Below are 216,133 nucleotides of genomic sequence, written 5' to 3'. Positions count from 1 at the left end.
CTATGTGAAAAACAGGATCAAGACACAGCTGAGCATAGCAGACATTGGGAAGTTGGGTTTGAGGTACCAAAAGCAAAAATCAATTGTTCTGCAAGATCAGGAGAGGGATGGTGTATGCACTTTCTTTTCTGGAGGAACCCCACCAAGAGCATTAAAAAAAAAACACTGTGGGAGATGAAAATATAGTCCTTTCCTATAACAAGATGAGGCTGGAGCAAACCTGAACTTTATACTGTTTCACATGACTAACATTCTATTTGTAATCTGCTGAGTGTTGTGCAATATGAAATTGCAAAGTAGACAGTTCTATGTATATTTGGAACATGAGTATTGTAACCGTGGGAAAAAGTCAGAGCGCACCATCTGACTACAGTCTTAGAACGAGAAAGGGTATAAAAGGTTGGGACTGGACCTGATTGATTTGCCATTGGCCTATAGCTGTCCTATTGGATTCTACTATGTCACATGGTCCTCATTGCAATGGGTTATTAATGGACATGATGATGTGTTTTTATTAGGTAAAGGTAAAGGTAAAGGTTCCCCTGCACATGTGTGTGCTAGTCGTTTCCGACTCTAGGGGCCGGTGCTCATCTCCGTTTCATAGCCGAAGAGCCAGCGCTTGTCCGAGGACATCTCCGTGGTCATGTGGCCGGCATGACTAGACGCCAAAGGCGCACGGAACGCTGTTACCTTCCCACCGGAGTGGTCCCTATTTTTCTACTTGCATTTTTATGTGCTTTCGAACTGCTAGGTGGGCAGAAGCTGGGACGAGTAACAGGCGCTCACTCTGCTACGCGGCACTCGGGATTCGACCCGCCAAACTGCCGACCTTCCGATCGACAAGCTCAGCGTCCTAACCCACTGAGCCACCGCGTCCCTTCCGCGTTTTTATTATTTATTTATTATTTGGATTTATATACCGCCCCTCTCCGAAGGGGCGGTATATAAATCCAAATAATAAATAAACAAATAACACACTATAAACAACACATAATGTATAAAAATTAAAATGAAATTAAATCAAATAGCCCTAAACAATAAACACATTCTAAAATTAAAAATTTTTTAAATTTAAGATCTAAAATCTCAGTCCCTCAGTCCAGGCCGGCAAGTTCAAATAGCCAAGTCTTCATGTTGCGGCGAAACGAGCGAAGGTTGGGAGCCATCCGAAGCTCAACCGGAAGCTGATTCCAGAGGGCAGGCGCACCCACAGAGAATGCTCTCCCCCTGGGGGCCACTAGTCGACATTCCCTGACCGATGGCACCCTGAGGAGGCCATCTCTGTGGGAGCGCACAGGGCGATGGGAAGTTAACGCCGGCAAAAGATGCTCCCGTAAATAACCCGGACCCATGCCATTTAAGGCTTTATAGGTCATCACCAGCACCTTGAATCTCACCTGGAAGACAACTGGAAGCCAATGCAGCTCGCGGAGCAGAGGTATTACATGGGAGTATCGGGAGACCCCCATCACAACTCGCGCGACCACATTCTGCACCAGCTGGAGCCTCCGAGTGCTATTCAAGGGCAGCCCCACGTAGAGAGCGTTGCAGTGGTCTATCCGAGAGGTCACGAGCGCATGAGTGACTGTTTGTAGGGCATCTCGGTCCAAATAGGGCCGCAACTGGCACACCAGGCGAACCTGGGCAAAAGCCCCTCTGGTCACAGCTCCTATATGATCTTCAAAGTTGAGCTGTGAATCAAGGAGGACACCCAGGTTGCGAGCCCTATCTATGGGGGGTAACACCTCACCCCCTATAGATAAAGATGGAATAGAATGGACAACCTGAGATGCCGGTATGCACAGCCACTCGGTCTTGTCGGGATTTAGACGAAGCCTGTTCCTCCCCATCCAGACCCTCACCACCTCCAGGCAACGGGACATCACGGAGAGGGCATCACTGAGTTGATCTGGGGTGGAAATAAAAAGCTGGGTATCATCAGCGTACTGATGATACCCCACCCCAAAACCACAAATGATCTCACCGAGCGGCTTCATATAGATGTTGAACAGGAGGGGCAAGAGGACCGACCTCTGAGGAACTCCACAAATGAGAGGCCTCGAGGCCGACCTCTGTCCCCCTGCCAACACCGACTGCGAACGACCCAGAAGGTAGGAGGAGAACCACTGTAAGACAGTGCCACCCACTCCCAACCCCCTGAGGCGCCGCAGCAGGATACCATGGTCGATGGTATCAAAAGCCGCTGAGAGGTCTAATAGGACTAGGACAGAGGAGCAACCCCTGTCCCGAGCCCGCCAGAGATCATTCACCAGTGTGACCAATGCCGTCTCCGTGCTGTACCCGGGCCTAAAGCCCGATTGGTAGGGGTCCAGATAATCCTCTTCCTCCAGGAACAGAGGAAGTTGATGAGCCACCACACTCTCAACAAACTTCACTAAAAAGCGAAGGTTGGAGACCGGATGATAGTTATTCAAAATGGCCGGGTCCAGGGCAGGCTTCTTGAGGAGGGGCCTCACCACCGCCTCCTTCAAGGCGGCAGGGAAGCTGCCCTCTCTCAAAGAAGCAGTTATTACTGCCTGGAGCCAGCCTCGTGTCCCCTCCTGAGCTGCATAAACCAGCCAGGAGGGGCACGGGTCCAGTAAACAAGTGGTGGAACTCAGCTTCCCCGTGATCCTGTCCACTTCTTCCAGAGTCACAGGATCGAATTCTTCCCAAGTAATATTCCCAAGACCGCTCGATTCCCCATCGTCAGACTCTGCCCAGTCGGAGTCCAAGCCGGCCCGAATCTGAGCGATTTTATCCACCAGATATTGACTAAATTCCTCGGCATGACCCTGCAGGGGCTCCTCCCTCACCTCCTGATTCAGGAGGGAGCGAGTCACCCCAAACAGGGCGGCCGGGCGATTATCTGCGGACGCGATAAGGGCAGCGAAGTAATTAGACTTTGTTGCCTCCATCGCTGTGAGATAAGACCTCGTGAAGGTTCTTAGTCGCAATCGATCAGACTCAGACCGGCTGGACCTCCAACAGCTCTCTAGGCTCTGTCTCTGACGCTTCAACTCCCGGAGCTCCACAGAGAACCATGGTGCCCGCCGGGATCTGCGCCGGGTCAGGGGCCGCATGTGAACAATGCAGTCGAGTGCCTCCGTGGCCGCCCTTTCCCAGGCTTCCACTAAGGCATCGACCGGGCTGTGAGCGAAGATGGCAGGGACAGATCCAAGTGCCTCCTGGAACCATTCAGGGTCCGTTAGGTGCCTGGGACGGAAGCACCTGGTCGGTTCCGTAACCCCGCGACAGGGGGGGGCGAAGCGGAAGGCCAGCTGCAGGAGGTGATGATCGGTCCATGACAGGGGAGTAATAGATGGAGATCCCCCTCCCAGATCATCAAGCCACCGTCCAGATAGGAAAATAAGATCGAGTGTGTGACCCCCCTCATGAGTTGGGCCCTGAATTACCTGGGTCAGGTCCATGGCCGTCATGGAGGTTATGAACTCCCAAGCCAACCCCGACGAACCTCCCAGGGATGGCAAGTTAAAGTCCCCCAGAACCATAAGTCTGGGGAACTCAACCACCAACCCAGAGAGGGTGTTGAGGAGCTTGGGCAGGGCTGCTGCTACACAGGTAGGTGAAAGATGCTTGCTATGTTCCAAATTATTAGCAAAATAAACCTCTGAATCTTAAAGTAAGAATTATTGTTTTGTGTTGCTGTCTCTTGTCAAAAATGAAGGTGAATATACATATCCCAGGATAATGTTGCAGGATCCAGTCTGGGTCAGTCACCAGAGGTTTTAGTCTTCTGAGCTTCTGGACTCGTGCTGGAGTCCATCTTCAGGGAACTCTCGAGCTGGAGACGTTCCCCAACGATGGGCTCCAGCACGAGTGTGAAAGCTCGGAAGACAAAACCTTTGGTCCTGGTGACTGACTCAGATTGGATCCTGCAAAAAACAACCACAACCGAAGCTTTAAATGTGTAACATGATATTTTATGTCTAAAAATATATCAGTTCTTCCATACTCATTACGTTAGTCCCTTTTGGGGAAGCAACTTTATGCAAATCTTAGTAAAAGAGTATAATGGACAAATAAAATAAAATAAAGGCAGGAAATGGAAGAAATGGAAACCTAAACCTAGTTTATGCCAACACCATTCACTCTTTTTCTTCACTATCTTTGTTTCCACCCCTTTCCATAGATCACTCCTACATTCTTTAAATATCTCACCTCTCCCTTTTTCAGCATCATGTTCGTCTCCAACAATCTGGATCCTAGTTTAATGACCTCAGAAGGATAGAAGGCTGAGTCAACCTTGACCCAGTCAGGATCTGCATTCTAACCACTCCACCACCATGGCTCTGATGCTTTGTTGTGGGCCTGGGCATACATGGTGGCGTTCCCTTTAGGTCTTTTCCCAGGCTTGCACAGAAAAATATGTGTCTTGTTGCACATGGTGGGTGCCCTCTCAAAATATATAATATTTTTCTGGAGTACCTATTTAATGACCAAAGCTAGCAAGGTGCTGCTACTTGCAGAAATAAGTCTATTAAAATCAACCAATTTCTTTTCTCATAGATAGCTGTCAAGAAAATGTCTTTTATTCTGTACTTCAGCACCAGATATTTCTTTTGCTAATTGCAATTTGTTATATTTACTAGCCATGAAATGCATTTTAGCTCTGCTCAAGTAAAGAAGTAATCTCAAAGTGAAATAAATGATTGTCACTTTCCATTGAGGTGCTAGGCAAATCCCACCAGTGCTCACAATTCTGGATCAGGAAGGAAATACAGGCAGTCCTTGACTTACAACAGTTCATTTAGTGATCGTTAGAAGTTACAATGGCACTAAAAAAGTGACTTATGACCGTTTTTCACACTTATGACCATTGCAGCATCCCCGTGGTCAAGTGATGAAAATTCAGATGCTTGGCAACTGATTCATGTTTATGACAGTTGCAGTGTCCTGGCGTCATGTGGTCTCCTTTTGCGACCTTCTGACAAGCAAAGTCAATGGGGAAGCCAGATTCATTTTACAACGGTCTTACTAACTTAACAACTGCAGTGATTCACTTAATAACTGTGGCAAGAAAGGTTGTAAAATGGGGCAAAACTCACTTAACAAATGTGTCACTTTGCAACAGAAATTTGGGCTCACTTGTGGTTGTAAGTCGAGGACCACCTGTAGCTGGACAGAAATGTGGCTGAGCAAGAATTTGTAGGCAGATTGCTGCAGACTCTTAATAATAATAATAACAAGAAGAAGAAGAAGAAGAAGAAGAAGAAGAAGAAGAAGAAGAAGAAGAAGAAGAAGAAGAAGAAGAAGAAGAAGAAGAAGAAGAAGAAGAAGAAGAAGAAGAAGAAGAAGAAGTTGGAAGGGACCTTGGAGGTCATCTAGTCCAACCCCCTGCTTAGGCAGGAAACCTTATACCATTTCAGGCAAATGGCTGTCCAGTCTCTTTTTAAAAACCTCCAGTGTTGGAGCATTCACCACCTCTGGAGGCAGGTTGTTCCACTGGTTAATTGTTCTAACTGTCAGGAAGTTTCTCCTTAGTTCTAGGTTGCTTCTCTCCTTGACTAGTTTCCATCCGTTGGTTCTTGTCCTGCTTTCAGGTGCTTTGGAGAATAGCTTGACTCCGTCTTCTTTGTGGTAGCCCCTGAGATATTGGAACACTGCTATCATGTCACCCCTCACCCTTCTCTTCATTAAACTACACATACCCAATTCCAGCAAGCGTTCTCTATATGTTTTAGCCTCCAGTCCCCCAATCATCTTTGTTGCTCTTCTCTGTACCCTTTCTAGAGTCTCGACATCTTTTTTACATCGTGGTGACCAAAACTGGATGCAGTATTCCAGGTGTGGCCTTACCAAAGCATTGTAAAGTGGTATTAGTACTTCACTTGATCTTGATTCTATCCCTCTGTTAATGCAGCCTAGCACTGTGTTGGCTTTTTTGGCAGCTGCAGCACACTGCTGGCTCATATTGAGGTGATTGTCTACTAGGACTCTGAGATCCCTCTCACAGTTACTACTATTGAGCATGGTACCCCTTATACTATACCTGTGCATTTGATTTTTCCTGCCTAAATGCAGAACCTTACTTTTTTCACCATTGAATTTCATTTTGTTAGATAGTGCCCAGTGTTCGAGTCTGTCCAGATCCTTCTGTATCTTAAGCCTATCTTCTGGAGTATTGGCTATTCCTGCCAGCTTGGTGTCGTCTGCAGATTTGATGAGTTCCCCATCTATCCATCTTTCTAAGTAATTCTTTTTCTCCTTTCTAAGTAATTCAGTGAGATTGTTTTAAAAAGATGGCACAATCCAAACCAGGAACAAAAATGTTATTTCTCCATCAAACCAGATCATGCAATAGCAAGTGCTATTTCTATTGCATGAAAATTTGTTGATGGAGGATTTTCGCAAGCCGAGACCTGCCTCAGGCAGTTACTAATATTAGTTTTTAGCAACTCAGAGATCTCAGTGTGGCCAGCTAGAGTGACTGACTGGCAGATATTGGTGGGTTGTTGTTTTTTTAACACAAGTTTAAAAAAAAGGGCAAGATACATATTTTTTAAAAAGGTAGAGCACTCATGGCTACCATCTTGACTTTCCTGACCATATCCCGAGATTATCGGTGGTAGATGACCTTGTGCCAAAGGAGATTCCCGCTATGCCATATAAAGAGATTCTAAAACATTGCTGGAGCCATAGATACTGAGCTTAAATTATTAGAATTTTTTAGCTCAACTGCCACCTCTAATGTTCAGGAAATCTATGTGAGCAATACATATGTGGCTTTTTATGTACAGAAAACATGCCATGTTTCTCAGAAAGAATTTAATTTGCTCCCATTTTCTAGTCTGCTCTGTATCAGTGTTTCTCGACCTTAGCAACTTTAAGATAGTGGACTTCAACTCCCAGAAATCCCCATTTCCAAGTTTAGAACTATGACTTTTCTTTTCTACACTCTAAGTCAATGAAAAGGTATTTGCAAATAGATTTAAATTAAGGAAACAAGTTTTTTTGAAATAGCAAAGTAGGACTTAACATTATTCCTGTACTTTTACATTTGTATGGAGCAATGTTTCTTAATCTTAGCAATTTTAATATCAACTCCAAAATAATGACAATTCAATGCAGTAGAATACTTTCTTTCAAAAAACTTCAGAATTTTTTTTAACAAACACATCATTACAACAGTTACTGGGAAATTGTATGCATGGCTGGCTGGGGAACTTTGGGAGTTGAGATCCATTCATCTTAAAGTTGTTAAGGTTGAGAAAAATTGCTCCATGCAAACTTAAAAGCACAGGAACAATGTTGTTGTTGTTGTTATTTTGCTATTTCAAAAAACTTTTGTTTCCCTAATTTAAATCTATTTAAATCTAGACTGTAGAAAAGAAAAGTTGTAGGTCTGGATTCAGAAATTATTATTTTTTTAAAAAAAAATACAACCTAGAGGCCATCTGAATCTGCAAGACTCTATGTGGCTGATAACTTTAAAAGCCAAAAATAATAACTTAGAGCAGGGGTCTGCAACCTTGACAACTTTAAGACTTGTGGACTTCGGCTCCCAGAATCCTTCAGCCAGCATAGTTGTCAAGGTTGCTGACTCCTGACTTAGAGTCTTAGAGCCAGTGCTTTTTTTGTAAAAGAAAAAGGTGCCGGAACTCACACATGTCATACAACCTGCCTTGCCTACCCTACAAGGTTCCATCCAAAAAAGGTGCCGGAACTCCGTTCTGAGCGTTCTATGAGAAAAAAAGCCCTGCTTAGATCAAGTATGTCCAGAAGAAAACAAACATAACAGATAACTTACAAGGACTTAGCATCCAGTTTACTCCAAGTCCTGAGACAATTGCCAGCAACTGAACTTGTGAATCAGTTTCCAGAGAAAGGATTATGAATGGAATCAATCTTAAAGAGCCAATCAAAGCAAATAACCCTGAAATGAAGGGATCAGTGCAGGGACAGCCATCACCCAGAGTCCCAAGAAGCTGTTGATGAAATCATGCAAGGCCTTGCAGCACGTGCTATTTCTATTGCATGAAAGTTCGTTGACAGAGCAAATTGGTAGCAAACTTTTGAATAGCGGAACCATTTTTCTTTTTCTTATAATAAAAAATAAACAAAAAAAAACAGGCAGCAATCTTAATGCACCTACTTTAATTAAAACAATGACAAAGTCAGTCCCCTAGAATGGGTTGCCCAATGGGTGGGTAGAAACCAAGTATTCTTCCCTGCCTCCTCTTCTGTTGTTGTGGCCATAAAAGTATTGTCCATCCCTGGATTAATGATGTAGTAGGAAGTGGGTGCAAAGTTTACTATTCATATGAGGGTCATATCTGGACCTAACTGAGATGCTAGTGGTCACAGAAAAGCTCTAGATGGCATAGGGCCAGATTATGGTGGACCACTGCTTAAATATGAACCAGGAGTGTACTGTAGTTGCCAAAAAATCCAATGCAGTACTAAGTTACTGAACAGAGAGACGGCATCAGGAATAAGAGAAGTGATAGTACTGTTTTATACTGCATTAGCAAGGCCACACCTGGAATGCTATGTCCATTTCTGGTCACCACGATACCAAAAAAAATAAAAAAATGCTGAGGCCCTTGAAGGAGTTGCAAAGAGCAACTAATAAAGAATCTGGAGGCTAAACTGTATGATGAACAGCTAAGGGAACTAGGTGTGTTTAGCCTAATAAGGAGAAGGACTGGAGGTGATATGATAGCCATCTTCAAATACCTGAAGGCCTGTCACAGAGGAGAGTGTCAATTTATTCTCCAGAGCACCTAAGGGCAGGACAAGAAGCAATGGGTGGAAGCTAGTCAGAGAGAAAGCCAACCTGGAACTAAGCATAAACTTCCTGACAGTGAAAACAATTAGTCAATGGAATAGCCTGTGGGAGCTCTATCATTAGTGGTTTTCAAGTAAATATTAGACAATCATTTGTCTGGGGTGGAATAGACTTCTGCTTTAGGCAGAGGGTTGGAAGGGATCTTCCAACCCTCTGCCTAAAGCAGAAGTCTATTCCACCCCATGATTCTATCTTCTATGTGCAGGACTGCCTGTCCCCAGTTATTTATGTCCATGTCACAAGGTCCGAGTGGACATGCTCCAGGTCCCTTCTCTGGAAGAAAAGAGTGCCATCTACATGGGACCCAATTATATGTGCTTTCTCAATCACGGCCTACCTTATGGAACAGTATCTCCCCTAAGATGCAGATGACCTTGTTAATTTTCTGGAAAGTCTTGGCTTTTTCCACAGGCCCAGCTTCACATGTATGGGTTTTATTAGTTTTTAGGATCCTCAGTTTTGTTGAAATGCTGGTTTTTTAAAATTTATTTCTTAAAAGCAATTTTTATATTGTAAGCCACTCAGAATCACTACACTGAGATTGGTGGCTATATAAATTCTATAAATAAATTGGTGGCTATATAAATTCTATAAATTCTATAAATTCTATAAACAAGCATTCTATTCACAGATCACTTGTTTGAGTGCTAATGGTTCCAAATTCATTTTCGCGACATCTCAGATGCAATTGGGAAATAACCCTGCTTGAAATTGTGGAGAACTGTGGTTGGGTTAGATGAACGTAAGAGTCAATTTGGGGTGATTAAAAAGGTCAACATTCAAAGTAATTACAACACATTTCCTTTGAAAAGAACGGTTAATATGGCTATGTAAGAAATCGCAGCTTCAGTTAAAAATGCTGCAATGCAACTTCCCCCCTCTACACAAGAGGAGTTTTGACCACAATAAATGTGTCACAGAACCTTTGAGGCATTGATTCCCAATCCATCTCTGAGTTTGCACAATCCACTGAAATTGATTTAAAATTTATCTGTTTTAGAGATTTGTAAAATACATTTGATTACAAATTAACTAAATGGGCCAGGTTCATAAAAAGTATTTAACTACACAAAAAAGTACACAATTGCCAACCATGACATGCTATATGAATGTAGCTACTGGACACACAGTTGTCCTTCAGTACGTGCATATATATCTGAGTTTACTGGGATGCAGGCAATAGTTTTTAAATTAAAGATCCTTGTTTGCAAAACCAGAAAATTAGTAAATTCAGAATTAAGTTTAATGTGTTACACAGTAGAACAGAAGGTGTTCTGAACCAGCCAACTACCGGCCTTGTGATAAGGCAAACCCCTGTTCAAGCAGTAGAGACTGGAGAGCGTCTGAGGCTGCAAAGCGTCTGCCAAGTTTAATTCACAAGCAAAACAACAGAACAAGAAACCAAAAGCACAGGAACTTGAATCCTCAAGCGGAAGGGTTGCTTTCAGCAACCAGCCCCTCCCCAAACACTCCTTTTATTTAGAGTTCAGGGCGTGGTCTCCCTGTGCCTCCTCCCGAGGAGTCCCACAGCCTTTCTTTGTTTGTTCCTGCTCGACTGCCTCCTGCGTCGGGCGTCCTTGAACAGGGCCAGCTGTGGGTCATCATCCTCCGCACTATCGGGCTCACGCAGCTGAGAAGAGGGCCCCGGCTGGGAGCTCTGCCAAGCCTGCAAGCCATCATCAGCCGGTTCGTCTTCCACACCCTCCTCCTCCCCCTCATCTGAGTCATCCGATACATCCGAGCCGGCTGCCGGGCCCACAGGCTGGCCCTGAGTCACAACAGAAGGCAAGGCTTGGAATAGAAGGCAACTGTTGAATTTTGGACAATGTGCCCAAGTTAATCAATATTATCATTACTGTTATGTACTGGGCTCTTGAGGAATACCACGTTGCTGGAGCAGCTAACGGCTCTCCAGCAACCCAGACTACAAGTCTCCTGTGCTGCAATTGACTATCTCCAGGCAGCAATGGTTGATTCAAACCTATTGGCTGCCGCCTAGGGGCTAGACCAGGAGTAGGCAACCTCGGCTCTTTTATGACTCATGGACTTCAACTCCCAGAATTCCTCAGTCAGCATAGCTGAGGAATTCTGGGAGTTGAAGTCCATGAGTCATAAAAGAGCCGAGGTTGCCTACCCCTGGGCTAGACTATACATTGCGGCTAGTTGCAGCCATTTCCCCAGTACAGTTTCTGCACAAAATAAACTATGAGTTACCCTGTACTCAGTTACGTGTCTTCATTCCTGCGGCAAAGAACCCGCTATTTAACAGTGGCGACGAAGGTGGGATCCTGCTTCACTGAGTAAAGAGTTGAAATCTATGAGGGAAAGGCAGTGCACACCGGAGGGAAAAGGCATTCCCCCCCCCCCAAGGTCAGCTAGCAAGCTACGCTAGCGACCTCGTGCTCAGTGGGCTCATTCCCTGAGCCTGGAAGCAGAAATCGGAAGAACGCAGGAACCAGCAAGAAACAATGCCGAAGGTCAGAAAACTGTGAGAATTTGATGTGAAACACCCAGAGGAATGGCCATTATATTTATCACAAGTAGAAAACTACCTTAGGGCCAATCAGATCGTGGAAGAATGACTGAAGGCTGCAACGCTACTCTGCTTGTGCGGCCCAGCAACCTTTGATTTTGGCCGAGAACCTTTTCGTGCCGACACCAATTGAAACGGTCTCCTACGCAGATCTCAAAAAGAAGCTAACTGGGCATTTCCAGCCCAAGATGTCTGAAATGGCTTGGCGGTTCAGGTTTGACCAAAGAGTGCAGCTACCTGGTGAATTAGCTTTGGAATTCATAGCAGGCCTAAGGCAGGCCGCACGCCTATGCAAATTTTCAAATTTAGAAGAGCGACTACGAGACTGGCTTGTCTGCGGCCTACGGGACAGAACGCTTCAGCAGAGACTCTTTGCTAAGCCAAACTTAACATTTTCTGAAGCACAGGACGAAGTGATGGCTGACGAAGCCACCGGGGGTGCAGTTCAAACAGTACAGCCCGCCAAATCGACAAAGTTTGAAGAAACAGTCCACCTTGAGTACGCCAAACGCACTGAAGAATCTCCTGAGGAAGAAGAACCTGAAATCTACCAACTCCAAAAGCAACCCAACGCGCAACACCGCAACATCCAGCAGCAGAAGGACAGTTACAAGGCAGTTCTCTTATCGAGATGTAAGGGGTGCAGCGGCAACCATTTTCGCACCAATTGCAGATTTCGATCAGCCATGTGCAGAGCTTGCGGAAGGACAGGCCACATGTCACAAGGTCCGAGTGGACATGCTCCAGGCATCACAGATTAGCAGATTTTTTACTCTGTCAGCATTCTACACCCTGCACTGCTACAGGCAAAAGTCCTGCAGAACTATGTTGGGGGAGGCGATTGATCACTAAACTGGACAGGTTGCATCCAGATAGAGTGGCAGCAGAAGCCTCTCGACCAAAACCCCCGAGGGGGCTGCACATGGGCGATTGGGTTTGGGCCAGGAACTAGGGTCATGGGAATCTGTGGGTTCCTGGTCAAATTACCAAGGCATCCGGACCCCTATCTTATGAAGTGGGGTTGGAGGGAGGGCGAGTTGTCAGATGACACATTGATCAGCTCAGGAAATGGTTTCCAGAACGGCCACTAAGCGAGGACTGCATCATAAGTCCCTCCCAAGGTCCTCAAACTTGCGGCCAAGCCAGTCCTCACATGGACTATCAGGACTTTTCCTTCTTAACTGAGGTGGAACCGGAGGGAGAACTGGGGAACCCTGGAATGCAACATGGATTCCCTGAAGGAGCAAGCCAACCGAACTTCAGCAACCGTTGTGCCCACTCTGCCAAACAGTCTGACTCTCGGGTGGGCCAACCTGGAGAGGCCAGCCAGAGTGCATTGAATCCCCTTGACTCAGGAGCACAAAGGGACACAAGTCTACCCAGCCCACTGGGTAAGCTGGTAGACCACAAGGTTATGGGAACTCCGAGATGTTCCTCTAGGGCACACAAGCCTCCTTCATATCTTGCAGATTACATGGTAAAATAAAGAGCTATATATTGTTGTAATTCCTGTATGCCACTATACTACAGAAACTAGTGCTATGATGTAACTGTCTAAAAGTGTCATCTTTGAAGCCTATTCATTCAGACGTTGTTTAATAACATTGTAACCTACATTGTTTTTTATTTTTTATTATTATCACTTTAGTGTGTTTGGATAATGAGACTAATTGGTGTTATTATGGTCTGTTCTAAGAGGGAAGGGGTGTTATGTACTGGGCTCTTGAGGAATACCACGTGGGTTGCTGGAGCAGCTAACGGCTCTCCAGCAACCCAGACTACAAGTCTCCTGTGCTGCAATTGGCTATCTCTAGTTGGCAATGGTTGATTCAAATCTATTGGCTGCCGCCTAGGGGCTAGACTATATATTGTGGCTAGTTGCAGCCATTTCCCCAGTACAGTTTCTGCACGAAATAAACTATGAGTTACCCTGTACTCAGTTACGCATCTTCATTCCTGCACCAAAGAACCCGCTATTTAACAATTACCATTAGCAAGGAAGGCTGCAAGTAGCACAGGAACAACTAAGGTTGGTAACTAAGGGGTCATCTGTCATCTCCCCACTATTAACGTCACCCTCTGGATCACTACTCTAGGCCTACTCTGATGGTAGACTCTGCTTTTCTTTTTTCTAATTTCTAATTTCTATTCAAGTGGTGTTTTCTGACTCTTGTTGACATAAGCAGCCCTGTCTGGTCTGCCTGTAGTACTGTATTTCTTTGTAGGTACAGTCATGCGCCACTTCAGTTGGCTAGTGAAGGCCCCTCTCCCCCAGTCATTGCAGCTGTCTTCCCCAATGACTTCATCTTGGGCTGCTGGGCTGCCTACCACCCTTCAGAAGGATTTTTTTCCCCACATAAAGCCTCTCTCCATTTTGCTCTGTGAAGCAAATATCAATTCTGAATTACCTGAAACATCAGGTAACAAAGGCACAGTGGGTTCTGTACAGGTAGTTCTCGACTTACAACCAAAATTGAGCCCATAATTACAGCCATAAGTTGTTGCGGTTGTAAGTTGAGGCATCACGTGACCAGACTGAAAGTTACAACCATTTTTACAATGCTCCTTAAGTGAGCCCTGCAGTTGTTAAGCAAACTCTGCAAGTCATTAAGAAATATACTTGTTTAGTGAATCCATTTTCTCCAATGAGCATTTTTTGTGTGGTTTTTTTTGCCAGAAATCAGAAGTAAATGTTGGAAACTGGCGAAACATATTGCAAATTGTGGTTATGTAACTGCAGGATGCTGCAAATGGCCATGAAGATAAGCTGGTTGCCAAATGCCCAAAATGCAGTCATGTGTATAATGTTTGGCTGGCATAATTCTAAAAATGGGTTGTAAGTAGCTCTGAGGAGATCTGTCATAACTTCAAAGGTCATTAAGCAATTGGTTATAAGTAGACAACTACCAGTATGGGAAAGATACTAGCATACTACTAGGTAGCTCAAGAATTTCAGCCTGTGTGAATAGCGAGTGGTAATCCTCCCTCTGGAACATCATCCCTCCAGAAATTAGACTGGCCTCCACTCTGACACTCTTTCGGAAGGCCCCAAAGATGTGGTTCTGCCAGCAGGCCTAAGGAACCCAGAGCGGGGTGGAAGACATTAAATGGCTGTTTTGAGTGTGTGTTGTTACCAGAGTGGGAGGTGGGGGGTTATTTTTTTATTCCTTTTATATTGTTTTTTTTATTTCCTGTAAGCCACCTTGAGTCGCCATGAGCAAGTAGGTGGCAATATTAAATTTTCCAGATAGATTAGGTGATAGATAGATAGATAGATAGATAGATAGATAGATAGATAGATAGATAGATAGATAGATAGATAGATAGATAGATGATAGATAGATAGATAGATAGATAGATAGATAGATAGATAGATAGATAGATAGATAGATAGATAGATAGATAGATGCTTTCACCTGCTGGTTCTTGTTTGTGTCCTACAGAGGAATAGTCCATGTAAATGTCATGAAGCACTGCCAATTCTCCTATATTACACTCCATAGGATATTTCTGGACCCTGTTACCACTTTCTGTCAGTATTCCCTCAGGATTTAAGGTATCTGGAAGCTGTGGAGAAATTAGCAAAGTTCTGCCAGTTTCCTCTTCTAACCCAAGTGCCCAAAAACCAGTAAAGCTGCCCATTAAATAACTGCAAAACTGGTTAACCTCCATACAAAAATAGCTCTGTGAAGCAAATATCAAATAGTTTAAAAAAACCAGTGTTTCTCAACCTCAGTAAGTTTAAGATGTATGGATTTCAACTCCCAGAATTCCCAGCATGCTGCTAGGAAATTCTGGGAGTTGAAGTCCATACATCTGAAAGATACTGAAGTTTAGAAACACAGAGTTAGGGTGAATGACAACTGGGAATTTGACTCCCATACTCATCTTTCACCTCACTAAGCAACCAATAGATTAGGTGACTGGTTTATAGAGTTCCTGTGAGTTGGAAGTTCAGAAATAGCCCAGCTGGCAGGGTGTGGTATGAATTTGATATTATCTAGGTTGTTAGAGATGTGCATGAAAATGGGAATTTATGTATTACTGGAAGCTGTAAATTACACTCCTCTGAATGTTATTAATGGGAGAGTCCAAGATAAATTTGGAGAAAAATTGTGCAACATTTTGAATCTAGACTGAAAGTAGAAAGATTGCAGGAACTTAAAGGACAAGTCATGTGGGAGAACAAGGGTCTTCAAACTTGGCAACTTTAAGACTTGTGGACCTCAACTCCCAGAATTCCTCAGCCAGCCTGTATTAGAAGATAAAATTAATTTGCCAAGAGAATGAATGGAAAGTAGATGTAAAGAAAGAAGATACAGCTGTCTGGAACAGAGTGAAAATATTTTTTACTACAGAGAGCCACAAAAGTGAATGGAATTATACTAATGTAGTATAAAATGCTTGATGGAATTACAAAGCCAAACAGACTATGGATAAGAAAAATTTTCTGGTAAGAGAATGACTGCAGCATAAAATATGTTATTCTTCCATAAGAATTGTCAAGGATGTGAGTGGTTCTGCACCTTTAGCATATCCACTCGAAGAAAAATTAACTGTAAAACGGTTCTCAGTGATTTTATCATTTCTTGTCAGTGAATCAAAAAAGCCATGCCTCAAAAATATCTGTTTGTCACACAGCATGGGAATCACAAATATAAAATAACATTGACAACTGTGGAGGACAGTGGCTTTTTCTTTCTCCTTTCTTGCCAGGTCCAGTGCTGATAAATGTGGTTAAACTATGGCCAGCTTTGGTTGAGAACTTCATTTAATACACATGGTCTTTCTCCCTAGGATGCAGAACATTATTTGACGCACACCCCATGCCCTGAAAAATGGCACTGTGCTATAATGATTGGGTAAGAACAGGAGTCCCTAGTTCAAATCTATCCTTAGCTATGGAAGCTCATTGGAATGACTTGAGCCTAATGTTTCCCTTCAGCACTACTGTGCACGGTGCTTATGATAGGAAACAGCCAGAGAAGGAAGTGCTATATAGACATCCTGATCTCCCAGAACAGGCGTCTCCAACCTTGACAAATTTACGACTTGTGGGCCTCAACTCTCAGAATTCCTCAATTCTGGGAGTTGAAATCCACAAGTCATAAAGTTGCCAGGGTTGGAGATCCGTCCTACAGGAAAGGCAAAATGTAAATCTATCACCACCATCAGGGCAACTGATTTGTTGCATTCAGCCCCCATCGACGCCTTCAGAAAAGAAACAAAATTCCAAAAGGAACACTTGATATTCTTTTGTGTGAAAATAGACTTTAATATAATAAATTATGTTTTTTTAAATAAAAACATAGCTCATCCAACATCCCCACTCAATAATCCATACTGAACGAAAGGATTCCTTCTCCCAACAAACATGCAGAGGTACATTGGCTGCAAGAATGGGGGACACATTTATTAAAACACGCACACATAAATCTCTGTCATGAAATAGGGGTCACCTTTGAATAAGGGGTGCCCCTTCCCACAGGGTAGGCACATGGGCTGGCATGGTGCCCACTGATCCTCACCATTAGAACTGCTTAGTTCAGCAGCTGGAAATCTTACAAAAGGCAGACCACAGGAGAAGGACACCGATTGAGTCTGGGCTGCCTTCTTAGTTTAGAATGCCAGTAACCAGGGACAAAGGATAAACTCTCATACTTGTACATATCAACAACTTAATCCAACTTAGCCATTCTCTCCCCCCCCCCTTCCTTTCTCTGTTTCTTCAGCTGTGGACATTTCCCGCAGAATTTCACTTCATAAGAACATGGTACCAATTTTGGGCCCAACTTTGATCCAGGCAAAGAAGTCTTCTACTAAGAAAAGAATCAGGATGTCATTCTGAGCTATTTTAAAGAAAGTTTCCATAATACAGTACAGTCTGCATTTTGATATATTCTTGGGCATAAGCTAAGGGTGAGCTGAACATCTCTTATGAAATGAAGTAAATGTAACCCAACTGATGATCCATTTAAGCTAAGTCAAGATCAACTGGCAATCTCAATGTCAATAATAGGCAGTGATAGAATTGTTCTAGGCAACTGTGAAGCAGAAACTCCAGAGGATTATAAATTATACAGTGGGAATAGAAGAGAAAGAGCAGCTTTCCATAAAATAGATACTTTCCAGAGTTGCTGGGATTGCAATTCTTAGGATTTTTACCCACAATGTTCAAAGTTGGGAATGGAAGCTGTAGTCCCAATAAATCTGGAAGCTGGTGAATTAGCGAAGGTTGAAACAGTCTTTTCTTCCAAACTCAAAATACCAACATTGTGATCCAACAATACTGTTGACAGGCTATAAATTCAGGACAGAGACCTTCTCAAATTACATAATTTATATTACACAATGTGTTAATGCTCACAGACTTAGATGATGTTAAAGGGAAAACTTCATGGAACAGAAATAGAGATCCTTTGAGGTCAGATGAAATGAAACCTCTTCCTTTCAGATGTAGTGTACTTGTGAATGCCAATAGCTGAAGGCAATAGCCAAGGAGATTTATTATCTTTATATTCTGAGTGTAGATAACTACGGAGAACATAAAGCTTACTTGCATATCTAGCAGTTCTAAATGGGCTGTTAGAACTCTTTTTGAGCTGCATTCATTCTACAGATCTATAGCCAGAAATCTATCTAAACATCATCTCCATACTTTACAAGACAGTAGCATTTTTGGGATTTTCCCCCCGATGTATCAGATAAATGTTATGATGTAGAATATGGACATGTTACAGCTATTTGGAGATGTCAGTAGTCCCTAACTGAGGGTAAGCCTGGCTTTCTGATCCTCTCACCTTTACTCGGTAACAATCTGTGGATCAAAAGACAGTGGGCATTTCAAAGCCTCCCTAATGAAAAAGCAAAGATTGAAAGCAGGGATGTAGTGTAGGGGGAAAAATATCTCCTTCCTAGAAGATCGAGTAGCTGGATAATTTGGAGGCTTATGAGATGCTGCACCCAGATCTCAGCTGGCATTGTGGGAGCTCCCAGAACATATCTGGAGCAGAAGTGATGTTTACCCCATGCATGGTACTTTGTAGGAGCAAAGTTGCATGATGCAACATGTCAATGAGATTTTATATTCAGAGGCTTCAAACTGTTTGAATGCAATCCAGGAAAAACTGTGAGAAAGGTAAAAATAAATAAATAAAATTTCACCAGCTGATTAGGGATGGTGATGATGACGATGATGATGATGTTATCCATTCAACTGTGCCCAAATCTTGGCGATTCTATGGGCCAGGCCTCTCCACCTCTTCCAATCTTGCACAACTTCTTTGAGTTTTTCTATGCTCTGGCTAGTGGTAGCTTTGACGGTGTCCAGCCACTATGTTCTTTGGTGGCTTGGCTTCCTTTTATCACCAACTGTTCCAAACATAATTGTTTTCTGCAGTGAATTCCCCCACATGACATGGCCAAAACAAGTAAGACACAATTTTGTGATTTTTCCTTCCAGTGACATGTCTGGTAATATGCACTATAGTACTTGCTTGTTGGTCACATTTGATGTCCAAGAAATGATTAGCGGTATTACAGTAAATTATTTATCAGGTGGTACTGTACAATGTTATGTACCTCAAGGCAATCAATAGGTCCTTAACTTATCATCAAATGGTAAATGCCCTGATTTCTACTCAGGGACAGAAATGCACAAGATACCCAGTTTAGCATTAGAGTACCACAAAAAGAGAACTTGCTATATCGAAACAAGAATCCACATGAAGACAGTTGTGTGAATCTTCCACTGGCAAACATGAAGACTCAGGCAGGAACTTCCGGGTAATATCTATTCAATCACCCTTCAGCCATCCCCACCCAAATTAGATCCTTGACTGATTCTTTCTGGGTGGGAAGGACAATTCCCAGGGGGGGAAAAATGTCCACTTGCAACAGATTGAGGAGAGTCGATAAAAGAAAGTTCCGGATTCAGAGAAGTGATAAGCTGAGAGAAAAGGCCTAAGAAAGCAGCTTTGATTTCCAAAACTAGGAAGATACTTTCTGGCAGAAAGATAAAAAGAGAACATCCACTGAACTACATTACAGCCAATACCACACGCTGGAGAAGAGATTGAGAGTAACATGTCTCTACAGAACCCCCTTTCTGGAGTACATACTTGCTTCCCAAACCACTTGACACATCTTGCAATCCATGGAAATAAAAGCCATTGTGGATTACATCACGATTCATTCCTTTTTTTACTGCAACATTCTTTGGCAGCTGAACTCAGCACCATTCTTCTTGCTTGACCTGGGGTGAATTTCCCCCCGCCCTTCAGAAATATGTTCTTCTTCTTAGTCTGAAGGGCAGGTGTCACGGTTGAGAGGCCCAAGAGACTCCCAGCCTTGAGACTCTGAGGCAGGGACGGTCCAGGTGCTAAGCAAAAATGGAAGGTATATCAGATGATCTACTGGATACCACTGTGAAATAAAAAGAAAGTGAATATGAGAAACAAAATATTGCATGTATCTCACACTATTTCTTTACCTCAACAATAAATAATTCAATATCCAAAATAATTTCAAATTTTACAAATAAATCTGATATCCATTTCAGTTTTAACTAAAAACCATTGCTGGATTATAACAATACTTGCATCTCATTCAAATTTAGATTTGTGTGTGTGTGTGTGTGTGTGTGTGTGCCTATACTGCATGGAAAAATCTAATTTGAATCTATTTTCAGAATTGATTACATTTATTGTTATACATATTGTCAATTGGGTTTATATCATATTGATGTTGGTTCTTAATATGTACACTTGACAAAGTTTACTAGTGGTTGCTAGTTTTTAAAAATGGTACAATGTATGTTATAATTCACAATGATGTATTGGAAAATTACACTCTACATGATGTTTTAAGATCCTTTGTTTACTGTTTTGTGTTTTGCTACTTCTATATGACTTTTGTATTCTTTTTAGCTATATTTTATCTCTCACATATTTTTTCTTTTTATGACCCTGTAATCCCTTTTATTGGGGTGGAGATGGATGACTGAATGGAGCTGAGTGTTTACTGGCTGGATGCTCTCCCTGATGCCTATGTGAAATTTACAGCAGATATTTTCTCTTTGGACCCTGATAGAGAAACATCTGTCGCTGCCTAGGATTGAACTCTCAACCTCCTGAGTGTGGGGTAAGCATCTGGACCTCTATGCCACCGCACCGCTCATCTCTCTTTCACATATTACTTTAAAATATTTAATAATAAATAAAATGCATGCAGAGAGTGAGGCCTTGAGTTGACTGTCTCTTTGCAAGTTCACTCCTAACAAAGTTGCTTATGATCATCTCCACATCACTACTATGTCCATTCACCAAATCTCTAACAATTGTTTAAGCCAGCCTGCTTCCTAGAGCAATAGTTAAGAGTTGATCAATGAGAAAATGCAGAAACTGGTCCATAACAAACATCAGACTTGGCTCCCTTGATATAGTATGCTATCTGCAAGTGCTACCCATTTGTTCAGGGATTTATAAATAAGTGGAACAATTACTGCAGGTTGCACTCTGTATACTAGTTGGCTTGCTCTGTCAGTATTGGTGGGAGTATGCTTGGTAGTTCCTTAATTAGATAAGATAAAATAATCTTCATTGTCATTTTTTACTGTGGGCACACCGGCACACATCAAAAATGAAATTTAGTTGCCCGCTCTCAAAGTGAAACACATACATGACACACACCTAAAACATACTATATACAACATATGTTATTTACTGTTACCTTGTGTGTCTGAGCTGGTTGTTCCTTGATTGGGATATTGTTTACTACTTGACTGTTGGTCTAGTATTAATCTTGGTGTTCATCTCTACTTATCTGCATGCTGATTGCTGGTGATAAGGTGTTTTGGTCTTTTCGTTTCCTTTATGGCATTTTGAGTGTCTCTTTTGAACAATATGTAGGTGTTGTTTATCTCTATGTGCCATCATTATAGGAATGATTACTGCAAGTGGGAACTAATTTACTCTGCAAGTAAGAGCTATCAAGCAATCTCTTCATTAAATCTAAAAGACAAGGAACAGGGTGGTTTGATTGCTTAGTTGCCATTTGAAGTAGAGAGAGCCCAGGGTGGAATGAACATGCAATTTCATCCAGCAGGAAATTGTTCACCTAGCAACTCCAGGGAAAAATATTACAGAAGATCTGTTTTTGCAACAATAACCCTTGCACTACAGAATGAAGGTTTTGACAGGTGACCACATGGGTACAAAACGGATCTGGGAGTAGCACAAATGCTGTATGCAGAGGGGTTTCTGCCCATTAGTGCATTTACTTGTCAAAGGAACAGGACTTCTTTCTCAAGAAAAGCAGATACTCCCTTTACAAGCTGGAACACTCAAATTCCTGTTTTTTGCTGACATCAGTGATACTTTCTAGCTAGAAGGCAATAAGTATTGTAGAATTCACCTAAGCAACCTATGATCCAATATGGTATGGGTTCTCCTGCTTGAGCATCGTCCCTTCCAATTCTATTCTATTCTATTCTATTCTATTCTATTCTATTCTATTCTATTCTATTCTATTCTATTCTATTCTATTCTATTCTATTCTATTCTATTCTATTCTTTTTTCTGCATAGAAGTTTTTTATTCATCTTTTCCATACATACAATAGTAATTTTTTCAACCAACATGCTGTCTGAGTTTACACACTAATACATATTTAAAAGGTAAAGGTAAAGGTTCCCCCGCACATGCGTGCTAGTCGTTTCCGACTCTAGGGGCCGATGCTCATCTCCGTTTCAAAGCCGAAGAGCCAGCACTTGTCCCAGGACGTCTCCGTGGTCATGTGGCCGGCATGACTGGACGCCAAAGGCGCACGGAACGCTGTTACCTTCCCACCGGAGTGGTCCCTATTTTTCTACTTGCATTTTTACGTGCTTTCGAACTGCTAGGTTGGCAGAAGCTGGGATGAGTAACAGGCGCTCACTCTGTTACGTGGCACTCGGGATTTGATCCGCCAAACTGCCGACCTTCTGATCGACAAGCTCAACGTCTTAACCCACTGAGCTACCACATCCCTTGAGCCACCACCTCCCTAATACATATTTAATACATATTTAATTCCTAATCCTTTATTCTTTCCTCTAGCCAAGGGTAAAATAAGTCCCAGGTTTGATAGTAGTCCATTTCTTCCTTTTCTTTCAGTCTCATAGTCAACCTGTCCACCTCTGCGCATTCTAGTATTTTTTAAATTATTTCTTCATCTGATGGTATTCCTTCATTTTTCCAGTGTTGCGCAAATATAATTCTTGCCACTGTTGTGACATGCAAAGTCAACATAAACTTTGTTTGTTAGTCTTTTCTGGCATTATACTTAATAAAAAAAGTTCAAGTTTGAAATCAACATGTTCTCCTAACATCTTTTCTAGCCATGTATGTATCTTTTTCCAATAATTCTTTACTTTATAACATGCCCACCAAACATGATAATACGTACCTGACTTGTGTTTACATTTCCAACATCTATCTGACATATTTTTAAGCATTTTTGCTAATCTTGCTGGTGGCAAGTCCCTTCTATAAAACTTATTACATAAGTTTTCTTTATAGGAAGTTGACATTGTCAATTTATAGTTTCTTTCCCATAAATTTTGCCATTTTTCTAATTCTATATTATTATAACCAAAATTTTTCACTCATCTTATCATTGTTTCTTTGACTTGTTCACTTTCCATTTCTAAAGTTAATAAAAATTTATACATTTTCTTAATTAATTTTTCATCCAAAGTCAACAATGTCTTATCAAACAAAGTTTGTTCCTTATAAAATCCATACATATTAACATATTTATCATGTCTAGTTTGCATTTGTAAATGTGTCCACCATGTTAAGTTGATACCCTGATTTTCCATTTCTTGTTTAGATTTTAAATTTCCTTCAGAGTTTAGAATATCTCTATATGTCCAGATTTTTTTCAAAGTCCACTAAATTTGGGTGTACAAATGCTTCCATGTTGTTAACAATGCATTTCTTATATAATGATTTTGGAAATATTTATGAACTTTATTTTTCCCATACCATTCTATTGTATTCTAATTTCCTTACCTAAACCAAGAGTAAAAAAAAGCAGTGGGAGTGACTTCCAACTGGTGCGCCAGTTGCGGCCCTATCTGGACCGAGATGCCCTACGCACAGTCACCCATGCGCTCGTGACCTCCCGGCTAGACTACTGCAACGCTCTCTACATGGGGCTGCCCTTGAGGACCACTCGGAGGCTTCAGCTGGTGCAGAATGCAGCCGCGCGAGTTGTGATGGGAGTTCCCCGATACTCCCGTGTAACACCTCTTCTCCGCGAGCTGCATTGGCTTCCAGTTGCCCTCCGAGTGAGATTCAAGGTGCTGGTGATGACCTATAAAGCCCTAAATGGCTTGGGTCCGGATTATCTGAGGGAACACCTACTGCCGACATTAACTCCCCATCGTCCTGTGCGCTCCCACAGGGAGGGCCATCTTAGGGTACCGCCGGTGAAGGATTGCCGGCGGGTGACTCCCAGAGAGAGGGCCTTCTCTGTGGGTGTGCCTGCCCTTTGGAACCAACTTCCTATGGAACTTAGGACCGCCCCTGACCTCCGTTCATTTCGCCGGGACCTAAAAACTTGGCTCTTTGAGCTGTCTGGCCTAGACTGAGCGGTTTTTAATTGGGTTTTAAAGTTTTAACTTTTGGGCTTAAATTTAATTAATTGTTTTAAATTTATTTTAACTTTTGTATTGTATGGTTTTAATTGCCCTATAAACCGCCCTGAGTCCTATGGGAATAGGGCGGTATATAAGTCAAATAAATAAATAAATAAACTTCCTACCAGCATCCCTATTGACTTTCTTTGTAGGAAACTGGCAGGGAGCATTGAAAATGATAGTTATGGCTGACACCTTGGTATAAAGAGCAAGCTTTATACCAAGTTCACACCAGCTATAGGCAAGCACTAGCTCTGCTGGATGGCAATAACTGAGGGGAGATTCAAAACATCTAAAATGATCAAAGGCCTGGAAACTAAAACATATGAAGAACGGCTGCAGGACTTAGGTTTGGCTAGTCTAAAGGAAAGAAGAAACAGGGGTGACATGATAGCAGTATTCCAGTATTTGAGGGGCTGCCACAAAGAAGAGGGCGTCAAACTATTCTCCAATGCACCAGAGGGCAAGCCAAAAAACTATGGTTGGAAACTGACCAAAGAGAGAAGCAACCTGGAATTAAGGAGAAACTTCCTAACAGTGAAGACAATTAACCAGTGGAATAGCTTGCTTTCAGAAATCGTGGGTGCTCCATCACTGGAGATTTTTAAGAACAGGCTAGACAGTCACTTGTCTGAAATGGTACAGGGAGCTGGACTAGAAGACCACCAAGGTCTATTCTATTCTATTCTATTCTATTCTATTCTATTCTATTCTATTATTCTATTATTCTATTATTCTATTCTGTTCTGTTCTGTTCTATTCTATTCTATTCTATTCTATTCTATTCTATTCTATTCTATTCTATTCTATTCTATTCTATTCTATTCTATTCTATTCTATTCTAGACATTCTTAGGCATCTGTTCAAAGTATGCCCCTTGATTGGCAGAATGGGAAGGAAAATTTTGTTTCTGCTCTCATCCTGAACCAAAATGTTCAGAGTTATAAAAGATTTACTAACTGACAAAAAGCATTCTGGAAGGATTTGATCTGGGACTTACGTGATTTCTCTCTTCCTTTCTCTCTTCCTCTGACTTTCTCACATGCATCACTGGATTCTTCTTTTTCTCACTCGCTGTGGAAAGCCAGGAGCATACAAGAATAGATAAATGAAACAAAGATAGCTCAGTATCTGGGCTGGTGGAATACAAGGATGGAGGAAAAGACACCCATTTGCTGGCATCCCAGTTCTGTGATAAAAAAAGTATTTTCACATCTGGGTCCCAATCAGGCAACCTGTCTCCCTCACCTGCTTTCCAAGGCTTGGCTCACTTGCCTGTGCTCCGTCTGATGGCAAAGCTTCCAGGAAATTAGATGGAACAAGACCTTTCTGTCCATTTACCTCCCCCTGCAGACAAAGAAGGGAAATGTTTGGTTGGAGATCTCTTGATGATTCGAAACCATACAGAGAAAGGGACAACCCAACTTTTTTCCTACCACCAAGCTCTTGTGCATGTTATATTCCCAAGCAAAGTGATATATCTCATATCCTGGATCTCTGCCTATTACTCTATGTACTGTCAAAAGATCAGAAGTCTGATCAGAAGAAAAGCAGACGCCTTCATTTCCAAACTGGAACACTCAGATCCCTCACTTCTGCTGATATGAGCAATACTTTCTGGAAGGCAATAATTATTGTAGAATTCAGGGAGGCAACCTGTGACCTGTTGGATCATCATTTCAGAAATACTGTCTTACTCAAAGAGAGGGCGAAAAGAACCTGTGGGAATGACTTTGAATTTGCTACTGGCTTCCCTGTTGACTTTCTTTGCAGGAAACTGGCAGGAAGCACTGGAAATGACAATTACATGATGAGGTTGACTGTGGCTGTGCAGCGGCACGGCAGCATGGCAGCATTGAAATGGCCATATTTCAGACTCATGGGAGTCATGGGTTTCAGGTTTTAGATGCATTCTGTAAATAAGCCCGTTTGAAGTACATTGATTCAAATATTGTTGCTCTATGACGAACCATTTCACCCAACTGAAGGTTACCATCAAACAGACACAAGACTTTGGGTAGTATGTGTGTATGTGTGTGTGTGTGTGTGTGTGTGTGTGTGTGTGTGTGTGTGTGTGTGTGTGTATATATATATATATATATATATATATATATATATATATATATATATATATATATGTATGTGTATATATGTATGTGTATATATACATATATATATATATATACACATACACACACACACACACACATATATATATACATACATACATATATATATATATATATATATATATATATATATATATATATATATATATATATATATATATATATATATATATATATATATAATTTATTTATTAAATTTTTATACCGCACTTCTCCCGAAGGACTCAGGGCGGTGTACAGGGCAATAAATATGGCGGTGTACAGGGCAAACAAAAATGTTTGTTAAGCATTCAGAATACACTTCATTAGTCTCAGACATGGGACAAATCTTATTTCCTGTTTCAGCCTAGCCCAAGGCCATCTACAGGCAGTAGCCACAGCAGTGGCAGCTCATATTTGTGTAAATATTTTGGCTTGCTAACAAAGAATAAAGGGAGACCGATATGATCATTTCAAACTTACACACACACACACACACACACACACACACATATATATGTCAAATACTTAACTATTTAGATTACCTTGCTAGGCCCCAAACATGGGGCAAATCTTTATTTCCTGTTTCAGCCTATCTTGAAGGCCATCGAACAGGCAGTAGTCACACCGGACAGCTCATATATATTTATGTAAATTACTAACAAAGAATTAAGGGAGACTGAAATGCATCTCAAACTTATTAGTTTTCATCAGTCAGCCATACCTGTGGCTCAAGAGGTAAATACAACTGCCTAATGTGCAATCAGCCCAGGTTCGAATCTCAGAAGGGTATGGCTGACTGATGAAAACTAATAAGTTTGAAATGCATTTCAGTCTCGAACCTTCCGGTGGCGACGCGGCGCCGAAGACAGCCGTCTCCGGGCTGTCCGCTCCGCAGCTGTGTTTATCCATCGAAAACAGCGCCGATCAGCTGTTTAGGTGGATTTGAAGCCCCCTCCTCGGGAGAAGAGGAGGGGGTAAGGCCCCAGGTAGGGGTTGAGCTCTCCGGGGCCGCCTGAGCTGAAAGTTTGGGCGGCTGAAGGATTAAGCCCCCCCGAAGCCTGGGTTAGCTCCGAGCTGCGCAGCGTCTCTGCTCCGTGATTTTTGGAGCAGAGCCAGGCGTTAGCAACCACCCCTGCCAGAAGGAAAGACTCTTGAGTATTAAGGTGCAGGCAGAGCGGTACAGGAGGTCAAGGTGAAGTGGACTTTTATTTTTACTCTCTAGCTCAATGGATTTTATAGCTTTAAAGTGAAAGTACGCAACAAGTGAAAGTGGGGAAAGATGGCGGCTAAAACTTCTAAAGCTCTTCGGAGTGGGGGAACTTCCCCAGTGCAACAGACTTCGTTGCAAGCTTTGCTTCCTCCTGCACCTCCTCTGGCATTGACGCTTAAGGACTTACAAGATGCCTTTGCAAAGCAATCGCAAGTAATGTCAGATATGATGGATGATAAGATGGAAAAGCTGGAGGCAAAGCTGGAGGAGAAATTGGAGAAATTGGAGGAGAAGATGGAAGAGAAGTTTAGTGCAATGAGGGTAGACATTTTGTCTACGATTGAAAGTGTGGCTGAATGTGTGCAACGTTTGGATGAAAAAGTGGAGGATCTTAGTCAAAAGAACTCTATATTTTTTTTTTATTTTTTTATTTTAATTCCATTTATATCCCGCCCTTCTCCGAAGACTCAGGGCGGCTTACAAGCTTAGCAGTAGCCTTCATTCTATGTATATGCCTGCTTATTAGGGCTTTCACACACCCCCAAGCGGCATTATTACAAAGTCAGCTTAATTGCCCCCAACAATCTGGGTCCTCATTTTACCTACCTCGGAAGGATGGAAGGCTGAGTCAACCTTGAGCCTGGTGGGATGCGAACCTGCACTAATTTATTTTATTTATTTATTTATTTATTAGTTTTTATAAACCGCCCTTCTCCCGAGGGACTCGGGGCGGTGTACAGAGGAAGGAAGGTATACAGACCGAACAATAAAATAATAAGAAACACTAATGAACACAAACTGGGACCCCAATTAACGTTATCATGCCAGGCCAGCCTGCTGGAACAGGAAAGTTTTTAAGTCGCGACGGAAGGTACGGAGGTCAGGGGCCATCCGGATTTCGGTTGGTAAGGTGTTCCAGAGGGCTGGCGCACCCACTGAGAATGCCCTCCCCCTGGGGGCCACCAGCCGACATTCCTTGAGCGGTGGCACCCTGAGGAGGCCCTCTCTGTGGGAGCGCACAGGACGGTGGGGTGCTGACATCGGCAGAAGGTGCTCCCGTAGGTAGTCCGGACCCATGCCATGTAGGGCTTTGAATGTCATTGTTAGCACCTTGAACTTCACACGGAAGGCAACCGGAAACCAGTGCAGCGCACGGAGGAGAGGTGTGATATGGGAGTATCGGGAGGCTCCCAAGAGTGTCCGTGCCGCCGCACTTTGCACCAGTTGAAGCTTCCGAGTGGATCTCAAGGGCAGCCCCATGTAGAGAGCGTTACAATAGTCTAGGCGAGATGTCACAAGGGCATGGGTGACTGTACGTAAGGAATCCAGGTCCAGATAAGGCCGTAGTTGGCGAACTAGTCGAACCCGGGAGAAGGCCCCCTTGGTCACAGCTCCAATGTGGTCTTCCAGGGAGAGCTGCGAGTCTAGGAGGACACCCAGGTTGCGGGCCCTATCAACAGGGGGAAGTAACTTGTCCCCAATGTTAAGCAGTGGGACGTTCTGAATCTCCTGGCTTGCCGGTACGTACAGCCATTCAGTCTTGTCCGGGTTCAGTTGAAGCCTGTTTCTCCCCATCCATTCCCGGACCGCTTTCAGGCAGCGGGACATCACGTCTAGGGCATCACTGATATTGTTAGGAGTTGAGATAAAAAGCTGGGTGTCATCAGCATACTGATGGTACCCTACTCCAAAACTGCGAATGATCTCACCCAGCGGTTTCATGTAGATGTTGAACAGGAGAGGCGAGAGGACCGACCCCTGAGGGACTCCGCAAGCGAGAGGCCTCGGGGTCGACCTCTGTCCCCCTGTCAGCACCGACTGCGAGCGACCCTGGAGAAAGGAGGAGAACCAACGCAGAACCGTGCCTCCCACTCCCAGTCCCCTGAGGCGTCGCAGCAAGATACCATGGTCGATGGTATCGAAAGCCGCCGAGAGGTCTAATAAGACTAGGACAGAGGAATGGCCCCTGTCCCGGGCTCTCCAGAGATCATTCATCAGAGCGACCAATGCCGTCTCCGTGCTGTAGCCCGGCCTGAAACCCAATTGGTACGGGTCTAGATAAACCGCTTCATCCAGGATCTGAGGAAGTTGGTGCGCCACCACGCTCTCAACAACCTTCGCAAGGAAGCGAAGATTGGAGACTGGACGAAAGTTATTCAAAGAGGATGGGTCCAAGGTGGGCTTCTTGAGGAGAGGTCTCACCACCGCCTCCTTCAAGGCGGTGGGGAAGTGACCCTCACTCAGAGAAGCAGAGATGACCGCAAGGAACCAGCCTCGTGTCGCCTCTCGAGCTGCATAGGCCAGCCAGGAAGGGCACGGGTCCAGTAAGCATGTGGAGGAGCTCAACCTTCTCATAATCCTGTCCACTTCCTTAGGAGTTACAGGATCAAATTCTTCCCAGATGACGTCGACAAGACTGTCCATGTCTTGTTCTTCCATCTCAGCCCAGTTGGAGTCCAGACCAGTTCGAATCCGAGCGATTTTATCCAGCAGATATTGACCAAATTCCTCGGCTCGACCCTGCAAGGGTTCCTCCCTCACCTCTTGGTTTAATAGGGAGCGAGTCACCCTGAACAAGGCAGCCGGGCAATTATCTGCGGACGCGATGAGGGTGGAAAAGTAGTTGGATTTTGCCACCCTTATCGCAGCGAGATAAGACCTGGTGAGGATTCTTAGTCGCAATCGGTCGGATTCGGATCGACTGGACCTCCAACGGCTCTCTAGGCCCCGTCTCCGACGCTTCATCTCCCGGAGCTCCTCGGTGAACCATGGGGCTCGCTGGGATCTGCGCCGGGTCAGAGGCCGCAAGGGTACAACTCGGTCCAGAGCCTCCGTGGCTGCCTTTTCCCAGGCTTCCACTAAGGCTTCCGCCGAGCTGTGAGCAGGGGGTGCATGCGAGTCCCTAAGCGCTGCCTGGAACTTATCAGGGTCCATTAGGCGCCTAGGGCGGTACCATCTGACTGGCACCGTGCACCCACGGTGGGGGGTGGCAAGGGGGAAGTCTAGCCGCAGGAGGTGGTGATCGGTCCATGACAGGGGCGTAATAGTTGTGGCACCCCCACCGACATCATCACGCCACCGTCCAGACAAGAACACCAAGTCTGGGTTGTGGCCTCTCTCATGAGTCGGCCCAGAAATTATTTGCAACAGGTCCATGGCCGTCATGGAAGCCATGAACTCCCGAGCCAGTTCGGACGATCCTCCCAGGGACGGTAGATTAAAGTCGCCCAAGACCATGAGTCTTGGGAATTCAACCACCAACCCTGAGAGGACATCGAGTAGCTCGGGTAGGGCCGCCGCTGCACGATTAGGTGGTAGGTACGCCAGCAGCAGACCCAACTGCGCCCCTGGGCCGAATCTCAGTAGGAGAGACTCACACCCGACCATCTGAGGGACGGTGGTCTCTCGCGGGCTAAGGGATTCCCTGATGATAACTGCCACTCCCCCGCCCCTCCCATGAGCCCGGGGCTGGTGTAGTACCTGGAAACCTGGCGGGCAGAGGTCAACCAGAGGAACACCCCCCTCTGGGCCCAGCCAGGTTTCCGTGATGCAGGCCAGGTCCGCATGCTCACTCTCCAGTAGGTCACGAATGAGGTGAGCTTTGTTAGCTGCGGACCTTGCATTCAGGTAGACCAGCCTTAGCATGGGAGGGTGCGCACCTTTGCTCCCGGGTCCTCCGGGGGAGAACAGAGGGTCGGAGCGTCTCACCGCCTGTACAGAGCGGAGATGACACTCCCGGTGACGATACGGCCCTCTGTCTGTGCACCTTCTGCCATTCCCCACCATCCTAGGGATGGGACGTTTGTCAGTACGCCACTGGGTGTTATCGGCGACTGGTCCTCGTTGTACGCCGTCGCGAACGGCCGTGGGCCTGGCATGCGTTATGGTGGCTGGAAGGCGTGCCTTTCCCGCGCAACCATAGTCTCCTCCCTCCCCCCTCCCTAACCCCACAAAAAACTTAACTAAGAACTTGATCAGGGGCCTCTTGTTGGGCTTATGCTGGAGGCCCCTGACCCTGCCCGGCCATCTCTCAGAGGCCCAGTGGTTGGGCCCGTCATCAAGATTGGATGTGATGCAGGCGGGTCGCACCCAGGAGAGTGGGGAACCCCTGAGGGCGTGCAGTGCTATGCTAGAGTATTGAACAAACATAGTCATAGGTGGTTCCGGGAAGGCTGTCCCCTGGATGGTGAATTTGCAGGAGGGTCGAGTCGGGTAGGTGCGTATCTGGATCGTCGCCCTGCCACTGCCACTTGGCCGGGCGAACCCCCAGAAGCAGGCCCATCCTCATCCTCTCACGATGGGTTGTGTCTCTGCTTCCGGAGGTGGTCCAGAACGTACTCTGGGTGAGGCATACCCCATAGAGCAGCAGGTGTTACTTAAGGAGGCATTAGCCCACTGCTCCACCAAGGCTCTTGCTATTAGAAGTAAAGGTACTGGAGAATGAAAATATAAGGGACAAAATGGACGGAGAATTGAGCCTTGTCCAGTACCATCAGATGCAGTATGCTATTAGAATCAGAGGCTTAAAAGAGAATCCTAAAGAAGATTTAAAGCAGCTGATCTCTGAGGCTTTGGAAGCAGTACTGGGCCAGCCAGCATCGGAAATAGAGGGAAGTATGGATAAAATCTTTCGCGTAAATTCATGGATTGCAAGGCAGAGGAAGTTACCTAGAGATGTGGTGGTCTATTTTACAAAGAGAGCAACTAGAGATGAAGTTATTCAAGCTGCTTATGATACTAAATTTGTGGTTGCTGAGCAAGAAGTCCTGGTTCTAAAAGAGATTCCTCCAAAGATTTTAAGGAGAAGGAAAGATTTTGCATTCCTTGCACAGGAACTTAAGAAATGTGATATCAAGTTTAGATGGGAGATTCCAGCCGGAATGGTGGTGATGCATGAAGGTAAAAGACATCGTCTGGTTACTGTGACTTAGGCACGTGATTTTTACAGCAATGTGTTAAAAGCAACCCCTCTATCACTTCTGGAAGCTGCAAAGGGATTTGGAGAGGGGAAGCCTCAAGACGCTCAAGGCAGACAGACAGAGGAGAATGGTGTTGGAGGGGATCAAGTTACAGTCTCATCAGCTGCTACTGGAGAGCAGAGGATGACGCGTGCCGCCCTAAGACGAGCGAGACAAGAGCAAGAGCAAGACCAGCAGAAAGTTATGGAACTTCCAAAGCGTACTTACAGTGAAGCTGTGGGAGGGGCGCGGCCCAAGGAAGTGACAGGGGTCATTGCAGACGTGCTCCAAAAGCTTCGGGACGCCAAGAATGGCGACTAAATTTTTAACTTGGAATGTTAATAGATTAAACTCACCACAGAAGAGAAGGAAGGTTTTTCAATATTTAAAACAATTTAAGACTGATGTTATCTGTCTGCAAGAAACGCATATTAGGGTTATGGACCAAAAGTACTTATTGAACTCAAGGTTGGGCACGCAATTTGTTGCTTCTGCGTTGAACAAGAAAAATGGAGTGGTTGTCTACGTTAAAAATACTCTAACAGCGGAACTAATTGAAGTAGATAAGCAAGGAAGATATGTTATGATAGATTTGCTGTTAGAAGGTAAAAAAACGCTTCTAGTTGGACTGTATGCTCCTAATCAACAACAAGCTGACTTTTTTAACTTACTCCACACAAAGGTTACCCAATTGGATTATAAATCTTTTATTTTTATGGGAGACTGGAATGGTGTCTTAGATGTACAGATGGACAAAGCTGGTTCCTTTAAGCATGTCCCGAGCCATGCTAGATTGCCTAAATCTTTTTTTGAAATGAAGGACGATTTGGAATTACGAGATATTTGGCGTGATACACATCTACATGAAAAGGATTATACTTTTTTTTCTGAAAGACATCAATCTTTTTCCAGGATCGATTTTATTTTGCTGACTAATGACTTTTTTTTCTAGGATTAAGAAGGTAAAGATCTGTGCAAGAACTATTTCTGACCATAGCCCAGTGTGGTTAGAGATCAATAAGGACAATAGGGATAGGCGCTCTTGGCGCGTAAATGAGAATCTGTTTAGAAATCAGAGAAATGTGGAAGAATGTAAACAGCAGATGAAGGATTTCTTTGAAATTAATATGAATAAGGATACCTCTATGGACATGGTTTGGGATGCTAGCAAGGCCTACATGAGAGGGGTGTTGATATATATGAATAATAAATACAGACGTACCTTGGAAGTTAGAAGGAAAGAACTGGAGAATGAAATTAGGGAAAAAGAAAAGGCCCTAATTTTGAACCCATTGGATGTGAAGATTAAGGAGGTTATTAACCTATTAAGAGGACAATTTGATAAGTTGATGGCTGATCAAGTGGCAACCAATTTATGGTTTGCTAGGCATAATACTTTTTGCAATGTTAATAAGCCAGGTAGATGGCTAGCCTACAGGTTAAGGAAAAAGCAAAGGGCTTCTAATATAGATAAAATTGAATATAAGGGAAAGGTTGTGTTTCAACAGGATCTTATTAAGGAAGCCTTTGTGGATTTTTATTCTAAACTATATGCTAAGGAGAAGATTAATGAAAAAGACATTGATGTATATTTGAAGAATGCTAGCATCCCGGTTCTTACGCAAGAACAAAAGGAGGAGATTAATCAATTGATAACAGAAGAAGAAATTCTTATAGCAATTAAGGAACTGAAGGTGGATAAAGTGCCAGGTACGGATGGTCTGACTGCGGTTTATTACAAAAATCTACAATTGGAGCTGATAAAGCCGTTAAAGGAACTGTTTCAGACAATTCAGAGGGGGGGAAAGGTGCCTCCGTCTTGGAGAACTGCTTTTATTTCTTTGATTCCGAAGGAAGATCAAGATGCTACTCAAGTAAAAAACTATAGACCGATATCACTTTTAAATACAGATTACAAGATATTTGCCAAGGTGTTAGCTAATAGATTGATGAGGGTTCTGCAACAGGTGATTCATGGGGATCAAACCGGTTTTATTAGTGGTAGACAAATGAAAAATAATGTGAGGCATATAGTTGATGTGGTGGAGTTTTTGAAAAGGAACAACCAGATCCCTGCGGCGGTAATTTTTCTAGATGCTGAAAAAACTTTGAATTGGCAATTTTTGATGAAAGTCTTAGATAAAATGAATTTTGGGGATAAATTTTTGCAACCAATTAGGGCATTATATCAAAAACAAACTGCCCGAATAATAGTTAACAATAGTTTGACTGAAGTATGCAATATTGAGAAGGGCACAAGACAAGGGTGTCCGTTATCACCTTTATTATTTGTTTTAACATTGGAGATATTATTGGTAAAAATACGGAATTCGGAAAGAATTAAGGGTATTCAAATTAGAGATCAGGATTATAGACTGAGAGCGTTTGCAGACGATCTGGTTGTTACGGTGACCCAGCCAGAAAACTCTGTTGTGGACCTGATGGAGATAATAATGCAATATGGGAATGTTTCTGGATTTAAGGTTAATGCACAAAAAACTAAAATTTTGGCCAAAAATATGACAGTATCGCAAAAGGCCCTTTTAGAAGGATTAACTGGATTTGAGATTGTTAAAAGGGTCAAATATTTGGGGGTGTTTTTGTCACCCTCTAATACAAAGTTATATAAAAATAACTATGAAAAGTTATGGGGGGAAATTCAAAAAGAATTGGAGAGCTGGGAAAAACTGCAATTGTCTTTGCTGGGTAGAATTGCAGCAGTGAAAATGAATGTCCTGCCTAAATTTTTATTTTTATTTCAAATGATACCGGTCCTTAAAAAAGATTCTAATTTGGAAGAATGGCAACGGGGTATCAATAAATTTGTTTGGGCAGGGAAAAGGCCACGAGTTAAACTTAAGATTATGCAGGATACTCGTGAAAGAGGTGGTCTTAAAATGCCTAATCTTAAATTATATTATGAAGCTGCTGCGTTATCAGGAATAAGTGATTGGATTAATTTGACACAAGAGAGATTATTAAATCTTGAGGGCCATGACTTGTTATTTGGCTGGCATGCATATTTGTTGTATGATAAGAAGGTAGATAATGTGTTTAAAGTGCATATTTTAAGACAGGCATTGTTGAGAGTTTGGAAGAAGTATAGACATAAGCTAGATTACAAGATGCCGTTGTGGGCAATCCCAAAACACGCAATAGAAAACATAAATGTTGGCTTCAAACATGATGTGACTACGTATAAAGAGATTTTAAGCTTGGAAAGAAATGTCTGGTGTTTGAAGCCGTACAACCTCTTGCGAGATGAGAAGATTGTTCAAACTTGGTTTCAATATACTCAGTTACGGGTCAGGTGGAAAGAAGATCAGAAAATTGGTTTTGCAATGACTGATGAAAATTTGATAAAGCAAATTAGAAATCAGGGTCCAGCACATATCAAACGGATATATCTTGCATTGATAGAAATTGACTCAGAAACAGAACTTGTTAAAGATTGTATGATAAAATGGGCCCAGAATATTCAAGAAGTTATTACAATGGACACGTGGGAAAAGATCTGGGTGAGGAACGTAAAATTCACGCAAGCCCAAAACCTAAGAGAGAACTTTTATAAAATGTTTTATAGATGGCATTTAGATCCTAAAAAGCTTGCAAGTATGTATCCGAACTATCAGCCAAAATGTTGGAGGTGTGGTGGCGAAGATGCAACGTATTTTCATATATGGTGGACCTGTAAAAAGGTTAAGGCTTTTTGGATAAAAATTTGGTGGAATATGCAGAAGATCTTTAAGCAAAGGATAAAGTTTTGTCCGCAATTGTTTTTGTTGGGCATAATTACAGATGCAACTGTTGATGTTGAACTTAATTACAGCAGCAAGACTCTTAATAGGTCAATATTGGAAAAAGGAGGAACTGCCGACTATAGAAGAATGGACTCTAAAGGTTTCTGACCTGGCGGAAATGGCAAAGATCTCGGCTTACTTGAAGGATCATTCGCAAGAACGTTATATTATGGAGTGGAAAAAGTGGATTGATTATATCCAGAACAAATATGGGACTAAAAAGTTTCATTTAGCATTTGAATACGTTTTCCTTTCTTTTTTCTTTTCTTTTTCTTTTTATATGTAATATTAATATTGCTTGTAGTCATTTTATATGAGCTAGAGGGCGATAGAATTAATAGTTTATTGTTGTTAGCATATGGATGTTTATTTATTTATTTATTTATTTATTTAATTAAATTTTTATACCGCCCTTCTCCCGAAGGACTCAGGGCGGTGAACAGGGCATATCTTAAAACTACAAAAGTACAAAAGTTAAAAAAGAATTAAATTATTGCCCACAATAAAAACAATAAAACAATAAAATATATATATAAATATTAAAACCCTAAGTAATTCCCCATCAGGCCAGGCCAGCTTGTTCAAATAAATGGGTCTTTAACCCGCGCCGGAAGGATTATGATTGTTTTATCTTTTTCTTGGTGGTCTTTTCTAGATAGGTTGTGGGATCTGTATATATAGGTTTGTATGTAGTTTCTTTGAGTAAGTTGGACAGTTTCTCTTCATAGTCTGATGTGTCCATTACCACTGTAGCATTGCCTTTATCTGCTGGTAGTATGATTATGCTGTTGTCTTTTCTTAGGTTTTGCAATGCTACTTGTTCTTCTTTTGTTAGGTTGCTTTTGGGTGGTTTGCTTGTGCATAGGATGTTGGACAGTTTCTCTTCATAGTCTGATGTGTCCATTACCACTGTAGCATTGCCTTTATCTGCTGGTAGTATGATTATGCTGTTGTCTTTTCTTAGGTTTTGCAATGCTACTTGTTCTTCTTTTGTTAGGTTGCTTTTGGGTGGTTTGCTTGTGCATAGGATGTGGGTGACTTCATGTCTGACTTGGTCTGCTTCATCTGCATTGAGTTTAGTTAAGCTGGTTTCAACTCCACATATGATGGTTTCTGTGGGAATTTTCTTTGGTGCAACAGCGAAGTTGAAACCTTTTGCTAGGACGTTTGTTTCTGCTGTTGTTAGTCTTCTGTGGGAGATGTTATGCACTACTTGTTGTAGATGTTGTTGTGATGTGGTTGTTTGGTTGTTGTAGTTCTCTAATTGTTTGAGTTTCTTTGAATGTCTGTTGTTTTTATAGATGGTCTCTGTTTCTGCTCTCCAAACCGCCAGTTGTTTCACTTTGTCCCATAGTATCGGGTGAATAATGTTGCTGAGTTTGAGATGTAATGTTAGTAGGTCCTTGTTTGTTTGGTCTAATTGAAATCTTTTATTGTGGAGTTCATTTCTTAGTAATGCCATTTCTGTTCTTCTTAGAATGCGTTTGGTTGAAGTGGTATTGATGTGGAATTTCAATTTGAAACAATTTGGTCTTATATTTTGGTCTCGACATTGGCATAGGAAAGGTATGTCACTTAGTATTCTTGCTCTTCGTACTTCTGACTTTTCGTAAGTCCTGGTTAGTTGGTAGATGTCCTCCCCGTAGAGGTATGATATTTGTTTTCGTAGATTCTCGCGGGTGTCTGTATGTGTAGATCTAGAGTCTCGGGTTTCTTCCCGCGTTCCTTTCATCTTCAGAAAGTTGTGGCGACGTTTCGACGAAATCCCATCCGTCATCATCAGGCCGGAGTGTTCCTCCTGCTGCTTCCAGGAGCAATGCGTGGTCTGGCTGTTCCTTTCCTTCCAACTGCCGGTGGGGCTGTGTTCTGACTGGGTGGAGGCGTGGCTGCTTTCTGATTGGGTGGGGGTGTCCTCCGATTGGGTGGAGGCGTGGTTGTCTTCTGATTGAGTGGAGGCGTGGCTGTCTTCTGATTGGGTGGATGCGTGGTTGTCTTCTGATTGGTTGGAGGCGTGGCTGTCTTCTGATTGGGTGGGGTGTGTTCTGAATGGGTGGGGTTTTTTGTTGTGTTGTAATATCCTGAGTGTTGTGATTTGGTGTCCTGAGGAGTGGGCTGTGTAGTGGCCTCCAGAGCTTTGGTTTGGCTCCGAGTTCGAGGACCTGCTATGTATCTCTGGTATGGGTCAGTCAGGTTCGTGTGTGCGTTCTTCTGCTTGGGTGATGGCACTTTTGCTTGACTTGTTCTGTCTTCTGTGTGGGGGAGTTTTTGTTCTGGGTGTGGATGAGTCTTGCTGGGGCTGGTGGCATTTGGGGTTGTTTGTTGGTTTTTTAAATCCTTGTTTGCTGAAATTCGTTTCTCTATCAATGCTGGTTTCCAAATGTCATGTAGGCGGGAGGTGTCGTCTCGCTTGTTCATACTGTCTGGGTGTTTTTCTATTTCAATGGCTTCTCTGATTATTCTGCTATTGAGATGTTCTATTTTGGCGATTGTTTTTGTACCTTCAAAATTGATGTTGTGTCCCGTAGTGTTTATGTGTTGTACTAGTGAAGATGTGTGATCTTTCTTCTGTACTGAGTTCTTATGTTCTTCTACACGTACCTCTATTCTTCTGTTAGTCTGTCCGATGTATGTTGCTGGACAGGAGGCGCATGGGATTTGGTATATGCCCTGGTTTTCCAGTTCTATTTTGTCTTTGGGATTTCTCAGGATGGTTGATATCTTTCTGTCAGTGTTAAATGCGGTTTTGATGTTATGTTTGCGTAGTACTTTACTGATTTTGTCGGTTGTTCCTTTTATGTAGGGCAAGATGGCTCGTCCGTTGTTCTGTTCTTCTTCTTGGATGTTTTTCTGTTTCGGAGTCCCCTGCTGAATCATATTGGTGATTTTGTTTTTTTGGAACTTGTTTGCTGTCAATATGTCTGTCAGGGTGTGTAGTTCTGTTTGTATATGTGTTTTATCTGCAAGGCGTCTGGTTCTTGTTATTAGTGTTTTGGCTACTGAATTTATTTGTGCTGGGTGATGATGTGATTGCGCATTGAGGTAACGGTTGGTGTGCGTTTTCTTTCGGTAGACTGTGTGTCCTAGGGTGCCGTTTTGTTTTTTGTATATAAGTACATCCAGGAAAGGTAACTGGTTGTTTGTTTCAATCTCCATGGTGAATTTTATTTTGGGATGTAGGCTGTTCAGGTGTGTTAGGAAGTTTTCTAGCTCCTTTCTTCCGTGGGGCCAGATCACGAAGGTGTCATCCACATATCTGAGCCACAGTTTTGGTTTGTTTGTAGTCTTTTCCAGAGCGTTAGTTTCAAATTCTTCCATGAAAAGGTTGGCGATAACTGGTGATAGAGGGGATCCCATTGGTGCGCCTTCTATTTGTTTGTATCTCTGGCCTCTGTGTATGAAGTATGTGTTTGATAAGCAGTGTTCTGCTAGTTCTATAATATGGTTTGGTGGTTGGTATTTGCTTCTTATTGTTGATAGAGCTTCTTGGACTGGCACCTGGGTGAATAGTGATACCACATCGAAGCTGACTAGCAAGTCTTTTTGGTCTATCTGTAGATTTTTCACTAATTCTATAAAGTGGTATGAGTTTTGGACATATGAAGCTGCCATTTCTGCTTGAGGTTGTAGTTGTTTTGCTAGGTATTTAGCTAAGTTTTGTAGTGGTGAGCCTATAGAACTTACTATGGGTCTTAGTGGGATTCCATCTTTGTGTATTTTGGGGAGGCCATATAGTTTTGGGCATCTGGATGACTTCTCCCTGGGAATGATTGTTTGTTGGATTTCTTGGCTTATAGAAGTTGATTTTATCTTTTTCTTGGTGGTCTTTTCTAGATAGGTTGTGGGATCTGTATATATAGGTTTGTATGTAGTTTCTTTGAGTAAGTTGGACAGTTTCTCTTCATAGTCTGATGTGTCCATTACCACTGTAGCATTGCCTTTATCTGCTGGTAGTATGATTATGCTGTTGTCTTTTCTTAGGTTTTGCAATGCTACTTGTTCTTCTTTTGTTAGGTTGCTTTTGGGTGGTTTGCTTGTGCATAGGATGTTGGACAGTTTCTCTTCATAGTCTGATGTGTCCATTACCACTGTAGCATTGCCTTTATCTGCTGGTAGTATGATTATGCTGTTGTCTTTTCTTAGGTTTTGCAATGCTACTTGTTCTTCTTTTGTTAGGTTGCTTTTGGGTGGTTTGCTTGTGCATAGGATGTGGGTGACTTCATGTCTGACTTGGTCTGCTTCATCTGCATTGAGTTTAGTTAAGCTGGTTTCAACTCCACATATGATGGTTTCTGTGGGAATTTTCTTTGGTGCAACAGCGAAGTTGAAACCTTTTGCTAGGACGTTTGTTTCTGCTGTTGTTAGTCTTCTGTGGGAGATGTTATGCACTACTTGTTGTAGATGTTGTTGTGATGTGGTTGTTTGGTTGTTGTAGTTCTCTAATTGTTTGAGTTTCTTTGAATGTCTGTTGTTTTTATAGATGGTCTCTGTTTCTGCTCTCCAAACCGCCAGTTGTTTCACTTTGTCCCATAGTATCGGGTGAATAATGTTGCTGAGTTTGAGATGTAATGTTAGTAGGTCCTTGTTTGTTTGGTCTAATTGAAATCTTTTATTGTGGAGTTCATTTCTTAGTAATGCCATTTCTGTTCTTCTTAGAATGCGTTTGGTTGAAGTGGTATTGATGTGGAATTTCAATTTGAAACAATTTGGTCTTATATTTTGGTCTCGACATTGGCATAGGAAAGGTATGTCACTTAGTATTCTTGCTCTTCGTACTTCTGACTTTTCGTAAGTCCTGGTTAGTTGGTAGATGTCCTCCCCGTAGAGGTATGATATTTGTTTTCGTAGATTCTCGCGGGTGTCTGTATGTGTAGATCTAGAGTCTCGGGTTTCTTCCCGCGTTCCTTTCATCTTCAGAAAGTTGTGGCGACGTTTCGACGAAATCCCATCCGTCATCATCAGGCCGGAGTGTTCCTCCTGCTGCTTCCAGGAGCAATGCGTGGTCTGGCTGTTCCTTTCCTTCCAACTGCCGGTGGGGCTGTGTTCTGACTGGGTGGAGGCGTGGCTGCTTTCTGATTGGGTGGGGGTGTCCTCCGATTGGGTGGAGGCGTGGTTGTCTTCTGATTGAGTGGAGGCGTGGCTGTCTTCTGATTGGGTGGATGCGTGGTTGTCTTCTGATTGGTTGGAGGCGTGGCTGTCTTCTGATTGGGTGGGGTGTGTTCTGAATGGGTGGGGTTTTTTGTTGTGTTGTAATATCCTGAGTGTTGTGATTTGGTGTCCTGAGGAGTGGGCTGTGTAGTGGCCTCCAGAGCTTTGGTTTGGCTCCGAGTTCGAGGACCTGCTATGTATCTCTGGTATGGGTCAGTCAGGTTCGTGTGTGCGTTCTTCTGCTTGGGTGATGGCACTTTTGCTTGACTTGTTCTGTCTTCTGTGTGGGGGAGTTTTTGTTCTGGGTGTGGATGAGTCTTGCTGGGGCTGGTGGCATTTGGGGTTGTTTGTTGGTTTTTTAAATCCTTGTTTGCTGAAATTCGTTTCTCTATCAATGCTGGTTTCCAAATGTCATGTAGGCGGGAGGTGTCGTCTCGCTTGTTCATACTGTCTGGGTGTTTTTCTATTTCAATGGCTTCTCTGATTATTCTGCTATTGAGATGTTCTATTTTGGCGATTGTTTTTGTACCTTCAAAATTGATGTTGTGTCCCGTAGTGTTTATGTGTTGTACTAGTGAAGATGTGTGATCTTTCTTCTGTACTGAGTTCTTATGTTCTTCTACACGTACCTCTATTCTTCTGTTAGTCTGTCCGATGTATGTTGCTGGACAGGAGGCGCATGGGATTTGGTATATGCCCTGGTTTTCCAGTTCTATTTTGTCTTTGGGATTTCTCAGGATGGTTGATATCTTTCTGTCAGTGTTAAATGCGGTTTTGATGTTATGTTTGCGTAGTACTTTACTGATTTTGTCGGTTGTTCCTTTTATGTAGGGCAAGATGGCTCGTCCGTTGTTCTGTTCTTCTTCTTGGATGTTTTTCTGTTTCGGAGTCCCCTGCTGAATCATATTGGTGATTTTGTTTTTTTGGAACTTGTTTGCTGTCAATATGTCTGTCAGGGTGTGTAGTTCTGTTTGTATATGTGTTTTATCTGCAAGGCGTCTGGTTCTTGTTATTAGTGTTTTGGCTACTGAATTTATTTGTGCTGGGTGATGATGTGATTGCGCATTGAGGTAACGGTTGGTGTGCGTTTTCTTTCGGTAGACTGTGTGTCCTAGGGTGCCGTTTTGTTTTTTGTATATAAGTACATCCAGGAAAGGTAACTGGTTGTTTGTTTCAATCTCCATGGTGAATTTTATTTTGGGATGTAGGCTGTTCAGGTGTGTTAGGAAGTTTTCTAGCTCCTTTCTTCCGTGGGGCCAGATCACGAAGGTGTCATCCACATATCTGAGCCACAGTTTTGGTTTGTTTGTAGTCTTTTCCAGAGCGTTAGTTTCAAATTCTTCCATGAAAAGGTTGGCGATAACTGGTGATAGAGGGGATCCCATTGGTGCGCCTTCTATTTGTTTGTATCTCTGGCCTCTGTGTATGAAGTATGTGTTTGATAAGCAGTGTTCTGCTAGTTCTATAATATGGTTTGGTGGTTGGTATTTGCTTCTTATTGTTGATAGAGCTTCTTGGACTGGCACCTGGGTGAATAGTGATACCACATCGAAGCTGACTAGCAAGTCTTTTTGGTCTATCTGTAGATTTTTCACTAATTCTATAAAGTGGTATGAGTTTTGGACATATGAAGCTGCCATTTCTGCTTGAGGTTGTAGTTGTTTTGCTAGGTATTTAGCTAAGTTTTGTAGTGGTGAGCCTATAGAACTTACTATGGGTCTTAGTGGGATTCCATCTTTGTGTATTTTGGGGAGGCCATATAGTTTTGGGCATCTGGATGACTTCTCCCTGGGAATGATTGTTTGTTGGATTTCTTGGCTTATAGAAGTTGATTTGCACAAGCAAACCACCCAAAAGCAACCTAACAAAAGAAGAACAAGTAGCATTGCAAAACCTAAGAAAAGACAACAGCATAATCATACTACCAGCAGATAAAGGCAATGCTACAGTGGTAATGGACACATCAGACTATGAAGAGAAACTGTCCAACTTACTCAAAGAAACTACATACAAACCTATATATACAGATCCCACAACCTATCTAGAAAAGACCACCAAGAAAAAGATAAAATCAACTTCTATAAGCCAAGAAATCCAACAAACAATCATTCCCAGGGAGAAGTCATCCAGATGCCCAAAACTATATGGCCTCCCCAAAATACACAAAGATGGAATCCCACTAAGACCCATAGTAAGTTCTATAGGCTCACCACTACAAAACTTAGCTAAATACCTAGCAAAACAACTACAACCTCAAGCAGAAATGGCAGCTTCATATGTCCAAAACTCATACCACTTTATAGAATTAGTGAAAAATCTACAGATAGACCAAAAAGACTTGCTAGTCAGCTTCGATGTGGTATCACTATTCACCCAGGTGCCAGTCCAAGAAGCTCTATCAACAATAAGAAGCAAATACCAACCACCAAACCATATTATAGAACTAGCAGAACACTGCTTATCAAACACATACTTCATACACAGAGGCCAGAGATACAAACAAATAGAAGGCGCACCAATGGGATCCCCTCTATCACCAGTTATCGCCAACCTTTTCATGGAAGAATTTGAAACTAACGCTCTGGAAAAGACTACAAACAAACCAAAACTGTGGCTCAGATATGTGGATGACACCTTCGTGATCTGGCCCCACGGAAGAAAGGAGCTAGAAAACTTCCTAACACACCTGAACAGCCTACATCCCAAAATAAAATTCACCATGGAGATTGAAACAAACAACCAGTTACCTTTCCTGGATGTACTTATATACAAAAAACAAAACGGCACCCTAGGACACACAGTCTACCGAAAGAAAACGCACACCAACCGTTACCTCAATGCGCAATCACATCATCACCCAGCACAAATAAATTCAGTAGCCAAAACACTAATAACAAGAACCAGACGCCTTGCAGATAAAACACATATACAAACAGAACTACACACCCTGACAGACATATTGACAGCAAACAAGTTCCAAAAAAACAAAATCACCAATATGATTCAGCAGGGGACTCCGAAACAGAAAAACATCCAAGAAGAAGAACAGAACAACGGACGAGCCATCTTGCCCTACATAAAAGGAACAACCGACAAAATCAGTAAAGTACTACGCAAACATAACATCAAAACCGCATTTAACACTGACAGAAAGATATCAACCATCCTGAGAAATCCCAAAGACAAAATAGAACTGGAAAACCAGGGCATATACCAAATCCCATGCGCCTCCTGTCCAGCAACATACATCGGACAGACTAACAGAAGAATAGAGGTACGTGTAGAAGAACATAAGAACTCAGTACAGAAGAAAGATCACACATCTTCACTAGTACAACACATAAACACTACGGGACACAACATCAATTTTGAAGGTACAAAAACAATCGCCAAAATAGAACATCTCAATAGCAGAATAATCAGAGAAGCCATTGAAATAGAAAAACACCCAGACAGTATGAACAAGCGAGACGACACCTCCCGCCTACATGACATTTGGAAACCAGCATTGATAGAGAAACGAATTTCAGCAAACAAGGATTTAAAAAACCAACAAACAACCCCAAATGCCACCAGCCCCAGCAAGACTCATCCACACCCAGAACAAAAACTCCCCCACACAGAAGACAGAACAAGTCAAGCAAAAGTGCCATCACCCAAGCAGAAGAACGCACACACGAACCTGACTGACCCATACCAGAGATACATAGCAGGTCCTCGAACTCGGAGCCAAACCAAAGCTCTGGAGGCCACTACACAGCCCACTCCTCAGGACACCAAATCACAACACTCAGGATATTACAACACAACAAAAAACCCCACCCATTCAGAACACACCCCACCCAATCAGAAGACAGCCACGCCTCCAACCAATCAGAAGACAACCACGCATCCACCCAATCAGAAGACAGCCACGCCTCCACTCAATCAGAAGACAACCACGCCTCCACCCAATCGGAGGACACCCCCACCCAATCAGAAAGCAGCCACGCCTCCACCCAGTCAGAACACAGCCCCACCGGCAGTTGGAAGGAAAGGAACAGCCAGACCACGCATTGCTCCTGGAAGCAGCAGGAGGAACACTCCGGCCTGATGATGACGGATGGGATTTCGTCGAAACGTCGCCACAACTTTCTGAAGATGAAAGGAACGCGGGAAGAAACCCGAGACTCTAGATCTACACATACAGACACCCGCGAGAATCTACGAAAACAAATATCATACCTCTACGGGGAGGACATCTACCAACTAACCAGGACTTACGAAAAGTCAGAAGTACGAAGAGCAAGAATACTAAGTGACATACCTTTCCTATGCCAATGTCGAGACCAAAATATAAGACCAAATTGTTTCAAATTGAAATTCCACATCAATACCACTTCAACCAAACGCATTCTAAGAAGAACAGAAATGGCATTACTAAGAAATGAACTCCACAATAAAAGATTTCAATTAGACCAAACAAACAAGGACCTACTAACATTACATCTCAAACTCAGCAACATTATTCACCCGATACTATGGGACAAAGTGAAACAACTGGCGGTTTGGAGAGCAGAAACAGAGACCATCTATAAAAACAACAGACATTCAAAGAAACTCAAACAATTAGAGAACTACAACAACCAAACAACCACATCACAACAACATCTACAACAAGTAGTGCATAACATCTCCCACAGAAGACTAACAACAGCAGAAACAAACGTCCTAGCAAAAGGTTTCAACTTCGCTGTTGCACCAAAGAAAATTCCCACAGAAACCATCATATGTGGAGTTGAAACCAGCTTAACTAAACTCAATGCAGATGAAGCAGACCAAGTCAGACATGAAGTCACCCACATCCTATGCACAAGCAAACCACCCAAAAGCAACCTAACAAAAGAAGAACAAGTAGCATTGCAAAACCTAAGAAAAGACAACAGCATAATCATACTACCAGCAGATAAAGGCAATGCTACAGTGGTAATGGACACATCAGACTATGAAGAGAAACTGTCCAACTTACTCAAAGAAACTACATACAAACCTATATATACAGATCCCACAACCTATCTAGAAAAGACCACCAAGAAAAAGATAAAATCAACTTCTATAAGCCAAGAAATCCAACAAACAATCATTCCCAGGGAGAAGTCATCCAGATGCCCAAAACTATATGGCCTCCCCAAAATACACAAAGATGGAATCCCACTAAGACCCATAGTAAGTTCTATAGGCTCACCACTACAAAACTTAGCTAAATACCTAGCAAAACAACTACAACCTCAAGCAGAAATGGCAGCTTCATATGTCCAAAACTCATACCACTTTATAGAATTAGTGAAAAATCTACAGATAGACCAAAAAGACTTGCTAGTCAGCTTCGATGTGGTATCACTATTCACCCAGGTGCCAGTCCAAGAAGCTCTATCAACAATAAGAAGCAAATACCAACCACCAAACCATATTATAGAACTAGCAGAACACTGCTTATCAAACACATACTTCATACACAGAGGCCAGAGATACAAACAAATAGAAGGCGCACCAATGGGATCCCCTCTATCACCAGTTATCGCCAACCTTTTCATGGAAGAATTTGAAACTAACGCTCTGGAAAAGACTACAAACAAACCAAAACTGTGGCTCAGATATGTGGATGACACCTTCGTGATCTGGCCCCACGGAAGAAAGGAGCTAGAAAACTTCCTAACACACCTGAACAGCCTACATCCCAAAATAAAATTCACCATGGAGATTGAAACAAACAACCAGTTACCTTTCCTGGATGTACTTATATACAAAAAATAAAACGGCACCCTAGGACACACAGTCTACCGAAAGAAAACGCACACCAACCGTTACCTCAATGCGCAATCACATCATCACCCAGCACAAATAAATTCAGTAGCCAAAACACTAATAACAAGAACCAGACGCCTTGCAGATAAAACACATATACAAACAGAACTACACACCCTGACAGACATATTGACAGCAAACAAGTTCCAAAAAAACAAAATCACCAATATGATTCAGCAGGGGACTCCGAAACAGAAAAACATCCAAGAAGAAGAACAGAACAACGGACGAGCCATCTTGCCCTACATAAAAGGAACAACCGACAAAATCAGTAAAGTACTACGCAAACATAACATCAAAACCGCATTTAACACTGACAGAAAGATATCAACCATCCTGAGAAATCCCAAAGACAAAATAGAACTGGAAAACCAGGGCATATACCAAATCCCATGCGCCTCCTGTCCAGCAACATACATCGGACAGACTAACAGAAGAATAGAGGTACGTGTAGAAGAACATAAGAACTCAGTACAGAAGAAAGATCACACATCTTCACTAGTACAACACATAAACACTACGGGACACAACATCAATTTTGAAGGTACAAAAACAATCGCCAAAATAGAACATCTCAATAGCAGAATAATCAGAGAAGCCATTGAAATAGAAAAACACCCAGACAGTATGAACAAGCGAGACGACACCTCCCGCCTACATGACATTTGGAAACCAGCATTGATAGAGAAACGAATTTCAGCAAACAAGGATTTAAAAAACCAACAAACAACCCCAAATGCCACCAGCCCCAGCAAGACTCATCCACACCCAGAACAAAAACTCCCCCACACAGAAGACAGAACAAGTCAAGCAAAAGTGCCATCACCCAAGCAGAAGAACGCACACACGAACCTGACTGACCCATACCAGAGATACATAGCAGGTCCTTGAACTCGGAGCCAAACCAAAGCTCTGGAGGCCACTACACAGCCCACTCCTCAGGACACCAAATCACAACACTCAGGATATTACAACACAACAAAAAACCCCACCCATTCAGAACACACCCCACCCAATCAGAAGACAGCCACGCCTCCAACCAATCAGAAGACAACCACGCATCCACCCAATCAGAAGACAGCCACGCCTCCACTCAATCAGAAGACAACCACGCCTCCACCCAATCGGAGGACACCCCCACCCAATCAGAAAGCAGCCACGCCTCCACCCAGTCAGAACACAGCCCCACCGGCAGTTGGAAGGAAAGGAACAGCCAGACCACGCATTGCTCCTGGAAGCAGCAGGAGGAACACTCCGGCCTGATGATGACGGATGGGATTTCGTCGAAACGTCGCCACAACTTTCTGAAGATGAAAGGAACGCGGGAAGAAACCCGAGACTCTAGATCTACATATATATATATATATATATATATATATATATATATATATATATATATATATATATCCCATGAGCTCTTAAAATAAAAATAATGACACTGCCAGTTCCATCCATAGCAAGGCAGCCCTCTGATTTACCAGCTGTTTCACTTTTTAAACCATGTGAATTAAAATGACGACATGATACTTACATAATAAAACCCATCATCATCCATGGAACTGAGCACAGTCACAATGTCCCCAGCACAAAATCTGAGTTCAACCTAGATGAAAACATTGAGAACAATAGTAGAAAATCACTGAAAAGATTACAGTTTATGGATTTGGTTATACATAAGAGATGTGATATAGGATGAGGAGATTTTGTAATTTTAGAGAGGGTAAAGAGTTATTAAATTTGTTTTTACTTGTTACGAAGGTTGGAGGTTTTTCTCTCTGTCTCACACACACACACATATAAAATTTATACACCATAAAATTTATACACCACCCGTCACATCATTGAGAGCAATTCTATATTATTTCTTTATTATATTATTACTTTTGCCTTTCTTCAGTTTTTCTTTTTTCTTTCAACTCATGCACACATACAATAGACAGGGGTAGGCAACCTCGGCTCTTTTGTGACTCATGGACTTCAACTCCCAGAAGCTGACTCAGGAATTCTGGGAGTTGAAGTCCATGAGTCATAAAAGAGCCGAGGTTGCCTACCCCTGTAATAGGAGAAAATCAGTACAGAAGCAACTGAGAAGGAAGGGATTACTTTAATTTTCAGTTTACACACTGAAATTTAGCAATTTTGCAAACCCAGAAAGGAACAAGGCAATCTCTAGGATTTATTGGGCTCGTGGTAATTCCTTAAATGATACACAAAGCTAAGCTGTTCATATCTCTACTTCTAATAGTGCTGCAAAAGTTTTTTTTAAAAAAGCCACCTCTGTTCACCTCAGTGTCTGGGTTAGGAGAATTCTCTTGGGGATTGTAGTCAAAAATGGCCACCATGGTTCTTACAGGGTCCTCAGAACTTGGATTTTGCTTTCCAGGTGCTTCTATAGCAGAAATGAAATGTCAGACTAGCAGATCAGAATGGGAAGTTGCATTAGATTAAAAAAAACACAACTCATTTGTTCCTTTAAAGCAGAGTCTCTCTCTTAATATACAACGAAGTTCTTATCTATTCATTGGACCCTAGTCATGAACTTATGATCTTCCATACCCAAGAGCTGATACAATCTTCTACCAAGAAAAAAAAATCCTTTTCTGACAGACATAAATTAGACACATGCTCAAAACACTGACAAATTTTATATGAAAAGTTTTACATCATTTATGCTATAAATTTCAAAATGCACTTCATAATTTATTCTGGATTTTCTAGTTAAAAGGGAGGAGGCCTTAGTGGTCTATAGAGGCTTGATTTTGGCTGCTGAAAATCCAGTTTCCCTACTCTGGATTCTGAGACTGTGACAGTATAAATTCTATGCCTTCAAATTCTAGTAAGGGTCATTTCCTATTCAGACGGGAAACAAAAACCAAATGCTCCAGACAGGAAATGGGAATATGATGTAGTAGCATGACTATGACAGGACTACAAAGGGCAGGACTCGGTTTTAGTCTGCTTCAACAGAAGCAACTTTTCCAAAACGTAGGAAGTAATTCTGTATTTTCAGACACATTATGTAAAGACCTAGTTCTCTGGAGAATGCTGGGAAAGGGCAAAGGAAAAAGAAGATAATGACCAACAGCCAGATAAATAAACTTACTTATGGGATTGAGGGATGTATTTTTGTTACGAGATCTGAAGGATCAGCTTAAGGATACATCATCATTGAGAAAATCTTGTGGTTACTGAGTCGACAACAACTTGATGGCATGTAATCAGTCAATCAATTATGCATTAGTCACAGCCCACTGTTGACTATTTTCCCATGTTTTAAATAACATTCAGAGCATGTACAAAGAAAGCAGTGAGGATGATTGCAGGAGCAGAAACTAAGTTTTGTTTCTTGGTATTGAATGTGTTTAACCTTGAGAAACAAATAACTCAAGGGAATCATCTAACCCAGACATGTCAAACACAAGGCCCGGGGGCCGGATCCGGCCCGCAACGTGGTTTCATGTGGCCCGCGAAGCCATCCTGGAAACAGTGAGGGAACGGCCCCCACTGCCTTGGCCCTGGCCCAGAGACCCTCCTCCTGCCAGAGACCCTCAGATCTGTCCCACTCCTGCCCAGGCCCCCATGGGCACCCATGATGTGAACGATGTAGAGCTGGCCACGCCTACGCAGTAGGCCATACGCACTCTAGCCACGCCCACCCAGTAGGCCATGCCCACCCTGCCCACACCCACCCGGCCCCTTGAGGGCAACCGCAACGCTGATGCGGCCCTCAATGAAATTGAGTTTGACACCCCTGATCTAACCCAAAACTGTCACATAAAATAACAGAATGTGGTGTCTTTCATTCTAGAGATCAGGACATAGAATAATGAACTTAGGCACAAGAATGCAGGTTCTGATTAAATATTTTTTTAAAAAACTGACTTTCTACCAATAAGAACATGTTGACATTGGAACCAATTACCCAGAGAGGAAATGAGTTCTTTTTTACTGAATACAGGTAGTCGTCGACTTTGTTGTTGTTAGTTGCGAAGTCGTGTCCAGCCCATTGCGACCCCATGGACAACGTTCCTCCAGGCCTTCCTGCCCTCTACCATCTTCTGTAAGTCCTTGACTTACAACAGTTCATTTAGTGACCGTTCAAAGTTGCAAGGTCACTGAAAAAAGTGACTTAGAATCATTTTCACACTTATGACCACTGCAGCATCCTCATGGTCACATGACTAAAATTTGGATGCTTGGCAACTGGTTCATATTTCTGATGGTTGCAGTGTCCCCGGATCATGTGAACACCTTTTGCAACCTCCTGATAAACAAAATCAATGGAGAAGCCAGATTCACTTAACAACCAGGTTATTAACAACTGAATGATTCATTTAACAACTGTGGCAAGAAGTCATAAAATGGGGAAAAATTCATTTAACAAATGTCTCACTTTGCAACATAAATTTTGGGTTCAATTATGGTCATACGTCGAGGACTACCTATTCATTCAAGAGGAGGCTAAACAGCTATTTGACAGAGATGTTTTAGCTTGGATTTCTGCTCTGAGCAGGAGGATAAACTTGACAGCCTAGGTCATGAGATTCTATGAAACATAGAAGCATCGTTCTATGATTCTACAATCACAAAGACATTTTTATGCCCTCTTAGGATATCGCTATAGCCAGTGGTGGGATTCAAATATGTGAACAACTGCTTCTCTATGTAGATGCCGCTCCCAGAAGTCCGTTCTGGGCCTGGGCAACAAAAAATTGGCTATCGGTTCTGCTTAAGTGGTGCAAACTGGCTGAATCCCACCACTGGCTATAGCCCATAATAGTGAAGAGTGAGATGAGATACCTTTCTTTTTATAAGGCACAAAGAATGCCTTATATTTTGGGAGAGCTAGCATAAATCTCCTTGCAGCAACCAATCACCTAGGACAGACATGTCAAACACAAGGCCCAGGGGCCGGATTCGGCCCGCGAAGTGGTTGCATGTGGCCCGCGAAGCCATCCTGGAAACAGTGAGGGAACGGCCCCCACTGCCTTGGCCCTGGCCCAGAGACCCTCCTCCTTCCTGCCAGAGACCCTCAGATCTGTCCCACTCCTGGCCAGGCCCCCATAGGCACCCTTGATGCGAACTATGTAGAGCTGGCCATGCCCACCCAGTAGGCCATACGCACTCTAGCCACGCCCACCCAGTAGGCCATGCCCACCCTGGCCACGCCCACCCGGCCCCCTGAGGGCAACCGCAATACTGATGCGGCCCTCAGTGGAATTGAGCTTGACACCCCTGACCTAGGAGTATCAAGATAAACCGAAGCAATGCTTACCTAAATCAGGAACCTGATCTTCCACCCTGATTGGTTCTGGGGGAACAAAAGATATTACGAGTGAGCTACGTTTGTTTGCCAGTGTGTCTTAAGCAAAGCAGTTGCCAAGAAGAGGAACATTTATTTTGGAAGTCCTATGAAAATCTACAGCTCCAGCCAACTCGTGGATATGCAGAACTCGCATAAAAGATAATCCTGTTTAAGACAACAAGTACTTCTATTAGTCCCTTTTATGACCCTGTAATTCCTTAATTTGGGGTAGAGTGGGGATGACTAAATGGAGCTGAGTGTTTATTAGCCAGATGCCTTTCCTGAGGCCATGCAGAGTTTGCAGCAGGTATTTTTCCTTTATGCCCTAGGAGAGAAACATGTGCTGGAGGTGAGCATCTTCACCACTAGGCCACCATACTGCTCATCCAATAAGTACTATCATTGAAGATTGGGAACCTTTTATGGACTTTTTGCTGAAAATGAAAAAAAATGAACACAAGTTTGTGTCTGCCTGAAGGAAGATTGGAAGTGATTTTTCTCTTCTGTTTTTTTTCTATTTGTATTTCTTTCCATACTTTGCTTACCTTCTCACTTTTTCTTTTCTTTAATTTTACTTTAGATTATTTCTTGTTCATCTTTTATCTCTTTGCAAATACAAATTATACAAAACAAAGACAATCCTGTTGATGAGAGGATGGCTGCAAGATATCCACAACCTCTATCACAAAACATGGCACTGACCTTTCTTAAATCGTCGAGGCTTTGAAGGACGATTTGATGGGTGCGGTAGAGGTGGAGAAAGTGCACCATTCCCTGCAATTAAACAAAACAAAACAAAATTAAATTAACAAGCAATACAAGTCAATAACTTACCGTAGTAAATTATTCTCTACAGTTCACATTCTCCTGTGTTTCTTAATAAGCCATTAGGCTTATTTCTGGATTAGTATGATGCAGACAATGGATTGAAAGATCCATCGCTATCCATGACTATTTCTCAAAAAAAAAAACATAAAAGTGCCCAAAGAATATAAATGTTCCTGCTATCACTAAGTGCCTGAAACCTCTCCCCAGATTTTGGAATATTATATTGTTCAGCTAACTGGCAGGAGCACATGGTACAAAGCCAGTACAATGGAAGATGCTGAGCTGGAAAACCCTACAGTGTTATTCCCAAATGTAAGCAGAATCTGTTATTTTGCTGTCAGATTCCACCACGTTGTACATAGAATTTTCTTCTTCTAACAATCTAAACATTGTCCTGACATTTTACTGTTCAGTATTTAATTCATTATGTGGGCACCTTTGAGACAGAGAAACAACAGAACTCAAACGAATTAACTATAAATTCTTTAACAGGTAAGTGGACACTTATAATCCATGAATTATATGCAACCCTTGATTACACCTATAGAATAATCTACACTTTTAATCATAGAGATTCGACAGAATGTCTAGCTTCCCGAGGCCCAACTGTTCAATCATCAGACTGACATTTCTTTGAGCAAGATCCGTGCTAACCCAAGTTTTGTCTTCCCTGACAAATCACAGTGAAATGAGTAAACATGAGATATTTTGTGGATAACTTTCCATATGTATCTGAAAGGGATATGTCATAACCTCATCCATTACTTTTTCTACTGAACATAGCAACCAGCAAGATTTCCCATTCAAAAATGTTCCCAACCTTGGCCTGGCAAAGTTGAAGATGATAAATAAATTTGGACAGAGTACCTAGACTTTCCATCAGCATATCAGTAGCAATATGGCCTTTTTCTAACAGCTGTTTTCTTGTATTGTCACTGTCCACCCGAAGCTCAGACACCATGTTGCAGGGTATGAACCCTGTTCTTCCTGCACATTCCCCTCTGTAGAAACCATCTGCATCTTTGTGGCCATAGACCTGTGAAAGGGGGAGGCAGACAATCACAATAATGCCAAAAGAATATTTGTTTATGTCCATTTACTTCTTTCAAACCATTGCTAAATTTATCCCCAAGAGATTTGCAATAATGGAATATCCCAATGTTCCTCAGCCTTGGCAACTTGAAGATGTGTGGACTTCTCCCAGAATTCTGGAAGTTGAAGTCCACACATCTTCAAGAGACCAAGGTTGAGAAACATTGGGATAAACAAAGGCACAGAATAGTTCAATTATCCAATTATCCATCAACCACAGGAACAGAAATGTCAGGGTCATGATACGGAGCTCAGTGTGACAACCAGGAGAAAATAAGAAATCAAAGCTAGAGGTTGTTATGAGCTGAAGAGGATATGTGGGATTTTTTTATAAATCAATAATACGTTGGGAATTTTGCACAGCCAGTATGAGGTAGTGATTAGCAGTGGACTAAGGCTTAGAAAAGGGGTATCAGGATTCAAATTTCTACTCAGCCATGATGCTTCATGTGGTGACACTGGGAAAATCATACTAACCTTTCTTTAAAGGCAAGGCAAGGCAAGATAGGATAACCTTTATTGTCATTTTTTACTATGAGCACACTGGCCCACATTAATAATGAAATTCTGTTGCCTGTTCTCAAAGTATATATCTACCCGTACACATACATAACACAAATCTACACATGCTAAATACATACATACAGGGCTTTTTTTGTCATAGAACGCCCAGAACAAAGTTCCAGCACCTTTTTTTGATGGAACCTTGTAGGGTAGGCAAGGTGGGTTGTATGACGTGTGTGAGTTCCGGCACCTTTTTTTTTTTTACAAAAAAAGCACTGCATACATATATACAAATATACATACATATATACATATACATATACATATACATATACATATACATATACATATACATATACATATACATATACATATACATATACATATACATATACATATACATATACATATACATATATATATATATATATATATATATATATATATATATATATATATATATATATATATATATATATATATACATACAAGGAACATGGTGGCTCAGTGGGTTAGGACACTGAGCTTGTCGATCAGAAGGTCGGCAGTTTGGCGGGTCGAATCCCGAATGCCATGTAACAGAGTGAGCGCCTGTTACTCGTCCCAGCTTCTGCCAACCTAGCAGTTCGAAAGCACGTAAAAATGCGAGTAGAAAAATAGGGACTACTGCGGTGGGAAGGTAACAGTGTTCTATGCACCTTTGTTGTCTAGTCATGCCGGCCACATGACCACGGAGATGTCCTCGGACAAGCGCTGGCTCTTCGGCTTTGAAACGGAGATGAGCACCGACATGTGTGGGGGAACCTTTACCTTTACATATATGTGTGTGTGTGTGTGTGTGTGTGTGTGTGTGTGTGTGTGTAACTGTGACTGCATCAAGATGTTCTGCTTCGGATACCACGGAGCCTCCTCCCAGAAGGTAACAAGCAAAACAGGTTATGTAGAGGACGTGTAGCGTCTCAAATGTGTAGCGTCTCCATGATGGTATTTGGATATTTTCCAAATATCCTCATGGAGATGAAACAACCTATGCCCTCCACACAGCATGGGCAGGGAAAATTGTAAGACAGGCTGTCTCTGTGTTTGGATGCATTCACAATGCTCCATTTAATCAGAGATCTTGCACAGTTCCACAGAGCACGCTCCACGTAGTCCTTGGTCACTTAACAAGTTTTCAGCATTATGACAGACTTTAAAAAAGCTACTTACCATCTGTCCTCAAAGTTATGACCACCACCACCCCATCCCCATGGTTGCATGATCATACTTTGGGCGCATGACAAGTGGATCACACCAGCTGCAGTGTCCCATGGTCACACGATTGTGATTCGCAACACCTTTTGCCATTCCTCAATACTAAATATGTTGCATTTGCTTAACAACCACATGGTTCATTTAACCACTACATAATTTACTTAAAGAGACCATACTGACTCAGACTGTCATAAAAACAATCATAAAATTGAATCAGATCACACGGTGACCCGCTTAAAGGCTACAACAACTTACAACCAAAACTCTGGTCTCAAATGTGGTCATGAGTCCAGCACTGCCTCTAACTGCACTGGAAGTATGAAATGACAGCCTCTTTTCAAATCTTCTGATTTAGCCCAGAAAGATCCAGCAATCAAGACCCTTGGTGGAGCAGTGGGCTAATGCCTCCTTAAGTAACACCAGCTGCCTGCAATTAATGCAGGTTCGCATCCCACCAGGCTCAAGGTTGACTCAGCCTTCCATCCTTCCGAGGTAGGTAAAATGAGGACCCAGATTGTTGGGGGCAATAAGCTGACTTTGTAATAATGCTGCTTGGGGAGGGGCGAAAGCCCTAATAAGCAGGCATATACATAGAATGAAGGCTATTGCTAAGCACCTTGATTTGTGCTTTAGATTGTAAGCCGCCCTGAGTCTTCGGAGAAGGGTGGGATATAAATGGGATTTAAAAAAATCATCATCATCATTTCCTCCTTTAATGACATCTGCTGAAAACCTTAAGAGGACAATTCTTCCAATCTCATCTGTTTTGGAAATGAAGCCACAATTGGGTTAAGTGGCCTGCAATAGGGGAAACAACAGGAAAGAAAAACATGTACACCTCGTTTGTTGGGGGGGGAGAGATATCTCTCCCACCCACCCCCTGCCCTCTCTGGACTAAAAAATAAAGGTAGATAATATGAAAAAATAAACTCAGGTTCTCTTTTTCAGGTATTCTCTAGCATTCTGTGCCTCTGATTTGATGAACAATCTTGGAGCGATGCAAGGCTTCTCCAGTTATTTGTAATTATTTGTTATTTGTAATTATTCCAATAAAATTATTTCTGAGCAGAGGACTTTGCAGCTGAACCATTGGCCACAATCATGCATTCTGCCAAGCCGTAAACTTTTTTTTTAAATAAACCAGAGACTTCTGGATTCACCTACTATGTGAGAATTGAGCCCTGCCACTATGTCTCTTTTTGGTGTTGCTCGTACCTTCAGAATCTGGCCCTCTTGAAATGGGAGCTCCTCTTCAGCAGCATCCCGATTAGGGGACATCGAAACAGGGTCATAGTCAAAAAGAGCCACAAACAGCCGTGCTGAGCCCTTGTCATCTGCTGATTCAAGGGAAGGACTCCTCCAAGTTCCTAACCAGGACACAAAAGCAAACCACAACTGGACTGAGCCTGTCTACCAGAACAAAATTCCTAATCCTGGTGTTGCACCTGCAAATTTGGAAGGATGGGCTTGATACTATAATTTTAACTCCTTCACTTACCTGATCTTGTCATGAGCCATCCTTGGAACCTTTGGAGCCATCCTTGTTCAACTCTTACTGAAATTGTCCCATACCCACACCCACTTTAAAACAGCCCTAATGGAAACTGCAACCAGCTCACCAATAGTTCCCCCAAGAGGTGCAGTCCCTTCTTGACTTTTTCTCGGAGATCTTCTGCTTCTCTGGACAGGGGACTGGTAAGATATTGAGTCCAACAACCCGGGACTACCTGTCACCTGAAAGAGAACCCTTGGCAGAATCAGTCCTGTGTTTATTCATTGACATTTTGGCTACACCCTGCAGCAAAAGCACAAAATGCAAAGGGCTAGAATGCAACATTCCTCTTCTGGAAGTGCTTTCAGAAAACTCTGACCAAAAGCAAAGCAAATTCCATAGATTCAGTTTTGGTGTTAAACTGAATCTGTCATTTTGACGCTATAATAAACATTCCCCATTCATTGTGAGATCTGGTATCTGCCATGAAATTGAGAAATTCTTGTTTCCTTTGAGTTTTCTATACCTTGGGGACCACTAGATCTTATCAATCAAGATTACGTTGATATAAATTATTCCTAGACCAAACTGATCAGATGGCCGCCTCTTCTGGAAGGTTTTCCAAGTAAAAAGAATATGAGATTTAGGATTTACAATACAGGATAGTTAAGTCTGCAGACTTTCCCTAAAAATCAATGGGGAAGAGGAATACTGCATTGGATATTTTCAGCCAGTGATGTCTGATTGGTAGCCAATCCCAAAGCAAAATATGAGAAAAGCCAATAAAGAGTATCACACAAATGGGCTGTAAGTTTCAAATAAAAACGGAAGCCTCTATTTTGTAAAGCACTCAACACAATAAGCAGAATGCAAGCAAGCACAGGAGCAAAGGGTCAAAAGCACAGTCAGAATTGTGGCAAGCTGCTTTAACAACGCCAGCTGATGAAGGAAGCGTCTCACAGACCCATGTTTGCACAAGTGGGCCCTCCTTCCAAGCCTGCTCTGGCCTGATTCCCAAGACAGAGGGACTTTTCTCCCGAGTCCTGTTCCATTCTTCTGGGGCACCACTGGCTTTGTTCCTCCATCCACAATGCCCAGGTGAATGGCTGGGGGATGTGCTCCAATCTGTGCTCTCTCCCTCCCAACTACTGGATCGCTTCAGTTCTCGTCGCCCACTGGATTGGACTGATGCTGACTGGCTGGAGCAATCACTCCATTCCTCCTCACAATCTGTTGGTGATCCATCAGCCCTCCCATCTGAACTCAACAGGCTCACTGGTGTGGAAGTGATGGTTAAATCCTCTTCCTCATTTGAATCATACTCAATGTCAATCTCCAAATTCTCTGGGCTGAGGCAGTGGGGGAGGCCTTGCACAGCTGTCTCCCTTTTCTCTTGGGGCATCATTCTCCTTGGAGGAACTTGATCAGGCCTTTGTCTTGCCCAGCTGCACAGCTTCAGATCATCCTCCACCTCAAGGCTGGTGATCACATCCAAATTCTCTGTGAGGCTCTGTGCTCTGTAAAGACCACCTCCAGTGTAGTAGGAATTGCTCCGCATACTGGGCTCTCGGATGTCTCCTTTTTGCTTTCTATGTCCCTGGGGTGAGACACGGATGTTCTCCTTGCAATGACTGGATCTTCTCCATTCCAAAAGAGGAGATCTTGATGGTTTCTTTCGATCATCCCACTGATAGGTCATATCTTCACCATCCCATCTTACAGAGCAACTGGATGTTTCATTCATACACCCCCCTCTATACTTCTGTAGAAGGGTCTTTTCAGGTAAGATCAGCTCTGAAAGATTGTGGTTTCTTTTAGACCAAGAACAGAGAGGGCTTTGCATTCTTCTGGTATGATTAGGAAGCCTACTCTGGAAGCTTTCCATGGTCTTCTTTTCCAGAGGGATGGAAATAGGTTGCCTTAGGACCGGGTCCCAGCCTTCATCATCATCATCTTCCTGTTCTTGCTCCTCCTCCTCTTCAGTCACTTCAGGAATACTAAACAGAGCCTTGCTGCAATTTTTTTGCAATGGCATTTCCAGAATCCGTTCCAAGATTTCTTCATCACTGTCAGTATCACCAAGATCCAACTGTGCTCCAGACCAAGAAACCAGACCATCAAGGAAGAAGCAAAGAGAGAAAGAGGAATTAGGCATTAAAAGGTGGTTAAACAACACTTACCATCACTCCTGTAGATGGCATTAAATAAGGACTAGAGAAATTCACAAAGTGAAAAGTTAATCAGTGGCAACGAATGAAGGTAATTAAATGGAAGAGCCATACTCAGAGGCAGAACAACCCTTCAAACATTGCTAAAGCATAGTTTTTTATTTCATGATTGTGGGCTTCCCTACTGAAAGCAAGATTCCAGTTTTTGATAAATCTATTTTCATCTGGCTCCAGCTATTTTCATCTGGCTCCATTGTCAAGACCCATGTTGCAAAGCTAAAAAAGCCATCCCTCTACATAGAAAGAAGTGTGGAAAATGGACACAGGCAAATAAATTGTTGAAGTTCCAGCTCTACAGCTGGAACTGGAGTATCTCTTGGTGTATTATATATCACATGGCTACTTCAATCTACCTGAAATATATTATCATTATCATGAATACTATCATTTATATACCATTCTTCCTCCCACGGAAGGATATAGCATAGTTTTTCCCACCTAGATAACTTCTACATATATTAGGTAATAGTCATGCTGACAATAGCTGGTTGGGAATTATAGGAAGTATAGTCCAAATCATTTAGAGGTTGTAAGAGAAATTTTTTTAATGTTCTGATGAACTTAGCACATGCGAAAAAGACGCCTGTTGTTTCCTGTTGTTTGGTTTTTTTTTGTAGCTTTTTCCATAATGGCATTTGCCTGGTCAACCTCCTTTCAAGGATCATGAAACCCAGCCGGGAATTCTTCAGATGAGAGCAGTCACCCCAATGACAGTCAGTGTTCTACTGCTCTGTCTCTTCTAGATGTGGGGAAAGTCCATCCAGTCAGGGTTTCCCACCATCATCAAAAGTACAAAACTAGGTCATTTTCATTTATGTGTGTCATTTTATTTTACACGTTCAAGAAATTCTTTTTAAAAAATTCCCCTTGTGAAAAAGTGACTAGATCAAATGTTGCTTGCAACTGATTCTCAAAAATGAAATCAGTATGACATAGGACGGGAAAGTTAAGTTGGAGCTATCCCCAAGAGCATTGAAAAGGTCCTGGTGATGTCTCCTTGCAGTCAAAAAGAGAAGGATAAAACGATCATGTTATGATTGAAAACCTGAGGCTGCTCAAGAATAAAATCCATAAACTTCTAGGATGGGGTTGGGACAGGAGTAGGGGTGGAAAACAAGTTGTCTACCCTCACCATGATACTCAATATTATTTGAGACTCTGTACCTCTGCAGAATGTATTGTCAATGCTAGGGATCCTTCCCATTTTGTTTCCATGAATCCAGGTAGATAGTTAGCAGAAAGGGACTTAATCACTCCTCATCTCAGCCACAATGTTTTATAAAAGCATGTGCTTCTCACTTGGATCAACCCTGTTTTCCTTTCATGCCCGGCCAGACTATATCCCCACCATCACTACTCTCCACTTTGCTATAACTCTCTTCCAGTTTTCCTGTGTTCCTGCCCACACATAATTCTCTAGGGGGAGTTGCATTCCATTGTCTAGCTCTGTTAATCTAGCACTCTCCACACTGATGGCGCCATAATGTCATAGCCAACCTGGCCTTTCTAAGAATGTTAGCAATTCCAGAAAATTTACATGAAACCAAGTTGGGAACTCAGGCACAACAGGATATGTTATACCTGAGCTTTGAATAGTTGATGCCACCACATCAAACTCTTTGTTCTGCACAGAGCATTTTATTTATTTATCATTTTAACTTGTATCCTGAGAGTTCACGGCATCATGGTCTCCTTCTAATCTTTATAAAGAAAATCCCATAAGGAAGACTGGGGAGCAAGAGAAAGAGAGAGACTGGCCCAAAGTTATTCCTAGGTCAGATTAGTGGGTTGCTTGATGGAAACACAAGGCACAGAGTTTGGGAGGAATATTGAGGCAGAGTGTTTTCAAATATCATTTGTTATTATCCCGCATTTTCTTTTGTTTGCCTGAAAATGTCTTTTGACTGATAGCACTAAGAAGCTTTCATCGAACAGAAACTATAGGCCTGGTCATAGCAGAAATTTCAGGCTCTAAACACAGAGGCCTGAAATGCATCTGCCTGCTTTTTAAAATCTCTATGATAAGGAGTAGACCCTAAATTTAGGATTTCTCCAATCTGCAGTAGTTGATGGAATCCATTGAATTCCATACACACATTTCTGCAAAAAAGTGAACCTGGTGAATCCTTGCTCAATGTTTCCTTCAATAATCAAGGCAATCTACTATGGCAGTCATTTGAAGATGGCAACGAAGAGTAGGATTCAACTATAGGAATGGTACCAGGACTGCTACAAGATACACAGATAAAGGGCCAGTTTCCTAAAATAAGCACCACCAGAAATGTATACCTGAAGCCTTTTATAGAGGCATGGATGCTGGTGTCCATTGGATTTTGTGTTCAGTCCACACTTGGATCTTTTGGTGGAATTTTTTTTCCAGTAAAAGAATCTCTAAATCTAAATCATCTTGAGGACAGACCAGTCCTTCTTAGGAACCTATGTGTAGTGGATGGATGGTGAGCCAGTTTTGGCAGCACATAGTCACAATACCTAGGCCAAAAATCACCACTGTTGGAATACATGGCCCCAACTACTTTCTCTAGGAAGAGCCTAATGGGCCTAGGTCAGTGGTTTTCAAGTAACTAAGTAGGGGGAGTTAATTTAAACCTGGAATAACTGCCTATTTTGGCCTAAATTTACTCTCCTTAGAGTTAGCTGACTGGTTCAAGGCTCCCTTTAAAACCTTTAAAACCTGAACCTTAAGTTATTAATTTTTAGAATTAATCTCCATCAGCTATGGTACTGGACATTATATCTGACAAATTTAAAAGGGGATTAAATTAAGGGTGGTATTAGCAGTAGAAAATAATTGTGAAAGCTAAATGGAACTGCTTATCTCTGAGTACAATATAGGTAATATGTGTAATGTATTGGCATTACTTGCTAACTCACTGCTTTATGTTTTACTGTTGGTTAATGTCTGTATGAAAGCTGCACAGCAGTTGGTAGTTTGCTTCTGTTATGTTTGGACGCTCAATAAAGTCTGTTGCTGTTTGAATCTTCCATCTCGCTCAATGCCTGCAAGAACCGAATACTTAACACTGGCGATGAAGGTGGGATCATGCTGCTTCACAAGAAGTGCCTGAAGTCAATAGGGGGTGATGCCAGCACACAGCCTGGCAGGAACGATGTTCCCCCTCTCAGTCTGCCTAGCAAGCCACGCTGGAGACCACCATGCCCTGATGATCCGTCTCAGGGCCTCCACAGAAGGCAGCAGCATGAGGCAATGTGAGAAACAGGAAAGGAAGGCTACCAGTAATGGCAAAAGTTGGGAAACTCAGAGTTCGACGTTACTCACCCGGAGAGATGGGCATCTTACATTTCCTGTGTAGAGAACTACCTCTGCGCCAATCAAGTTGGCGAAGACAGGCTGAAGGCCATGACACTCCTCTGTGTGTGCAGTCCAGCGACTTTCCATATCACCAAGAACTTGGTCGCTCCCGCACCGTTGGAGTCCGTAAGTTATGCGGACTTGAAGAAAAAGCTCCGAGGCCATTTCGAGCCAAAGTTATCCATGATAGTATGGAGGCATGCCTTCAAGCAATGCTAACAACCCGGCGAGTCAGCAACAGAGTTCATTGCAGCTCTTCAGCAGGCATCTTGGCTGTGTAATTTCACTGATTTAGAAGAAAGACTAAGAGACCGTTTAGTCTGTGGACTCAGAAACAGATAGCTCCAACAAAAACTTTTTGCTAAGGAGACTCTCTCGTTACAGGAGGCGCTGAAAGAGGTTATGAAGGATGAAGCGGCCAGAGGGGCCGTTAAGGCGTTGTGGCCCTCCAAAAGCACGTCGAACACCAGCGCCGTCCACCACGAGGACGCCGAGCAGATGGAAGACACTGACTCCGACTACGAAGTTGACAAGTTACAGAGGCATCAGGAGAAGGGACTGAGGCCTTCTGACAAGGCAGTTCCATTCCCTAGATGCATGGGTTGCGGAGGCCACCATCAATGCGCGGAATGCCATTTCAGAACAGCCACGTGCCGGGTGTGTGGTAAACCAGGCCACATCACCGGCATCTGTCGAGGTCGCCAGCAGGACCGTCAACCGGACGAATCATTCAGGAGAGGTACCGGGGCCCTGGGGCAACACCAAGTAGGGTTTTGCTCCAGTCGGAGGAGCGTTTTCCGCACGGGTGCTACCTGACCTCTTAAGCAGAAGCTTCAACTGCAAGTTGAGCTTCAGGGAGTTCCATGTAAAATGGAACTGGACACAGGCTCCACTGTGTCCATCATCTCCATTGGAACCTTCAGGCACATCTGCAGTCACAGCCACAGATGGGTCAAACTACGACCACCTAACATTTTGTTAACTGACTTTCAAAACTCCTGAGTGGCAGTTAAAGACGAAGCCACATTTGCAGTGAAGTTCAAGGACTTTTCCGGCCCACTTGATGTTATTGTGGTGGAAGGCCAATGAACGAGCCTCATAGGGCTCGATTGGTTTGATGCATTGGGCGTCCAAGTAACCAGCATTCACCGTACACAGACAGCAGACTTGGCGTCAGTCTGCAAAAGTTCGAGGATGTTTTCAGTCCACATTTGGGTGAGTACAAGGGCCCTCCAATAGCCTTTAAACTTGACCCCTTGGTAATGCCAATCCGGGTTAAGCCCCATCGAATACCTTTTGCGTTAAAGCACAAAATCGATGCAGAGCTGGACAAGCCAGTCAGTCAGGGGTACATTGCAGCCTGTAGACAGTGGGGTGTGGGAATCCCCCATTGTAACTCCACTAAAGGCCAATGGGGAAGTAGGAATATGTGCTGACTATAAGTGCACCATTAACCGGGCACTTCAACAGCACGCATACCCAGTGCCAGTCATCAGTCACATTTTGGTGTTGTTGCAGGGTGGCAGCATGTTCACTAAATTAATTTGGCACAAGCCTATCAGCAGCTGCCGGTGGACCAGGCCATGGCAGCCGCTCAAACCATTGTTACGCATAGGGGAGCCTTCAAGGTTAAGTGCCTACAATTTTGAGGTGAGTGTAGCCCCAGGAATTTTTCAGGGAGTGATGGAGCGTATGCTCAAGGGTATTCTGGGGGTCTGCCCCTACTTAGATGATGTACTCCTCGCTGGGGAGTCTACCGAGATCCTAGCTGAATGGCTTAGGGCCGTCCTTCAGCAGTTCTGCGTGGCGGGACTTAAACTAAAAAAAGAAAAATGCAAGATTGGGGTAAATTCAGCTGAATTTCTGGGATTCCGCATCAATGCCGATGGCATCCATCCTGCAGAATCAAAGCTGAAAGAGATTCAGCAGGCACCAAACCCTAAGTCCAAGGGAAAACTCCAAGACTTCTTGGGCCTCCTTAATTTTTATCATGCTTTTCTCCCCAATAAGGCCACAGTGGCAGAGCCGTTACACTGGCTCTTAGACAAAAACACTTCTTGGCAGTGGACAAGGATCCACGAAATGAGTTTTCAGGCAGTAAAATCCTTATTGTCCTCAAACTCGGTGCTTACGCACTTTAATGAAAATCTGCCAGTTTACATTGTGTGTGATGCATCTCCATATAGGGTTGGGGCTGTGTTGAGCCACTTGTTGGCTGATGGAACACAGGCACCCATCGCCTATTATTCGAGGACTCTGTCTGCGGCTAAGCTTAATTACACGCAGATTGACAAGGAGGCCTTGGCCATTGTGGCTGGGGGTAAAAAGTTCCGTGGCTATTTGTATGGCCACCAATTCATGGTCTTCACTGACCACAAGCCTTTGCTAGGATTATTCACTACAGACAGGCAGACACCTCAGATTCTGTCTCCCAGAATGCTGAGGTGGTCTATATTCCTTTCAGCCTATAGCTACAGGCTGGTTCACAAACCAGGAAAAGAAATGCGCCACGCAGACGGCCTTACCAGATTGCCCTTGCCGCAAGTGGAGCCAGATCTGGCTCCAGCTGCATGCATTTTAGCAATACAGGATTTGCCTGAGTTCCCTCTCCATGTCGGAGACATAGCTGCAGAAATAGCAGCTGACAAAGTCCTTAGTCAGGTATTGACTTGGATTCACACAGGATGGCTGGAAAATAGCTGGGGACCAAAGTTCCAGAGCTTCTTCATGAGAAGAAATGAGCTGTCCACTCATAAGGGGTGTGTCCTCTGGGGCAGTAGGGTTATCATTCCCAGCTCACTATGGCCCAGGGTCCTACAGTCTCTGCACGAAGGCCATCCGGGAATAGTGCGGATGAAGGCACTGGCGAGGAGCTACCTTTGGTGGCCAGAGCTTGATAAAGCTATCGAGGCCCACGTACATGGGTGCTACACATGTCAACAGTCCAGACCAGAGATGCCGCAAGCCCCTGTCCACCGATAGGAGGAAAAACACACACCGTGGTCAAGAATCAAATGTAGATTTTGCCAGGCCCTTTCAGTGACAACTGTTTTTAATAGTGGTTGATAGCCACTCTAAATGGTTGGAGGTGGTTCCAATTTCCAATATGACTACTACTAGGACCATCCAGGAGTTGCAGAAACTATTTGCAACACATGGGTTTCCAGACGTCTTAGTCTCCGACAATGGGGCCCAGTTCACCGCGTCCGAGTTCCAGGCCTTCCTCAGAGCCAACCTCATAAGGCATGCCACGTTGGCTCCCTTTCACCCATCATCGAACGCATAGGCCGAACGCATGGTTCACACAACTAAGGAATCCCTGAAGCAAATTGTCTCAGGGGATTGGCATCACAGGCTGGCTGATTTCTTACTTTGTCAGCACACGACCCCCTGCACAGCTACCGGCAAAAGCTGAGCTGAGATGCGTTGGGGCAGAAGGTTGATCACTAAACTGGACAGGCTGCACCCCGACAGAGTTGCCGCTGACACTTCATGTCCCAAGGCACCACGAAACTTACTACTGGGGGACAGGGTGTGGGCCCAAAATTATAGATCGGGTTCTTTGTGGATGGCTGCAAAGATTGTCAAGGTATCAGGACCCCTCTCTTACGAAGTGGCCCTGGAAGACGGGCCCGTAATTCGCCAGCATATTGATCAGCTGCGATGGTGATTAGCGGATCAGCTGCCTGCTAAGGGGGTTCGCGAGGAACAGAATCAGAGCCCGTTAGACAGCTGGTGAACAGAGCGATTTGCGTGTTCTGAAAGGACTATTGTTAACAATGACAGGAAGTTGGCTGTAGAAGGGCACCAGCCAAACAGGGAAACTGTTTCCCCTGGCCAGGAAGGACATACGGAATCAAGGGACAGCCCGTTACGATTGGACTTTGGTTGGGGCTGACTGGGACTGGCCAGCCATAGGGACTCGAGTAACTGCGAAGGCATGGAGCCTCCAAGCCCCAATCTACCCAGCCTGGCAGGCAAGCAGGTAGACCGGGAAATCCCTGTAACCCCAAGGCATTCCGAACAAACACAATGGCCATCCAAGTACTTCCAAGACTGTGAGCAAATGAGGGTTGTGCTAGCTAGGGGGAAGGAGTGTAATGTATTGGCATTACTTGCTAACTCACTGCTTTATGTTTTACTGTTGGTTAATGTCTGACCTAATTTCTGTGTGTGTTATATCATGGTTGCTGGCTGAGCTAGACTGCTTGTCTCCAGCCAGGTAGTAGGGTTGGGTGGGAAACCGCTACTTTAAATCTATTAGTCGCCACCTAGTGGCCAACTGTATAAAAGCTGCACAGCAGTTGGTAGTTTGCTTCTATTATATTTGGACACTCAATAAAGTCTGTTGCTGTTTGAACCTTCCGTCTCGCTCAATGCCTGCAAGAACCGAATACTTAGCAATATGGTTTATAATGCTTTTGCCCTACTTGTGGATTTTCCAAAGACATCTGGTTGTAGATACTGTGAAGAGCATATTTGATTAAGCATTCCACATTTTGGTGTCCTCAAGATATGCTGAGGCCATGATGGCTGGGATAAGTGAAAGCTGCAATCTGGGCATATCTAGAAGGCATCAGTTTGAGGAAGGCTGAAATACAGTCTGAAGGAAGGAGATTTTAGGGAACTTCATGAATGCTTTTTGAGAACTCTTGTGAAAGCTGCCTTGAGTGATGCAATCAAAAAAAAGTCCATACAAATGTACAGAAGAATACATGCACTCTTTTCAGGCAGAGGTCTATAGGGCTAGGACAAAAACAAAATGTTATTGTAATCTAATTTAATTTAAACGTATTTTAATTTAATTAATGAAATACAGTTAATAAAACTGCTCCCTGTGTTTCTTCATTTAATCCCACCTTTTCTATATTAAATATTATCAGATTAATATTTGCAGCAATTTTTGGAGGTGCCCTGGGTTTGGGGAGTATCAGGAATAAGCAAATAATCACAAGAAAATGATTGAAGGGGTTGAGCAAATTTGCAACTCCTCCTTAAGGGCTTCATAAAGACAGCAAAAATAAGAATACCTTGTCTCCATTTTCTCTGCTGCAATATTCACTTGGATTCCGTTTCATCTCCCCTGGCCTACCAGAAATGGGCTTTTCTTCTTCCTCCTCCTTCTCGTCCTCTTCCTCCTCTTCCTCCGTAATATCAGAAAGGTCAGAACCACGATTGTGGTCAGTTAGAAGATTTAGTGGTCGGTTTCCTGGATCTGACCTTTTCTCTCCTTGCTAGAGAAATTCAAGGGGAAAGTCTTATTAGTAAAAAACTGAATGTTGTATAATTAGAATAACTGAGGTAAAAGGTAAAGGTTCCCCCGCACGTGCGTGCTAATCATTTCCAACTCTAGGGGCTAGTGCTCATCTCCGTTTCAAAGCCGAAGAGCCAGCGCTTGTCCGAGGACGTCTCCGTGGTCATGTGGCCAGCATGACTAGACACCAAAGGCGCACGGAACACTGTTACCTTCCCACCGTAGTGGTCCCTATTTTTCTACTTGCATTTTTACGTGCTTTCGAACTGCTAGGTTGGCAGAAGCTGGGATGAGTAACAGGCGCTCACTCTGTTACATGGCACTCGGGATTCGACCCACCAAACTGCCGACCTTCTGATCGACAAGCTCAGCATCCTAACCCACTGAGCCACCGTGTCCCCTAGAATAACTGAACCCATTCCTAAATCACCACTTTCATACTGAATATATCTCTTCAAATATGAAGTTTTATTTATACTTCAGATGATGTTAATTTTAAAGCTGATCTGGATGTTTTCAGAGGTATCTGCAAGGTATGGTCAAAAAAGCCAAGATGGTAGCTGTAATAGCACAATAGAGTTTTGACCGCATTTTGACTTGTTTTCAGCATAGCCTCTGGGTATCCTTTGATGTTTTGGAATGTATTATTTAAAGCAATTTTATTTTGTCTTTTAGCCAAAAGTTTCCCCAGAAGTCAGAAAAAAGGCACTTCTTAAATCCTGGCTGATTTGCTTTTTAGCAGGCATCAGACAGGAAATATTACAAACTGTTAATATAAACAATAATTATGTCTGCACATTCACTCCCTTGCATGAAGACCAAAGGGCTTTGCGGTTTGTATGAAGTTATGGATCATTAGGTTTTCTAAACCAAATAGGCCTTTGATCAATGAATACAGACCTCTCTTCTGATCCTGGGCACCAGCTGAGAGGAGTCGTCTCTGGAGCCTTCTTTCAGAGGCTTCATTCTCCCTGAAGACTCAACTAAAGATTCTGAAGTTTGTCCTTCCCTTTGGCCCATCTCCCTGGTGCTGTCTTCTTCTTGCATAGAAGGTCTGTCTGTGGTCAGTATCTTTGGTTCCAGGGAGCTCTGATTGTTGTCTGGCTCTCTTTCTGATGGGGCATTTGTCCCTTGTTCTGCAGAGCAGCTTCCACAGGTCTCTAGGCTACTAGCCTTGTTGTCTGAAATGTGTGGCTCCGGTTTTGTCACGGTGAGCAGCAGTTCCTGGGAGTACATTGTTGCAGCAGAAAAAAAAAAGATTTATATAGGTAAAGGTAAAGGTTCCCCTGCACATGTGTGCTAGTCGTTTCTGACTCTAGGGGCCGGTGCTCATCTCCGTTTCAAAGCCAAAGAGCCAGCACTTGTCTGAGGACGTCTCCGTGGTCATGTGGCTGGCATGACTAGACGCCAAAGGCGCACAGAATGCTGTTACCTTCCCACTGTAGTGGTCCCTATTTTTCTACGTGCATTTTTTACGTGCTTTCGAACTGCTAGGTTGGCAGAAGCTGGAACGAGTAACAGGCGCTCACTCTGTTACGCGGCACTCGGGATTCGACCCACCAAATTGCCAACCTTCTGTTTGACAAGCTCAGCGTCCTAACCCACATTTAATGTTATATATTAAATGTGAAATAAGCAGTTATGTTCTTTTTCTAATTAGGAAGTGGACAGAGGGGGAGGGGGGGAGGGAGATTCCTATAAAGTTATGAGAAAATATCTAGGGCAGGGGTGTCAAACTCAATTTCATTGAGGGCTGCATCAGCACTGCGGTTGCCCTCAAGGGGCTGGGTGGGTATGGCCAGGGTAGGCGTGGCCTACTGGGTGGGTGTGGCTAGAGTGCGTATGGCCTATTGGGTGGGCATGGCCAGCTCTACATCGTTCGCATCAAGGGTGCCTATGGGGGCCTCGGCAGGAGTGGGACAGATCTGAGGGTCACTGGCAGAAGGAGGGTCTCTGAGCCAGGGCCAAGGCAGTGGGGGCCGTTCCCTCACTGTTTCCAGGATGGCTTCGCGGGCCACATGGAACCATTTCGCAGGCCGGATCCGGCCCCCGGGCCTTGTGTTTGACATGTCTGATCTAGGGGTTTGGTAAAAATTGATACTACACCATTGCTTGGTTATTAGAGGAAAACACAGTATGAATGAAAATGGAAACACAATTGTATCTAAAAATCCCCTAAGATTCATACTAACAGACTTTTGTGTGTCTTTTGCTTAATTGTAGTTTTGCTGAAGAAGCTAAACTGATTACTGTTACTTCATGATATACATTATGGATTGTGACTTAAATAGGTATTGGTGAAACAAGATACATAGCTTTATTGCTCTGTTCAATACAAAACATGGAAGAACTGTTATATAAGCAAAGGGTGCAGAAACATTTTTTTAAAATCATGATAAATGAGGTAATATTTAGAGGCAGTTTAGGCAGACACCTACCTGGTTCACTGGAATACAAGAAATGGAGGAGCCCAATCAAATTTGCAATATTTCATTATTATAGCTGATCTTAATACAAGTAGTTTGCAAGTCAACCTATGGATCTAGTTTCCTGGTCTGGTCTGTCTAGTGGGGCTGACAATTGGTGAGTTGAGAAAAGCTGGATTCACATATGACTCTAAACTATGTTTGGGTTTATTATTATTTATTTAAACGTGTTGGCCACCCAACTCCAATAGACGGGGTGGCATACAAAACTAGGGGGGGACATAAAAACAGCTAAAAAATTAATCCCTTGCCTTGTGAAATCAGCTACTGACTTCTAAATTTAATGAAGAGAAGGGCGAGTTTAATGAAGAGTAGGGCGAGGGGTGACATGATAGCAGTGTTCCAATATCTCAGGGGCTGCCACAAAGAAGAGGGAGTCAAGCTATTCTCCAAAGCACCTGAAGGCAGGACAAGAAGCAACGGATGGAAACTGATCAAGGAGAGAAGCAACCTAGAACTAAAGAGAAACTTCCTGACACTTAGAACAATTAACCAGTGGAACAACCTGCCTCCAGAAGCTGTGAATGCTCCAACTATGGAAGTTTTTAAGAAGAGACTGGACAGCCATTTGTCTGAAATGGTAGGGCTTCCTGCCTGAGCAGGGGGTTGGACCAGATGACCTCCAAGGTCCCTTCCAACTTTATTATCATTATTATTATTATTATTATTATTATTATTATTATTGTTGTTGTTGTTGTTGTTGTTGTTGTTGTTGTTGTTGTTTTGCTGATTTGTAAATTATGGCTTACATGGGTTAAGACAAATCATGATGAAACTGTGGCTTCGTGCAATATATGAACTGAGCTAATGACTGCCCCAAGATTTCACATCAACTTCATGGTTAAAAAATTCAAACTCAGCTCTCCCCTTTCAAAATCCAATGCTTTATATCCATCACTGGTAGTACAGTAGGCATTCTATCATACCATTGCCAGAAAGAGTGTTCATGGATTCCTCCCCGTTTCCCAACCTCTACCTCTCTATCAGGAAGGAAGGGATTTCTCAGTTACCTGGTTGTCTTCTCCAGATTCCTCCTGAGTAGCCTTCTTCAGCATAGTCAGATCTCCCTTCACCACACTGCCTGCAGGGGGCAGGAGATAATTCTCTTCTTCTTTTGGAAGAGTTCCGAGTTCTGGTGACACAGCCTGCACCATTGGCGTCAAGGGAGCCTTGACGTTTGAGGATGTCTCTGAATGCACAGGATCCCCAGATTTTTCACTGGTAATAGTGGGCTGCAAGGTGAGTTTGGCAACTGAGTTCTTAGTGGCAGAAGGCAGTTCTTTCCTTGGAACCTGAGAAGTTCGTGTGACAAGAAGAGCCTGTGCTTCCCCACCCAGAAGCCGGGAGGGGTGACAGTGCAATTGAGATGCAGAAGAGCGGTCTATTTCTTCCAACAACGCCAAGGGGATCTGAGCTGGCACAGAATCCACTGATTCTCCATAAAGAGACACAGTTCTTACAGTCACTTCCTGACAGAGCTGGAGGATCTGCAGCTGGGAAATCTCAATCAGGACACTACCAGCTGTTGGGGAGGTAACTTCCATTACCTGAAATAAGAGTAATTAACTTGAATAAGTAGGAAGATAGATAAAGGTTGGGGTGCCTTCTGCAAAAAAAGGGAGGGTAGGATTGCTTATTCTTAGTCCTGAGCAAGCGAGGGGGTCTCTCTAAGTAGAAAAATGGGAGACGGTAGTATGGCAACGTATAAATCGGTATAAGCAATGAAAAGAAGGATGATTTATAAGGACAGAGGTTTGGAGAGGTAGAGTCAGTGGTATTGGTGTAAACTAAATGTAAAGGTTTTTTTTCTTTTTGAATCCCCTGCCTTTAATTATTTCTGTTCACAACTTCTCCGTGTGTTGCACTCTACATAATTTCTCTTACCCCAAAAAGCAATAATACAAAGTTCTTTAAGCCACACAGTGAGCCTTTTAATAAAGCATTAGTGTATAAGACAAATTATCAAAGCTGTCTACCCTGTGTGCTAAAAAAATGTACAACGAAGAACTCTACAGATAGTCCTTGACTTACAACCATTCATGGGCTCTTGGTGGAGCAGTGGGCTAATGCCTCCTTAAGTAACACCAGCTGCCTGCAATTAGTGCAGGTTCGCATCCCACCAGGCTCAAGGTTGACTCAGCCTTCCATCCTTCCGAGGTAGGTAAAATGAGGACCCAGATTGTTGGGGGCAATAAGCTGACTTTGTAATAATGCCGCTTGGGTGTGTGTGTGAAAGCCCTAATAAGCAGGCATATACATAGAATGAAGGCTACTGCTAAGCTTGTAAGCTGCCCTGAGTCTTCGGAGAAGGGCGGGATATAAATGGAATTAAAATAAAAATAAAAATAAAATTTACTGACCGTTTGAGGTTATGACGCTGCTGAAAAAAGTGACTTACAACCAGTCCTCACACAACCATTGCCAGCATCCCCACAGTCACAATTGCAATACAGGCATGGATACTCGCATGTATTATGATGGTTGCAGGATCCCAAGGTCATGGGATCCCTTCCAGCTCTATTCTGATTGATCGATTGATTCTGATTGGCTGATTTATTGATCGTCATTTGAGATCTTCCCAGACAGCTTATGACAAAGTCAACTGGGGCAGCCAAATTCACTTAACAACTGATTCTTTTAATGACTGTGGGGGGGGAAAGGTCATAAAAACAGTCATGGTCATGTGATGACTCACTTAACAACTGCCTTGCTTAGCAATGGAAGTTTTGGTTCCAATTGTGTTTGTTAAGTTAAGGAGTACCTATATTCAAAATAAAATCTAATAGATAAAGAATGATGGATCGAAGTGTAAAGTGGGATGATAAATGTTTCAAATCTTCCAACATAAAAAGAATATCAAACTGAGTTCTGGAGAAAATCCTGCCACTATTAGATTCTATCCCTCCATGTTCAGTGTTGATGTCTTATCATGGATCGAAATGATCATGTCCTAATTTTCTTCCAGCCATGCCCAAAACAACTTGGTACCTTTTGTCCATCAGCATAGACTGCATAGCCAGTGACACGCACTCCGTTGGATGATCCTTCAGCATCAATGGTGACTGGCAACCAGCTGATGACCAGAATACCAGATGTGGGGCCAGGATCCACTCGGACATCCAGTGGAGCATCTGGAGACCCTGAAGAAAGAGTAATTGGCTATTTTTTTCTGCAAAAACAGCAGAATGGTTAAATCGATTTGGCCCAAAAAATGATAGGAAACTTGACCTAAGGTCCCTAAGACTGAAAGACTAAGGAAAAAATCCCCCTCAGAGAGCCCAAAAGAGTAACAGACTAACAAAATAACAGAATTGGAAGAGACCTTGGAAGTCCTCTAATCCAACCTCCTACTCAAGCAGAGGTCCATGTGGAAGGAGGGAAAACTGAAAGTGAAGAGAAGGAGGTTTATAAGGCTTATAGTGAAAGGATGGAAATAAGAATGTGTTCAGTAAAGTCTTTTAAGCAACGGACTTCAGCCCTCGAAGCAGTTTTTAGAGCTTTAAACAAAGTATTTCCATCTAACAAAGCATCTTCCTCCAATCACTTGCTCATTACAAATAGTGCCTGTATAGCAGGAATCAGTACATCTAAGCAATGAACATGATAAACATGTTCAAGGTTTGATCCGCAGTAACCTTATAGCAGAAACTACAAACACGGCTGTAGTTACATCCAGAAATTTAGCAACAAGCAGATTTGCAAAAATACCCAGCAATTCAATAGACCACAAGAAGACTGCTTGATCTATGAATAACACAAAATTGAGGTCATCAATGGGGTGCTTTTATGGGTCCCCTCCTTTCAAATTGTGTTGTTGTTATTTCTTCAAGTCAGTGTTGACCCCTGATGATTTGTGAACAATCCTTCTTTGCATCTGTCTTCATGCAAAAGGAAAAAATAGTCCAACCTACTAAAAGTGATACCATGGGAGACAAAGCAGGAGTGCAGATCAAAATAGGCAAGAAACTGATAAGAGAACATCTATCCAATCTAGATGACTTCAAATTGCCAGGACCAGTTGGATTACATCCCAGGGTTCTGAAGGAGAGCTGGCAGATGTGATCTCAGAACCACTGAACAGATATAATATCACTTTATACTGCATTAGTAAGGCCACACTCGGAATACTATGTCCAATTCTCCAGAATCTCTAAAAGCTTTACTTACCTGCTGAAGATGTAGTGAACTGGATCTCTGTGGACAAGACCTGCTCCTCTACCTCTGGGGATGGTTTCCAGAAAGTTTGTTGAGGCTGGACTTCGACTGTGGCAATGTAGGAAGTGTTTGGGTTCAGGTTGCGAAAAGTGTACCAATATATTCCAGCCTTCACTATATCACATGCTCCCCCATTGAGGTATATGGTATGTGGGAAATTGCTGTTGCTTGACATCCAGGAGAGCTCCACGGAAGTGGCCTTGACACTCCGCACTTGGAGCTGACTTGGAGCTAAGACAAAACCACACCCCACCAGGAACGTGCACTGCAGTCTGTCTGAGCTCCCTTTCTCTGAAACACTTTGTATGGAGACACGATAGGCTTTTGTTTTCAAGTCCAGTTTGTCAATCATGGCCTTCATCTGGGAACTGGCCTTCACATTTTCCCGGAGTTCAGTGTCCACATAGACATTGTAGCTCTGGATATCCAAGCAGCTTCCACTAGGCACCAGTGGTGGATCCCATGTCACCAAGAGGCTAGAGGCAAACTGTTTGATTAGAGTCACCTTTCTGGGATAAGGCACTACAATGGAAATACCTCCTTCTCCTTGGTCCCCTTCTAGCCTAGAGGGAGCTGTGCTGGCATTGAGCTCCTCCGATGAATAATCACTTCTCTCTCCGCTGCTGACGCTTATGCTGAGAAAACTCCGCTCAAGAGGGGAGCTTTGGGAGAGATCATGGAGTTCCTGAGGCAAGAAAGTAACCAGGTCATCATCTGCAAGTCGCTCCACAAAGTTGGAAGGGACAAGGCCTCTTCGGCCATCCATCAGCTCCCCTGAAGATGAAGTTAACAACATGAGAGATCAGAAGACCTGTGGCCTTAGATAAAATCACTCTAACGCTCCAGGGTCCTGTTTCTAACCCAGACCACTTAAAACAGACATGTCAAACACAAGGCCTGGGGGCCGAATCCGGCCCGCAAAGTGCTTTCATGTGGCCCGCGAAGCCATCCTGGAAACAGTGAGGGAACGGCCCCCACTGCCTTGGCCCTGGCCCAGAGACCCTCCTTCTGCCAGAGACCCTCAGATCTGTCCCACTCCTGCTCAGGCACCCCTAGGCACCCTTGATGCGAACGATGTAGAGCTGGCCACGCCCACCCAGTAGGCCATACGCACTCTAGCCACGCCCACCCAGTAGGCCACACCTACCCTGGCCATACCCACCTGGCCCCTTGAGGGAAACCACAATGCTGATGCAGCCCTCAATGAAATTGAGTTTGACACCTCTGACTTAAAATATATTTCCAAAACATTTCTCCTGATTTGGATAAAAACCTACGTCTCCCCTCTGCAAGATATTGTTTATGATTGGAAAAACAGGAAGACTGGATCTTTAGCCAGACTTAAGTTCTTATGTTTCTGGCTGCCTAAGAATAGCCACAAATGGCGGCCCAGTATATACTGGAGATATTAAGAATATATGATTGGTAAATACCATTGGGCTGAGAGTGACAGGCCCAAAGTTATCCTGTGGCTTCCGTGACTGTAGTTGGATTACAATTTCTCCCAGGTCTTTTCTTAGTAGTAATAATATTAACAATACTTTAAATTTATTAAAGCCACCCACTCCCATAGACAAGACTATTTTGATGAGTTGTTCTATATTGTGCCTCTTTTACAACTCCATTTTTTCATGCATCTTACAGCATACCTTCAAAAAAGCCATCTTCATCCATTTCTCCATAAACATAAATATACTCGCCAGCCGTAAGTGGTAGTTCAGCCTCAGGATTCTCATTAGGGCCATCAAAAGGATTGTAACTGAAATGAATGTAAGGAGAACATTTTGAAGTTAACAGTCCAAAAAGGAAATTGGCCACCATCTGAATCGGCTTCTTAAATGAGGATGGCAGGGAAACTGTCTGCAAAGGTATACTAGCAAAGGCAAAGAGGACATGCAAAATTCAATACCAAAGATGAAGAGTCTTTTCCATATGACTATAGTATTCCTAAAAGGGACGCGGTGGCTCAGTGGGTTAGGACGCTGAGCTTGTCGATCACAAGGTCGGCAGTTTGGCGGGTCGAATCCCGAGTGCCGCGTAACAGAGTGAGCGCCTGTTACTCGTCTCAGCTTCTGCCAACCTAGCAGTTCGAAAGCACGTAAAAATGCAAGTAGAAAAATAGGGACCACTGCGGTGGGAAGGTAACAGCGTTCCGTGCGCCTTTGGCGTCTAGTCATGCCGGCCACATGACCACGGAGACGTCCTCGGACAAGTGCTGGCTCTTCGGCTTTGAAACGGAGATGAGCACCAGCCCCTAGAGTTGGAAACGACTAGCACGCATGTGCGGGGGAACCTTTACCTTTACCTTATAGTATTCCTATAGTATTGCTTTGGATTTTCTATGTTCGTGTTTTTGCTTTGGATTTTCCATTCTATGCAGTCTCTCTTGTAATTGTCTATGAAGATTCTCGATCATCTAGGATCGTCATGGTTGTCCCAAAGGTGTTTTTTCAAAAGGCAACTGGGTTTTCTTTGTTTTTGCTTGAAGAACTGAAGAACGTTTTGCTTCTTGGATGAGAAGCAAAACGTCTTCAAGCAAAAACAAAGAAGGTCCAGTTGGGCCTCTCTTGTAATGTTCATCTTAAATTAAGGGACTATCTAACATTAACTTCAAAAATGAGAGTTTGTGCAGATTGCTTTATAGTTTCATTGCAACTTATTTGTATTTTTTCTCCTTTCACAATTTTCTCCTTTTTTCCCCCCTCCTTTCACAATTATTTCTGTACAGCTATATACTAAAAAAATGCTGCACCTAAATTAAAAAAAAACCAGACAAGGTGGACTTAAGATTATTTTTGTGCAGGATTTAATAATGGAAGTATGTGTGTTTGTGCACTGATAAAAACGTTACGCGTTAGGAATCTAGCCTGCTTTTTCGTGCTATGTTACTGATGAGAATTTTGATGCTGCAAAAGAAGAGAAAGGGAACACTAAGTGATGAAATTGAAATTTAAGACAAACGGTGCATGGAAGAGTTTTGCATAAAATGTGAAAATGAACACGGGGGAACAAAAGGAGAATTCCAAGCACACTAGCTACACGTCAGAAAGAAGATCAGATTTCCAAAAAGTTGACCACCTTATGATTGCCAGATTAATACCTAACCCAAATTCCTATAAATATCTTGTGAGTTAGAGAGCAGCAGGTAGGAAAATTTCTTCTGAAGCATTTTCTGGTCTGTCATCCCTGTTTATTATTCACAGAGTGGCCACAGTGCTCCAGTTCAAAACAAGACACACACAAAAAAGATCTAAGTGAAGAATGAAAAAGAGCGGCTATTCTCTGTTGCGTGAGAACAGATCTTATCTGCTAATCTCCTACATATTTCAGTTTTTACAGTCCAAGCTGAAGTCTGCCAATAAGTATCTGCAGATCAAATACCCTAGCTGTCATTAGAGGGTAAACTGAATGATATTTTGAACTGAATGGATGACATTCTCTAAATCATTGACCAATATGATCTGGATGACATTCATTCCTGCTTTGAAATAAACCTGGTGAATAGGAAAACCTTGAGAAAAAACATACATGCATATCCCTTCCCCCAGGCTAACCTCTTTAAGGGTAAAACATTACACATAAAGCAGATAAAAAGAAAGAATAAATAAGAGGTTAAAGAGAGGAGATAAAAGGAAAGGAAGCCTATAGTATAGTATCTATACTATAACATTCACGTCACACGCCTATACTGTTCTATTTTGCAAACCATTCCTGTCTCCATTATTTCCATACATTGCTTTTTTTTCTTGTAAACCTATCCATCTTTCTGTTTTTGAGGATATCATCAGTTCCATCAGCTATGACATCATCCCCATTCTTTTCTTTCTTCATATATTTATTTTGCAATTCACTCTTCATTCTCTTGATATGACTAAGCCACCTCAATATACAATATAACATCATTTCATATTAGATGCTCATTTTTGTAGTCGGTCCAAACATGAACCCTGTACATGTTTTGTCACACACAGTTCTTAATTAACACATTAGACATTCTATCAAGATACACACATTCATCTAGTTAGTCTTATATATCTCTTGCCATATATAACTTGCAATTGTTCATTGCCTTTCCTTACCAAACACAACTCCATCAGTCTCTAGATACAATAATTCTCCCGTCACATCAAATAAAATCTAGCATTTGTTACAAATCATTTGTATTCTTAATATTTAAAGTCACAGTTGGATCCTTTGTACAACCCTACCTATATCGAGCCAAGAAGACCTGAAGTTTTACTGGATCATGGTTCTCCTGCTCAGGTACCAATGAGAAGCTGTCAATGTCCAATTCTTCCATTTCACTGGCTGTATCCACCTAAGGACATGTAGAAAATGATGAAATAGCTATATTTGCAGAAAATGCTAAAATTAAGGCAACTAAAGGTTTAACAGCAAACTTCATTTTAACCTTGAACCATTTGTTTTAATGATTCAGCATGCTGTAAAAACTCAACCCAGTTGGTTATTTTAGAACTCAGTGTATTATGCAAACCTAGAATATAGTCTAATTCAGGAACCAAATTTAGCTCATTCCAATTCAGTCCACTTCAAGATATTGCTTATGACCTTTAAAGCCCTACATAGCATGGGCCCTGGTTTCCTACCAAACTATCTTTATCCCTTTACATCAGCCCATCCCACCCAATCAGGCAGGGAAGGTATGTTGCAGACCCCATCAGTTAAAAAATTCTAAATGGCAGCATCCAGGAAAAGAGCTTTCTCTGCCATTGCCTCCGCCCTGTGGAACACTTTCCCCCACAGAGGTGAGATGGGCCTCCGCTCTCCTGGCCTTCTGGAAAAGTGTGAAAACACAGCTTTGCAACTTTAGTTGGGATGCACAAAGGAGCATACAGCCATGGCCTAAATGCCCTCACCCCACTTTTAAAATTATTTTTAATACCAATAGCAATACCACGTCATAGTGCTTTACAGCAGGGGTCCCCAATCCCCGGTCCGGGGACTGGAACCGGTCCGTGGCATGCCAGCAATTGGTCCGTGCAAACAAACAAAACCCCACCCTCAGGATGCAGGCAGCATGCAAAGCTATGCCTCATTCAGTCCACAGACCGGTTCTCTACGGAACCAGTCCCAGGTGCCAAAGGGGGGGCATTGCTTTACAGCCCTCTCTAAGCAGTTTACAGAGTCAGCATATTGCCCCCAATAATCTGGGTCCTCATTTTACCGACCTTGGAAGGATGGACTTGGGCCTGTGAGAGTTAAACTGCTGGTAGTCAGCAGATTTAGCCTGCAATACTGCATTCTAACCACTGCACCACCACCAATTTAATATTCCTTGCCTCTTTTAAATTTAAATTTATTATTACATTATATACTGTTTTTATGCTTTTAATATTTTTTAATATTTTATTTGCACACTGCCCAGAATCCCTTTGTGAGGGAGATGGGCGGTTCTTAAATATGATAGATAGACAGATAGACAGATAAATAAATAAATAGATAAATAAATAAATATGGCCCTTGAGATTCCCTATGCCGCCCCCCCCCCCTTGCAGGGAGGCTGGACACATTTGAGTGGTCCACCAGCGACTGATGGATCCTAATGGGTTCTAGAAGGAAATGGAAGATATCATGGGGGCTTTGCTGCATGGTGCTGCTGAAGCTCTGGTTCCATTCTGGAGCCAAAACGGTAGCTGAGGCTTGACAGAATTGCATGTCTCTTGACCCATCGAACCAAAATAGGTTAACATCTGGCCATTGGCCTAATTGTACGCAATCCTCTACCTCATGGGTCTTCAAACGTGGCCCTTTTATGACTTGTGGACTTCAAGTTGAAGTCCACAAGTCATAAAAGGGCCACGTTTGAAGACCCCTGCTCTACCTCATTTCCAGAAACACCCTTATCCCTTTTCCTAAATCAGGCTAATTTCATTTCTGATATTTTTCCACCAGTGAGCAAAATCTTTCTTATTCAAACACCTTTTTTCTGGAGATTTGCTGCTGAGTTGGATGATACTTTTTTTAAAAAAAAAATTGTGTTTCAGTTTTTAAACTTGCTTTTCCATTAGATTTTTTGTTTTTATTTTAATTTTATTTGATTCAGGTGCTGCCCAACACCACACAACAATCTTTGTTATTATTGCCAAAGATACTATTTATTGTTGGAAAGGTAGCCCGTGTAGATGGAATAAATAAATAGTAAATAGATACATTATAAAAAATTAATTGATCCATCCCCTGCCACATTTTCCCCAGTTTAATGCAACTCTCAGAATATTCCAGTTGGACCCTTATTATTTATTTGTTTAGTCACTGCACCCTTAATTATTTTCCCTTTCTAGAGAAACAAGCACTTGGTTAATAATGTTACTAGCTGAAGGAACACTCCTGATTTTGGTGCAAGTTGAGTCCCCAGTGATCATTGTGATCAGAGCTTGCAACTCTGCTGTTTCCATGGATGGGGGATTTCTGTTTCCTAGCAGATGTTCTCTCTAAAATAGATGAGCCATGGGGGAGGAGCAGGGAGAGGAACAATTAAGCACTGGGGCTTTGCATGTGTTGCAGAAGAGGAGGACCTTAGAGGTAGTCCTTACTTAACTGGTCACTTAGTGACTGTTCGACCTTATGACAAAACCCTCAACACCCCCCCCCCAAAAGGTACTGGTGACCTGGTTTTGGAGTTCTGATGGCAGTGTGACCCCTTGTGGTTACATAACCACATTTCAGGCACTTGCCAATTGGTTCACCTTTACAACAAGTTGCAGCATCCTGGTGTGACACAGCTTGGTTTATGATATTTCCAGCAAAAAATGCCAATAGTAATGGATTGACTTGCTTAATGACCATGGCATTGACAACCACTGCAAAAAAGGTCATAAAATCAGGTCACATGGGTGCCTCAACTTACAACCGTCATGATTTACCACAGACATATCGGGCTCCAGTAAGTTCATACATTGAGGCCTACATATATTTGTTTAGACCAGTGTTTCTCAATCTTGGGCACTTCAAGATATGTGAACTTCAATTCCCAGAATTCTAGGAGTTCAAGTCCACTCATCTTAAAGTGGCCAAGATGAGAGACACAGATCTAGTCACTATCTCTTTGAGTAAAAGTGCAAAAGGACAAACCACTGACAATGGGGAAAATGCTTCCAAAAGTTTGGCAATTTTTTTTATGTCAATTCATCCCCTTCAGAAGAAAAGGAAGATTTTTCCCTCTAACCTGCTCAGAAGGAATCAGAAAGTTAGAGCTTGTTGTTAATTATTTTTGGCTAGGTAGGATCTGGGCTTATTTACTGGGATATAGGATATAGGTTTGCAAATGGTCAAAACAGCACAGATCACTCTCATATGTGCTTTGTATTGTGAAAGGGTTGAGAGATGGCCCAACCATTTCTATGTTCAGAAATCAAAAGCTGGCAATCTCTTCATATATCCATTACTGACCTCAGGAGTGGGGCAAGATTTGGGGCTGTTGTGCATGGACTCAGATCTGGAAGAGCTGGACTGGGCTTCCAACTTCTTGATTGCCTTTTTTGAGGCAACTGGAGGACTGCACGTATCTGGACTTCGGGCCACAGGAGACACCACAGGATCCATGAACCGAAGTGCCACTGGGGAGAACCTTTCCACCTCTTCATTTTGAACTTTTCTACTGCTCCGTGGAGATACAGGGACAATTTCTGGATCTGAAACCAAACATTGTATATCACACTAGACGGGGAGGACAAACAAAACCATACAGGTCACACAACATTCAGGTTTAATTACAGAAAAGAACCACAAAGCTGACACACAACACCAACTTTCCCTTTTTGAAACATAAAATCTGAACCATTTTTCTCCCCCCCACACACACACACACCAACACACACATACAGACAACCTAGAAGAAAGAAGGAATTTTAGTCTTTTTCTCAGAAACTTTTAAATTTACTGCATGGATTTAAGTCTATTGCATAGTCACAGAGGTTGAATGTTTTGAAAAATTGTGGACTCTCCAACCATCCTTTATAAACAATCCAAGGGCCTCGTGGCTACTAAAATTTTGGTTAAGAAAAGCAGAAGTCAAATTCATGACCTTTAAAATACTGCAGTGCTTCAGTGAGAAATTACCAGCATGGGGTAAACACAGAGAAAACTTTCAGGATGGAACAAGAAACAAATAAAGCTATTTAAAGCTCCTCTTGAGTCCATATGAAATGCCTTTAGCAAAGATCTCCTGTTCCATGTCTGAATGAGTCACAGTTCTGGGTGTTTTTCCTTCCAAGCAGCTTCCACTGGGTGGAGATGTTCCAGTGCCTGGAGAGGGAACTAATCACAACCACTGCCAGGACGAAGCAACATTAGGCACACTGCCAATGACCTGGGTTGTCCCTTTTCCCAATCAGTCTCCATCAGGCTGGGAAAAACAGCCTTAACCAAACTTGGTTCATAAGGGGGCGGCCTCTTGTGTTTCTGCAGTTCTCACATAGAAGAAAACTATTTATTACTGTGAATATTTCTTTACCCAAAAAATTCTGCCAAAGCAACTTCAGTGCCAGCCTTGCATAGCCCCATTATGCTATAGGCCTTCTAGAGCTTTTCATTCTGAAATTAATTGCTTCAGCTGCTGCTCTGGTACACAGGAAGTAAAGACAACTTTGCTGAGTTTCATTCAAGCTGCCCTGAGTTGTTGGATACAAGATGGGTGGCAAATAAATTTAATCAGTCAATCAATCATTTCACAGCTAATGGGCAGTGATTCTGTATTGGGAGGAACTCCTGGGCTCTTGAATTTTTCCAAGTTGCATAATGGCTCATCCCTGTTTTGTTTTTTTAATTTGTTAATTGCTTTCTGGCTGCTCTGAGAGATACTTTTGCCGCATTCTCAACAGTAGCTTGCAGGAGTTTTCCCCTATTTTGTTCCTTGTCACAAAAAAGCAAACATGCTGAAGAAAGAACAGGGAGGGGGTTGGAATATCCAGTCTGCTGATTTTTATTATTCTCCCTCTGGCTGCTTGGAAAGGAATAGTGTCTGATTCAGGACAGTCATGGTGCACTGCAGAGCACTGAAAATATGCTGATGGTTTGGCAAGGCAAACCTGGTGGCCATAATTGGATCACTGGTCATTCTAGTTCTGTATAATCCAAACTGCATCATCTAAACTGACCATCGGTATTTAGGCAAGATATTTTCTTGAGTCAATTTAGAGAAGTTGTGGATTGAATGGAGGATCTTTTGTCTATAACACCATGGTTCAGTATGAGCTACAGCTTCTACTTCAGGTTATGACTGAGATCATCCTAAAATAATTAAAACATCCTTCCCTAGTATGGCACCCATCAGCTGATTCTGACTATAACTCCCAGGATTCCAAGCCAGCAGTGCCATATTGTTAAGAAATTCTGAGAATCACAATCCAACACATTTAGAAAACACCAGGGTGAGAAGGGCAAGCATTACATCAAGCACCATATAAAATACAGGTACTCCTCGACTTATGACCACAATTGAACCCAAAATTTCTGTTGCTGAGATACTTATTAAGTGAATTTTGCCCCATTTACGACCTTTCTTCCATAGTTGTTAAGTGAATCACTGCCGCTAAGTTACTAACACGGTTGTTAAGTGAATCTGGCTTCCCCATTGACTTTGCTTGCCAGAAAATTGCAACTGGTGATCACGTGGCCCTGGGACACTGCAACCATCATAAATATGAGCCAGTTGCCAAGCATCCAAATTTTGATCACGTGACCATGGGGATGCTACAACAGTCATAAGTGTGAAAAATTGTCATAAGCCACTTTTTCACTGCTGTTGTAACTTCAAACAGTCACTAAATGAATGTTTGTAAGTCAAGAACTGCCTGTATGTAGTTGAAAATATTTAGATGACTTGGTGCTTCCCTTTCTGAATTATTCTGTTGTCAACAAGAACCTCAAAGAAACATGCAAGGGTTCTCTTCTATACTGTCACCTTTCTGCTTGAAGCCATCGGAGAGCTGCGGAGAACTCTGGCAAGTAGCAAAGACAATCTCTGAAGTCACCAGGGATGAACAGAAGGAGGATGTGGATGGAAGACCTAATTTCCCAGTTTGGAGGCGAAATCGACTGAGTTCCTGAGAGAGGAAGTTAAACTGTTCTGTGTGGCTGCGACATTGGTTTTCCAACTCTCTCACACGGGCCTGCATTGCAAAGAAAAAACATTAGCTACAGCTGAAGGCAGATTTTAGGAACATAAAGAGATTTTAATGGAACAGGGGAAGATGGTCTATCTTGCAGGTTAGTATCCACTGACACACATTAACTAGCTCAAGTCCACTATGGCCCCCCTGAAAAAAAGTCCCCCCCCCCCGTACCTTAAGTGGACTTCAACCAGAACTCTCAGCATTACTCAGTTCTGGCTATGAAAGTTGCAATAACATGACTGGAAACTGCCAAGAGGGAAGAAGTTGGCTTAGAGTTAACCCAAGGGCATTGATTGATTGATTGATTGATTGATTGATTCATTCATTCATTCATTCATTCATTCATTCATTCATTCATTCATTCATTGTTCCTGGGTATTGCATTTTAGGTGGATTACATTATCATTTCCCAGCCAGTGGATCCTAGATATTTGAAAAATTTAATTTCATGATGCATCTACTTGGCACAGCATAGTAAAATTATATAACATAATCATAATAGTAAAGTTGGAAGGGACCTTGCAGGTCATCTAGTCCAACCCCCTGCTCAGGCAGGAAACCCTATATCATTTCAGACAAATGGCTGTCCAGTTTTTTCTTAAAAACTTCCAGTGTTGGAGCATTCACAGCTTCTGGAGGCAGGTTGTTCCACTGGTTAATTGTTCTAAATGTCAGGAAGTTTCTCCTTAGTTCTAGGTTGCTTCTCTCCTTGACTAGTTTCCATCTGTTGCTTCTTGTCCTGCTTTCAGGTGCTTTGGAGAATAGCTTGACTCCCTCTTCTTTGTGGCGGCCCCAGAGATATTGGAACACTGCTATCATGTCACCCCTCACCCTTCTCTTCATTAAACTAGACATACCCAATTCCTGCAAATGCGGGCATTAGTTTCCTGTTTGTTTTGGGACACAGTAGTGTTGGTGGTATCTCAGCAACTATTCTCTTCTATCTGAGTTTGCCTGCTTGTTAAGATCAATGGGGAGACCTCTGTTTCCCAGCAGTGGCAGAAGTGGAAAGGGTGAGACATGTCAAAGGGTTTTCTCTGTGACCCGATCTAAATTTTGGAATTTTCATCCTCAGGAAATCAGGTTGGCACCTTCTCTGATAGTGAATACCTTCCTTTTGGGACAAGGCATAAGCAACATAAATTTTAGAAGGAGCTGCTTTCTCACTCTGCCCACTACATACTGTATTTTTATTACATTTTTTATAATTGATTTTGTAAAGGTTTTCAGCACTACCTTTGGTAGAGGAAAGCTTCCAGTAATTTTTTGGGAGGATAAAGGGATCAGTTTTAAAAGGCAGCCCTGTGCTGAGCTGTGGGATAAACCTACACGTGCAAAGATCAGCCATTGCAGATGATCACAAGAGGAAACAGTATGAAATGCTAGTACCCTGACAGAGGGAAAAGAATTGTGACTGCAAGAAACTAGAATGAAAAAAAACTCCTAGTTTTTCTTTCCTTTCTGCAAAAGCCTCTGAAAGAATGAAAGAACATCAGTAAAAAGGGGTTGGGTGGATTATTGCTTTTATGGTTACCAAACATAAGAGCCCGATTGCAGATTGAACATGTTATTAATGACAATGAATAGAAGACACAGGATTTATCTTTGCCATCAAACATTTCCCCCCACTACCACGACGTTTCTGTGTTAACCACATCTACATTACTAGTTATTCTACAGAACAATACATGCACACCATCTCCTCCTCTGTATGCCACAAAGAACAAGGGCAAGGAATCTTCTTCCAGACAAATATTTCTGGCTAATTAATGGATACAGTATAAGAAATGTACATGAACTCAATTTAAGGATTAGTGTGTGGGGGGGGAGGAACAATCTACAACCAAAAGACAAATGAAATAGGAGACAAAACCATTTTCTGACTTCAAAGGATTCTTCTTGTTAGCTAACTTTTCAGTAAGAGTCCCTTCAGACTGGAGAAATCCCACAGGTGAAGCTTAATGCTTAGGATGGAAAGATGATAGCCCAGTAACAAAGAAGAGTAAGGTATGAAGAATCAGCAATTTATAGTCAGTTTTAATTAGTGTATTAAATGGGAATGGGTGACTGGAGTTCGAGTCCCCAAATTGGGTGCTTGCCACTGGCATGTATTTATGATGATTGCAATGTCCCGGGGTCATGTAATCACCAACAAGCAAAATTAGTGGGGGAAATGAGATTTGCTTAACAACCACATGATTCATTTAACAACTGCAGTGATTTACTTAGTAACTGTGGCAGAAAAAGGTCATAAAATCGGGCATAACTCACTAAACAACTGCCTTGCTTAGCCATGGACATTCTGATCTCAATTGTGGTTATAAGTCGAGGACTATGTGTAGTGAAGGACGCATTAAGAGTGTCAAATTTACATATTTTCCCACACTCCCATTACTGCTTGGATGTTGTGAGGTTGGACATTTCCTCCCTTTCTCTGGCATTCGACAGAAAGAACAGCCTTGTGTGATTGAAACCTTGCTCTTGTTCTGCAGGGCTAATACAGATGCAACAATTTTGTGTAAGTTTGGAAATGAGAAATATACATTACTGCTTCTCAAATGCACTTTGGTTTTTCTCCAATTTTTTCATTGTACACTCTACATAATATGTAAAAAACATAGTGTTTCTCTGTTCCAAACGCCTCTGAAACAATCAAGAGTTGTTGGAGGAAAGAGGGGAAAACTGTACATTTTTGGCACATCTGAGACCATTAGTACCTGCATAGAATCCAAGGAATTCTGACAAGACAAGAAACAGCAGAAAAAAAAGTTGTTAACTGCACATCACCATCATCCTTAAGTACAAATCAGGTGATTGATTGCAGGGCTGGATAAATCAATTGAAAACCCACATCTGGAAGTGTAATGGATTGTGAGATTAACCTTGGGAGACAGGAGAAAGAGCTGTAGCCCGGGCAGCACTCAGATAGGAAATATCTCAGACACTCTTTCTCCTGTCTTCCAAGGTTATTCTCACAGCCCATTACCAGATGAGACATTGCCTTCTGACCAATGAACTGCAATGGGAAATCTCTTAGTATTTTCCACGGTGACAAATTTAATCAGGTCTTTCCCTCTAAAGATAAGTACATACTCCAAATAGAGCTGGTAGTGTTTCGGTTTGATGTAAAATTTTCTTGTTTATTTTAAATAAACTAAATTATACCTTACTGCTATATATACCTTAAATGGTGTTTTTTCTTGGTTTTTACCTCCCCTTCTTTTATTTTCTCCTCTCCTTACCTCTAAAAGCTGCACTGCTCCTTCGTGTTCTTTCCTAGCTTCAGCCTGAGCCTAAATCCAAGAGAAAAGAAAAGTTAAGGGGGCTGACTATCCAAGGAATATTTATCTTCACTGACATAGAAGTGGGTGATTTGCTTGTAGACTTGATTGAATTTACAAATTCTGCCTAGCCATAATAGATTAGCATTTGGTGTACTGATTAGGTTTATGTTAAGCCATGGTTTATAACATGTGAATATACATAATCATGTACACCATAATCAAGCTATATTGTAATGGGTAAGTTTGGTCTATTCTTTTAAAACATGCTTTTTATGACCAACAATATCTCGGTATTCGGTATATGTGGAATGTAATCCAGGGAGACATTACTTGGGTTGACAAATGATACAAGGTGAGGGGAAGTAGGGGTACTTGCCACCATTGCACCCCAGTCATGGAACAGCCCCCCAGTTGATATTGAGTTGGCCTCCACATTATGGCTCATCTGGATTCTATTAAAGACAGATATTTCAGAAGACTTACAGTAATTGAGATGATGCCAATGAATGGAAGACAGTTTTGTATTCATTGATACACTTATTAGAATTTTACTTTTTCTCACTACAGATATTTTATTGTACAATTGTATGTAATTTGCAGACTGTTTAATAGAACAAAAGAGTTGGAAGGGACCTTGGAGGTCTTCCAGTCCAACCCCCTGCTGAGGCAGGGAATTTTATACTATTTCAGACAAATGGTTGTCCAATCTCTTCTTAAAAACCTTCAGTGGTGGAGCACCTAAAACTTCTAGAGGCATGTTATTCCACTGATTAATTGCTCTAATTGTCAGGAAATTTCTCCTTAGTTCTAGGTTGCTTCTCTCCTTGATTATATTCCATCCATTGCTTCTTGTCCTGCCTTCAGGTACTTTGGAGAATAGATTGACTTCCTCTTCTTTGTGACAGCCCTTCAAATATTGGAACACTGCTATCATGTCACCCCTAGTCCTTCTTTTCATTAAACTAAGAATAGAATAGAATAGAATAGAATAGAATAGAATAGAATAGAATAGAATAGAATAGAATAGAATAGAATAGAATAGAATAGAATAGAATAGAATAGAATAGAATAGAATAGAATAGAATGGGATAGGATGGGATGGGATGGGATGGGATGGGATGGGATGGGATGGGATGGGATGGGATGGGATAGGATAGGATAGGATAGGATAGGAGAGGAGAGGAGAGGAGAGGAGAGGAGAGAAGAGAAGAGAAGAGAAGAGAAGAGAAGAGAAGAGAAGAGAAGAGAAGAGAAGAGAAGAGAAGAGAAGAGAAGAGAAGAGAAAAGAGAACCTTGGAGGACTTCTAGTCCAGCATCCTGCACAAGCAAGAGAACCTATATTATTTCAGACAAGTGACTGTCTAGTCTCTTCTTAAAAACCTCCAGTGATGGAATGCCCATGATTTCTGAAGGCAAGCTGTTCCACTGGTTAATTGTCCTCACTGTTAGGAAGTTTCTCCTTAATTCCAGATTGCTTCTCTCTTTGATCAGTTTCCAACCAATGTTTCTTGTCCTGCCCTCTGGTGCTTTGGAGAATAATTTGACCCCTCAAATACAGGAATGTGGCAGCCCCTCAAATACTGGAATGCTGCTATCATGTCACCCCTATTTCTTCTTTTCTTCAGACTAGCCCAGGGGTAGGCAACCTCGGCTCTTTTATGACTCATGGACTTCAACTCCCAGAATTCCTGAGTCAGCTGTGCTGACTCAGGAATTCTGGGAGTTGAAGTCCATGAGTCATAAAAGAGCCGAGGTTGCCTACCCCTGGACTAGCCAAACCCAAATCCTGCAGCTGTTCTTCATAACTTTTAATCTCCAGGCCTTTGATCATTTTAGTTGCTCTTCTCTGAACTTTTTCCAAAGTTTCAACATCTTTTTTGTAGTATGTTGACCAAATTTGGTTGACCATCCTGCTAACTGGGGTGGGGGGAGATTAAGTAAATGAATGAACCAATAAATAAAATGTGTTAGGTATCAGTAGGGTAGAATCAAATCGTTTGTTGGTAAAACATAAGCAATTTCACCTTGCCCAGTGGTAGGGAGGTGTTTCCCCATCTTTCGGCAGATTGCATCTGTTCACATCAATGCATCACCAGGCATTACTATGGGCTGAATGACCCATCAGGTTACAAACCCCACCATTAGAATTTTTCCTTAACCTCCAAAGCAAGTCAGTTGTTGCCAATGGGGTCTGTTTACACATTCACACGTGAGCCTTCGGTTGATGGAAGAATCAGGCTTGTGTGAATAAATCTGGGAGAAAGAAGTGTCCCGTTGACAGAACTTACCTGCTGTAGCTGTCGGACTTCATCTTTTTTCTTCTGCAAGGCCTGCAAGGCCTTCTCGTGCTGATGCTCCAGCTGCTGCCTTCGTTCTGCAACATCTCTCATGTGCTGGAAAGTAAGAAGATCAGGAAGAGTCCATTGGGGCAGGTAATACATTTTAACAGGTAAATAGATTCTAAACATAAGAAAGTCAAGTGATTCTCACCCAGACCCTTCTTTCATTCTGAGCTATGCAAATCAGGACATTCATAGAACCTAGCTGATGATAACTTCTGACCAATAATATCATGTTAATAATGATGTTTACTTCGATGCTTTAATGGATAGACTATGTCTAAAAGATGGTTTGGAAGAAATGGCAGAAGAGGGTCAAAATCTTAATTTAATTTGATTCAGTGTGTATTTAAATGTAAATGACAGCATCATTTTCTCCTTGTCATGCTGGTAGCACTCTGTCAAGCATTCCTAAGATTTTCCTTAGTTATTTTATAAATTGTCTCAGGTTGATGCCAGTTCTTGATTCCAAGCTTTCATCATAGGAGTATGAATAACACAAATAAAGAAGTGACATTTGCATTTATCCACATCCTCAAAACCAGCTTTTAATCAGAAAGCCTGGAGTCCATTTCAATGTATACCAGTGTATAAGGAGCAAAATGGAAAAGGCCAGCATATAGCAGAATTTAATATGTGGCTAAAGGAGTGGTGTAAAAGAGAAGGCTTTGGTTATATTAGTCACGATGACTGTAGCTGTTCCAATGAAAAAATGTACAAAAGAGATGGTCTGCATCCATCCAAGAAAAGGACTGAGTTACTTGGCAATAAATTCACAGCTTTTCTGGAGGAACATTTAAACTAAACAACGGGGACAGTGAGTTAATTGATACAGAACATCACTGTCCCCGGCAATCTAAGAAAATAGGGGAAGTCAGGCACCACACAAGTTATGTAGCAAGTAAACACAGGGTCAGTCATAAAGGACTCAAATGTCTATACACCAATGCACAGAGTATGAACAGTAAGCAGGGTGAACTAGAAATTCAGGTAAATGAGGGCGGATATGATATTGTTGCCATTACGGAAACATGGTGGGACGAAACCCACAAATGGAACACACAGCTAGAGGGATTTAAACTATTTAAAAGAAACAGACTAAACAAAAGAGGAGGTGGAGTTGCTCTCTCTATAAGAAATAACTTTATCTCTACAGAAATAGAGCACAACAATGATGAAAACTGTAAACTTGAATGCATTTGGGTCAATATAAAAGGGGAAAAAACGACATTGCCATACGTGTATACTATAGGCTGCCCAAACAGAGGAAATAGATGAACTTTTTGCTAGTCAGCTAACTAAGGTATGTAGGAAGCACATCACAATAGTAATGGGGGACTTTAATTACCCTGATATCAACTGGGAGACTCTGCACCAAGTGGAAGATCAAACAGATTCCTGACAAACCTAGCAGACAACTTTCTCTCCCAAAAAGTAGAGAAGGGAACTAGGGGATTAGCCATATTGGATTTAATTTTCACTAACAGAGATGAAATGATAGAAAGTGTCAAAGCCACAGGAACCTTGGGGGGAAGTGATCATGCAATATTGGAATTCAACATTCTGGAAGCACAAGCAATAGAACATAGCCAAACTAGAGTCTTGGACTTTAAAAGAGCTAATTTCAATAAAGTTAAAGAGACCTTGGGAAGAATTCCATGGATGAGAATCCTAAAGGGGAAAACAACTCAAGAACCTACCAAAACCAGTGCCATAAAAAACAGAATAGAAACACAAGTTAAGATAGGCAAGAAAATGGTAAGTGAACACCTGTCCAGCCTAGACAAGTTCAAATCACCAGGACCAGATGGATTACACCCCAAAGTTCTCAAGGAACTGGCAGACGTGATCTCAGAACCACTGAACTATATTTGTCAAAGATCCTGGAGCACTGGGGAACTACCAGAGGACTGGAAGAGAGCTGATGTAGTTCCCATCTTCAAAAAAGGGGAAAAAATACCTGGGAAGATTCTGGAAAAGATAATCAAACAACAAATCAGCGAACACCTTGGTGCAAACAAAGTCATCACTAAAAGTCAACATGGGTTTGTCAAAAACAGATCATGCCAGACAAATCTTATTGCATTCTTTGTCCAAGTGACAAAATTAGTGGACCAGAGGAATGCTGTAGATATAATTTACTTGGACTTCAGTAAGGCATTTGATAAAGTAGATCACAACCTAGTACTTGATAAGATAGAAAAATGTGGGTTAGATAGCATCACCACCAGATGGAGTCGTAGCTGGCTAACAGGCCCTACTCAGCGTGTGGTCTTCAATGGAACTGCATCTACATGGAAGGAAGTGTGTAGTGGGGTGCCCCAGGGCTCTGTTCTGGGCCCAGTGCTCTTCAACATCTTCATCAACGATTTGGATGAGGGGATAGATGGGGAACTCATCAAATTTGCAGATGACACCAAGCTGGCAGGAATAGCCAATACTCCAGAAGATAGGCTTAAAATACAGGAGGATCTGGACAGACTCGAACACTGGGCGCTATCTAACAAAATGAAATTCAATGGTGAAAAAAGTAAGGGTCTACATTTAGGCAGGAAAAATCAAATGCACAGGTATAGTATAGGTGGTACCTTGCTCAATAGTAGTAAGTAACTGTGAGAGGGATCTTGGAGTCCTAGTGGACAATCACTTAAATATGAGCCAGCAGTGTGCTGCAGCTGCTAAAAAAGCCAACATAGTGCTAGGCTGCATTAACAGAGGGATAGAATCAAGATCACGTGAAGTACTAATACCACTTTGCAATGCCTTGGTAAGGCCACACCTGGAATACTGCATCCAGTTTTGGTCACCACGATATAAAAAAGATGTCGAGACTCTAGAAAGGGTACAGAGAAGAGCAACGAAGATGATTAGGGGACTGGAGGCTAAAACATATAGGGAACGGTTGCTGGAATTGGGTATGTGTAGTTTAACGAAGAGAAGGGTGAGGGGTGACATGATAGCAGTGTTCCAATATCTCAGGGACTGCCACAAAGAAGAGGGAGTCAAGCTATTCTCCAAAGCACCTGAAAGCAGGACAAGAAGCAATGGATGGAAACTAGTCAAGGAGAGAAGCAACCTAGAACTAAGGAGAGACTTCCTGACAGTTAGAACAATTAACCAGTGGAACAACCTGCCTCCAGAAACTGTGAATGCTCCAACACTGGAAGTTTTTAAGAAGAGACTGGCCAGCCATTTGCCTGAAATGGTATAGGGTTTCCTGCCTGAGCAGGGGGTTGAACTAGATGGCCTCCAAGGCCCCTTCCAACTACTTCTTCTTCTTCTTCTTCTTCTTCTTCTTCTTCTTCTTCTTCTTATTATTATTATTATTATTATTATTATTATTATTATTATTATTATTATTATTATTATTATTATTATTATTATTATTATTATTATTATTATTATTATTATTATTATTCCAAATTTGCCATTTCTGCTTGCCAATTTTCCAAAACAAAGGATATCAGTAGAAGGTAGCTGCTCTGGGACAGCCCTTTGCTACAAACCTTAAGTGCCTGCCCGAGACTCTCCAGCCTGTCCTGGAGTTCCTGGGTTTTCTGAAGAGCCAAATCCCGTTCCTCGGTCACTACAGAAACCTGCAGCCTTAAGTCAGCATTTTCAGACTCGACCTGCAATAGGAGAAACCATTGGTTAGCCCTCAGAGGGAGGAGGAGGAGGAGGAGTTCTCTCTGACACAAGGAGCATTACAATTCTTTCTGCTTTAGTCTAGTTAATCTATTGCATACAAAATGAATTTGATGGAACTGTAAGCAAGATCACAGACACAAATGTATGCATTTGTGTACTGATATCTGACATCCACATCCAACGCATCAGAAAGATGAACTTGTTTTACACTGAAATAATATTTATCTCTAAGAAAGACATCGAGGACACCAAAGCCATAATCTACAGTCACCAACTTACTCTACTTTAGATGGGCGGGGGGAGACATAAGAGAAGGTCTCATGATTACCTTCTCTGTCCACTCGACTTGCCCCTGTAACACGGCGTTCTCCTCAGAGAGTCGGGCATTATCACTCCGCACTTCCTGAAGTTCGATCTCCTGTGTGGGGAAAAAAAACAAGCACGGATTTTCTCCCCGCTATGACAGATGAGTTCAGAGAGGATTCTTTAGAAAAGTGCAACCTGGTAAACTGTAAATATGCAGTTCTAAGTCAAAGAAAGTGCAGTTTCAGAATAGTATTTGTGCATACCATGTATAAAAATATGATAACATGGTTTTAAAAAAGGCATTTTGCAAAGAAAAAAAATGGAAAAGATTGTTGAAATTATCAATAGCTGTCCTTCCTATCAGAAATACTTCACGCTGCTACCTAGCAAAGGCTGTTGGAAAGAAGAAGGGTGCCGTTTGAGAATGCACATTTACCATCTTGAGTTTTTAGATTTCCCCTCCATACCCAGCAGACACTGTACTTAATGTGTAACTTTGGGGGGGGGCGGAATTGTTAGCCTTTGTATCAGCTATTGCCGCTCTTTGTAATCCCTTGTTCTTGCTGTATTACTGCATCGGTGATTTGCTATTATTAGCTAGTTATTGCTATTGAACTTTCCTTTCCTGGGGAGTTTGTAGCATCCCTCTTCTGTCTGTTGAGTCTAGGAGTCTGCAGGGAAGCAAGCAGCACAGTGCCAACAATGGGTGTGTGTGTGTGTGGACTCACTTACAAGCTCTGCACATCTCTTGTGCTTCTTTTTTACTTCGTGCTCCAGATGTTCACATTGCTTCCTCTTCTTTGTGAGCTCAGACTCCTATCAGAAGAGGAAAGGAGACAATCAAACTGAAAAGCAAATGACCAAACAACCCTTCCCTCTTTCAAAGGGGACAGCCTAAATTTCAGGGATGCTGAAGCCTCAACTGGCCTAGATTTAGCAGCTGGACACTCTCGGTCTTCTTTTCCAGAGAACTATGTCGTAAAAGTATACAAGTAGTCCTTGACTTATGACCACAAATAAGCCCAAAACTTCTGCTGCTAGGAGAGGGATGGGGGTTAAGTGAATTTTGTCCCACTTTGCGACTGCAATGTCACGTGGTCGCACAGAGAGACAGACACTTGAGCTGGGTAGTACTTCTTTATTGGGTCAGGAATGAAGCTGGAGCAAAGGGGTTACCTGGAGTCTCTTTATACCTGCCCAGGTGAATCGCGACCAATAGATTCAAACCTGGGCTTCCTGCCAGTGCAGGTGGCCAGTGGATTTAAACCCTGGCTTCCCGCCAGAGCTGACCATGCCCTGGGGCTGTCAACGACTTGCTCTATTCAGGCTTTCCCGCCAAAAGCGGTTATAGCCTGGAGCTGTCCAGCCCCCTGCTGTGCTGACATTCCGTGTATGCTTTGAGAGCATACACTACAGCGACCTTTCCTGCCACATGTGTTAAGTGAATCACTGCAGTTGTTAAGTTACTAACACGGTTGTTAAGTGAATCTGGCTTCCCCATTGACTTTGCTTGTCAAAAAAAAAGTTGCAAAAGGCAATCACATGACCCTGGGACACTGCAACCGTCATAAATGTGAGTCAGTTGCCAAGCATCTGAATTTTGACCACGGGGATTCTACGATAGTCGTAAGTGTGAAAAACAGTCATAAATTGCTTTTTTCAATACCGTTTTTTCCAATACCGTTTTCAATACCATTATAACTACCTGTATTTTGCCACTAGACCAGGGGTCTGCAACCTTGACAACTTTAAGACTTGTGGACATAGCTGGCTGAGGAATTCTGGGAGCTGAAGTCCACAAGTCTTAAAGTTGTCAAGGTTGCAGACCCTTGCACTAGACCAAGGGTAGGCAACCTCGGCTCTTTTATGACTCATGGACTTCAACTCCCAGAATTCCTGAGTCAGCATAGCTCAGCTTGGAAATCTCTCCTTTTCCCCTCAGCATAGCTGGCTCAGGAATTCTGGGAGTTGAAGTCCATGAGTCATAAAAGAGCTGAGGCTGCCTACCTCTGGCCTAGACAGATGCATGAGGGGTGTTTTCAATGGCATCTACAGGATCTCACTCCTTTCGGGCATGTGGGCAGCCTCATAATGCATGGAGAAAAGGGGCACGGCTTGCATGACCACACAGTGATGTCATTCCGAGCCCTTCATCTCCCTCACAGATTCCATCAGTTGCTCACTGATCTATGATCTTGAAAGTTTTAACGAGTGTTTACAAGCTACTTTGATTATGCAAAACCTGTCCCTTCCCATTGGTGGAAAGGAATGCATAGAAGCTGGAAGCTCCAGTGATGAGATTTCTGAGGCTCCCAGTTGGATTGGGGTTTTTTTTTTAAGCTATCAATTACTTGTAAACTACAGGCAGTCCTCAACTTACAACAGTTCATTTAGTGACCATTTGAAGTTACAACGGCACTGAAAAAAATGACTTCTGACTGTTTTTCACACTTACGACCGTTGCAGTATCCCTGTGATCAGAATTCGGATGCCTGGCAACTGGTTCGTATTTATGACGGTTGCAGTGTCCCGGGGTCACATGATCACTTTTTTCGACCTTCTGACAAGCAAAGTCAATGGGGATGCCAGATTCACTTAACAACTGTGTCAAGGAAGGTTGTAAAATGGAGCAAACCTCACTTAAAAACTCTCTCGCTTGGCAACAGAAATTTTGGGCTCAACTGTGGTCATAAGTCAAGGAATACCTGTACTTCAGAGCAGATTGCACAGATCTTTGAAATGTTTGGTAAAACAAAGACCATAACACCGGAACAGCATTATTAGAAAGTGCCACCCTTCGATCTTTCAAGGAGACCATTGAAGAAAAGAAGATCCTTGAAGAAGCATCTCTCCAAGATGGTTCTCGGCCTCACTGGCAACACAGAGCATGGACTTTTTTCTTAGTGGCATCCTTTCTCCTGGGATCCTCTTCCACAAGAGAACTTTGCTGTTTTAAATTTTAGTAAACGGTGTGCGTAATTCACTTAACAACTAGAGCAAGAAAGGTCGCAAAATGGGGCAAAACTCACTTAACAACTGTCTTGCTTAGCCACAGAAATTTGGGGCTCAATTGTAGTTGTAGGTTGAGGTAGAGGTAGTCCTCGACCTACGACCACAATTGAGCCCAAAATTTTTCTGCTAAGTGAGATAAGTGGATTTTGCCCCATTTTAGGACCTTCCTTGGCACCTTTGTTGAGTGAATCACTGCAATTGTTAAATTATAACACGGTTGTTAAGTGAATTTGGCTTCCCCATTGACTTTGCTTGTCACAAGATCGCAAAAGATAATCACGTGACCCTGGGACACTGCAACTGTCATAAATATGAGTCAGTTGCCAAGCACCTGAATTTTGATCACATGACCGTGGGGATGTTGCAATGGTCATACGTATGAAAAATGGTCATAAGTCACTTTTTTCAGTGACGTAACTTCAAATGGTCACTAAATGAACTGTTGTAAGTCGAGGACTGCCTGTATTTCCTTCCTGATCCAGAATTGTGTTCTAAGTCGAGGACTATCTGTAGTTACTTTTGAGAATAATGTTTCCACAAGGTAAAGATCAAGACTCCCCTGACATGTGAACAGATGATAAAGTAATTTTTGCCATTGTCTTTTGGAAATGTTATTCAGTGCCCCAGTCTAGTCAATAGTTCTAGGATTTCCTGTTAGTGCCCTATCCAAGGACTAACTAGGGCGCCCTGCTTAGCCTTTTTAAGATTTGCTAAGCTGTACTAGATGTTGTCATATGCTGTGATAAAGATTATTTTTTAAAAAAAACCTCACCAAATGCTTCACTTGCTCTTTGACCGCAGGGGCAGAAAACAAAGTTTCTTCTTTATCTTGCACTCTTGCAGAAGGAAACACTCCTGTCTCTGACTGCAAAACAGACAAATTTTAGGCAAAATTAAAAAAAAACAAATGATCCTGTTTATTTTGTCATCCTTTACTGATAGGAGTTAGCAAATTGACTAAATTTATTTATTTATGAAATTTCTACTCTGCCCATCTCACCTAAGTGACTCTGGATGGTTTACAACCCTGGGCAGTTTACAACACCCAGTCTTAAGGCCAACCTTCTCTGCTGCAAATCTCTTTGCTCCGTGAACTGCTCTGGGTGTAGAACGTCACCTCTGAGGTTAGGCAGGAATGTGAACTTCTATATGGCTGGATTTAAACCAGGCTAAAATAAGGTTTGCTGGCTTTGTTATTCAGCACACCATGAGAACCAGGCTGTTTATCTGTGCAAATTATGCGGACCAGACTATCACATTAAACCATCATATGATTGTGTTTAGGCATGGCACCCAGAACACAGCACTGCTGTCAGGCTAAAACCAAGAATCACAAAGTAGTGATTCTTCCCAGCTGAGTTCTTTATTGTTTTCACATCTATAGACAAAAATCTTGCCAGACTGTGGACGCTACTATCTGCATCTACAATATACTCTGTAAACTACCAAGGAAATGCTGTCTTCACCCTTTTTCTCTCACATGTAACATTCAGACTGAGATCTCTTACTTCGTTGGAATGTATCCCATCCCTCCTGGGTGTCCACCTTCCATGCTGGGATGAGTGAATTCAGCTTGTAAATGGCATCTAATAAAGAACCCCTTATATTTTTACACACAAGAGAGAGCTAGTAATCAGTAAATCCAGGTTCAAATTTCATGTCTGTTAAGTGTGAAGAATCAGGACCACATGTTAGGTTCCAGTTAAGCTGATTTATTATTCATGTCTATATACAAGAATCTAGTCAACTGTCAGTACTAATTGGGTGCTAGATAAGAGCTAACGGAATTCAAAAGGGATTGAACTTAGACCGCTTGTGGGAACCTAATGTCTCTAGGCTGATTCCTCTCTTAACTCCACACCCAGGCAATGCCACGCCTTCTCCTTATATGAAAAATAAATGTATATTAAAAATTGTATAAAAAATAAATATATTATCATTCCAGTCCTTTGATATCATAGAGCATCATTCTAATTATTTATTTTATTTATTTAAGAAAATTTATATGGTTGCCCACTCACTCTCAGTGATTCTGGGTGGTTTATAAAAATAAAAACCCAATATACAACAATAACTCTCCACCCCCACCACCCCTGGCAATAACAATCAATCAGATAAGTCATTTTATGGACTCCATCCCACTTGGAGGTCTGCAGGTCCATTGGCAAAAAAAGGTCTTTGAGGCCTTGTGAAAGAGTGTCAAAGTGGAAGGCAATCTACTCTCCATGGGGATAATGTTCCAAAGGAAGAAAACCATCATGGAAAGGCCATTCTTCTGGGTCCTGCCAGATGTATTTCCTTAGGACAGGGGACCTGCAACATTTCCTGCCTCTATGCTCTGGTGAATCAGTTAGATGTGACTGGGAAAAGATGGTCCTTCAAATAACCTGATCTCGAGGCTATGCATCTATTTCTTATTTGTTTGTTTGTTTGTATATTTATTTATCATATTTCTAAATTGCCCATCTCTTTCAAAGCAGCATTCTGGGCAGATATATAGAAACTGGGCGACCTAGAGTTCTACTCCCACCTTAGGCGCAAAGACAGCTGGGTGTCCTTGGGCCAGTCACTTTCTCTCAGCCTTAAAAAGGAAGCAATGGCAAGCTGCTTTTGAAAAACTGCAGGGACTTGTCCCTCAGTCTCCAAGAAGAGGACACAATGGAATGGAAGTGTGTACACATCCACACCCACTCATAATTTATTTTTCAGAATTGGGAGGTATATATAATTCCAATTCTGAAAAATCAAAAATTGATAAAAATATGAATTGACAATCTAAGCTCCCTCTCTCTATATTATTATTTTTTATTAAAACCAGATAAAAGCTAAAGTACTACTATAGGCGTCTCAAGGGCTTGACTTCAAACAACACTCAAGCCACTAATGTCAGAAAACTCTGATAGTAACCCAGAATATCACTTCTCAGCTTCAGTCTGTGAATCATGAGTTATGAGCAAGAAGATTCAGAGATTTTTAAGACTCTCTTTCCTATCCTAGCATCTTTTAAGGAGTGGGATTCATGTCCTATCATCCCCAAACAGGAAAATCAAAGCTAGTGCTAACTGGGGATTATAGGAGATGTAGTCTAACATAGTTGGCTGTTCTAAGTATACATTAATGTTAGTGACTGTAATTGTTACTAATCTGGCAGCACCTGAAGAATAATGGGAGGAAAATTTGTCCAATATTATATGTTTTCTGTACATTAAAATCCTACTCTGTCATCTAGGAAACTGTGTCATCCTGAGTTGAAACAGTTAAGGTTTCCTGGAACTGAAATATTTTGAGTCGCTCTGCGAGTTGGATGGGCTCTAAATTTGATGATGAGCAAATGATAGAAGCTCCTGAATAGATGGAAGGCTTATGTTCTGATCAGGAGGTGGTTCTTTCCACTGTAACACTGAATGAGCAAATGGAAACTGCCTTGTGTGAAACAAGATATGGGCCAGTATTTCTACTTTGGATTGAAATGGTTCTTCAAAATCCACCTTTCACTGTCCATAAATGCAGGATGGTTTCAGCTGGAGGTTTCAGGAACTGCCCTGGGAAAAGTAATCTGCCTACAAGGTGAAATAGATTGGCCATTTCTCTGTTCTAGAAAAAAAATACTAAAAAGAAAATCAGGCTCTGTTAGGGAACTGATAGAGAAAGAAGCCAAAGCCCTTACTAACAAGCTTCTCAGATGTAGAGTTTTATTCTACCATCTTTACACTATTTGGAGATAATGTTCCTGAAATATACTCTCTCCAACCTCCAGCGTCCTAGGATGATTTGCACTTTTAAAGAACAAGAATTGTATACATATTCAAGAATACTTAGTAATGCACTCAATAGGGCACTAAAATCTACCCCTCTTGGCAAAATTTTATGGTACTCTGATATGGAGCCTCTCTCCTCAAAGCAGACAACACAACATTAGGTTTCTCACCAATGCAACGTCAGGAAAGCTGGTTCAACCTCCCGATCCTCTTTTCAGTCAAACTTGCCTCCACCTAGACCCTTTGCCACCCCAAAGGCGACACGGCCTGTACAAAAGCAAGCGCTTTTCAGCCGGGCCGCTGCTCCTTCCGCTTCAGTACCAGGGACAGCTCCGAGCTGGCACAGTTCCAGCCCGGTGGATTGTCCGGTGGGCTGAACCACTTTGCCGTCCGGAAGAGGGAGAAATATCAGCAGCTAGATACGGGGCAGGGAAAAGTTCCAAGCTGCGGCCCGAGGAAGGACCCCTTGAGTGGATAGTGGGAACTCCCAGACTTGACCACCCAAACTTCCAGGATCTGAACTAGGATCCGGAAGAGGTGCAAGCACGGTGCAGTTCCAAATCTCCCCCGTTCTCCATACAGTCAACATTTTCAAGGAAGGTTCAAGTGTGATAAAAGTATGTTTGTATTTTTATTTTATTTTTTTTTTGCGTGTAAGAAAGAGAGAATAGGAAGAATGATGGGAACAGTGACTTGCCATGATATACCTAAGTATTTGTAGCTGGGATGAGATTAAGTCGGGAATTCCTGATCTGTGCAGCTGTCAATCAGAGTATTATACCTATTGGCACTATAATTTAATGGGTCAATAGGGCAGGGGAAAGAGGCAACAATATGGTCTAGTGATGAGACAAATGCAGCAGCACATGAGAGACAGGCTCAATTCTCTGAGCCTGTTATTGGAATCAAAAAGCTTATCTCCCAACAATCCTGGCCACATGCTAAAATAAAAAATCCGAGTTCAGCTCAACTTTGGTGACAGATTCACATCTGTGTAGTTCCCCTGGCGACAGTGCATGATTTGCCACACTTCTTCTGGGACATTTTCTCCACTTCCTGGTACACCCCACAGCCTTAGCCTTGGATCTTGCAAGCACTACCAGGTCTGATCTAGATATAAATCTCATTTGTCATCTTGTGCCACTTCCCTTTCCTTGAAGTTCTTCAGTCCCAAATGATGTTGGGGGTTGCACTGTATGCTTTCCATAGAAATTCAAGCACTCTTTGTAGTGCTATAAAGTCTATTAAAAACACGGGTCAGAATCAGAAGAAATGCTCTGCAGTTTTTGTTCATTTCAGTCTTTTGAGTCCATTTCCCTTTGTTCTCTGCCTACCCCACCTTATCTGAACAGCGTGCTTATGTAGACATGAAGTAGCACCATTTGCTCAGGAAGCCTGCAAAAGATGTATTAGTAAACAAATGCTGTCTAATACACCCAGGAAAAGCTCAGCTGTCTTCTTGTCCAAATAGCCCAGCTCCACCCAGGCCTGAAGCTGCACTGCTGGCTTCTCTTCCTCCTCCTTCAGCAGCATTCTAAGAACCTGTTTTTAAGCTGTTCCATCTGGACAAAGAATAGAGGAACAAGAGAGATGTGGGGCTATTCACAGCAGCATCTGCTGGGGCTGGGGGGCAGGAAGGGGAGATCAGGATCAGCAATGATGGATGGGGCATGCATGTGGTATTGACACATGTACAAAAGAAATGAGGCTTGTGTTGCAACACTCCAACCGCCCTCTTAATGCTGGTGGCTCTTCAGCCCTGTTAGCAACTGCAAAGAACCTTTGGCTCTCCAAAAGGTTATCTGTCTGGAGGACATTCCGTCATGTTATCTGATCTCTTTTCATTCCAAGTAGGCATGATAATGATAGTTGTTCATTTTAAGAACTTGTACTTGTGCTTGATCTCTCCCCTCTCCCTTTGTTGGTCTGTGTTCACTCAGCATATTTAACCTCATCAGATAAAAGCCTAGCAGCTACATCTGTACAACAAACTAAATTTAAAGCTATTACTGAGTATTTTTTTTAACAGTCCAAAGCATTGTGTGAACCCAGCTCACTAGATTTGCTAATGAGGCATTGTGAACACCCAGAAAAATGGGATAATTCTGTAGCTGGTTAAGCCTGTGGATATAGAATGTATATGTGATTTTTTAGGATCTTCTCACTAATATATGTAAACCACACTGGAGATCTTTTTAGCTAAACAGTGGGATAAAATGTTTTAAATAAATGAACAAATAAATATAATGTTTATGGTGATGCTTTTAAGCCTCACTTGATTCTTTTTCTTTGCTTTCAATCTGGATGAATCAAGCAGCAGATAAAAAAACAGGAAATGCAGAGCATTACATAAGGGAATGACATGTTTAATTGTCATTTAAAAGAGCTGCAGTTCTTTTCTCAAATATGCCCCACTTCCAGAAGTGTCTTCACTATCTCACAATTGCAGTGGAGCAATGGAATAATAAAACAGAAAACCTTGTATCTCATGTTAGATAGCAAAGATGGACTCAGGAATCTGGTATACTAAGAATGGTGGATTTTGTTCTAGATTGTGCAGCATGTTGATAATTCGAAGGTAGACAAGATGCATCAAGTAATTTACCTGGCTAGTCTCCTCCACTGCTATGCACAGCTCCTCCCATGGCTGTGATACCTTTGTAGGAGAAAAACCATTTGAACAGGAAGTTCTGGCTGATGTGGTAAGCCCCAAGTTCATTGCAAAGGCTAAAGAAATGTCTCCTGATCCTTGACCACCGGGCTCCAGGGCTGCCTTAAAATTCTTCACAGCAATCTGTCTCTGTAACCGCAGCACTTCCTTCTGAGATTCTTGGAGTAAATGCTGGAAATCTAGAAGAGGCAGGCATGGAGGACCTTCCTAGAAAAACAGAAATTATCACTTACCAGATTAAATAAATCCTGTGGCTTATTAACCAGAGAAAAGTGCTTATATTTGCATATGAGAAATATATTACACAGCAAATGGCTATCTACTGTTTGTTTCCTCTTAGATAGTAAATGTCTATGCCAGGGGTAGGCAGCCGTGGCTCTTTTATAGCTTATAGCCAACTCCCTGCTGGCTCAGGAATTCTGGGAGTTGAAGTCCACAAGTCATAAAAGAGCCAAGGTTGCCTACCCCTGGCATTGTGTCTTCAAGCAACATCTTGGAAGAGCAATTCATCTTCCTTCCACATAGAAGATAGAATCCCTCTTCTCAGATAACACTTTGTTGGCTGCACTTGAACAAAAGCTTTTAAAAAGAAAAAACCTATGTTGATAAACCTCTGTTATCAACCAAAAATGCTTTTTAATAACAAAACTAATCCAGATTTCACCAAGCTGTTGCTTTCCAGAATTGTGAGACTTTTGACTCCCTTTAAACTGTGCTGGCTGGAGATTATGAGAGGTGAAGCCCAATAACTCTGAAGGGCAGCAATGTGAAATCTACTGATTAATACAGCACCCATAATAAAATTAAGAGTGAAAAAGACATATTTCAGATTTCAGGCACATTTCATAACATTCTAGTAGTCTGAAAAGAAAAATTAGCAGACATGAAAACCTGCAGCATACAGTTAGACTGTCTCATTCAAACCAACCAGTGAGCCGGGCCTCACTCTGTCTCTTTGATCTTCCTACCTCTTAGGTCCCTTCATTCCCACCTTCACTTTCAAACATCTCTCCTTGGCAACTTTAAGACAGGTGGACTTCTAGAATTCCCCTGGCCAGCCTGTTGAAGTCCACCTGTCTTAAAGTTGCCAAGATTGAGAAAGACTGGTCCAGATCATGAAGTCCTACTTCTTTTAACTCTTGATAAGATTTCTCCCACCGTTTACATTTTAACAGCATCTTCTTTCAGTCATTCTTACAAACCTTGTTTCCAAATCTTTTGTTTGGCTTATGAACACTTATTCATAATTATCTATTCTGGCACTTAATTGTCCCTCCTACTTAGCTCCCCCTCTACAACTGCACTGCCTATTGGTAGTGAATGTTTTTCTTTATCCCAAAATTCTGAGTAGGTTTTTCCCAAACTAAAAGTTCACTTTCCTCAGGGAATGATGTAGCAGTATTCTGTATCTGGAAAAAAAATCTCCCTTAAAAGTTGGAATATTAAATCATGCCAGACAAATCTTATTGCATTCTTTGACCAGGTGTCAAAATTAGTGGACCAGAGGAATGCTGTGGATAAAATTTACTTGGACTTCAGTAAGGCATTTGATAAAGTAGATCACAAACTACTACTTGATAAGATAGAAAAATGTGGATTAGACAGCATCACCATCAGATGGATTCATAACTGGCTGACCGGCCGTACTCAGCGTGTGGTCCTCAATGGAACTGCATCTACATGGAGGGAAGTGTGTAGTGGGGTGCCCCAGGGCTCTGTTCTGGGCCCAGTGCTCTTCAACATCTTCATCAACGATTTGGATGAGGGGATAGATGAGGAACTCATCAGATTTGCAGACGACACCAAGCTGGCAGGAATAGCCAACACTCCAGAAGATAGGCTTAAGATACAGGAGGATCTGGACAGACTTGAACATTGGGCACTATCTAACAAAATGAAATTCAATGGTGAAAAAAGTAAGGTTCTACATTTAGGCAAGAAAAAACAAATGCACAGGTATAGTAGGAGGTACCTAGCTCAATAGTAGTAACTGTGAGAGGGATCTTGGAGTCCTAGTGGACAATCACTTAAATATGAGCCATCAGTGTGCTGCAGCTGCCAAAAAAGCCAACATAGTGTTAGGCTGCATTAACAGAGGGATAGAATCAAGATCATGTGAAGTGTTAATACCACTTTATAGCCGCTTGCTAAGACCACACTTGGAATGCTGCATCCAGTTTTGGTCACCATGATGTAAAAAAGATGTTGAGACTCTGGAAAGAGTACAGAGAAGAGCAACAAAGATGATTAGAGGTCTGGAGGCTAAAACATATAAGGAACGGCTGCTGGAAGAGTATGTCTAGTTTAATAAAGAGAAAAACTAGGGTGACATGATAGCAGTGTTCCAATATCTCAGGGGCTGCCACAAAGAACAGGGAGTCAAGCTATTCTCCAAAGCACCTGAAGGCAGGACAAGAAGCAATGGATGGAAACTAACCAAAGAGAGACGCAACCTAGAACTAAGCAGAAATTTCCTGACAGTTAGAACAATTAATCAGTGGAACAACCTGCCTCCAGAGGTGGTGAATGCTCCAACAGTGGAAGTTTTTAAGAGACTGGACAACCATTTGTCTGAAATGGTATAGGGTTTCCTGCCTGAGCAGGGGGTTGAAGACCTGCAAGGTCCCTTCCAACTTTTATTATTATTATTATTATTATTATTATTATTATTATTATTATTATTATTATTATTATTATTATATTATTATTATTATTATTATTATTTCTTTGATATCAGAGATACTCAGCCAGTGCCCTGACTGAAGATGGCTTTCTGGTCACAGTAACAAAAACCATGGGGCTTTTCTGAGCATGATGATAAAGAGACAAGAAAAGCTCCATTTGCTACTTTTCTGTACTGACACACTTGGAAGTGTAAGAACAGAGACAGAAAAATGTGATGATCCTGGTCCACATGGGCCTGGATCCAAATCCTAGTGCTCACTCACAATGGATGGAGGTTTACCACATCTGGACAACATCAGCCTGAGTGTATTCAGTGGTAAACATTCACCTTTCCACCCATGATTTTAGCTTGAAGTTCTTGACATTCCCTCTGCAGAGCATTGATCTGTTTGTCTTTCATCAGGAGTGCATTGGCTTGTTCTTGGAGATCTGTAGCCCGTTGGCGTGCCAGTGCTCTTTTGCACAATCCTGCACAGGAGCTCTTCACATTTATTGGTGTATTCACCTATAACAAGAAAAGAGTGACAGTTGTCTAACAGGCCAATATGGGGACAAATAAATAAATGACTAAGAAGCTATTTCTAACGTAAGGGCACACAAAGTAAGGCCCACTAGATGTCAATGGACTGCAGTTCCCATTATGCCTTGCTATTGATCATGCTGACTAAGGTTGATGGGAGTTGCAGTTTATTTCTTCTCTGAGGTTTCTAGTTGGGATTTTCCTAACCACCTTTGGCCACACTAGGGATTAAACTGGAATTTTCTTGCAAAGCAGGATTCCTGCATATTCTTCCATACAAAAATTCTTCCATACATTTGGGGAGTGACCATTAATAAACTACAAAGAATATGGGGGTATATGCATGTGAAAGGTGAAAGAGGGTGAAAGACTGAGAACTCTAAATCAATTATCATGGTTGAACAAGAGATCAGAATTCCAGTCTCTGTAACAGGCTTACTGTAGGGCAGACATGTCAAACACAAGGCCCGTGGGCCAGATCCGGCCCGCGAAGTGGTTTCATGTGGCCCCCGAAGCCATCCTGGAAACAGTGAGGGAACGGTCCCCGCTGCCTTGGCCCTGGCCCAGAGACCCTCCTCCTGCCAGAGACCCTCAGATCTGTCCCACTCCTGCACAGGCCCCCATAGGCACCCTTGATGCCAATGATGTAGAGCTGGCCATGCCCACCCAGTAGGCCATACACTAGCCACACCCACCCAGTAGGCCACGCCCACCCTGGCCATACTCACCCGGCCACCCAAAGGCAACCACAATGCTGATGTGGCCCTCAATGAAATTGAGTTTGACACCCCTGCTGTAGGGCTTCATAATTCTGATAGTCAAGAAAAAGTATTCAAAGGAGGAAGGGGAAAAAAACTTTACTTTTTAATATCAAAAAGATTGTAGTAAACTCTGACTTTTTATCACCTTTGTAAAGTGGGCCGCTTGACTGGGCTTGTCTGCCACCCAGGGTTGGGTCACTTACCACTCTGAGGTTGGCCTCTTGCAGCTTCCTGGCTCTCTCCTCCAGACGTTTTGCAATGACTGCCAGCTCTGCATTCTTCCTTTTCAAATGCCTCACCTTCTCCTGAGTCTCCGGGAAGCAGGTCTTACGCTGGGAAACAGAAAACAAGAGAGAAAGATCTAAACTGCCCTTTTTGATCCAGTTTTAGTTTTGGAGGGGGATCCATTTTGGGGAAATACATTCATTCAGCTAGGAGGGCAGTATAGCCACCATTTTCTCCCCCAGGTATGGTATGGTCCACCGATGATTGCTTAAGTTATAACATGAGTCATACATAACCTGAGATGAACGCAATCTAATTGGGGGGGGGGGAAACAGCTTGGATGTTGCATTTTGAATTAAAATTTAAAATCTCCCAGCTGTTTATTAAGCTTAAAGCAACCTCGGGTAGGCAACCTCGGCTCTTTTATGACTCATGGACTTCAACTCCCAGAATTCCTGAACCAGCATTCTGGGAGTTGAAGTCCGTGAGTCATAAAAGAGCCGAGGTTGCCTACCCCTGGCTTAAAGCAACTTCAAAAATTCCACTCCAGATTTTTTAGTTATTAAATTTCTACACTGCCCATCCCACGTAGGTGACTTTGCACCATATACAACATAATAAACCAGTATTAACACTTGAATAAAAGCACAGATTAAAAACAGAATTAAGAACAAAGTTAAAACCTACGAGGTAAAAGTGAAATTCAAAGTTAAAAATTCAGAAGGCTAAAAGGTTGACAAGGCAGGAGGAGGAGTCTCAAGCCATCCCCAGAGTTGCATCATACTCTTAGATCCCGTGCTAATTTGCAGAGCCAGGTCTTTATACACTTCCAGAAAGCCAGAAAGGTGGGGGCTTGTCTCACCTCTGAGGGTAAGGTGTTCCAAAGTGAGGGAACACCTTCACAGAAGGCCCTCCTGCTAGATCCTGCCAGTGGAAATTCCTTGACTGATGGGATATGCAACACATCCTTCCTGCTCGACCAGGTGGGATGAGTCAATGTAATTGGGACGAGGCAGTTCCTAAGGCATCTTGAGATTGCAGTCAGTTGATCAAGGAGCTGTACAGGTGCTCAGTCTGGACTATGGTCACCACAAGAACAGATTGGCTGTTCCTATGCTTCTTGTCCTTCCCATCCAAGCAGAAGCCTTACTAGCTGGCTTCTGCTTAAACTGGTCTACCCTTTTCTTTTAGGGATTCTTCCTTCCTCAATAGTCCCTGTACCCTGCCTTTGTTTTCTCAGATATTTATATACATACATTTCTTCACCCCTGCCTCTACCATTTTCTCACATTATCTCCTTTGACATTCATACAGACCCTTCCCTTTCCCCCCCCCCTTTTCTGATAACTTGTGAGGCTATAAATCTGGGTAGGGATTGAGAAAACAAGGTAGCATGCTTCACCCAGCCTGAGCAGAAACTGAAAGGGTTAACACTGGGAGATACACAGATGTAAAGGTTGAATGGAGCATGAGCTTCTAGAGTGGAGGATGGTTCGGTGACTTAATAGGTCATTTTGGAACAACTGCAAGATTATTAAAAATAAACAAACCAACAGCTGATCAGCAGAGAACACTACTAACAGCCTAGTTTGAAAGGGGTAGCAACTAAGCACTGGAGGGAAAAGAGACATGTCAGGCATTTCAACCAATCAGAGCTGGAACTGTTACTAGACCTGAACAAAGCAATGTAGACCATCTACTCTGAAGGGCTTAAGGCAGGGCTTTTCAACCTTTTCACCCATTGTACCACTTTTAGAATATGGCAACATTCAAGTACCACCAGTCGCCTAGCAAGGTGTCAAAAACTTGATGACCAAAAAAAAAAAGGAAAAAAATGATGAAGTACAGGTAGTCCTCGACTTACAACAGTTTGCTTAGTGACTGTTTGAAGTTACAATGGCACTGAAAAAACTGCCCCCCAAGCCACAGCCGAGCAAGACACCTGCCTTCCCGGCGGTGCTCTTCCTCCTGTCTGAGATTTTCCTTGTTGTGAGCATTTCTGTTGAGGATTGGCAGCGGGGGTGGGGGGGGAGTTTGGTTTTTATTCCCCCCCCCATCTGCTGAGTGGTTGCAGAAGGTTTTCATCACTTCACATGACCCTGGGACACTGTGCCCATCATAACTATGAATCAGTTGCCAAGCACCTGAATGTAAATCACAAGACCCTGGAGATGCTGCAACTTTCCAGCTGTTCGGCACTTCTTCTGGGCTCAGCAGAAGCACCAGGATCAGCACTGATCCTGGCGCTTCTGCTGAGCCCTGACAGCCCTGCAGCTCCAGCCATCTCTCGGCTCAGGCTTGTGTGGTGCTGCCACCAGTTCAGCTCATTCCCCTCCCCTGCTACCACTTCTTTAGGATGGTCACATACCACCTGCCAGGTGCCAATGTACCACAGGTAGTACCCATACCACTGGTTGAAAAGCCCTGGCTTAAGGCATCTCAGCCCAAAAACCAGCAGTTTTGAATTGCAACTGGGATGCACTTGCAATAGACTGAGAGTTGGATGGAGGATGATATTATGTATTCCTGCATTCACAAAGCAGTGAGTGGTCCATAGCGGTATGCAAAGGGTTACAAAAAATCCTGGAAAACTAGCAAGCACAAAACTGCAAAAGAGCTTTCTGTGAGCAGAACTTCTTTCAGTATCTGAGATCTTGGAGAAACTTTTCAAGTCAAGGCTGACAGCAGCAGCCTTGTCCATTGTGATGTCCTCCAGATATGTGGGGTTGCAACTGCCATCTTTCCCAGTTGCAGTATAGACATCTGGAGGGGCACCAATTTTGCACTTGGTAGAGCAGGCATGTAGATGTAAGGCCCCAAGGCCTCATCTGCTCACCTTAAGAGCAGTTCCCAGAACCCTTCCAAAAATACTGCTTAATTTATTGTATTTAATTAATGGTAGAGCATCTTTGATTCGTTGGCCTCATGCATTTCTTCATCCTGGCCTCATCTACATTTTGTAGCCTGGTTCCTATCATTCCAATCAGCATATTGGTCCAGCCTTCCAACTTCAACAGCCTGGCTCAAGATGAGACAGTTCCTTACAACCCAAAGTTCATTAGCCTCTTAAGGCAATACTTTCAAAATGTTTTTAATTGACGAAGAAGCGGGAGAACGATGAGAACCAAGGGGCAGCAGCCCGCAAGGAATTCTAACTGCAATTATAAAGCTATGGAAATCTTTCCCTTTCACTCAGTGGAACTTTGGCAGGACAAAAGCTTGCTACCCTGTTTCAATTAGCAGAAGTGGCTCAGATATTCTATTTCAAGTGCCAAAACAGTTTGTTCAGCCCTGTGCTGAAAGCATTGGTCTGCATCATTTGGAACCCAAAGTTTCAAATAGCCTTTTTTATGCCCTCAAATGTCATTGCAAAGGAACATCTTTGGAATTATACAAGCCATCCTTGGTGCCCAATACAATAACTCAGGATTGTCAACTTACAGATCTCCAGATAGTGTTGCACTTCAATTTCAATCACCATTAGCCAGTTTGGCTAATGACTAAGGACAATGGGACTTGAAGCTCAACAACATCTAGGTAGCCAGAGACTGTTCAATCACGCTTGACTAAACAACATTTTGGTACCATGCATACAACTCTTGCATGCCCCTTACCAGAAGATTGTTTTCCTTCTTCAGGCTGGCACAACGTATCTGCAACTCCTCTAGGGCTGTCAGAAGCACTTGGTTTTGACGCAGAAGACAGGGATAACTCATACCATACTGTAAAGCAGAAGGAGGAGTTAAAGGAAATACAGAAAAAGGAGGGGAAAAGGAGGATGTTATTAACTCATTCTTTACTAATTACACTCCAGGAAGGTTTTCTTATTCTACTTTTGTCTAGATGTGTTAACAATAGCTCCCAACATTTACATGCTTGAACACCAATTCATCTTGATTAGATTAGAATGGAGAGGGCTATACTTACAAGTTGTGTAGAATGGAACCAAATTCTTAACAGTTATCATGGGAAAATAATAACATACACCACTGTGTCAATGTCATCCTGGTAGGTTTTCTCCTGTTTTAGAGAACAACTCCCATTGACTGCTATGCGGAAATGTGTGATGGCTTCCCTTTTTAAGGAATACAATCTTCATAGGAAATAGTAAGGGTAGTTTCCCTGGGGGGGATCTTGCTCAGAATTAAAAAATCTTTGCTCAAGGCTTCTTGACAGCAGGAGGAGGGGGGGAGGAAGAGGAGGAGAAGGGTGGAGGAATCCTATGACTTTCCTAAGCTGCTTTCTTTCAACATTGGTAACCTGATTACAAAAGTAACTTATTTTCTGGTTATACATAATCTATTGAACCATAAATCAATCAAACAGGCAGGATTAACATAAAAGGCTATGCCAAAAAAGTCTAAGTAATGCAATGCATCTGCTAGGTCTCTAGTTGGCCTGGTTAGACCAGTTGTGTGAACAAGCCATTGAGGCAGAGATAGAGATCTAGCTTAATATTAGACAAAATTCCTAACAGCAACAGCGGTTTGTCAACCGAGCCAATGATCGAAAGAGATAGTCGATCCCCTTTTAGTTGATGTGTTCAAGCGTGTATGTGTTTGTGTGTATGTGTGTGCACACACATACATATATACATCTGAATGTATGTATAAATAGTGTGTGTGTTTGTGTGTGTACATATACATATGATAAAAAACTACTAAAAATGCTGATCTCCGAGACTAAAAACTTTATTAGAAACTAAGTTTTCGTCAGCGGCTGGTGACGTTGTCAAAGTATAAGCCAGGATCTGGGAACGCTCGTATACATATACATATACTTATACACTCTCAATATCAGCCACATGCAGTGGAAAATCCAACTCTTACAAATACCGTCTCCCTTGCTCTTGATTTTCCGCATTATTATATTACTGGTTACCATGTCTTTTGAGTAATAGACAAATCCTTTTTCAAATTCAAATTCAAACATCCTGTGGCTTTTTCCCCTGACTGTTTGTTTAAGGAAAGAGGGATTTGGGAACTTTTGGCTCTCACCCAAAGCGACAGTAGTTAATCTAGCTGCGTCTCCACACCTCTGAGCCTTCACTGATGATGGCAGACTCATTGAAGCTATGCAATCACTTCCAGGCATCTACAAAATATATTCCCAAAGAGCTTTTTGTCCTTCCTTTCCAGTCTTACAGCTGCAGGGCTCAGTAAATAAATGTAAAAATCAAAAGAGAATTTTTTAAAAAATGTGTTCTTCCTAATATTGTAAAGGGTGATAAGTCTCCCCAATGTGGAAGAATCATTTTTTTTCTTTTGCTGTTATATAAAGCAATCCTTTGGGGTATGTGCTGAGTGTCTTTCCCTGAGAAATAGCAACCTCATGTCAGCCTTTTAGAAGAAAGCAGCAGTCATCCCCACACTGACTTCATTAAATCCCATTCCCATGTTTGAGCACAAGGTATGTGTGAAATATTCAAAAACTCAGAGTAACAGCATTTTCCCTTCATTTTGGAAGTATAAATGAAGCAACGTTTTCTCAGTCTGTTGCCTGCAGGGATGTAGGACTTTATCTCTTATAATGTCCCAGCAAGCAGGTTAAGGAGATTGACAGCTGTCCAATTTAGAGCAGCTAGCTCTTAAATGGGATGTTGTAACACCACCCTATTTAACTTATATGCAGAGCACATCATGAGAAAGGCAGGGCTAGATGAATCAAAAATTGGAATTAAGATTGCTGGGAGAAATATCAACAACCTAAGATACGCAGATGATACCACTCTAATGGCAGAAAAGTGAAGAAGAACTAAAGAGCCTCTTGTTGCGGGTGAAGAAGGAGAGTGCAAAACTTGGGTTGAAACTTAACATTAAGAAAACCAAGATCATGTCATCCGGCCCTCTCAATTCCTGGCAAATAGATGGGGAAGACATGGAGGTAGTGACAGATTTTATTTTCCTTGGCTCCAAGATCACTGCAGATGGGGACTGTAGCCAAGAAATTAAAAGATGCTTGCTCCTCGGGAGGAAAGCCATGGCAAATCTAGACAGCACACTAAAAAGCAGAGACATCACCCTGTCAACAAAAGTGCGTATAGTCAAGGCTATGGTCTTCCCAGTTGCAATGTATGGCAGTGAAAGTTGGACCATAAAAAAGGCTGAGCACCAAAGAATTGAGGCCTTTGAACTATGGGGCTGGAGAAGACTCCTGCGAGTCCCTTGGACTGCAAGGCGATCAAACCGGTCAGTCCTAGAGGAGATCAACCCTGACTGCTCTTTAGAAGGCCAGGTCCTGAAGTTGAAACTCAAATACTTTGGCCACCTAATGAGAAGGAAGGACTCACTGGAGAAGAGCCTAATGCTGGGAAAGATTGAGGGCAAGAGAAGAAGGGGATGACAGAGAATGAGGTGGCTGGATGGAGTCACTGAAGCAGTAGGCGTGAGCCTAAATGGACTCCAGAAGATGGTAGAGGACAGGAAGGCCTGGAGGAACATTGTCCATGGGGTCGCAATGGGTCAGACAAGACTTCACAGCTAACAACAACAACAACACCCTTACCCATGGGATGAATTCATACAACACGTTTTACCAGGTCATTCCTACTGGTGCATGTTGACCTTCCTCATTTATCAGCAAGAAGATTCAAATTCAGGAAGCCCTGACTGGCACTTGCACAACATCTGCCCAACAACTTTAACATCAATTCCCAATGGAAAGCCTAATGGGTCACTGGATGCCCAGTCATAGGAAAACCTATAAATTAACCCCACAAAAAAAGGTGGCAGGCTTTGAACTATCACATCAGCAATGGACAATCCTGAATAGGATTTGCATCTCCCATGGTGTCTGCTGGGACTTTCTGTATAAATGGGGCATAGTATCCTCCCCACAGTGTGATTGCAGAATCCCAAGTCAACCTGTAAATCACATCATGATTGGTTGTAAGCTGAGGGCATATACTGGTCCAGTATCTGACTTTTTTAATATAAACAATGCTGCGCTTCAATGTTTAGATGGCCTAGACCAGGGGTAGGCAACCTTGGCTCTTTTATGACTCATGGACTTCAACTCCCAGAATTCCTGAGCCAGCTGGCTCAGGAATTCTGGGAGTTGAAGTCCATGAGTCATAAAAGAGCCGAGGTTGCCTACCCCTGGCCTAGACGTTGATATTTGAACATAGATCATTTTGACATTTATATTTTATTGGGTTCTGCTAATCTAGTTGAAATGTTAATTTATACTGCTAATCCATGTATGATATGCCTTATGCTAAATAAATAAAAACCAGGTCAGATCAAGACTGAGTAAGTGTATTGTCAGAGCATTCTAAGCTTGCTAGCTGCTAATCAGCTAGTTTTATTTATAGCTTAGCATCTTATGGAAGCCAACATATTAAGTTATGATTCCATATATCATGAGAATGCAGTAATTAATTCAATGGCCAGTTTATGCTTGTTATCTAAACAGATCTATAATATTCATTGTGTGCAAATATTTGACATGTAGGATTTTTATTCTATCACTAGGAGGCATAGAGTGAATAAAGAAAAGAAGGATCTAGGCTAGGGATACATGTGGGGCAAAAGGTATACATAAGCTTCTTGGAGGTCATATACAGCCCTCAGGCTCTGGCTTGTGCTCCTCTGCCCTAGGCAATCTCTCCATGATTCAGCAGCATACCAAATACTATCATTTTGCAGCCTAGCAGGAATTACCCCTTGCAAGATCTTTGAAGAACTCAGATATAATTAAATCTATGCTGTTCCAGCAAAGCCTGGTGCATTTAAAGCAGCCAGTCACACTTTCAATCCTCCCTTAGCCATCCGTCTGTTTGAATTCTTTTTGAATGGGCAACGAATGTTCTCTTCAAATCAACAAGGACTTTAAAAAACTGCTATGCATTCAAGGTTGAATCTCACAGAATGAGAAGTAACTGGCTTCTCTGAGAGGACAGGTCATTTGACTCTGGAAAGTGGTGACATCCCAAAGAAAATGATTCAAGATGACATATTAAGACTACAAATCTGGTGCACGTAGCGGAGCAGCCTCCTTTACCGTATGGCGGGTCTGTGGCGGATGCAAACGATGATGAATTATAAATCCTTCACCCTTGCCTTCAGATTTATGGAGGGTTGAGGAAGCCTGACCCACAAGATTTCTCTATCTGCTCCCTGAGGTCTCCCCATCTAGCTCCTCGCCTGGGACCTGGGAGTCTAAAACATTTCCCCAAGTCCTTCCTTTTTTTCATCTCTTCACCAATATTCAAAGGTCATGCTAGAGTTCATCCTCAGGAAATTCTCTGTGCTTTGGTCTGTTCTGTGGCCAGAGGCCAAATTATGCACTGTAAAGATTGCTTGGAGATGGGAGATGCTTCCAAGTAATCCACCAGATACCCAGCTTGGATTGCCCCTGTGACTATGTAGGACAGACAGGGAGGAAGCTAACCACCAGATTGCAAGGAGATAAGCGAGCGATCAAACAAGGAGACCCAAACTCATTGGTAGCCTCATATTGAAATAAACAAAGACATACCTTCAATTCTGCAACTACTAAGATTGTTAGACAAGCAAGCACAAAAACAGCCAAGGAAGTGATTGAAGCCTGGTAATAGGCCCCTGGTCAATCAACAGGAGTGCTGACTTACCACCAGCTTATCAAGTACTCAGGAGGCAAGGGCTTGGCAGCATAGGGAAACACAGCCAATGACTTAATAGCCATCAACATCCCAATCTACATCTAAACAGCTATACACAATGTGCACCACATAAATACAGAACAGCCCAAAGAACACACAGAAGTTCCCTGAGGATGGGCTCCAGCACACGTCCGAAAACTCAGAAGACTAAACTTCTGGTCCCAGTGACTGACCCAGATTGGATCCTGCAACTCCTTTCCTGAACTTTCAACCTCATCTCCCCTTTGCTGTTGAGCTGGGACCATCCCTCACTATTGGCATGCATATATACGTCTGGGAAAATGTGGGGGGAAAGAGATTGTCCAGTCCTGTATCAATCTGTGGAATCAATAATCACAAATTGCTGTACTGATCAAATGATACTATATTGTAAAAAGATTATTAGATACTGTAAGAGAAGAAATATATCAGTGGATATTGAGTTGGACCACAGGCTCACTCCTATATTAAAGATCTGTAAGTTCCTCTCTTCTACATAAATCAAAATCAGAGTCATGATGTTAAGGAGAGGTTATAGTTCAATAACATTTACTCATATGAAAAGTCTTATTGGATCTGTTCCAAAGTTCTGCTGATTTGCGATCTGGCACTGCCCCAAAGCAAGTAAACAGAAGTTACTAAGAAAGCAACAAATGGGCCTCTCACATGTTTCCAGGTATGTAATTTCCAGTCAAGGTTTGGCCATACTAACTGATGTGTATGAGAGTTTAGTTTCAATACATATTTTGTAAGAGCAATGTTCATTGTTTTTCTCTCTGCAGCACTGGCTGCTCATACTACAAGCAATGCTGGATTTTTATTGGGGAGGGGTACGTACGCCTATTGAAATCATAGAATAATCAAACATCAGTTTGGACAGGACTTTGGAGACCAGCCAGTACAACTTCTTACCCAGTAGGGCAGGAATCCACTACTATTGCATTCCTACGGATGACCATCCAACCTCTATTTAAGCTGGTGTTTCTCAACCTCAGCAACCTTAAGCTAAGGTTGAGAAACACACTGGTTTAAAACTCCAGGGATGAACCCGTGTCTGTAGACTGTTCTTCCAAAGTCTGAAAGGCTGACTCACTTTTTTTCATTATTGAGATCATCAAAAAGGTAGTCATTAAGTATCTGAACGTCTCGTTAGTGAAATTATTAAGCTCAACTTCCTTTTGTCTCATTGCCTAAGATCCTGTTGAATATGCAGGCGGTATTCACATAATACAACTGATTTGGTTATTGGAACAATGTTTTTTTCTGGTTTTACCTAATATAGATAATTCTTTGGGTTTAAAGAACACTGTTTTGCTGTTCACCTTTGACATGGAGGTGGCAATGTAATCCAAGTGTGGAAGCACAGAATCAAGCACGATTGGGGTGCTAGAAGATCATTGTTATAACTGTGGGTGTTATTCTGTGACATTGCTCCATTTTTGGCGGTGCCTCTCCTGCTGCCAAGTCAATAGAGAGTTTGTAGCACAAGGTTTACCAGCAGGTCCTGCCAGCAACCAGAACTGAATACAGTTTAAATAGTAAACACATAAACAAGATGAGCAATTAATATGAGAAAAATATGGCCCTCAATCACTCCTTGTGAACTTTTCAAAGCCAACTGATTGATCACAAGAAGAGAGAGGTAGTTGGACCATCTTCAACTTTACTGCATAACCATGAAAGTTGAAAATAGATTCTCTATATTCAAAACTGGCCCACCTTAAGACAAGTCAAAAAGAAGTTACTATTTTACTGTTTAGTTTTTTTAGTACTCCTGTAATCCTCCTTCTTCCACATAAAATAATTAAGACCCCCAGTTTGGTCTCAGGTGAAGGCATCAGGCTAGAAACCTGTGAGACTGTGAGTTCTAGTCCTGCCTTAGGCATGAAAGCCAACTGGGTGACTTTGGGCTAGTTATGCTCTCACAGCCCAACCCACCTCACAGGATTGGTGTTGTTGGGGAAAATAGGAGGAGGAAAGAATATATTAGATATGTCTTCCATATCTAAATTATTTATAAAAATAATAAAGGTGGAATAAAAGATTTCTTAAATTTTTAAGGGAAAAGTGATACACAGCACATACTGTATTCACAGCCTGGGCTTCTCCAAATGCTTGATATGACTCTGATAACTCCCTCCAAAATTGCCAAGGATTCATACTTTAACAAGGAAAATCAGTAAACATGTACAGAGCATTTCATCTTTCTAATTAAGCTTAAATTTTATCTAAGCTAGCATTTGTCCTGGTCTCTTTTTGAACCTACCCAAGAAGAAGGTGGGCTAAGGCCTTGTCCCGTCATGTTTTTCTCATGATGGGACCACTCCATCAAAGCCGATCCATGATCAAAATGCTCTGTTCAGTTTGGTCCATGCAATGACTTGACTGCAGCAACCTGAGTTATGTTCCAGCTCTCAAACCCTTCCTTTGTTTGTGGCACATATTTGCATGCACGAGTGGGCAAAGTCACACTCTGAACCAGATCAGATAAACACCCATCAACATCATCTGTCAAAATGCTAAACTCAGTTGAACTTGGTTTGGTTTTGTGGCTTGGTGGTATGTACAAATGTAAGAAATGTTATACTTCAGTATCCAGCTTAAGCATGTTGTATAAATAACCCTAAACAACCTTAATCATCTTGGCATATTCTCCCATGTGGTTCACACAACATGCTAACACAATGTCTGGATTTCCATAACATACAGAACAACAAATTACATTTTAACTTAGCCACTTAGATTGCACAAATCAAGCCATCACTTCAACACAGAAGTTGCCTTGGATTTATAATCCTTCCATATTTTCCCATCACTTTTTCTCTTTTAGAATAAAGGGAATAAAAAGAATGTTTTAAACAGAAAATAAAGTATTTAAGAGGAAAAAGCAAAATTCTCTCAGCCCAGCCCATCTCACAGGGTTGTTGGTGTGGGAAAAATGGGAGGAGGAAGAAGCATTTCATATGTTCACCACCTCAAGTTACTATAAAATTAATAAAGGTAGAATTAAGGTGGTGAGCCAGTTTGGTCTAGACTAGAGCATGGGTGTCAAACTCAATACGTCACATGACATGTCGCAACATATCACCTTTTTTGCATTGCCAGAGCTTGGGTGGGCACGGCCTCTGCATAATGCAACCGGCCCGCAGGCCGGCAATTTGACACTCCTGGTCTAGAGGTTAAGGCACCAGGTTGGAAAGCAGAAGAATTCAAACCCCATCTTAGCAATGGAAGCCAACTGGGCTTAGGCCAGTCACCCTCTTTCAGCCCAACCCACCTCAGGGTTATTGTTCTGGGGAAATTAGGAGGAAGGGATGTTGGATATGTTTGCCGCCTTGAGTTATTTGTAAAAATAATGAAGGTGGGATTCAAATAAGTAAATATTTTTTTAAAAAAACAAATATCAAGAGAAGCAATTAAAATTACTCTCTATCTGGAAGCATTCTAATTTGTAGAGTTGGACCTTCCAGGCGCAGAGTTGAGAAACCAAATGCAAAGTAAGTTGATCTGACCCACACCCATGGATACAGCCACAATGCCACCATCTCCTTTAGCATCCAGTTCTCTAATCCCAATGAACAGCTTTTCATTGCAGAAACATCTTCCATTGTAGCATCTATGACTTCGAAGGAAACACTTCTCTCAAACACTTGTTTAAAGAGAGTAGAATGCACTTGTAAGTACAGGGTTTCTGTTGCCCTCAAGCACCACTAAGTATCTCTTTCATTCCTTCTCTCCTTCCGGGCTGCTAAAAAAGTATCTGATGGCTTCTTAGTTTGGGAAAATATTTTGCTCTCTCTCATTGAAGCCCAAATATACAGTATAGTGAAAAACTGAAATCCGGATATATTTTATTTTATTTTATTTTATTATTTTATTTTATTTTATTTTATTATTTTATTTTATTTTATTTTATTTTATTATTTTATTTTATTTTATTATTTTATTTTATTTTATTTTATTTTTTATTTTTTATTTTTTTATTTTATTTTTTATTTTTTTATTTTTTTTATTTTATTTATTTTATTTTATTTTATTTTATTTTATTATTTTATTTTATTTTATTTTATTTTATTTTATTTTATTTTATTTTATTATTTTATTTTATTTTATTTTATTTTATTTTTTATTTTATTGCTATGGCTGCCCACTCACAAATGCCAAAAAGGTAGTTAATAGCATTAAAAGTGGCAAAGATTTGTTTTTTTAAAAAAAAATCCAGAACACCCCCACCCCCTCCCAAAAGACCAGACTCTATAGCACAGGATCAAAATTCACATGAATATTAATAAATTACTGGCTCACACAATATCCTGGTACAGTGCCTCATGAACCACTAGGTCATCAAGGCCTTTTTAAAGGTCAGTCGGCTCAGGACCATACAGATCTTGGGGGTGAGGGTGGGGATGCTGCTCCACAGGGCAGCAATAGTAACCAAGAAAGCCAGTTTCCCAGATCTCACCAGATCAACTCTCAGCCAGCTTCTCGTGTGTGAGAGATGGGTGGGGTATCAGCCTGATCAATTGGTAAGTACCATGCAACATGTTACTTGATATAAAATCTAAGGAACTAGATGTTGAAAGAATCATGAATTGTAACACAGATCAGAAAGTGTCATTTCAGAAATCCAAAGCAAAATTATTTATTTATCCCAGATTTTTCATTGTGCTAGATTTCTAAAATTGAACATGTTGGGGGCTCAAATCCTATCTGGAAATTACACTCAACTGGCATAGATACTCGCAGCATGCAACCACTTTCTCAAAGACCAAGGATGCATTCTCAGAAATTAAAAAAGTGCCTTGATTTACACAAAAGCATGGAGCTAGATTAGAATCAAGGGGTAAGGAGCTCATTGAAAACCAGGGTGCTTTGATCCAATGCAGGGACCCCTCAAGGGCCCCGCCTCTTTTGTGTGTCATTGTAATTGCAAGGAATCCAGACTATCTCCCCCATTAAACAGTGCCCAATGCAGTAAGCTTCTTGGAAATATAACAGCTGCTTTTGCTCTGGAGAACAGCCCAAATCACATAAATAGCAAAACATCTTGCATTTTTTGGTGGATACAGATGCTCATTTTTACAAAAGGATTGGAGCTAAATCCAGGATGCTTGAACTTAGAAAGTTCTTCCTGTATCTGAGACCCTGAAGTAGAGCCACTCCCAAAAGTAGGCAGTACAAGAACAGATGTGTGCAATTTGTTTTAGATCCATCGAGTCTGTTGAGTTTTGTTTTGTGGTTTCTGGTTGGGGAGACAAGCAGTAAATCTGATTTGGAAATCTGAAATTCACTCTTCCTTCTCCAGTGACCTTAAAGCAAACATATCCCCCTGCCCCCTCCCCCTCTCCTCCCCTTGGGACAACCACCAAAATGTGGGATAACATAATGACTAAGGAGAAGCCCTGATTTCATCTAGCCATTCTTCACCTTCTGTAATATAGGTATAGCAACAGCTTACTAAATCAATAAAAAAGAACTTGTTTTGAAGGTAGATTTGCATATATGTCTTACAAAATCTAGTAGTCCTTACAATATACACATATATTCAAACACTACATATCACATTATTGTATTTATATCCTCCCTTTCTTCCAGGAGTCAAAGTGGAATATAAAACATATTTTCTGTCTATTTTCCTCCAGAACAACAATCCTGTGAGGTGGGTTGGGCTGAGGCACCCCCGCACACGCACACACACACACCTTCATTTCAGCAAGTAGAGGATAGCAGTAGATGGAAACACCCCTATCCATTTTACTAATCTCATTCATTTAAAATGGATCACTCATAGGTGTTTCTGACTAGTCTGCTGGTGGAGCACATAAAAGCACATAAATGCAAAATATGATTAGCACAGGAAGAATATAAGAGGAACTTGGCTGCATCAGATCAAAAGGTTTATTTCTTCATGTGATCCAGCTCCTTGTTTCTCAATAGCTGAGACTGCACAAATTAGACTAAAATCGGGGAGAGGGGCTTATAGACTGGGGTTCAGCATTTTGAATGAATTCAATTCATTATATTAAACCATAATGTGATGTGTTTATTTATTTGAGTATAGCAGAGAAAATGCAGAGAAATTGCATTTTGTTAGTCTGGCTTTTGGGTTTAGCATGTTGAATAATACTAGCAGTTCAAAGCCAACTGCCCTGACTGTTCACATGCTACCGGACAGATGTCCAACATTTTCCCAATGACATTTAAAACCCTAAACAGTTTAGGAATCCAACATTAAGAGGGAGAATCTGTCCCAGTATATACCTGGCCGAAAATTAACACCTGCAGGGTGGTTCCTCCTTGGAATCTCAAGGTTAGGAAAAGTGCATTATGTGGGGGCAGAGAAAAGGACCTCTTCTGTTGTGGAACCCCAGAACAAATGTCCCTTCTTGGAGACCAGACTGACAGCCACTTTGCTTACATTTCTCTGACAAGTAAAGACTTTTCACTCTATCATTTGGAACTTAATAACCTCAGCCTGGTAATGCCCTGTTGATTCTTGTCAACATCTGCATCTCTTGATTATGTTAGTAAGGTAATTGCTGTGTTTAAACCACCACCCCCTTATTTTATGGATTGTATCCTACCCCGTCCTAAGGATAATGTGCTAGCTAGAATTATTAATAAATACATTAGCAAAGCCAACCAAGTGTAGCCACTAGGTGCTTGCAGAAAGGTCTGCCAGCAAGGCATCAAGGCAGATTCTCCTTCCTACAGTTGCTTCCCATCCATTAGTACATTGCTTTTGAACATATCAGCTGCATGTAGCCATAACAGTTAATGGACACTGCTGCGTTTTTTGCTATACTTTAGCTTCTCCAGAAAATAAGGGGGTTTCTTCTAGCTTTGGAAGGTCCTTCCGATCAGATTTTTAAATGGCAAGGGTGCTGCAGCTTGTATGCCATGTGGGAAATATGGTTCCTCCTTAATGTCTGCCTATAAGGTTTGCCACATCCTTCCTTGCAGTCACAGATTTGTAATAAGAAGGCACCTCACCCCACCCGCCATGAAAAAGAAGAGAGTTATAATTTTGCATTGGTTACCAAGGGCAGAAAATCCAGAGTAAAGTGGGAGCAACCTAGGAGGAGCTATGCAGGATCAGACGAAGGTCCATCTACTCCATCCTCAGCATTCAGTTTCCAGCAGCAACCAACAGCAATCCTTTGCCTCCTACCCTTAGTAAGATCCAAAAGCTTCCAGGTCCTATTTTTGGCTTCATTGCTTGCAATTAAAATAAATTCTCTTGAGAGATAGAGAGGCAGTCAATGAACTGATCCTTTGTGCTCTAAAAAATAATGAACTTTTGCACCTCATACATCTCAAAAGATGGTCCAAATTACCTGCCATCATCAGCCTTTAACGTTGTAAGACATTGCTGCCCATCAGCTGGAGCTGGACTCTCTCCAGCTGGACTATCTGGCACAGATAGACAGGAAGGCAAGGAAACTCTGCAGGCAGAAACAAACCTGCCTGTTCCTATCTGAAGACAACCAACTGCTTTTGAAATGTCACAAGTCTGGCATCCTCCTACACTTTCAGAGATAGACTGCCTTTGAACATGGAAGATCTTCCTCAGGGAATCACATCCAACCGTTCCTTTCCTGTACGGAACACATACTAGACGACCCACCTCCTTACCTGCACCGGTGCCTCCCCCGGACAGCCTTCTAAGCCTTCTGCGGGATACCCTTCAGTGCTCCCGGGCGCTTGCTCCGAGCACGGAGAGCTTCCCCGAGAAGGGACTTCCAATTCCAGGGCTGTCTGGGTTCCTTCGGCCCCGCCAGGGCTCCCGGCACTTTCCGGCATAGCTCCCACCAAGAGGTGCCCTCCGCGCTCAATTGCGCCGTCGGCGGTCTTGCTCCGCGCCCAATCCTGGAGAAGCTGCGCATTGGGCTTCCCCCAGCCCTGCCTCTTCATCTTTCGGCGCGGAGCAGCGGGGGCGACGTTCCCTTCGGACTCGGCTTGGAGGAGGAGGAGGAGGAGGAGGAGGAGGAGGAGGAGGCTGGAGCGGTTACCGCAGCGAGGCTGGGGGCGCGCGGGCTGTCGCTGCCAGGGGACTCGGGGGCCCGCGCTGGCATCCCAGCGCCAGCCCGGGCAGCGTGTGGGGAAAGAGCGGAGCTGCAGTTGCTTCCCCGCCTGATTGGAAGGAGCTGGAGCGGCGGCGGCGGCTCCTCGGCGCGAGGGGCTCGGCTCGCGCGTCCTTCGCCTGCTGAGCTGTCACTGGTTTGGCAGCAAGAGGAGGAGGAGCCGCCGGCGGCGGCGTCCCTCGCGTTCCGCTGTACAAAAGGTCCAGTTCTCCAGCCCGCTTATGCCCTCGCTGGCGGCGGCTCTTCGGCGGCGGCCGGACGTCTTTTGCCGGCACCCCTCGGCTGCTCAATCCGCGCAGCCACGACGCTCGCTCCTTGAGCTGCAAGGCCGTCGCCGCCGCCGCCGCCGCCGTCTCCTCGTTCTTCCGCGTGTGCTTGTCGGACTACGGAGGTTTCGTCCGGCCGGACGGCTGCCTCATGCTCGGTCGCCCGCGGGGCCGGCTTCGGGGCCAACCGGGCGCCTTGGCTTCCCAGCCGGCTGGAGCCAAAAATTCCTCGGGCTTGGAACAAGAAGCCGCAGAGCGAGCAGGAGCGCCCGGCCCGGGTTCTTGCGAGCTCTCCAATAAGAAGTGGCTCAGGCGGTTTCCATGGAAATGGTGGCAGAATGGGGGCGCGCGGGCTGGTTATTGATTCCAGGTTCCGGGACTGCAGCAAAGCGCCGCCGCCGGGCGAGGAAGGAGCCTGGTGGCGGGGACCAAGCGGGAGGCTGCTCCCCAGACCGGCCCTCCCCAATTTCAGGGTCTCGGAGAGCCCTTGGCAACCCAGGCCACTGTGGCTTGGCTGGGCTCTTGTCCCTTGTTAAGCCTTTGGTCTTTGGTTTTGCCTAAAGTGAAGCGAAGTGAACGCAGCTCTGAGGATGGTGGTTTACACCACAAAGTAGCCTCTGATGTAGTTGGCTTTGATCTGGCATCTGCAGGAAGTGCGAACCTAGTCAACTGGAGTTTTTACTCAAGAATCGTGATTAACAAAAATGTAGCTTTTTACCGCGGATGAACCCAGCCGCAGGCTAATTCATTGGAGAAAGCAGGCCAGGACGGGCAGAGCTTCTGGGCAAATCATTAGCTTAATGTTGTGTAAGCTGTCCAGAGTTGCCTTGGGGGGAGAAGGGCGGCAAACAAATTTAATAGATAATAATTATTTTTATCTCAAGTATAACGAGCTGATTATAAGACATTTGTTTTCATGATTCCGGATACTGGCTCAGGCAACTGGCTGCCCTTGACAAAGGGATATTATGAAAATATCACACACACACACACACACACACACACACACACACACACTAGTATAACCACAACGCATAAAAGGACAGTTTTCATCCTACAAGCAAAATAAGCTGCCATATCTTAAGGTTCTTAGGGCCAGGCTCTGTTTGGGGAAAATAATAGGGGAGAATGTACATTGCCTTGATCAATATGAACTTCAGGATATATATCTAATAAATCAAAATGGAAATGCACTGCAAATCCATTTTGGACAATATTGTTGATTCTGCTGGCAACTTTCAAGAGGGTATCTCCCTTCCCTATAATATGGTTGTGTTTTGTTTGTTTTTTATTGGAGGTTTGAGGGTTTGAACCTTGAGGTTTCTCCTATGAACAGCCTCTTTCTAAACTGAGCATTCAGGTCACTGCCTGGCATTCACCTTTCCAAATCTGTTGTCAAGTTTGGTTGAATGGTTAAGGCATCAGGCTAGAAATTAGGGGAGTGTGAGTTCTAGTCATGCCTTAGATATGAAAGCTGGCTGGGTGACTTTGGGCCAGTCACTCCGGCTCACCCATGATGGTGTCAGACTTGGGTGAAAAACCTTCAGTTGATTCCTGTTGCAACCAATGGATCCATATTCAGTGGATTTAAAAAAACCCACCTTTTTTTAAACTGGAATCTGCACTTATGAGAAAATTCTAGGAAAGAAAAAAATACTAGTGTCCTCCAGTTGTGTTCAACTACAACAGTACAAATTTGATACTGATTTGATTCATATATGCTAAACCATAATGGGCTTTTGATTTAGCTTAGTAGGTTGTTTGAGTCCGGCTACCATAGTTAATAAACAATAATTTATCATGTATTACAATGTGCAAATCTAACCATTTGTTACTCAAGTAAACCATGACTCAGCCAATCTCAATGTATACATGGTTGTACTTTGACAATAAATTTTCATTCATTCATGACACCATGTCATATGCAAACAGCCAATAGCGGTTGATCAATAAACTGGAAAGTTGCTGTCTCCTAAAACAAGCCCTGTGAATTCAGCCACTAGATTTGAAATTGTACTCCATATATATGTCATAAGAATACAATCATTATTGATAAGATAACCTTTATTGTCATTTTTTTTACTGTGGGCACAACGGCACACATAAAAATGAAATTTAGTTGCCCGCTCTCAAAGTAGAACACATACATGACACACACCTAACCATACTATATACACATATGAATAGACCCACACCACTACATATACATAACAAATAAATATTAAATACTGTCCATCTTGAATATATAATGGAAGGAGGAAACTTGACAGTTCACAAGTATATGTGATATATGATATGAACCAAGCCATTATCATAAGACATATATAGTTTCGGCATAGAATATTATCAGAACACAGTTTTCGGCGGCGCAGAGCCTTCTTCTCCTTCCGGATGGTGGTTGCGGACTGTGGGCCTGGTCATCGGCCTCGCCGGACATGTTGGCGAATTCCCGGACTCAATACAGCTGCTGGGATCGCCTCTCTCCGCCGTTGGAAGATCGTTTGGACTGGCGGACGGGCGTTGGGGAGAGAATGCTTCTGTCCTCCCCCCCCAGACTGGCGGCGTTGGCCGGTGATGCGAGGATCGACAGAGGCCTGGCCTGCCTGTTCTTTACTTTCTCTGTTGACAGGCAGGCATTATGGCTAGCTCCATGCCTGATGGGAATTAAGATCCCCCAATTGACAGTCCAGTGTGGCTGGGACCTGACCGTGGTGGGAGGACGGTTTTGGACTGGTCAGCGACCACCCCACTGGTGTGAGAGACCAGTTGGGGTGGGCCTGGCTCAGGACCCCCCTTTCTCTCTCTGCTCCAGATTGGACTCCTCAGCCGGAGTGAGAGGACGACTGAGGTTGTCCCTTGGATTACCATCTCAGGTGAGAGCTGAGATGGCCTTGTGGACTAAGAGATATGCCTACTGGACTTTCTTTTCCAGCTATACACCATCATTGAGCGATCCTTTGGACATTTTTACAACATCTGCCCTAAGAGACTATCCTTATGTATGGTTTATCGTTACTCCGAAGCGGACTTGTATGCCCTTAGGGCGGTTCCTGCCTCATGGGCGCGACCTGTCGCCTGTTTCCATACTCCCCTTAATGACGAGCCCAAGCTCTGGGACTCCGAGAGGTGGCTGGGCTTAGATAGGGGCCTCGAGTTAAGATGTGCTAAGAGGCCCCTGATAAAAATTTTAGCCGGTTATTTTAAAAGGTTAGGGAGGGGGAGGGAGGGGGGGTAGGGAGGGAATCTTTAACCGGCACTCGGTCTGGTCCTGTTAGAGGTCCTGACGGGACGGGGTCTGGGGAGGTGGCTGCTGGTTCTGGGAATGTGGGGGTGGGGCTTCAAATCCCCACGGTGATAGGGAATGGCAGCAGGTGTTTGCGCGGAGGGCCATATCAACATCTGGGATCGCGCCCCCGCTATCTCCGAGCGGTGGCGTGCTCCGACCCTCCGGTTAGCACCCTCCTACCCGGGGATGAGGGTGATCAGGCCCCTGAGCTCAGGTTGGTCTATTTTAACGCTAGATCCGTAGTTAACAAAGCTCCCCTCATCCATGATCTGATCGAGGAGGAATGTGCGGATCTAGCGTGCATCACGGAAACTTGGTTGGGTTCGGAGGGAGGGGTGCCTCTCACCGAGTTATGCCCGCCAGGTTTCCGGGTGCTGCACCAGCCACGGGCTCAGGGCAGGGGTGGTGGGGTGGCAGTGGTTATTCGGGAGACTTTGTGTCCCCGGGAGGCCACCATTGTCCAGATGGCCGGGAGTGAATCCCTCCTCTTGAGATGTGGTCCTCGGGTTCAGTTGGGCTTGTTGCTTACATACCTGGCGCCCAGCTGTGTGGCAACAGCCCTGCCTGAGCTGCTCGACACCCTCTCAGGGTTGGCGGTGGAGTTCCCCAGGCTTATAGTCCTGGGTGACTTCAACCTGCCGTCACTGGGAGGGTCGTCGGAGTTAGCTCGGGAGTTCATGGCCTCCATGACAGCCATGGGCCTGACCCAGGTTATTGAGGGCCCGACTCATGAGGGGGATCATACTCTCGACCTGGTGTTCCTGTCTGGACAGTGGTTGGATGATCTGGGAGGGGGTTCCCCGTCCATCACCCCTCTGTCATGGTCAGATCACCACCTCCTGAGGCTGGTTTTCCGTCATGCCACCCCCCGCCGCTGGGCGGTGGAACCGACCAGGTGGTTCCGCCCCAGGCGCCTAATGGACCCGGATCGGTTCCAGAGGGCGCTTGGGCCTATACCTATCACCCTTACCCACAGCCCAGTCGATGCTCTGGTGGAGGCCTGGGAAACGGCTGCCACCAGGGCACTTGACTGCGTTGTACCCATGCGATCTCTGACCCGGCGCAGATCCCGTTGGGCCCCATGGTTCTCTGTGGAGCTCCGGGAGATGAAGCGTCGGAGACGAGGTCTAGAGAGCGGTTGGAGGTCCAGCCGATCCAAATCCGACCGATTGCAGTTAAGAACCTTTATAAGGTCTTATCTTGCGGCGATAAGGACGGCGAAGTCTAACTACTTTGCCGCCCTTATCGCATCCGCAGATAATCGCCCGGCCGCCCTGTTTAGGGTGACTCGCTCCCTCCTTAACCAGGAGGTGAGAGAGGATCCCTTGCAGGGACGAGCCGAGGAGTTTAGTCATCATCTGGCGGACAAAATCGCTCGGATCTGGACCGGCCTGGACTCTGACTGGGCAGAGTCTGATGTGGAGGAATCAGGCGGTCTTGAGCACGTTATCTGGACTGAGTTCGACCCTGTTTCCCCTGATGATGTGGACAGGATCATGGGGAGACTGAGCACCACCACCTGTTTGTTGGATCCGTGCCCCTCCTGGCTAGCTTATGCGGCTCGGGAGGGAACACGAGGCTGGTTCCATGCAGTAATAACTGCTACTTTGAAGGAGGGTGTCTTCCCTGCCGCCTTGAAGGAGGCGGTGGTGAGACCCCTTCTCAAGAAGCCTGCTTTGGACCCGGCTGCTTTAAACAACTATCGTCCAGTCTCCAACCTTCGCTTTCTGGCGAAGGTTGTTGAGAGTGTGGTGGCGCATCAGCTCCCTCTGTTCCTGGAGGAAACTGATTATCTGGACCCGTACCAATCAGGCTTCAGGCCCGGACACAGCACGGAGACGGCATTGGTCGCGCTGGTGAATGATCTCTGGAGGGCAAGGGACAGGGGTTGCTCCTCTGTCCTGGTCCTATTAGATCTCTCACCGGCTTTCGATACCATCGACCATGGTATCCTGCTGCGGCGTCTCAGGGGGTTGGGAGTGGGAGGCACCGTTCTACGGTGGTTCTCCTCCTACCTTCAGGGCCGCTCGCAGTCGGTGTTGACAGGAGGGCAGAGATCCGCCCCGAGGCCTCTCATTTGTGGAGTTCCTCAGGGGTCGGTTCTCTCGCCTCTCCTGTTCAACATCTATATGAAGCCGCTGGGCGAGATCATTCGTGGTTTCGGGGTGGGGTATCACCAGTACGCTGATGATACCCAACTTTTTCTTTCCACCCCGAACCAACCCAGTGATGCCCTCTCCGTGATGTCCCGGTGCCTGGAGGCGGTTCAGGTCTGGATGGGGAGAAACAGGCTTCGTCTCAATCCAGACTGAGTGGCTGTGCATATCGGCATCTCGGGTTAACCAAGTTATTCCACCTCTAACGATGGGGGGTGAGGTGTTGCCCCCCGTTGATAGGGCTCGCAACTTGGGCGTCCTCCTGGATTCACGGCTCAATTTTGAAGATCACATAGGAGCCGTGACCAGGGGGGCTTTTGCACAGGTTCGCCTGGTGCGCCAGTTGCGTCCCTATCTGGACCGAGACGCCCTACGCACAGTTACTCATGCGCTTGTGACCTCCCGTTTGGACTACTGTAACGCTCTCTACATGGGGCTGCCCTTGAAGACCACTCGGAGGCTTCAACTGGTGCAGAATGCGGCCGCGCGAGTTGTAATGGGGGTTTCCCGATACTCCCATGTAACACCTCTACGCGAGCTGCATTGGCTTCCGGTTGCCCTCCGGGTGAAATTCAAGGTGCTGGTTATTACCTATAAAGCCCTACATGGCCTGGGTCCGGGGTATTTGAGGGAACACCTGCTGCCGGCTTCAAACGCCCTTCGCCCAGTGCGCTCCCACAGGGAGGGTCTGCTCAGGGTTCCGCCGGTAAGAGATTGCCGGCGGGTGACACCCAGGGATAGGGCCTTCTCGGTGGGAGCGCCTGCCCTCTGGAACCAGCTGCCGGTGGAGCTGAGGACTGCCCCCGACCTCCGATCATTCCGCCAGGGCCTGAAGACCTGGCTCTTTGAGCTCTCGGGCCCAGGCTGAGGAGAAAATTATTTTAATTGGGGTTTTTAATAGTACAGGGTTGATTTAATATTTTTTAACTTGGCTTTTAACTTTTGTATGTTTGATTTTTAACTCCCTGTAAACCGCCCTGAGTCCTCAGGGAAAGGGCGGTATATAAATGCAATAAAATAAATAAATAAATAAATAAATATTTTGATAACCCAAGTTTAATGTTTAGGATGCTGTGTGTACCCAGCCCTTGAGAATGAAAGAATTTTCAGAGTCATTTGGGAAAAATTTGTGAGCATTTCAGATTATGTGTCTTAACTACAGGATATCCCAGGCAGAAGTATGGGGGGGAGGAGAGAGAGAGAGAGAGTACACCATGTTGAACTGCATCACACAGTGAAACATCAGCAAAGGAAATGTTTTATGGTGGTCTGTATTATGTCATAAACTGTTTTATGATAATTTTTATGTCATAAAATGTTTTATAAAATTTGCCAAATTTCAATTCTACAGGAATTGTAGCCCATTTGACTACCTTGGTTCAAAGCTGTTGCCCTATGATGGACTCTTTCATCCAGTTGCACCTCTAAACCACACTTAGAGGTTATAGGAACACAATTGTTAGTAGTATGTAGAAATGTGGAAAAGCTGACTTCTGGTTTGCTGCGCAGCCCCCATGGATGCCTGGAAGATGAGCTCCGTCTTCCCCATCCAGTTTTGCACTGCTGGGGGACCCTGGAAAGGGTCGAAAGTCACCCTGTAGAGGCAACCAGCAAGGAGGGGCTGGATCGTGGGACAGCAGTAGTTGTCCTTCTAGAGCCGGTGAAATCCTCCAAACCGGCGGACAAAAGACCGGCCATAGAAATATGGCTTGTCACCTGGCTGCAGACAGCCAAAGTCACACCTACCATCCCGCAACTTTAAAGCAGCATGGAAGAGACTGGGTGAGATCTACCTCTCTTAAATCCTAACTATTTTCTGTACCTGCATAAGCTGCTAAAGTATTTTCCCCACCCCTGTGGAGAGGGAAGGGAGATTTTAGCCCTCCCTCTAGAAACAGCGGCGACCGACTACCAGGGGAGTTTAAAACGTTGAAAAAATAATCGTATGCTAATTGGAATTCTATTCCTGAAATTGGTGGACCTAAAGACTCTCTATTCTTTATTTTTTACTTTTTATTTTTACTGAAGATCTGGGTTTTCCTTTTTAAAATTGAAGTAAAACTGAAAAGATCAAAATAACTTTGGGGCAACATCTTGTGGCTAAACGTGATATTTCAACCTGCTATTGTCTAAAAAAGACTTGGCTGACAGCCCAGAAAATAGATAAGATACATGCAACCTTGAAACTTCAGCTGTGAAAAGCTTAGCTGTGCTTTTTATCTAGTGGATTTCCTGACTGTTAAGCTTTTATCTAATAAACTAGCATGGAAGAAAACCAGGAACAGAGTTTTCCTATGAAAGAAGATCAGGAACAAATTTTTGTTATGTTGAAAGCAATTCTTCAAAATCTCCTCACAGCTGGTAAAGAAATAAGAAGCTACCAAAAAAAAACCAAGAAGACTGCCTGGATATGCAATCTCAAACTATGACTAAAGCTAAAGAATCATCTATACAGATTACAACAGAAAAAGTGGAACAATTAAATACTATGACAGAAGATTTAACTACTCCAAAAATACAGATAATGGAAAATCCAGAAAAGAAACTGACAATATGGAAAAGGGAAAAGATTTCTTATACAACAGATGGAAGCAATAGATGGAAACTAGTCAAGGAGAGAAGTGAACTAAGAAGAAACTTCCTGACAGTTAGAACAATTAACCAGTGGAACAACCTGCCTCTAGAAGGTGTGAATGCTCCAACACTGGAAGCTTTTAATTTAATTTAATTTAATTTAATAACATTTATATACCGCCCTTCTCCCTGAGGACTCAGGGCGGTTCACAGGGCAGAATAAAATAGCGAATACAAACATTAAAATAAGATTAAACAAATTGCCCTAGTTAAAAACAATATAAATACAACACTAAAACCCCCAGAAAAGTTAAAAAACGAAAAATAAAATAACCCCAACACTCCCCCTCAGGCTAGGCCGGCTTGTACAAACAGAAATGTCTTGAGATCGCGACGAAAGGAGCGAAGATCGGGCGCCATCCGGAGCTCAACCGGTAGCTGATTCCACAGCTCCGGAGCGCCCACAGAGAAGGATCTCCCCCTGGGGGCCACCAATCGGCATTCTCTGATCGGTGGCACCCTGAGGAGGCCCTCTCTGTGGGAACGCACAGGGCGCAGGGAGCTTGATGCCGGCAGCAGATGTTCCCTGAGGTACTCCGGCCCCATGCCATGGAGTGCTTTAAATACCGTTACCAGTACCTTGAATCTCACCCGGAAGACAACTGGCAACCAATGCAGCTCACGGAGCAGAGGCGTAACGTGGGAGTATCGGGAGGCTCCCAACACCACTCTCGCGGCTGCATTCTGTACCAGTTGGAGCTTCCGAGTAGTCCTCAAGGGCAGCCCCATGTAGAGAGCGTTGCAGTAGTCCAGACGAGAGGACACGAGCGCATGAGTGACCGTGCATAAATCGTCCCGGCTAAGATAGGGCCGCAACTGACGCACCAGGCGAACCTGTGCGAAGGCCCCCCTAGTCACGGCTCCTATATGGTCTTCCAAAGTGAGCCGTGAATCTAGGAGGACCCCCAAGTTGCGAGCCCTATCTACGGGGGGTAATAGTTCACCCCCCATAACTAGAGGTTGCTGGAATTGGGTATGTGTAGTTTAATGAAGAGAAGGGTGAGGGGTGACATGATAGCAGTGTTCCAATATCTCAGGGACTGCCACAAAGAAGAGGGAGTCAAGCTATTCTCCAAAGCACTTGAAAACAGGACAAGAAGCAACGGATGGAAACTAGTCAAGGAGAGAAGCAACCTAGAACTAAGGAGAAACTTCCTGACAGTTAGAACAATTAATCAGTGGAACAACCTGCCTCCAGAAGTGGTGAATGCTCCAACACTGGAAGTTTTTAAGAAGAGACTGGACAGCCATTTGTCTGAAATGGTATAGGGTTTCCTGCCTGAGCAGGGGGTTGGACTAGATGACCTCCAAGGTCCCTTCCAACTTTTATTATTATTATTATTATTATTATTATTATTATTATTATTATTATTATTATTATTATTACATTAAATTTAAATATTAATGAGAAATTAAAATTGGGAAAAACTAATTAGGTCACTGATTGTCTAAAAGACTGAATGTTAAAACAAAATATATATAAACTAAAAACTATTGATAAATGTCAGAAAATTATTTTTATTTGATTGATAGAATAAGAATTATATTAATCTAAATACGAAACAGTATATATTAAGGGGGAAAGAGAGGGAATATTCTCTGTAATAGTTTGAGATTTGTACTAATGATATTGGTATGTAATTGAATTATTGTAACTCAGCCGCCATGTTGCTTTTCAAATATGTAGACATAATATTAGAAAATCAATAAAAACTTATATAAAAAAAGAAATGTGGAAAAGCTTATACTTCTGTTCCTTTTCTGGACTATACTATTCTGCCAATGGTCTAGTGATTTTGTAAAAGTTAGTTCGCAAAATCAAAAATTGGTGGTGTTCAAGATGGTATTCCAGATGAGACAAGTTTATTTCAGAATGGCACCACTCTTTGTATACCACAAATTGCTTCCCGTTCAGAAGATTAACTCCTGGAAAACTGCCAGACCACCCTAGAGCAGCAGGATCAAAGAGAAGTTCTATTCTCCAAACAGTACATTTTGTTTACACTGAGTTCATACCATTGGAAGGGGGATGAATTAAAGTGAAAGACTTTAATTGGGGGTCCATGGACCCCCTGGGGTCTGGGAATCGCTTTTAGAGGATCTGTGAACATGGATCTGAAAAATATTACAATTTATTTTTCCTAACCTCTACCTGAAATTTAGCTTTTAATACAATAATGTATGTTGGCAAAATGATTATGGTTTGCAGATTCCAAAAATGTTTGTTAATCAATCTCACTATCTAAAATTCTAATGCCCTTAAAAGAGTGTGTATTGTCTTGTTATTGATTTAAGAAATGAGTAAAAAAAGTACACACTACTATATATTTGTTGTTTTTTAACATTTTGGTAACCATATTTGATCAGTATGGTTTCCTTTCTATACATTTTGGGATGGCATATTACCCATTTAAATTCATTTTTTCTGAGACGGTTACACCAAGCTTTTAGGGGCATCCAGGTCACAAAAAAAAGGTTAAAACCCCTGTTCTAGAGCAAGAAGCAGTTAGAAGGAGATGATTATTTATTTGGCATATGGCGAAAATGTTAATAAGCACATCACAAGTACTACATTCTCAATGAGCAAATATGAAACTATTTACTTACAAATTCAAAGGTAGACTATTTATACAGTCAATACATGCTGGAATTGCATACAGAAAGTCTCTGGGGTTTCCCTGATACGTGCTCAGAGGGCACTACTCCACACCGCAACTACATTCCGATGACGAGAGCTTTCCCCATTTATGGAGGAGGCGAGTGCACCTGCCACGTTGAGTCCTGATCCTATTGAGGATTTACCAGGTAGATTGAATCCTTTTGGTTCAGCTGTAAAGCAGGGAATGTTGCGACGCTCTGGAGGAGCAATAGAGGATCACTCTTGCATCCTGGCCTGAAGCAGACTGAAGTTATTATCCAATCAGTTTCTGGCAGTCCTGTCTGGAGCAAAGCCTGTTGTTTATAGCATCAGTGATATCTGCTTTGATTGGCAGCTGAATATTACTAATTATTTTCTTGTACTCTTGCAATATAGTGTTTTCCCTTCATGGGTGTGGGTGGAGGAATATGGCTCAAAACTGGTAACCAAAAACTGGGGGGCAGATCTTATTGTGCCTTATATGATGCTCATAGTGTGATTCACCAGTGTATTGACCAGTCTGTTATGGCTGCTATTTCTCCAAACCGAGGAATTCTGCTGTTGAAAAGATGAGGCCAAGAGCTGAAGATCTGAAGGTGGTGGTATCCTGGAGGTGCTCATAGTAAAAATTACTTCCTTTAAATTGTGGCTATTAACAAAACAGTTGCTGAATGTCATACTAATTGATGAACCAATTAGGCATTGTTGAATGAATTAACAGCATTAACAGCACTATACACAACATATGTAGTGTTGTGATTAATTTAAGGTATTGAATTTGGACTGGTGAAATTCAGATTCAAATCTCCAGTGGACACAGAATTCACAAAGTGAGTTTGGCCCACCTCTCTTTTTTTCCTCAGTCTAACTTACTTCATTTGTCTATCAACCTCTCATGGTCCTGTCTTAGGAGTCATTCTTCGATGAAGAAGACTACCAGGAGAAGACATCTCAACAGCCAGATACTATACAGTACTTGCAAGCTTTAGCAACTATGCTGAGTCAGCAAAAGATCCCACCATCTTTGCTTGGACCAAGCATTTAATCTAGCTTGGTCTAGCTTTTCTACCCTGTTCTGCAAGCACCTTCATCTTCTAGAGACATAAAGCACAAGATGGAAAGCTGTACAATCCTCACCTTTATTGATGATCAGTTGAATTAAATAATGGCCCTCCATATTAACCTGCCAAGTGTAACTAGACTTGATCAAGACTAGCAGTGAGATCAGATACATCTGATAATAGGAGAGCAACTTGGGCATGACAAAACAGCTGGAACAAAACTGATCTGTGAAGGTCATCCTCGTTGCAAAAATATCCCTTGCATTTGACTTCAGCCCAAACTTGTGATTTCCCAATTTCCTTACTCATTCACATGCTGATCCTCCAGCAGCTTGGTTTTGCATTCTACACTTGAACTGGATTTATAACTATAAGAGTATCTTGAAGGATTCATCATAAAAACCAGGAGGCCAGGCCACTATCGATTGTGACATTAAAAATACTTAGCTTTGTCTAACTCAGGGGTAGGCAACCTTGGCTCTTTTATGACTTGTGGACTTCAACTCCCAGAATTCCTGAGCCAGCCATGGAATTCTGGGAGCTGAAGTCCACGAGTCATAAAAGAGCCAAGGTTGCCTACCCCGGTCTAACTTATTCTATACAATTGTAAGTTCCAACTCACTTGTTTCATGATAAAATCAGTCTTTGTCTGCAGTTCCTTTATTCCTTCTTAGAGGCCAATTTGAGGTCATTGCCAGAGAACTGAAATGTTCACTTACTGATGTTTAGCCTTTTATAGAAGCTTTGGATGACATCAACTAAAAATTCTAGTTGTGAGCAATAGATTTGCTGCTTTTTGCATTGCAATTTCTGTATCTCCAAAGACTAAAACATTAAATGCGAGATCTGAACATTCAGCCTCTAAATCACAATGACCCAACATCTCTCAGATGAAAAATAGTGATATGCCCATAACAGCAAGTTTCCTCTTAAGAGGGCAGTGCTCAAGTCTTCCCCACAATAAGCTGACAGAAGATTCTCCTCTGCCAGATATGTGACTTGGCTTTGCAGCAACAGCTCCTGCCTAATTTTGAATGCTAATTATCCTCCTTCTTGGTTAACAACAGATTGAAATCTACACACCATTTATGAATTGAAAGGCTGCACAATGCAGGGTGCTTGCAGTTACATACATGCACATTAAAAAGCCATATCCATATCCGTTTAGAAGCATCTTCTAGAGGTGCCTGAAGAATGACAACCATTCTTCCCTACTTAACAACAGGGAGCACAAAGGATAAGCAGGCATAAATGAGATCAGCTGGCATCTCCAATGCTATAGCTCATGCCCAGGTTTTCAATAATGCCCTGTCAACTTTTTCCCCCTAGGCCTACTCTGATACATTAAGGCATCAGGCTAGAAACCAGAAGACCGTAAGACCTGCCTTAGCCATGAAAGCTGACCTGGTGACTTTGGGCCAGTTCTCTCAACCCAGCAACAGGGTGGTGGTTGTTGTGGGGAAAATAGGCGAAGGAAAGTGTGTGGGATATGTTTGCTACCTTGAATTATTTGTATAAGTAATAATGGCTGGAAATAATAAACAAACTAACAGCTGTCTGGCATAGAAATCTTAATATTTCAAGGATGTCCATGGAGCAGAAGGATGATAGAATAAAACCCTTGAAGTGGCAGCCACAAGCCAATAATTAAAGCCTTATCCCTTTTTACATGCCATGTAAGGACACACATTAAAAGGAGATGTGGCTTCAATTGTGTAGTGGCCATCTTGACTGTTTTGACCCCCCTCCCCAGGCATGCCCCCCCTTTTTTTCCTTTTAACATGGAGACAAGTGATAGGAAATTTTATCTGCTAAATGGTGAAATAGTTGGTTGTCTGCTTGGATATTAGACTGCTTTCCCCTTCCCGCAGCCCCTTAAGTAAGCATGAAGATTTGCCACAATGGAAGGGGAAATGGCTTGCACATGTTCAGAGGGACAATGTTCAGATCTTAAGGCAGCAACTTGGGAATGCTTAAGAGTTAAGCTGCAAATATTACTAGGCTAAGCAGAAATGCCTGTGGTTCAACATTGCACTTAAAATAGGTCAGTACTATTTCCAAATGCATAGGCAGAGGAGGTGCATTTAAAATGTCACACTTCCTTACCTCAGTCCTATTGCAACTTCAGAGTGGGGGGAAGGACACGTTTTAATCCCAAATGTGGCGTGCTATGGATTTAATATTGTTGCTGTCAAAAGGAGAGCACTCCTACCCTCAATACAAAGATTGCATTAATAAAAAGAGGACAACATGCACATTATTTTGACAACAGAGCAAGAGCCATCAGACAAGATGAAGCATGCCTCTGAAATTCAGCATACAAAGGAGTGCCTGCAAATTTGAAAGAAGATGAGAAAGGCTGGCTGCACAAGAGGAAAAAAAATCTAGGACTTAATTTGGGCCTGTCAAACTCCTACCACATGCCTGACAGTATTAATAAGACTTAACATTATTTGCCTCCCTTTTATAACCAATTTCTGCAGCAAAATAGGCCCTCTGACATCATGCATTCTAAGATATGGAAGGCAGCTCACAGGCAGAATGAAGCCCCCCAAATACCAAGTGAAATAAATGTGTGGATGGACTTGGTTATAGTGGTCATGAGTGCAGCATTGGAGAACCTGAAGGACCAGGTTGAGCTGGTTCATTCTGCTAAGAAAGAAGTTTCCTGAAGATGGGCTCCAGCATGAGTCCAAAAGCTCGGAAGACTAAAACCTCTGGTCCCAGTAACTGACCCAGACTGGATGCTGCAACATTATCCTGGGACACGTATATTCGTCTTCAGTCATGCTTCATTGTGGAGAAAATATGTCTATGTGCCACTGACATGATGCACATGAGCAACGCACAAAGTCTAATAGGTGTGTTGTGTTGTGGGTTCTGGAGAGCAGGAAGGACGCCGAGACGATGAGTACAGCATGGCAGATCTTTATTTGGTGGAAGTGACTGTACTGGGGAATAGGGGTTACCTGCCCTCCTTTTATACCTGGCCAGGTGAGCAGCCGGCCAATCGGTTTGAACCTCGGTTTCCCGCCGAAACTGGGTTCCCGCCAAAACAGTTACAGTTGAACCCCTGGTGGTGGTGACTACTATGTAAGTGTGTATGTGTTCTCTTCACCTGGATACATAACAAGGTGTTTAGTAAATGATTTGATTGCTGATGTGCTCTTACTGTAAAGAAATGTTTCCTAAATTAAGAAGTTGTTCAGCATGCCTAATGTTTCTGCTTTTCAGAAACTTAAATCCATTATTTTACATCTTGATAGAAAACAGAGCTTCTGATTGATATCCTTTCAAATATGAGATGAATGCCATCTTATCTTCCCTCGGTTTTAAGAAAACATGCATTCCCAATTACTTCAATTTCTCTTCCTAAAAGTTGTTAATCTGTTCATGCTGCCCTTCTCTGAACTTCTACGTTTTCCAAATCCTTTGTAAAGAAATGGGAAACATAATCATAAATAAATGTGTTAGGCTTCTGCTCAGGTTAACAGACTTTTTAAAATCCTAAAAATAATTTAGGATAAGAACCAAGAGTTAGAGAAAAACCTCTTCAATTCCAAGTTCTGAAATTGGATAATTTAGTTTTGCACTGTTCACATGTGTACACTTGTATTAGAAGATGTGTTAATGTTTAAGGGCATAGACCATCAATGTATAGTCTGGGTGTATAATCTAAGGTGTAAGAAAGGAGTGTTGGCAACAGAGGGATACAGGCCTTATCCATGTTTCTGAGAATCCTCAACATCTCTATTTTAAAAAGAATTAGAGAAAGGATTTAAAACCCTAGGTTTCAGGAAACAGGCGAAGTCCCTGATCAACTAAAGACTTTAAGAGAGATTCATGCTGACCTACCTGTCACCTTTTCCTAATTAGAAAGTCGAGATTTTTCAGCTCAAGCCATCACCCAGAGAGCTTAAACAAATTAAGATCTGGAAGTCAAAAAGTCAAATGTGAATTGACACCCATGGAGCAGACACGAGCACAGCATGAAAGCGCCAACATGACAGATCCCCTAAGGCAAGTGCTGTCAGAGGAAAACAAGGGTTAAAACGGAATAGCAGCGGTTCAGAAGCAAACCCTTCTCCTACACTGCAAATTAAAAGACACTCTCTGGCCCAGAAAGAGAAAGTATACCCAGTAATTATATTTTTTTCCATGTCATCTCAAAGGAAAGGGAGGGGACAGCAAAGAAAAGAGGAGCGGGGCAAGATGACTCCCACTGTGAGCAAATATAACTCCATTAAAGGACACACAGATGAGCCAAAAATCCAGATTCTGAAGAGGCTGAGCCCTGTTATTAGCAGAGACATAAAACTGTAGAGACCAATCTTGCTTTATCATACAGTCATGAAAACCAGCAGTTTTCTTCTCCTCTTTCTGAAACTGAGGAAACACCTTCTTGTATCAGCCTCTCCCCCAACACCAGACTTAGTCCCATTCTGTCAATTTTTCAAAGAGTTATTCTTCAGACAAATTGAGTCCTCTTATGTAATTTCCGTCCACATTCTGCTGGGTTGGGAAGAATAAAAAAGGTGTTGCTGTTTATATTGCATTTGTTCTTGGTAACTACCAAGCTAACAATCAAAATCCTGACTGTGGAAGAAACCTGCTCCCTAGATTTCTGGCATGCTAGCTGGATGTCAGAAAGACAGCTTTAATTTAATATCTTGTTTTTCCACTACAACTAGTGCTTGAGGCAGCCAACAATAACCCAGTATAAAATAATCAAGTTGCATAGAGAGATGATCATAACTGATCAGAAAAAAATATAAAATTCGTTGTTCTCCTGCATATACTACTCACAAAGTCTTAAAGCTGCAAGTAAACACAGAATTGTCAGTTCAAAAGATTTTTTAATTCAAAATATTTCCTGTGTACAGGTAGTCCTCGACTTACACCAATTCATTTAGTGACTGTTCAGAGTTACAACAGCACTGAAAAAAGTGACCATTTTCCACATTTAGGACCATTGCAACATCCCCACAGTCACATGATCAAAATTAAGACACTTGGCAACTGATTGATATTTATGACGATTGCAGTGTCCTCAGGCCATGTGATCACATTTTGCAACCTTCTGACAAGCAAAGAAAATGGGGAAGCCAGATTCACTTAACAACCGTATTGCTAACTTAATAACTGTAGGAATTTACTTAACAACTGTGGCAAGCAAGATCATAAAATGGGACAAAACTCACTTAACAACTGTCTCAGTAACAGAATAACAGAGTTGGAAGGGACCTTGGAGGTCATCCAACCCCCAGTTCAAGCAGGAGACCCTATCACTTAGCCACAAAAATATTGGGCTCAATTGTCATAAGTCGAAGACTATCTGTATACTTCAGAGAACATCCCCAATTTTTATTCATTTTAAGCAGAAATAAGAACTCGTGTCTAAGATAAATTAATAGTCTGAAGTTTAGAATAGATCTGACACGTTTCAAATACTGAGTCCCACACACTTTCTTCTTTTAATGCTTTCTTCTACAAAGACTGGTATCCAACAATGCTGTATGTTCTTTTGATGTTTTTCTCCAATGTAAAGCCGTTGCCTTTCTGCCAAAACACTAACATGTTTTTTTGGCAGGGATGTGTGTCATTTCCTTCTCCCACACACGTTCTACATTTTCCTTGAATTTTTCCTTTTATAATTAACTATAGTTGATGTTTCTTGTTGGATAGCTTGTCGTAAATGTTCTAATTTCCTTTTTTTTGTTGGTATTCACAAGAAGTATTTTTTCTCCCATTTCATAGATGTTCGACCCATGATATTTTAAGTATTCTGTAAATCTGCATTTCAAAGGCACCCATACTAATAATTGTCATTTGAGTTATGACTCAGCTTCCATTTCATATGAAAGAATTTGCCATACATAACAACAACTTCTGACTTGCAAGGCTCCGGTCATAAGTCCCAGAGCAAACATGTTTACTCATTCTTGAAAAGCTACTCTCACTTGTTCATCCTGCTCTTTCTGTCCATGTTACAATCCCATCTATCATTCAATATGCAGCCCAGATACTTATATTACTGCATCTTCTGCATTTGTTTTCCTTGCTAACTGAACATTACTATTGGCGTAACACAATTATTTATTACTACATTATAGATGTTTATATTTTCTTGGCAATTTTCTAAAAATTATTTGAAAATAGCTTCAGAATACATACATACATACATATTTTATATATATGTTAAATGCTTGTTAACTATTTAGATTACCTTGCTAGGCCCCAAACATGGGACAAATCTTTATTTCCTGTTTCGGCCTAACCGAAGGCCATCCACAGGCAGTAGTCACAACAGTGACAGCTCATATTTGTGTAAATTTCAGATTGCTCCCTTTAATTCTTTGTTAGCAATCTAAAATTTACACACACACACACACACACACATATATATAGATAGAATTAAAAACTAAAACAGTTTTTATTGCTGAAAAATCAAGCTTTCGTTGGCCAACTGCCAACGTCATCATGATGGAGATGCTGGGGTGGGGAGATTCCGTTTATACTGTTGGTGTCTGCACTCTGCTCATGGAGCACGCTCAGATCTGTTTGTTGAGGTCTGCCATATTTCTTTGAGTTGTCGCGCATCCGTTTTTGGGATGTATTTGTCTCTGGGTATCTGTTGTTAAAAGTGAATTGTTTATAGCTCCATGTGTTGTAGCCATAACCCTGGTCATTGTCTGTGTTCTCATGCCAGGGATCTTAAATGGTTGTTGCTCTTCTTCCTTGTGTTCGACATTGCAGAGTGGTTGTGTGCTGGTGCAATCTTGGATTTGATGCAATGAGGTAATTTGTGAATTCTTGCGCTGTTTGTCTTCATGTCGCGCATGTCGTTGCTCTTCCCAATTTCTTAGTGCCTGGTATGCAGGGGGGAGGTCTATATGCCGGTTGATGGAGGAATGGTTTGAAAACCAAGCTTCCTTAAACAAGCGGCCGCCTTTAGTGTTGTCACTGGCAATTGCCTCAGTGCCTGCTAGATTAAAGGCATGGTTGTGTGTAGCCATGTGTGTCCACACCTGTGAACGTTGTTCTTGTCTTCTAATAGCAAGCTTGTGTTCTTATATATTATATATATATATATATATATATATATATATATATATATATATATCCCCTTCATGGATTACTGCCTTGTCGTGGCGAAGGGGCTTGCGTAATTCAATGAAGCTATGAGCTATGCCGTGCAGGGCCACCCAAGACGGACAGGTCATAGCTGAGAGTTCTGACAAAACGTGATCCACTGGAGAAGGAAATGGCAACCCACTCCAGTATCTTTGCCATGAAAACCCTATGGACAGTACCAAAAGGCAAAACGATATGACGCTGGAAGATGAGCCCCTCAGGTCGGAAGGCGTCCAATATGCTACTGGGGAAGAGCAGAGGGCTAGTACTAGTAGCGCCAGAAAGAATGAAGCGACTGGGCCAAAGCCGAAAGGACGCTCAGCTGTGGATATGTCTGGTGGTGAAAGGAAAGTCCGATGCTGTAAAGATTTTTTCTCCATAGGAACCTGGAATGTAAGATCCATGAATCAAGGAAAGCTGGACGTGGTCAAACAAGAGATGACAAGACTAAACATCGACATCTTAGGTATCAGCGAACTAAAATGGACAGGAATGGGTGAATTTAATTCAGATGACCATCAGGTATACTACTGCGGGCAAGAATCCCTCAGAAGAAATGGAGTAGCCTTCATAGTGAATAAAAGAGTAGGAAAATCAATACTGGGATACAATCCTCAAAATGACAGAATGATCTCAGTTCGAATCCAAGGCAAACCATTCAATATCACAGTAGTCCAAGTCTATGCCCCAACCACCAGTGCTGAAGAGGATGAAATTGACCGGTTCTATGAAGCCCTACAGCACCTTATAGAAGTAACACCAAAAAATGATGTCCTTATCATCATGGGGGATTGGAATGCTAAAGTAGGAAGCCAAAAGATAACTGGAATAACAGGCAAGTTTGGCCTTGGAGTACAAAATGAAGCAGGGCACAGGCTGATAGAATTTTGTCAAGAGAATACGATGGTCATAGCAAACACTCTTTTCCAACAACCCAAGAGACGGCTCTACACATGGACATCACCAGACGGTCAACACAGAAATCAGATTGACTATATGCTCTGCAGCCAAAGATGGAGAAGCTCTATACAGTCGGTAAAAACAAGACCAGGAGCTGACTGTGGCTCAGACCATGAGCTTCTCCTTGCAAAGTTTAGGCTTAAACTGAAGAAAGTAGGGAAAAGCACTAGGCCACTCAGGTATGAATTAAATCATATCCCTGTTGAATATACAGTAGAGGTGACAAATAGATTTAAGGAATTAGATCTGATAGACAGAGTGCCTGAAGAACTATGGACAGAGGTTCGCGACATTGTACAACAGGTAGCAACCAAAACCATCCCAAAGAAAAAGAAATGCAAGAAAGCAAAATGGCTGTCTGAGGAAGCTTTGCAAATAGCTGAGGAAAGGAGGGAAGCGAAAGGCAAGGGAGAAAAACATAGATATGCCCAATTGAATGCAGAATTCCAGAGAATAGCTAGAAGAGATAAGAATGCCTTCTTAAATGAACAGTGCAAAGAAATAGAAGAAAACAATAGAATAGGGAGGACCAGAGATCTTTTCAAGAAAATTGGAGAGATGAAGGGAACGTTTCATGCAAAAATGGGCATGATAAAGGACCAAAATGGCAGGGACCTAACAGAGGCAGAAGAGATTAAGAAGAGGTGGCAAAATTACACAGAGGAACTATACAAGAATGAGCTTAACGTCCCAGATAATCACAATGAGGTGGTCACTGACCTCGAGCCAGACATCCTAGAATGTGAGGTGAAGTGGGCCTTAGAAAAGCTGAGCAACAACAAAGCTAGTGGAGGTGACAGTATTCCAGCTGAGCTATTCAAAATCTTAAAAGACAGTGCAGTAAAAGTGCTACACTCAATTTGCCAGCAAATTTGGAAAACTCAACAGTGGCCGCAGGATTGGAAAAGATCAGTTTACATTCCAATTCCAAAGAAAGGCAGTGCCAAAGAATGTTCAAACTATCGCACCATTGCACTCATTTCTCATGCTAGTAAAGTCATGCTTAAAATCCTACAAGCTAGACTTCAGCAGTATGTGGATCGAGAACTACCAGAAGTACAGGCAGGATTTCGAAGAGGCAGAGGAACTAGAGATCAAATTGCCAACATACGCTGGATCATGGAGAAAGCTAGGGAGTTCCAGAAAAACATCTACTTCTGCTTCATTGACTATGCTAAAGCCTTTGATTGTGTGGATCATAACAAACTGTGGCAAGTTCTTAAAGAGATGGGAGTACCAGACCATCTTATTTGTCTCTTGAGAAACCTATATGCGGGTCAAGAAGCAACAGTGAGAACTGGACATGGAACCACTGATTGGTTCAAAATTGGGAAAGGAGTCCGGCAAGGCTGTATACTGTCGCCCTGCCTATTTAACCTATATGCAGAGCACATCATGAGAAAGGCAGGGCTAGATGAATCAAAAGTTGGAATTAAGATTGCCGGAAGAAATATCAACAACCTAAGATACGCAGATGATACCACTCTAATGGCAGAAAGTGAAGAAGAACTAAAGAGCCTCTTGTTGCGGGTGAAGAAGGAGAGTGCAAAACTTGGGTTGAAACTTAACATTAAGAAAACCAAGATCATGGCATCTGGCCCTCTCAATTCCTGGCAAATAGATGGGGAAGAAATGGAGGTAGTGACAGATTTTGTTTTCCTGGGCTCCAAGATCACTGCAGATGGGGACTGTAGCCAAGAAATTAAAAGACGCTTGCTCCTGGGGAGGAAAGCCATGGCAAATCTAGACAGCACACTAAAAAGCAGAGACATCACCCTGTCAACAAAAGTGCGTATAGTCAAGGCTATGGTCTTCCCAGTTGCAATGTATGGCAGTGAAAGTTGGACCATAAGAAAGGCTGAGCGCCAAAGAATTGAGGCCTTTGAACTATGGTGCTGGAGAAGACTCCTGCGAGTCCCTTGGACCGCAAGGCGATCAAACCGGTCAGTCCTAGAGGAGATCAATCCTGACTGCTCTTTAGAAGGCCAGATCCTGAAGCTAAAACTCAAATACTTTGGCCACCTAATGAGAAGGAAGGACTCACTGGAGAAGAGCCTAATGCTGGGAAAGATCGAGGGCAATAGAAGAAGGGGACGACAGAGAATGAGGTGGCTGGATGGAGTCACTGAAGCAGTAGGCGTGAGCTTAAATGGACTCCAGAAGATGGTAGAAGACAGGAAGGCCTGGAGGAATGTTGTCCATAGGGTCGCGATGGGTCGGACACGACTTCGCAGCTAACAACAACAACAACAATATATATATATATATATATATATATATATATATATATATATATATATATATATATATATATATATATATATATATATATATATATATATATATATATATATATATATATATATATATATATATATATATATATATATATATATATATATATATATATATATATATATATAATAAAAGGACAAATAATACATACCTATTGGACAGAAAAAAAATCTCCTTTTCAATCCCCTATTCCCCAATTAATCAAAGCCCTATCAAAATAAATGCTATTATGATGCATTATGGCAATATTACCCTGAACATGGCAGTCCCTCCTTCTCCAATAAACAGTAATATGGCCTAAAGTATCTATCTACGTGTGTATATTCTGGAAAAGTGGCTGTCCCAGTGATCTCCTTCCACAGGTATCATATAGATAGTCATACTGGTACATCACTTTTAGAAATTAGTGCAATTTGTAGAAATCATCAATATAACTCATTCGATTTACTGTACTGAAGATTAGAATGATCTCTTGGAGATATGCAGTTATCAAGCTATGCTAAAAAAAACACAGGCTGGCACTGCCTCCAAGTGGCAAGAAAAAAAATCTAAAGCGAACCAAAATCTTTACATCTCATAATTTTACAGCTCTGTTCCCACCAATTCATGCATCTCTTCCATTGTCCATAAACATTTATTATATTTCCATATTTGAAATACAGAGAAAGGGCCTATCATCTGGCAATGCCTTCATATGCCACTTGACAATATGAGCACTAAAGGCAGGGTGTTTGAATACTTGCCACCTTATTTCTAAAAATAATAAAGGAAGGATAGAAACAAATAAGTATGGATTGAAACCAAGAGACTAACAAACAACTATGAAGGGCTGCTGTATGTTAAGATGGTTTGATCATATAATGAGAACTGTAAGAAAAATGAAAGCAGAGAAGATGGAAGAAGTGGATGGATGGAGGTGGTAAGATCATCAAAAAAGTTGGTTACAGAGGAAAAAGCAATGCATGAAAATGATGCAAGGCGAGAGTGCAGATAAAAAATAGAGGTAAATGTTTTTCATTTGATTTGTATCCCATCTTTTATTATTTTTTACGAATATCTCAAGGCGACAAACATATCCAACATGTCTTCCTATTTTCTTCACAACAACCTTGTGAGGTGGGTTGGACTTGGAGAGACTGGCCCAAGGTCACCCAGCTGGCTTTCATGGCTAAAGCAGGACTTGAACTCAAGTCTTCCACTTTCTAGCCTGGTGCCTTAATCACCAGACCAAACTTATCTCAGACCTTCACGTTTTGGGGTTACTGTTCTTACTCTGTCTCTGTGTTTTATAATGTTGCTCATTCCCAAAAGAATTAGGATGGTGGGTGTGAATGTATAAATGTAGAAGAGAAAGACTTGAGGCTTTGAGGCTTATCACTCATATCCTCTTGCTATTGTTCAGTGACTTCATGACACAATGAACAGGATTTTTCCAGATTGTCAATGGCTGCTTCCCTGAAGCTTTAAGCTTGGACTGGTTTGTCTCCACCAGTGATGATATTAGGCATCTTGTCTCCTGTCTTCAATTTTTCAAAGCGCTGGAGTCTTATTCAGTGATTTGTGCCTTCCTATTCAAGGTAGCTAAACTTTTGCTTCATAATTGTTTCCAGTGATCAGTCCGATTCTGATCTAATATAAAATAACATTTCAGTTGGATATTCCACATATTTGGAGGGCGATAACAAAAAAGCCATTTTTTAAAAAAAAATAATTTCATTAGTATATGCCAGGCATATACTGTGGAAAGTTATCACTATACATTAAAAAAAAAAGTCTGGCTGTTGAATAATGTGCCAGTGAGCAAACTTCAAAGAACAAACAAGATAAAAACACCGAAATGGAGGGCAGAAAATATTTTTAATTTCATGTAATGCAAATTACATTGCAAGGAATATTATTGTTTCCAATATATTTCTTTCCTTCTTTCACACCAGATATTACAATTCAATAGCAACTTGCGATTCTGGAGTCATACTTAAAGCTTTCAGAGACTGTGTGCAACACTAATAAGATGTTTAATTTAGACCTATGTTTTAAGATATAGGCAAGCAACCTGTAACCCATACACCTCAGCCATGTAAGGCCCATCACGGAAAATATTACCTTCCTGTATTATTTATTTATTTATTTACTAGGTTTTTATCCCACCTTTATTACTTTATAAGTAGCTCAAGGCAGGGTACATACCTAATACTTCTTCCTCCTATTTTCCCCATAACATCTCCTGTGATTATCATCATGCCACACAAATGGCAGCAGACAACCTGCAATCTATCTCTGCCAGCCTGCTGGTCCCCCTCTTGAACCTGCTGAGGTCCTGTTGCTCAGAGCAACCGGATGGTCCATAGTGGACTGCTAGGGATATGAGGGGAGATATATAAATGGAACCCTAACCAGAAGGAGCATATGGACAAATTATCCCCATCAGAACTAATATGGAAGTCTTGAATCAAAAATACTACTACATATTCTATGAAAAATAAGAGAAAATCTTAACTTTGTCTTTTATGGAATATGTAGTACTCCTCTCAGAGAAAATCCTAGAAATTGAGCCCAGGCAGGCTAGAACACCTCATCTACTACAGGAAGGCAAAAAACTTTTAACAGCAAAAGCCAGAGTGCAGATTTCTGATGCTATAACCAAATTTATTAAAAACAGCTAATAGAAATCAGAAACACTTTGGGAATTAGTGGCACCTCTTCCTTAAGTCTTTCCGGAAAGAACCCTTCATATCTAGCTCAAAGCCAGAAAAATGAAGCCGCTAGTAGGCAGCCCCTGAGTCCTTAATAAAAACCTGACCCATGTAGAGATCATACTCCATATCTTTAGAATAGTCCATATGGGAAAAGGAAGGTGGAAAGACACAATATTTGAGGAACCAGATATTCTTAGGTCTTTATGGCTGTATCCCGAGATCTGTAGACCACTCCACGGCTCTTCAACTCCCGTACGATGCCTGCAACAACAAAAAAAATATCTATTAATTTTATGGACTCAGATGAAGTACAGGTGATCCTTGCTTACCACCCATTTGTTCAGTGACCATTCAAAGTTACAACGGTGCTAAACAAGAAGACCCATGATTGGTCTGTAAAGCTACGGCCATTGCAGTGCCCTTGCTCAACAGTAAACAGGCACAAATTTCTAATGCAATTGTTGGATTTTTAGAAATGAGAAAAGATCTCCAAATCCTAGTCCTCCAGAAGGGAATTCTGTAGAGCAGGGGTCCCCAACCCTTGGGCCGCACAAACAGCAGGCCAGTGCACACGCTTGTGCAGTTTGATTTGCACAAGCAGTGGGCTGGCACGCATCCACACACAGCTGAACTTGTGTGAGTGGCAGGCTGGCACGCACCCACACGCATGTGCCGGCCCGCCACTTACGCAGTCCAGTTCCCCTCTCCCCATCTGGGCCACCAAACCGTAAAGGCTGCTGTCAATTACCTTGGGGCAGACGGCCAGTCACTGACACAGCATACACGCCTGGCTTGAAATTACCTAAGAAAACAGGAACAAATATGAATTATGACTGCTGAGAATTGCAGTGTGAAATAATATTTTTATTTGTTTGTATCCCTCTTTTATTATTTTTACAAATAATTCAAGGCAGCGAATGTATCCAACACACCTTCCTTCTTCTACTTTCCTCACAACAACCCTGTGAGATGGATTGGATTATGACTAGCCCAGTCACCCAGCTAACTTCCATGGCTAAACAGGACTTGAACTCAGGGTCTTCTACTTAATAATATGACTTAAATAATATAACTTTCAGGAAGGGTATTCATGTCACGCACTCACTTTCTACCTCAGTCTAAGTTATTTTAATCAGTTGTCCGAAAGTTTGTTTAAAATAGTTTTAAACGCACTGTATAGGTTTGATACTTGTATAGCACAGTACTGATTGAAGATAATTAACACTCTAATGTTTACACAAATGTAGACAACTGAGGAGTAAAAAAAGAAATAATATACCAATACTGATTACAAACTGAAATATCAATAATAATCATAAAACTATTTGCCTATTACATCCATAATTAATTATAACATTTAAAAACTGCTTCAAAATGTTCAAAGTATTTGCTGACCAGTAAAACACTACAAATTTTGGTCTTAAGCTGTTTACTTAGCATTAAGGTTATCACTCTATTGTTACTTAATGTTTTTTGTGCATGTTGATAAAGGAAAAAGGCAAAGCAAGCTTGAAAACAATTGAAATACCAAAACGTTAAAAAAAGAGACTATTCAATTTCTAACTTACCCCTTTTTATGCATCTGCTAATTTACCATATTTGTAAACATTTGATATTCTTAAAAGTCAAGACTAAAAATGCTTATATTTGCCATGTTGCATGATGTATGTGTGGAAACCATTTATGCTCAACTTCTGTTGTGTATATATACTGTTAATTTTGCCACTGCTGTATATTTTCCAAGTGTAAGTTCCCACTTAGCTATTATCAGAATTATATTTTTCTTCAAGTATTAAGCAATATTTATTCTTGTTTTGTGAGCATGTCATTTAATTACATTCCTTGTACAAAGTGAAATGTTAAATAAAGCCATAAAAAAGTTCAAAATTGAACAAGGGTGCTAAAACCCAGATTTAGTTTAAAAATATTTTAGGATTGTTTCAAGTGTAAATACAATTCCAAGAGACTGAAAATGATTAGGACCAATTACAGCTAGTATCTGAATCATCCTGAGTTCTGCAGAACAAATACAAATGCAAATAGTGTATCTACCGTCATTTTTTCAAATAATGTCATCATTGTATTTGCCAATGAACATTTATGTTTCAAATGTTCAATTAATGCTTTTAAATGCCATGCTTTGAGTTGACAGTGTCAAGTTCAAAGAAATCAATTTGACTAATACTCGTAATGTCCTCCAAAACGGTAACTATGAATCTCCCTGGGTTTTGAAAAATTTTTCTCACAGGTGAAACATATTCCATGGGCTGATGCTTCACTCCTGAGTCATAATGATGTTTTGTTAAACGGTTATGTTATTGTGAAGAAATTCTTGTAACACAAAATTGCTAGCAAATTTCAGCTCCTGAAGTTTTCATCTCTGCTATCAGCATGGGAGGAATCCCTCTTGCAGAACGTTTCTAATACTGAAAAGCATCAATAACATGACCTACATGTTCCTGTAGACAAAAAAGTTTCCCTTCCAGTAATCCACTACTTGTCCTTAATTTATTCATCAATCTTTCTCAAACTTGAAAGCAGACCAAAACACAACTTAATTGTATAATTAAATATAAGGTGGACGAAAACTTACTGATCCATTGCCACTTGGAGACCCAACTGTCCTCGGGACTCATCATTGCAATAATGCTGCAAGAAGACAAGTAAAGTCAGAAAACTGAAAAAAAAGTTAAAAAAAAAACCAGACAAAACTGAATTTCTGTATTTTGGGAACACCCTGTTTCAGGGATCCCTTGCATTATTTGTCTCTAGTGATGACAAACCTACCGCAGAATTAGCTTGAATATCTTCATGAAGCTCTAACTGAAGTGGTGTTGAAATCAAGAAGAAATGAATCAGTAGAAGGAAGAGCCATTAAGTGCACAAGAACAGAAAGATATAACAAAAGAAACACCAAGTGAAAGGAAAAGAGAAAGAGACGGAAGAGGAGGAGGAGGAGGAGGAGGAGAAAAAAAGAAAAGGAGAAGAAGGAACTATATATAGAAGATGCGAATGACAGCTAAATAAAACCTGGGGCAGGCTTAGAAAAATTAAGAGATTTGCTTAGCCGAAACAGCAGCAATAAGATTTCAGCCTCTCTGGGAAATATTGTTAGTTCAAAATTTATAAAATAAAAATGGAGGATGGACAACAAAAGATGGAATTTGAGGCACTATAAGAACTAGAATGGAGGACTGGAAGGATGAATGGAGGTGACAAAAGACTGGAAATAAGGAAAAACAGTAAGCAGAAGATCCTGGATGCTGGATGAGGACTTCTGACCAACTGCCAATCCCAGGCTACTGTTTGGTTAACTGAGGAGCTATGGGAAGGAAGTAACTAAAAAATTCCCAAAGTAGACACAATTGAGTATTGGTAAGAGTTCCAACTAAGTTTACAGTGAGATTATTGAAATAACATTTTTCTCTGTACTTATTGTGTCTGCAAATTCCTGTATAGCAGACAAATTATAAATTATCTGGGAGTCCTTTACAGAAAAAAAAAATGGGTGCGACTGAACACCTCCAGGGATGCAGGATGAATGAGCCAACCAAATTTCCAGGTTTTGTGGCAAACAACATCTCTTGTATCTGCTGTCCACTGTAGTAAGCAAAATAATGTCTTCTGGTGTAATCTGAGATTCTTTTGCTCTTATGGAGCCAAAAGTGATGGTTGAGTCTTCTGTAATAGTCTGAACTCTGCCACCTGTCTGATCCATGTCCTCTTGGAGTCCTCAGATAGTTAGACAGTGCATGGCTCTCTGAGAAAATCAATGGCTCTCTGAGAGAGCTTGTAGTGATACTTGCTTTAAAAGAGTTGGGGGTATACTCTTTCTTTGAGAGGCCTTCCCTACCTCAACTATCTCTGACAACTTTATCCAGTTTCCTACTTTCTCTTCCCAGTAAAGATTGTAAGGAGATATTGGTGAAGCAGCTACAAAGGTTTTTGGACAAAACCAATTACTTGAAAACCCTCCTTTATGCCTGGATATCCAGACCACCCCCTCTTTCCTGTATTTTTGGAGAGCTACAAAATACGGCTCTTTGGGTTTTATTGCTTTTTATGTATTTTAACTTATTGTTATAGTTCTTGGGCATCTTGTTTAATCTCTTTTAATTTTTGTATTCTTGTCTTTTAACATGTATTGCCCTGTTCACCGCCCTGAGTCCTTTGGGAGAAGGGCGGTATACAAATAAAATTATTATTATTATTATTATTATTATTATTATTATTATTATTATTATTATTATTATTATTATTATTATTATTATTATTATTATTATTATTCCAAAAGGCCTATGTGGATGAGTAAAATGGTAGTTTGGTGTACAGTGGTACCGCAGTATTCGACTGCTTCACAACTCATCGTATTTGGTACTCAACACTTTTTGATACAAAAAATGTTGTCCTGGTAGTCACTGTTCGTTTGGTACTGTGATAAGAAAAGGAAGACGGCCGTGGAGAACAGACAGGAAGTTGGCCATGCTGGCAAGGTCATTACAAAAGGAAGAGGGGGCGGACGTAGAGAGCAGAAAAGAAGTTGGCCATGCTGGAAATGTTGCTCACATAGGAAAAGGGACAGACAGGAAGTCCTTCCTGGCCAAAACACAGGGTCGCGTGATAGGTCATGTGGTTTGTTTGACACTCATCATTTTTAGTACTTGTCACGCCTCCCGGCATCAATTAACGCTGAGTACAAAGTACCACTGCAGTTATTAAGGCATCAAGCTAGAAACAGGAGACCGAGGCTGATGCCTTAACAACTGAAGTGGTACTTCCGGGAGGGTTTTAATGAAATTAATACATGCAGCAGGCTGACTCTGTAAACCGCTTAGAGAGGGCTGTAAAGCACTGTGAAGCAGTATATAAGTTTAACTGCTATTGCTATTTAAGTTAGTAATAACAAAAGTAATATAGCATACCTAATTATACTATGGGATTCCCAAATCAGTAAATACTAATAGACATAATAGGAACCATATTTTGGGTATATAACAGAATGGTAAAGGTAAAGGTAAAGGTTCCCCCGCACATGCGTGCTAGTCGTTTCCGACTCTAGGGGCCGGTGCTCATCTCCGTTTCAAAGCCGAAGAGCCAGCGCTTGTCCGAGGACATCTCCGTGGTCATGTGGCCCGCATGACTGGACGCCAGAGGCGCACAGAACGCTGTTACCTTCCCACCGTAGTGGTCCCTATTTTTCTACTTGCATTTTTACATGCTTTTGAACTGCTAGGTTGGCAGAAGCTGGGACAAGTAACAGGCGCTCACTCTGTTACGCGGCACTCGGGATTCGACCCGCCAAACTGCTGACCATCTGATCGACAAGCTCAGCGTCCCAACCCACTGAGCCACCGCCAGAAGCAATTACAATAGAAGAGAAATTGCCCCCCAAAAAAACCAGGAAGGGAAAGGAACAAGCGATAAGGAGCACAGACTACACTAGAATTAGAAACAGAGTTTCTTTTTTCAAATTGTTGTCTTGTACAATTTATTCCCAAAGAAAAAAAGAAAGTTATACAAATTACTATGTATAATCAAGGTCAACTTAATAAATGAACTGTTGTTTACTCCTAAGAGTATCAGTATCAGTTTTTGTCTCCTTCTCTAAGAGAACACACTGTAGCTACAGATCAATAAAATTTCAAACAATTTGTCATCTGTTCTTATATTCAGGGGGGAAGGTTTTTGCTACAATATTCTCTTCCAGTTAGCAGTTTTCCTAGATTTTTGGTAAAGATCACTTTCCACTTTTTAAACGGAGAATTTTTTTTTCAAGAGATCCACAGCTTTACCTCCACAGCTTTACTAAAATGTATGAACCTTATCAAGGATTTGCTTTCTTATGGGTAATATCATGCTCCATAATAGTTGTATTAATTCAAAATCTATGTAAATAATCGCCCCTATTTAATTCTCATGAATCCAGTCATACTTTTCCTGTAGGCCAAGGGTGGCTAACTTACAAACTGCAGACCCTACAACTCTTTTTTGAAGTTCTGAAACTTCTTTCCTTCACATAAGATCATGCTGCTGAAATTTGTTGACAAACTGCCAGTGGTATCATTTTCTGAATTCATTTTTCCAAGTAAGAAGGTGATAAGTCTTCATTCAGCAACTGACAATTGGGACCAGCAACTTAATTGTTAAATGAACGAGTCACTAAATGAAACCACAACTTTGGCAATAGTCTTACTCCAGCTTTCTTTTGCTCTGCAGACCCGCAAAGGTCATAAGGAGGATGAGGATTGTTAGCAAAGTTACTTTTTCATCACCACTGTTAACTATAAGGCAACTGCTAAATGAGGACTCCTTGTTATAATAATAAAACATGAAACAGTGAATGTGAAAGATTATCTGTCCCATTGCTGACTCTGCACAATTGCAAATTCGTTCAGGGATAATAACTATAAGAAGAGTACTTCATTTTGCATCTGATTTCTAGAAACTAGTCAAAATGCAGCTTGGGCAAGAGCAATTCTGCATTTCCTATCTGTTATATTTAAGTCACAACAAAGTTAAAATTATACAAATGAGATTCAAGGGATATTATGTTTGCAACATGTATAATCAGAGACAAGATGGATAACTTGCAGGAGCAATTTGTATTACTGGCACATAATCTAAGATCATTCCTATAGTAACTTTCCATTGCTGAAGAATTCAACAATACCCTCTTTAATTTTACACACTAAAGATTAGACATGGCCTTCACATTTTTTAAAGGGGGCTGATAGTTATAAAATGGATGGGTCAGATTGTGCAGATGGAAGAAACTTGGTTTTCTGAGTACTTATCTTTTACATTATTATAACACCAGGCTAGAAGGTCAGTAAACAAACTTTTTTAAAAAAATATATCAGTGGCATATTTTCTAAAAAGGAAAAGCTCTGCTATCTAACCAATTTATTAAACAATAATTATAACTAGCAACAGCAAAAAAAAATGCTGGATTCCAGGCCTGTATCTCACCCTCAAGGCTTATCTGAAAACAACTGTGACCATTATGTGGGGAGCTGACACAGGCACACTTACCCATCGAAAGAAGAACTAGTACAATCGTAAACCATCTCACGGTTCCCCTTCATCTGGAGATAGGCGTCACAGTTGTCACAACCATCAAACTCAAACTGATCAATAGTCTGTTGAAGAAGAAAAAAGTTATAACAGAAAAATCAGAAGTATTGCTACTAGAGACACGCCCATTTAAATTAGGAGCATCCTCTAAGGTTCCAATGTATCTTTTTTTAAAGTCCTCACCTCAGTAATGGGAAATACCTTTGCTGCAATTTGTTGCAAAAATTGCTTTCCGCAAAAAAAAAATTAATCATATTTACAATAAAAGCACACCTCCCAACTTTTCTTTGCATTTAACCCTTCAACATGCTTTTCCTTTGCAACTTCCTTTTCATTTTATAACTAAGTATGGATCAACAATACAATAAGTTGTCCCAGAGATTTTTTTTCAGTACAGTTGTTATTCATTTCCTAACTTTCCTCTCAGATATTAGTACACAACTTTCTCCCATATTCATTTTGAATAACCATAGTTGTTGGGAGAGACTAAAAATAATATGACTAGTCAATTAGTACAGCAAATAAGTAAAAAACTGAAGTTAAAGCTTGTGCTCATTGAAAAAATTTAAAGCTTTTTAAATTAAAAGGGAAAATATTTACTATTGCAGGGGGCACATATTAAAATTGGCTTTTAAAATTAAACATGATACAAAGAAATCAAAGTTGTTTTCTTCTTCACATTTAATACTGGGATTTAAGCCGTCCACTGAAGTTTGAGATGGACAAGAGGAAATACAGCTTATAAGGATAAAAACAGCACATGGAGGGTGATGTGTGACAAGTTTTTTATGAAACCTCAGAAGCGAATTATGTTTGAATAGTAGTATTCTGAGAATCTCTACCACTCTTTAACATGTGGTTTATTAATTTGATTTACATGTGTCATCCAAGTAGGTAGGAGCACTCAATCAACATTAGCTGAATTGGAAAAAGCTGAACTGATTAATACTTGGCTGGGAGACCACCAGGAAACCCCAGTGCTATAGACTAGTTTAAAAATTAAAAAAATAGTGAAGGCAAAGCATTTCTACATTATTGCTAAGGAAAGGTCAACGTATGGGAGTTTTTACCTTTATCTATTCAGATCTATGTTCAAATCGGTTTAAGAAGGGAAAACTATACTTTCTACATAAATAATTGCTATTGAACATTTATTAGAGGAAGGCTTTATGAAGATTTCCAAACACAAATCTGACTTGTTACTCTGGAATTCATGGTGCTTTCTTATCATTTCAGATTAGAATCCAATTTGTTACATATTATCCAAAATGATGAATATCAGTAAAAACACCATTACCCCTATTTGCAAACAATGTAGTAGAGGAACAAGAGTAAAGCACTTAAAAAGCTAAACACATTCAACAGTATTCACAGCCAGCAAACTAAAATTCTAAGCAAATAATTTTAGGAAGTATTTATTGAATGGGAGAAGGGGGAGGAAGGGTACTGCTGTATGTCAACCTATCTGAGAGACAAGCTCTGAAGTGGGGGAAGGCTGCCAAATATGCCCCAGCTATTGCTTGGAGCTACTTCGGACGCAAGACGAAAAGGCTCTAATACTGGGAAGGATGGAAGGCAAGAGAAGAGGAAGACCACAGCAAGGTGGATGGACTCAGTTACAGTGGTGATGGATGTGCCATTTAAGTAGAATAGAATATCTTTATTGTCATTGTGTAACTCACAACGAAATTAAGTAAAGACCAGGTTAGGGACAGATCGTCATGAAGAAAATCTACCACGGGGTGGCCAGAAGTTAAAAAACACTTGATGGCACATAATCAAGTGCTGGAACGTGTTTTTTTAAAAATTCCATTTATATCCCGCCCTTCTCCGAAGACTCAGGGCGGCTTACAAGCTTAGCAGTAGCCTTCATTCTATGTATATGCCTGCTTATTAGGGCTTTCATACACCCCCCAAGCGGCATTATTACAAAGTCAGCTTAATTGCCCCCAACAATCTGGGTCCTCATTTTACCTACCTCGGAAGGATGGAAGGCTGAGTCAACTGAGAGAAAAGGAACAAGAAACCCCTGCTCTATTGGGTGGGATGACTTTCACCGAAAATGCCACTCAAGGGATAGCCTCCTTCTCACAATCGGATATTTCAAGTGACAACACCATAGACACAAACAAGGTGCCGGGCTAGGAAAGCCATCGTCGGCGAAAAAAAACCCCCAACGTGGTCTCCCAGGACTTACACGTCCCCGACCCAACCTAGAAATATATATTGGGCGCAGTACTATTCCGACTAGAATTTTTAAAAAAAGGAATTTCCGCTTCGCTAAACGGAAGGCACACCTTGACCAATGAGCACAGCAAGCAAGCCCTCAAGTGCCGCAGATCCTTAGGTACCGTTTCCAACGCCATGACCACCACCAACCGGCAGCATACACCTAAGGGAAGAAAGCAGACAGCCAAACACACGTCACTTCCCTCACCAAAAGGCTTCCACTACAGTACTCTGTGCCGCTCTGGCAGTTCTCTCGTTTTACTCCTGAAGGACGCATGCGCACAACTCTCTCTCTCTCTCTCTCTCTCTCTCTGTGTGTGTGTGTGTGTGTGTGTGAGAGAGAGAGAGAGAGAGAGAGAGAGAGAGAGAGAGAGAGAGAGAGATATGAACTGGTGTCATTCAGCAATGGCGCGTTGCGTTATTCGATGCTGTTTTGTGCGCAAGCGCCCGAATAATTCATAAGCTCCGCCTCTAGAAACTGAGTGATGGTTTTACCGATTGTAGTCTCGCGAGGTTTCGATAAGGGAAAAAGATCTTGCCGCCGAAATCGAACTTCTCCTTTGGTATAATGTGATTCTTTTTGCCTCTGACAAGTGTACACTATAAATTGTTTTGGAAAGAGTCATTTAAATATTTTTAATTCTATTTCGTGTGTCACTTAAATTGTTCGAAATTAACTTTGGCATTAGGTAACCCGATTTTTTTTCTAAAAATATGCGATCCTGAAAAATATTTGATGGCAATTGGTGCTATCAAGGTACGTTAAATATCGATCTGCCCTGGGTAAGTCTGTCTAAAAATCACAAGAAGTCCTGCTGATGAGAATCCGTTCTCCCAAAGTGAGAATGATAGGAATGAGAGACTTTGAGAGTCTTCTAATCTAGTCCAGGGATAGGCAACCTCGGCTCTTTTATGACTCATGGACTTCAACTCCCAGAATTCCTGAGCCAGCCTGGCTGGCTCAGGAATTCTGGGAGTTGAAGCCCATGAGTCATAAAAGAGCCGAGGTTGCCTACCCCTCATCTAGTCCAACCCCCAGCCCAAGGGATACCATCTTGGACAATGGTTGTTCAAGTCTTTTCTTTTAAACCTCCAGGGATGGAGCGCCCATAACTCCTGGAGACCAGCTGTTCCACTGCTATCAGAACTGTCCTTATTTTCAGACTGGATCTTCCTCTGACAAGCTCCTACCCATTGTTTTTTGTCCTACCTTTAGGTGGTACGGAGAATAAATCAATGTCGTCTTCCCTGTGGCAGCCCTTCAAGTATTGGATGTGGAGCAGTTAGCATGTCTTCTCTTGTACCATGGCTACAGAAGCAGTTTTCACATTTCATTCCTTCCAACATACACCGCTAACTTTTGCCACATTTGCATGCCATTTTCCCATCATTTTTCCCATCCTTAATATTATTAACACTTCACTATAATTTTTTTCATTTTGATATGTGATTTGCAATTGTTCATTGCATTCCTTTCAATCACTCAGGGTAACATCTCTGGGATTTTTAAAATGGTACAGTGACTGTATATTACTTATCCAGGGTGATCTGTTATTTCTATATGTGCATGTTGAATTTATCTATCTCGCAGGTAGTTTCATTGGAATGCAAATATTGAAATATCCATGATCCAATAAAATTCAAAAATAATAAAGTAGATAATTTTAAAAAGCATATCAAACCTCAAATGCGCTCTGGAAAAGTCTTGTCTTCCAGAAGGCAAGTCATTCCAGAGAACTGGCAGTGATATAGAAAAGAGACATCTCTGTGCTTCAGTATCCCTACCCCCCAAAAGTGGCAAACCATCAGTTGTTTTTCATGGTAAGATCAAATGGGTTTGGCCAATTCTAGTGGATGATTGCAGTTTTGAAGAAAAGTTGGTACCAAGCCATTTTAAGAGCATAGAATAACCCAAAGCACATACTCCAGTAGTGAAAAGTTCCCTGAGGATGGGTTCCAGCATGAGTCCAAAAGCTCTGGTCCTGGTGACTGCCCCAGATTGGTATTGCATAAGAGTTTTGATTAACACTAGCACGCCAAAGCCTCCATGAAGCTAATCCAGAGCTCATAGCACAACAGTAATGGGCTCCCATTGATGAACATACACAGGCTAATGCAATTTGGACCAATGTGGCTTTCAAAGCAGTCCCTTTGTAGAGTACATTTCAGTAGTATAGTTGATGCTGGGGGCATGAATAACTGTAGCAAGACCCTCTCGCCATACATAGGGCCACAACTAATGCATCATGTGCAACACTGTAAAGGCTCCCTGGCCATTATTTCCCATCTGCTGTTGAAGAAGGAGCAGCAACTCCCAAGTTTTGAAGTCAGCCTTTAAGGGTAGTGCTTCCTGACCACGAGACAACATTGGAGCCATACATAATGGACAAATAGGATTCTGTCCCATCCAGACCTTCAGCCTCTAGTCACCAAAACAAGACCTCAGTAGCCTTGCCAGTTTGGCCCAGGACAGAGATGTAAAGCTGGATGTTATGAACAGACGGATGCTGCTGCATCGTGAATTGATGTTTCAAAGGTGTTTTTTCAAAAGGCAACTGGACTTTGTTTTTCCTTGAAGATATTTCGCTTCTCATCTAAGATGATCATCCAATGAAGCTTCTTGAAAAAGAAGCAAAGTGTCTTCAAGGAAAAACAAAGAAAGTCCAGCTCTCTTTTGAAAAAGCACCTTTGAGATGACCATGACCTGGATGACAGAATCTCCACAGAGATTCTGAACTGATGGATAACCTCACATACTTGTTTCACAAAGTGAAAGAACCAACTAATGCAGCACACCTGAAGGCAACAGCCACTAAGCCAACCACTCTTCTACCACCACCACCACCTGGAACCCTGAGGAAGAAGCCATTGCAAAATAGTGTTCCCAATCACAAACTCTTGAGAATCAATCCAGGGTATAATAATAATTGCTAGTGGTGGTGCAGTGGTTAGAATGCAGTATTGCAGGCTAATTCAGCTGACTGCCAGAGATTCAATCCTCACCAGCTCAAGATTGACTTAGCTTTCCATCCTTCCAAGGTTGGTAAAATGAGGACCCAGATTGTTGGGGGCAATATGCTGACTCTGTAAACCGCTTAGAGAGGGCTGTAAAGCACTGTGAAGTGTTATATAAGTGCTATTGCTATTATCTGCCACATATTTCATGTTTCCTCCACTGGAGGTACTACAGAAAGCAAGAAGTCTTTCTTAAGATCTAATTGCTAGATTCCAACCCTCAGCAAATATCTGGATTACCACAGCTTTAATATTCAATGGTTCTATAAATTTCCCCATTAGATCCTGCCAGTCTCCAACCTTTCAAAATAAGAGTTGATCACAAGTGCATAATCACTGCAAAGAAGAAACAAAATGAGAACCTTGTTCAGGTAGAAGATCAGGGGTATCAACTGATTTTGACCATATCCTGCAATGTATGGGAATTTTTTTCCATATATACCCCAATGATATGAATGGGGCAGCCTCATGGATTATGCTGTTTTGCTGCAGTCTCCTATTGTCACAAAGTTGCTTTTCAAGAGGCCGGAATAAGCTAGGATTGTCCCTGTACAATCTAGGAAGTACTAAAGGAAACCCATTCAAACCATACCCAGATTTCCTTCTAGTGTTATTTCTCATGTACATTACAAGTCAACATATAAATATTTTTTTAAAAAAACATTTCTGACAAATAAACAGGAAGAGGCATCTCTTGAACACAGGCACCCATGATTTTATACAGAAAAAAAAAATAACAGCCACATGAACAGCTTTACACGTGGATAAATATATTAGCAAAATAAATAGATTTGAGCATGTCCCCATATTCAAACAATCTTTCTCTTAGACATAAATATTTGGTTTTGCATATGTATATACATAAACATATTTTTTTTCCCTTTTGGTTTATAAAAGTACCCAAGTGCCTGAAAAGTAGATTCAAAAATAATAATTAAAAAGTATAAAAATAAAATCCTTATTCACATTTCAAAGGGTCTGAGGTTGCCAGGAGGAAGGAGCAGAACAACTGCAGCTGAAGAAGTTTGAAGGAAAAGGTGCTGAAAGGAAAAGAACCATTCAACGTGTTCTCACTGACTCACTGTTTCCCTGTAGAGTGAGTTTTTTTTTTCATCCTTTCTATGGCTTGTGCTTTGACTCCAACTGAAACAGAACTACAGCCAAACGTGCCTAGTCTTCAGATGTTTTCTGACAGGTTTCGGAACATCTAAATGAGCGCTATTTTTGTTCCTGAAATGTTTTCCAGTGCTTAAATCTAAAAATACAGCAAGGTTAATTCCAGTTTTTTTTTACTGTCTCTTATAGTTGCCACTAAATTGCTCCATTTGAGGTACTCCCAGCATGCAAGAAATTTGTTTTGACCTGAAAAGACTAGTACTTTCCCCCAAATGTGTAACTTTGAAGTGTGAGAGAGGGGTTGGGGCCATGTCTTAAAGTCAGTGAGAATGAGATAATGGAACAGGGCTTTTTTTCTGTGTAATTTTCCTGGAATTTTTTTTTTGCAGGGGGGGGGAGGGCTGAGAAAGAGGAATCATTGTGAATGTAGGGTGCTCTTCCTGTTGTGCGGTATAGTAGAAAACATCCCACTGAACCTCATCAATAAAGCAGTGGTAGCTTCATAGAATATACAACCTGTGACGTGGGGCACCCCTTTATGAAAAGAACTGGTTACTCTGTTCCTATTCTGTACCCAAGGGGAACGTAAATCTCTTCCAAAACAATGTAAGTCTTTATCCTATGATACAATGCTTTCTCACCTGTGGTGCTTTTTAATACATTTTAGGACTGAACCTCCTATTTTGCATAAACTTGATTACATCTGTTGTTTTCCTGCATTTACAGCTTTCTAACACCTACATGCCATGAATCTTCTTTATCCATGAATAAGTCTCTAAGTTCACATCCAATTTTTGGATGACTAGTCATCAAAGGATGTACAAATCATCCATCAGTAATTTCTGTGAATTTTCAGGGTTTTTTTAATCTGCACTAAGAAAAGCTTAAAATCAGCCAGATCACTGATCTGTGTCTTCTCAATATCACCTGTAATACTTCCTCAGTTTAGTATTCTCCAGATGGTGTAGGATTATAATCAACAGAATTCTCAGGCACACTATCATACCAGTACTATCAAGCCCAGGTAGCTCAGCAATTCTGATTTAAATCTTGGAAACCACTACAGATCAGGGACTTTACCCAGCTCCTCCTGGAAACACTATGGTTTGAATTTGCTACTTTTTGCATGCCAAACGTGCTCTTCCTCTTTCTACTGCCGGTTCATTAATATCACAGCTGCATATAGCCTGATCGACACTTTCCTTACATTATTTTATCAAATATGAAATGAATAAAAATAATAAATTCCAAATCTATATTTTGAATTTCCATTAACCTTATAAAGTTTTAAAGATATATCTCTGGCCAGTTTGGTCCTTGTTCGTTAGTTGCAGTGCATTATGAAGAAAGTGACAGTAATAAGCACACACCTCTTGATTTCCTTGCTCATCTCTCAAAAAGCCTGTAATCTCTGTTTAACTTTTGGCAGATTCTTTAGAAAGGAATCATTTTAATCATAAATCACTTTCATTTTATGTCCCATTCAAAAATTTTAGCCAAAGAGTGAATGTCTTTGCAATGCTACAGGAGTTAATGGTCTTATATATTCAGTGAAATACTGAGTATATCTTAAATAAAGATTTATATCACTCTTTATGCCAATTCAATTGATAGTTTCTCCCCAGAGAATCCAGGACTATTGGTTTGGTAAGTATGCTGATTATTCCCAGGCAGATTTAAGTCAGTGCATGGATCTACCTAAAATGCCAGAGTGTTTTAAATAAGAAAAATATCCATAGCTACATCTCTAATTTGCCACACTCACAACAGTACCATATTAATATCCCACTGCTTGATGTTTGACTATAGGTTACATTTACCAATTAGCAACTTATCACAGCATTGTTATTCAATTATGTCTCAGGATGTTTTATGCATACCAGTTACTAAACAGCTTCACTCAGAGCAATGAAAAAAAAGATGCCTGAAAATATTAACTCTAATTCCACAAATGTCAGCTCTTTCTCTTCCACATGTAAAGTGCAGCATGACTGTCTTTAGCTTGGAATTGTTACCTGTTCACAATTGGATACGGAGGAGGAGGAAGGAAGGAAGAAGAGGAAATAATATTGTGGGCTATGTTGTAGAGTAGCAGGGTGCTGGATGTGAGGATGAAAGAGCAGGGTTTTAATCTTAGATCAGGGCTACTCTGAGAAAAACTGAAATCTTGGGCCTATCATGGCAAAGACACCAGCAAATATCTGGGCATCCCTTTGGGGGAGGGGTGTAGTTTATTTTTTGACAATTTTAAGGAGCTAGGTAAGGATTCTTGGTCCCAATCCAGCCTCTGAAACCACTCTCCCCTCCATATCAGTACCAATCTAGGGTTGAAAGGTTTGTAGAGAACTGGGTTTCTGTAGTTAATAAAGGTTGTTAGCTTATGACATCCTGAAATATTCCTATCTACCATGTTTCAACTCAGTTTTCTAAATGGTCCGAAATAAAATAACCATTAACTACTGCTATGGGGTCTTTTTGCTGCTCAAGGATCAGGCAATAGCTGTAATTCACAGGAAGCAGATTTGGAATTCTCCCATGCTAATATCTGATGTAGCAGACAGTACTCAAAAGGGGAGGGAGATATGCACCTTCTAGACTTCTTGGCAAATCGAGCTGTAACAACATTCCTATGAGACAGAACCAGAGTGACCTCCAATACCCCCTTTGCTGAGGATGGGGAAGAGAGTTTGGATTTTGCAAACAACATCTTGAACCAAGACTCACAGACACATCAGAAGAAGAAAAATTAGCAGGAATAGAATGGAATAATTTCTCTGTCTAATTTCAACCTGCATATCATATATGCTCTTGGAATGGGGTGAAAGTGTACGGTTGTTCCTGCCGTTCTATTTTGCAATTAAAAAGCAAATGTAAATGAACTTTATGGTGGTTCTTTTTCCCCCTAGGAATTTTAAATGATTACACTCCACTTTCCTTAAGGAACAACAATATGAACAGTAAGGATCCTCCATTGCAACAAATGAAAAAGTCTTCAAGATGGCAGCTTCCAAAAACAATGCAAGTGACATTGGCAGCTTATAGTTCTGACAGGCGGGTGACCACTTGTGGGTTGAATTGTCTGGACAGAAAATTTAGTAAGATTTCTGTACTGCATTGCCAACAAAAGAGACATGAAGAGTTTGTAAGAAAGCCCATTCTCACTGAGTTTCTGGTCTCTTCTCTTAGGCTGTCTGACAGAGTGAAGTTCACCTCACATCAAACTGAATGTTCATACACATTGGGGATATCTTCTGTAGATCCTGTAATTTAAAAAAAAGCAACTAGATTGAGAAAATGGATCTCTTTTTATGTTGATCAACTGCAACCTAAACTGATACTGAGACTTAAATAAGACCTTTAAGTGAGATTACATCTTCATTAGATTTGTTCTTACAAAGAAGTTGCAAAACAGATAAAATGGACACTGAAGACATGGCATTACAGTAATGTCAAGACTGTTCTCATTTCGTAGATAGAAAATTAAACGAAGAGAATGCATTTATGCCATATTTCAATCCATTTTCAGGCACAATTCAAAGTCATAAACTTTTTGAAACTTGGGGATATTAAGGTTGATTCCTTTTCTTTCCAATTGTACAGTAAAGCTGTCACCATTATCAGAGGTAAGTAGGATTCTGAATAGCCATACAGTTTGTCACAATTTCCAAGGTTTAGGGCCATTCCTAGTGATCCAGTTTCAAATCTATCCACCCATTTTTGAGACAGCAGTAAATAATGCCCAGTATTTAAACTGATTTAACAAACTCCTTGTTTCTCAATAACTCTAATTACCACGAAACCTTCCACCAATTACAGCACTTTTGTCATTGGTTTTGACAGACAGCTAGACTACCAAATGTTGATATTTAAATTTATATTGCCTACTCAATATATGTTTTCTTCTTTGTTATATATATATAATAAACAGGTAGTCCTCCACTTATGATCACAATTGGGCCCAGAATCGTCATTAGTGAGGTAGTCATTAAGCAAGATGCCATGTGACTGTTTTGTTTAGGGACTGCAATCCCAGCTCTCCTACTTGCAGTATTTAAGCGTCTGTGGGAGTTGTTAATCAGAGCCTGATCAGGTGGGGCAATCTTTCAGCACACTGAAGGAATCAAATCTGACCAAAAAAAAAACCCTAGCCAATATTGCTCTGGAAGACTCAGAATGCTGGCATTCACAAACATTTTCCCCTCCTTTAGGGTTCACTAAAGTGCTAGCAAACAATATTCTGAAAAGATCAGAATGCTAGCGTTTGCTAGCATTTTTCCCTCTGTAGGGGTGGAGACAATGGTGTTCGCTAAAATGCTATCAAATGGCAGCATGCTGAGCTTTTCAGAATACTGGTGTTCATTAGCGTTTTCACCAATTTGAAGTCCATTTCTCCAGTGCACAGAGAGGAGGGCAATTCCCTTGGCAAGCTGGGAGAACGGACCTCAAATCCGACGTCCCCTTCCCTTGCAATCTTTCCTTCCAGCTTCCCCACTGATGATCTGAGGAAACTGGCAGAGAAGATTGCAAAATAGCAATCACATGATTCCAGGGCACTTGGCATCAGGTCCTGAATGCAAACAGGTTGCCAAATGCCCCAAATGCAGTCGTGTGACTGGGAGGAGGGGCAATGCAATGTTTTACAATGGTTGAAAGTTCTGAGGGCCTTGTGATTGTGAATGGCAATTAGACCAGCTGTAAGTCAAGCACCACCTCTACTGCAAGCTACTTTATACAAAAATGTATACAAGATAAAACTTTATACAAGCGGTAGGTTCACAGCAGAGGCAAAATGTCAGATGGAATAGTATAATTGAGTTGGAAGCTACTTTGTAAATCATTTAGTCCAATGCCCAAACAATGCAGATGAGTCTCCTATATCCATATCCACCAGAATGTGCTTCCTTTATCAAAAAAATGCTTTAATAAAAAGCTTTCCATTTTGCAATACTTGAAAGTATTGCCACTGGAGAGCAGGTTTAAGTGCTGATTCCTAGAGAGAAGGTGCAGGATGAGTAAAGCACGTCATGCTTGAGTTCCCACAAGCTGAAGGCGTTGGCATCTTTGATCAAAAGTTCCCATCCCATTCATATTATATTGAATACAACCCTCTCAAGCCAGGATTGTATTAAAGTTCACTAACGAACTAAATTCTATTCCCAGAATTCTACGGGGGGAGTTCTTGACATACATTTTAAAGACAATTGTTACATGGTTTTCAAAATACATATTGCAGATGGAAAATAGAGGTGATATGATCTTGGAAAATAAAGGTATATGAGACTCTAAAGGTTCAGACTTACCCTGAAGGTTTTGCAGAACTCGATTATTGAGGTAAGAGCTTGTGTTGCTTCTTGTTGCATCCTTGTCTGAACATTCTTCTGGAAATGTGTGTTCACAATCCAATTGTTTCAGCGTGTCCCTCTTTTCCTGTGGCTCCACGGTAAAACATGGAGTTAGGCATTTTGATACCTCCGGCAATGCTGCAAAATTATGTGCAGGGGGACCACCTACTAAAAGAGGTTGAATTTCTGGGGAACCCTGGTTTCTAGATAAACCACCAGGATGGCTAGCTATTCTGCATTCCAGGGTTCTGCTGGAGTCCTTGGGGGAAGTCTCAAGAGGACACTTCCATCTCCTTCTACCTGGATGGATTTGCACATGGTGTTTCTGAGTACCCCACAGTCCAATCGCTCCAGCTTGATTACTGGCTGTCACGCTAATGTCAGACCCATCTGCCAAATACAGCTCAGTAGGTCCTTGCCTAGAAAGATCTAGCATTTGCATTTTCTCTGTCCTTTTTTGTACTGAGATGTTTTGTGATCCCACCTTTGTCCTGGAATATTTCATCTTGCGTGGATTAGACTCTTGGTTTGGCCTGCCATTTGGACAGTTGGAAGGTTTCTGCCCATAATGGTGATGCCTGTGGTGATGGTGATGATAGTGGACATGATTACTGGCTAGTTGTGCTCTACTTGTTACCATTGTGTCTACTGACTGAAGCTGTGAATCCCTCCCAGAGGATGAAGAATCTTGTTTGTTTTCTGTGCTCAACTTCTCTGAGCCACAGAAGGTGAACGGATCATAATCACTGCTCAGGGAGCTATGAAAAGTAGAGCAACTGCCATGGATAGCCTGAAGACTGATGTCAGTGCAATTCAACATGGAGTCACTGGAACTGCCATGGCAAGGACCTGAACTGGAATCACTACCGGGGCCATCAGGAAGGTATCCACTGGGTTCTGTAAGATAACTTTCCCCAGAACCACTACTGTGATGGTGGTGATGCCTCCCATGGCGAGTTCCTCGATGTAAAGGAGCAGCATGGTTTATCTGAGCTGCAAGGGGAGCCCTGAGACCTTGGCAAGATGGCTGGTGTTGAAGCAGACACAGCCTACGAGAGGCCAGGGCTGGCTCACACACTGGTGACTCCAGGTGATGCTGTGAAAGTAACAGGCTTCTGCTGAGAGGAGCTTGGTGGCCACACCAAGGCTCAAAGCCAATTGGCCTATAAGGCAAGTAATGCATAGTTCCAAAATCCAACTGGGAGAGTTCAGGAGAGTGGAAGAAAGGGTGGCCACGAGAGCCCACTGAAGAGCAGTTCCTGGGGGGCATTTGAGGGACACTTCGTGAGAAGTGGTACAAGGCACGCCCTGGTCGTTGCCGGAATAAATGAGGCCTCTGTCGAGATCCAGAATTGTGTCGGTCCTCACGAGAATGCCTAGATAAAGTAGGGGGAATCCGATCTGAAAAAGAAAATTAACTTTGAGCAGAGACTTAAGCCCTTGTGAATCCTAATCATGCAGTATGTTAATTAAAAAAAACTTGATTAGCAGTCATCTTTTTATCTAAATGAATTTGCAATGTCTCAACACATGGAAGTAGAATGCAGGATCTCACTGTGTCTTGGTAACCAGCAACATCTTCAACTTGGGCAGCCAGATTCTCTTCAGCCAATCTGTTTTTTGATGAATTAACTATTGCAGCAGTTTAACTGCAACATGTCTGGAGCCTCTAGTATGAACTCAAGACTATAATACAAACAAATGAAAGTTTATACTGAGCCAGACCATTAGGTCATCAATCTTAATATGGTTCTGCGCTGATATGTGATGCCTCTCACAATTTCAGCCAGGGGTCTCTCCCAGCCCTACCAGGAAATACCACAACACTATTAATCTGCAGCAGTGCCTGAATAAATACCTGATAAAGCAGTAGCAGACAAATCAGCAAAGAACAAAACTGCTCTATCAAATTGGGAGCAGTTAATTTTACTAGTTTGTCAGCCTCCTTTATGGAAGCTGGATGGCTGTTTCCTTTTTTTTTAGTTTTAGAAAAGAAAGAAAAATTTGGAGTAATCCAGTCTAGGTTTATCCTGATTCTTTTCTGTTTTATCTATTCGTTCACGAGGGATTCAGGACCAAAACAAATAGCCAAGATGGTGTAACAAGAGAAACCCTGTTTTTGCAGAACCATACTACTATGCTGATCTTGTATCTAGCAACTGGAACAGAGGCTTAATCTTATGTTAATCTGACTTCCATTTGGTATGGAGAAGTGTTAAATTTACACTCAAATCTTCCACCATCTTTTGGCTGCTTTAATGCTTAATTGGCAAGTGGAAAACTCTTTTGGCCTTTCTTCAGTTGATAATGAGCTTGAAATCAAGGCAAAGAAAGCAAGAATGGTCAAATGTCTAGGGCCCAAATACAGCTAAATGCCAGACTTATTTCTGACCCACAAGAGAGAACTGGTAAGAAAGTAACAGGAAGCTACATGCTTATCTATTTAGTAGCCCTTTCTCATGATTTACCACTTTCAGAAAGACTGGATTTGTGCAGGTAAAAATTGCAGAGTGAGGTGAAACAAGATTTTGAGATAAGGCAGAGAATTCTTTGTATTAGAAAATTAAAATTAAAAGCCTAAATGTTGATTAATATGTAAAAAAGAAGTGGGCAGTTTGAGAAATCTGATAAATACACCACAGCCATTGAAACAGCATTGAAGTAAATATTCTATATAACATGACCAATTTACAGGGTCTGCTTCATAGAAATAATTTGCTTTTTAAAATATAATACTCAAGATCAGTCTATAGTAGTTTTATAGAGAAATATACACATAGAGATTAAACCTTCTATAATGGAGCAGGGTTCATATAGCTTATAGAAGAGCTATGTGAAAATACTTTGGCTTCAAATAATCTGAATACAGCTGGGAAATATCTTCGTCTGCCATATAAGAAGACTGTTTCTGGACAGTCAAAGTGGATAGAACAATGTGGGTATTGCAAAAATGTGGGTGTTTCATTTGCTGATGACTGGATTACAAAGCTCAGGAATTTAAAGTAATTCACCTATTGAGTATTACATTAGTCCAAAATCCAGGGTAACTTTGGGAGGAGGTGGGCAGCTTACAGTCTATGATATGAGGTCACATCCTGCCTTTACCTTGGCAAACAGGATTTTTGGAATGGTATACAAAGGTGGTAATATTTTTGGAACTGCCTTCACAAACTCTTCAGGAACACAGACTATTTAATACAGCTTGTTTGGCAGCAGAAAAAAAAATGTCTCATGAAATTTACTAAGGATGCCCTTTCAGTCTTAGTTAAGACATTAACTAAGTATACTGTAGAATGCTTTTTTAAAAAAAACTTTTTTTTTGCTTTCCTGAATGCCAAGCAGAAAGGGATCATTCTAGAGGACAATACATTCTATAATCTGAGGGCAGCCATAGAAAGGACCTGCTTTTATTTTCTCTTTTGCATATTTTAATTTTTTTCCTTATTTTTCTTTCAAATGTGTATACTTTTATTCTATTCAAAAATTCTAATAAATTTTTTTTAAAAGATCTGTTTTCTAGTGTATGGCTTTCTCTGATCTTGCAGAGACTGCATCTTAAACAAACATAACTTTCTCCAGTAGTCCTAATAGTATACATATTTTGCTTTATATTGTCCCTACGATAACCTCCTGCCAAGCCATGTAGGGTTTCTAAGTCATGTCCAACACTTTGAATTGGATCCAAACCTGACTGGCTATCAATAGAGCAATCACATTTGGTATTTCTCCCAAAAGAAGCCTGGCCACTGTATTCTGGGCCAACTGTTGCCTCCAAATTGCCTGCAATAGCAGCCCCATTTAGTTACTGTTACACTTTTTAGTCCAAGGAATTAAAATGCAGGTGAGTTAATGGGCAGAGATCTCTTGTTAAATAATTCAGAATCTTTATGCTCTTAGATCAGGGGTGTCAAACTCAATTTCATTGAGGGCCGCATCAGCATTGCGGTTGCCCTCAGGGGGCCAGGTGGGCATGGCCAGGGAGGGCGTGGCCTACTGGGTGGGCGTGGCTAGAGTGCGTATGGCCTACTGGGTGGGCGTGGCCAGCTCTACATCGTTAGCATCAAGGGTGCCTATGGGGGCCTGGGTAGGAGTGGGACAGATCTGAGGGTCTCTGGCAGGAGGAGGGTCTCTGGGCCAGGGCTAGGGCAGTGGGGGCCGTTCCCTCACTGTTTCCAGGATGGCTTCGCGGGCCGCATGAACCCACTTCGCGGGCCGGATCTGGCCCCTGGGCCTTGTGTTTGACATGTCTGTCTTAGATAGAATACCTCTGAATTCTAATGTCTGAGAACAACTGTGGAAGAAGAGTATTGTGTTCATCATCTGTTTGTGGAATTCTCAGAGGCATTTGATTGCCAATTGTATATACCTTTCCTCATTTTTTCTTTTTCCTTTTTTGTCTTTTCCCTTTTGTTTTTCCCTTTTTCTTCTTGTTGTCTGTGGAGCCTATTGGATTATAAACTTTTAGTCACAGAACTGTTTAAGGACAGTGGAAGCTTAACTGTTGGTGATTTTCTTTGGAGAAGGCTCTATGGATTATTAATTTTGAATAGTAGGACCTTGCAGGTTATAAATTTTCACTGAGCGATAATTTTGGATTTTGGACAACTGCTCCGGAAGTGAGCCTCACAAACAGAATTGGATTACAAAATTTATTTTTTCTTCTCTTCTTCTTTGTTTTCTCTTCTTTTTCAGGGAGTTTATTGGACTATAAAGACTATACATAACAACTACAAGACTTATTAAAGAGAAATTTAAAAAATATATTGTGGTATTGAACACAAGATAAATGGTTTGATATAAGGCGGACATCTGGGAAAAGTATTAGAGTTGATAACAATTTTGGGGGGGGTGGAATTAAAAATGAGTGTTCCGAATTTAGCTAAAACTGGCAAGAAAACACCCTCAGCCCCTTCCTCTATCTCTGCAAGCCCTGTGTATTCGAGATCAATTGAATCAACGCTTCAACAAGAAAAATGTCACAATTTCCAGAAGGACATACAAGCGGCATAACAAGCAAACCAAGAGGCAATCTCCTCTCACAAAGAAGATACAAAGAAAAAACATGAGGAGACAAAAGACAACTTTGAGAAAATGAATCAAGAAATTCATAACATAAACTCTCAACTAGAAAGCTTCCGACGGATGGTTACAAAGAATGAACAAAGAATTCAGAAAATAGAAGATAAGACAGTAGAGACTGATCAGAAGATGGAAGAAATAAAAGATGAAAATCAGAGGTGGATGCAGGCAACTAGAGAATTGGAAGATTCAATGGCAGTTTTGGAAATGGAAAAGGCATCTTATTTTTTTAAGATTTAAAAATGTAATGGAGGACAAAAGAAGAGGATCTCGCGGATTTGATGACAGAGCTATTGGCTGAAGCACTGGAAATAGGGAAACAGGAAATGGAAGGAGAGACAGACCAGATATTTTGAGTCAATTCAAGCTATGCAAGGAGAAATAAAGTCCCTAGAGAAGTGTATGTTAGATTTGTCAAAAGATCTATAAGAGATGAGATATTGAGAAGAGTGAGAGATGATCCTCTGCATTCTAAAGTAAAGGAAATTGTAGTGCTGAAGCAGATCCCCAGGAGGATAAGAGATTCAAGAAGAGAGTACAAATTCCTGACCAGAAAACTAATTGAAAAAGGAGTGAACTTCAGATGACTGGTTCTGGAAGGGATTTTAATTAATTAGGACATGAAAAGATACATATTGGACACTGCATTCAAGGCAATGGAATTTTATGAGAGATACAAAGCTTTTTTGGAAGGAGAAAGTCTGGAATTTCATGCAGTGAGAGAAGCAAAAAAAAAAAAAAACCAGGAAGAGATAGCAATAGAAGGAACAGCCAAACCAAGGGAAGAAGAAACAGAAAACATAAACAGAAGAAGGGGCAAAAGGAAGAAAACAAAGACAGATAAGAACAACTAGGAGAATAAAACCTAAATATAATTGAAGAAGGTGAAGGAAAATGGGATTCTTTCGATGAATATAAATGGATTGAACTCCCCCGCAAAAAGGAAAACTTTTTTACACGACTACAAAAATTAAAAATGGATATAGTCTGTCTCCAAGAAACACATATTAAAAGACAACATTAGAAATTGTTAGAACAACCGAAAATCAGGAAACTTCACTTCACACTCGCACAACAAAAGAAAAGAGGAATAGCTTTATATATCAAAGAGACAATGAACCCCAAACAAATCTATGCAGATGAAGAGGGAAGAATATTAATGGTGGAAATAATGATAAATCAAAAACAGATATTGATGGTAGCAATATATGCTCCTAACAACAAACAAGGTTTATCAAAAATTACACAAAAATAGTGGAATTGGAATATCGAAACATTTGTTTAATGGGAGACTTTAATGCAATAGTAGATGGAATGCTGGACTACAGAAGCAGCAAAATAGGGAAAGAAGAAAGGAATACACTACCTACGTTTTCTTTAAAATGGCAGAAGAAATCTGTATGCAGGATATATGGAGAGAAAAGAACCCCCAAAAATCACAATATACATTTTACTCAGGCACAAATCTGATATGATATGGATATCCCCTGAATTAAGCACAATTATATATGTATATGGGCAGACCATAACCCAGTAAAGATGACTTGGAGAGGAGCTAAGAAAAAAAACTAAGATTGCCTCTGAATCAATGTTTACTGAAAGAGAAAGAATTTATATAAATAGCAACAAAGGAAATGGAATTTTTCTTTAAAATAAACAAAAAAGAAGAGACATCGCTTTAAAATGTGTGGGATACAGCTAAAGCATACTTTAGAGGTTTGGCTATAACTTACATGGCGAAAAAGAATAACGAAAAAATGCAACAACAAACGAAGTTAAAGGAGGAATTTATAAAATTGGAATCGGTATATACAATATAGTCTTAGGACTGATCTAGCATGTCTGATTTTAACTACTACCCTCAGATTTTTTTCTGCTCACTCTTACCAACAATGTTGAACATGCATAATGGACATGTTTGGTGCTGCTGGAGCCAAGGGTCCACACACTGCCGATGGAACTCATGGGAACAGGTGATGATCCGTAGTTCCTGTAAAATAGGAAAAAGCAATGGGATGGGAAGGCAGTGATCTAGATTCAAAGGAAGAAACAGTCTTGATTTGGGTAGGTCACTCTCTTATTTCTTGTGGCATATCTCACTGGAAAGGTCTGGTGGGAATGTGATTAAATCTCTGAGTTTTAAACAAGTAATGAGGTTTAGGAATCAAAATCTTGTGAAAGTCTTATGTCTCCCAAACCTCACTACTCATTTGAGGTTTCATATGTTTTTTATGTAGTCTAAGGGTAAAAAAATGCAAGTAGAAAAATAGGGACCACTACGGTGGGAAGGTAACAGCGCTCCGTGCGCCTCTGGCGTCTAGTCATGCCGGCCACATGACCACAGAGACGTCCTCGGACAAGCGCTGGCTCTTCGGCTTTGAAACGGAGATAAGCACCGGCCCCTAGAGTCGGAAACGACTAGCACACATGTGCGGGGGAACGTTTACCTTTTTTAAGGGTAAAAAAAGTTACAAAATGGTGATTTATAAAGACTAAAATAAGATAGTTGAATGATTGGGAAGAATTAAAATAGGCATTAGTTCATAGTTACAAAGTTTTTTGACATTGCTTCTTCTCCTGTTCACAGGTGGGGCCAGACTGATCTCAGTGAGGAGGCAAGGGTGGCCAGGGTGATCAAACCAGCATTATAGCACACATATGCCCCTTTTTCTACATGCATTATATCATCATACTACCCAAAAGATACAGAACTTGCAGTACAATGCTATTTTCATTATGTGAAAAATGCACTAAAACGCATTTTAGATTTATTTTTCAAATTTATGTAGCAATCCACATAACAAAATATGACTGGGTGGAGTACAACCAAGTTTTAAAAAATTATAATTAGATCCAATAATATATCCAAGAGCACTCCACAGTGCACACCAAGAAACTCTAGAATATAGAATGCACATGTAAACAGCCATGTTTGGTTTTTTTCATTTCATCCACAGATTGGCTAGACTTGGTTTTCACCTTGCTCTAAAAACAGGCTTTGGCTGTGAAGGGCCTGCTTATTTGACCTAAGAATCTACATGAGAACTCCCAAACCCAGAAAAATATGCTTACCTGCCCCTCACAAAATTCTTCCAAGCAAATTGCACATATAGGAGGAGAACTGCAGGTGCTAACAGAGTCCCCTGTTGGAGCATGCCGATGGGGGCCTTGATACCTCCGTACAGCCAGGCGGTTGATTGCTTGTATGGTCACTTCCTGCACATTTGTCTGAGGAAGAATGAGAAAATAGAGGGAGGAAATCTTCCAAGGCCTCACCTCCTGCACAGCTGATATGGAACATTAAAAAATCAGCATTTCCTTTCAGTTTAAATAAATGACCAAGTTAAAGGGGTTTGTGGCAACCTAGTTCAACCAAAACCTCTCTTGCTTAATGCAGGAAATTCTTTAGGGAGCTGTATCTTCCTACAGTGTGCTGCTAGACCATTGCTATGGCAACAGCAATGGAAACCCACCTATACAAAGTCATGAAAATTTCAGGAGAATCCTGAGAACTCTTGTAGTAACACAATGTATGGCAGATATGGTTGGGAGGCTGCAGACAAGAAAACTCAGCTCTTTGATCTGCTGCCGGGAAGCTAGGCTGAGCCAGACTAGGAGGAGAATCTAGCTTTCCTTGTACAGTAAATGAATATTACAGAGTCGTTGGGTATATAAATGTATAAATAAACAGCTAAACTCACCATGAAGCTACTTTTTCAAAATCCCCACAATGTGCTTCCACAAAACCTCTTTACATGTCAGATCAAAATTTAATTGTGCCCATCTGTCTCAAAAGCCTGCCTACCCTTGAAATAAAGCAACCTGCTGCTCAGAGTCTCCAGAAATGGAGTGATACAAGTTTTAAGTACAATATTAAATAAAGTACTATTAGAGGTTTGGAATGATACAATACCCAATTCTTGTGCTTTGTGAGTTTTTGGTGCCACTGTAAAATATGTGTCTGACATCCAAAACCTATAGTTAAAACTCCATACAAAGACTCTCATGATACTCATGGATCACCACGATCCAAATAAAATATTAATCATATTATCAGAGAAAGAAACATTTTCTGAAGGATTGAGAACATTTGATATCAGATAGAGTACTACTAAACAATTCTTACCTGATTTCTGCCTGGCTGACAACGAGTGCGAACAATGAAGATTATAACAATGACCAGTACTGTACTGACAACGGTGAGGAGTATCCAAACATCATAGTCTGGCTGTTGGGAAGACCCAAGAGATTAGAGCTCTGTCATTCATTCCAATAGGCAACCTCACATGATATGCCAGAACAAATCAGAATAGTGGAGTGATGAAGCGACAATTCAAATCTCTATACACCCATACTGGTTTACGTTATATTATCCTATAATTTAGTCAATAATTTGATTAAACCATACAATTTATCTGAGTAGGAAATCAAACAGTATCATGGTAAAATGCAGTAAAAAAATTAAGAGACGTAAATATTGCTAATGCAAAAAGGAGTAAAAGAGAAAAAGTTAGATTAAGCTGGAATAACTAGAAATTCCACATTAGAATATTAAGTTTCAGATGGTGATGATCAGGCAGAAAATAACAGAAATATGTAGAAATATCAAATATGGATACATATAGCCAACATAAAAATAATATAGAAAAAGCCATCTGGGAAGGAATTATAAAAATATAAAGGGGGATTAAGGCTAGAAATATGAGGGATATCAGCAGAGAAGAGAAAGGAAAAAGAATAAGAAATCTGAGTACAAAAGGAACAAACAAGGAAATAGGAATGAAAACTATTAAGAACAAATCCCACTCCCAATCAACAGATTTACTACAAGGTGGGGGGGAGAATCTGATAGTATTATAACTAAACAAGAATGCAATAAAAGTGCACACATTAACAAAGAAAAGTCTATTAAGATAGGACTAAGTGGTTCTTGAGAGTAAGAAGCTTGAAAGCTAGACTGACAGGCGTCTAGATGAAAGACATCTAAGACAACAAACGCAGACAACCGGACATGAGGCAAAAAGATGATTGCAACAGGTCTATAACAAATACGTTATTGAGCCACACTAGGAAGGTGGAATTATTACATAAAGTGAAGGAATCTAGGTTTAGGGCTCTAGCTCACATAATCAAAAGAGCCATTTCTGGCACAGCAGCAAGAAAAAAAAATCACCATAAACTGGGGTTGAAAAAAGCATACGAAGATAAATTAGGTATTCCTTGACTTACAACAGTTTGCTTAGTGTGTGTTCGAAGTTACAACAGCACTGAAAAAGTGACTTATGACCATTTTTCATGCTTACGACCATTGCAGCATCCCCATTTACATTCGGATGCTTGGCAACTGGTTCATATTTATGAAGGATGCAATATCCCGGGGTCATGTGATCATTATTTGCGACATTCTGACAAGCAAAGTCAATGGGGAAGCCAGATTCACTTAACCACCGTGTTACTAATTCAACAACTGCAGAGATTCACTTAATAACCGTGGCACGAAAAGTAGTAAAATGGGGCAAAACTCACTTAACACATTTCTCACTTAGCAACCTAAATTCTGGGCTCAGTTGTGATCATGTCAAGGACTATCTGTACAAAAAACATGAAATATGCAGATTTGGCAACAAACTGATTTTCAAAAAAATAAAAAATAAAACTGACATTTCCAAGAAAAAGAGCAAGAAACAATCTCAGTTACATTTCTGTTTTGCTTCAAAGGTAATTGCCCAAAGCAGAGAATAAAGACATTCAACAAGTAGTTTGAGGAAATCCAGGACCATTAACCAAAGAAGCAAAATAATACCTGAAAGCAACAGGGAAAAAAGGAAAAAAGAGTGAATCAAACTCTTTCACAATGCAAATCTGCACAGTGATAAGATTAGTGACATCTTTTGAGGCTTTGGTGGGAAGACAAAAATAGTTTTTAAGTTGGAAATTACCAAGGTGCAGGTAAAAGAAGATAGTAGATAGGTAAAACAAACAGAAACCTTGAGAGCAGCTAAATACAACTAAGACATGAAGAAAGGATGAATACAAAATTATGAATATCAGCAGCATAAATATCACAAATATGCCTTGGCTAAATTTCCCCAGTCAGCAATTTGTTACATCTAAGTTGGCTGGAGAGGGATTGGTGTTATAACCAAACACATCTGGAAGGGGGAGTTAATTTGAGAAAAGTTATCCTAATCTAAAGAGGAGAGAAAAATGCATAAGTTGTCTATGATAAAACAGAAAAAAATGAGGCTAGTTAAAGTATAGATACACAATCAACATTACTGTGATAGAGACTTCAGATTTTCATTAAGAATCCAGGGAGGGGAAAACTGAGGTGCTTACTTACCCAAGCTGGCATTTCCTTCACCTCAATCTTCACATGGGCTTCACGGTTATTGTTCACCACTCTCATGAGAAGTTCAGCATTGTGGCCCCAGATCAGAACAACAGGATGACTCAGCCCTTGAGGCTTCCTCAACTGTGGAGAGATGGAATATGAGCTGGGCTCTCTGGACCATTCTACAAACATTCATTTGGCTTTGGGAAAACATGGAAATCATTTCCTTAGCATGTTTCAGCAAAGACTGGGTTCAAGTGTCATCTCCACTGGGGAGATGGCTATCTGAAAATCTCATTAAGTCATATGGTATTGCCCAGAAAGCTGCTTGCTTAGCAGTCAGTTTAGTGATAAGAAGACAATCCTAATGACCAGGTGAGACCGTCAAGCTGCCTTGATGTCTAAAATATGAAATCCAAATGATACTCCTTTCTGATTTAGCTACTGAGCTTTCATATACTGAGTTTGTTTAATGAATTTATAAGGCCACCCATCTATCCAATGAAACTCTGGACAGCAAACATAAAATACAAAGTATCAATAGTTGTAACACACACACACACACACAGAGAGAGAGAGAGAGAGAGAGAGAGAGAGAGAGAGAGAGAGAGAGAGAGAGAGAGAGAGAGAGAGAGAGAGAGAGAGAGCGAGCCCAGGTCAACATTTCCTCATTAATATCTTAGGATACCCATCCTATACATCTGTACACTGGAGCTTCAGAACTAACAATCTGGCCCAAATGCCTGAAGGACGAGTTAGTAAGGTTAGGAGTGATCCATATTTTGGGGTGAAGATGTTCCATATGGCAGGCACCCTGACAGAAAAGACATGCTTCCTAGGATCCACCAGGTGAAATTGCCTCACTGAGGGGACCAGGAACATGCCCATTCTACTAGATCTAGTGGGTCAGGCAAAAACTGTTGGGGAGAGGTGATCCCTCAATAACTCTGGCATCATTCCATGCATCACTTTAAAAGTGGTAACTAGCTTCTTAAAGTGCAACCAAAAGCCTACAGGAGTCACTGCCAAGCACATAGCTGTGTGTTATGTGGGTGTATCATGGTGCATGCAATTCTGCATGTGCCACAGCATTCTGGACCAGCTGATGCTTCTAAATACTTCTGAAGACAGCTCCATGAAAATGTGTTGCAACAGTCCATATGCGAGGGTGATTAATATGACAATGAGAAGTGCCTCCAATCCAGGAATGGGCGCAACTGGTCCACAAGAACTTTTTGTGTGAAAGCCTTCCTGGCCATAGGTGCCATCTGCTCCTTAGGTACAAGCTGCAAGTCCATGAAGACCCCGAGATTGTATATCAACTCTGATTGAGGAAATGTTACCCCATTCACAGTTAGTAGTGGAAAACTGCTAGATATCGGGAGGTATAGAACACTGAGCCACTCAGGGTTGTTAAGGTTGAAATGAAACTGGTTCTTCCCCATCCAGTCCTACATAGCCTCCAGGCATTGGGAAAACACAAGAGCTTCAATACACCACTTGGACAGCCTGAGGCACAGATGTGCAACTGAGTGGCATCAGCATACTGATGAAATTACATCCTATGCCAAACCACATGCAGTGCTTTCATATAGATATTAAATAGGACCTGGGAGCGAGTCAAGCCCTGTGGCAGCTGAAAAGCAGGTGGCCTAGGGCTGGACCTTTCCCTCCTAGCAACTCCAACTGGAACTGAGGGAAGGAGAACCACTGTAACAGTGCCTCCTACCTCCCAGGATATCACAACTGATGGTATCAAAAACTCCTGAAAGATCAAGAAGGGCCAATATGGATATATTATCCCCATCCCAAGTCCACCAGAGATAATCTGCAAACATGATCAATGCCATCTCAGTGCTATATATAGTCTTCAATGAGTCCTGTTCCTCTAAATCCACTTCCTCCAAAGTCATTTGAAGCTGTATTTCTACTACCTCCTCAGCAGCCTTGATTGGGAGTTGGCCAAAGTTGGTAAGAATATGGGTGGCTATATAAATGTTTTTAGGGACGCGGTGGCTCAGTGGGTTAGGACGCTGAGCTTGTCGATCTGAAGGTCGGCAGTTTGGCGGGTCGAATCCCGAGTGCCGCGTAACAGAGTGAGCGCCTGTTACTCGTCCCAGCTTCTGCCCACCTAGCAGTTCGAAAGCACGTAAAAATGCAAGTAGAAAAATAGGGACCACTACGGTGGGAAGGTAACAGCGTTCCGTGCGCCTTTGGCGTCTAGTCATGCCGGCCACATGACCACGGAGACGTCCTCGGACAAGCGCTGGCTCTTCGGCTTTGAAACGGAGATGAGCACCGGCCCCTAGAGTCGGAAACGACTAGCACACATGTGCGGGGGAACCTTTACCTTTACCTTTACCTATAAATGTTTTAAATAAATAAATAAACCTTCCCTATTTAGAGATTGGATGAAAATTGTCCAGTACACCTGAGTACAGTGATGCTCTCTTAATGAGGGGCAGACTACTACCTCCTTCAAGCCAGGTGGAACCATTGCCTCCCGCGAGGAGACATTTATCTTCACTTGAGCCTAATTACATGTCAACTCTTGGGACGCTTTAACCAGCCAGATAGATCTTTGCTTTGACTTTTCCTATACATATTAATTCCAAAGCATGTTTTTTTTTGCCATACCGACAATTTTAATCACAATTAGTGGAAATTTCTATCTTGTTAACCCAGTGTGAATTGGGGAGACAAGAACGAAAGCAAGTGTCATAACAAAATATGTGGATTTAAGATGGTATTTGCTGATGCAAATATTCAGCCTTCAAAACTACAAGACAGGGAAAGGAGTTAGACCAGATAATTTCAAAAATCTCTTCCAACCTTAAACTCTATGATTCTATGACTTAAGGCAGGGGTGTCAAACTGCCAGCCCATGGGCCGGACGCGTCACCAGGAAACCATGCCCACCCCATTGCCAGCAATGGAAAAAAGCTCTGATACGAGTTTGACATGTCTGACTTAAGGCATTCTCTTTCAAGGGCCAGGGATGAGATGAAGACAATGTCATGGGGACAATAAAAAGACATCGTAACAAGTTTGTGCCATGTTTAACTGCAAGCAGGGAATAGGTCCTTACGAGACTCTGAGAAAGCAATCAGAAGCCCTACTATTGTTGTGTGCCACTCAGTCACCTTATAAATTTGATAAATAATTAAATCTGATTAGCTTCACTGTAAAGACAGGGTATTACATTTTTTTAACAGGACTGAAAAATGTCCTTGCTTATCAACAATTAGGTCATTTCTAGCTCTAAGATTAGAAGACAACCTGAAATCTACACCATCAAGAGGTGTCAAAAGAAATCCCTGAATACTGTTTTCCTAGTGTTCAATTTTAGTGGTGAAATAAAGTGAAACAATATTTTGTAGGTCTGGAGTGATGGAATTGGATTCCAAAGAGTACTTGGGTCACATCCACTTTCACTTAACAGAAACCAAGCATTGCTTAGCTCCATTTTTCCATGTTTCATCATGGCAGAATGCCAGGCCTAACATTAGGAAATATGAGGCTACCTGGCCCAGATGGGATAATCTGTATATCACATGAAAGGGCAGCTACAATATTTTTGTTTTTACAGGTCACCTGACACAAGGAGGAAAGGGAGTCATCTAAAAGCCAAAATAAGGGAATATTAACAGTGCTGTCTTTACCCCAAGAAGCTTAGCTGCCCTCTTCTCACACCCATTTCTATGCTGGCGACCAACACGTTTCACATGTATAAAAAGAAATGGACCTAACAATTCCCTCTGGAGGGAAACACAACACGAGAATACAGTTCGAGGAAATAGGGCTACCAGGGATGAAGAGGCAAGAGAACCAGGCTGTGCATAGTCAGTTCATATGAGATTCTGGTATTTCTGTTTGCCAGTAGATGACTTAACAACTGTCCCAATTCTGAAGACGTTGCTTGTGTCAAGTCATCTACTGGCAAATTAATAAAAATTCAGAAATATTTAAAAAGAAGGAAGTGAGAGAAGGAAGTGCTGGCCTCTCACTTTTTAAAAGCAAATCTGTTAAAACAAACAACAACAAAAAAGAATATTTCCCTTTCTCTTCAGAATCTCCTTACCTGGTCAGCAGCACTCTGGTCATCTGTAATATCAAACAGAACAGCCCGAGCTCCCCTCTCCCCTGCCAGTTTTGCCTGCAAAGAGAGGAAAGAGTTCAAGAGAATATATGTGAATAACTGCACCATCGTGACCACGTAGCCCTTCTCATTCTTTGTTATCCACCTCAGTTACTAGATTGGACATTTATTCTGTGGTCCCCATCTGTGGGAAAAGAAGGCCTTGTTTGTATTGAGTTACCTGTGTCTTTCATAATTGGAAAGCAAGCTACTGGACTCAGGAGGCACACATTTCATAAAAAGTTGATTCTTCACTTTTAAATGATGCATTTATTTACCTATATATTCATTTACAGAAAACAATCCCAGTTTGAGAAAAAGAGGATGCATAGATTTAGAGTTGTATAATATCACAATTGAAAGGGAAGAAATGGCCACAACGAAGTGTGTGATTTGTAGTATAGGTAGTCCTTGACTTACGACCATAATTGAGTCCAAAATTTAAGTTGCTAAGTAAGAAATTTATTAAGTGAGTTTTGCCCCATTTTATGACTTCTCTTGTCACATTTGTTAACTGAATCACTGCAGGTGTTAAATTAGTAATGTTGTTAAGTGAATCTGGCTTCCCCATTGACTTTGCTTGTCAGAAGTTTACAAAAAGTGATCACATGACCCCGGGACACTGCAACTGTCATAAATGTCAGTCAGTTTTCAAGCATCCAAATATAAGTCACATGATCATGGGGATACTGCCATAGTCTTAAGTGTGAAAAATGATCATAAGTAATCTTTTTCATTGCTGTTGTAACTTTGAGCAGTCACTAAATGAACTGTTGTAAATTGAGGACTACCTGTACTCAGTAGCAATGAAATTGGAGAGTTCTAAATGCCTTGGGATCCGTAAATTGTATTCCCAGCCCAGCCCAGCCCAGTTGTTCAGATATCTAGAACATACAAGCAGCAATTTTCCCCCCTGAGCCTGGAAGATGTTCCCAGGAGATTGTGCCCTCTATGGGCTGCCCTCTCTGCCCTGCTCACAGACACTCATAATGGAACAACCGTGTTTCCCCAAAAGTAAGGCTACCCCCAAAATAAGGCCTAGTTTTGGGGCAAGGCACACACCTACCCATGTTTCCTCAAAAATAAGACTGGGTCTTGTTTTTTTCCTCCAAAAGAGGCATCAGGTTTTATTTTCGGGGGATGTCTTACTCAACTCCGGCACCGACAGCCCCGCCTAGCAGGACCAATTCTTCTGGGGCTGAAGGAGCAGCTTCATTCTGCAGCTACATTCCAGCTGTATTCTGCAGTCAGGCTATTCAGTGAGGCCTATGCAGCCGAGTACCGAGCTATGGATTGAATCCATAGCTCGGTTCCCAGCTGCAGTGGCCTTCTGGAAAAGTCTGTGACTAAGAAATGCAGGCCTGGCTGCAGAAGACACCTCAGAAGAAGTGGGCTGGTGAGGAGAGGCCTGGCGGCAAGATAAGTGGGTATGGGGCATGTGGAGCAGCTCCACACCCCCATCTCCGCCCTAGCTTGATTTTTAGGTGTTTGATTCACCCCCAAAATCAAGCTAGGGCTTATTTTCAGGGTAGGCCTTATTTTCGGGGGAAAGGTGGTAAAAATCAAGCTAGGGCAGGAATGTGGGTGTGGAGCTGCCCCACACGCCCCACACCCACTTACCTTGCAGCCAGGCCTCTCCTCTCCTCGCCAGCCCGCTTTTTCTGAGGTGTCTTCTGCAGCCAGGCCTGCATTTCTCAGTTACAGGACTTTCCAGAAGGCCACTGCAGCCGAGAACCGAGCTATGGATTCAATCCATAGCTCGGTTCTGCAAGATCTCTGCAGCTGTGAACTGAGCTATGGATTAAATCCATAGCTCAGTACTCATCTGCATAGGCCTTCCAGAAAGGCCTGAGTGCAAAATGCAGGCCGGAATGCAGCTGCAGAATACAGCTGCTCCTTCATCCCCAGAAGTGGGCTAGCTGGGCAGGGCTGTTGGTGCCGGAGTTGAATAAGACATCCCCCGAAAATAAGACCTGGTGCCTCTTTTGGAGACAAAAAAAGACCCAGTCTTATTTTTGGGAAAACACGGGTAGACTGGGGCAACTCACTCCCTATAATATCTAATCTGAATCCTCGGTCAGTGCTTTCTGCTTGGAGGATTGATCCAGTACCTTCACTTTTAAAAAAATACAGGAATATATCAGCTGTCATATTATGTTTTTCTAAGCAGTGTACAACTTTAAAACAGCTTTTATTCAGCTTAAAAATAAAACTGTAGCAATACTGTATATTAAAATATAGAAACCTCATAAATCAGTGGTCATGAGCAGTGGAGCAATATCATGAGATGCAAATGTTAAAATGAGTCAGCCTGCTTTCAGAGTAGGTCCAGACTATAATTAGGACTAGGGATGGGCCACAACACTGGCACATTGAGACCTGCATTTTGGTTCAATTCTTGGCATCTCCCATTAAAGACTTTCTTAAACTAGAACTGGAGGAAAGGTCTATTGCTCTGAAAGGATAGCCCCTCTCCAGCCTTTTATCTGCTGCAAAGCTGAGAATTACATCCAAATTCAAAAGTAACCAAAAAAGTGATTTGTGACTTGTGTGTGTGCATGCATGTGTGTGTGTATGTAGCCTTCATATGCACAGATACAGATTCCTGGTTTCAGCTCAAAAGACGACAATGCCGCAGCCGCCAACAAAAAGCAGGCCCGCTCTGGGTCAGCAAGGTGTGATCTTGCTTCTCTTTGGAAAAACTCAGGAGCCATCCAGGACTTCGACTTTCCATTCCCCTCCTCTCCAGCCCAGCCCAGCCCTGCCCTACTTGGAGGAACAAAGCTCTCCTATGTTCCTGCCCCACACTGAAAGCAGCCCTGCCACCCAAACACCGCAATGCACACGCCTGCTCCCACTTCTCTCTGGTCTACCTTAAATTCCCTTCCCCACCCCTTCCGCCCTAGCTAGCTGGCTCACCTGCTTCCCTCCCCCACATCCTATTGGCACTGGATACCTGCCAGGCCAAGCAGGCCCCAAAGCCACCCGCTGGCTCTGCTTCAAAGCCTAGGATGTGAACCGCAGCCCTGCCTCACCAAAGCCTGAGGCTGTATGAGCCATTCAGCAGGGGCTTTTCGCCAGTTCTAAGCTTTGAGCTTTAGAGCGGGCAGCCTTCAGGCAGGCACATGAAAAAGGCAAACAAAGGGGCAGTGGGCACTGCCAGGCTCAGCCTCTCCCTGAAACAGGAATTTGGGAATTAGTCCCTCAGAAGACCTAACCTGTCCTTTAAGGTCTGATAGTTAGAGGTGAGCAAAGGACACAGGCAAACACTCGAAAGAACTGAGTTTCCTTATCGCTCTTAAGATCTAAGGTTGAGCCCTAGCATGTTCTACAATTAACATATCCATGGGGAAAGCAATACTACCATCAGGGCACTCTGTTTATGGTCAAAGACTTAAATGAAGCAGGCACAGTTCATGTGTAAAGGGGGCAGGCATACTCTCCAAGTGCATTAAGAGCACCTACCTACCTACAGGCGGTCCTCAACTTACGACCACAGTCGAGTCCACAATGTCTGTTGTTAAGTGAGACATTTCTTACGTGAGTTTTGCCCCATTTGATGACCGTTCTTGCCACAGTTGTTAAGTGAATCATTGCAGTTGGTAAGTTAGTAACCCGGTTGTTAAGTGAATCTGGCTTCCCCATTGACTTTGCTTGTCAAAAGGTTGCAAAAAGTGACCTCGAGACACAGCAACGTTCATAAGTATGAACCAGTTGCCAAGCATCTGAATTTTGATCACATGATCATGGGGACGCTTACAAAGGTTGTAACTGTGAAAAATGGTTATAAGTCACTTTTTTTCAGTGCCATTGTAATGGTCACTAAATGAACTGTTGTAAATTGAGGATTACCTGTATTAAGTCAACAGGATGGTCTAAACCAGGGGTCGGCAACCTTGGCTCTTTTATGACTCGCGGACTTCAACTCCCAGAATTCCTGAGCCAGCTATGCTGGCTCAGGAATTCTGGGAGTTGAAGTCCGCGAGTCATAAAAGAGCCAAGGTTGCCTACCCCTGGTCTAAACAGAGAACTCTCTGCATTTTTCTTTCCTAAAGGATATACAATAACTCTCCTTTCTCCTTCCCCTAGTATTCAGACAGAGAAGTTTAACGATGCCCTGATGATGGAATGGGTGGGTTTGGGCAGTAAGGCCAAAGCATAGGAGCTCAGCCTTTTTGTGAAGAAATGCTGGCAGAGTGGGCCTCTCCTTAGCCAAGCTAAGCCAATAGTGACTTCTTGGCTCTTTTTTATTTCCTCTTTCCCTTCTTTGTAAATTCATCCCACCCCCATTTATAATTGTATGCAAGACCTGCAAGACTAACTTCTTCCATGTCTGCTTGAGTCAAGATTGCCAATATCTTTCCCTCCTTCCTTACCCAATTCTCAGAAACTCACTCGCTATCAGGATTGATGCAATGCCAGAAAATGTGCCTTTGATGATTTTGCAACCTGTTCTTTTAGAAGGTGACATTTTTCAAGTTGGTATAAAAGCTGTGTGGTATCCAAAATCATGTCTCCCAAAACCCTTTCGATCTTGCTCAGAATTCAGACATTTGTCACTTGATAATTGGGGTAGTAAAACAGTCTCTGCTGCCCTTCATCTGGTTCCTTACATTACGCTAGGAAGTGGGTAACCTTTGGGCTACAAAACACCCCCAGCCCCATCTATGGTCCCAAATTCCACAAAATCTTATGCAATGGTCAACAACCAAATCACAGGAGGGCAACATTTGCTTTGCAAAAAACAGGAAATTATCAAACAGGTGAAGTAAGAATCCAATAAGCTTAATAAACCCAACCCCAAAATTTAGGAAAATAGGGATTGAACAGTGTAGCCCTAAACTTTCTGGTGACATTTGTATGTTTCTATCTTGCAAATGCCAAGAGCAAAGACAAAGGCCCTCAGCTACAGTCTTATCTGCAATCCATGACTTGTTTATATGCTGGCCTCTATAATATACATGATTATTTTAACAGGCCAAGTTTAAATTTAAACAGGTGGTCCTTGACTTATGACCATAATTGAGCCCAAATTTCTGTTGCTAAGAGAAACAGTTAAGTGATCATTTTATGATCTTTCTTGCCACAGTTGTTAAGTGAATCACTGCAGTTGTTAAGTTAGTGATGTGGTTTTTAAGCGAATCTGGCTTCCCCACTGATTTTGCTGGTCAGAAGGTCACAAAAGGTGATCACATGACCCCAAGATACTGCAACCATCATAAATATGAGTCAGTTGCCAAGCGTCTGAATTTTGATCATGTGACCATGGGAAGGCTGCAACAGTCATCAGTGTAAAAACCAGTCATGTCACTTTTTTCAGTGCTGTTGTAACTTCAGTCACTGAATGAACTGTAGTAAGTCGACGATACTCTTAGATTTGTAACGCCTCTACTGTTCATGCAATTTAAGAAAGCTTAGAACATGTTCCTAGAATTGATCTGAACATGTTCATCAAAACTTTATCTATGATACCCAGACTACATATAACCTTCTAAGGCTTTGTATGCTGTTTTTCCAAAATCTGTCATTAAATTATATGATAGAAGAGGGAAATGCTAAATATTTGAGCTGCATATGCTTTAAAAATGATTTAGAGGAAGAGATTCACACCTCACATGAACATAGTACCCTTCTGCTGCTCATTAAAGTGTATGTGATCTTCAGGTTTTCTGAAAGATGCTGATGTTTTAAGGAGTCAAATCAAACCAATGTACATTTAATGAAACTTTCAAAGCAATGGCATTTTTTTCAGGTTTCAGGCCTTGAAAAGTGATGTGTGAGCTTTAATGAACAAAAGGGAAGAGCTGCCCTTGCAAATTATTTTTGAAGCACGCAATGCTAACCCTAATCATAAACCTAAATCTATAGTATGAAATCTAATTAACTAACCGTAATTAAGATATATTTAAATTAAATTCAATGCCATTTCTATCTTGTTTTGAAGTGCAGGCACCAGCATACCACTCAAAGGGCAAGTTCAAATTTACACACACAGAGACCCGTCCGCACATCCCTGCTATTAATGTACTTTTGGAGTACAACTTTGGACTATTACTCTCCATGCTTGCTCCATTGAGGTAACTGGGTCCTCCCCCCACCGCAAAAGAAAAACCATTAAGAAGAGTCTTTTTTCCTGGATGAGATCAAATATCCATTTAGCCTAGTGCTGGTCAGTTAGAATCTCTCCAAACTAGGCAGGAAAATTAAAAATATCCTTTCCAAAGGCCTGAGGTCCTGGGATTCAAAGTCAGGTCTTTGGAGTATATCAGTACTCCTCATCCTTGACAATTTTAAGAGGCATGGACTTCAACTCCCAGAATTCCTGATGGCTAGGAAATTCTGAGAATTGGAGTCCCTGTCTCTTAAAAGTTGCCAAAGCTGAGTAGATTATGAGGCCCTTTGAGTATTGAGGAGGGATGATTTGCCACTAGCTATTTCTGTATAGTCTCTAGCACCTCTAGAAGTGAAGAATCACAGTTGTGGACAATTCTGGCATGGAAATGGTTAACACCTGCCTCTTTTGGAAGGAAGGAAAAGAGGAAGTCTGATGAGCAAAGTGCAGAGGCTGGAACACTCTCAGCAGCTGCCTTTGATCTCAGCGTCCTTGGAAAGCGTGTGTGAGCAGGTATCCGCCAGAATTGCTCCAGCAGGCTGGCTTCGCAATTGCCAAGCCTGCCTTGAACAGGGAGGTCAGAGGTTAGCAGTACAACTTCTCAGCTGTAAGATCAAAGGCACTGCAGATCTCAGGCTCCAGGGTTGCCCTGGGAGGTTGGGCACTGAGAGAGCTTAATTTTTCCTGTAAAGGTGCTCTCAAACTGGGAAACTGGTTACGCTTTCTTTAAACCTTTCCAGCATTTACATGTGCATGCACATTTGGGATGGATTCATTTCACCCTGCAAGGTCCCTTCCAACTCTATAATTCTAATTCGGATTTATCCTAACAGAATCTAAAAGAGAAAATGATAAAAAAAAATCTTAATGGTCAGCAGTGGCCTTGTCTTAAGAATTATACTAATCAAAACAATGTGGGCCTTATAGCACTTCAGATTCTACAAAACCTTTCAAGAATCTTTGGTCTGAGAGATGAATTCACTAAAAGAAATGTAGCTCTCATTTTCGAAGCAAAGAGCATTGTGCAAATTTGCTCATTTCCTGAATATGGAGTCTAAAGAATATAGCAGAAATTGCATATGAAGTCATGTTTAACAGGGATGACTAGCAAAGAGTCCCATTTGTTCTGTTGAAGCCAGCCAGCAGTTCTAAGTTGAGTTCAAGACACAGGCTAATCAGTATTTCTCCCCTCCTACCAACTCTCATTTAGGAAATCCAGTATTCCCTTGTATCATTCTGAGTATTTTGGGAAGCAATAATTGACAGAAAATCACATTTTTACAACCAAATTTAACAATAACTTTTTTTTATTCTGTTCAATTGCGTCCAGTTTTTGGAAACAGTCAGAAAAAAGTCCCTGCAGTTTTCGTGGCAAGATTTTTCAGAAGTGGTTTTCCATTGCCTCCTTTCTAGAGCTAAGAGAAAGTGACTACTAGCCCAATATCACCCAGCTGGCCTCGTGCCCAGGTAGGATTAGAACTCATAATCTCCTGGTTTCTAGTCTGATGCTTTATCAAACTGCCTCTCTTTGCATTAAATTAAAATAAGGTAAATTTCTGGCAGATGGAGTGACAGATGGATACACAAGTAGGAGACAGAAAGCCAGACACACATGGAAATCTGACATATGCACACATTTATATTGTGTATACGGAATCTTTAAATACCATTTCCCAAAGGCTCTCCTCCCCTAGTGTCTTTCCCAATAGAAAGGTGAGGCCCAGCACTAACATCTCAACTGAGATGATCTGGAATGGCAATTTCTGAAATGTCTTGTTCATACTTCATCTTTCCCAATGGAAAAGAGTGTAAGGAAAAGAAATCAGAGTGTATGACAGACTGTGTGTCCATTTAATTTCGGCCTTACCCATTTGAATGTAAAGACACTTGGGAGCTTAATTTTCAATCTAATCAACCAAGGAGCTGATCAAAAAACTTTCTGAAGAAGTTATTAAGTCTGTTCTGAGCAAATATACCTTATTGGCCAGTGACAGGCATGGCCGGAGATCCCGCTCAGGCCTCTCCAGTTTGACAATGGAGACAAATCCTGGGACTGTATGTTCATCCTCGCTGGTATTACACAAAGACAGGGGATGGAACTGGAAAGAGAAAGGAAGGGAAGTTACTACTGATAGGACAATCATAGAATCATAAGGCTGGAAGGGACCGCAGAGGTCTTCTAGTCCAACTCTCTGCTCAAAGCAGGAGCCTTATACTACCCCAATCAAACGGCTGTCCCGTCTGTTCTTGAAAACATCCAGGGACTGAGCACCCACAATCCCGGGAGGCAAGTTATTCCGTTAATTGCTCTCACTGTCAGAAAATTTCCCTTCTTCTAGGTTGAATTTCTTTGATAAGCTTCCACATATTGCTTCTTGTTCTGCCCTCTGGTGTCCTAGAATAAGTCAATCCTCTCTACTTTGTGACAGTCCCTCAAGTACTGGAAGACAGCTATCCTAAGAGGCGTGGTGGTGCAGTGTTTAGAGTGTAGTAAAGCAGGTTACTTCAGCTGACTGCCAGCTGCCAGCAGTTCAATTTTCACTGGCTCAGGGTTGATTCAGCCTTCCATCCTTCTGAGGTGGGTAAAATGAGGAGCCAGATTGTTGGGAGCAATATGCTGACTCTGTAAACCGCTTAGAGAGGACTGTAAAGTACTGTGAAGCGGCATATAAGTCTAAATGCTATTGCTATTGCTATCATGTCTTCCTTAATCCTTTTCTTCAATTGGCTAGCTAGACATATTAACCCTTTATGATTTTTGTTGGCTTACATTATAATGCAGAAGATAGACACTGCATTATTGAGGAGGGATTGTGGATCAACACTTGATGAGCAACTGAGCTGCAGGGTAAAATGCTACAGAAACGTTTGTCAGTTTCAGATAAATATTTACATTTTTTCATTATTGAGCTTAGGCATTCTTCCATTTCTTAGACAGAAGCTTAATGAAAATGTTAAAATATCTTCTGGATGACTTAAATGGCATATCTAACTCATAATCCAGCATAATTCACAATCTGTCCAAATGATGATTTTCAGGTAAAGTTGCATTACAGCTCAGTTATCATTATGCTTGTTGGGAATTCTGAGGATCTGTAGATTCAATACACCCAGTGAGCATAGATTACAAGAAGATGCTCTGCAGTGACCAGTCAGATGTATGACCAAGAGGTAAAAGATACACTGTGCTCTACGTACAATTACTCTTGAAGAAGCTGCCAGTAGTACAAACATTCTGCTGAATTATTTGTTAATATAGTAGAAAGTTTCCAGGAATGCATGGGACTTTTCTTCTTTCATTGTACCACTAGTTAGTTTGCTTCTTAGCCCAGTTGAAGATTATCTAGCAAAGGTCCTGGCTAAAATTGGGTATGAATTAGTCACTTACAAGGACACGGTATCTACATCGCTTATCTAGATTTAAATCTTAGCTTTCTTAGCAAGTCTCACTTTTAAAGATTATACCTTCATAATTAATTTGTTAAAAATGCTAAGGAAAACAAACAGGACTAAAAGAAGGAACCATTCCTGTTTAGAATGGAAAGCTGGCAGCAAGGAAAGGATTATTCTTGCAAGATTACAGTTGTTCCATAAACACAGAGAGGTGTTTCCTTTGAATTCAAAATGCCTGAAGCTTTGTTCATGCAATCTTAAATCACACAAACATATATAAATACAACATACATATATATAAGTGTAGGAAAAATAATTAATTTACTTTCATTCACAAGAACTTCCTAATAGAAGACTGTTCCATAAAAAATCATACAGAGACTTGCTGAATCAATGTTCACCAGCATTCCAAGTCATTCAGTGGCTGGTCAAATTGATTTAGGAAGCATACAGTACAAGGATACACCTTTTTCCACTTTTTGGTCCTCTTTCTAGTTCTACAATGCTTTTTAAAGTATGGTAGCGATCTCACTTGCAACTCAGATTGTTGGGAACTGGCAGGTTTTTCCACAGGGCCAGAGCTGTGACCATTGTGGACATCAAATGGAGGAACTGCTTAGAATCTGGCCAGAGAAAGAAAGAGTGTGTTATTGGGAAGTTGCTCCATCTCCAATGCCACTTGGTTGCTTCCAAAGGGTGTGGTTGCTTCCTAATGGCTGGGATGGAGATGGGGATAGAATGTCCCAATCACAAAACTAAGCTTAAAAAAATAAAAATAAAGGTAGTAATTGATCAGTCAACTTCAAGTGAAGTGAAATTACTTTAAGAAAACCTTTGCAACTGGATGATTGTTGTGGATGATTGATGATTGGATGATTGATCCCGTTGTGCGGTTATGGGGTGGGGTTTCAAAACTGGATGATTGATCCGGTTGTCTGGTTGTGGGGTGGGGTTTCAAATCCCCACGACGATTGGGAATGGTAGCAGGTGGTTGCACGGAGGGCCGTATCAACATCCGGGATCACGCCCCCGCTGTCTTCAAGCGGTGGCGTGCTCCGACCCTCCGGTTGATACCCATTTACCCAGGGGTGAGGGAGATCGGGCCCCTGAGCTTAGGCTGGTGTATTTTAATGCGAGATCCGTAGTGAATAAAGCTCCCCTCGTCCGAGATTTTTTTGAGGAGGAACGCGCGGATCTGGCATGCATTACGGAAACCTGGTTGGGCTCAGAGGGAGGTGTCCCTCTGACTGAGCTCTGCCCTCCAGGTTTCTGTGTGCTGCACCGGCCGCGGGCTCAGGGTAGGGGCGGGGGGTGGTGGCGGTGGTTATACGGGAGACCTTATACCCTCGGGAGACCACTGTCGTACAGATTGGCGGGAGTGAGTCGCTCCTCCTGAAGTTTGGCTCTGGGGTTCAGTTGGGTTTGTTGCTGACATACCTGACGCCCAGCTGTGTTGCAACAACTCTGCCCGGGCTTCTCGACACCCTTTCAGGGCTGGTGGTTGAATTTCCCAGACTTATTGTTCTGGGTGATTTCAACCTTCCATCGCTGGGCGGGTCGTCAGAGTTAGCTCGGGAGTTCATGGCCTCCATGACGGCCATGGACCTGACCCAGATAATTCAGGGCCCGACCCATGGAGGGGGTCACACTCTCGACCTGGTTTTCCTATCTGGACAGTGGTTTGATGATCTGGGAGGGGGTACGCCAAATACTGTCCCCCTGTCATGGTCCGATCATCATCTCCTACGGCTGGTCTTCCGATACGCTACCCCTCGCCACTGGGCTGCGGAGCCGACCAGGTGGTTCCGCCCCAGGCGCCTAATGGATCCAGAACGATTCCAGACTGCGCTTGGGTCTATACCTATCTCCCTCACCCACAGCCCGACTGATGCCTTGGTGGAGGCTTGGGAGAGGGCTGCCACCGAGGCACTTGACTGGGTTGTACCCTTGCAACCCCTGATCCGGCGTAGATCCCGATGGGCTCCATGGTTTTCTGTGGAGCTACGGGAGATGAAACATCGGAGATGGAGTCTGGAGAGCTGTTGGAGATCCAGCCAGTCTGAATCTGACCGATTGCGAATAAGATCTTTTACTAGGTCTTATCTCGCGGCGATGAGGATGGCGAAGTCTAATTACTTCGCTGCCCTCATCGCGTCCGCAGATAATCGCCCGGCCGCCCTGTTTAGGGTAACTCGTTCCCTCCTTTCTCAGGAGGTGAGGGAGGAGCCCTTGCAGGGGCGGGCCGAGGAGTTTAGCCAGCATCTGGCGGACAAAATCACTCAGATTCGGACCGGTTTGGACTCTGACTGGGCAGAGTCTGACGGGGAGGAATCGAGCGATCTTGAGAGTATTATCTGGACTGAGTTTGATCCTGTGACTCCCGAGGAGGTGGACAGGATTATGGGGAGGCTGAGCTCTACCACCTGTTTATTGGACCCGTGCCCTTCCTGGCTGGTTTATTCAGCTCGGGAGGAGACACGAGGCTGGTTCCAGGCAGTGATATCTGCTTCTTTGAGCGAGGGTGTCTTTCCCGCCGCCTTGAAGGAAGCGGTGGTGAGACCCCTTCTCAAGAAGCCTGGCCTGGATCCAGCTATTTTGAATAACTATTGTCCAGTCTACAATCTTCACTTTTTAGCGAAGGTTGTTGAGAGTGTGGTGGCGCATCAGCTTCCTCTGTTCCTGGAGGAAACTGATTATCTTGACCTGTACCAATCGGGTTTCAGGCCCGGGTACAGCACGGAGACGGCATTGGTTGCGCTGATCTCTGGCAGGCTCAGGACAGGGGTTGTTCCTCTGTCCTAGTCCTATTAGATCTCTCAGTGGCTTTTGATACCATCGACCATGGTATCCTGCTGTGACGTCTCAGGGGGGTTGGGAGTGGGGGGCACTGTTTTGCAGTGGTTCTCCTCCTACCTCTTGGGCCGTTCGCAGTCGGTGTTGACGGGAGGGCAGAGGTCCGCCCCGAGGTCTCTTGTTTGTGAAGTTCCTCAGGGGTCGGTCCTCTCTCCCCTCCTGTTCAATATCTATATGAAGCCTCTGGGTGAGATCATTCGTGGTTTTGGGGTGGGGTATCATCAGTACGCCGATGATACCCAACTTTTTATTTCTACCCCAAACCAACTCAGTGATGCCCTCGACGTGATGTCCCTTTGCCTGGAGGCGGTTCGGGTTTGGATGGGGAGAAACAGGCTCAGACTCAATCCTGCCAAGACTGAGTGGCTGTGCGTACAGGCATCTCGAGTGAACCATTCTATTCCATCTTTAATGATGGGGGGTGAGGTGTTACCGCCCCGTCGATAGGGCTCGTAACTTGGGTGTCCTCCTGGATTCGCGGCTCAGCCTTGAAGATCATATAGGAGCCGTGACCAGGGGGGCTTTTGCCCAGGTTCGCCTGGTGCGCCAGTTGCGGCCCTATCTGGACCGAGATGCCTTGTGCACGGTCACTCATGCGCTCGTGACCTCCCGGTTAGACTACTGCAATGCTCTCTACATGGGGCTGCCCTTGAGGACCACTCGGAGGCTTCAACTGGTGCAGAATGCAGCCGCCCGAGTTGTGATGGGGACCTCCCGATACTCCCATATAACACCTCTGCTCCGTGAGCTGCATTGGCTTCCGGTTGCCCTCCGGGTGAGATTCAAGGTGCTGGTGATGACCTATAAAGCCCTAAATGGCTTGGGTCCGGGATATCTGAGGGAACACCTGCTGCCGGCATCAAGTTCCCTTCGTCCTGTGCGCTCCCACAGGGAGGGCCTTCTCAGGGTGCCGCCGGCAAAGGATTGCCGGTGGGCAACACCCAGGGGGAGGGCCTTCTCTGTGGGCACGCCTGCCCTCTGGAACCAGTTACCCGTAGAGCTTAGGACTGCCCCAGATTTTCGTTCATTCCGCCGGGACCTGAAGACCTGGCTCTTTGAGCTTTCCGGCCAGGACTGAGGATTTTTTAATTTTTTAACTTATTGTAATTGGGTTTTTAATCAGAGATATAGGGGTTTTAGATTTTAATCAAGGAAAATTTAATCTATTTTAATTGCTATTGATTTTTGTATTGTAATATTGTTTTAATTGCCTTGTGAACCGCCCAGGGTCCTACGGGAGAAGGGCGGTATATACGTTTAATAAATATAAATATAAATATAAATATAAATATAAATATAAATATAAATATAAATATAAATATAAATATAAATATAAATATAAATATAAATATAATATGATCAAGGGCAATTAAACAACAACAAAAAATGACCATCTACTGGAGTCTGGAGGGGGTTGTTCTGTCAACTGGCGTCAACCCTTATTCAGCTAGTCAGGGGAAGGCTTATGGCTAATGTAATGCCTGTTCTTCTGGGGAAAGAATGGCCATCTGCGCTGTTGCATCTGTTGTCTGATAGACCAAAGGTGAACTCACACCTGCTGCTAGCTTTGGCAAAGGATCAAGGGAGAATTTCATTGAAAGTATGATAGCATCTCTCCCCCCCTCACACACACACTGGTTAAAAGAAAGCTGGCACGCCTGTTTAACACAGCAGCTTCTCTGTGTGGGGTCAACAGTATGTCTGATGGATCAAAGGAAGGAGTGCTGCATCTCAAAGATATGGTTCTTCACCTCCTAGCCATCATGGTATATGGTTCACTAGTCTTAATAAGCCAAAAATTGCAAACTCTTTGCTGCTGCATTTCCAGAAATCTTCATCACTGCACATGTAATTCTATTCAAAATTTTAGAGAGACTGTGACTATTTAGAGTTGAGGGATCTGTGGTTCTGCAGATGCTATTGAATTACAACTAGAATTCTTCACCATCAGCAGTTTAGGCTACTAGTAATTCATAAAAATCCGGAAGGCTATAGATTCTTTATCCTTTGCTGCAGTTATTTTAATGTACAACACACATGTGGACATTGACCCTCAATACAGAGTGAAATGGCTCTTCTCTCTCATCACTGATACCATACACTAGATAAAATTAGATTCTGGATTTAATAATCTAACTAAGCAGACCCTAGATTACTAGTCCAGAATCCTGCCCTAAATGCACACCCATTGCTGATGTACAAGGTTAACATCAGAGGCTAGGGAACTATATGCCACAGAGACTGCCGTTTTTGTGCCCTCACTGTTGCCAAGGTGTATTTTGAACTCCTAATAACCTACCGTGGGACAATGAGATTTTGTAGCCTATATTTAATGAGAAAAACAAACACCCTCCTGACTTCTACGTTACTGGAAGGCAGGGTAGAAGATTGGTGTTTTGTTTTTTGAATAAGTGATTGCAATAAAGCAACCAGAAGACAGGAAAGCAGAAAGAAAAGGACAGAAATTCAGTGGAAAAGCATGTGTGATTTCCCCATAATTGGAGACATCTAACTAAGGGGGCTGCCAATGGCAATTACTCAGACTGAAACAAAACATATTTCTTCTAGAAGAGGGAAACAATCTAACCAGGTGGAAGACCTGCAAATAGTTGGTGAAGGAAGGTTGGGCAGCTTCCCCAGCTCAGTGCTATCTTAGTATATTGCAACCTTGCCCTCGACTTCACTGGTGAAATACTGTATGGGCGATCTACTATATACTGGAGACTTCCCCATTCTAATTTCCAGAACTTTTAGGACTGAGACTTTCAGAATTTCCAGCCAGATGCTGTCCCAATTCATCCAACATGCTTAGTGTCAACACTTAGCTTGGATGCGGAATAAAATCCATTTTCTGTGCTTCCCCAGTACACTGCACCACAAATTGAGCAAACATTCTGGGCTCCCACAACACACCAAACCTGGATGCAGCATAACCAGGATTAGCGAGCTGCAGGGTGTGTTCATCTAACTAACCTTTTTAAGCATGTCGTGTGAACACAACCCATCGAGGGGGCGCTAGGCTCGAGAAGCCCGCTCCACCCCACTGGCCTTGAAAGCCAGAGGCTCAACCAAGCTGTCCGGGCCGGGCGAACCGAGGGCTCGGAAAACGCCCACGAAAGACGCGCTCCCGCCGGTGCGGACGGCGGCGGCGGCCCTCGTGGATTTCGACCACGTGCGAAGCAAAGGAAACCTAATCAGTTCGCTCCAGCGCGGTAGGTTTGAAGGTCAGCCCTTCGCAGCGACGGCCTTTGTCTGGGCTGGCTGGGCTTGCCCGTGTCCCGCGCGGCTTGCCCACGGGCCCTCGCCTCCAACTCTCGCCACAGCCAGCGGGAGCGGCCAGCAGGGCCTCCGAGGCTGCCTGTGGCGCGGCGAGATGAAAGGCGGGCCGCTAATGTAAGAGCCGGTGGCCTCCCCAGTGCCGTTTGAACTGTTTACAGATCGAGTTAACTATTACAGGCCGTGTGTATCTTGGCCGCCTGCCCGAATTCTTCCGCGCCCGTCAGATATTATTAAACAACCCTTTCGATGCTCGCCTGGAGTTCTTCCAACACACCTCAGAGAACTGCCGACACTCCAGGCGGAGCCTTTGGTTGGCACTCTTGTTCCCGAGGCCCAAACAAGAATCATGGTCTCGGCCCCGGGGAGGCGGGGAGGGGGATTTTGGCTGGCTCGCGGCGGCGAGTCAAAGGGAGAAGAAAACAGGGAGGGTCAGGCTTGGTAGACACGGGAAAAAAGCTTCAGGGTGGGCATAGAGCCTAAGAGCACCCCTCACCTCAGTTCCCTGGGCAAGGTAGTGCAGTGTTAAACCTCCCGCCCCGCATCTGCAGGAGGCTGTAGAGTTGAATGGGGGATTCTGGCCCGCTCATTGCGTCTCTGGGCCGCTCATTGTGCCCGGGCTATTTCGTGGGAGGAAATGGGAGAGACTCCTATGGAAGCCATGTTGAGGAGAGCCGGCATGTTAATGCAAATCCTCAGTATTTCGGGGATTATTTGCCACCCCTAGTTATCTCGGCAGTGCTTTTCATTAGAGTATCTTTCAAGCTGTGCCTTTTATTAAATAGGACAATTTACAACAATTATGGCTCAAGGCTGAGTCTCTCTATTTCTGCTTAGGTGACCTGTGGCGCAAGTACTGACCAAATGGCAATTTATCAGTGGCCATAATTGTGTAATAAATCAGAACTGGCTGGATGAACAGAATTCACTCAGACGTAAGATGTGGTTTTTAAGCCACCATAGATAGGCTTGGAAAACCAATTCAACCACTCTGTGGCTCAGCTGTCAAATGCAACTGATAGTTCTTTTGCCCCTGCATTGATCCAAATTAGCTTAATAAAAAAACTAGTTCAACTGTTGTTAATGAATTATTAGAACCAGTGTGATCTAGTGGCTAGGGGAAAACCCAATCAGTCAGGCCAGTATTATCTCCATTTCAGAGACTAGATGAGTTTGAAAGACATTTCTATTAAAACCACCAAGCTCAAAATAAATGAGAGAAGTTTTGTGGTATTTTGGGTGTCACCTCATTTTTCTCCAATGTATTGTGTTTTCAAAGAACTTGTTGGCTTAGTTGAGGAACATAGTCTGTCAATTTGAGCCCTGGGTAGTATGAATCAAGATGGAGATTTCTTGGAGCATTTACAGAATGTCTTTCCTTCAACACGATGCAGATATATACTCCTCATTGTAATACACCATTTTTGGGTAAAAGAAACCAAAAGCATATTTTTAAAGCTAATTAAACCCATCTCAAAATGTTACATAGTGGACAAATTATGATCATTGCTCAGTAGTAACAGAAGAGTTCTTCATCTCAGAGTTGCTTTTTCCCTTTTTTGGTTTTGGGTCACCAGTTCATTAATGACCATCAGTCAACATTCCAGATCTTTTCAAGGTTACAGGTAGTCCTTGACTTACAACAGTTCATTTAGCGACCATTCAAAGTTACAACAGCACTGAAAAATATGATTTGAGACTGTTTTTCATACTTAGAACCATTGCAGCATACCCACAGTCACGTGATCAAAATTCAGATGCTTGGCAACTGACTCACGTTTATGACAGTTGTAGTGTCCCAAGGTCATGTGATCACCTTTTGGTGCTTTTGACAAAGTCAATGGGGAAGCCACATCATTTAACAACTTGTTAATAAACAACTGCAGTGATTCACTTAGCAACTGTGGCAAGAAAGGTCATAAAATGTGGCAAAGTTCACCTAACAACTGTGGCTTAGTAATAGAAATTTTGGGCTTAGTTGTGGTTGTAAGTCGAGGACTACCTATACTCCCAAACCACATGACCAGGTAGTTGTGTTTTTCTGAAGAGACCCTATTTTGTTTATTGCAGATCATTTCAGGGAGTGGTATATTTTTTTAAACTCTGGTTGTAGTACCAGAGGTACACTAGGATTTTCATGCTGAGTGCTCTAACATTTTCCCCCAAGGCTCTTTGCTCCCACTTCCCTCTGAAGGGCAGACTGCTTTTGGCTGCAATCCAGCCTCTATAAATGCAGGCTTGAGAAAGCCAATGAGCTTTGAGGGCTCAGCCCCCCCCCCATCCATGCACAGCAGCTGTTTTTTTATCTGTTACCCTTCAGGTGGGTGGATTTCAACTCTCAGAGTTCCCCAACAAGCCCTACCCATCCAATGTAGAGCAAATAATTTGAGCAGCCAGCCAGAGAGACATAATTCAATGATTGTGCCCCAGATCATTTAGCCCCATTGTAATTGAATTTTGATACAGTACGTTATCTAAACTGTGCTAGAAATCCTGGCAACTGCCATGACCACTCATAAACTGATGCAATTTTCTTTTTGTAGAGTTTCCCTACCACCATTATGTTCAGAATTCCCATTTAAATAAGGCACTCCCAATGATCATAGCAACCTAAGCAAGAGGATGGCACATGGGGAGCCTCAGCTCAGGCAGGGAAGCCTGAGAGGAGCTGAGTGGGCAGGGAGGACTGTAAACAAGTGTGCAGCTTGGAACTGTGGGCTGAGTTAATGTGCTCCTGCTGGAAAGCCTGGGAGCTTGCTGTTGGCAGGTTTCGATCTCCTGCATCCCGTGTCACTAGGAGCCATTTGCTGGCTCCTCCAGCTTCCCAGCTTGTTCAGGCAGGCCTGTCCTGCTAAGAGAGGGAGGAATTTGATTCTCACCCCCAGGGGCTTGCTAAGTAACTCTCCTGCACTTCAAAGGAGCTCTTTATTTTGCCTTAGTGATCACACCCTGCAAAAATTTCCCACTGACAAAAGAAATCGTTTTATAGGCAAAGGAGGGATTGGAATGTCTCCTCAACCCTGATGAAGGAAGAAGGGCCCAGCACACACCCTGGAAGAGACAAGGCATGGAGTTGTGGTCTCTGCAGTGATAAGTGCTGAGACATAGGATGATCTGAAAGTTGGAAGAATCCTGTTGGATCCTATCCAGCATCCTGTTTCCCAAAGTGATGAACCACATGTCCTCTAAAACCCCATAAAGGTGAGGAAGCTTAGACTTAAAATACAGAATTCCAATGTAAGATATCACACACCTCTGCCATGAATTGTGATCTAAGATATTGTTATAATAATGTCAGTCATAGTGTCCATTCTGGAGATCTATGGCAGGGCTTTTCAACCTTTTCACCCATTGTACCACTTTTAGGATATGGCAACATCTGAGTACCACCAGTTGCCTAGCAAGGTGTCAAAAACTTGATGGCCAAAAAAGGAAAAAAGTGATGAAGTACAGGTAGTTCTCGACTTACAACAGTTCGCTTGGTGACTGTTTGAAGTTACAGTGGCACTGAAAAAAGTGGCCCCCTAAGCCACAGCCGAGCAAGACACCTCCCTGCCCGCCCGGCGGCGCTCTTCCTCCTGTCCGAGATTTTCATTGTTGTGACCATTTCTGTTGAGGATTGGCAGCGGGGGTGGGGTGGGGTGGGTGTTTGGTTTTTATTCCCCCTGTCTGCTGGGTGGTTGCAGCAGGTTTTGGTCACTTCACATGACCCTGGGACACTGTGACCGTCTGTGGCTTGCTGAGCCCAGAAGAAGCGCCGATCAGCTGGAATGTTACAGCATCTCCAGGGTCTTGTGATTTACATTCAGATGCTTGGCAACTTATTCATATTTATAAGTTGCCAAGCATCTGAATGTAAATCACAAGACCCTGGAGATGCTGTAACATTCCAGCTGATCGGCGCTTCTTCTGGGCTCAGCAGAAGCGCCAGGATCAGCACCGAGCTCCAGCTGGAGCCTGGAGCTGATCCTGGCGCTTCCGCTGAGCCCTGACAGCCCTGCAGCTCCAGCCATCTCTCGCTCAGGCTTGTGCGGTGCTGCCACCAGTTCAGCTCATTCCCCTCCCCTGCTACCACTTCTCTAGGATGGTCACGTACCACCTGCCAGGTGCCAATGTACCACAGGTGGTACCCATGCCACTGGTTGAAAAGCCCTGATCTATGGCATTAATCCCAAATCTTACTCAACGCAAACGGAGAGCCACAGGCTTCCATTATTAACCTTGAGACTGGACCAAATCTTAATATATTTTTATTCTTAGATTAAGCTAAAAGGCCAGACTACCTTCAACCCAACACTCTAGATCTTCAAGCACCATAGTTTCCAAGAAGTTTTTGACCTTGCTGGTTTGGGAATAATAAAGGTTGAACACCAGCAACTCTGTAGGACAATGCGATGTTTTCTAGATACTGAGAGAAAAAATATTATCAACGAAGAGTACAAACCTGGATAAAATGCACTGCTCATGTTTTTGTTTAATAGTTGCAATATCTGCTCTGACCTGTGTGCAGGTTGCTAGAAATAACTAGCTGAAACCCTAGCAGATAGCTAGGCAACTAGGCCAAGAAGCTTGAACAATAATTTGGGAGAACACCGTGTTAATGAAGCTGCATGCAGTCTAGATAGTATACTTAGTAGACATTGCAAATTAACAGAGGATGGGAGATATGGATACGGCATACATCTGGAATAGGATTAGCTTCTTAGGTCTTCCAGTCTGCCCATAGTACTTACATCTGATATCTGAAAAATCAGATATCACAGAAACTGACACAACTCATGACTTGGCAGGGGCAGCATTTGTAAAACATTACAAGCTTTGTTAGTTTTAACCTTTGCTAGGGGTTTTTGTGGGCCAGCATTTTGTGGAAACATAGTCATTGGGTTAATTTATGGATCATTATATTTGCAAATCTAGAAAATGAGTTAATTAGTACCCAGGTGAAGTGGGCTGTGTGAATGCTGCCAGTGAGGAATATTAATGGTAACTCTTAAAACTATGTTACCACACAAAAGAGTTTACTTTTTTCCATTCTCTCTATTCCCAGCTGACCCTCATCCCAACAATCAATTACAGGTGATAATTCAGGTTGCCGGAGAGTATGTACCAGCCAGCACTCATTGTCAATATATAACAATTGTGGGACTTAAAGCCATAATGGTTTCAGTTTCCCACAAAAATACTCAAGCAAGAAAAATAGTTAATCATCTGCTATGGTCTCTTGCATATGTATGCTCATTAATGTAAGTTGAAGACATGGCAAATATAAAGCAAGACAGTACTTCATGAGGAGAAGCCTGTTCTGAAGTCAGATGCCTCCATAAGACCTAAAAAGAGCTATTTTTTTGCAACCAGTTGCCTGAGTGACATTTTTTAATTGGAAGGGACAGCTATCTATAAATGTATGAAGCTATATTATACACATCTTTCCAGTAAGTGTTCTTAGGATAATCAGTGTTTTGAAGGTCAAGATTAAATTCAGTGAGGGTGAAGGTTTGTTCTCCAAGTTTGTGGGTTGGTTTCTGAACATTATCCTACATCCAAACTACAGATATTCACCACTATTGAAAATTAAATTCAATGTTTGGAGAGAGAGCAGAACCAGAGGAACTTCATATCATCATGAACAGAGCCAGAATCTGAGAAACTTTTTTTTTGCAACATGGTATTAGTATTGCTTCACACTTTTATATTTTGGGGTTGTTCCTCAAAAGAATTGGAAGTTGTAGTTGTTCTATGTGGCTGCTCAATTCCCACCTCCACATTAGATGCAATAGATTTTGACCTATGAAACATCTGCATTTGCAGCTATTCATAAAATCTACAAAAGATCCTGGTCTTTTTAAAATTTGACCTCTTTCATTTTGGACCTTCCAAATGTACTGGACTTGGTGCTGATGAGAATTTTAGGAGTTAGACACATATAGTGAGGATCAGGTTGGGGAAATTAGTTAATATTTGGCTGAGCACAGGCAGGTGCCACTAGTTTATGCAACTAGAAACTCAGAAAAATCCCACTGGTAGAACCATAAATGATCCTACCACTCTCCAGCGGTGGTATTGTATATGCATTTGCTCTAATTCTTCAGAATGGAACTTTTTAGAGACTCTACAACAGGGGTGTCAAACTGGCAGCCTGCGGGCCAGATGTGTCACATGCAGGCCATGCCCACCCCAGCTCCGTAAAGGCAAAATATGTTGTGATATGCCATGATATGTCACATGACGTGATCATGTTAGACATCCATGGTCTACAACCAGAACATCTGAACAGCTTACATGCCTATTTAATCTAACATCTTTGTTTGCACATGGTCAGCTAGAGAAATCTGATGAGATTACTAGATTGAAATACGAAGGCTCTAAAAGGTAATGGTAAAGGTTCCCCCACACATGCGTGCTAGTTGTTTCCGACTCTAGGGGCCGGTGCTCATCTCTGTTTCAAAGCCGAAGAGCCAGCGTTTGTCCGAGGACATCTTCCGTGGTCATGTGGCCGGCATGACTAGACACCAAAGGCGCACGGAACGCTGTTACCTTCCCACCGTAGTGGTCCCTATTTTTCTACTTGCATTTTTATGTGCTTTCGAACTGCTAGGTTGGCAGAAGCTGGAACGAGTAACAGGCACTCACTCTGTTACGTGGCACTCGGGATTCGACCCGCCAAACTGCCGACCATCTGATCAACAAGCTCAGCGTCCTAACCCACTGAGCCATCGTGTCCCTTTTATGAAGGCTCTAGTCCTCCCTTTTGGTTTAATGCTTGGTGCTCAGGTGGTGCTCTATAGCACCATGCTATTATGTTTTCTCCATAAATTTTTCTGCTCCAGAGTGCAGTCCTAAAGCCCAACATTTCAAGGGAGCAGTTTTCTTAGACTCAGCCGGGCTTCCTCTCAAAAAAACCTGTTGATCTGGAGATTTCAATTTATATTCCCCAGCTGTCTAAAATGGTAACTGTTTTCTGAGCCTGAGTGATCTTGTGATTCCAAATATATACCTGGTTTAGAAGCGCCCTTAAGTACTTCAAAAGAACATGGAAATCTAACTTAGAGCCCCTGTGCTCGTGTTTAAAGAAATAATTGTTAGGGGGAGAAGAAAAATGTGAGGAATATTAGTGCATGTCTGTTCATGTTTATTCAGAAGCAGCAGCAGTGATGCTGTCCTTTTAACACTTGCTGTTCATCCTAGATCATCATTCCCCAATCCAGTGTTCCTTAGACAACCCATATGGCTAAGGATTTGGGGAATTGTAATCCAGGTAGGGATGCTTCTCAAAAACGTCTCACCTAATTTTTCTCCCAGTAGGACAAATTCCAATGTGCGATTGTCTACAGTTTCTGTTTGTCAAATTTCAAACAGAATACAAACAGCAATCAACATTTGCTGCAGCCTTTCCTCCTATTTTGTCTTTTCACCTTTTCTATTGCAAAATTTCTATTATAATATATTTCTCTTGAAGCTAATAAAACTTTTCAATCTCACAATTCAAATTTCAGGGAGGCTAGTTCAGAATTTCATACATTTCAACTTGGAGGAAGAGAGGAATTCTTGTGTTCACTTATAAATTTCACTGGTCAGTCTACGGCTATTGTACAGTGTTTGTATAGCTAAAGCAACTTTTTGCAGCTGCACTGTGTTAATCCTTTTGATGTGACATCAGGTCTAGATCTGTGTCTCAGCAAAAGAATGGAGGGTCAGTCTTCACAGCATCTATTTCAATGATCAATTGTACTTTGTGCCCAAAAGCCCACTTATTGGTTAATCATTACACAAATCAGCCCTAAGGAAATGCAGTCAATGGACAAGGGAAGTTAAAGATACCCATTAAAAAGTTTATGACCCGTACTGGGTCCAGGACAGTCAAAAGAATCTTAAACTCAGCTGAAGTTACAAAGACAACAAATGTCAAATTATCTGTGAGATCCTACTACCATTGTAATATTGGACATTTGTTTATAATAATAGAACATATATGAGAGTAATTTCTTTTTTAAAAATAGCCATTGGTATTGCTTAATCAAAATATACTCCTTCAAATTGGTTTCCTCAGAAATTCAGCTTTTGATATGAAGAGCTTGCCTTTTAAAAAACTAAAATCCAAGGTTGAAAACATCCTCTTTGATGGCCTTATGCGTCATGAACATTTCTCCCCTTTATGTTAATTTAAAACATACACACCTGTAATACAAACTCTGGGCAAGATCTATGTGAGCTTTTTATCTTGGCACTATGACATCTATCTTACTCAAGATTCACACAACACACGTCAATTGTTGCTATTTTATCTCAGCATAGCAGTTTTCTCAGCCTACTGCCTTTATAATGATTCTGTGATATAATATAGCAATTTGTAATGCCCAGTAGAATGTTTTTTGATATTATAGGAATATTTAAGGGAGCTCCCAATAGGGAAGGGCCAAAAAAGTTTCCTGTTTTTTAGAAATTGTGCTGTCACCAGGGGTGGTGGGATGGTTATTGTTTTTTTTCTATATTGTAATTTTTATTGTTTGTAATCTGCCTAGAGTCACTATGAGTGAGTAGGCAGCTATATAAAATTTCTAAATAGTGAAGTAGTGAGGGAAAGAGAAGAAACAAGAGTCATGGAGACATCATTTTTTAAATATAAAATAGGTTGATGGGAAGAACAATCCATTGCGTCTAACAGCTCGGAGATTAGCAGTACTGTAGGTCTCTAATGGAGCATCATAACAAGAATTGAGATTTGGCAGCTTCATAAGCTGACTGGATATCATAATTTGTATTTTATGAGGGGTTATTTCATTTGCTTTGGAAGATGATGGTTGTTATATATTCCTGGATCTAAGTGGATTTTTAGAATCAGTTAATGACAGAAAGCAGCAGCTAGAACTTTTAATGAATCTTATTCGATTCATTTAAAACTTCCAAACTCTTAGTATCTAAATCGTCCTCATATTGTGAAAATGGTCTACTGCACTATAGTGCCTACTCCATTGGATTAATTGCCATATGTTTAGGTTATTAGTTACAGCAAATATGAAAACCATGGTGTCTCATTGCTACAAGGAGCTCTAGTGTAAATCCTCACAAGAGACATAGGTTTACCTTCATCATCAGTTCAGTTTATGGCGATCAATATGTCAAATCAGGGATGGGCTGATTAAGGATTATCACCATCAAAGTAAAGAGGTCTGGATTGGGAGAATGAGACAAGAGTGTTCAACCCTAAGTATATTTACACCACATGTTGAAAGAAATGTGGTTAACCATTTGTGGGCAAGACGGATGAATAGAAAGGAACCAATTTGAAATGGATCTACTTTATTGCTCTGCTCAAAGAACTGTGGCTTACAACCAGACTGGAAAGTAGCTTCTGCCTGAGATTCCAAAAAATATTTAAGTGATGTTGGGCTCCTGTAATTACCCTGCCAATGTGAGGTAGTTTCTCCCTGAAGTTGTTTAACATCAGTATTCAAGTTCATTCATACCTTTTGAAATACAGTATCAGTTTCCCAAGAATTTAAGATATATCCAGATGAGGCTCTTATTGCTCAGTCATCATGTTTCTCAGAATTTTATGAGAGTCAAATGTGGTCCTCACCCGAACACAGCACCCCTTTTTTCCCCTTTTCGCTAAGAAATATGTTAGCAGCCTAATGCCAATGTTGGAAACTCTCCTTCTAGAAGCATGCTAGAAGGAGAGTTCCCAATATTAACTAGCATTAACTAATCCATCCAAGTGTGAAGAATTGGGCCAGTTATAGGTGATCTTATCAGACAGTAGGAATCCCAGTCCTTCTGACAAGGGCATCTTAGTACCTATATCAAATGATGCCCATTTATTACAAAACCAATATATCTTACTGCACATTAAAGGAATGCATCAGTTACTCCTCTTCGGCTTTGTAGCATTTGATTGTTATATCAAAATATTTCAACAAACAGCATATTCTTTAACATGGAGATGTAGACAGTTCTCAAATATGAAACTTAAGATGTCACTGTATGAATTGTACTGCTTCATTGTACATTTTTGGATCAAACTTTGTTTTACTCACATTTTTCATCGGCTTAAGACAAATAAATAACAGCACCACGAGGAAAGCTAGGTATTAAGCATCTTAAAACTATTGCCACGTTCAAGAACATAGTAATGCTCATCTTCCATTTATTTAATGCATGTAAATGCTGTTACATATTTCTTATTGGTAAAAACAATGAGAATTCAGAACAAATGTAATTAAATATTATCTATAAAACTGGGCCTATGCCATTTGATCACTGCAGATGGGGACTGTAGCCAAGAAATTAAAAGACGTTTGCTCCTGGGGAGGAAAGCCATGGCAAATCTAGACCGCACACTAAAAAGCAGAGACATCACCCTGTCAACAAAAGCGCGTATTGTCAAGGCTATGGTCTTCCCAGTTGCAATGTATGGCAGTGAAAGTTGGACCATAAAAAAGGCTGAGCGCCAAAGAATTGAGGCCTTTGAACTATGGTGCTGGAGAAGACTCCTGTGAGTCCCTTGGACTGCAAGGCGATCAAACCGGTCAGTCCTAGAGGAGATCAACCCTGACTGCTCTTTAGAAGGCCAGATCCTGAAGCTAAAACTCAAATACTTTGGCCACCTAATGAGAAGGAAGGACTCACTGGAGAAGAGCCTAATGCTGGGAAAGATTGAGGGCAAGAGAAGAAGGGGACGACAGAGAATGAGGTGGCTGGATGGAGTCACTGAAGCAGTAGGCATGAGCTTAAATGGACTCCAGAAGATGGTAGAGGACAGGAAGGCCTGGAGGAATGTTGTCCATAGGGTCACGATGGGTCGGACACGACTTCGCAACTAACGACAAAATGCCATTTGATCCTACAGATCAACTTCTTGCCACCAAAAGGAATTTTAAATATCTATAATTCTTCCTCTTTATAGAAATATCTATGGCTTGCAGAGGATGGGGATAAAAAGATGTGTTTTTCCTGTCCCTAGAAGTATAATGAAATTACTGTGGTCAGCTAGTTATATGGTATAGCACAACATACCCCTACTAAAGAGTATGAACTTCTGGGTGAGCGGCAATTCTGTATGCTTTGACTACAGAGCTGAAGAACGAAGAGAGAAATAATATAAAATAATATAAAACATGCAGAAAAAATCTGCAGGAAGAACAGGAGAGAAAGAGAGCTAAGAATGGCAAAGAAAGAAAATACAAATTCTATGAGCTAGTGATAAGAGAAGGGGAGTTCAAAGAAAGGCGTAGCAATGACAAAATGAAAGTATAAACTGAGATAGAAAAGAGTGAATAAGTAGAAGTTAAAAGGATTGGGTTGAAACTATGGCAAAATATTTTATACTGTTGCTATAGTGATGAAGCTCTCTTGGATTATTATACCTGTTAAAAACCAGCCTTTTGAGTGTCCAATTTATATTGCACACTTGGTTTGTCTTGGCATCAGGATACACACCTCCAATTCTTCAGGTTTATTCCTGGCTAAAAGCTTGCAGTCCAAAGCTACACATGTAGCTTTGGATTGCAAGCTATATATTTTTTAAAATACCAAATTGGAAGAAATGGAATTTTATTCAGTTTCAAGACATGGCAGCTTCTCTGATATAATATGAATATACGGTATAATCAACAATGATTTACAGATTTCTCTCTTCTCTTTTCTCCTAAGTTTGTTATAACAACCTGACTTAAAATGACACTGCAAATTGTTTTAAACTCACTTTGAGAATTTGGGCTTCAAATTTAGCCTGTTTAAATCCTTACCCCATCCCTTATGCTTCTTTCCTCTCAGCTGTTCCTTTTATTTATCTCAATTCCTTTTCTGTTCTGTACTCCTTTCTACAGATAGTAACACTTGAACTTTCATTCCTTTAATGGTCAGCCACTGATTCTCCTGGGGACCATCTGAATGTTGATTGCATGAAGATGGATAAGCCCCATAGTCCATTTCTATAACAGACTCTTAGCAAGTCTCAGGTTCATGGCCACATTCTGCAGATATTTCTTTTGTCTCCAGATTAGCAAGTGAGGCAGGGGGTGGGGAGAGAAGAGAATTTATCTCAGAGATATTGTGTTACTGATCTAGAGACTATGAGATACTTTCCCCTACTCTTTTTTCTCTTGGCCTTACTCTACTGTCAATTCACTTCCTTATTGACCTTTCAACTTCTAGTGGCTGATCACCTACTGGGATCCCTTATGTTTCTAAACTCACCATAACTTGAGCATTTTCCATTCTAGCCTTCCACTCTTCCACCTTTTCCGTGAGGAACATCTGACTTGGTGCCGGTTGCCAAGTGAAATGGCAGACGTGTCTCTTTTTCCTTAGCCATGTTGGCATTTGCCTTTGCACAACCTAAACTATTAATATTCCACACAAGCAGCCGGTCAATATAATAAAATCCCTCAATCTGGCAGCTGTAAATTATCTACCTTCAGCAAGTCAGTTATCAAATTGTACCAGGTCTGGTTCTCAGAAGAAGTGCCTGCATGACAACTTCTTCCTCTTCTGGTACAAAAAGGACACCCCTGCATCCATCAAAATCAATTGCTTTCTCCTCTGGGATAATCTTATGTAATTTTATATGTAACCTCCAGGATGCAACATGACAATGTTTTCAGTGGAGCTGCCCCTAAAACAGGGGTCCCCAATCCCCGGTCCATGGACCAGTACCGGGCCACAGCATGCCAGCAAGCAGTCTGCACAAACAAGCAAAGCCCCATCTGCAGGATGCAGTTAGCACACAAAAAATATGTACCCTCCAGTCCACGGAAAAACCTCTCTCCATGGAAACGGTCCCTGGCACCCAAAAGGTTGGGGACTTCTGCCCTAAAAGACAACTTCACTTAACCTGAGAAACAGTGGCTGATTGCTTTGAAACATCTGGAAATGGGAATCTGTCTCTACAAAATAACTGCTCATCTGGTTTAATTATTTGTTTCTTCTAAATATAGTTCAAGATACTTGTTTTCACTTATGCAGTCCAAAATGGTCTTGAATTATAATCAAACGAATAATGCAACTGTCTGCCTATAAAGGAGAATTTTGGCAATTGTAGTACAATCGTTTTTAAAAAAAAATTCACTTGAAACTTTCTTTTTTTGTCTTTCAATTCTTTTTTTCCCTTTGAGCACTGCAGTTTCCCTTTTCATTAGCTAATACATTAATACATAGTGATTTTAAGTGATTTTAGGACTGGTACATAATCCACCTTTTGTTAACTACTCTGAAGAAATGTTAAAAAAATGCCCCAGATAGAATTATTCATGGACAACTATACAAATAATATCGCCTAGTTGGAACATAAATACATGAAAACTGATCAGAGCATTGATATACTTCCCTGAAAACAGATCCAGATTGCCTTACAGTTAGGTGGAACAGACTGTAGCAAACTGGCAGACTGTAACTTGCTGACTTCAGGATGCTGATCTATAGGTATATAGAATTCCTTCCCCTATATCACAAACTAAAGTATTCTCAATGTGGACTTAAAACAGAATGGTGCCTGCCTTGGGTAGCAGGGACTGTCTTCTTCCACTTTGGAAATTGCTGTGTACACAGAAGGTACTGCTATTATTATGAAGTGTTACAATTTTAAGTAACCTCAAGCTGGTCACTATGTTTCATTTTTCCTACAGGTTTGTTGTAGGGACAAAGAGAAAAACACTACTTATAATAGCATGTGGAGCTCTTGGGAAGAGGTTGGATAGGAAGGTATGACATAAAATCATGAAGAATTATAATTGTACAGCACTGGAGGTGGTCATAAAATGTCATCACTATTAATTTTTTGGCTCAAGCCCTTTAAAATCTGAAACAGCATGCACAAGAAAATGCATTTTATTCTGACATGGTTTTTGGAGAAGACCTATTAAGAGCTATTACAGTTTGTTTCTAATAAGATACATTTTGAGAACAGAATGAATGTGATTTGCTTAGATTTACCTAGAAAAGGATTTAGAATCATGACTTATATTGTAGACATCATTGTCAGCTTGAGGCCACAATGTACATTGCAAATATGAAAGACTACTTTCCCTAACACACACTATGATTATATTTTCAAAAATAGCATATGAGCCTGTTTTATGCGGTGGTAGCAGATTACAAGATCTAAGGCAGAGATTATGCCTTCCTTGTTATTCACATACATTTGATAGGTTTTCATAGCATGTAGTTGATAAATTTGTTATCCTAGGAAGAAATCCTGTCATTGAATTATGCCTGTTTGAAAAAGGACACATGTTCAAATGAACAGGAGTTGCCTTACGTAGTCAAAGGATGTCCCCGGTTTTTTCTCCTGGAGCTTTCTCAGGTGGGGAATCTTTTTCAGTTCTGACTGAGATCATTTGAACTGGATATACCAGGAACGTGATCGGGGTGATCTATCAGTGGGCTATGGTCTTTCCTAAACACTAAGATACAAAGGTAGTGTGCAATGTATGTTTGCCTTGTGATTTGAATTAACTTCACAGGAGAAACCAACTAGAACAGTTGCAGTACCTTGATACAATGTACTCTATGACCATTCATCAATCTCTAGTGACACCTTCAAGTTCTTTTCTCTTTCCATCCCCCTGCAAAGTATCCTGAAACGGATTGATTCAATCTAATCAACTGTTCCAACATCCTTGCTATTTCAATTTCACTCTGAACATTACTACTGAAGTCATCGGCTACTTAATTATCTGCATTTTGTATAATATGACATTGCTTGAGTTTTGTACCACTCTGCTTGTGAACAATGAATTCAAGTCATGTGAGGACCCTGCAAGATGAGTCACAGGTTGCAAGGCAAGATGGCACATGAAGTCAGGCCAGCAACTGTACTTCATCACAATAAACTGAACTTTACAACAGAGAAATTCATTCAGTCTTTCCATTTGGTTCTTCTTGCTCAAACTATGGAAAGTTCCTCCGAGCATCTCTCTCTGATCAAAGTAAGAGAATCCAAGACTGACATTCCTGAGTCATTGTGGGAAAGAAGAGGCTTGGTTGTCACTTAAAGCTCTTTCAGAAAGGCATGGTAAGATCGGTAACGTGGAAATACCCAATTTGATATAGTCCTTATAGCTAAAAGGAACCAAGGGAACAAAAAATTTTTAATATAAAATAAGCAGAGAGGTAAAACCAAAATCATGTGTTCGATGAGAGTGTCTGATAGTTCATGCCTTTATATTTCATTCATACAGAACAAAATTAAAATGTCCCTGGGAACAACAATGTGCACTTGCCCATTCATTTGTGTTTGCTTAGCTGATTAATGGCTATAAAAAGTGATACAATGAGGAAAGCTTTGTGAAGCTACAAGGTGGGCAGTTCTACTTGGTGGCTTTAGTTACGAAGCAAAATAAAACACCACTGTAGCCAGCAGACCTTCCATGGGATGAACAAGTGCAACAGAACAAAGATTTGCTTACCTGCAACAGTTTGCCTTCAGCAGGGGTGATCTCTGCAATGCTAGCAAAGACTCCTTCCAGTGTGAGGGGTTCCAGTTTGAAAGGAATTACCCGAATTATTGCCTTCTGGGCCAAAGTCCGCTCGGCTTCCATTGCTGCCACCAGTGCCAGTCCTGAGAAGCCTAGTCGTATCTGTAGCATAGCCATTAGCAGCCAAGGCCAGAGGACTGCCAGCTGTAGCTGGGGGCCAACACTCATGCTCCCAGCTGCAGCAGTGTGCTCTGGCCACACATACTGCTCAGGAATGTGTCCTCACCCCACCAGCAGGTTCCAACAACTGGTAAAATTGTTGAGGATTATAGCCCTCTGTGCAACTGCAGTCAATGGGGCAAACAAGAAGCAAAGGATAGCTACCTGGAGCTTCTTCCAGGTGTTCCTCTCCCCTTTTTCTCAAAGTTTCTTCATGCTACGTGTTTGTGAAAGCCTTGAGCTTCACAGGATTATAAGAACCCCAGATCAGGTCTTCCTCCTCC

General features: G+C 42.1%; 3 protein-coding genes across 3 annotated transcripts; all 3 read right to left on the bottom strand.

The window, feature by feature from the left end:
- Positions 1 to 25,074: 25,074 nt before the first annotated feature.
- Positions 25,075 to 124,960, bottom strand: TSPOAP1 (TSPO associated protein 1; the record flags this gene model as incomplete). Its single annotated transcript, XM_081346746.1, has 30 exons — positions 25,075 to 25,101; positions 25,276 to 25,374; positions 48,627 to 48,698; positions 49,381 to 49,484; positions 52,371 to 52,406; positions 53,103 to 53,174; positions 54,096 to 54,264; positions 57,294 to 57,445; positions 57,698 to 57,812; positions 58,535 to 59,659; positions 68,160 to 68,363; positions 69,284 to 69,607; positions 71,880 to 72,416; positions 73,858 to 74,009; positions 75,037 to 75,858; positions 76,734 to 76,843; positions 79,293 to 79,402; positions 82,495 to 82,736; positions 85,007 to 85,214; positions 88,460 to 88,510; positions 90,790 to 90,894; positions 94,347 to 94,469; positions 94,817 to 94,906; positions 95,527 to 95,610; positions 98,579 to 98,671; positions 104,170 to 104,442; positions 107,249 to 107,425; positions 108,405 to 108,533; positions 112,041 to 112,148; positions 124,682 to 124,960. 30 exons carry the CDS (start codon positions 124,958 to 124,960, stop codon positions 25,075 to 25,077), a joined length of 6,192 nt encoding a protein of 2,063 aa, XP_081202872.1.
- Positions 124,961 to 149,398: 24,438 nt separating this feature from the next.
- Positions 149,399 to 159,832, bottom strand: SUPT4H1 (SPT4 homolog, DSIF elongation factor subunit). Its single transcript, XM_081313845.1, has 5 exons — positions 159,628 to 159,832; positions 157,289 to 157,395; positions 152,850 to 152,905; positions 151,005 to 151,058; positions 149,399 to 150,517 (listed from the first exon to the last, which is right to left on the bottom strand). Exons 1-5 carry the CDS (start codon positions 159,694 to 159,696, stop codon positions 150,450 to 150,452), a joined length of 354 nt encoding a protein of 117 aa, XP_081169971.1. The 5' UTR covers positions 159,697 to 159,832; the 3' UTR covers positions 149,399 to 150,449.
- Positions 159,833 to 163,167: 3,335 nt separating this feature from the next.
- On the bottom strand, positions 163,168 to 215,874 carry RNF43 (ring finger protein 43). Its single transcript, XM_081336962.1, has 9 exons — positions 215,622 to 215,874; positions 192,672 to 192,794; positions 184,527 to 184,601; positions 180,455 to 180,586; positions 178,238 to 178,339; positions 177,184 to 177,339; positions 175,999 to 176,101; positions 168,991 to 170,433; positions 163,168 to 166,950 (listed from the first exon to the last, which is right to left on the bottom strand). The coding sequence occupies exons 1-9, from the start codon at positions 215,856 to 215,858 to the stop codon at positions 166,907 to 166,909; spliced, it is 2,415 nt and encodes an 804-aa protein (XP_081193088.1). The 5' UTR covers positions 215,859 to 215,874; the 3' UTR covers positions 163,168 to 166,906.
- Between the last annotated feature and the right edge of the window lie 259 nt (positions 215,875 to 216,133).

This window comes from Vipera berus (genome assembly GCF_964194415.1).
Source record: "Vipera berus genome assembly, chromosome: 1".
Taxonomy (NCBI): domain Eukaryota; kingdom Metazoa; phylum Chordata; class Lepidosauria; order Squamata; family Viperidae; genus Vipera; species Vipera berus.
Note: the sequence above shows the minus strand (reverse complement) of the source record. Positions and strands in the feature narration are given on the sequence as shown.

Coding starts and splice junctions, on each gene's coding strand:
- SUPT4H1 (XM_081313845.1), bottom strand. CDS start 159,696: ATGGCGTTGGAAACGGTACCTAAGGATCTGCGGCACTTGAGGGCTTGC. Junction 157,396..159,627: donor TGCTGTGCTCATTGGTCAAG/GTGTGCCTTCCG, acceptor CTTCTTCAACAG/ACTATTGATCAGTTTGAGTT. Junction 150,518..151,004: donor GACTGGCCGTCTGCCCCAAG/GTAATTGACAGC, acceptor TTGTTGTTGCAG/GCATCGTACGGGAGTTGAAG.
- RNF43 (XM_081336962.1), bottom strand. CDS start 215,858: ATGAGTGTTGGCCCCCAGCTACAGCTGGCAGTCCTCTGGCCTTGGCTG. Junction 192,795..215,621: donor CTGAAGGCAAACTGTTGCAG/GTAAGCAAATCT, acceptor TTCTCTTTCCAG/TTCCATCCCCTGTCTTTGTG. Junction 180,587..184,526: donor ACCAGAGTGCTGCTGACCAG/GTAAGGAGATTC, acceptor ATCTCTCCACAG/TTGAGGAAGCCTCAAGGGCT.